Source organism: Hemitrygon akajei, chromosome 2 (assembly GCF_048418815.1).
Source record: "Hemitrygon akajei chromosome 2, sHemAka1.3, whole genome shotgun sequence".
In the NCBI taxonomy this organism is placed as follows: Eukaryota; Metazoa; Chordata; class Chondrichthyes; order Myliobatiformes; family Dasyatidae; genus Hemitrygon; species Hemitrygon akajei.
The window spans coordinates 199,170,983-199,415,982 of record NC_133125.1 but is presented as its reverse complement, the minus strand read 5'-3'; the positions used below and the strand labels follow the sequence as shown (position 1 = coordinate 199,415,982).

Below are 245,000 nucleotides of genomic sequence, written 5' to 3'. Positions count from 1 at the left end.
AATTTAGTAGGATGAGAGGAGATCTGATTGAAACATCTTATTAAGGCAACATGAGTGAATCTGCAGATGCTGGAAATAAATAAAAACACAAAATGCTGGCAGAACTCAGCAGGCCAGACAGCATCTATGGGAGGAGGTAGTGACAACGTTTCGGGCCGAAACCCTTCATCAGGAGTCAACCCTGAAACGTCATCACTACCTCCTCCCATAGATGCTGTCTGGCCTGCTGAGTTCTGCCAGCATTTTGTGTTTTCAAGATTATTAAGGGATTGGACACGCTAGAGGCAGGAAACATGTTCCCGATGTTGGGGGAGTCCAGAACCAGAGGCCACAGTTTAAGAATAAGGGGTAGGCCATTTAGAACGGAGTTGAGGAAAAACTTTTTCACCCAGAGAGTTGTGGATCTATGGAATGCTCTGTCTCAGAAGGCAGTGGAGGCCAATTCTCTGGATGCTTTCAAGAAAGAGTTAGATAGAGCTCTTAAAGATAGTGGAGTCAAGGGATATGGGGAGAAGGCAGGAACGGGGTACTGATTGTGGATGATCAGCCATGATCACAGTGAATGGCGGTGCTGGCTCAAAGGGCCGAATGGCCTACTCCTGCACCTATTGTCTATTGTCTATTGCAATGTAGCTGAAGATGTGCAGAGAGTGCAGAGATTTACAGGAAGCTGCCTCGAGTAGGAAGTATGTTTAATGAGGAAAGGTTGAGCGAGATAGATTTCACAACAGTCAAAACTGCCCAATGAGTCATGACCATCAACGATGTATATTCAGAAAGGGGCGGGAAAAGGGCCAGGAACATCATGAAGGAACACACACACCTTGCTCATGAACTGTTTGTCCCACTCCCATCAGGGAGGAGGCTACGTAGCATCCACGTCAGGACGACCAGACTCAAAAACAATTACTTTCCCCAAGCTGAAAGGCTGATCAACACCTCCACCCCTGCACATCCCCACCAGCACTTCTTTATCATTTCCGGTCAGAGTCACCTCCTGTACCGACACCCCTGTACATCCCCACCAGCACTACTTTATCATTTCCGGTCAGAGTCACCTCCTGTACCGACACCCCTGCACATCCCCACCAGCACTACTTTATCATTTCCGGTCAGAGTCACCTCCTGTACCGACACTCCTGTACATCCCCACCAGCACTACTTTATCATTTCCGGTCAGAGTCACCTCCTGTACCGACACCCCTGTACATCCCCACCAGCACTACTTTATCATTTCCGGTCAGAGTCACCTCCTGTACCGACACTCCTATGCCCAGGGTCATATTATGGACATAGTAGTAGGCAGTCTGGGCAAGGAAGATTTGAAGAACCGGCTGTTGCCCATGCAGTGGGATCTCCCCGTCCACGTCACTGATGTAGTCCAGGGGAAGGGCAAGCACCGATACAGCTTGGCACCAGTGTCGTCACAGGGGTTGCCAGAGTGAAGTTGTAAACAACATCAAACTGCCTCAGGGACCCCGGCTCCGGATTTCTTCCTCGGGGTTTACTCCCAAAGCCTTTCCCATGGGTGGGTATGGCCACAAGGCAGCGGATGGAGGTTTAAAATCAGAGTTTTCCTTCTCCACAGAGCAAAGGAGGATGAGAGGAGACTGATAAGTGTGCACGATGATAAGAGGCACGGATAGATTGGAAAGCCAGCACATTTTTCCCAGAGTGAAAGTGGCCAACACCAGAGGACATCCATTTGAGGCGACTGAAGGAAAGTTCAGGGTAGTTGTCAGAGGAAAGTTTTCAGAATTCTGAGAGTACTTGTGGAATGACACCAGATATATTTACAAGAACAGCTTGTGGTTGAGACCACTGGGGAATCTGCTATTCTTAGACTGGGTGTTCTAGAATGAACTTGATTTGATTCGGGAGTTTAAGGTAAAGGAATCCCTTGGAGACTGTGATCATAATATGAAATAATTCACCCTGCAATTTAAGGGGGAGAAGTGAAAGTCAGATGTATCAGTATTACATGGAGTAAAGACAATTTCAGAGGTCTGAGAGAGGAGCTGGCCAGATTTGACTGGAAAGGAACACGAGCAGGGATAACAGCAGATGGAGTTTCTGGGAGCTGTTTGGAAGGCACAGGATAGATACATTCCAAAGAAGAATAATTATTCTAAAGGCGGGATGACTCAACCATGGCTGTATTTTGCATTACTCTTCACTGTGGAAGGGCCTGTGGTATGCTAGACGTTGAAGAATATCAGGGGGCAGACGTAAGTGTAATTGCTATTTCTAGGGAGAAGGAGCTTGGGAAACTGAAAGGTCTGAAGGTAAATAAGTCACCTGCACCAGATGGGACTAAATCCCAGGATTCGATTCTGAAGGAGATAGCTGAAGAGAATGAGGAGGTATTAGGAATGATCATTCAGAATTCACTATATTTTGGAATGGTTCCTAAAGACTGGAAAATTACAAAATGTCATTCCAACCTTAAATGACCTGGATGAGGCAGTGGAGGGATGGGTTAGTAAGTTTGCTGACAACACAAAGGTTTGTGGTGCTGTGGATAGTGTGGAGGCTGTCAGAGGTCACAGCGGGACATTGATAGGATGCAAAACTGAGCTGAGAAGTGGCAGATGGAGTTCAACCCAGGTAAGTGTGAGGCGGTTCATTTTGGTAGGTCAAATATAATGGCAGAATATAGTATTAATGGTCAGACTCTTGGCAGTGTGGAGGATCAGAGGGATCTTGGGGTCCGAGTCCATAGGACACTCAAAGCAGCTGCGCAGGTTGACTCTGTGGTTAAGAAGGCATACGGTGCATTGGCCTTCATCAATCGTGGGATTGAGTTTAGGAGCCGAGAGGTAATGTTGCAGCTATATAGGACCCTGGTCAGACCCCATTTGGAGTACTGTGCTCAGTTCTGGTCACCTCACTACAGGAAGGACGTGGAAACCATAGAAAGGGTGCAGAGGAGATTTACCAGGATGTTGCCTGGATTGGGGAGCATGCCTTAAGAGATTAGGTTGAATGAACTTGGCCTTTTCTCCTTGGAGTGACCTGATAGAGGTGTACAAGATAACGAGAGGCATTGATCGTGTGGATAGTCAGAGGCTTTTTCCCAGGGCTGAAATGGCTATCATGAGCGGGCACAGTTTTAAGGTACTTGGAAGTAGGTACAGAGGAGATGTCAGGGGTAAGTTTTTTGTGCAGAATGGTGAGTGCATGGATGGGATACAATAGGGTCTTTTAAGAGGCTCTTGTACCTCCTGCCTGATGGCAGCAGCGAGAAGAGAGCACAGCCTGGGTGGTGAGGATCTCTGATGATGGACGCTGCTTTCCTACGGCAGCATTTCATGTAGATGTGCTCAGTGGTTGGGAGGGCTCTCCCTGTGATGTACTGGGCCGAATCCACTACCTTTTGTAGCTTCATCGCACTCTCGATGTGAACCCTGTGTTAATGAAATGGGTTACATTCATTCAGACCAGCACGTTGACCACAGGTCTATCAGGCAGTGGTCAGCACGGAATGCCCCACAGTTACTGCAGGACAACGATTGGATGTACCTGGTGTGGTGGTTCCCTGAGCGACAGTCCGGACCATCAGCAGATCTCACCGTCAGTCACCAAGACCTCGCCTGGCCGGCGGTGAGAGGAGCCCTCCCAGTCTGATCCTTGCTGCACACCGGAGCATCACTCCCTCAGCGCGCTGCCCCGAGATTGATGCAGTGGAGATGAGACCGTCTCTCAGCTCTTTGCGGACGGATGTGGAGAAAGATGCAAGGGTCTGTGCCACGGCAGCCGAGTGACACTGATCTTCAGGCTGTTCCCAGGACGCTCAGGAAAACGGACAGGGTTCCTCTGCCACTGGACAGGGGGAGGCCGGGTTGGGTGAGGAAGCCTCTCTATTATTGTAGTAGTGAACCACCCCAGGGGTCACATGAGTGGCAACGGTGAATAAAGTTTATTTTGATAAAAAAAGAATGCAACTTGTGGTCTGTGTCCAGAGTGAGGGAGACCAGGCCTTCCATCGGAGCCAGGACAGACATGGCTGAAGTCAGGGAGGGCCGTGGAAAGCAGAACGTCACTGAGAAACTGAATGCTTTCCACCCTGTGACATATAATATCCAGTCCAGTGCCTTTTTCCTGCAGCCACGGGTCACAACCCGTCTCCCCACAGCAAAATATTCTCCTCACATCCCGGTTTCATAGCATGAACTAATTTAACAGTTGCTTTAAATGTTTACTTAACCACCATCTTACACCCCGGTCTGACTCTCTTTAGACCTGGAGAAAAATGTAAAAAAAGAGCTGCTGGAGGAACAGCATTTGTCAGGAGGAATGGACAATCGACATTTTGGGTTGAGACAGCCCAGATGAAAGATCTCGACCCGGAAATTTGACTTATCATTTCTCTCCACAGATGCTGCCTGACCCACCCAGTTGCTCCAGCATCTTGTTTCTTACTAGAGCTTCCATCATCTGCATTTCTTGTGCCTCTCTTCTCTTTTGGTCCTGCCTTGGAATGACCCCTTCATGTTCTTCTTAATCCTATCACACCTACTGGGGCTCCAGCCACAACAGCAGCTCCCCAGAGGCCTCTGTCCTGGGCCGAAGGTTGTTCAGCCCTGTGGCTTATCCTTTCCCCACACGACTTCAATCGTCTCCCAGGCGAAGGTCCTTCCTGTCTCGGGGATGTGGCTTTTGGAGATTCAGCTGACGTTCACTGTTTTTACAGGATGGGGTGTTTACCCCATGACCTCGTTTTGCAGCCGGGTATGGGCAGTCCATGGCCAAGCTTCCGACTTGTTTAATGTGATTCTGATCCCACCCTGAGGTGGAAATGGCAGCGTTTCCTTCCCACTGAGCACGTATAACACCCTGGTTCAGATTTTTACCGCTATCTGTAGGTATTTCATTTCGGAAGTTCTGGAAGATCAGTCTGTTCTGCTTTCTGGCCTGTTTGGGTTTGAGCTAAGATAAGGGGCTTTGATGTTCAACTCGGAAATGCTGTGTCAGCCAATCAGGATGGTGGAATTGGGAGAATATTCTAGAGAAGGCCGGGTGGAGAGGTTTTTGTGCGGACACTGGTGTGGGTCGAGGTCTTTCTGGCGGGAGCTGGGAGCAGACAGGAGGGAAGCTGACTGAGGATGCCGTCCCCGTTGTACAATGTTGTTCATGGAGTTGAATGGCTTCAAGGAGAAAGGACCTGAGCTCCCGAGGGAGAGTCCGTTTGTTCGAGATGGATTTCCAGAGATATTCGGAAGGTGGTGCGTGATTTCACACAGACCGCGGGTCCAACGTGTGAGTAAAGACAACTTCAGGATGAGCACCAACTTACGTGCAATTTATGATGGACCCTTGTGTTTCTTTGATAACTGTTTAGTTGATAAACATTCATAAATATCTTTCATTATAATCGTATGCAGTGTATTTTTGCTGCCGGGTGATTGCATGGGAACAGCAAGTCACACAGATCGAGGTTCGGGAGGGTTTAGGGGACCAAGTGAAATCTACCCTAGAGATACAGAGAGTGGGAGAAGTGTTTTTCTCGCCGCTGAGTCCGGTGGCTGTTTGCGAGGAGCTCCAGACACGTCCAGAGAAGTGGTTTCACCTGCAACAACACAACGTTCATTCCCGAGACCGCAGCGCCCCTGGTGGACAGTCCCGGGACCGCAGCGCCCCGGTGGACAGTCCCGGGACCGCAGCGCCCCTGGTGGACAGTCCCGGGACCGCAGGGTTCAGCAGCTCCCCGAAAGTGAAAATATCCAGAACCCGGAAGTACCGAGAGTTAACATGGCTTCGAAAGGACAGGTCGAGAGTTTAACCGAGGAGGCAGTTTGTCCCATCTGCCTGGATTTCTTCACCGATCCGGTTATACTGGACTGTGGGCACAACTTCTGCCGCTCCTGTATCACTCGGTGTTGGGAAAGGGAGGAGAGAAACTCCTGCCCGGAATGTAGAGAGGAGTTTGCAGACCGCACCCTCAGGGTCAATCGGGCCTTGGCAAATCTGTCTGAGAAAGCTCGAAAACTAAACCTGAATCCCAAAGGGAAGGAAAGTAAACTTCACTGCGAAGCACACGAGGAAGAACTGAAGCTGTTTTGTGAAAACGACAAGAAACTGCTCTGTGTGATCTGTAGAGATTCGCGGAAACACAGGGAGCACCGCTTCCTGCCGATTAAAGAAGCTGTTGAAGTCTACAAGGTAAAATCAAATCGATTTTGATCACCTGATGTTTTTTTTCATTTTATATTTATTTGTATATGACAATCAATTGGCTCGACTCAGCACTGCATCTTTATTGTCTAATTCCTTCACTCTCTGCTTCCCAGGAACGGGTTAAATCTGCGTTAGACTCTCTCACAGAAAAGAAATGCGAGCTCGAGGACATGGAGCGGCAACAGAAAGAGAAGGTTTCCGGAGTTCGGGTAAGGCTTCCTGAGAAGAATTTCCAATAATATTGTGTAGTTTTGTTCCCTTTAATGCCGAGTAGCAGAGTATCGCAGCTCCAGTGACCTGGGTTCGATCCTGACCTCTGGTGCTCTCTGCGTGGAGTTTGCATGTTCTCCTTGAGATCACAGTGGGCCGGCATTGCCAAGAAATCGAGATGAATGTATAATTCGGTGCTGTAATTAACCCTGTGAAGGCGGGTGGTCTGTGAGTCAGGTGGGTGTTGATGGATCAGTGAGGAAGAATCGGTTTCAGGGAGACGTGAATGAATGGGATTGAATATCTGAGAAATAGCATAGGGTCAGTGGGCTGAATGGTCTCCTTCCATGTTACAGGGAAATACTTTACAGCCAAATAATAAACTAGCCTCTCCTTTCATTCGACAGGAACAGTCACACAGTGTTCAGTCCCACATCACATCCCAGTTTGATGAACTGCGCCGGATTATCACCGAGAAAGAGCAGCGTTTACTCCGAGATCTCAGGGAAGAGGAGGAGAGGATTCTGAATCCGATGGAGAAAAATCTTCAAAAGATTCAAGAGAATTTAAATTCTATCTGGGAGAAAATGTCAAAGTTACAGGAACGGATGGATCAACAAGACAATGTGACATTTCTCATGGTGAGAGATTTCAGTTCTGTTCTGTACAAGTGCACCATCTCAAAATGATGTATTTTAACTCAGCGTGGTATTTACAGATACTATCATTGTAAACAGATTTAAACCCGACAGATGTTTTGACAGTTCAGGATTGTTGTGTTCCCCAAACCGGCCTCCCACAACATCTGTACATCACAGGACAGTCTGCAACCTTCTCAGGAATGAGTTACTCTGATCAGAGCACTGAGCTGGTGATCGTTTCTGTGATTCCCACGTATAATATCCCCGATACTCAGAGTAACACCCAGTTACAGTCACAGGCTGTGAGTGTGTCTGGTGTGGTGGGTGTGAGGGTCACTCTGTCGATCAGTGGGAACTGAGATTGAATTTCACATTGTGACCCACACATCAGATTAAATATCCACAGCGTCTATAAAAAGTATTCACCACCACCACCCCCTCCCCCGGCTTGGAAGTTTCATTGTTTTTCATGTTTCTTGTCTCAAAGTGAAAACAGATCTCTGCATTAATCTAAATTAATTAGAAATATAAAACACAAAATAACTGATTGCATAAGTATTCATCCCCTTGAAGTCAGTATTTAGTAGATGCATCTTTGGCAGCAATTACAACCTTGAGCCAATGTGGATCGGTCTCTATCAGCTTTGCACATCTGGACACTGCAATCTTCCCCCATTCTTCTTTACAAGACTGCACACGCTCTGTCAGATTGCACGGGGATCGTGAGTGAACAGCCCTCGTCAAATCCAGCCACAGTTCTCAATGGATTGAGACTGGACTCTGACTCGGCCACTCCAGGACATTAACTTTGTTGATTTTAAGTCATTCCTGTGTAGCTTTGGCTTTATGCTTGGGGTCATTGTCTTGCTGGAAAACAAATCTTCTTCCAAGTCACAGTTCTCTTGCAGACTGCATCAGGTTTCCCTCCAGGATTTCCCTGTGTTTTGCTGCATTCATTTTATCCTCTACCATAGAAGCCTTTCAGGGCCTGCTGCAGTGAAGCATCCCCACAGCATGATGCAGCCATCACCATGCTTCACGGTAGGGTGTGTTTTTGATTATGTGCAGTTTTTCCCTTGCGCCTAAAATAGCATTTAGTCTGATGGCCAAAAAGCTCAATTTTGGTTTCATCAGACCATAGAACCTTCTTCCAGCTGACTTCAGAGTCTCCCACATGCCTTCTGGAAACACTTCCTCAGATTTCATGAGGTTTTTTTCAACAGTGGCTTTCTCTTTGCCACTGTCCCATAAAGCTGTGACTGGTGAACAATTGTTGTATATGTAGTCTCTCCCCTCTCAGTCATTGAAGCTTGTATCTCATCCAGAGTTGTCATAGATCACGAGTCCTTCTTGCATGGTCGTTCAGTTGACAGCCTGTTCTAGATATTTACAGCTGTGCCATATTGTTTCCATTTCTTGATGATTGACTTAATTCAGTGACTTTGAAATTCTCTTTGTCCATCTCCTGATTTGTGCTTTTCAATAACCTTTTCGCAGAGTTGCTTGGAGTGTTCTTTTGTCTTCATGGTGTAGTTTTTGCCGGGATACTGACTCACCAACAGTTGGAGCTTCCAGACAGTTGTATTTTTACTACAATCAATTGAAACACCTTCACTGTACACAGTTCTCTAAAAACAGATCCCCATTGAAACAATTATAATTCTAAAACCAAATGGCTGCACGAGTGATAATTTGGTGTGTTATGTCAAAGGAGGATGAGTTCTAATGCAATCAATTATTTTGTATTTTAATTAATTTAGATCACTTTGTAGAGATCTGTTTTCACTGAGCCACAAAAGAGTTTTTCTTCTGATCAGCATCAAACAAGCCAAATTAAATCCACTATGAAATAATAATGTTTTAAAATAGTAAAAGATGAAAACAGGTGAATACTTTTTAATAGACTGTACATCCAGATTAGAACAGGTTCATTGTTTTACAGACAATTGAACTGACTTTCTTTTTCAGATATATTCTTCATTGGATTATATCCCATTTTACACAACATACAGGTCTTTCAACCCTTTTCTCCTATCAACTTCTCTGCTTCACAAGCAACCTCCCACCTATCACCACTGCTGGCAACAGTGCCCGAACTCCATAAGAACATAAGAATTATGTCAGGAACGGGGGCAGGATTGGACCCAAATGCAGGACGCAGACACTGAAGTACTAGGGGTAGGACAGGATGGGGATGCCATGGCATGTGAGGGGCGAGGAAGGCAGGAGGATCCCAGAGTTCAGACAAGGCAGGCAGGAGTATCCCTCATGGCAGGCTGCATGGATCCCAGGCAGGGCCACCTCCCAGGCAGAAACACAGAGGCCTGGGCCAGTCACAGACACCTGGGCAGGTGCAGGGCAGGTAGCAATAGGTGGAAAGGGCAGAAACCCCCACCAGGCAGCAGCAGTCCAGCCAGACCTGCCTGACAGAGGCAAGGGATCAGAAGGAAGCTGGATCCAGGGTGAGCAGCAGGACTACCGTGATACACCGGTAAATTGGGAAAGGCAACCAACAGCGTGGCAGCACAAGGAGAATAAAGCTGAACAGCAGGACCAGCACACAGGAGAGAAGCAGGGGAACAAGACCAACCTGATAGAGCATATACAGAACAGGCCAGCAACCAGGGTAGAGCAGGATTCCGAGCAGGGCAGCAACCAGGGTAGAACAGGATTCCGAGCAGGGCAGCAACCAGGGTAGAACAGGATTCCAAGCAGGGCAGAACAGGATACAGCCAGGATTCAGAGCCAGCAGTCCAGGTACAGAGCAGGTTAAACCAGCTTCAGAGCAGAACAACCCCACAACTAGGCTCAGTCCCGAGCCCCTTATAAACACCTGCCCCCTAATAGGCAACAGGTGTACCTCCTTAAGCCAAGATGATCCAATGGCTCCGTGTGACAGGAGGGCTGGCTGCAAGGCCCGGAGTCCGGAGTCCGCGGACCGGAGCAAGACCTGGAATGCGGGCTCCGGACCAGACCCTAACAAATTAGGAGCAGGAGTAGGCCATCTGGACCATCGAGCCTGCTCAATCATTCAACAGGATCATGTCTGATTCTATTGATCATGGACTCATCTCCACCTACCTGCCTTTTCCCCGTAACCCTTAATTCTCCAACTATGCTAAACTCTATCCAACCTTGTCTTAAATACATTTATTGAGGTGACCGCCACTGTTTCACTGGGCAGAGAATTCCACAGATTCACCACTCTCTGGGAAAAGCGGTTCCTCCTCATCTCTGTCCGAAATTTGCTCCCCTGAATCTTAAAGTCAAGTCGTCAAGTCACTTTTTTATTGTCATTTTGACCATAACTGCTGGTCTAAAGATGAGACAACGTTTTTCAGGACCATGGTGTTACATGACACAGTACAAAAACGAGACTGAGCTACGTAAAAAACAACACAGAAAAAAACTACACTAGACTACAGACCTACCCAGGACTGCATAAAGTGCACAAAACAGTGCAGGCATTATAATAGATAATAAACAAGACAATAGGGCAATAAGGTGTCAGTCCAGGCTTTGGGTATTGAGGAGTCTGATAGCTCTGGTCGTGAGAGCCCGAATGCTTCGGAGCCTTTTCCCAAACAGCAGGAGGAAGAAGAGTTTGTATGAGGGGTGCATGGGGTCCTTCATAATGCTGTTTGCTTTGCGGATGCAGCGTGTAGTGTAAATGTCCGTAATGGCGGGAAGAGAGACCCCAATGATACACCATACACCTTCTTAACCACAGAGTCAACCTGTGCAGCTGCTTTGGGCGTCCAATGGACTCAGGGCCCCAAGATCCCTCTGATCCTCCACACGGACAAGAGTCTTACAATCAATACTATATTCTGCCAACATATTTGAACTACCAAAATGAGCCACCTCACACTTATCTGGGTTGAACTCCATCTGCCACCTCTCAGCCCAGTTTTGCATCCTATTAATGTCTATATCCAGCTTGCATCAAGCTCATCATTTTAGAAACTATTGTCCTGTCTTTCTTTTTCAGATATGTTCTTCATTGGATTATATCCTGTTTTACACAATAGACAGGTTGTGCTGCCTTTAGGGCAGTTATTTAGTTTATAATATTTTCGTTTAGTAATTTGTTAGCATTTTTTAGTTAAAGTTGGGATTGTTTAAGTCAATTTATTTGTCTGTAATATATCGCGGCTGCGATGACGTCACATCCGGGTTCGCCACGTCTTGTGGGAAAATACCGGTTTGGGATAAACGCAAGGGTGGGGGTCGCTCACATGTGGCGCCACAGCGCTGGTTAAGTTTTCTCTACGCACCAAAGACACAGTGAAAGCAACGCTGTAAGTCATTAGATAATCGATATGTTGAGTTAAAATGTTAACACCGATTCTGTTAAAAGTAACGACGGTCGATAAGGTTTATGTTTTCATTAGTTAAAGAGTCGGGATAGTTTGTATTGAAGTGTATTTAAAGCAGTCAATGGAGGAGCTAGATTCTGACTGTATGCTGCACTTTAATGTAATGTAGTTATTGTAGTTTTACCTTTGCAAGTATTCACAATGTAAATGTGATATTTAGAAGGAAACAAACACTGTACCAATCTTGTATTGTTTTATCAACAGTTTTCACCATACGTTAATGTGAAGAGTGAACAGTAAATGGTTAATCTTACTGCGACCTTGTTTTCATTGACTCCGGTTTACCTCGACGTTTAATTCGGGTCCGTTACACCCGAGCGAGAACGTTACAGTGGAAAAGCGGCATTATCAGGTGTTTAAAGTGCAGCAATGTCAACTCGGTCCAGCATCAAGTCGTTGTCAAAGTCGTCGTCATCCTGCGACAGGGGCAGTAGGGCATCAAGTACGGCCACCCAAGCAAGAGCTAAAGCAGAACTCGCCAATGTGCGAGCGTGCTTTGCCAAACAAGAATTAGAAGTAAAAATGAAAGCGGCTGCCAGAGAAGCCGAAAACCAGAAGGAAGAGGCTGCCAGAGAAGCCGAAAACCAGAGGAGAAAAGCCGAAAACGAGTTGGAAAGAAAAAGGGTAGAGGCAGAGTTAGAAGTGCTGAAACTAGAACGAGAAGCAGCCGCTGCCAGGGTGGAAGCAGAGTTAATAGAAGATGCTGAAGAAATGCATGATCCGGTTGACGGAAAATCTACCTCAGAAAAGATCGGATTGGAACGCACAAGTGACTATGTCCAATCTCAAATAGAATGGAAGACTCTTTCTTCCTCTCCTTACTTATTTGATAACGTCCCACTTCATGAGGAGACTCAGAGGGGCCCAACTGCATCACATCCATCCGAGGAAGATAATTTACCCTCGCAACTCCGCGATGAATCCAGGAATGAAAGGGCTCATGACCAGTACTTCTCGACACCAAACTTACCAGATTTGGGGAGAAGAGAGGCAAGGGTCGAATTCAGGACATCAAATTCCACAACAAATGTACGCCCTCAGTCGTGTACCTGCAGACATGTTCCCTCAGCCCGCATGCCACTTGCAGACGAACCCGTAGCACGGTATTTCGCACAACGGGATCTTGTCACTTCAGGACTATACCAGTTCGACGATAAACCTGAAAATTACCGTGCATGGCACTCCACATTCACCAACGCTATCGACGGAGTCCAGCTCAGAGCAACCCAGGAGTTGGATCTTATGGCAAAATGGCTGGGAAAAGAATCATGTGAACAGGTGAGACGCATACGTTCAGTGTACATCAACAAACCCGAGCTAGCATTGAAGAAAGCATGGGAGAGACTTCAGGAGGGCTATGGAGCCCCTGAAATTATTGAAGCGGCGCTATGCCAACGTTTGGGAAACTTTCCTAAGGTGTCAGCCAAGGACCACACCAAGCTAAGAGAATTCGGAGATTTACTCATGGAGATTCAAGGCGCCAAAGAAGATGGCCACTCAGCTGGTCTAGTATACCTAGATACTCCAACTGGGATTAGACAAATCGTGGACAAACTTCCATTTGGGCTGCAGGACAGGTGGTTGTCCGTTGCCTCAGAGTACAAGGATGAACACAGAGGTCGATTTCCTCCCTTCGAGTATTTCACTAGGTTTGTGTGCAAGGAGGCGAAGAAGCGAAATGATCCTAGCCTCATAGGTCCAGGAAGCAGTACAATTTACACCAAGCCAGATAAATCCTCTTCGAATAATTCCAACATTACTAAACCAGTCTCAGCGCTTAAGACTGAAGTCTTTACAACTAACAACGACCCTAGCAAGAATTGTCCATTGCATAACAAACCCCACCCCCTCAAAAGATGCAGAACGTTTAGGGAAAAACCCCTTGAAGAGAGGAAGGCCCTTCTCAAGGAGAAAAGAATATGTTTTAAATGCTGTTCCTCGACCCCTCACTGTGCTAGAGAGTGTACGATCGCCATGAAGTGCCCGGAATGTAATAGCACTAATCACGATGGGGCCATGCATCCCGGCCCGTTACCACGAACCGACAACGCTCCTTCACCCCCACCACAGGACAGCAGGGAGGGAGAAGCTCACTCCAGGACAACTGTTGTCAGCTCGAGCTGTACAGAAGTTTGCGGTCAAGCTCAGTCAAGCCGTTCTTGTTCAAAGATCTGTCTCACTAAGGTGTACCCTAAGGGAAGCAAAGACAAGGCCACCAAAGCCTACGTAATTCTGGATGATCAGAGCAATCGCTCGCTAGTCCGTCCAGAGTTCTTTAACTTGTTCAACATTGAGAGTGAGCAGTTCCCATACTACCTTAGAACTTGCTCAGGCAACATGGAAACTTACGGAAGGAAGGCCGAAGGCTTCCAGATCGAGTCATCTGTCTCCCTCCACACTTAGAGTGCAACGAAATCTTGAATAACCGCACTGAGATCCCGACGCCAAGTGCGGTGCTACACCAGCCACATCTCCACCACATCGCCAAACACATCCCAGAGCTGGATCCAGAAGCAGAAATACTCCTGCTATTAGGGAGAGATGTTCTCCGGGTACACAAGGTTAGGCAACAGGTCAATGGACCACACAACACCCCCTTTGCGCAACGCCTGGATCTGGGTTGGGTGGTGATAGGAGAGGTGTGCCCTGGCAACATACACAAATCAACGGTTAACACACTCAAGACCAATGTGCTAGAGAGTAGCCGCCATTTGATTCTGCAACCCCGCACAAGTTCCATGTGTGTCCAGGAAGCACAACAAGGCTTTAACAAGCGCAAAGTAACTGACGAGATGCTGGGTCAGTCAGTCTTCGCTCAAACGGAGCATGATAATAAACTTGCTCCATCGGCTCAAGACGCCATCTTCTTAAAAACAGAGGACACCAAGGTCTTCAGAGACAAAGCAAATAGTGGGGTCGCCCCACTGCCTTTCAGAGAACCACGCCAGTGCTTGCCAAACAACAAAGAGCAGGCAGTCAAGCGGTTCACGTCCTTGCAAAAAACCCTGAAAAGGAAACCTGAGATGCAGCAACGCACCCGATTGACCCACGAGGTACTGTGCACACTAATGGCAGAGGTCACAGCCATTATAAATGCATGACCACTCCTACCCGTGTCTTCTGACCCGGAAAACCCCTTCATACTCTCGCCATCAATGCTCCTTACGCAGAAGGCAGGAGCTGCCCTCCACCAGGGGACTTCTCTGATAAGGATCTGTACACAAAGCAATGGAGACAGGTCCAGGCCCTGGCAAATCGATTCTGGTCTCGTTGGAGACAGGAATATCTACCTTTGTTGCAACACAGACAAAAGTGGACAGAACCCCGCAGGAACCTGCAAGTTGGAGATTTAGTCCTGCTCAGGGACAAGCAAATCGCCTGCAACAGCTGGCCAATGGCCAGAATCACTGCCACATTCCCTAGTAGGGATGGACATGTCAGGAAAGTTGAGTTGAAAACTACCGACCAAGGCAATGTGAAAATTTACCAAAGGCCAGTTACAGAAGTCATTCTACTTCTACCTAACGACTGATTTAGAGACTGAAGTTTGTATTATGTTCATTGTGACCTTACGAAGGTCAAGCGGGGAGTGTGCTGCCTTTAGGGCAGTTATTTAGTTTATAATATTTTCGCTTAGTAATTTGTTAGCATTTTTTAGTTAAAGTTAGGATTGTTTAAGTCAATTTATTTGTCTGTAATATATCGCGGCTGCGATGACGTCACATCCGGGTTCGCCGCGTCTTGTGAGAAAATACCGGTTTGGGATAAACGCAAGGGTGGGGGTCGCTCACATGTGGCGCCACAGCGCTGGTTAAGTTTTCTCTACGCACCAAAGACACAGTGAAAGCAACGCTGTAAGTCATTAGATAATCGATATGTTGAGTTAAAATGTTAACGCCGATTCTGTTAAAAGTAACGACGGTCGATAAGGTTTATGTTTTCGTTAGTTAAAGAGTCGGGATAGTTTGTATTGAAGTGTATTTAAAGCAGTCAATGGAGCAGCTAGATTCTGACTGTATGCTGCACTTTAATGCAATGTAGTTATTGTAGTTTTACCTTTGCAAGTATTCACAATGTAAATGTGATATTTAGAAGGAAACAAACACTGTACCAATCTTGTATTGTTTTATCAACAGTTTTCACCATACGTTAATGTGAAGAGTGAACAGTAAATGGTTAATCTTACTGCGACCTTGTTTTCATTGACTCTGGTTTACCTCGACGTTTAATTCGGGTCCGTTACACCCGAGCGAGAACGTTACACAGGTCTTTCAACCCTTCTCCTCCTATCAACTTCTCTGCTTCACAAGCAACCTCCCACCTATCACCACTACTGGCAACAGTGCCCGAACTCCATAAGAACATAAGAATTAGGAGCAGGAGTCGGTCATCTGGACCATCGAGCCTGCTCCACCATTCAACAGGATCATGTCTGATCCTATCGATCCTGGACTCATCTCCACCTACCTGCCTTTTCCCCGTAACCCTTAATTCTCCAACTATGCCAAACTCTATCCAACCTTGTCTTTAGGCCCACATGTTTGCTCAGCGCTACCTCTTCAGTGATAGCTATTGTGTCGAGGTCCTCACCTCCCATCACATCCATAACATCTCTCTTTGGCATGTTAGTTGTGTTCTCCACCGTGAAGACTGACACAAAATAATCATTCAAAGCCTCGGCCATGTCCTCATCACCCAATATCAATTTCCCCTTCTCATCCTCCAAGGGACCTACATTCACTTTGGCCACCCTTTTCCACTTTATAAAATTATAAAATCTTTTACTATCCATTTTTATATTTTGTGCCAGTTTATTTTCATAATCTATCTTCCCTTTCTTTACTGCTCACTTTGTGGTTCTTTGTTACTTTCTCAAGTTTTCCCAGACTTCCAGTTTCCCACCACTCTTGGCGACTCTGTACGCACGAGCTTTCAGTTTGATGCCTTCCTTTATTTCCTTAGTTATTGATGACTCTCCCCACCCTTGTTTTTAACTGGAATATAGTTTTGTTAAGCACCATGAAAAATCTGTTTGAAAGTCTTCCACTGTTCCTCAACCATCCCACCTGTGTTCCCAGTCTATCCTGTACAACTTCTCCCTCCTCCCTTCCTTGTTTAGGCAGAATACATTGGTTTAAGATGAAGCTATTGCACCCTCCATTTGTATGAGAAACTCACCCATAGCATGATCGCTCTTCCCAAAACGATCCTTAACTACAAATTGCTAATTTTACCTGTCTCACTGCACAAGACCAGATCCAAGACAACACGTTCCCTTGTAGGTTCAGTAACATGTTGTTCAAGACAGCTATCACATATTATTCTATGAAGTCCTCCTCAGGACTGCCTGGACCAACTTGATTCACCCAGTTAAACTACCCCACGATAACTGCTCGTGCCTCAGATATTTCTCCGTTTATTGCCTGTGCCACTGTGATGTAATTGTTCAGTGGCCGATAGACAACTCCCACCAGGGATTTTTCCCTTTACGATTCCTAATCGCTACCCCCATCTAACATTCAACATTTTGCTCCTTAGATCTTGTATCGTCTCTTAGTATCATCCCTACTTTATTTAATTAGTTGTAGTTTGGTGACTTTTTATTCAGCTGCTACAAAAGCTTTATCCAATACTCAACTGTGCTTCCTCACCAAAGCTTCTTGAGTCAAAATTGGTAATCTATACCACGAAGCAACTGTAAGTCCTGCCTTGTTGGTCCTACAATAGCTTCATCACTATTCTAATTATTGGTTTACTTTCTCCCTTTGCAAAACACACTAAGTGCCTCTGTTACCACAGGCACTAGCAAACTGCTTATGCAAAGGTGAAAAAACTGGCTGCTCAAAACAAGAGATAGTTCCTTTGCTGCCCCTGTAAGGTGACCAAACACAAGTTATAGAAGCAGTCGTGTCTGTGATTTAAAATAGAACAAAAGAATGCTACAGGCCAAACCAGCCAAACCTCTTTCTCTCACTCTCACACTCTCCCCAACAACACGCAGAGTTGGACCGGAGTCTGTATGTGTTTATCCGGCTTCCCCATCACATTCAATCTCTGCTGTTCCACTTCAACCACTCCTGTGACAGTGAGTTCCACATTCCCTTCACTACATTTCAAGCAGAGATGCGTTCTCCACCCACACCCAATCCAATCCATCACTAATCTTAAATTCCGGCATCTGATCCTCCCTGACATCATATCCAGAAAAACATTCACAGCCTGTCCAGTCTTTCCCGTCAGTTCCATCCTCTCAGTTATGGGATAATTATCAACTTTCTCCCGGGTTCTGTGCCCCTTGTTACAGTCTCCCTTTTCTCCGTGTGTGTCAGTGAGAGAGAGCTGGGAAGTGGGAAATTTCAATAACTTGGCTCAAATTCATGATATTGGGATGCACACAGTCAGTCAATTGAGATCTGTGTTTTATTTATTTCAGGAGGAAGCTCGTCGGAAGAGGAGGTAGGACATGGTCTTTACTGAAACATAGTATGGATTTGTAAAATAGTTCCAATATCACTGTTGCTTAGTTTATGACCAGCTGTGTAATATTTACAGGATCAGTGATGAGGAGAATGTGCTGTCAGTGACACATGGCACCCTACCTGTTGAAAAATTCGATCACCCCTTTTTGTTGAACACAACGTTGAGAGAAATGTCTGATACAATTAAGCGAGGTAAACATTTACAGTTTCCTTTCTCCTTGTTTGTGAACAATTTTAAGTGATACTTCCTATCAGATACCATCTTCTTTAGGCCTTTGACTCTTCCACCTATCCCATCTCAGCTTCTCACATCATTCCGCCTCCTCACACCATCTGCCTTCTATCTCACCTGGACTCTCCAATCACCCTACAACTTTTGCTCATCCCCTCACCCATCTGCTTCCTTTCTAGTCCGGGTGAAGGGTCTCAGCCCAAAGTGTTCATTTCCCTCCGTAAACCGTGCGTGACTCGAGTTTGTCTGGCGTTTTGTGTGTGTGGCCGGCAAGATTCCGGTTGTGAGTGAACCCAGTGACTGAGACTCCAGAGCCACCAGGATAGAGAGTTCCAAAGATTCACACCCCTCTGCGAGAAGAAAGTTCTCCTCTTCTCAATCCTGAATGACATTTCCCTTATTCAGAGTCGGTGAGCCCTGGTTCCAGACTCATCGGCCAAGGGAAACATTTTCCCTGCATCCAGCCCGTCGAGCCTTGTTAGAAATTTATAACTTTCCATGGAATTCCTCAACACAGCCAGGCTCCAGGGCGAGATTCCTCAGGAGGATGATCTGGGAAGGGGTTTGGCAGAAGTTTATTCACAGGGACAACAACACACATTTGTGGCCAGTAAACTGTGAACCTTCTGTGGTTGTTCACTGAGGCTCCAGTTACAGCTTTCGTTCACTTTATTTCTCCTCTCCCCACAAATCTGACTGCATGGAGATTTGATCATTTCAGAAGCCGGCACCTCCCTACAGTGAATCCCCAGTGTTTCTGCGGTTGTCAGATCCTCGTTCCCTCCCCTCGGGTGGATCTTTTATCGAGTTGAGAAACAGGACATTCAGTGAAAAGCTGCAACAACACCCCCACATCCTCTGTCGATATCTCATTCCAGTCATTGAGATATAAATATGGAATCAGGCCTTTCGGCCCATCTTGTCCATACTCTGTGAGTCACTATTTCCCAGGCACAAAACAGAGTTGACTATCCTGTCTCAGTCCCTGCCTTTACAAATGCTGGTAAATCTGTCTCTCAGTGTCCATTCCAGTAATTGTCCCATCACTGATGTTAGGCTCAGTGACCTGGAGTTCCCTGGCTTGACCTTCCCATCCTTCTGAACTCAAGACAACACCTGAGCCACCCTCCTGTCTTCCAGCAGCTCACCTGTGGTGAAATGTGAAACAAATTTATCCTCCAGGGCCCTGGAATTCGTTCCCTAGTCTGGAGGTATCAGACAGAGCAGATCACGGTCTGGGGCTCATCCACCTCTAATACCTCCAGCACCTTCGCTTTTGCACTGTGATATGTTCCAAGACATTACTGTTCATTTTCCTTAATTCCTTAGCTTCCATGACCCTCTCCCTGGGAAATATTCATTTTAAACCTCTCCAATCTCCTTTTATCAATTACCACATTGATCCTTAGGGTGACCTGTTTGAATCAGACTGTGTTGCCCAGTGAGCTATAAAACTCTTCAATCCATGTACGATCCACTGTAGATTCTTTTAAACGTTGCTTATTTCCAACAGCTCATTCCAGATATGCACCACCCTGTGTGTGAAGAAAATGTTCCTGATGTTCCTTTTAAATCCATCGCCTCTGATCTTAAACCTTCGCACTCCTGTTCTTCACACATCCTCTCTGGGAAAATTCCCTAATGTGGAAGTGGATGGGGACCGGAGTGGCTGAGGATGGGGCAGTTGATATACAAGTTGATGCATTGTGTAGTGGGACTGTGAGGAAGAACAGACAGATGATGGGGCAGAATTGCAGTCGGTAGGATGAGCTGCAGTCAAACAGGGGGCAAAATCAGAAAGAGTGACTAATACAGGACTGAAGGTGTTATATTTGAATGAACTCAGGACAGAGAATAAGGTAGATAATCTTGTAGCATAGTTAGAGACGTATGACATCGTGGGCATCACTGAATCGTGGCTGAAAGAAGATCATATTTGGGAGATGAACATCCAAGGATACACATTGCATCGAAAGGACCGGCAGGTAGGCAGAGTGGGTGTGGTGGCTCTGTTGGTAAAAATTGAAATCAAATCCTCAGAAAGAGGTGACACAGGATTGGAAGGTTTGGATTCTTGTGGGTCGAGCTAAGAGACTGCAAAGGTAAAAAGACCCTGTTGGGAGTTAGACACATTCCTCTGAACAGTAGCCTGGATATGGGATATACATTACAATAGGAGATAAAAAGGACCTGTAATACGGGCAATGTTCCGATGATTATGGGGAATTTCAATATGTAACTGGGTTGGGAAAATCTGGTTGAGCTGGAGCCCAAGAAATGGAATTTGGAGGATGCCTATAAGATGGATTTTAGAGCAGCTTGTGCTCGAGCATACAAGGAGATCAGGTATTCTGCATTGAGTGTTGTGTACTGAACGGAATTTGATTAGGGAGCTTAAGGTAAAGGAACCTTTAGTAGATTGTGATCATAACATGAAAGAATTCACCCTGCAGATTAACAGGGAGGAGATAAAGTCAGATGTATTAGTGTGACAGTGGAGTAAAGGGAATTACAGAGGCATCAGACAGGAACTGGCCAAAGTTGATTGGAAGGAGACACCTTCAGGGATGGTTCAAAGTTCAAAGTAATTTTATTATGAAAGGACATGTGTCACCATATACAATGATGAGATTCATTTTTTGCGGGCATACTCAGTAAATCCCATAACTACAATAGAAGCAATGAAAGACTGCATTAACAGGGAGGACAACCAGTGACAACAAACACAAAAAGTAGCAACAAAAAAGAAATAATACTGATAAATATCAAGAACCTGGGAAGCGGAGTCCTTGACAGTGAATCCATCGATTGTGCGAACGGTTCAGTGACGGGGCAAGTGAAATGGAGTGAAGTTATTCCCTCTGGTTCAAGAGCCTGATGGTTGAGGGGTAATAACTGTTTCTGAACCCAGTGGTGTGAGTCCTGAGGCTCCTGTACCTTCTTCCTAATGGCAGCAGTGAGAAGAGAGCATGGCCTGGGTGGTGGGTGTCCCTGATGATGGGTGCTGATTTGTGTTGGATGACAGCGGATTAGCAATGGCTGGAGTTTTTGGTGGCAATTCGGAAGATACATCCCAAATATGAAGAAGAATTCTAAAGGGAGAATAAGGCAAACATGGCTGAAATAAAAGCAAGAGAGTGCACACAATACAGCAAAAAATTAGTGATAAGTTAGAGCATTGAAATCATTATTACTCTGGAGGTCCGGCTTTTCAATTTTCTTCCTAGCTCCCAGTAATCTTCCTTCAGGACCTCCTCTCTTTTTCTGTCTATGTCATTGGTACCAACATGTACCAAGACTTCCGGTTGCTTGCCCTCTCTCCTGAGAATACTCTGGACCCGATCCGAGATATCTGGTACCCTCGCACCAGGGAGGCAACACACCATTCGGGTATCCTTGTCCGGCTCGCAGAATCTCTCGTCTGTTCCCCTCATGATGGAATCCCCTATAACGACGACATTTCTCCTTACTCTCTTGATCACGGCACTGGGCAGAGTGCCAGAGTCCCGTTTGTTGTTACGTCCTATCGAAAGGACAGACTGAGGTGGCTCTGCTGGTGAGGAATGAAATTCAGTCCCTTGCGAGGGGTGACATAGAATCAGGAGATGTAGAGTCAGCATAGATTGAACTGAGAAATTGTAAGAGCAAGAAGACCCTAATGGGAGTTATCTACAGGCCCCCAAATAGTAGCCTGGATATAGGGTGGAAGTTGAATCAAGAGTTAAAAATGGCATGTCACAAAGGTAACGCTACGGTTGTAACGGGGGATTTCAACATGCAGGCAGACTGGGAAAATCAGGTTCGTACTGGACCCCAAGAAAGGGAGTTTGTGGAGTGCCTCTGAGATGGATTCTTAGAGCAGCTTGTACTGGAGCCTACCAGGGAGAAGGCAATTCTGGATTTAGTGTTGTGTATTGAACCGGATTTGATAAGGGAACTCGAGGTAAAGGAGCCATTAGGAGGTAGTGACCATAATATGATAAGTTTTAATCTACAATTTGAGAGCGAGAAGGGAAAATCGAAAGTGTCAGTTATACAGTTGAACAAAGGGGAAGATGGAGCCATGAGGGAGGAACTGGCCAAAGTTGACTGGAAGGATACCCTAGCAGGAATGGCAGTGGAAAAACAAAGGCAGGTATTTCTGGGAATAATACAGAAGGTGCAGGATCAGATAATTCCAAAGAGGAAGAAAGATTCCAAGGGGAGTAGGGGGCGACCATGGCTGACAAGGGAGGTCAAGGGCAGTATAAAAATAAAAGAGAAGAAGTATAACATAGCAAAGATGAGCAGGAAGCCAGAGTATTGGGAAACTTTTAAAGAGCAATAGAAGATAACTAAAAAGGCAATACGGGGGAAAAAGATGAGGTACGAAGGTAAGCTAGCCAAGAATATAAAGGAGGATAGTAAATGCTTCATTAGCTATGTCAAGAGGAAAAATTAGTTAAGACCAAACCTGGGCCCTTGAAGGCAGAAACGGGTGAATTTATTATGGAGAACAAGGAAATAGCAGACGAGTTGAACAGGTACTTTGGATCTGTCTTCACTAGGGAAGACACAGACAATCTCCCAGATGTAATAGTGGCCAGAGGACCTAGGGTAATGGAGGAACTGAAGGAAATTCACATTAGGCAGAAAATGGTGTTGGGTAGACTGATGGGACTGAAGGCTGATAAATCTCCAGGGCCTGATGGTCTGCATCCCAGGGTACTTAAGGAGGTGGCTCTAGAAATCGTGGATGCATTGGTAATCATTTTCCAATGTTCTATATATTCAGGATCAGTTCCTGAGGATTGGAGGGTAGCTAATGTTATCCCGCTTTTTAAGAAAGGAGGGAGAGAGAAAACAGGGAACAATAGACCAGTTAGCCTGACATCAGTGGTGGGAAAGATGCTGGAGTCAATTCTAAAAGATGAAATTACGACACATTTGGATAGCAGTAACAGGATCGGTCTGAGTCAGCATGGATTTACGAAGGGGAAATCATGCTTGACTAATCTTCTGGAATTTTTTGAGGATGTAATTATGAAAATGGACAAGGGAGAGCCAGTGGATGTAGTGTACCTGGACTTTCAGAAAGCCTTTGATAAGGTCCCACATAGGAGATTAGTTGGCAGACAGGAAACAAAGAGTAGGGATTAACGGGTCCTTTTCAGAATGGCAGGCAGTGACTAGTGGGGTATCGCGAGGCTCAGTGCTGGGACCGCAGCCATTTACAATATACATTAATAATTTAGATGAAGGGATTAAAAGTAACATTAGCAAATTTGCAGATGACACAAAGCTGGGTGGCAGTGTGAAATATGAGGAGGATGACAGGAGAATGCAGGGTGACTTGGACAGGTTGGGTGAGTGGGCAGATGCATGGCAGATGCAGTTTAATGTGGATACATGTGAGGTTATCCACTTTGGTGGCAAGAACAGGAAGGAAAATTACTATCTGAATGGTGTCAAGTTAGAAAAGAGTCAGTATGGATAGAACTGAGAAATTGTAAGGGCAAAAAGAACCCAATGGGAGTTATCTACAGGCCCCCAAATAGTAGTCTGGATATAGGGTGCAAGTTGAATCAAGAGCTAAAATTAGCATGTCGCAAAAGTAATACTACGGTTGTAATGGGGGATTTCAACATGCAGGTCGACTGGGAAAATCAGGTTGGTACTGGACCCCAAGAAAAGGAGTTTGTGGAGTGCTTCTGAGATGGATTCTTAGAGCAGCTTGTACTGGATTGCCTGTTAGGGCAATTCTGGATCTAGTATCATGTAATGAACCGGATTTGATAAGCAAGCTCGAGGTAAAGGAGCCATTAGGATGTAGTGACCATAATATGATAAGTTTTAATCTACAATCTGAGAGGGAGAAGGGAAAATCGGAAGTGTCAGTATTACAGTTGAACAAAGGGGACTATGGAGCCATGAGGGAGGAACTAGCCAAAGTTGACTGGAAGGATACCCTAGCAGAGATGACAGTGGAACAACAATGACAGGTATTTCTGGGAATAATTCAGAAGGTGCAGGATCAGTTCATTCCAAAGAGGAAGAAAGATCTTAAAGGGAGTAAGGGGTGACCATGGCTGACAAAGGAAGTCAAGGACAGTATAAAAATAAAAGAGAAGTATAACATAGGGCAAAGATGAGTGGGAAGCCAGAGGATTGGGTAACTTTTAAAGAGCAATAGAAGATAACTAAAAAGGCAATACGGGGAGAAAAGATGAGGTACGAAGGTAAGCTAGCCAAGAATATAAAGGAGGATAGTAAAAGCTTCTTTAGGTATGTGAAGAGAAAAAAATTAGTTAAGACCAAAGTTGGGCCCTTGAAGGCAGAAACGGGTGAATTTATTATGGGGAACAAGGAAATGGCAGATGAGTTGAACAGGTACTTTGGATCTGTCTTCACTAGGGAAGACACAGACAATCTCCCAGATGTAATAGTGGCCAGAGGACCTAGGGTTACGGAGGGACTGAAGGAAATTCACATTAGGCAGAAAATGGTGTTGGATAGACTGATGGGACTGAAGGCTGATAAATCCCCAGGGCCTGATGGTCTGCATCCCAGGGTACTTAAGGAGGTGACTCTAGAAATCATGGAAGCATTGTTAATCATTTTCCAATGTTCTATATATTCAGGATCAGTTCCTGAGGATTGGAGGGTAGCTAATGTTATCCCATTTGTTAAGAAAGGAGGGAGAGAGAAAACAGGGAATTATAGACCAGTTAGCCTGACATCAGTGGTGGGGAAGATGCTGGAGTCAATTATAAAAGATGAAATAACGGCACATTTGGATAGCAGTAACAGGATCGGTCCGAGTCAGCATGGATTTTTGAAGGGGAAATCATGCTTGACTAATCTTCTGGAATTTTTTGAGGATGTAACTATGAAAATGGACAAGGGAGAACCAGTGGATGTAGTGTACCTGGACTTTCAGAAAGCCATTGATAAGGTCCTACATAGGAGATTAGTTGGCAGACAGGAAACAAAGAGTAGGGATTAACGGGTCCTTTTCAGAATGGCAGGCAGTGACTAGTGGGGTATCGCAAGGCTCGGTGCTGGGACTGCAGCTATTTACAATATACATTAATGATTTAGATGAAGGGATTAAAAGTAACATTAACAAATTTGCAGATGACACAAAGCTGGGTGGCAGTGTGAAATATGAGGAGGATGACAGGAGAATGCAGGGTGACTTGAACAGGTTGGCTGAGTGGGCAGATGCATGGCAGATGCAGTTTATTGTGGATACATGTGAGGTTATCCACTTTGGTGGCAAGAACAAGAAGGAAAATTACTATCTGAATGGTGTCAAGGTAGGAAAAGGGGAAGTACAACGAGATCTAGTACATCAGTCACTGAAAGTAAGCATGCAGGTACAGCAGGCAGTGAAGAAAGCTAATGGCATGTTGGCCTTCATAACAAGGGGAGTTGAGTATAGGAGCAAAGAGGTCCTTCTGCAGTTGTACAGGGCCTTGGTGAGACCACACATGGAGTATTGTGTTCAGTTTTGGTCTCCAAATTTGAGGAAGGACATTCTTGCTATTGAGGGAGTGCAGCGTAGGTTCACAAGGTTAATTCCTGAGATGGTTGAAAGATTGGAGCGACTAGGCTTGTATACACTGGAATTTAGAAGGATCAGAGGGGATCTGATTGAACCATATAGGATTATTAAGGAGCTGGACACGCTAGAGGCAGGAAACATGTTCCCGCTGATGGGTGAGTCCAGATCCAGAGGCCACAGTTTAAGAATAAGGGGTAGGCCATTTAGAACTTTTTCACCCAGAGAGTTGTGGATCTGTGGAATGCTCTGCCTCAGAAGGCAGTGGAGGCCAATTCTCTGGATGCTTTCAAGAAAGAGTTAGATAGAGCTCTTATAGATAGCGGGGTGAAGGGATATGGGGAGAAGGCAGGAACGGGGTACTGATTGTGGATGATCAGCCATGACCACATTGAATGGCGGTGCTGGCTCGAAGGGCCGAATGGCCTACTCCTGCACCTATTGTCTATTGTCTATTGTGATCTAGATAAACTCCTCCACTGCTCACTATACCACTAATATTGCTGTCATCTGCAAACTCACTAACCATGCCATCTATATTCTCTCCCAAATCATTAGTACCTATGAACAGTGGACCTTGAACCGATCCCCATGGTAACACCACTGATCACAGTGACCCAGTTTTGGCAACACCTCTCCACCACCACCCTCTGTTTCCTACCGCCAGACAAATTTTACATCCAATTGGATAGGTCACCGTGAATCCCATGTGATCAAACCTTCTCTACGAGCCTTCCTCATGGAACCTTGTCAAAGGTCCTGCTGAAGTTCATGTGGACAATGTCCATCACCCTATCCTCAACAATCCTTTCTGTCCCCTCAACAAAGAAAAATTAATTAAATTTGTGAGTCACTATTTCCCAGGCATAAAACAGAGCTGACTATCCTGACTCAGTCCCTGCCTTTCCAAATGCTGGTAAATCTGTCTCTCAGTGTCCATTCCAGTAATTGTCCCACCACTGATGTTAGGCTCGGTGGCCTTGAGTTCCTGTCGTCCATCATCTCATCTGTGGTGAAATGTGAAGCAAATTTATCCTCCAGGGCCCTGGAATTCGTTCCCTAGTCTGGAGGTATCAGACAGAGCAGATCACGGTCTGGGGCTCATCCACCTCTAATACCTCCAGCACCTTTGCTTTTGCACTGTGATATGTTCCAAGACATTACTGCTCATTTTCCTTAATTCCTTAGCTTCCATGACCCTCTCCCTGGGAGATATTCATTTAAAACCTCCCCCATCTCCTTTATCGATGACCACATTGATCCTTAGGGTGACCTGTTCGAGTCAGGGTGTCATACATTTGGCCCAATGTCCATGCCAACTGTTTTGCCCAGTGAGCTGGTGCCATCTGCCCACGTTTGGTCCAAAACCCAATAAAACTCTTCAATCCATGTACGATCCACTGTAGATTCTTTTAAACGTTGCTTATTTCCAGCAGCTCATTCCAAATATGCACCACCCTGTGTTTGAAGAAAAGTTCCTGATGTCCCTTTTAAATCCATCGCCTTTGATCATAAACCTTTGCACTCCTGTCCTTCACACACCCTTTCTGGGGAAAATCCCTAATGTGGAAGGGGATGGGGACTGGAGTGACAGGGCTGAGGAAGGGGCAGTTGATACACAAGTTGATGCATTGTGTAGTGGGACTGTGAGGAAGAACAGACAGATGATGGGGCAGAATTACAGTCGGTGGGGTGAGCCGCAGTCAAACGGGGGCAAAATCAGAAAGAGTGACCGATACAGGACTGAAGGTGAATGCACTAGGGACAGAGAATAAGGTAGATAATCTTGTAGCATAGTTAGAGACGTATGACATCGTGGGCATCACTGAATCGTGGCTGAAAGAAGATCATAGTTGGGAGCTGAACATCCAAGGATACACATTGCATCGGAAGGACCGGCAGGTAGGCAGAGTGGGTGTGGTGGCTCTGTTGGTAAAAATTGAAATCAAATCCTCAGAAAGAGGTGACACAGGAGTGGAAGGTTTGGATTCTTGTGGGTCGAGCTAAGAGACTGCAAAGGTAAAAAGACCCTGTTGGGAGTTCGATACATTCCTCCGAACAGTAGCCTGGATATGGGATATACATTACAATGGGAGATAGAAAAGGCATGTAATACGGGCAATATTACAATAGCTATGGGGAATTTCAATATGCAAGTGGGTTAGTAATATCTGTTTGATGCTAGATTCTAAGAGATGGAAGTTGTAGAATGCCTATGAGAAGGCTATTTAGAGCAGCTTGGAGTTGAGCCCACACGGAGATTGGATGTTGTTTAATGAACTGCATTGTATTAGGGAGCTTAAGGTAAAGGAACCCTCAGTAGGTAGTGATTGTGATATCATAGAACTCACACTGCAGATTAACAGGGAGGAGATAAAGTCAGATGTATTAGTATGACAGTGGAGTAAAGGGAATTACAGAGGCATCAGACAGGAGCTGGCCAAAGTTGATGGGAAGGAGACACCTTCAGGGATGGTTCAAAGTTCAAAGTAATTTTATTATGAAAGTACATATGTCACCATATACAATGATGAGATTCATTTTCTTGTGGGCATACTCAGTAAATCCCATAACCATAATAGAAGCAATGAAAGACTGCATTAACAGGGAGGACAACCAGTGACAACAAACACAAAAAGAAATAATAAAATCATCATCATCAAGAATATGGGAAGAAGAGTCCTTGACAGAGAATCTGTAGATTATAACCACTAAACATTATAGCACAGAAACAGGCCTTTTGGCCCTTCTTGACTGTGCCGAACCATTTTTCTGCCTAGTCCCACTGACCTGCACCAGAACCATATCCCTCCATACACCTCTCATCCGTGTACCTGTCTAAGTTTTTCTTAAATGTCGAAAGTGAGCCTGCATTCACCACTTCATCTGGCAGCTTATTCCACACTCCCACCACTCTCTGTGTGAAGAAGCTCCCCCCAATGTTCCCTTTAAACTTTTCCCCCTTCACCCTTAAACCATGTCCTCTGGTTTTTTTCTCCCCTGGCCTCAGTGGAAAAAGCCTGCCTGCAATTTTATACACCTCTATCAAATCACCCCTCATTCTTCTACGCTCCAGGGAATGAAGTCGTAACCTATTCAACCTTTCTCTGTAACTCAGTTTCTCAAGTCCCGGCAACATCCTTGTAAACCTTCTCTGCACTCTTTCAACCTTATTAATATCCTTCCTGTAATTAGGTGACCAAAACTGCACACAATACTCCAAATTCGGTCCCACCAATGTCTTATACAACCTCACCATAACATTCCAACTCTTATACTAAATACTTTGATTTATAAAGGCCAATATCCCAAAAGCTCTCTTTACTACCCTATATACCTGTGATGCCACTTTTAGGGAATTTTGTATCTGTATTCCCAGATCCCTCTGTTCTACTGCACTCCTCGGTGCCCTACCATTTACCTTGTATGTTCTACCTTGGTTTGTCCTTCCAAAGTGCAATACCCCACACTTGTCTGTATTAAACTTCATCTGTCATTTTCCAGCCCATTTTTCCAGCTGGTCCAAATCCCTCTGCAAGCGTTGAAAACCTTCCTCACTGTCCATTACACCTCCAATCTTTGTATCATCAGCATATTTGCTGATCCAATTTGCCACATTCTCATCCAGATCATTGAGATAGATGACAAATAACAATGGACCCAGCACTGATCCCTGTGGCACACCACTAGTCACAGGCCTCCACTCAGAGAAGCAATCCTCCACTACCACTCTCTGGCTTCTCTCATTGAGCCAATGTCTAATCCAATTTACTACCTTACCATGTATGCCTAGCGACTGAATCTTCCTAACTAACCTCCCATGCGGGACCTTGTCAAAAGTCTTACTGAAGTCCATGTAGACAACATCCATTGCCTTCCCTTCATCCATTTTTCTGGTAACTTCCTCGAAAAACTCTAATAATTAGATTGGTTAAACATGACCTGCCATGCACAAAGTCATGTTGACTCTCCCTAAAGTCCCTGTCTATCCAAATACTTGTAGATCCTATCTCTTAGTACTCCTTCCAATAATTTACCTGCTACCAACGTCAAATTTACCAACCTATAATTTCCCGGATTACTTTTAGAGCCTTTTTTAAGCAACGGAACAACATGAGCTATCCTCCAATCCTCCGGCACTTTACCCGTAGATATTGACATTTTAAATATATCTGCCAGGGCCTAGTCTCCTTCAAGGTCCGAGGGAGTATCCTGTCAGGTCCTGGGAATTTATCTACTCTGATTTGCCTCAAGATAGCAAGCACCTCCTCCTCTTCAATCTGTATAGGTTCCATGACCTCACTACTTCTTTGTCTTATTTCCACTGACTCCTTGCCAGTTTCCTTTGTAAATACAGACGCAAAAAAAAAACCCCATTTAAGATCTCCCCCATTTCTTTTGGTTCCATACAAAGCCGACCACTCTGATCTTCAAGAGGACCAATTTTATTCCTTACTATCGTTTTGCTCTTAATATACCCATAGAAGCCCTTCACCTTAGCCAAAGCTTCCTCATGCCTTCTTTTATCCCTCCTGATTAAAAAGGAGAGGAATTTTTAAATCGGAGCAAGAGGCTGAGAGTGACGGGGTAAAGGAATCTCAGAGAGAAGTCTTTTTTTTAAACTGCCCAGGGAAAAGAGGCTAGACTGCACAGGCGAGGTTCTTGTTTCTTCTTCCTGATGGCAGCAGTGAGAATAGAGTGTGGCCTGGATGGTGGGAGTCCCTGATGATGGGTGCTGCCCTGTGATGACAGCAGATTAGCAATGGCTGGAGTTTTTGGTGGCAATTCGGAAGATACATCCCAAATGAAAAAGGAATTCTAAAGGGAGAATGAGGCAACTGTAGCTGAAATAAACGCAAGAGAGGGCATACAATACAGCAAAAAAAATTTGTGATAAGTTAGAGGATTGACAGCTTTTAAAAACCAACAGAAAGCAACTGAAAAAGTAATAAGGAGAGAAAGGATGAAATATGAAAGTTAGCTAGCAAATAATATAAAAGAATCTTTCAGAAGATTTTCAGATATATAAAGAGTAAAAGAGAGGTGAGAGTCAATATTGAATTGTTGGAAATGATTAGGGCAGTTAGTAATGGAGAACAAAGAAATGGCAGACAAACTTAATAACTATTTTTCATCAGTCTTCTCTGTGGAAAATTCTACCAAATGCCAGAAATTCAACAGTTTCAGGGAGCAAAATTGAATGTAATTGCCATTACTGGGGAGAGGGTGCTTGGGAGCCTGAAAGGTAGATGAGTCACCCAGGCCAGATGGAGTATGCTCCAGGTTTTTGACAGAGGTTACTGAAAGAATTATGGAGCTATTACTAATGACCTTTCAAGAATGATGAGATTCTGCAATGGTTCGAGAAGACTTGAAAATTGTAAATGTCACTCCACTCTTTAAGAAGGGAGGGAGGCAAAAGACAGGAAATTATAGGCAAGTCAGCCAGATGTCAGTGGTTGTGAAGATGTTGGGGTCCATTATTAAGGATGATGTTTCCGGGTACTTTGAGGGCAATGATAAAATAAGCCAATGTCAGCATTGATTCCTTAAGGGGAGTAATGTTCAATCAGCTTCGTGGGTCTGGCAATTGAGACAGGAAATGCACTGAATTTGAATAGGTATATTAACAATTTATTTACAAACAGTAAAAATTCAACCAAACATTCATGTTGCCTAAGTTACAGACAATACAAAGCTGAATATTCAACAAATATACATATATTCAACAAACATACTTAGTTTAAAGTTCAGGCAGAGTTTACCTTCTCAATTGTCTTGTGCATCCTTGCCTTAAACAAAGGAAGAAGAGAGCAAGCCCTTTCTATTTGCTATTTTATATGCCCAGGATGTGATATTCGTTGCAACCATGGCTGCATTTCTCCTGGCTCTCTTCTGCTGTCTTCTGGTTGTTCTTTCCATCTCCAGAATACAAAGTGACAGACACACATTCTGGAGCAAACCTGCCTCGGCAGTTCTTAAGTCCAAGTCCTCCTCAGACTACGAGAGTAGCTGTTCTGTCTCTCTCATTCCAACTGGCTGTTTCTCTCTCTCTTCTTCTGACTTCTGACTGTGACTGTCTGTGTCCTTGTTTTAAAGGTAAACAACTCGCGAGTCAGTCAGTGAATAACATCATAGTCCTGCCTCACTGAGGCACTCTTTTAAAGCGAAACCTGCGGGTTCGTAACACACTACCATTGATAGAAGATCGACTGGCAGAAGACAAAGAATAACAATAAAGTCGACCTATTCTGGTTGGCTGCCTATGACTAGTGGTTTTCTGCAAGGTTTGGTGTTAGGACTGCTTTGTTTCATTTTGTATGTCAGTGAGTTGGATGATGGAATTGATGGCTTTGTGGCAAAGTTTGCAGATGTTTCGAAGAGAGATGGTGGGGCAGGTAGTGTTAGTGAAACAGAGAGTCTGCAGAACCACTTGGATAGATTGGGAGAATGAACAAAAGAAGTGGCAGATGAAATATAATGCAGGGGTGTGTACGGCCTCGCACTTTGGTAGAAGAAATAAAGGTGAAGACCATTTTAAAAGTGGGGAGAAGATTAAAAAATCAGAGGTGCAAAGGGATTCCCTTGTGCAGGATTCCCTCAGTTTAACTTGCTGGTTGAGTTTGAGGTAAGGAAGGGAAATGGATTGCTAGCATCCATTTCCAGAGGACTAGAATATAAGAGCAAGGATGTGGTGCGCGACTTTATAAGGCATTGGTCGGACTACACATGGAATATTGTGAGCAGCTTTGGGCCCCTTGGATGGCAAGGTGGAGATGCATTTCCAGCAAAGGAGGTGTAAGGTGCTCCTTCCCTCCGCTACCTTGCAGGTCACTGTTGGGAAAGGTGTTAGAACCTGCTTAGCTCCCCAATCAGTGTGACATGAAGCCATGCGAGTAGGTGGTTGATCGTCGTATGAGCAGCTGGTGCATACCACAAGTCCTGGATATGCAATCATTGATGCCAGGCAATCTCTGAAGAGTATCGATAATAGCTGGGATCACTCGTCTTGTGAACACACTGCCCAGAAGAAGGCTATGGAAAACTTCTTCTGTAGAAATATATGCCAAGAACAATCATGGTCAAGTATTGAAAAATGAGGAGATCTCATGGAAACCTATCAAATATTGAAAGGCCTAGAGTGGATGTGGAGGGATGTTTCCTATAATAGGAGTGTCTAGGACAAAGTACAGAGACATCCCTTTAGATCAGAGATGAGAAGGAATTTCTTTTACCACAAAGCGGCAAATCTATGGAATTCACTGCCACAGACGGATGTGAAGTAATTGAGTATATTTCACGTGGGTTCTTGATTATTAGTCAGGGCATCAAGGTTTGTGGGGAGAAGGCAAGAGAGTGGCATTGAGAGGGATAATAAATCAGCCAATGTGGAACGTCTGAACGAACTCGATGGGCCGAATGGTCCAGTTCTGCCCCTGTGTATTATGGTCTTATAGTCTTCACCATATGCCCCTCATGATCAATTCACCTCTCATTCTCCTATGTTGTAGGGAGTAAAATCCTAGTCTACTCACCCACTCGTCACTCATTCCCCTGAGTCCAGGCAACATCCTGATAAATCTTTTCTGTCTCTTTTGACCAACAACCAACTCAGACATCGAAAGTTTTAAGAGGAGATAATTTCACTTGGGTCCACTGCCCAAGTAGAAAAGGGAGCAGCAGGTCACTGCAGAGAAATACAGCTTTGACCAGTGACCATCCTGTTTTTGGGATTGATTAGCAAGAGCAAATTAAGAAAGGCAGAGGAAAGCAGAGCAGCCATTGTGTGAGTGGACAGAGTCAGAGTGGTGATCTTGAGGCTTTAGCTCTTTGAGGCTTCAGCCAGAGAAAGCAAAATATAAAAAAGAAGAAGAAAAGCTCAAGGTTATTTTTTTCTCCTTCCCTTCTTTATGTCTCCTCGACTAGCTCAGTAGAGATGCCATGCAGGATGGTGCAGTGCTCTGCTCCTTTTGAGGTTATGTGGGAAGCATAGAGAATTCCAGTGTCCCTGATGACTACAACTGTGAGACGTGTGTCCAGCTGCAGCTTCTAACAATCCGTGTTAAGGAGTTGGAGCTGGAACTAGATGAACTCCGGATCGTTTAGGAGGCTGAGGGGTGATAGAGAGGACACATAGAGAGGTAGTTACACCCAATGTGCGGGACACAGGAAACTGGGTGACAGTCGGGAAGGGGAATGGGGTTAAGGAACCAGTGCAGAGTACCCCTGTGGCCATCCCCTCAGCAAAACACACACTTTGGATACTGTTGGGGGTGTTGACCTAATAGAGGAGAGTCACAGCTGAGTATTGAGTCACAGCTGGCACTGAGTACAGCTCTGTGACTTAGAAGGGAGAGGGAGAAAAAGCACATTAGTTAGACGATTGGACAGGAAGTTCTGTGGGTGAGAATGAGATTCCTGGGTGGTATGTCACCTCCTGGCTGCCATGACGTGGGACATCTCGGATTGAATCCTCAGCATTCTTAAGTGGGAAGAGAACAGCCAGAGATTGTGGTCCATGTAGGCATCAATGATATGGGTAGGACAAGTGACGGGACATAGGGAGTGTTCAGAGTCAGGTGCTAATTTAAAAGTAAGGACCTCCAGGGTTGTGATCTCAGGATTGCTACCCATGCCTTGTGCTAGTGAAGCTAGAACTCGGAAGATTATATAGTCAAGACAAGTTAAGTCACTTTTATTGTCATTTCGACCATAACTGCTGGTACAGTACATGGTATAGTGGCTAAGGCATTGGTGTAGGAGGGAGGGCGTAAGGTTCTTGGATCATTGGGCTCTCTTCCAGGGAAGGTGGGACCTGTACAGAACTGGAGGGGGAGTAACATCCTGGTGGGAAGGATCATTAATGCTGCACAGTAGGGTTTAAAGTAGAGTTGCAGGAGGGTGGGAACCAGAGTGCCAGAATAGTTAGTGGAGAGGTTGTGGAGGCAGATGCTAGTAAGACCTCAAACAAGGTGGAGCATGGTGCAACTGGTGTCCTGAGCTACATATGTTTCAATGCATCATCGGAGAGGCAGATAATAGTGCTGAGGGTGAGGTAGCTGGTTTGCAAATAGAGCCAACGTGTAGTGAGACAGGCTGTTGATGGGGCAAATTGCAATCAGCAGGCTGAGTTCCAGCATAAAAGGTGGGCAAAATTGGAAAGGGGGAATACAGGACTTTCTGTTATTTGAGGAAAGGGGAAGTATGAGTGTGAGGGCAGCTTGTTGTTCTCGGTGTCGGATGTGGGAGGTCCTGGAGTCTCCTAGCCTCCCGGACGTCCACGTCTGCGCCAGGTCCTAAGGGACCGTGTTAGGGAACTGGAGATGCAGCTCGATGACCTTCACCTGGTCAGGGAGAGTGAGGAGTTGATAGAGAGGAGTTACAGGCAGGTGGTCACACCGGGGCCACGGGAGGCAGACAGGTGGGTCATGGTTAGGAGGGGGAAAGGGAAGAGTCAGGTACTAGAGAGTACCCCAGTGGCTGTACCCCTTGACAATAAGAACTCCTGTTTGAGTACTGTTGGGGGGACAGCCTACCTGGGGAAAGCAACAGAGTCCGGCCCTGTAGCTCAGAAGGGTATGGAAAGGAAGAGGAAGGCAGTAGTGATAGGGGACTTGATAGTTAGGGGGTCAGATAGGTGATTCTGTGGATGCAGTCAGGAGACCCAGATGGTAGTTTGCCTCCCTGGTGCCAGGGTAAAGGATGTTACTGATCACGTACAAGATATCCTGAAGTGGGAGGGTGAGGAGCCAGAGGTCGTGGTACATATAGGTACCAATGACATAGGTAGGAAGAGGGAAGAGGACCTGAAAGGAGAATATAGGGAGTTAGGAAGGGAGTTAGAAGAAGGACCACAAAGGTAGTAATCTCAGGCTTACTGTCTGTGCCACGCGACAGTGAGAGTAGGAATGGAATGAGGTGGAGGATAAATGCGTGACTGAGGGATTGGAGAAGGGGGCAGGGATGAGGGGTAGGAATCAATTTGAAGAGACTAGGGGAGAGGAGGTTAGTTCATAAATAGAGAAAGCTAGTAGGCAGTGTGTGAGGGAGGATAGGCAGGTAATAGAGAAGGGGAGCGCTCAGACCGAAGATGTAGGGGAGAAGGAAGAAAAAGATAATAAAGTTGATCGCATTGTTAGGGATAAACAGAGAGGAAGAGGTGGAGAGTTTCTTAAATGCATCTATTTTAATGCTAGGAGCATTGTAAGAAAGGTGGATGAGCTTAGAGCATGGATTGATACCTGGAAATATGATGTTGTAGCTATTAGTGAAACATGGTTGCAGGAGGGGTGTGATTGGCAACTAAATATTCCTGGATTTCGTTGCTTCAGGTGTGATAGAATCGGAGGGGCAGGAGGGGGAAGTGTTGCATTGCTTGTCCGAGAAAATATTACAGCGGTGCTTTGGCAGGATAGATTAGGGGGCACATCTAGGGAGGCTATTTGGGTGGAATTGAGGAGTGGGGAAGGTGTAGTAACACTTATAGGGCTGTATTATAGACCACCTAATGGGGAGCAAGAATTGGAGGAGCAAATTTGTAAGGAGATAGCAGATATTTGTAGTAAGCACGAGGTTGTGATTGTGGGAGATTTTAATTTTCCACACATAGACTGGGAAGCCCATACTGTAAAAGGGATGGATGGTTTGGAGTTTGTAAGATGTGTGCAGGATAGGTTTTTTTTTTTGCAGCAATACATAGAGGTACCAACTAGAGAAGGGGCAGGGTTGGATCTCCTGTTAGGGAATGAGATAGGTCAGGTGATGGAGGTATGTGTTGGGGAGCACTTCGGGTCCAGTGATCACAATACCATTAGTTTCATTATAATTATGGAGAAGGATAGGACTGCACCCAGGGTTGAGATTTTTGATTGGAGAAAGGCTAACTTTGAGGAGATGCGAAAGGACTTAGAAGGAGTGGATTGGGACAATTTGTTTTATGGGAAGGGTGTAATAGAGAAATGGAGGTCATTTAAAGGTAAAATTTTGAGGGTACAGAATCTTTATGTTCCTGTTAGATTGAAAGGAAAGGTTAAAAGTTTGAGACAGCCATGGTTTTGAAGGGATATTGGAAACTTGGTTCAGAAAAAGAGAGATATCTACAATAAATATAGGCAACATGGAGTAAATGAGGTGCTCAAGGAATATAAAGAATATAAAAAGAATCTTAAGAAAGAAATTAGAAAAGCTAAAAGATACGAGGTTGCTTTGGCAAGTAAGGTGAAAATAAATCCAAAAGGTTTCTACAGTTATATTAATAGCAAAAGGATAGTGAGGGATAAAATTGGTCTCTTAGAGAATCAGAGTGGACAGCTATGTGTGAAGCCAAAAGAGATGGGGGAGATTTTGAACAATTTCTTTTCTTCGGTATTCACTAACGAGAAGGATATTGAATTGTGTAAGGTAAGGGAAACAAGTAGGGTAGTTAATGAAACTATGATGATTAAAGAAGAGGAAGTACTAGAGCTTATAAAGAATATAAAAGTGGATAAGTCTCTGGATCCTGACAGGATATTCCCTAGGACCTTGAGGGAAGTAAGTGCAGAAATAGCAGGGGCTCTGACAGAAGTATTTCAAATGTCATTAGAAATGGGGATGGTGCCGGAGGATTGGCGTATTGCTCATGTGGTTCCATTGTTTAAAAAGGGTTCTAAGAGTAAACCTAGCAATTATTGGCCTGTACGTTTGACGTCAGTGGTGGGTAAATTAATGGAAAGTATCCTTACAGATGTTATATATAATTATCTGGATAGACAGGGTCTGATTTGGAGCAGTGAACATGGATTTGTGCGTGGAAGGTCATGTTTGACAAATCTTATTGAATTTTTTGAAGAGGTTACAAGGAAAGTTGATGAGGGTAAAGCAGTGGATGTTGTCTATATGGACTTCAGTAAGGCCTTTGACAAGGTTCCACACGGAAGGTTAGTTAGGAAGGTTAAATCTTTAGGTATTAATATTGAAGTAGTTAAATGGATTTAACAGTGGCTGGATGGGAGATGCCAAAGAGTAGTGGTAGATAACTGTCAGGTTGGAGGCCGGTGACTAGTGGTGTGCCTCAGGGATCTGTACTGGGTACAATTTTGTTTGTCATATACATTAATGATCTGGATGATGGGGTGGTAAATTGGATTAGTAAGTATGCAGATGATACTAAGATAGGTGGCGTTGTGGATAATGAAGTAGGTTTTCAAAGCTTGCAGAGAGATTTAGGCCAGTTAGAAGAGTGGGCTGAAAGATGGCAGATGGAGTTTAATGCTGATAAGTGTGAGGTGCTACATTTTGGTAGGAATAATCAAAATAGAACATACATGGTAAATGGCAGGGCATTGAGGAATACAGTAGAACAGAGTGATTTAGAAATAATGGTGCATAGATAGATAGATAGATAGATAGATACTTTATTCATCCCCATGGGGAAATTCAACATTTTTTTCCAATGTCCCATACACTTGTTGTAGCAAAAACTCATTACATACAATACTTAACTCAGTAATAATATGATATGCATCTAAATCACTAACTCAAAAAGCATTAATAATAGCTTTAAAAAAGTTTTTAAGTCCTGGCAGTTGCATTGTAAAGCCTAATGGCATTGGGGAGTATTGACCTCTTCATCCTGTCTGAGGAGCATTGCATCGACAGTAACCTGTCGCTGAAACTGCTTCTCTGTCTCTGGATGGTGCTATGTAGAGGATGTTCAGGGTTTTCCATAATTGACCGTAGCCTACTCAGCGCCCTTCGCTCAGCTACCGATGTTAAACTCTCCAGTACTTTGCCCACGACAGAGCCCGCCTTCCTTACCAGCTTATTAAGACGTGAGGCATCCTTCTTCTTAATGCTTCCTCCCCAACACGCCACCACAAAGAAGAGGGCGCTCTCAACAACTGACCTATAGAACATCTTCAGCATCTCACTGCAGACATTGAATGACACCAACCTTCTAAGGAAGTACAGTCGACTCTGTGCCTTCCTGCACAAGGCATCTGTGTTGGCAGTCCAGTCTAGCTTCTCGTCTAACTGTACTCCCAGATACTTGTAGGTCTTAACCTGCTCCACACATTCTCCATTAATGATCACTGGCTCCATATGAGGCCTAGATCTCCTAAAGTCCACCACCATCTCCTTGGTCTTGGTGACATTGAGACGTAGGTAGTTTGAGTTGCACCATATCACAAAGTCCTGTATCAGTTTCCTATACTCCTCCTCCTGTCCAGTTCCCTGAAGGTGGAATCTCATGTGGATAGGGTGGTGAAGAAAACTTTTGGTATGCTGGCCTTTATAAATCAGAGCATTGAGTATAGGAGTTGGGATGTAATGTTAAAATTGTACAAGGCATTGGTGAGGCCAAATTTGGAGTATTGTGTACAGTTGAGAGTCGAGGGGCAAAAGGTTAGGGGTAACACGAGGGGGAATTTCTTCACTCAGAGGGTGGTAGCTGTGTGGAACGAGCTTCCAGTAGAAGTGGTAGAGGCAGGTTTGATTTTGTCATTAAAAAAGAAAATTGGATAGGTATATGGACAGGAAAGGAATGGAGGGTTATGGGCTGAGTGCGGGTCAGTGGGACTAGGTGAGAGTAAGCATTCGGCACGGACTGGAGGGGCTGAGATGGCCTGTTTCCGTGCTGTGATTGTTATATGGTTATAGGACTGAAGGTGTTATATTTGAATGGTGCTGCATATGTAATAAGGTACTGCAGATGAACTTGTAGCAGTTACAGATTGGCAGGTATGATGTTATAGGCATCACTGAATTACGGCTGAAATATTATAGGTGGGAGCTTAAAGCCCAAGGATACACATTGTATCGAAAGGACAAGCAGAAAGGCAGAGGGGGTGGCGTTGCTCTGTGTGTATATATAAAAAAAATAATGAAACCAAATCATTAGGAAAAGGTGACATAGGGTCTGAAGGTGTTGGATCATTGTGGATAGAGCTAAGGAACTGAAAGGGCAAAAAGACCCTGAATGGAGTTGTATACAGACCCCAAACCAGTAGTAAGGATGTTGCCTACAGATTACTATGGAAGATAGGAAATACAAAGGGGCAATATTACAGTAGTCATGGTGGACTTCAATATGCAGGTAGATTGGAAAAGCAGTTGGTGCTGCATTCCAAGAGGGGGAGTTTCTAGAATGCTAATGAGGTAGCATTTTAGCCCACCAAGGGATCAACTACAGGTATTCTAGATTGTATGTTGTGCAATAAACCAAAATTGATTAGAGAGCTTAAGGCAAAAGAACCCTTAGGGAATAGTGAACATAATATGATCGAATTCACCCTGAATTTGAGAAGGAAAAGCTAAAATATATCATTATTATAATGGAGAAAAGGAAATTACAGAGGCGTGAGAAAGGAGTCAGCCAGAATTGATTGGAAAACAACACTGGCAGGGTGACAGCAGAGCAGCAATGTCTGGAATTTCTGGAAGCAATTTGGAAGGCGCAGGATATATACTTCCCAAAGAGGAAGAAGCATCTGGAGGAAAGATGACACAACCGTGGCTAACAAGAGAAGTCAAAGCCAACATAAAAGCCAAAAAGAGGCATATAATAGGGCAAAAAATAGTGGGAATTTAGAGGATTGGGAAGCTTTAAAAAACCAACAGAAGACAACTGTAAAAGTCATTAAGAAGGTAAAGATGGAATACGAAATTAAGCAAACCAATAATATTAAAGAGGATACCAAGAGTTTCTTCAGATACATAAAGTGTAAAAGAGAGGCGAGAGTGGATATCAGACCACTGGAAATGATGCAGAACAGGTAGTAAAGGGGAACAAGGAAATGGTGGATGAACTGAATACCTATTTACATCATTTTTCACTGTGGAAGACACTAGCAGTGTGGTTGAAGTTTCAGGTGTCGGGGGGCATAAATTATGTGAAGTTACTATTACTGAAGAGAAACAATATCGGGGAACTGAAAGGTATGAAGGTAGGTAAGTCACCTGGACCAGGTGGTGCATTCCCCAGGATTCTGAAAGAGTGACTGAAGAGATTGTGGAAACATTAGTAATGATCTTTCAAGAATCCAGAAGATGGGAAAATTGCAAATGTCATTCCACTTTTCAAGGGAGAGAGGCAGACGAAAGGAAATTATTGGCCAGCTAATCTGACCTCAGTGGTTGGGAAGATGTTAGAGTCGATTGTTAAGGATGTGGTTTTGGAGTACTCGGAGGTACATGATAAAATAGAATGTAGTCAGCAAGATCTTCTTAAGGGAAAATATTGCCTGTCAAACCTTTTGGGATAGTTGGAAGAAATAACAAGCAGGATAGACAAAGGAGAATTGGTTGATGTTATATATTTGGATTTTCAGAAGGTCCTTGACTAGGTGCCATACAATAAGCTGCTTAACAAGCTATGATCCCTGGGTATTACAGGAAAGATTCTAGCATGGATAAGGCAGTGGCTGATTGGCAGGAGGCAAAGAGTGGGAATAAAGGGAACCTTTTCTGGTTGGCTGCTGGTGACAAGAAGTGTTCCACAGGGATCTGCATTGGAACTGATTTTTTTAATGCTACACGTCAATGATTTTGATGATGGAATTGAAGGCTTTGTTCCAAAGTTTGCAGACAATATGAAGATATGTGGAGGGGAAGGTAATTTTGAGGGAGTAGAGAGGCTATGAAGGATAGACGAAGAGAATGAACAGAAAAATGGCAGATGGAATGTAGTGTCAAGAAGTGTATGGTCATGCACTTTAGTAGAAGAAATGAAAGTGTTGGCTATTTTCTAAATGGAGGGAAAATACAAAAAACTGAGGCACAAAGGGACTTGGGACTCCTTGTGCAGGATACCCTAAAGGCTGAATCTGGTGAGGAAGGCAAATGTGATGTCAGCTTTAATTTCAAGAGGACTGGAATGTACAAGCAAGGATGTAATAGAAACATAGAAAACCTGCAGCACAATACAGGCCATTCGGTCCACAAGGCTGTGACGAACATGTCGTTAACCTTAGAGCCACCTAGGCTTTACCCAAAGCCCTCTATTTTTCTAAGCTCCATGTAGCCATCCAGGAGTCTCTGAAAAGACACTATCGTTCCCGCCTCCACCACCGCCACCGGTAGCCCATTCCACACACTCACCACTCTCTGCGTAAAAAAAACCTTACCCCTGACATTTCCTCTGTACCTACTTCCAAGCTCCTTAAAACTATGCCCTCCCGTGTTAGCCTTTTCAGCCCTTGAAAAAAAGCCTTTGACTATCCACACGACCAATGTCTCCTATTATCTTGTACACTTCTATCAGGTCACCTCTCATCCTCCATTGCACCAAGCAAAAAAGGCCGAGTTCACTTAACCTATTCCCATAAGGCATGCTCCCCAATCCAGGTAACATCCTTGTAAATCTCCTCTGCACCCTTTCTATGGTTTCCACGTCCTTCCTGTAGTGAGGCGACCAAAATTGAGCACAGTACTCCAAGTGGAGTCTGACCAGGATCTTATATAGAACATAGAATAGTACAGCACATTACAGGCCATCAAACCCTGCCTCCCATATAACCCCCCACCTTAAATTCCTCCATATACCTGTCTAGTTGTCTCTTAAATTTCACTAGTGTATCTGCCTCCACCACTGACTCAGGCAGTGCATTCCACGCACCAACCACTCTCTGAGTGAAAAACCTTCCTCTAATATCCCCCTTGAACTTCCCTCCCCTTACCTTAAAGCCATGTCCTCTTGTATTGAGCAGTGGTGCCCTGGTAAGAGGTGCTGGCTGTCCACTCTGTCTATTCCTCTTAATATCTTGTACACCTCTATCATGTCTCCTCTCATCCTCCTTCTCTCCAAAGAGTAAAGCCCTAGCTCCCTTAATCTCTGATCATAATCCATACTGTCTAAACCAGGCAGCATCCTGGTAAATCTCCTTTGTACCCTTTCCAATACTTCCACATCCTTCCTATAGTGAGGCAACCAGAACTGGACACAGTACTCCAAGTGTGGCCTAACTAGAGGTTTATAGAGCTGCAACATTACATCGCAACTCTTAAACTCTATCCCTCGACTTATGAAAGCTAACACCCCATAAGCTTTCTTAACTACCCTATCTACCCTATCTGTGAGGCAACTTTCAGGGATCTGTGTACCCCCAGATCCCTCTACTTCTCCACACTACCAAGTATCCTGCCATTTATTTTGTACTCTGCCTTGGAGTTTGTCCTTCCAAAGTGTACCACCTCACACTTCTCCGGGTTGAACTCCATCTGCCACTTCTCAGCCCACTTCTGCATCCTACCAATGTCTCTCAGCAATCTTCGACAATTCTCTACACTATCTACAACACCACCAACCTTTGTGTTGTCTGCAAACTTGCCAACCCACCCTTCTACCCCCACATCCAGGTCGTTAATAAAAATCACGAAAAGTAGAGGTCCCAGAACAGATCCTTGTGGGACACCACTAGTCACAACCCTCCAATCTGAATGTACTCCCTCCACCACAACCCTCTGCCTTCTGCAGGCAAGCCAATTCTGAATTCACCTGGCCAAACTTCCCTGGATCCCATGCCTTCTGACTTTCTGAATAAGCCTACCGTGTGGAACCTTGTCAAATGCCTTACTAAAATCCATGTAGATCACATCCACTGCACTACCCTCATCTATATGCCTGGTCACCTCCTCAAAGAACTCTATCAGGCTTGTTATGCACGATCTGCCCTTCACAAAGCCATGCTGACTGTCCCTGATCAGACCATGATTCTCTAAATGCCCATAGATCCTATCTCTAAGAATCTTTTCCAGCAGCTTTCCCACCACAGACGTAAGGCTCACTGGTCTATAATTACCTGGACTATCCCTACTACCTTTTTTGAACAAGGGGACAACATTCGCCTCCCTCCAATCCTCCGGTACCATTCCCGTGGACAACGAGGACATAAAGATCCTAGCCAGAGGCTCAGCAATATCTTCCCTCAGCTTGTGGAGCTGCCTGGGGAATATTCCGTCAGGCCTCGGGGACTTATCTGTCCTAATGTATTTTAACAACTCCAAAATATAGCTGTAACATTACCTCTCGGTCCTTAAGCTCAATCCCATGGTAGATGAAGGCCAATGCACCATATGCCTTCTTAACCACAGGGTCAATCTATGTAGCAGCTTTGAGTGTCCTATGGACTCAGACCCCAAGATCCTCTGATCCTCCACACTGCCAAGAGTCTTATCATTAATACTATATTCTGCCATCACATTTGACCTACCAAAATGAACCACCTCACGCTTATCTGGGTTGAACGCCATCTGCCACTTCTCAGCCCAGTTTTGCATCCTATCAATGTCCTGCTGCAACCAGTTCCGGGTCTCAAGCCAGTTCCGGGTCTCTTTTAGATCCCATGCCTCCTTACTTTCTCAATAAACCTTGCATGGGGTACCTTATCAAATGCCTTGCTGAAATCCATATACACTACATCTACTGCTCTTCCTTCATCAATGTGTTTAGCCACATCCACAAAAAATTCAATCTGGCTTGTAAGGCACGACCTGCCTTTGACAAAGCCATGCTGGCTGTTTCTAATCATATTATGCCTCTCCAAATGTTCATAAATCCTGCCTCTCAGGATCTTCTCCATCAACTTACCAACCACTGAAGTAAGACTCACTGGTCTATAATTTCCTGGGCTATCTCTACTCCCTTTCTTGAATAAAGGCACAACATCCGCAACCCTCCAATCCTCCGGAACCTCTCCTGTCCCCATTGATGATGCAAAGATCATCACCAGAGGCTCAACAATCTCCTCCCTCGCCTCCCACAGTAGCCTGGGGTACATCTCCTCTGGTCCCGGTGACTTATCCAACTTGATGCTTTCCAAAAGCTCCAACACATCCTCTTCCTTAATATCTACATGCTCAAGCTTTTCAGTCAACTGCAAATCATCCCTACGATCGCCAAGATCCTTTTCCGTAGTGAATACTGAAGCAAAGTATTCATTAAGTACCTCTGCTATCTCCTCCGGTTCCATACACACTTTTCCACTGTCACACCTGATTGGTCCTACTCTCTCACATCTTATCCTCTTGCTGTTCATATACTTGTCGAATGCCTTGGGATTTTCCTTAATCCTGTCCGCTAAGGCCTTCTCATGGCTCCTTCTGGCTCTCCTAATTGCATTTTTAAGCTCCTTTCTGCGAGTCTTATAATTGTTTCGATCGCAATCATTACCTAGTTTTTTGAACCTCACAAGCTTTTCTTTTTGACTAGATTTTCAACAACCTTTATACACCACGGTTCCTGTACCTGACCATCCTTTCCCTGTCACATTGGAACATACCTATGCTGAACCTCATGCAAATATCCCCTGAACATTTGCCACATTTTTTCCATACATTTCCGAGTACAACTGTTTCCAATTTATGCTTCCAAGTTCCTGCCTGATAGCCTCATATTACGAGTCCCCTTACTCTAATTAAACGTTTCCCTAACTTGTCTGCTCCTATCTCTCTCCAATGCTATGGTAAAGCAGATAGAATTGTGATCAGTATCAAAGCACTGTTGAAACTCCGCTCTTCATCACGGAGGGAAAACCTGGGGAAGATACTGGTTGTCCATCCGCGGCAGTTGTGTAAATCCCCGGGAAAGGTTCCTGTCGCCCACCTGACTGTGCCTGAGGCCCTGCAGCCTCTTCCCCCCGATCCCCGGGGACTCTCTAATTCTCTGCTTCTCCCCCCAGTCTCTGTCACCCTGGATGTGGAAACGGCAAGTCCGTGTCTCGAGGTTTCTGAGGATCGGAAAAGTGTGAGAAACACCGGGACTTGCAGGGATCTCCCTGATACCAGGAAAAGATTCACATACTGGATTTGTCTGCTGGGATCGGAGGGATTCACATCGGGGAGACATTACTGGGAGGTGGAGGTGACAGGGAATCGGTGGTGGGGTCTGGGAGTCGCCGCAGAGTCTGTGGAGAGGAAGAGAGCAGTCAGACTGAGTCCGGAGACTGGATTCTGGATCATCGAGCGGCATAATGGCAAAATGAAGGCTTTCACCTCCCCTGAATCCCGTCTCCCTGTCGATCCCATCCCCGGGAGGGTGGAAGTTTATCTCAGTTACGAGTCCGGGACAGTTTCATTTTACAACGCGGAGACCAAGTCCCATCTCCACACCTTCACTGGGAATAAATTCACGGAGAAACTTTATCCTTTACTCGGGGTTGCGGATACAAACCAGTGGCTGAGAATCTGCTCCGGTTCCGCTCTGGGTCTGTAAGCGGGCCGGATCCGGGACTGGAGTCAGGAGTAAGTCAGTGTAAATATAAATGTGCGGAGAGTGAAATAAACACGATGTGAGAATTATCGATCCATTAATTTTAACCCGTTCACCGCATCCGTCAACAGAACAGAAACACTGCGGATTCAGCAGCAGCCGCGGGCGGCGGGTCCTGAGCTCCCCGGCTCCCCTGGGTGCTAAAGTCCACCCGCACCGAGACAGGTGAAGTGGGACAAGTGGTGGTGATGCTGACCGGGAGAGGGAGGTCAAGGTGAATCTTGGGGAGGTGGGACATGTGATGGTAACAGGCTGGAGAATCTCAGCATGTCAGGCAGCATCTATAGAGGGAAATGGATAATTGATGTTTTTGCTCAATGTCCTCCCACTGGACTGAAAGTGAGAGTGGAGATGACCGGTGTAGGATTTGGAAGGAAAGCTAGGATAAGAGCTGGCCGGTGAGGGGGTGATAGGCACATGGGGGAGTGATATATTTAAGGTGGAAAGTGATAGTTTCTTGATCGGTCAGGGCATCAAAGGAAATGGGGAGCAGACAGGAGTGTGGGGTTGAGTGAGATCCGGGATCAGCCATGATAGAATGGAGTATCAGACTCGATGGGTTAAATGGACTAATTCTGCTCCTCTGTCTTCTGGTCTTATGGATCTCATCTGTCGTCTGGCCTCCGACGCCCGAGAACTATCCAGAGAACAGTTTGGTAGGCGGGTGGGAATCAGAATGTGAGTGCAGGGATTAAGGTAGAAGGACAAGGGCATGATGCTAAGTGTTCTGAGTTGATGAGGAAGGACAGGCAGGGGACAGAACATAATTGTAGCCAGTTAAAGGGGTTGAAATGTGTCTATTTCAATGCTAGGGGTATTAGGAACAAGGAGGATGAACTTATAGCATGGATTAGTACGTGGAACTATGATGTTGTGGCCGTTACTGAAACTTGGTTGGATGAAGGGCAGGATTAGATGATGCATGTCCCGGAGTTCAGGTGTTTTAAAAGAAATAGGATGGGGGTTAGAAAAGGGGGGGAGTGGCATTGCTGGTCAGGGATAGTATCACGGCTATAGAAAGGGAGGACGCTGCAGAAGGAGTGTCCACGGAGTCAGTCTGGGTGGAAGTCAGAAATAGGAAGGGATCACTCACTCACTGTGCTGGGAGTAATCTATAGACCTCAAATAGCCCTCGGGACACCGAGGAACAGATAAGCAGGCAGATTTTAGAATGGTGCAGGAAATACAGGGTAGTAGTTATGGGTGATTTCAACTTCCCTCATATTGACTGGCACCTCCTGAGTGCAAGGGGGATAGATAGGGCTGAATTTGTCAGGTGTGTTCAAGAAGGATTCCTGACACAGTATGTGGACCGGCCGATGAGAGGAGAGGCTATACTGGATCTAGTTCTGGGTAATGAACCTGGTCAGGTGATAGACCTTTTGGTGGGGGAGCATTTTGGTGAGAGTGACCACAACTCCCTTAGCTTCAGCATAGCTATGGAAAGGGATAAAATCAGATGAAATGGTAAAGTGCTTAACGGAGGAAGGGCTAACTTTGAAGGGATGAGGCAGGAACTAGCGAGAGTAAATTGGGGGCATGAGAAGGCCTTGGCATGTAGGATTAAGGAGAACCCCAAGGCATTCTATGCGTATGTGAAGAACAGGAGGATGTCGAGAACGAAGGTGGGACCGCTAACGGATAAAGAGGGCAACATATGCCTGGAGGCGGAAGAGGTTGGGGAGGTCCTAAATGAATACTTTGCTTCAGTATTCATAAGTGAAAAGGATCTTGATCAGGATGAGGTCGAAGTAGAGTGGGCCTGTGTGCTGGACAATGTGGAGATTAAGGAAGAAGAAGTGCTGGATCTTCTTAAAAACATTAAGATTGATAAATCCCCAGGGCCGGATATGATACACCTCAGGTTGTTGTGGGAATTGAGAGAAGAGATCGCAGGAGCATTAGCTATGATCTTTGAATCCTCTTTGGCTGCATGGGAAGTGCCGGAGGACTGTAGAATGGCAAATGTAGTTCCCTTGTTTAAAAAACAGTAATAGGGAGAAACCTGGGAACTATAGACCAGTGAGTCTTACGTCAGTGGTATGCAGACTACTGGAAAGGATTCTTAAGAATCAGATCTATGAGCATTTGCGGAAGTACAGGCTACTCATGGATAGTCAACATGACTTTGTGAAGGGAAGATCGAGCCTGATTGAGTTTTTTGAAGAGGTAACAAAAGAAGTTGATGAGGGTAGGGCAGTGGATGTGGTCTACCTGGACTTTAGCAAAGCATTTGACAAGGTCCCGCATAAGAGACTCATCCAGAAAGTCATGAGGCATGGGATCAGTGGAACTTTGGCTGTTTGGATAAAAAAAATGGCTTAAAGGAAGAAAGCAGAGGGTAGTTGTGGAAGAAAAGTATTCTGCCTGGAGGTCGGTGACTAGTGGAGTGCCACAGGGATCTGTCCTGGGACCCCTGCTATTTGTGATTTTTATAAATGACCTGGATGTAGAGGCGGAAGGATGGGTGAGTAAGCTTGCAGATGACACGAAGATTGGAGGAGTTGTGGATGGAGCTGCAGGTTGTTGAAGGTTACAAGAGGATATAGACAGGCTGCAGAGTTGGGCAGACAAATGGCAGATGGAGTTCAATCCAGATGAGTGTGAGGTGATGCATTTTGGAAGGACAAACCAGAAGACTGAGTACAGGATTAATGGTCAGTTACTTAAGAGTGTGGATGAACAAAGGGACCTTGGGGTTCAAATCCATACATCCCTCAAGGTCACTGCACAGGTTGATAGGGTAGTTAAGAAGGCCTATAGGTTGCTAGGCTTCATTAACAGGGGGATTGAGTTCAAGAGTAGAGAGGTCATGTTGCAACTCTACAAATCTCTGGTGAGACTGCACTTAGAGTATTGTGTTCAATTCTGGTCACTTCATTATAGGAAGGATGTGGAAGCTATGGAGAGGGTGCAGAGGAGATTTACCAGAATGTTGCCTGGTTTGGAGAACAAGTCATATGAAGCAAGGTTAGCAGAGCTGGGACTTTTCTCTTTGGAGCGTAGAAGAATGAGAGGGGACTTGATACAGGTCTACAAGATTATGAGAGGCATAGATAGGGTGGATAGTCAGTACCTGTTTCCCAGGACACCAATAGCAAACACCAGAGGGCATAGGTACAAAATTAAGGGAGGGAAGTTTAGGGGAGACATCAGGGGTAAGTTTTTTTACACAGAGGTTTGTGAGTGCCTGGAATGACTTGCCAGGGATGGTGGTGGAGGCTAAAATATTAGGGGTATTTAAGAGCCTCTTGGACAGGCACATGGATGAAAGAAAAATGGAGGGTTATGGGGTAGTGTAGGTTTAGTACTTTTTTTAAAGGATTATATGGGTCGGTACAACATGGCGGGCTGAAGGGCCTGTGTTGTGCCGTAGTGTTCTATGGTTCTATGGTTCAGATCCTGAATGTTGGTGACGCGATGTTCCTTCAGTGTTGTCCGGTATTCAAGCAGGAGACTGGACCTCACAAAACACCTCGTGGATCGAGCCGCTGTTCTGCAAACTGCCTGATGGACAGTGCGACGCTGGGCAGCAAATGGAGATTCCAGTGCCACGTGCCGGCTCTCCGGAGCTGGAGGGGTTTAGAGGACATGTAGAGGGAAAGAGGTTCCGCTTATGGAACCAGCCCTGAATAACAGAGACTGAATCTTCAATTGGAACCACTCCACACACGGGTGAAGTTGGGAAACTACTTCACACGAAGGGCAGTGGAAATCAGAACTTCGGCGGAAAGCTGAATGTTTTCCCCTATGATGGATAACGTCCAGTCATGTGCTTTCTCTAGCAAATTCATCTTGGTCATCGCCATAGCATCTGTCACCTCGCAACACAATATTCTCTTCACATCCCCAGTTTCATGGCATTAAATAATTTAGTAGTTGATACTGTATTTATATTTACATTTAACCACCATTTCACACCGCAGCCTGCTCTTGAGCAAAACAGAATCTGAGCTGCTGGAGGGACTCAGTTGGACAGGCAGTATCTGTGGAGGGGAATGCACAGTGGACATTTCAGGGCAAGATTAGAAACATAGAAAACATACAGCACAATACAGGCCCTTCGGCCCACAAAGCTGTGCCAAACATGTCCCTGCCTTAGAACTACCTAGGCTTTACCCATGGCCCTCTATTTTTCTAAGCTCCATGTACCCATCCAGGAATCTCTTAAAAGACCCTATCGTTTCTGCTTCCACCACCATCATCGGCAGCCCATTCCACACACTCACCACTCTCTGCGTGAAAAACTCCCCCCTGACATCTCCTCTGTACCTACTTCCAAACACCTTAAAACTATGCCCCCTCGTGCTAGCCAATTTAGCCCTGCAGAAAAGCCTCTGACTATCCACACAACTATCCTCTCATTATCTTGTACACCTCTATCAAGTCACCTCTCATCCTCTGGCGCTCCAAAGAGAAAAGGCCGAGTTCACTCAACCTGTTCTCATAAGGCATGTTCCCCAGTCCAGACAACATCCTGTAAATCTCCACTGCACCCTTTCTATGGTTTCCACATTCTTCCTATAGTGAAGGAACCAGAACTGAGCACAGTACTCCAAGTGGGGTCTGACCAGGGTCCTATATAACTGCAACATTACCTCTTGGCTCTTAAACTCAATCCCACAATTGATGAAGGCCAATGCATTGTATGTCTTCTTAACCACAGAGTCAACCTGCGCAGCTGCTTTGAGCATCCTATGGACTCGGACCCCAAGATCCCTCTGATCCTCCACACTGCCAAGAGTCTTACCATTAATACTATATTCTGCCATCATATTTGACCTACCAAAATGAACCACCTCACACTTATCTGGGTTGAATTCTATCTTCCTTTTCTCAGCCCAGTTTTGCATCCTATCAATGTCCCGTTTTAACCTCTGACAGTCCTCCACACTATCCACAACACCCCAACCATCCCAACCTTTGTGTCATGACACTATCCACAACACCCCCAACCTTTGTGTCAACACAATTCTTGAACATCGATTGTCAGTCTTGCTTTTCAGGACATGTCCCTTTCAGTCCTGCCTCAGACTGAAAAAGGCTCTTCTCCCCGGCTTTAGATAGATAGATAGATAGATAGATACTTTATTCATCCCCATGGGGAAATTCAACTTTTTTTCCAATGTCCCATACACTTGTTGTAGCAAAACTAATTACATACAATACTTAACTCAGTAAAAAATATGATATGCATCTAAATCACTATCTCAAAAAGCATTAATAATAGCTTTTAAAAAGTTCTTAAGTCCTGGCGGTTGAATTGTAAAGCCTAATGGCATTGGGGAGTATTGACCTCTTCATCCTGTCTGAGGAGCATTGCATCAATAGTAACCTGTCGCTGAAACTGCTTCTCTGTCTCTGGATGGTGCTATGTAGAGGATGTTCAGAGTTTTCCATAATTGACCGTAGCCTACTCAGCGCCCTTCGCTCAGCTACCGATGTTAAACTCTCCAGTACTTTGCCCATGACAGAGCCCGCCTTCCTTACCAGCTTATTAAGACGTGAGGCATCCCTCTTCTTAATGCTTCCTCCCCAACACGCCACCACAAAGAAGAGGGCGCTCTCCACAACTGACCTATATCTTCAGCATCTCACTACAGACATTGAATGACGCCAACCTTCTAAGGAAGTACAGTCGACTCTGTGCCTTCCTGCACAAGGCATCTGTGTTGGCAGTCCAGTCTAGCTTCTCGTCTAACTGTACTCCCAGATACTTGTAGGTCTTAACCTGCTCCACACGTTCTCCATTAATGATCACTGGCTCCATATGAGGCCTAGATCTCCTAAAGTCCACCACCATCTCCTTGGTCTTGGTGATATTGAGACGCAGGTAGTTTATGTTCCGACAGTTCAATGTGTCTCTGATCCCACCCTGATGTGGAAATGGCAGCGATTCTTTCCCACTGAACACTTGCAGCAACATAACATTCATTCCGTGCACCTGACCCACTGAACTTGTGAATGGATATTGATTTACCGCCTGGTTCAGTCCCTTCCAACCTACATCCAAGACACATCACACGCGCTCCCCCCAACCTTCTTATTCTGACTTCTCCCCGTCCTGATGAAGGGTCCCGGCCCGAAACGTCAGCTGTTTACTCGTTTCCATAGATGCTGCCTGGTCTGCTGAGTTCCTCCAGCATTTTGTGTGTGAGGCTTTGGATTTGCAGCCTCTGAAGATTTCCTCGTGTTCGTCATTCCGTGAGACTGCAGCGCGAGTAGTGGACAATCGCGGTACTGCAGGGATTCAGCTGCTCCTCTGAATCAGGAAGTGGAGAGGGAGTTAACATGGCTTCGAAAGGACGGATCGAGAGTTTAACCGAGGAGGTAACTTGTCCCATCTGCCTGGATTTCTTCACTGATCCTGTCTCACCGGAATGCGGACACAGCTTCTGCCGCTCCTGCATCACTCGGTGTTGGGAAAAGGAGGAGAGAAACACTTGCCCGCAGTGTAAAGAGGAGTTTGCAGACCGCACCCTCAGGGTCAATCGGGCCTTAGCAAGTCTGTCCGAAAAATTTCAAGGACTAACCCTAACTCCGAAGGAGAAGGAAATTAAATTTTACTGTGAGGAACATGAGGAAGAACTGAAGCTGTTTTGTGAAGCGGACAAGAAACTGATCTGTGTGATGTGTGCCGCTGAGCGGGAACACAGAGAGCACCGATTCCTGTCGATTCAAGAAGCTGTTAAAATCTACAAGGTAGAAGTATCCCACTTTAGATCGCGTCTTTACTCTGTCGCATCTTTATTGTCTAATTCTTTCACTCTGTGATTTCCAGGATCGCATTAAATCTTCCTTGGGCTCTCTCACAAAAAAGAAATCCGACTTCGAGAAAATGGAGCAGCAACAGAAAGAGAAGATCTCTGGAGTTCGGGTGAGGCATTTTCCGATGCTGTTGTGTAATTTTATTTCATTTAAAATACAATAGCAGAGTATCATAGCACCAGTGGACTGGTTTCAATCTAGTCCTCTGGTGTTGTCTGCGTGGAGAATACATACATTCATAGTCAGCTACAGTACAGAAAGAGGTCCTTCAGCCCATCTAGTCTGTGCTGGCATTGTCTCTTGATGGGTCCCACTTAACCATACCCAGAGCCTTTCATGCATTTCTGATTCGTGTCCCTCTTCAAAATTCTCTTAATTGTTACAATCGAAGCCGCATCTACCACTTCTGCTTGAACCTCGATCCACTCTTCACCACCCTTGAGGGAAGAAATTGCCTCTCAGTTTCCCGTTAAATATTTCAACCTTCACCCTAAACCCGGGGGTCCCAATCTTTTTTATGCCATGGACTCCTACCATTAACAGAGGGGTCTGTGGATCTCAGGTTGGGTAGCTCAGCCCTAAAGATTTAACTCACTAGCTCTAGTCTCAGCCAGCTGCTGGGGTAAAATCTACAAGCATTCTATCAATGTAAGCCCCTTATAATGTATATGGCTCTCTGGAAGATCTCCTCCATCTCTTGTGTTCCAGTGAATGAAGTCCTAACCAAGCCGCATCTGTGTAAGTTTCTCTGCACTCCTTCAAGCTTTCCAGTAGGCAGATGACCAGACCTATGCAAAATACTCCAAATTTAGCCTCACCAACATCTTGTACAACCTCAACATAACATCCTAACTCCTGTATTCAGTGCCCTGATTTATAACCAAAGTTCCAAAAACAACTGTTGATGCTGATTTCATGGAATTTTGGATCTGTATTCCCAAATCCTTTTGTTCTGCTGCACACTTCAGTGCCCTACCATTCACTACACCGATCTTCTCCAAGTCTGTCCTGTCACCATGCAACACCTGACACTGTCTACATTCAATTCTATTTGCCAATTCAGCCGACTTTTCCACTGGTCCAGATCCTGCTGCACGCTTTGATAGATGCTGCTCCGGTCCTGGTGTCATCCCCACATTTGTGGATCCCGTTTACCCCGTTATCATCAAAACCATTAATATAGATGGCAAACAACAAACATCGGTCCCAGAACACACCACTAGTCACAGGACTCCAATCAGAGAGGTGACCATCTACCACCACTCTCTGCTTTCTGCTAAGCTGGTGTTGAATCTAATTAACTACTTCACCCTGAACGCCAAGTGTACAAACTTTCCAGATCAGTCTCCCATACAGGCATTGAAGGCCTTGCTAAAGTCCATATGAATGACGTCCACCACCTTTGCTTCATCAACCATCTTTGTAACCTGTTCAAAAACCTCGAGAAGTTTGATTGGGCATGACCCAGCATGCACAAAACCATGCTGTCTGCTCCTAATCGGGTCCTATTTACCCAAATATGTATCCCAGCTCTTACCCACTACTGATTTCAGGCTCACTGGCTTATAATTTTCCCGGCTTATTGTTAGAGCCATTCTTAAACAACAGAACATCATTAGCTTTCATCCAGTCTTCCAGCACCTCACCCATGACTAAGTTATGTTTTCAATATCTCTGTCAGAGCCCTTGCAATGTCTGCACTACCCTGCCACAAGGTCCGTTGGACACCTGCTCAGTCCCTGGGAGCTTCTCCACCCTAATTTGGCTCAAGCCTGCAAGCACCTCCTCTTCTGTAATTTGGTTACAGTCTGTGATCTTCCTGCAGCTCTGCTTCAGGTCTATAGTTTCCGTGTCTGTCTCCAGAGAAGTAAAAAAATACTTTAAGATCTCCACAATTTCTTTAAGCTCAATAGACAGATGACCACACTGATCTTCAATGTTTTACTTCACATTCCTTTTGCTCTTAACATACATATAGAAGCCTTTGGAATTCTCCTGCACATCGTCTGCCAGCGAAACATCAGTTACTCGTTCAGCTCTCTTGGTTTCTCCATTAAGTGTCCTCCTGCATTTCTTATGCTCCTCAAGCACCTCATTTGACCTAACTCCTAGATGATTTTCAATGATATTCCAAAGAAATCCTTGTTAACAGTAAATAAATAACAACTTTAATTAACCTTGCACAGATGGGTTGTATGTGAATCAAGTGGGAGATAATGTGCCAGTGAGGGAGAATATGTTTCATGGAGATGAGAGGAAATGGGTTCGCAGGGATTGCTCTGAGAACTATTATACACTTTAATGTGCAAAATCTTCACGGTACATGGATTCATAGAGTAATGGAATACGATAGCACAAAGACAGACCCACAGCCCATCTAGTCCATGCCAAACTATTCTTTTGTCTAGTCCCATTGACCACACCTGGGCCATAGCCCTGCATACGCCTTCCATCCATGTACTTGTCAAAAGTTCTCTTAAATGTTAAAATCGAACCCATGTACACCACTTCCACTGGCAGCTCGTTCCACACTCTCCCCACCCTCTGAGTGAAGACGTTCTCCCTCACGTTCCCCTGAAACATTTCACCTTCCACCCTTAATTCATGACCTATACTTCTAGTTTCACCCTAAAAGTGGAATAAGATTTACCCGATCTTTACCCATCATAATTTTGTATACCTCTATCAAATCTCCCCTCATTGTCATCTGCTCCAGGAAATAAATTCCTAACCTATTCAATCTTTCCATATAACTCAGGTCTTCAAGTCCTGGCAACATCTTGTAAATTTTTCCCGCACTCTTTCAATCTTACTGACAGCTTTTCTGTAGGTCGTAACCAGAACTGTCACAACACTCCGAATTCAGCTTCACCAACGTCTCATCCAACTTGAACAAAACATCCCATCTCCTGTACTCAGTACTTTGATGTCTGAAGGCCAGTGTGCCTAAAGCTCTCATTATGAACCTATCTACCTGTGATGCCACTTTCAATGAACCATGGGTCTGTATTCTCGAATCCCTCTGTTCTACTGCACTCCCTCCTGCCCCTCTGTTCACTGGATTGACCTCACTCTTGTTTGCATTATATTCCACTTGCCGTTTTTCATCTCACCTTTCACCCTTAATTATTTCACCATTTAAATCGAAGCAAGAGGCGGAGAGGGAAGAGGGAAAAGAAGCTCAGAGAGAAGCTTTTTTTTTAACTGATCGCAGAAAAGAGGCTAGACTGCGCAGGCACGTGACATAGCGCACCAAAGGTTTAAAAGAAAGACCACCATATACAGCGGTCATTGTCGGAGTGGACTGAGGCAGAGTGGGACGGCTTTGGCTCAATCAGGCTTCGGCGAGAACAGGCAGAGGTGAGGTTTGAATGGGGCACGACTGCGCAAGCGTGTGAAAGTCTGCCTGTGAGGCAGCGGGAGAATTTAAATAGCGACGAAAGGCTGAGTACGAGCTTCACTCCAGGTGAGGTAAGACCAGGTAAACTCCTTTAATTAATCTAATTAGCTTAGGAGTAGGTAATGGAGGCAGCAGTTAGGTCAGTTGAGTGCTCCGTTTGCAGTATGTGGGAAGTCAGGGTGAGCACAGCTGTCCCTGATGACTACACCTGCAAAAGGTGCATCCAGCTGCTGCTCCTGACAAACCGTGTTAGGGAACTGGAGCTGGAGCTGGATGAACTTCGGATCATTCGGGAGGCAGAGGCAGAAATAGACAGGAGTTTCAGGGAGATTGTCACCCCTAGGAGTCAGGAGACAGGTAGTTGGGTGACTGTCAGGAGAGGGAAGGGGAATAGACAGGAAGAGCAGAGCACCCCTGTGGCCGTTCCCATCAACAATAAGTATACCGTTTTGGATACTGTTGGTGGGGATGACCTACCAGGGACAAGTTGCAGTGGTTGCGTCTCTGGCACTGAGACTGGACCCTCAGCTCAGAAGGGAAGGAGGGAAAAGAGGAGAGCAGTAGTGATAGGGGATTCGATAGTTAGGGGGACAGATGGGAGGTTCTGTGAAAGAGATCGAGAATCCCGGATGGTCTGTTGCCTCCCTGTTGCCAGGGTCCGTGATATCTCGGATCGATTTCTCAGTATTCTCAAGAGGGAGGGTGAGCAGCCGGATGTCGTGGTCCATGTAGGGACCAATGACGTGGGTAGGAAGAGTGAGGAGGTCCTGAAAGGTGAGTTTAGGGAGCTAGGTGCTAGGTGCCAAATTATCCTCCAGGATAACAATCTCAGGATTGCTACCAGTGCCCCGTGCAGTTGGGTTTAGAAATAATAAGATAGTGGAGATCAACACGTGGCTGAAGACATGGTGCAGGTCAGAGAGATAATTGGGCAGTTTTCCAGGGAAGGTGGGACCTGTTCCGGTGGGACGGTTTACATCTGAACTGTAGGGGGACAAATATTCTTGCAGGTAGGTTTGCTAGAGAGGCTCCAGTGGATTTAAACTAGATACAAGGGAGGAAGGGAACCAGAGTGTAGGAACAGATGTATGGGAGAAGGAAGAAAAAGAAGACAGTAAAGTTCTTTGTAATGTTAGAGATAAACAGAGAGGAAGAGGTGCAGAATATCTTAAATGCATTTATTTTAATGCTAGGAGCATTGTAAGAAAGGTGGATGAGCTTAGAGCATGGATTGATACCTGGAAATATGATGTTGTAGCTATTAGTGAAACATGGTTGCAGGAGGGGTGTGATTGGCAACTAAATATTCCTGGATTTCGTTGCTTCAGGTGTGATAGAATCGGAGGGACAAGAGGGGGAGGTGTTGCATTGCTTGTCAGAGAAAATATTACAGCGGTGCTTTGGCAGGATAGATTAGAGGGCTCGTCTAGGGAGACTATTTGGGTGGAATTGAGGAATGGGAAAGGTGTAGTAACACTTATAGGGCTGTATTATAAACCACCTAATGGGAAGCGAGAATTGGAGGAGCAAATTTGTAAGGAGATAGCAGATATTTGTAGTAAGCACAAGGTTGTGATTGTGGGAGATTTTAATTTTCCACACATAGACTGGGAAGCCCATTCTGTAAAAGTGCTGGATGGTTTGGAGTTTGTAAAATGTGTGCAGGATAGTTTTTTGCAGCAATACATAGAGGTTCCAACTAGAGAAGGGGCAGTGTTGGATCTCCTGTTAAGGAATGAAATAGGTCAGGTGACGGAGGTATGTGTTGGGGAGCACTTTGAGTCCAGTGATCACAATGCCATTAATTTCAATATAATTATGGAGAAGGATAGGACTGGACCCAGGGTTGAGATTATTGATTGGAGAAAGGCTAACTTTGAGGAGATACGAAAGGACTTAGAAGGAGTGGATTGGGACAATTTGTTTTATGGGAAGAATGTAATAGAGAAATGGAGGTCATTTAAAGGTGAAATTTTGAGGGTACAGAATCTTTATGTTCCTGTTAGGTTGAAAGAAAAGGTTAAAAGTTTGAGAGAGCCATGGTTTTCAAGGGATATTGGAAATTTGGTTAGGAAAAAGAGAGATATCTACAATAAATATAGGCAGCATGGAGTAAATGAGGTGCTCGAGGAATTATAAAGAATGTAAGCAGAAACTTATGAAAGAAATTAGAAAAGCTAAAAGAAGATATGAGGTTGCTTTGGCAAGTAAGGTGAAAATAAATCCAAAGGGTTTCTACAGTTATATTAATAGCAAAAGGATAGTGAGGGACAAAATTGATCCCTTAGAGAATCAGAGTGGACAGCTATGTGTGGAGCTGAAAGAGATGGGGGAGATTTTGAACAATTTCTTTTCTTCGGTATTCACTAAGGAGAAGGATATTGAATTGTGTAAGGTAACGGAAACAAATAGGGAAGTTATGGAAACTATGACGATTAAAGAGCAGGAAGTGCTGGCGCTTTTAAGAAATATAACAGTGGATAAGTCTCCGTGTCCTGACAGGATATTCCCTAGGAACTTGAGGGAGTTTAGTGTTGAAATAGCAGGGGCTCTTACAGAAATATTTCAAATGTCATTAGAAACGAAGATGGTGCCGTAGGATTGGCATATTGATCATGTGGTTCCATTGTTTAAAAAGGGTTCTAAGAGTAAACCTAGCAATTATAGGCCTGTCAGTTTGACGTCAGTGGTGGGTATGTTAATGGAAAGTATTCTTAGAGATGGTATATATGATTATCTGGATAAACAGAGTCTGAATAGGAACAGTCAGCATGGATTTGTGTGTGGAAAGTCATGTTTGACAAATCTTACTGAATTTTTTGAAGAGGTTATGAGGAAAGTTGATGAGGGTAAAGCAGTGGATGTTGTCTATATGGACTTCAGTAAGGCCTTTGACAAGGTTCCACACGGAAGGTTAGTTAGGAAGGTTCAATCTTTAGGTATTAATATTGGAAAAGTAAAATGGACTCAACAGTGGCTGGGTGGGAGATGCCAGAGAGTAGTGGTGGATAACTGTTTGTCAGGTTGGAGGCCAGTGACTAGTGGTGTGCCTCAGAGATCTGTACTGGGTCCAATGTTGTTTGTCATTACATTAATGATCTGGATGATGGGGTGGTAAATTGGATTAGTAAGTATGCAGATGATACTAAGGTAGGTGACGTTGTGGATAATGAAGTAGGTTTTCAAAGTTTGCAGAGAGATTTAGGCCAGTTAGAAGGGTGGGCTGAGTGATGGCAGATGGAGTTTAATGCTGATAAATTTGAGGTGCTACATTTTAACCATATAACCATATAACAATTACAGCACAGAAACAGGCCATCTTGCCCTTCTAGTCCTTGCCAAAGCTTACACTCACCTAGTCCCACTGACCCGCACTCAGCCCATAACCCTCCATTCCTTTCCTGTCCATATACCTATCCAATTTTGCTTTAAATGACAATACCGAACCTGCCTCTACCACTTCTACTGGAAGCTCATTCCACACTGCTACCGCTCTCTGAGTAAAGAAATTCCCCCTCGTGCTACCCTTAAACTTTTGCCCCCTAACTCTCAAATCATGTCCTCTTGTTTGAATCTCCCCTACTCTCAATGGAAAAAGCCTATCCACGTCCTCGATCTATCCCCCTCATTATTTTAAATACCTCTATCAAGTCCCCCCTCAACCTTCTACGCTCTAAAGAATTAAGACCTAACTAGTTCAGCCTTTCCCTGTAACTTAGGTGCTGAAACCCAGGTAACATTCTAGTAAATCTTCTCTGTGCTCTATTTTGTTGATATCTTTCCTATAATTTGCTGACTAGAACTGTACACAATACTCCAAATTCAGCCTTACCATTGCCTTGTACAATTTTAACATTACATCCCAACTCCTATACTCAATGCTCTGATTTATAAAGGCCAGCATACCAAAAGCTTTCTTCACCACCCTGTCCACATGAGATTCCACCTTCAGGGAACTATGCACAATTTTTCCTAGATCACTCTGTTCTACTGCATTCTTCAACGCCCTACCATTTACGATGTATGTCCTATTTGGATTATTCCTACCAAAATGTAGCACCTCACATTTATCAGCATTAAACTCCATCTGCCATCGTTCAGCCCACTCTTCTAACTGGCTTGAATTTCTCTGCAAGCTTTGAAAACCTACTTCATTATCCACAACGCTACCTACCTTAGTATCATCTGCATATTTACTAATCCAATTTACCACCCCATCATCCAGATCATGACAAACAACATTATACCCAATACAGGTCCCTGAGGCACACCACTAGTCACCGGCCTCCAACCTGACAAACAGTTATCCACCACTACTCTCTGGCATCTCCCATCTAACCACTGTTGAATCCATTTTACTACTTCAATATTAATACCTAACGATTGAACCTTCCGTGCGGAACCTTGTCAAAGGCCTTAAAGTCCATATAGACAACATCCACTGCTTTACCCTCATCAACTTCCCTCATAACCACTTCAAAAAATTCAATATTTGTCAAACATGACCTTTCACGCACAAATCCATGCTGACTATTCCTAATCAGACCCTGTCTATCCAGATAATTACCTCGATTTTCAGAAGGCATTTGATAAGGTCCCACATAGGAGATTGGTGGGTAAAATCAGAGCTCATGGCATTGGGGGGAAGATATTGACATGGATAGAAAACTGGTTGGCAGATAGAAAGCAAAGGGTAATGGTGAATGGGTGTTTCTCGGAATGGCAGGTGGTGACTAGTGGGGTGCCACAGGGCTTGGTATTGGGACTACAGCTATTTACGATTTACATCAACGATTTAGATGAAGGCATTGAGAATAACATCAGCAAGTTTGCTGATGATACTAAGCTGGGTGGCAGTGTGGCATGTGATGAGGATGTTAGGAGAATTCAGGGTGACTTGGATAGGCTGGGTGAGTGGGCAGATACTTGGCAGATGATGTTTAATGTGAATAAGTGTGAGGTTATCCACTTTGGGAGTAAGAACAGGAAGGCAGATTATTATCTGAACAGTGTAGAGTTAGGTAAGGGAGAATTACAAAGAGATGTAGGAGTCCTTGTTCATCAGTCACTGAAGGTGAATGAGCAAGTGCAGCAGGCAGTGAAGAAGGCTAATGGAATGTTGGCCTTTATTACAAAGGGAATTGAGTACAAGAGCAAGGAAATCCTTTTTCATTTGTACAGGGCCCTGGTGAGACCACACCTGGAGTATTGTGTACAGTTTTGGTCTCCAGGGTTAAGGAAGGACATCCTGGCTATAGAGGAAGTGCAGCGTAGATTCACGAGGTTAATTCCTGGGATGTCCGGACTGTCTTATGCAGAGAGGTTAGAGAGACTGGGCTTGTACATGCTGGAAATAAGGAGATTGAGAGGGGATCTGATTGCAACATATAAGATTATTAAGGGATTGGACAAGATAGAGGCAGGAAATATGTTCCAGATGCTGGGAGAGTCCAGTACTAGAGGGCATGGTTTGAGAATAAGGGGTAGGTCATTTAGGACAGAGTTAAGGAAAAACCTTCTCCCAGAGAGTTGTGGGGGTCTGAAATTCTCTGGATGCTTTCAAGAAGGAGCTAGATAGGTATCTTATGGATAGGGGAATCAAGGGATATGGGGACAAGGCAGGAACCGGGTATTGATAGTAGATGATCAGCCATGATCTCAGAATGGCGGTGCAGGCTCGAAGGGCCGAATGGTCTACTTCTGCACCTATTGTCTATTGTCTATAATTATATATACCATCTCTAAGAATACTTTCCATTAATTTACCCACCACTGACATCAAACTGACAGGCCTATAATTGTTAGGTTTACTCTTAGAACCCCTTTTAAACAATGGAACCACATGAGCAATACGCCAATCCTCCAGCACCATCCCCGTTTCTAATGACATTTGAAATATTTCTGTCAGAGCCCCTACTATTTCTACACTAACTTCCCTCAAGGTCCTAGGGAATATCCTGTCAGGACACGGAGATTTATGCACTTTTATATTCCTTAAAAGTGCCAGTACTTCCTCCTTTTTAATTGTCATAGTTTCCATAACTTCCCTACTTGTTTCCTTTACCTTACACAATTCAATATCCTTCTCTTTAGTGAATACCAAAGAAAAGAAATTGTTCAAAATCGCCCCCATCTCTTTCAGCTCCACACATAGCTGTCCACTAAGGGATCAATTTTATCCCTCACTATCCTTTTGCTATTAATATAACTGTAGAAACCCTTTGGATTTATTTTCACCTTACTTGCCAAAGCAACCTTGTATCTTCTTTTAGCTTTTCTAATTTCTTTCATAAGTTTCTGCTTACATTCTTTATATTCCTCGAGCACCTCATTTACTCCATGCTGCCTTTATTTTTTATAGATCTCCCTCTTTTTCTGAAACAAGTTTCCAATATCTCTTGAAAACCATGACTCTCTCAAACTTTTAACCTTTCCTTTCAACCTAACAAGAACATAAAGATTCTGTACCCTCAAAATTTCACCTTTAATTGACCTCCATTTCTCTATTACATCCTTCCCATAAAACAAATTGTCCCAATCCACTCCTTCTAAGTCCTTTCGTATCTCCTCAAAGTTAGCCTTTCTCCAATCAATAATCTTAACCCTGGGTTCAGTCCTATCCTTCTCCATAATTATATTGAAACTAACAGTATTGTGATCACTGGACCTGAAGTGCTCCCCAACACATATGTCCTTCACCTGACCTATCTCATTCCCTAACAGGAGATCCAACACTGCCCCTTCTCTAGTCGGTACCTCTATGTATTGCTGCAAAAAATTATCCTGCACACATTTTACAAACTCCAAACCATTCACCCCTTTTACAGAATGGGCTTCCCAGTCTATGTGTGGAAAATTAAAATCTCCCACAATCACAACCTTGTGCTTACTACAAATATCTGCTATCTCCTTGCAAATTTGCTCCTTCAATTCTCGCTCCCCATTAGGTGGTCTATAATACAGCCCTATAAGTGTTACTACACCTTTCCCATTCCTCAATTCCACCCAAATAGACTCCCTAGATGAGCCCTCTAATCTATCCTGCCAGAGTACCGCTGTAATATTTTCTCGGACAAGCAATGCAACACCTCCTCCTCTTGTCCATCCGATTCTATCACACCTGAAGCAACGAAATCCAGGAATATTTAGTTGCCAATCACACCTCTCCTGCAACCATTTTTCACTAATAGCTACAACATCATATTTCCAGGTATCAATCCATGCTCTAAGCTCATCCACCTTTCTTACAATGCTCCTAGCATTAAAATAGATGCATTTAAGAAACTCTCCACCTCTTCCTCTCTGTTTATCCCTAACAATGCGATCAACTTTATTATCTTTTTCTTCCTTCTCCCCTACATCTTCGGTCTGAGTGCTCCCCTTCTCTATCACCTGCTTATCCATCCTCACACACTGTCTACTAGCTTTCTCTATTTATGAACTAACCTCCTCTCCCCTAGTCTCTTCAATTTGATTCCCACCCCCCAACCATTCTAGTTTAAAGTCTCCCCAGTAGCCTTAGCAAATCTCCCCACCAGGATATTGGTCCCCCTAGGATTCAAGTGTAACCTGTCCTTTTTGCACAGGTCACAGCTGCCCCAAAAGAGGTCCCAATGATCCAGCAACTTGAATCCCTGCCCCCTTTTCCAATCCCTCAGCCACACATTTATCCTTCACCTAATTCCATTCCTACTCTCACTGTCACGTGGCACAGACAGTAATTCCGAGATTACTACCTTTGCGGTCCTTCTTCTAACTCCCTTCCTAACTCCCTGTATTCTCCTTTCAGGACCTCTTCCCTTTTCTTACCTATGTCATTGGTACCTGTATGTACCACGACCTCTGGCTCCTCACCCTCCCACTTCAGGATATCTTGTACGTGATCAGTAACATCCCAAACCCTGGCACCAGGGAGGCAAACTACCATCTGGGGTCTCCTGATCGCATCCACAGAATCGCCTATCTGACCCCCTAACTATCGAGTCCCCTATTACTACTGCCTTCCTCTTCCTTTCCCTACCCACCTGAGCCACAGGGCCGGACTCTGTGCCAGAGGCACGACCACTGTTGCTTCCCCCAGGTAGGCTGCCCCCCCCCCCAACAGTACTCAAACAGGAGTACTTATTGTCAAGGGGTACAGCCACTGGGGTACTCTCTAGTACCTGACTCTTCCCCTTCCCCCTCCTAACTGTGACCTACCTGTCTGCCTCCCGTGGTCCCAGTGTGACCACCTGCCTGTAACTCCTCTCTATCAACTCCTCACTCTCCCCGACCAGACGAAGGTCATCGATCTGCAGCTCCAGTTCCCTAACACGGTCCCTTAGGAGCTGCAGCTCGACACACCGGGTGCAGACGTGGACGTCCGGGAGGCTAGGAGACTCCAGGACCTCCCACATCTGACACCAAGAACAACAAGCTGCCCTCACACTCATAATTCCCCTTTCCTCAAATAACAGGGAAAACTGAAACCTAAACCAACCTTGCCTTGCCTGTTTCTGCCTGAGCCCGATGAGCCAAAGCCCTTAAGCCCTCACTCTGCTCCCGGCTCACTCCGCTGCCTGCAAAACGACGCTGCCCATTGTATAAGGTTGTGTCCTTTTTAAATCTTCCCCACTTCACTGCCGGACGTCACATGCCTGCGCAGTCCCGCCTCTCTTAACTCCGATGAGAATAAGAAAAATTCAAGATGGCTCCCGCCGCACTCCCGTTCTGATCCTCCGACTTCCTTCTCCAAGGAAAGATGTCAACAAAATAGAGAGAGTACAAAGGAGATTTACTAGAATGTTACCTGGGTTTCAGCACCTAAGTTACAGGAAAAGATTGAACAAGTTAGGTCTTTATTCTTTGGAGTGTAGAAGGTTGAGGAGGGACTTGATAGAGGTATTTAAAATTATGAGGGGGATAGATAGAGTTGACGTGGATAGGCTTTTTCCATTGAGAGTAGGGGAGATTCAAACAAGAGGACATGAGTTGAGACTTAGGGGGCAAAAGTTTAAGGGTAACAGGAGGGGGAATTTCTTTACTCAGAGTGGTAGCTGTGTGGAACGAGCTTCCAGTAGAAGTGGTAGAGGCAGGTTCGGTATTGTCATTTAAAGCAAAATTGGATAGGTATATGGACAGGAAAGGAATGGAGGGTTATGGGCTGAGTGCGGGCCAGTGGGACTAGGTGAGAATAAGCGTTCGGCACAGACTAGAAGGGCTGAGATGGCCTGTTTTTGTGCTATAATTGTTATATGGTTATATAGTTAATTCATGACAAATACTTCTAGTTTCACCGAAACAAAGTGGAATAAGATTTACCCGATCTTTACCCATCATAATTTTGTATACCTCTATCAAATCCCCCCTCATTGTCATGTGCTCCAGGATATAAATTCCTAACCTATTGAATCTTTCCATATAACTCAGGTCTTCAAGTCCTGGCAACATCTTGTAAATTTTTCCTGCACTCTTTCAATCTTACTGACAGCTTTTCTGTAGGTCGTAACCAGAACTGTCACAACACTCCGAATTCAGCTTCACCAACGTCTCATCCAACTTGAACAAAACATCCCATCTCCTGTACTCAGTACTTTGATGTCTGAAGGCCAGTGTGCCAAAAGCTCTCATTATGAACCTATCTACCTGTGATGCCACTTTCAATGAACCATGGGTCTGTATTCTCGAATCCCTCTGTTCTACTGCACTCCCTCCTGCCCCTCCGTTCACTGGTCTGACCTCACTCTTGTTTGCATTATATTCCACTTGCCGTTTTTCATCCCATTTCCCAGCTGGTCCACATCCTGCTGCAAACGTTGATGGCCGTCCTTGCTGTCTACTCCGGCCGAATCTCACTGTCACCTCAACTTTGTTCATCCAGTTTACCATATTATCATCTAGATCGTTGACATAGTTGACAAAGAACAACACACCCAGCACTCAACCCTGAGGCACAGGACTCATCACAGATCTCAGTCAGAGAGGCAACTGTCTCTACCCCTCACTGGATTCACATGCAAAGCGAATGTCTACTCCAATGTTCTACCTCATTCCATGTCATAAAGAGACACAACACGGCAACACAGTAAATTAATCTTCACCTTTCTTTTGACAGGAGCAGTCACACTGTGTTCAGTCCCACATCACATCCCAGTTTGCTGAACTGCGCCAGATTATCACCGAGAAAGAGCAGCGCGCACTCCGAGATCTCAGGGAAGAGGAGGAGAGGATTCTAAATCCAATGGAGAAAAATCTTCAAGAGATTCAAGAGAATTTAAATTCTATCCAGAAGGAAATCTCAAAGTTACAGGAACAGATGGATCAGCAAGAAAATATTACATTCCTCATGGTGAGAGATTTCAGTTTGGTTCTGTAAAAGTGCAATTACATAATTATGTATTTTAATCAATGTGGTATTTACAAATACTGTCATTGTAAACTGATATTCACCAAACAGACATTGTGACTGTTCAGGATTGTCGTTGACCCTAAACTGGCCCCCAACAGCATCTGTACATCACAGGACAGTCTACAACCTTCTCGGGAATGAGTTACTCTGATCAGAGCACTGAGCTGGTGATCGTTTCTGTGATTCCCACGTATAATATCCCCGATACTCAGAGTAACACCCAGTTACAGTCACAGGCTGTGAGTGTGTCTGGTGTGGTGGGTGTGGGGGTCTCTCTGTCGATCAGTGGGAACTGATAGTGAATTGCAGAATGTGACCCACATGTCAGATTTACCACCAATATCTGGTTTGTATCAGGTTCATTGGTTGAGAGAATTTTGCACTGTCTGTTTTCCTTTTCAGATATATTCTTCATTAGACCATTATCCATTTTACACCACAGACAGGTCTTTCAGTCCATTCCCTCCTATCAATTTCCCTGCTTCACAAGTCTCCTCCCACCTACTGACCACACGCAGCTACTGTGTCCCGAACTCCACGGTCCCTCGTGTGTTCATCCAGCTTCCCCATTGCATTCAGTCTCTGCTGTTCCACTTCAACCATTGATCAACGAGATCCTCCCTGACATCGTATCCAGAAACATATTCACAGCCTGTCCAGTCTTTCCCGTCAGTTCCATCCTCTCAGTTATGGGATAATTATCAACTTTCTCCCGGGTTCTGTGCCCCTTGTTACAGTATCCCCTTTCTCCGTGTGTGTCAGTGAGAGAGAGCTGGGAAGTGGGAATTTTCTGCAGCTTGTAATAACTTGGCTCAAATTCCTGCGGTCAGGATGCAGTCAGTCAATTGAGATCTGTGTTTTATTTATTTCAGGAGGAAGCTCGTCGGAAGAGGAGGTAGGACATGGTCTTTACTGAAACTCTGTATGGATTTGTAAAATAGTTCCAATATCGCCGATGCTCAGTTTATAACCAGCTGTGTAATATTTACAGGATCAGTGATGATGAACAGGTGCTGTCAGTGACACATGGCACCCTACCTGTTGAAAAATTCGATCACCCCTTTTTGTTGAACACAACGTTGAGAGAAATATTTGATACAACTAAGCGAGGTAAACACTTACAGTTTTCTTTCTCCATGTTTGTGAACAATTTTAAGTGATACTTACTCACAAAGACTGTCTGTAACTCTGGGTGAAGACATCACTGTCACATGGTCAGCTGGAGATGTCAGACCCCTGAACACACCTACACAGGGGGACGATACAACCAGTACTGTAGATTATCCACTGCATCCTGAACCAATCCACACTACACAAACACGCTAAGACAGCACCAAGTGATAAAATCTGGTATCCGTCGGGTGACCAGGATTGTCAGAAAACTACATTGAACTCTTCACTGCTCGGCCTGTCTGAGCCGTCCGTGACTGCAGACTCTGATTGACTCAGGTCTGCCCCCTGCTGGACTTGCGACCCTCACTGTTGTTATCAAACCCCCACATTGAAGCCTCAGACTGAGACCGGACACACTAACCTGCACTGACTTGGTCAAGATTTCATCTCGGAAGAAGCACACACAGCATTCCCAGCCTGGGAAAGCTCCCTCACGTACACACACAGAACGATTGGCAGATTGTGGCCAAAGCCTCCAAGTGAGAGGAGGAAATACCTCATGACACGCCCATCTCCCCCTCTGTTTCCCCACCTCCTGCCTTCAATTCCAAGATCATTTGTGGCCAGTAACCTGTGAACATTCTGTGGTTGTTCACTGAGGCTCCAGTTACAGCTTTCGTTCACTTTATTTCTCCTCTCCCCACAAATCTGACAGCACGGAGATTTGATCATTTCAGAAGCCGGCACCTCCCTACACTGAATCCCCAGTATTTCTGCGGTTGTCAGATCCTCGTTCCCTCCCCTCGGGTGGATCTTTTATCGAGTTGAGAAACAGGACATTCAGTGAAAAGCTGCAGCAGCACCCCCACATCCTCTGTCGATATCTCATTCCAGTCATTGAGCTTTAAACATGGAATCAGGCCCTTCAGCCCACCTTGTCCATACTATAATTATAAATAATGAGAAGCATAAATAACATTAAAAATAATCGAAATTGTTTCAGTGATCCTGTAGTGATCTAGGTAAACACCTCCACTTTTCACTATACCACCAATTTTACTGTCATCTGCAAACTCACTCACCATGGCATCTATATTCTCCTCCAAATTGTTGTAACTATGGACAGTGGAACTTGAACTGATCCCCATGGTAACACCACTGGTCACAGTGCTCCAGTCTGGACAACACCTCTCCACCACCACCCGCTCTCTCCTACCGCCAGACAAATTTTACATCCAAATGGATAGCTCACCGTAAATCCCACATGATCAAACCTTCTCTATGAGCCTTCCTCATGGAACCTTGTCCATGGCCCTGCTGAAGTTCATGTGGACAATGTCCATCACCCAATTCTCAACGATCCTTTCTGTCCCCTCATCAAAGAAAAATTAATTAAATTTGTGAGACACTATTTCCCAGGCATAAAACAGAGCTGACTATCCTGACTCAGTCCCTGCCTTTCCAAATGCTGGTAAATCTGTCTCTCAGTGTCCATTCCAGTAATTGTCCCACCACTGATGTTAGGCTCAGTGACCTGGAGTTCTCTGGCTTGACCTTCCTGTCCTTCTGAACTCAAGACAATACCTGAGCCACCCTCCTGTCTTCCAGCAGCTCACCTGGGGTGAAATGTGAAGCAAATTTATCTGCCAGGGGCGTGGAATTCATTCCCTAGTCTTGAGGTACTCAGACATATATATACATAGACATATACATATACATTTATCAGTGTAAACAACGGAATTACGGCAATATTGAGTGCATTATCTTGGACAGAAGAAAATAATATCAAAAAGGCTGTAATCTGTTCAGACGGTTTGTCTGCATTAACCTCTATCAAATCAAGAAAATCAGAAAGTAGACAGGATATTTTATTGGAGATTCTATGCAAGTTGTATACACTGACCGAAAATGGGGTAGAAGTAAGCCTCCTTTGGGTTCCTGCTCATTGTGGTGTGGAGGGTAATGAAAAAGTGGACATCATAGCTAAACAATCACTCAAATCGTCTATAATAGAGGTCCAGATCTCTCCAAGCAAAGCGGAAGTCAAAAGCGTTATAAAAACACCTATTGAGGAGACATGGCAGAAGTACTGGGAGACAACTGTACAAAATACAAAGGCAAGTCAGGTACCAAAGAACCTCAGGTGGGCATGGAAAGACAGAAGTGATCATCAGTCGTTTCAGAATTGGTCACACGAGTCTTAACTACACATTATACAAAATAGGGAAACAAGAATTGTGTGAATACTGTAATAAACAAGAAACAGTTGAACATGTATTGATAAACTGTAAGAAGTATGAAAGAGAAAGAGTGAAGATGATAGGAGCGCTTCAGATAAACAAAAGAACTGCTGTGGGTATAGAAGACATTTTAAGTGGGAATCAAGAGAAATACGGACCTATATCATGAAGTATCTGAAAGACTGACGAAGTCTTCAGTGCTGACGAAGAGTCTCGGCCTGAAACGTCGTCAGCGCTTCTCCCTATAGATGCTGCCTGGCCTCCTGCGTTCCACCAGCATTTTGTGTGTGTTGCTTGAATTTCCTGCATCTGCAGATTTCCTCGTGTTTGCCTGAAGGTGTTATATTTGAATGCACTAGGGACAGAGAATAAGGTAGATAATCTTGTAGCATAGTTAGAGACGTATGACATCGTGGGCATCACTGAATCATGGCTGAAAGAAGATCATAGTTGGGAGCTGAACATCCAAGGATACACATTGCATCGGAAGGACCGGCAGGTAGGCAGAGTGGGTGTGGTGGCTCTGTTGGTAAAAATTGAAATCAAATCCTCAGAAAGAGGTGACACAGGATTGGAAGGTTTGGTTCTTGTGGGTCGAGCTAAGAGACTGCAAAGGTAAAAAGACCCTGTTGGGAGTTAGACACAGTCCTCCGAACAGTAGCCTGGATGTGGGATATACATTACAATGGGAGATAAAAAGGACCTGTAATACGGGCAACGTTCTGATAATTATGGGGAATTTCAATATGTAACTGGGTTGGGAAAGTCTGGTTGAGCTGGAGCCTAAGAAATGGAATTTGGAGGATGTGTATAAGATTGCTTTTAGAGCAGCTTGTGTTCGAGCATACAAGGAGATCATGTATTCTGCATTGAGTGTTGTGTACTGAACCGAATTTGATTGGGGAGCTTAAGGAAAAGGAACCCTTAGTAGATAGTGATCATAACATGAGAGAATTCACCCTGCAGATTAACAGGGAGGAGATAAAGTCAGATGTATTCGTATGACAGTGGAGTAAAGGGAATTACAGAGGCATCAGACAGGAACTAGCCAAAGCTGATTGGAAGGAGACACTATCAGGGATGATTCAAAGTAATTTTATTCTGAAAATACAATTGTGATAAAGATGGCAAATGCAACGCTGCATTCATTTCAAAGGGATTAGAATATAAAAACAATGAGATAATGCTGAGCCTTTATAAGACACTAGTCAGGCTGCACTTGGCGTATTGTCAACAGTTTTGGGCCCCATATTTCAGAAATTATATGTTGCCATTGGAGAGAGTCCAGAAAAAGTTCACGAGGATGGTTCCAGGAATGAAAGGGTTAACACATGGGGAGTGTTTGTCAGCTTTGGGCCTGTACTCACTGGGATTTAGAAGGATTGTGGGGGATCTCATGAAACCTACCGAATGTTGAAAGTACTCGATAGGGTGGATGTGGAGAGGATGTTTCCTATGGTGGGAGTGTCCAGAACTCGAGGGCACAGCCTCATAATTGAGGGATGACCCTTTAGAACAGAGTTGAGGAGGAATTGTTTTTTAGTCAGAGTGTAGTGAATCTGTGGAATATTCTGCCACAGAGAGCTGTGGAGGACCAGACGGTGGGTATACTTAAAGTGAAAATTGATCGTTTTCTGATTGGTCGGTTTATGGAGAGGGCAGATGTAGTGGGTTTGAGTGGAATCTGTATAGGCCATGATGGAACAGCGGAGCAGACTCGATGGGCTGAATGGACTAATTCTGCTCCTATATCTTATGCTCCTCTGGTCTACTCATTATTCATTATCTTGCATACCCATGTCTCTGGGAAATACACTGAGGGCCTCTCCCATCTCCTGTGACTCCAGGTGGAGTGGCACGGTAGTGCAGTGGTTAGCACAACGCTTCACAGTACAGGTGACAAGGGTTCAATTCCCACTGCTGCCCGCACGGAGTTTGTACATTCTCCCCGGGACAGTGTGGGTTTCCTCCGTCTGCTCCGGTTTTCTCCCACAGTCCAGAGATGTACCGGTTGGTCGGTCATTGTAAATTGTCCCATGATGCGTCTAGGATTAAATCAGGGGATTGCTGTGTGGTGTGGTTCAAAGGGCTGGTAGGGCCGATTCCCCTCTGTATCTATTAAACTGATCCTTAATGAAAAACCCTGCATCCGGACAGAGAGTGGAGTGTGTGGGTGATGAGGGGCTGTGAGGGGAATGGGTCTCTGGGAAGGGGGACTAAGATCCCCTATAAATCATTCCCCTCTCACCTTAAATCTACACCCTCTGGTTTTGGACACCTTATTCTGGAAAAAGACACGTTATCTATGCCCTCTATGATTTTATATACTTTGACCAGGGGTCACCCCTACACTCCCGGGAAATAGCCCCAGCTTATCCACTCTCTCATTTTAAGCCAAGCCCTCCAGTCCTGGTAACATCTTCCTGAAGCTTCCTGTCCAGTGTGATGACATCCGTCCCATAGTCCGGGAACCAGGAATGCACACAGTACTCCGAGTGTGGTCTACCCTCGATGTCAACGGCCTTGGTGAAGTCCATGTGGACAATGTCTACCACCCTGTCCTGGACAATCCTCCGTCACCTCTTCAAACAACTCAATCAAATTTGTGAGACGTGATTTCCCAAGCACAACGTCATCCTTTTCTTTCCAAATGTTGCTCGATCCTGTCCTCAGAAACTTCCCAACCACTGACGTTAGGCTCAGTGTCCTGGAGTTCCCTGGAGTGATCTTCCAGCCCCATTAACGAAATGCACAACCTCAGCCACCTTCCAATAATCTGGGACATCAGCTGTTGCTAAATGCACAACATATATATCTCCCAGGGTGCCTGTAAATTAATCCCCTGTCCTAATGAGGGTCTGAGGAGGTTGGGGTTATAGAAAGGGGCAAAGGGACCCTCATCACCCATCTTCATCCCCTCCACCTTCGAGTTCCCCCTCCACACACAGTTCACCCACAGGCTTTCCACCTCCCCACCTGGTTCAGGTTTCATCTGCCATTCATCTCTCCCCTAATGGTTCCCATCATCAGCTCAGACTGCCCCACCCTCCCCTGAAACTTCGTCAATCTTCCTCTCACCGTTTTGTCTGTGTGTCTGTCTTCATCTATCATTCACTTCCCAATGTCTCCCAACTCCAGTCCACATCCCCACCGCTCCCATACAGGGAGCAACCTGCTCATCAAACCTCAACCCTCCTCAGTCCACAGTCACCTCATACTCGTCTCATCATCCCTCACCCCTCCTCAGTCCACAGTCACCTCAGACTCGTCTCATCATCACTCCCCTCTCCTCAGTCCAGTCACCTCAGACTCCTCATCATCCCTCACCCTCCTCAGTCCACAGTCACCTCAGACTCATCTCGTCATCCCTCACCCCTCCTCAGTTCACAGTCACCTCAGACTCGTCTCATCATCCCTCACCACTCCTCAGTCCACAGTCACCTCAGACTCGTCTCATCATCACTCCCCCCTCCTCAGTCCAGTCACCTCAGACTCCTCATCATCCCTCACCCTCCTCAGTCCACAGTCACCTCAGACTCATCTCGTCATCCCTCACCCCTCCTCAGTTCACAGTCACCTCAGACTCGTCTCATCATCCCTCACCGCTCGTCAGTCCACAGTCACCTCAGACTCGTATCATCATCCTTCACCCCTCCTCAGTCCACAGTCACCTCAGACTCGTCTCATCATCCCTCAACCCCCTCAGTCCACAGTCACCTCAGTCTCATCTCATCATCCCTCACCCTCCTCAGTCCACAGTCACCTCAGACTCCTCTCTTCATCCCTCACCCTCCTCAGTCCACTATTACCACAGACTCGTCTCATCATCCCTCACCCCTCCTCAGTCCACAGTCACCTCAGACTCGTCTCATTATCCCTCACCCCTCCTCAGTCCACAGTCACCTCAGACTCGTCTCATCATCCCTCACCCCTCCTCAGTCCACAGTCACCTCAGACTCGTCTCATCATCCCTCACCCTCCTCAATCCACAGTCACCTCAGACTCATCTCGTCATCTCTCACCCCTCCTCAGTCCACGTCACCTCAGACTCCTCATAATCCCTCACCACTCCTCAATCCACGTCACCTCAGACTCGTATCATCATCCCTCACCCCTCCTCAGTCCACAGTCACCTCAGACTCCTCATAATCCCTCATCCTCCTCAGTCCAGTGTCACCTCAGACTCCTCTTCATCCCTCACCCCTCCTCAGTCCACATTCACCTCAGACTCGACTCATCATCCCTCACCCCTCCTTAGTCCACAGTTACCTCAGACTCCTCTCATCATCCCTCCCCTTCCTCAGTCCACAGTCACCTCAGACTCGTCTCATCATCCCTCACCCCTCCTCAGTCCACAGTTACCTCTGACTCCTCTCATCATCCCTCACCCCTCCTCAGTACACAGTCACCTCAGACTCATCTCATCATCCCTCACCCCTCCTCAGTCCACAGTCACCTCAGACTCCTCATAATCCCTCACCCCTCCTCAGTCCACAGTCACCTCAGACCTCGTCATCCCTCACCCCTCCTCAGTCTACAGTCACCTCAGACCTCGTCATCCCTCACCCCTCCTCAGTCCACAGTCACCTCAGACTCGACTCATCATCCCTCACCCCTCCTCAGTCCACAGTCATCTTAGACACGTCTCATCATCCCTCACTACTCCTCAGTCCACAGTCACCTCAGATGCGTCTCATCATCCCTCACCCTCCTCAGTCCACAGTCACCTCAGACTCGTCTCATCCCTCACCCTCCTGTCCACTATTACCTCAGACTTGTCTCATCATCCCTCACCCCTCCTCAGTCCACAGTCACCTCAGACTCGTCTCATCATCCCTCACCCTCCTCAGTCCACAGTAACCTCAGACTCATCTCATCATCCCTCCCCCCTCCTCAGTCCAGTCACCTCAGACTCCTCATCATCCCTCACCCTCCTCAGTCCACAGTCACCTCAGACTAGTCTCATCATCCCTCAACCCTCCTCAGTCCACAGTCACCTCAGACTCGTCTCATCATCCCTCACCCTCCTCAGTCAACAGTCACCTCAGACTCGTCTCATCATCCCTCACCCTCCTCAGTCCACAGTCACCTCAGACTCCTCTCTTCATCCCTCACCCCTCCTCAGTCCACAGTCACCTCAGACTCGTCTCATCCCTCACCCCTCCTCAGTCCACTGTCACCTCAGACACTTCATCATCCCTCACCCTCCTCAGTCCACTATTACCTCAGACTCGTCTCATCATCCCTCACCCATCCTCAGTCCACAGTCACCTCAGACTCATCTCATCATCACTCACCCTCCTCAGTCCACTATTACCTCAGACTCGTCTCATCATCCCTCACCCATCCTCGGTCCACTATTACCTCAGACTCGTCTCATCATCCCTCACCCATCCTCAGTCCACAGTCACCTCAGACTCATCTCATCATCACTCACCCTCCTCAGTCCACAGTCACCTCAGACTAGTCTCATCATCTCTCACCCCTCCTCAGTCCACAGTCACCTCAGACTCGTCTCATCATCTCTCACCCCTCCTCAGTCCACAGTCACCTCAGACTCCTCAGCATCCCTCACCCTCCTCAGTCCAGTGTCACCTCAGACTCCTCTCATCATCCCTCCCCCTCCTCAGTCCACAGTCACCTCAGACTCGTCTCATCATCCCTCACCCCTCCTCAGTCCACAGTTACCTCTGACTCCTCTCATCATCCCTCACCCCTCCTCAGTACACAGTCACCTCAGACTCATCTCATCATCCCTCACCCCTCCTCAGTCCACAGTCACCTCAGACTCCTCATAATCCCTCACCCCTCCTCAGTCCACAGTCACCTCAGACCTCGTCATCCCTCACCCCTCCTCAGTCTACAGTCACCTAAGACCTCGTCATCCCTCACCCCTCCTCAGTCCACAGTCACCTCAGACTCGCCTCATCATCCCTCACCCCTCCTCAGTCCACAGTCACCTTAGACACGTCTCATCATCCCTCACTACTCCTCAGTCCACAGTCACCTCAGGCCTCGTCATCCCTCACCCCTCCTCAGTCTATAGTCACCTCAGACCTCGTCATCCCTCGCACCTCCTCAGTCCACAGTCACCTCAGACTCGACTCATCATCCCTCACCCTCCTCAGTCCACAGTCACCTCAGACTCCTCTCTTCATCCCTCACCCTCCTCAGTCCACTATTACCTCAGACTCGTCTCATCATCCCTCACCCATCCTCAGTCCACAGTCACCTCAGACTCATCTCATCATCACTCACCCTCCTCAGTCCACAGTCACCTCAGACTAGTCTCATCATCCCTCACCCTCCTCAGTCCACAGTCACCTCAGACTCGTCTCATCCCTCACCCTCCTGTCCACTATTACCTCAGACTTGTCTCATCATCCCTCACCCCTCCTCAGTCCACAGTCACCTCAGACTCGTCTCATCATCCCTCACCCTCCTCAGTCCACAGTAACCTCAGACTCATCTCGTCATCCCTCCCCCCTCCTCAGTCCAGTCACCTCAGACTCCTCATCATCCCTCACCCTCCTCAGTCCACAGTCACCTCAGACTAGTCTCATCATCCCTCAACCCTCCTCAGTCCACAGTCACCTCAGACTCGTCTCATCATCCCTCACCCTCCTCAGTCAACAGTCACCTCAGACTCGTCTCATCATCCCTCACCCTCCTCAGTCCACAGTCACCTCAGACTCCTCTCTTCATCCCTCACCCCTCCTCAGTCCACAGTCACCTCAGACTCGTCTCATCCCTCACCCCTCCTCAGTCCACTGTCACCTCAGACACTTCATCATCCCTCACCCTCCTCAGTCCACTATTACCTCAGACTCGTCTCATCATCCCTCACCCATCCTCAGTCCACAGTCACCTCAGACTCATCTCATCATCACTCACCCTCCTCAGTCCACTATTACCTCAGACTCGTCTCATCATCCCTCACCCATCCTCGGTCCACTATTACCTCAGACTCGTCTCATCATCCCTCACCCATCCTCAGTCCACAGTCACCTCAGACTCATCTCATCATCACTCACCCTCCTCAGTCCACAGTCACCTCAGACTAGTCTCATCATCTCTCACCCCTCCTCAGTCCACAGTCACCTCAGACTCGTCTCATCATCTCTCACCCCTCCTCAGTCCACAGTCACCTCAGACTCCTCAGCATCCCTCACCCTCCTCAGTCCAGTGTCACCTCAGACTCCTCTCATCATCCCTCCCCCTCCTCAGTCCACAGTCACCTCAGACTCGTCTCATCATCCCTCACCCCTCCTCAGTCCACAGTTACCTCTGACTCCTCTCATCATCCCTCACCCCTCCTCAGTACACAGTCACCTCAGACTCATCTCATCATCCCTCACCCCTCCTCAGTCCACAGTCACCTCAGACTCCTCATAATCCCTCACCCCTCCTCAGTCCACAGTCACCTCAGACCTCGTCATCCCTCACCCCTCCTCAGTCTACAGTCACCTAAGACCTCGTCATCCCTCACCCCTCCTCAGTCCACAGTCACCTCAGACTCGCCTCATCATCCCTCACCCCTCCTCAGTCCACAGTCACCTTAGACACGTCTCATCATCCCTCACTACTCCTCAGTCCACAGTCACCTCAGGCCTCGTCATCCCTCACCCCTCCTCAGTCTATAGTCACCTCAGACCTCGTCATCCCTCGCACCTCCTCAGTCCACAGTCACCTCAGACTCGACTCATCATCCCTCACCCTCCTCAGTCCACAGTCACCTCAGACTCCTCTCTTCATCCCTCACCCTCCTCAGTCCACTATTACCTCAGACTCGTCTCATCATCCCTCACCCATCCTCAGTCCACAGTCACCTCAGACTCATCTCATCATCACTCACCCTCCTCAGTCCACAGTCACCTCAGACTAGTCTCATCATCCCTCACCACTCCTCAGTCCACAGTCACCTCAGACTCGTCTCATCATCCCTCACCCTCCTCAGTCCACAGTAACCTCAGACTCATCTCGTCATCCCTCCCCCCTCCTCAGTCCAGTCACCTCAGACTCCTCATCATCCCTCACCCTCCTCAGTCCACAGTCACCTCAGACTAGTCTCATCATCCCTCAACCCTCCTCAGTCCACAGTCACCTCAGACTCGTCTCATCATCCCTCACCCTCCTCAATCCACAGTCACCTCAGACTCATCTCGTCATCTCTCACCCCTCCTCAGTCCACAGCCACCTCAGACTCGTATCATCATCCCTCACCCCTCCTCAGTCCACAGTCACCTCAGACTCCTCAGCATCCCTCACCCTCCTCAGTCCAGTGTCACCTCAGACTCCTCTTCATCCCTCACCCCTCCTCAGTCCACAGTCACCTCAGACTCCTCATCATCCCTCACCCTCCTCAGTCCAGTGTCACCTCAGACTCCTCTCATCATCCCTCCCCCTCCTCAGTCCACAGTCACCTCACACTCGTCTCATCATCCCTCACCCCTCCTCAGTCCACAGTTACCTCTGACTCCTCTCATCATCCCTCACCCCTCCTCAGTACACAGTCACCTCAGACTCATCTCATCATCCCTCACCCCTCCTCAGTCCACAGTCACCTCAGACTCCTCATAATCCCTCACCCCTCCTCAGTCCACAGTCACCTCAGACCTCGTCATCCCTCACCCCTCCTCAGTCTACAGTCACCTCAGACCTCGTCATCCCTCACCCCTCCTCAGTCCACAGTCACCTCAGACTCGCCTCATCATCCCTCACCCCTCCTCAGTCCACAGTCACCTTAGACACGTCTCATCATCCCTCACTACTCCTCAGTCCAGAGTCACCTCAGACCTCGTCATCCCTCACCCCTCCTCAGTCTATAGTCACCTCAGACTCATTTCATCATCCCTCACCCCTCCTCAGTCCACAGTCACCTCAGACTCCTCTCATCATCCCTCCCCCTCCTCAGTCCACAGTCACCTCCGACTCCTCTCATCATCCCTCCCCCTCCTCAGTCCACAGTCACCTCAGACTCCTCTCATCATCCCTCCCCCTCCTCAGTCCACAGTCACCTCAGACTCCTCTCATCATCCCTCCCCCTCCTCAGTCCACAGTCACCTCAGACTCGTCTCATCATCCCTCACCCCTCCTCAGTCCACAGTTACCTCTGACTCCTCTCATCATCCCTCACCCCTCCTCAGTACACAGTCACCTCAGACTCATCTCGTCATCCCTCCCCCCTCCTCAGTCCAGTCACCTCAGACTCCTCATCATCCCTCACCCTCCTCAGTCCACAGTCACCTCAGACTAGTCTCATCATCCCTCAACCCTCCTCAGTCCACAGTCACCTCAGACTAGTCTCATCATCCCTCACCCCTCCTCAGTCCACAGTCACCTCAGACTCGTCTCATCATCCCTCAACCTCCTCAATCCACAGTCACCTCAGACTCATCTCGTCATCTCTCACCCCTCCTCAGTCCACAGCCACCTCAGACTCGTATCATCATCCCTCACCCCTCCTCAGTCCACAGTCACCTCAGACTCCTCAGCATCCCTCACCCTCCTCAGTCCAGTGTCACCTCAGACTCCTCTTCATCCCTCACCCCTCCTCAGTCCACAGTCACCTCAGACTCGTCTCATCATCCCTCACCCCTCCTCAGTCCACAGTCACCTCAGACTCCTCATCATCCCTCACCCTCCTCAGTCCAGTGTCACCTCAGACTCCTCTCATCATCCCTCCCACTCCTCAGTCCACAGTCACCTCACACTCGTCTCATCATCCCTCACCCCTCCTCAGTCCACAGTTACCTCTGACTCCTCTCATCATCCCTCACCCCTCCTCAGTACACAGTCACCTCAGACTCATCTCATCATCCCTCACCCCTCCTCAGTCCACAGTCACCTCAGACTCCTCATAGTCCCTCACCCCTCCTCAGTCCACAGTCACCTCAGACCTCGTCATCCCTCACCCCTCCTCAGTCTACAGTCACCTCAGACCTCGTCATCCCTCACCCCTCCTCAGTCCACAGTCACCTCAGACTCGCCTCATCATCCCTCACCCCTCCTCAGTCCACAGTCACCTTAGACACGTCTCATCATCCCTCACTACTCCTCAGTCCACAGTCACCTCAGACCTCGTCATCCCTCACCCCTCCTCAGTCTATAGTCACCTCAGACTCATTTCATCATCCCTCACCCCTCCTCAGTCCACAGTCACCTCAGACTCCTCTCATCATCCCTCCCCCTCCTCAGTTCTCAGTCACCTCAGACTCCTCTCATCATCCCTCCCCCTCCTCAGTCCACAGTCACCTCAGACTCCTCTCATCATCCCTCCCCCTCCTCAGTCCACAGTCACCTCAGACTCCTCTCATCATCCCTCCCCCTCCTCAGTCCACAGTCACCTCAGACTCGTCTCATCATCCCTCACCCCTCCTCAGTCCACAGTTACCTCTGACTCCTCTCATCATCCCTCACCCCTCCTCAGTACACAGTCACCTCAGACTCATCTCATCATCCCTCACCCCTCCTCAGTCCACAGTCACCTCAGACTCCTCATAATCCCTCACCCCTCCTCAGTCCACATTCACCTCAGACCTCGTCATCCCTCACCCCTCCTCAGTCTGCAGTCACCTCAGACCTCGTCATCCCTCACCCCTCCTCAGTCCACAGACACCTCAGACTCGACTCATCATCCCTCACCCCTCCTCAGTCCACAGTCATCTTAGACACGTCTCATCATCCCTCACTACTCCTCAGTCCACAGTCACCTCAGATGCGTCTCATCATCCCTCACCCTCCTCAGTCCACAGTCACCTCAGACTCATCTCATCCCTCACCCTCCACAGTAAACTATTACCTCAGACTTGTCTCATCATCCCTCACCCCTCCTCAGTCCACAGTCACCTCAGACTCGTCTCATCATCCCTCACCCCTCCTCAGTCCACAGTTACCTCTGACTCCTCTCATCATCCCTCACCCCTCCTCAGTACACAGTCACCTCAGACTCATCTCATCATCCCTCACCCCTCCTCAGTCCACAGTCACCTCAGACTCCTCATAATCCCTCACCCCTCCTCAGTCCACAGTCACCTCAGACCTCGTCATCCCTCACCCCTCCTCAGTCCACAGTCACCTCAGACTCCTCATAATCCCTCACCCCTCCTCAGTCCACAGTCACCTCAGACTCGACTCATCATCCCTCACCCCTCCTCAGTCCACAGTCACCTTAGACACGTCTCATCATCCCTCACTACTCCTCAGTCCACAATCACCTCAGACCTCGTCATCCCTCAACCCTCCTCAGTCTACAGTCACCTCAGACCTCGTCATCCCTCACACCTCCTCAGTCCACAGTCACCTCAGACTCGACTCATCATCCCTCACCCTCCTCAGTCCACAGTCACCTCAGACTCCTCTCTTCATCCCTCACCCTCCTCAGTCCACTATTACCTCAGACTCGTCTCATCATCACTCACCCTCCTCAGTCCACAGACACCTCAGACTCGTCTCATCATCCCTCACCCTCCTCAATCCACAGCCACCTCAGACTCGTATCATCATCCCTCACCCCTCCTCAGTCCACAGTCACCTCAGACTCCTCAGTATCCCTCACCCTCCTCAGTCCAGTGTCACCTCAGACTCCTCTTCATCCCTCACCCCTCCTCAGTCCACAGTCACCTCAGACTCCTCATAATCCCTCACCCCTCCTCAGTCCACAGTCACCTCAGACCTCGTCATCCCTCACCCCTCCTCAGTCCACTATTACATCAGACTCGTCTCATCATCACTCACCCTCCTCAGTCCACAGTCACCTCAGACTCATCTCATCCCTCACCCTCCTCAGTAAACTTTTACCTCAGACTTGTCTCATCATCCCTCACCCCTCCTCAGTCCACAGTCACCTCAGACTCATCTCATCATCACTCACCCTCCTCAGTCCACTATTACCTCAGACTCGTCTCATCATCCCTCACCCATCCTCGGTCCACTATTACCTCAGACTCGTCTCATCATCCCTCACCCATCCTCAGTCCACAGTCACCTCAGACTCATCTCATCATCACTCACCCTCCTCAGTCCACAGTCACCTCAGACTAGTCTCATCATCTCTCACCCCTCCTCAGTCCACAGTCACCTCAGACTCGTCTCATCATCTCTCACCCCTCCTCAGTCCACAGTCACCTCAGACTCCTCAGCATCCCTCACCCTCCTCAGTCCAGTGTCACCTCAGACTCCTCTCATCATCCCTCCCCCTCCTCAGTCCACAGTCACCTCAGACTCGTCTCATCATCCCTCACCCCTCCTCAGTCCACAGTTACCTCTGACTCCTCTCATCATCCCTCACCCCTCCTCAGTACACAGTCACCTCAGACTCATCTCATCATCCCTCACCCCTCCTCAGTCCACAGTCACCTCAGACTCCTCATAATCCCTCACCCCTCCTCAGTCCACAGTCACCTCAGACCTCGTCATCCCTCACCCCTCCTCAGTCTACAGTCACCTAAGACCTCGTCATCCCTCACCCCTCCTCAGTCCACAGTCACCTCAGACTCGCCTCATCATCCCTCACCCCTCCTCAGTCCACAGTCACCTTAGACACGTCTCATCATCCCTCACTACTCCTCAGTCCACAGTCACCTCAGGCCTCGTCATCCCTCACCCCTCCTCAGTCTATAGTCACCTCAGACCTCGTCATCCCTCGCACCTCCTCAGTCCACAGTCACCTCAGACTCGACTCATCATCCCTCACCCTCCTCAGTCCACAGTCACCTCAGACTCCTCTCTTCATCCCTCACCCTCCTCAGTCCACTATTACCTCAGACTCGTCTCATCATCCCTCACCCATCCTCAGTCCACAGTCACCTCAGACTCATCTCATCATCACTCACCCTCCTCAGTCCACAGTCACCTCAGACTAGTCTCATCATCCCTCACCACTCCTCAGTCCACAGTCACCTCAGACTCGTCTCATCATCCCTCACCCTCCTCAGTCCACAGTAACCTCAGACTCATCTCGTCATCCCTCCCCCCTCCTCAGTCCAGTCACCTCAGACTCCTCATCATCCCTCACCCTCCTCAGTCCACAGTCACCTCAGACTAGTCTCATCATCCCTCAACCCTCCTCAGTCCACAGTCACCTCAGACTCGTCTCATCATCCCTCACCCTCCTCAATCCACAGTCACCTCAGACTCATCTCGTCATCTCTCACCCCTCCTCAGTCCACAGCCACCTCAGACTCGTATCATCATCCCTCACCCCTCCTCAGTCCACAGTCACCTCAGACTCCTCAGCATCCCTCACCCTCCTCAGTCCAGTGTCACCTCAGACTCCTCTTCATCCCTCACCCCTCCTCAGTCCACAGTCACCTCAGACTCGTCTCATCATCCCTCACCCCTCCTCAGTCCACAGTCACCTCAGACTCCTCATCATCCCTCACCCTCCTCAGTCCAGTGTCACCTCAGACTCCTCTCATCATCCCTCCCCCTCCTCAGTCCACAGTCACCTCACACTCGTCTCATCATCCCTCACCCCTCCTCAGTCCACAGTTACCTCTGACTCCTCTCATCATCCCTCACCCCTCCTCAGTACACAGTCACCTCAGACTCATCTCATCATCCCTCACCCCTCCTCAGTCCACAGTCACCTCAGACTCCTCATAATCCCTCACCCCTCCTCAGTCCACAGTCACCTCAGACCTCGTCATCCCTCACCCCTCCTCAGTCTACAGTCACCTCAGACCTCGTCATCCCTCACCCCTCCTCAGTCCACAGTCACCTCAGACTCGCCTCATCATCCCTCACCCCTCCTCAGTCCACAGTCACCTTAGACACGTCTCATCATCCCTCACTACTCCTCAGTCCAGAGTCACCTCAGACCTCGTCATCCCTCACCCCTCCTCAGTCTATAGTCACCTCAGACTCATTTCATCATCCCTCACCCCTCCTCAGTCCACAGTCACCTCAGACTCCTCTCATCATCCCTCCCCCTCCTCAGTCCACAGTCACCTCAGACTCCTCTCATCATCCCTCCCCCTCCTCAGTCCACAGTCACCTCAGACTCCTCTCATCATCCCTCCCCCTCCTCAGTCCACAGTCACCTCAGACTCCTCTCATCATCCCTCCCCCTCCTCAGTCCACAGTCACCTCAGACTCGTCTCATCATCCCTCACCCCTCCTCAGTCCACAGTTACCTCTGACTCCTCTCATCATCCCTCACCCCTCCTCAGTACACAGTCACCTCAGACTCATCTCGTCATCCCTCCCCCCTCCTCAGTCCAGTCACCTCAGACTCCTCATCATCCCTCACCCTCCTCAGTCCACAGTCACCTCAGACTAGTCTCATCATCCCTCAACCCTCCTCAGTCCACAGTCACCTCAGACTAGTCTCATCATCCCTCACCCCTCCTCAGTCCACAGTCACCTCAGACTCGTCTCATCATCCCTCAACCTCCTCAATCCACAGTCACCTCAGACTCATCTCGTCATCTCTCACCCCTCCTCAGTCCACAGCCACCTCAGACTCGTATCATCATCCCTCACCCCTCCTCAGTCCACAGTCACCTCAGACTCCTCAGCATCCCTCACCCTCCTCAGTCCAGTGTCACCTCAGACTCCTCTTCATCCCTCACCCCTCCTCAGTCCACAGTCACCTCAGACTCGTCTCATCATCCCTCACCCCTCCTCAGTCCACAGTCACCTCAGACTCCTCATCATCCCTCACCCTCCTCAGTCCAGTGTCACCTCAGACTCCTCTCATCATCCCTCCCCCTCCTCAGTCCACAGTCACCTCACACTCGTCTCATCATCCCTCACCCCTCCTCAGTCCACAGTTACCTCTGACTCCTCTCATCATCCCTCACCCCTCCTCAGTACACAGTCACCTCAGACTCATCTCATCATCCCTCACCCCTCCTCAGTCCACAGTCACCTCAGACTCCTCATAGTCCCTCACCCCTCCTCAGTCCACAGTCACCTCAGACCTCGTCATCCCTCACCCCTCCTCAGTCTACAGTCACCTCAGACCTCGTCATCCCTCACCCCTCCTCAGTCCACAGTCACCTCAGACTCGCCTCATCATCCCTCACCCCTCCTCAGTCCACAGTCACCTTAGACACGTCTCATCATCCCTCACTACTCCTCAGTCCACAGTCACCTCAGACCTCGTCATCCCTCACCCCTCCTCAGTCTATAGTCACCTCAGACTCATTTCATCATCCCTCACCCCTCCTCAGTCCACAGTCACCTCAGACTCCTCTCATCATCCCTCCCCCTCCTCAGTTCTCAGTCACCTCAGACTCCTCTCATCATCCCTCCCCCTCCTCAGTCCACAGTCACCTCAGACTCCTCTCATCATCCCTCCCCCTCCTCAGTCCACAGTCACCTCAGACTCCTCTCATCATCCCTCCCCCTCCTCAGTCCACAGTCACCTCAGACTCGTCTCATCATCCCTCACCCCTCCTCAGTCCACAGTTACCTCTGACTCCTCTCATCATCCCTCACCCCTCCTCAGTACACAGTCACCTCAGACTCATCTCATCATCCCTCACCCCTCCTCAGTCCACAGTCACCTCAGACTCCTCATAATCCCTCACCCCTCCTCAGTCCACATTCACCTCAGACCTCGTCATCCCTCACCCCTCCTCAGTCTGCAGTCACCTCAGACCTCGTCATCCCTCACCCCTCCTCAGTCCACAGACACCTCAGACTCGACTCATCATCCCTCACCCCTCCTCAGTCCACAGTCATCTTAGACACGTCTCATCATCCCTCACTACTCCTCAGTCCACAGTCACCTCAGATGCGTCTCATCATCCCTCACCCTCCTCAGTCCACAGTCACCTCAGACTCATCTCATCCCTCACCCTCCACAGTAAACTATTACCTCAGACTTGTCTCATCATCCCTCACCCCTCCTCAGTCCACAGTCACCTCAGACTCGTCTCATCATCCCTCACCCCTCCTCAGTCCACAGTTACCTCTGACTCCTCTCATCATCCCTCACCCCTCCTCAGTACACAGTCACCTCAGACTCATCTCATCATCCCTCACCCCTCCTCAGTCCACAGTCACCTCAGACTCCTCATAATCCCTCACCCCTCCTCAGTCCACAGTCACCTCAGACCTCGTCATCCCTCACCCCTCCTCAGTCCACAGTCACCTCAGACTCCTCATAATCCCTCACCCCTCCTCAGTCCACAGTCACCTCAGACTCGACTCATCATCCCTCACCCCTCCTCAGTCCACAGTCACCTTAGACACGTCTCATCATCCCTCACTACTCCTCAGTCCACAATCACCTCAGACCTCGTCATCCCTCAACCCTCCTCAGTCTACAGTCACCTCAGACCTCGTCATCCCTCACACCTCCTCAGTCCACAGTCACCTCAGACTCGACTCATCATCCCTCACCCTCCTCAGTCCACAGTCACCTCAGACTCCTCTCTTCATCCCTCACCCTCCTCAGTCCACTATTACCTCAGACTCGTCTCATCATCACTCACCCTCCTCAGTCCACAGACACCTCAGACTCGTCTCATCATCCCTCACCCTCCTCAATCCACAGCCACCTCAGACTCGTATCATCATCCCTCACCCCTCCTCAGTCCACAGTCACCTCAGACTCCTCAGTATCCCTCACCCTCCTCAGTCCAGTGTCACCTCAGACTCCTCTTCATCCCTCACCCCTCCTCAGTCCACAGTCACCTCAGACTCCTCATAATCCCTCACCCCTCCTCAGTCCACAGTCACCTCAGACCTCGTCATCCCTCACCCCTCCTCAGTCCACTATTACATCAGACTCGTCTCATCATCACTCACCCTCCTCAGTCCACAGTCACCTCAGACTCATCTCATCCCTCACCCTCCTCAGTAAACTTTTACCTCAGACTTGTCTCATCATCCCTCACCCCTCCTCAGTCCACAGTCACCTCAGACTCGTCTCATCATCCCTCACCCCTCCTCAGTCCACAGTTACCTCTGACTCCTCTCATCATCCCTCACCCCTCCTCAGTACACAGTCACCTCAGACTCATCTCATCATCCCTCACCCCTCCTCAGTCCACAGTCACCTCAGACTCCTCATAATCCCTCACCCCTCCTCAGTCTACAGTCACCTCAGACCTCGTCATCCCTCACCCCTCCTCAGTCCACAGTCACCTTAGACACGTCTCATCATCCCTCACTACTCCTCAGTCCACAGTCACCTCAGACCTCGTCATCCCTCACCCCTCCTCAGTCTACAGTCACCTCAGACCTCGTCATCCCTCACACCTCCTCAGTCCACAGTCACCTCAGACTCGACTCATCATCCCTCACCCTCCTCAGTCCACAGTCACCTCAGACTCCTCTCTTCATCCCTCACCCTCCTCAGTCCACTATTACCTCAGACTCGTCTCATCATCACTCACCCTCCTCAGTCCACAGTCACCTCAGACTAGTCTCATCATCCCTCACCCCTCCTCAGTCCACAGTCACCTCAGACTCGTCTCATCATCCCTCACCCTCCTCAATCCACAGTCACCTCAGACTCATCTCGTCATCTCTCACCCCTCCTCAGTCCACAGTCACCTCAGACTCCTCAGCATCCCTCACCCTCCTCAGTCCAGTGTCACCTCAGATTCCTCTTCATCCCTCACCCCTCCTCAGTCCACATTCACCTCAGACTCGACTCATCATCCCTCACCCCTCCTCAGTCCACAGTCACCTCAGACTCCTCTCATCATCCCTCCCCCTCCTCAGTCCACAGTCACCTCAGACTCGTCTCATCATCCCTCACCCCTCCTCAGTCCACAGTTACCTCTGACTCCTCTCATCATCCCTCACCCCTCCTCAGTACACAGTCACCTCAGACTCATCTCATCATCCCTCACCCCTCCTCAGTCCACAGTCACCTCAGACTCCTCATCATCCCTCACCCATCCTCAGTCCACTATTACCTCAGACTCGTCTCATCATCCCTCACCCATCCTCAGTCCACAGTCACCTCAGACTCATCTCATCATCACTCACCCTCCTCAGTCCACAGTCACCTCAGACTCTTCTCATCATCTCTCACCTCTCCTCAGTCCACAGTCACCTCAGACTCGTCTCATCATCTCTCACCCCTCCTCAGTCCACAGTCACCTCAGACTCCTCAGCATCCCTCAACCTCCTCAGTCCAGTGTCACCTCAGACTCCTCTCATCATCCCTCCCCCTCCTCAGTCCACAGTCACCTCAGACTCGTCTCATCATCCCTCACCCCTCCTCAGTCCGCAGTTACCTCTGACTCCTCTCATCATCCCTCACCCCTCCTCAGTACACAGTCACCTCAGACTCATCTCATCATCCCTCACCCCTCCTCAGTCCACAGTCACCTCAGACTCCTCATAATCCCTCACCCCTCCTCAGTCCACAGTCACCTCAGACCTCGTCATCCCTCACCCCTCTTCAGTCTACAGTCACCTCAGACCTCGTCATCCCTCACCCCTCCTCAGTCCACAGTCACCTCAGACTCGACTCATCATCCCTCACCCCTCCTCAGTCCACAGTCACCTTAGACACGTCTCTTCATCCCTCACTACTCCTCAGTCCACAGTCACCTCAGACCTCGTCATCCCTCACCCCTCCTCAGTCTACAGTCACCTCAGACCTCGTCATCCCTCACACCTCCTCAGTCCACAGTCACCTCAGACTCGACTCATCATCCCTCACCCTCCTCAGTCCACAGTCACCTCAGACTCCTCTCTTCATCCCTCACCCTCCTCAGTCCACTATTACCTCAGACTCGTCTCATCATCCCTCACCCATCCTCAGTCCACAGTCACCTCAGACCCATCTCATCATCACTCACCCTCCTCAGTCCACATTCACCTCAGACTCGACTCATCATCCCTCACCCCTCCTCAGTCCACAGTCACCTCAGACTCCTCTCATCATCCCTCCCCCTCCTTAGTCCAAAGTCACCTCAGACTCGTCTCATCATCCCTCACCCCTCCTCAGTCCACAGTTACCTCTGACTCCTCTCATCATCCCTCACCCCTCCTCAGTACACAGTCACCTCAGACTCATCTCATCATCCCTCACCCCTCCTCAGTCCACAGTCACCTCAGACTCCTCATAATCCCTCACCCCTCCTCAGTCCACAGTCACCTCAGACCTCGTCATCCCTCACCCCTCCTCAGTCTACAGTCACCTCAGACCTCGTCATCCCTCACCCCTCCTCAGTCCACAGTCACCTCAGACTCGACTCATCATCCCTCACCCCTCCTCAGTCCACAGTCACCTTAGACACGTCTCATCATCCCTCACTACTCCTCAGTCCACAATCACCTCAGACCTCGTCATCCCTCACCCCTCCTCAGTCTACAGTCACCTCAGACCTCGTCATCCCTCACACCTCCTCAGTCCACAGTCAGCTCAGACTCGACTCATCATCCCTCACCCTCCTCAGTCCACAGTCACCTCAGACTCCTCTCTTCATCCCTCACCCTCCTCAGTCCACTATTACCTCAGACTCGTCTCATCATCACTCACCCTCCTCAGTCCACAGTCACCTCAGACTCGTCTCATCATCCCTCACCCTCCTCAATCCACAGTCACCTCAGACTCATCTCGTCATCTCTCACCCATCCTCAGTCCACAGCCACCTCAGACTCATCTCATCATCCCTCACCCCTCCTCAGTCCACAGTCACCTCAGACTCCTCAGTATCCCTCACCCTCCTCAGTCCAGTGTCACCTCAGACTCCTCTTCATCCCTCACCCCTCCTCAGTCCACATTCACCTCAGACTCGACTCATCATCCCTCACCCCTCCTCAGTCCACAGTCACCTCAGACTCCTCTCATCATCCCTCCCCCTCCTCAGTCCACTATTACCTCAGACTCGTCTCATCATCACTCACCCTCCTCAGTCCACAGTCACCTCAGACTCATCTCATCCCTCACCCTCCTCAGTAAACTTTTACCTCAGACTTGTCTCATCATCCCTCACCCCTCCTCAGTCCACAGTCACCTCAGACTCGTCTCATCATCCATCACCCCTCCTCAGTCCACAGTTACCTCTGACTCCTCTCATCATCCCTCACCCCTCCTCAGTACACAGTCACCTCAGACTCATCTCATCATCCCTCACCCCTCCTCAGTCCACAGTCACCTCAGACTCCTCATAATCCCTCACCCCTCCTCAGTCTACAGTCACCTCAGACCTCGTCATCCCTCACCCCTCCTCAGTCCACAGTCACCTCAGACTCGACTCATCATCCCTCACCCCTCCTCAGTCCACAGTCACCTTAGACACGTCTCATCATCCCTCACTACTCCTCAGTCCACAGTCACCTCAGACCTCGTCATCCCTCACACCTCCTCAGTCCACAGTCACCTCAGACTCGACTCATCATCCCTCACCCTCCTCAGTCCACAGTCACCTCAGACTCCTCTCTTCATCCCTCACCCTCCTCAGTCCACTATTACCTCAGACTCGTCTCATCATCACTCACCCTCCTCAGTCCACAGTCACCTCAGACTAGTCTCATCATCCCTCACCCCTCCTCAGTCCACAGTCACCTCAGACTCGTCTCATCATCCCTCACCCTCCTCAATCCACAGTCACCTCAGACTCATCTCGTCATCTCTCACCCCTCCTCAGTCCACAGTCACCTCAGACTCCTCAGCATCCCTCACCCTCCTCAGTCCAGTGTCACCTCAGATTCCTCTTCATCCCTCACCCCTCCTCAGTCCACATTCACCTCAGACTCGACTCATCATCCCTCACCCCTCCTCAGTCCACAGTCACCTCAGACTCCTCTCATCATCCCTCCCCCTCCTCAGTCCACAGTCACCTCAGACTCGTCTCATCATCCCTCACCCCTCCTCAGTCCACAGTTACCTCTGACTCCTCTCATCATCCCTCACCCCTCCTCAGTACACAGTCACCTCAGACTCATCTCATCATCCCTCACCCCTCCTCAGTCCACAGTCACCTCAGACTCCTCATCATCCCTCACCCATCCTCAGTCCACTATTACCTCAGACTCGTCTCATCATCCCTCACCCATCCTCAGTCCACAGTCACCTCAGACTCATCTCATCATCACTCACCCTCCTCAGTCCACAGTCACCTCAGACTCGTCTCATCATCTCTCACCCCTCCTCAGTCCACAGTCACCTCAGACTCCTCAGCATCCCTCAACCTCCTCAGTCCAGTGTCACCTCAGACTCCTCTCATCATCCCTCCCCCTCCTCAGTCCACAGTCACCTCAGACTCGTCTCATCATCCCTCACCCCTCCTCAGTCCGCAGTTACCTCTGACTCCTCTCATCATCCCTCACCCCTCCTCAGTACACAGTCACCTCAGACTCATCTCATCATCCCTCACCCCTCCTCAGTCCACAGTCACCTCAGACTCCTCATAATCCCTCACCCCTCCTCAGTCCACAGTCACCTCAGACCTCGTCATCCCTCACCCCTCCTCAGTCTACAGTCACCTCAGACCTCGTCATCCCTCACCCCTCCTCAGTCCACAGTCACCTCAGACTCGACTCATCATCCCTCACCCCTCCTCAGTCCACAGTCACCTTAGACACGTCTCATCATCCCTCACTACTCCTCAGTCCACAGTCACCTCAGACCTCGTCATCCCTCACCCCTCCTCAGTCTACAGTCACCTCAGACCTCGTCATCCCTCACACCTCCTCAGTCCACAGTCACCTCAGACTCGACTCATCATCCCTCACCCTCCTCAGTCCACAGTCACCTCAGACTCCTCTCTTCATCCCTCACCCTCCTCAGTCCACTATTACCTCAGACTCGTCTCATCATCCCTCACCCATCCTCAGTCCACAGTCACCTCAGACCCATCTCATCATCACTCACCCTCCTCAGTCCACAGTCACCTCAGACTAGTCTCATCATCCCTCACCCCTCCTCAGTCCACAGTCACCTCAGACTCGTCTCATCATCCCTCACCCTCCTCAATCCACAGTCACCTCAGACTCATCTCGTCATCTCTCACCCCTCCTCAGTCCACAGCCACCTCAGACTCTTATCATCATCCCTCACCCCTCCTCAGTCCACAGTCACCTCAGCCTCCTCAGCATCCCTCACCCTCCTCAGTCCAGTGTCACCTCAGACTCCTCTTCATCCCTCACCCCTCCTCAGTCCACAGTCACCTCAGACTCCTCTCATCATCCCTCCCCCTCCTCAGTCCACAGTCACCTCAGACTCGTCTCATCATCCCTCACCCCTCCTCAGTCCACAGTTACCTCTGACTCCTCTCATCATCCCTCACCCCTCCTCAGTACACAGTCACCTCAGACTCATCTCATCATCCCTCACCCTCCTCAGTCCACAGTCACCTCAGACTCCTCATAATCCCTCACCCCTCCTCAGTCCACAGTCACCTCAGACCTCGTCATCCCTCACCCCTCCTCAGTCCACAGTCACCTCAGACTCGACTCATCATCCCTCACCCCTCCTCAGTCCACAGTCACCTCAGACCTCGTCATCCCTCACCCCTCCTCAGTCCACAGTCACCTCAGACTCGACTCATCATCCCTCACCCCTCCTCAGTCCACAGTCATCTTAGACACGTCTCATCATCCCTCACTACTCCTCAGTCCACAGTCACCTCAGATGCGTCTCATCATCCCTCACCCTCCTCAGTCCACAGTCACCGCAGACTCATCTCATCCCTCACCCCTCCTCAGTCCACAGTTACCTCTGACTCCTCTCATCATCCCTCACACCTCCTCAGTACACAGTCACCTCAGACTCATCTCATCATCCCTCACCCCTCCTCAGTCCACAGTCACCTCAGACTCCTCATAATCCCTCACCCCTCCTCAGTCCACAGTCACCTCAGACCTCGTCATCCCTCACCCCTCCTCAGTCTACAGTCACCTCAGACCTCGTCATCCCTCACCCCTCCTCAGTCCACAGTCACCTCAGACTCGACTCATCATCCCTCACCCCTCCTCAGTCCACAGTCACCTTAGACACGTCTCATCATCCCTCACTACTCCTCAGTCCACAGTCACCTCAGACCTCGTCATCCCTCACCCCTCCTCAGTCTACAGTCACCTCAGACCTCGTCATCCCTCACACCTCCTCAGTCCACAGTCACCTCAGACTCGACTCATCATCCCTCACCCTCCTCAGTCCACAGTCACCTCAGACTCCTCTCTTCATCCCTCACCCTCCTCAGTCCACTATTACCTCAGACTCGTCTCATCATCACTCACCCTCCTCAGTCCACAGTCACCTCAGACTAGTCTCATCATCCCTCACCCCTCCTCAGTCCACAGTCACCTCAGACTCGTCTCATCATCCCTCACCCTCCTCAATCCACAGTCACCTCAGACTCATCTCGTCATCCCTCACCCCTCCTCAGTCCACAGTTACCTCTGACTCCTCTCATCATCCCTCACCCCTCCTCAGTACACAGTCACCTCAGACTCATCTCATCATCCCTCACCCCTCCTCAGTCCACAGTCACCTCAGACTCCTCATAATCCCTCACCCCTCCTCAGTCCACAGTCACCTCAGACCTCGTCATCCCTCACCCCTCCTCAGTCTACAGACACCTCAGACCTCGTCATCCCTCACCCCTCCTCAGTTCACAGTCACCTCAGACTCGACTCATCATCCCTCACCCCTCCTCAGTCCACAGTCATCTTAGACACGTCTCATCATCCCTCACTACTCCTCAGTCCACAGTCACCTCAGATGCGTCTCATCCCTCACCCTCCTCAGTCCACTATTACCTCAGACTTGTCTCATCATCCCTCACCCCTCCTCAGTCCACAGTCATCTTAGACACGTCTCATCATCCCTCACCCTCCTCAGTCCACAGTCACCTCAGACTCGTCTCATCCCTCACCCTCCTCAGTCCACTATTACCTCAGACTTGTCTCATCATCCCTCACCCCTCCTCAGTCCACAGTCACCTCAGACTCGTCTCATCATCCCTCACCCTCCTCAGTCCACAGTAACCTCAGACTCATCTCGTCATCCCTCCCCCCTCCTCAGTCCAGTCACCTCAGACTCCTCATCATCCCTCACCCTCCTCAGTCCACAGTCACCTCAGACTCGTCTCATCATCCCTCACCCCTCCTCAGTCCACAGTTACCTCTGACTCCTCTCATCATCCCTCACCCCTCCTCAGTACACAGTCACCTCAGACTCATCTCATCATCCCTCACCCCTCCTCAGTCCACAGTCACCTCAGACTCCTCATAATCCCTCACCCCTCCTCAGTCCACAGTCACCTCAGACCTCGTCATCCCTCACCCCTCCTCAGTCTACAGTCACCTCAGACCTCGTCATCCCTCACCCCTCCTCAGTTCACAGTCACCTCAGACTCGACTCATCATCCCTCACCCCTCCTCAGTCCACAGTCATCTTAGACACGTCTCATCATCCCTCACCCTCCTCAGTCCACAGTCACCTCAGACTCGTCTCATCCCTCACCCTCCTCAGTCCACTATTACCTCAGACTTGTCTCATCATCCCTCACCCCTCCTCAGTCCACAGTCACCTCAGACTCGTCTCATCATCCCTCACCCTCCTCAGTCCACAGTAACCTCAGACTCATCTCGTCATCCCTCCCCCCTCCTCAGTCCAGTCACCTCAGACTCCTCATCATCCCTCACCCTCCTCAGTCCACAGTCACCTCAGACTCGTCTCATCATCCCTCACCCCTCCTCAGTCCACAGTTACCTCTGACTCCTCACATCATCCCTCACCCCTCCTCAGTACACAGTCACCTCAGACTCATCTCATCATCCCTCACCCCTCCTCAGTCCACAGTCACCTCAGACTCCTCATAATCCCTCACCCCTCCTCAGTCTACAGTCACCTCAGACCTCGTCATCCCTCACCCCTCCTCAGTCCACAATCACCTCAGACTCGACTCATCATCCCTCACCCCTCCTCAGTCCACAGTCACCTTAACACGTCTCATCATCCCTCACTACTCCTCTGTCCACAGTCACCTCAGACCTCGTCATCCCTCACCCCTCCTCAGTCTACAGTCACCTCAGACCTCGTCATCCCTCACACCTCCTCAGTCCACAGTCACCTCAGACTCGACACATCATCCCTCACCCTCCTCAGTCCACAGTCACCTCAGACTCCTCTCTTCATCCCTCACCCTCCTCAGTCCACTATTACCTCAGACTCGTCTCATCATCCCTCACCCATCCTCAGTCCACAGCCACCTCAGACTCGTATCATCATCCCTCACACCTCCTCAGTCCACAGTCACCTCAGACTCCTCAGCATCCCTCACCCCTCCTCAGTCCACAGTCACCTCAGACTCCTCATCATCCCTCACCCTCCTCAGTCCAGTGTCACCTCAGACTCCTCTTCATCCCTCACCCCTCCTCAGTCCACATTCACCTCAGACTCGACTCATCATCCCTCACCTCTCCTCAGTCCACAGTCACCTCAGACTCCTCTCATCATCCCTCCCCCTCCTCAGTCCACAGTCACCTCAGACTCGTCTCATCATCCCTCACCCCTCCTCAGTCCACAGTTATCTCTGACTCCTCTCATCATCCCTCACCCCTCCTCAGTACACAGTCACCTCAGACTCATCTCATCATCCCTCACCCCTCCTCAGTCCACAGTCACCTCAGACTCCTCATAATCCCTCACCCCTCCTCAGTCCACAGTCACCTCAGACCTCGTCATCCCTCACCACTCCTCAGTCTACAGTCACCTCAGACCTCGTCATCCCTCACCCCTCCTCAGTCCACAGTCACCTCAGACTCGACTCAACATCCCTCACCCCTCCTCAGTCCACAGTCATCTTAGACACGTCTCATCATCCCTCACTACTCCTCAGTCCACAGTCACCTCAGAATCGTCTCATCATCCCTCACCCTCCTCAGTCCACAGTCACCTCAGACTCGTCTCATCCCTCACCCTCCTCAGTCCACTATTACCTCAGACTTGTCTCATCATCCCTCACCCCTCCTCAGTCCACAGTCACCTCAGACTCGTCTCATCATCCCTCACCCTCCTCAGTCCACAGTAACCTCAGACTCATCTCGTCATCCCTCACCCTCCTCAATCCACAGTAACCTCAGACTCCTCATCATCCCTCACCCTCCTCAGTCCACAGTCACCTCAGACTAGTCTCATCATCCCTCAACCCTCCTCAGTCCACAGTCACCTCAGACTCTTCATCATCCCTCAACCCCCTCAGTCCACAGTCACCTCAGTCTCGTCTCATCATCCCTCACCCTCCTCAGTCCACAGTCACCTCAGACTCCTCTCTTCATCCCTCACCCCTCCTCAGTCCACAGTCACCTCAGACTCGTCTCATCCCTCACCCCTCCTCAGTCCACAGTCACCTCAGACACTTCATCATCCCTCACCCTCCTCAGTCCACTATTACCTCAGACTCGTCTCATCATCCCTCACCCATCCTCAGTCCACAGTCACCTCAGACTCATCTCATCATCACTCACCCTCCTCAGTCCACTATTACCTCAGACTCGTCTCATCATCCCTCACCCATCCTCAGTCCACTATTACCTCAGACTCGTCTCATCATCCCTCACCCATCCTCAGTCCACAGTCACCTCAGACTCATCTCATCATCACTCACCCTCCTCAGTCCACAGTCACCTCAGACTAGTCTCATCATCCCTCACCCCTCCTCAGTCCACAGTCACCTCAGACTCGTCTCATCATCTCTCACCCCTCCTCAGTCCACAGTCACCTCAGACTCCTCAGCATCCCTCACCCTCCTCAGTCCAGTGTCACCTCAGACTCCTCTGCATCCCTCACCCCTCCTCAGTCCACATTCACTTCTGACTCATCTCATCATCCCTCACCCTCCTCAATCCACAGTAACCTCAGACTCATCTCGTCATCCCTCCCCCCTCCTCAGTCCACAGTCACCTCAGACTCCTCATAATCCCTCACCCCTCCTCAGTCCACAGTCACCTCAGACCTCGTCATCCCTCACCCCTCCTCAGTCTACAGTCACCTCAGACCTCGTCATCCCTCACCCCTCCTCAGTTCACAGTCACCTCAGACTCGACTCATCATCCCTCACTACTCCTCAGTCCACAGTCACCTCAGATGCGTCTCATCATCCCTCACCCTCCTCAGTCCACAGTCACCTCAGACTCGTCTCATCCCTCACCCTCCTCAGTCCACTATTACCTCAGACTTGTCTCATCATCCCTCACCCCTCCTCAGTCCACAGTCACCTTAGACACGTCTCATCATCCCTCACTACTCCTCAGTCCACAGTCACCTCAGACCTCGTCATCCCTCACCCCTCCTCAGTCTACAGTCACCTCAGACCTCGTCATCCCTCACACCTCCTCAGTCCACAGTCACCTCAGACTCGACTCATCATCCCTCACCCTCCTCAGTCCACAGTCACCTCAGACTCCTCTCTTCATCCCTCACCCTCCTCAGTCCACTATTACCTCAGACTCGTCTCATCATCACTCACCCTCCTCAGTCCACAGTCACCTCAGACTAGTCTCATCATCCCTCACCCCTCCTCAGTCCACAGTCACCTCAGACTCGTCTCATCATCCCTCACCCTCCTCAATCCACAGTCACCTCAGACTCATCTCGTCATCTCTCACCCCTCCTCAGATCACAGCCACCTCAGACTCGTATCATCATCCCTCACCCCTCCTCAGTCCACAGTCACCTCAGACTCCTCAGCATCCCTCACCCTCCTCAGTCCAGTGTCACCTCAGACTCCTCTTCATCCCTCACCCCTCCTCAGTCCACATTCACCTCAGACTCGACTCATCATCCCTCACCCCTCCTCAGTCCACAGTCACCTCAGACTCCTCTCATCATCCCTCCCCCTCCTTAGTCCAAAGTCACCTCAGACTCGTCTCATCATCCCTCACCCCTCCTCAGTCCACAGTTACCTCTGACTCCTCTCATCATCCCTCACCCCTCCTCAGTACACAGTCACCTCAGACTCATCTCATCATCCCTCACCCCTCCTCAGTCCACAGTCACCTCAGACTCCTCATAATCCCTCACCCCTCCTCAGTCCACAGTCACCTCAGACCTCGTCATCCCGCACCCCTCCTCAGTCTACAGTCACCTCAGACCTCGTCATCCCTCACCCCTCCTCAGTTCACAGTCACCTCAGACTCGACTCATCATCCCTCACCCCTCCTCAGTCCACAGTCATCTTAGACACGTCTCATCATCCCTCACTACTCCTCAGTCCACAGTCACCTCAGATGCGTCTCATCATCCTTCACCCTCCTCAGTCCACAGTCACCTCAGACTCGTCTCATCCCTCACCCTCCTCAGTCCACTATTACCTCAGACTTGTCTCCTCATCCCTCACCCCTCCTCAGTCCACAGTCACCTCAGACTCGTCTCATCATCCCTCACCCTCCTCAGTCCACAGTAACCTCAGACTCATCTCGTCATCCCTCCCCCCTCCTCAGTCCATTCACCTCAGACTCCTCATCATCCCTCACCCTCCTCAGTCCACAGTCACCTCAGACCTCGTCATCCCTCACACCTCCTCAGTCCACAGTCACCTCAGACTCGACTCATCATCCCTCACCCTCCTCAGTCCACAGTCACCTCAGACTCCTCTCTTCATCCCTCACCCTCCTCAGTCCACTATTACCTCAGACTCGTCTCATCATCACTCACCCTCCTCAGTCCACAGTCACCTCAGACTCGACTCATCATCCCTCACCCTCCTCAGTCCACAGTCACCTCAGACTCCTCTCTTCATCCCTCACCCTCCTCAGTCCACTATTACCTCAGACTCGTCTCATCATCACTCACCCTCCTCAGTCCACAGTCACCTCAGACTAGTCTCATCATCCCTCACCCCTCCTCAATCCACAGTCACCTCAGACTCATCTCGTCATCTCTCACCCCTCCTCAGTCCACAGTCACCTCAGACTCCTCAGCATCCCTCACCCTCCTCAGTCCAGTGTCACCTCAGATTCCTCTTCATCCCTCACCCCTCCTCAGTCCACATTCACCTCAGACTCGACTCATCATCCCTCACCCCTCCTCAGTCCACAGTCACCTCAGACTCCTCTCATCATCCCTCCCCCTCCTCAGTCCACAGTCACCTCAGACTCGTCTCATCATCCCTCACCCCTCCTCAGTCCACAGTTACCTCTTGACTCCTCTCATCATCCCTCACCCCTCCTCAGTACACAGTCACCTCAGACTCATCTCATCATCCCTCACCCCTCCTCAGTCCACAGTCACCTCAGACTCCTCATCATCCCTCACCCATCCTCAGTCCACTATTACTTCAGACTCGTCTCATCATCCCTCACCCATCCTCAGTCCACAGTCACCTCAGACTCATCTCATCATCACTCACCCTCCTCAGTCCACAGTCACCTCAGACTCTTCTCATCATCTCTCACCTCTCCTCAGTCCACAGTCACCTCAGACTCGTCTCATCATCTCTCACCCCTCCTCAGTCCACAGTCACCTCAGACTCCTCAGCATCCCTCAACCTCCTCAGTCCAGTGTCACCTCAGACTCCTCTCATCATCCCTCCCCCTCCTCAGTCCACAGTCACCTCAGACTCGTCTCATCATCCCTCACCCCTCCTCAGTCCGCAGTTACCTCTGACTCCTCTCATCATCCCTCACCCCTCCTCAGTACACAGTCACCTCAGACTCATCTCATCATCCCTCACCCCTCCTCAGTCCACAGTCACCTCAGACTCCTCATAATCCCTCACCCCTCCTCAGTCCACAGTCACCTCAGACCTCGTCATCCCTCACCCCTCCTCAGTCTACAGTCACCTCAGACCTCGTCATCCCTCACCCCTCCTCAGTCCACAGTCACCTCAGACTCGACATCATCCCTCACCCCTCCTCAGTCCACAGTCACCTTAGACACGTCTCTTCATCCCTCACTACTCCTCAGTCCACAGTCACCTCAGACCTCGTCATCCCTCACCCCTCCTCAGTCTACAGTCACCTCAGACCTCGTCATCCCTCACACCTCCTCAGTCCACAGTCACCTCAGACTCGACTCATCATCCCTCACCCTCCTCAGTCCACAGTCACCTCAGACTCCTCTCTTCATCCCTCACCCTCCTCAGTCCACTATTACCTCAGACTCGTCTCATCATCCCTCACCCATCCTCAGTCCACAGTCACCTCAGACCCATCTCATCATCACTCACCCTCCTCAGTCCACATTCACCTCAGACTCGACTCATCATCCCTCACCCCTCCTCAGTCCACAGTCACCTCAGACTCCTCTCATCATCCCTCCCCCTCCTTAGTCCAAAGTCACCTCAGACTCGTCTCATCATCCCTCACCCCTCCTCAGTCCACAGTTACCTCTGACTCCTCTCATCATCCCTCACCCCTCCTCAGTACACAGTCACCTCAGACTCATCTCATCATCCCTCACCCCTCCTCAGTCCACAGTCACCTCAGACTCCTCATAATCCCTCACCCCTCCTCAGTCCACAGTCACCTCAGACCTCGTCATCCCTCACCCCTCCTCAGTCTACAGTCACCTCAGACCTCGTCATCCCTCACCCCTCCTCAGTCCACAGTCACCTCAGACTCGACTCATCATCCCTCACCCCTCCTCAGTCCACAGTCACCTTAGACACGTCTCATCATCCCTCACTACTCCTCAGTCCACAATCACCTCAGACCTCGTCATCCCTCACCCCTCCTCAGTCTACAGTCACCTCAGACCTCGTCATCCCTCACACCTCCTCAGTCCACAGTCAGCTCAGACTCGACTCATCATCCCTCACCCTCCTCAGTCCACAGTCACCTCAGACTCCTCTCTTCATCCCTCACCCTCCTCAGTCCACTATTACCTCAGACTCGTCTCATCATCACTCACCCTCCTCAGTCCACAGTCACCTCAGACTCGTCTCATCATCCCTCACCCTCCTCAATCCACAGTCACCTCAGACTCATCTCGTCATCTCTCACCCATCCTCAGTCCACAGCCACCTCAGACTCATCTCATCATCCCTCACCCCTCCTCAGTCCACAGTCACCTCAGACTCCTCAGTATCCCTCACCCTCCTCAGTCCAGTGTCACCTCAGACTCCTCTTCATCCCTCACCCCTCCTCAGTCCACATTCACCTCAGACTCCTCTCATCATCCCTCCCCCTCCTCAGTCCACTATTACCTCAGACTCGTCTCATCATCACTCACCCTCCTCAGTCCACAGTCACCTCAGACTCATCTCATCCCTCACCCTCCTCAGTAAACTTTTACCTCAGACTTGTCTCATCATCCCTCACCCCTCCTCAGTCCACAGTCACCTCAGACTCGTCTCATCATCCCTCACCCCTCCTCAGTCCACAGTTACCTCTGACTCCTCTCATCATCCCTCACCCCTCCTCAGTACACAGTCACCTCAGACTCATCTCATCATCCCTCACCCCTCCTCAGTCCACAGTCACCTCAGACTCCTCATAATCCCTCACCCCTCCTCAGTCTACAGTCACCTCAGACCTCGTCATCCCTCACCCCTCCTCAGTCCACAGTCACCTCAGACTCGACTCATCATCCCTCACCCCTCCTCAGTCCACAGTCACCTTAGACACGTCTCATCATCCCTCACTACTCCTCAGTCCACAGTCACCTCAGACCTCGTCATCCCTCACACCTCCTCAGTCCACAGTCACCTCAGACTCGACTCATCATCCCTCACCCTCCTCAGTCCACAGTCACCTCAGACTCCTCTCTTCATCCCTCACCCTCCTCAGTCCACTATTACCTCAGACTCGTCTCATCATCACTCACCCTCCTCAGTCCACAGTCACCTCAGACTAGTCTCATCATCCCTCACCCCTCCTCAGTCCACAGTCACCTCAGACTCGTCTCATCATCCCTCACCCTCCTCAATCCACAGTCACCTCAGACTCATCTCGTCATCTCTCACCCCTCCTCAGTCCACAGTCACCTCAGACTCCTCAGCATCCCTCACCCTCCTCAGTCCAGTGTCACCTCAGACTCGACTCATCATCCCTCACCCCCCCTCAGTCCACAGTCACCTCAGACTCCTCTCATCATCCCTCCCCCTCCTCAGTCCACAGTCACCTCAGACTCGTCTCATCATCCCTCACCCCTCCTCAGTCCACAGTTACCTCTGACTCCTCTCATCATCCCTCACCCCTCCTCAGTACACAGTCACCTCAGACTCATCTCATCATCCCTCACCCCTCCTCAGTCCACAGTCACCTCAGACTCCTCATCATCCCTCACCCATCCTCAGTCCACTATTACCTCAGACTCGTCTCATCATCCCTCACCCATCCTCAGTCCACAGTCACCTCAGACTCATCTCATCATCACTCACCCTCCTCAGTCCACAGTCACCTCAGACTCTTCTCATCATCTCTCACCCCTCCTCAGTCCACAGTCACCTCAGACTCGTCTCATCATCTCTCACCCCTCCTCAGTCCACAGTCACCTCAGACTCCTCAGCATCCCTCAACCTCCTCAGTCCAGTGTCACCTCAGACTCCTCTCATCATCCCTCCCCCTCCTCAGTCCACAGTCACCTCAGACTCGTCTCATCATCCCTCACCCCTCCTCAGTCCGCAGTTACCTCTGACTCCTTTCATCATCCCTCACCCCTCCTCAGTACACAGTCACCTCAGACTCATCTCATCATCCCTCACCCCTCCTCATTCCACAGTCACCTCAGACTCCTCATAATCCCTCACCCCTCCTCAGTCCACAGTCACCTCAGACCTCGTCATCCCTCACCCCTCCTCAGTCTACAGTCACCTCAGACCTCGTCATCCCTCACCCCTCCTCAGTCCACAGTCACCTCAGACTCGACTCATCATCCCTCACCCCTCCTCAGTCCACAGTCACCTTAGACACGTCTCATCATCCCTCACTACTCCTCAGTCCACAGTCACCTCAGACCTCGTCATCCCTCACCCCTCCTCAGTCTACAGTCACCTCAGACCTCGTCATCCCTCACACCTCCTCAGTCCACAGTCACCTCAGACTCGACTCATCATCCCTCACCCTCCTCAGTCCACAGTCACCTCAGACTCCTCTCTTCATCCCTCACCCTCCTCAGTCCACTATTACCTCAGACTCGTCTCATCATCCCTCACCCATCCTCAGTCCACAGTCACCTCAGACCCATCTCATCATCACTCACCCTCCTCAGTCCACAGTCACCTCAGACCCATCTCATCATCACTCACCCTCCTCAGTCCACAGTCACCTCAGACTAGTCTCATCATCCCTCACCCCTCCTCAGTCCACAGTCACCTCAGACTCGTCTCATCATCCCTCACCCTCCTCAATCCACAGTCACCTCAGACTCATCTCGTCATCTCTCACCCCTCCTCAGTCCACAGCCACCTCAGACTCGTATCATCATCCCTCACCCCTCCTCAGTCCACAGTCACCTCAGACTCCTCTTCATCCCTCACCCCTCCTCAGTCCACAGTCACCTCAGACTCCTCTCATCATCCCTCCCCCTCCTCAGTCCACAGTCACCTCAGACTCGTCTCTTCATCCCTCACCCCTCCTCAGTCCACAGTTACCTCTGACTCCTCTCATCATCCCTCACCCCTCCTCAGTACACAGTCACCTCAGACTCCTCATAATCCCTCACCCCTCCTCAGTCCACAGTCACCTCAGACCTCGTCATCCCTCACCCCTCCTCAGTCTACAGTCACCTCAGACCTCGTCATCCCTCACCCCTCCTCAGTCCACAGTCACCTCAGACTCGACTCATCATCCCTCACCCCTCCTCAGTCCACAGTCATCTTAGACACGTCTCATCATCCCTCACTACTCCTCAGTCCACAGTCACCTCAGATGCGTCTCATCATCCCTCACCCTCCTCAGTCCACAGTCACCTCAGACTCATCTCATCCCTCACCCCTCCTCAGTCCACAGTTACCTCTGACTCCTCTCATCATCCCTCACACCTCCTCAGTACACAGTCACCTCAGACTCATCTCATCATCCCTCACCCCTCCTCAGTCCACAGTCACCTCAGACTCCTCATAATCCCTCACCCCTCCTCAGTCCACAGTCACCTCAGACCTCGTCATCCCTCACCCCTCCTCAGTCTACAGTCACCTCAGACCTCGTCATCCCTCACCCCTCCTCAGTCCACAGTCACCTCAGACTCGACTCATCATCCCTCACCCCTCCTCAGTCCACAGTCACCTTAGACACGTCTCATCATCCCTCACTACTCCTCAGTCCACAGTCACCTCAGATGCGTCTCATCCCTCACCCCTCCTCAGTCTACAGTCACCTCAGACCTCGTCATCCCTCACACCTCCTCAGTCCACAGTCACCTCAGACTCGACTCATCATCCCTCACCCTCCTCAGTCCACAGTCACCTCAGACTCCTCTCTTCATCCCTCACCCTCCTCAGTCCACTATTACCTCAGACTCGTCTCATCATCCCTCACCCATCCTCAGTCCACAGTCACCTCAGACCCATCTCATCATCACTCACCCTCCTCAGTCCACAGTCACCTCAGACTAGTCTCATCATCCCTCACCCCTCCTCAGTCCACAGTCACCTCAGACTCGTCTCATCATCCCTCACCCTCCTCAATCCACAGTCACCTCAGACTCATCTCGTCATCTCTCACCCCTCCTCAGTCCACAGCCACCTCAGACTCGTATCATCATCCCTCACCCCTCCTCAGTCCACAGTCACCTCAGACTCCTCAGCATCCCTCACCCTCCTCAGTCCAGTGTCACCTCAGACTCCTCTTCATCCCTCACCCCTCCTCAGTCCACAGTCACCTCAGACTCCTCTCATCATCCCTCCCCCTCCTCAGTCCACAGTCACCTCAGACTCGTCTCATCATCCCTCACCCCTCCTCAGTCCACAGTTACCTCTGACTCCTCTCATCATCCCTCACCCCTCCTCAGTACACAGTCACCTCAGACTCATCTCATCATCCCTCACCCTCCTCAGTCCACAGTCACCTCAGACTCCTCATAATCCCTCACCCCTCCTCAGTCCACAGTCACCTCAGACCTCGTCATCCCTCACCCCTCCTCAGTCTACAGTCACCTCAGACCTCGTCATCCCTCACCCCTCCTCAGTCCACAGTCACCTCAGACTCGACTCATCATCCCTCACCCCTCCTCAGTCCACAGTCATCTTAGACACGTCTCATCATCCCTCACTACTCCTCAGTCCACAGTCACCTCAGATGCGTCTCATCATCCCTCACCCTCCTCAGTCCACAGTCACCTCAGACTCATCTCATCCCTCACCCCTCCTCAGTCCACAGTTACCTCTGACTCCTCTCATCATCCCTCACACCTCCTCAGTACACAGTCACCTCAGACTCATCTCATCATCCCTCACCCCTCCTCAGTCCACAGTCACCTCAGACTCCTCATAATCCCTCACCCCTCCTCAGTCCACAGTCACCTCAGACCTCGTCATCCCTCACCCCTCCTCAGTCTACAGTCACCTCAGACCTCGTCATCCCTCACCCCTCCTCAGTCCACAGTCACCTCAGACTCGACTCATCATCCCTCACCCCTCCTCAGTCCACAGTCACCTTAGACACGTCTCATCATCCCTCACTACTCCTCAGTCCACAGTCACCTCAGACCTCGTCATCCCTCACCCCTCCTCAGTCTACAGTCACCTCAGACCTCGTCATCCCTCACACCTCCTCAGTCCACAGTCACCTCAGACTCGACTCATCATCCCTCACCCTCCTCAGTCCACAGTCACCTCAGACTCCTCTCTTCATCCCTCACCCTCCTCAGTCCACTATTACCTCAGACTCGTCTCATCATCACTCACCCTCCTCAGTCCACAGTCACCTCAGACTAGTCTCATCATCCCTCACCCCTCCTCAGTCCACAGTCACCTCAGACTCGTCTCATCATCCCTCACCCTCCTCAATCCACAGTCACCTCAGACTCATCTCGTCATCTCACCCCTCCTCAGTCCACAGCCACCTCAGACTCGTATCATCATCCCTCACCCCTCCTCAGTCCACAGTCACCTCAGACTCCTCAGCATCCCTCACCCTCCTCAGTCCAGTGTCACCTCAGACTCCTCTTCATCCCTCACCCCTCCTCAGTCCACATTCACCTCAGACTCGACTCATCATCCCTCACCCCTCCTCAGTCCACAGTCACCTCAGACTCCTCTCATCATCCCTCCCCCTCCTTAGTCCAAAGTCACCTCAGACTCGTCTCATCATCCCTCACCCCTCCTCAGTCCACAGTTACCTCTGACTCCTCTCATCATCCCTCACCCCTCCTCAGTACACAGTCACCTCAGACTCATCTCATCATCCCTCACCCCTCCTCAGTCCAGTCACCTCAGACTCCTCATAATCCCTCACCCCTCCTCAGTCCACAGTCACCTCAGACCTCGTCATCCCTCACCCCTCCTCAGTCTACAGTCACCTCAGACCTCGTCATCCCTCACCCCTCCTCAGTTCACAGTCACCTCAGACTCGACTCATCATCCCTCACCCCTCCTCAGTCCACAGTCATCTTAGACACGTCTCATCATCCCTCACTACTCCTCAGTCCACAGTCACCTCAGATGCGTCTCATCCCTCACCCTCCTCAGTCCACTATTACCTCAGACTTGTCTCATCATCCCTCACCCCTCCTCAGTCCACAGTCATCTTAGACACGTCTCATCATCCCTCACCCTCCTCAGTCCACAGTCACCTCAGACTCGTCTCATCCCTCACCCTCCTCAGTCCACTATTACCTCAGACTTGTCTCATCATCCCTCACCCCTCCTCAGTCCACAGTCACCTCAGACTCGTCTCATCATCCCTCACCCTCCTCAGTCCACAGTAACCTCAGACTCATCTCGTCATCCCTCCCCCCTCCTCAGTCCAGTCACCTCAGACTCCTCATCATCCCTCACCCTCCTCAGTCCACAGTCACCTCAGACTCGTCTCATCATCCCTCACCCCTCCTCAGTCCACAGTTACCTCTGACTCCTCTCATCATCCCTCACCCCTCCTCAGTACACAGTCACCTCAGACTCATCTCATCATCCCTCACCCCTCCTCAGTCCACAGTCACCTCAGACTCCTCATAATCCCTCACCCCTCCTCAGTCTACAGTCACCTCAGACCTCGTCATCCCTCACCCCTCCTCAGTCCACAATCACCTCAGACTCGACTCATCATCCCTCACCCCTCCTCAGTCCACAGTCACCTTAACACGTCTCATCATCCCTCACTACTCCTCAGTCCACAGTCACCTCAGACCTCGTCATCCCTCACCCCTCCTCAGTCTACAGTCACCTCAGACCTCGTCATCCCTCACACCTCCTCAGTCCACAGTCACCTCAGACTCGACTCATCATCCCTCACCCTCCTCAGTCCACAGTCACCTCAGACTCCTCTCTTCATCCCTCACCCTCCTCAGTCCACTATTACCTCAGACTCGTCTCATCATCCCTCACCCATCCTCAGTCCACAGCCACCTCAGACTCGTATCATCATCCCTCACCCCTCCTCAGTCCACAGTCACCTCAGACTCCTCAGCATCCCTCACCCTTCCTCAGTCCACAGTCACCTCAGACTCCTCATCATCCCTCACCCTCCTCAGTCCAGTGTCACCTCAGACTCCTCTTCATCCCTCACCCCTCCTCAGTCCACATTCACCTCAGACTCGACTCATCATCCCTCACCTCTCCTCAGTCCACAGTCACCTCAGACTCCTCTCATCATCCCTCCCCCTCCTCAGTCCACAGTCACCTCAGACTCGTCTCATCATCCCTCACCCCTCCTCAGTCCACAGTTATCTCTGACTCCTCTCATCATCCCTCACCCCTCCTCAGTACACAGTCACCTCAGACTCATCTCATCATCCCTCACCCCTCCTCAGTCTACAGTCACCTCAGACCTCGTCATCCCTCACCCCTCCTCAGTCCACAGTCACCTCAGACTCGACTCAACATCCCTCACCCCTCCTCAGTCCACAGTCATCTTAGACACGTCTCATCATCCCTCACTACTCCTCAGTCCACAGTCACCTCAGAATCGTCTCATCATCCCTCACCCTCCTCAGTCCACAGTCACCTCAGACTCGTCTCATCCCTCACCCTCCTCAGTACACAGTCACCTCAGACTCATCTCATCATCCCTCACCCCTCCTCAGTCCACAGTCACCTCAGACTCCTCATAATCCCTCACCCCTCCTCAGTCCACAGTCACCTGAGACCTCGTCATCCCTCACCCCTCCTCAGTCTACAGTCACCTCAGACCTCGTCATCCCTCACCCCTCCTCAGTCCACAGTCACCTCAGACTCGACTCAACATCCCTCACCCCTCCTCAGTCCACAGTCATCTTAGACACGTCTCATCATCCCTCACTACTCCTCAGTCCACAGTCACCTCAGAATCGTCTCATCATCCCTCACCCTCCTCAGTCCACAGTCACCTCAGACTCGTCTCATCCCTCACCCTCCTCAGTCCACTATTACCTCAGACTTGTCTCATCATCCCTCACCCCTCCTCAGTCCACAGTCACCTCAGACTCGTCTCATCATCCCTCACCCTCCTCAGTCCACAGTAACCTCAGACTCATCTCGTCATCCCTCACCCTCCTCAATCCACAGTAACCTCAGACTCCTCATCATCCCTCACCCTCCTCAGTCCACAGTCACCTCAGACTAGTCTCATCATCCCTCAACCCTCCTCAGTCCACAGTCACCTCAGACTCTTCATCATCCCTCAACCCCCTCAGTCCACAGTCACCTCAGTCTCGTCTCATCATCCCTCACCCTCCTCAGTCCACAGTCACCTCAGACTCCTCTCTTCATCCCTCACCCCTCCTCAGTCCACAGTCACCTCAGACTCGTCTCATCCCTCACCCCTCCTCAGTCCACAGTCACCTCAGATACTTCGTCATCCCTCACCCTCCTCAGTCCACTATTACCTCAGACTCGTCTCATCATCCCTCACCCATCCTCAGTCCACAGTCACCTCAGACTCATCTCATCATCACTCACCCTCCTCAGTCCACTATTACCTCAGACTCGTCTCATCATCCCTCACCCATCCTCAGTCCACTATTACCTCAGACTCGTCTCATCATCCCTCACCCATCCTCAGTCCACAGTCACCTCAGACTCATCTCATCATCACTCACCCTCCTCAGTCCACAGTCACCTCAGACTAGTCTCATCATCCCTCACCCCTCCTCAGTCCACAGTCACCTCAGACTCGTCTCATCATCTCTCACCCCTCCTCAGTCCACAGTCACCTCAGACTCCTCAGCATCCCTCACCCTCCTCAGTCCAGTGTCACCTCAGACTCCTCTGCATCCCTCACCCCTCCTCAGTCCACATTCACTTCTGACTCATCTCATCATCCCTCACCCTCCTCAATCCACAGTAACCTCAGACTCATCTCGTCATCCCTCCCCCCTCCTCAGTCCACAGTCACCTCAGACTCCTCATAATCCCTCACCCCTCCTCAGTCCACAGTCACCTCAGACCTCGTCATCCCTCACCCCTCCTCAGTCTACAGTCACCTCAGACCTCGTCATCCCTCACCCCTCCTCAGTTCACAGTCACCTCAGACTCGACTCATCATCCCTCACTACTCCTCAGTCCACAGTCACCTCAGATGCGTCTCATCATCCCTCACCCTCCTCAGTCCACAGTCACCTCAGACTCGTCTCATCCCTCACCCTCCTCAGTCCACTATTACCTCAGACTTGTCTCATCATCCCTCACCCCTCCTCAGTCCACAGTCACCTTAGACACGTCTCATCATCCCTCACTACTCCTCAGTCCACAGTCACCTCAGACCTCGTCATCCCTCACCCCTCCTCAGTCTACAGTCACCTCAGACCTCGTCATCCCTCACACCTCCTCAGTCCACAGTCACCTCAGACTCGACTCATCATCCCTCACCCTCCTCAGTCCACAGTCACCTCAGACTCCTCTCTTCATCCCTCACCCTCCTCAGTCCACTATTACCTCAGACTCGTCTCATCATCACTCACCCTCCTCAGTCCACAGTCACCTCAGACTAGTCTCATCATCCCTCACCCCTCCTCAGTCCACAGTCACCTCAGACTCGTCTCATCATCCCTCACCCTCCTCAATCCACAGTCACCTCAGACTCATCTCGTCATCTCTCACCCCTCCTCAGATCACAGCCACCTCAGACTCGTATCATCATCCCTCACCCCTCCTCAGTCCACAGTCACCTCAGACTCCTCAGCATCCCTCACCCTCCTCAGTCCAGTGTCACCTCAGACTCCTCTTCATCCCTCACCCCTCCTCAGTCCACATTCACCTCAGACTCGACTCATCATCCCTCACCCCTCCTCAGTCCACAGTCACCTCAGACTCCTCTCATCATCCCTCCCCCTCCTTAGTCCAAAGTCACCTCAGACTCGTCTCATCATCCCTCACCCCTCCTCAGTCCACAGTTACCTCTGACTCCTCTCATCATCCCTCACCCCTCCTCAGTACACAGTCACCTCAGACTCATCTCATCATCCCTCACCCCTCCTCAGTCCACAGTCACCTCAGACTCCTCATAATCCCTCACCCCTCCTCAGTCCACAGTCACCTCAGACCTCGTCATCCCGCACCCCTCCTCAGTCTACAGTCACCTCAGACCTCGTCATCCCTCACCCCTCCTCAGTTCACAGTCACCTCAGACTCGACTCATCATCCCTCACCCCTCCTCAGTCCACAGTCATCTTAGACACGTCTCATCATCCCTCACTACTCCTCAGTCCACAGTCACCTCAGATGCGTCTCATCATCCTTCACCCTCCTCAGTCCACAGTCACCTCAGACTCGTCTCATCCCTCACCCTCCTCAGTCCACTATTACCTCAGACTTGTCTCATCATCCCTCACCCCTCCTCAGTCCACAGTCACCTCAGACTCGTCTCATCATCCCTCACCCTCCTCAGTCCACAGTAACCTCAGACTCATCTCGTCATCCCTCCCCCCTCCTCAGTCCAGTCACCTCAGACTCCTCATCATCCCTCACCCTCCTCAGTCCACAGTCACCTCAGACTCGTCTCATCATCCCTCACCCATCCTCAGTCCACAGTCACCTCAGACTCATCTCATCATCACTCACCCTCCTCAGTCCACTATTACCTCAGACTCGTCTCATCATCCCTCACCCATCCTCAGTCCACTATTACCTCAGACTCGTCTCATCATCCCTCACCCATCCTCAGTCCACAGTCACCTCAGACTCATCTCATCATCACTCACCCTCCTCAGTCCACAGTCACCTCAGACTAGTCTCATCATCCCTCACCCCTCCTCAGTCCACAGTCACCTCAGACTCGTCTCATCATCTCTCACCCCTCCTCAGTCCACAGTCACCTCAGACTCCTCAGCATCCCTCACCCTCCTCAGTCCAGTGTCACCTCAGACTCCTCTGCATCCCTCACCCCTCCTCAGTCCACATTCACTTCTGACTCATCTCATCATCCCTCACCCTCCTCAATCCACAGTAACCTCAGACTCATCTCGTCATCCCTCCCCCCTCCTCAGTCCACAGTCACCTCAGACTCCTCATAATCCCTCACCCCTCCTCAGTCCACAGTCACCTCAGACCTCGTCATCCCTCACCCCTCCTCAGTCTACAGTCACCTCAGACCTCGTCATCCCTCACCCCTCCTCAGTTCACAGTCACCTCAGACTCGACTCATCATCCCTCACTACTCCTCAGTCCACAGTCACCTCAGATGCGTCTCATCATCCCTCACCCTCCTCAGTCCACAGTCACCTCAGACTCGTCTCATCCCTCACCCTCCTCAGTCCACTATTACCTCAGACTTGTCTCATCATCCCTCACCCCTCCTCAGTCCACAGTCACCTTAGACACGTCTCATCATCCCTCACTACTCCTCAGTCCACAGTCACCTCAGACCTCGTCATCCCTCACCCCTCCTCAGTCTACAGTCACCTCAGACCTCGTCATCCCTCACACCTCCTCAGTCCACAGTCACCTCAGACTCGACTCATCATCCCTCACCCTCCTCAGTCCACAGTCACCTCAGACTCCTCTCTTCATCCCTCACCCTCCTCAGTCCACTATTACCTCAGACTCGTCTCATCATCACTCACCCTCCTCAGTCCACAGTCACCTCAGACTAGTCTCATCATCCCTCACCCCTCCTCAGTCCACAGTCACCTCAGACTCGTCTCATCATCCCTCACCCTCCTCAATCCACAGTCACCTCAGACTCATCTCGTCATCTCTCACCCCTCCTCAGATCACAGCCACCTCAGACTCGTATCATCATCCCTCACCCCTCCTCAGTCCACAGTCACCTCAGACTCCTCAGCATCCCTCACCCTCCTCAGTCCAGTGTCACCTCAGACTCCTCTTCATCCCTCACCCCTCCTCAGTCCACATTCACCTCAGACTCGACTCATCATCCCTCACCCCTCCTCAGTCCACAGTCACCTCAGACTCCTCTCATCATCCCTCCCCCTCCTTAGTCCAAAGTCACCTCAGACTCGTCTCATCATCCCTCACCCCTCCTCAGTCCACAGTTACCTCTGACTCCTCTCATCATCCCTCACCCCTCCTCAGTACACAGTCACCTCAGACTCATCTCATCATCCCTCACCCCTCCTCAGTCCACAGTCACCTCAGACTCCTCATAATCCCTCACCCCTCCTCAGTCCACAGTCACCTCAGACCTCGTCATCCCGCACCCCTCCTCAGTCTACAGTCACCTCAGACCTCGTCATCCCTCACCCCTCCTCAGTTCACAGTCACCTCAGACTCGACTCATCATCCCTCACCCCTCCTCAGTCCACAGTCATCTTAGACACGTCTCATCATCCCTCACTACTCCTCAGTCCACAGTCACCTCAGATGCGTCTCATCATCCTTCACCCTCCTCAGTCCACAGTCACCTCAGACTCGTCTCATCCCTCACCCTCCTCAGTCCACTATTACCTCAGACTTGTCTCATCATCCCTCACCCCTCCTCAGTCCACAGTCACCTCAGACTCGTCTCATCATCCCTCACCCTCCTCAGTCCACAGTAACCTCAGACTCATCTCGTCATCCCTCCCCCCTCCTCAGTCCAGTCACCTCAGACTCCTCATCATCCCTCACCCTCCTCAGTCCACAGTCACCTCAGACTCGTCTCATCATCCCTCACCCCTCCTCAGTCCACAGTTACCTCTGACTCCTCTCATCATCCCTCACCCCTCCTCAGTACACAGTCACCTCAGACTCATCTCATCATCCCTCACCCCTCCTCAGTCCACAGTCACCTCAGACTCCTCATAATCCCTCACCCCTCCTCAGTCTACAGTCACCTCAGACCTCGTCATCCCTCACCCCTCCTCAGTCCACAATCACCTCAGACTCGACTCATCATCCCTCACCCCTCCTCAGTCCACAGTCACCTTAACACGTCTCATCATCCCTCACTACTCCTCAGTCCACAGTCAACTCAGACCTCGTCATCCCTCACCCCTCCTCAGTCTACAGTCACCTCAGACCTCGTCATCCCTCACACCTCCTCAGTCCACAGTCACCTCAGACTCGACTCATCATCCCTCACCCTCCTCAGTCCACAGTCACCTCAGACTCCTCTCTTCATCCCTCACCCTCCTCAGTCCACTATTACCTCAGACTCGTCTCATCATCCCTCACCCATCCTCAGTCCACAGCCACCTCAGACTCGTATCATCATCCCTCACCCCTCCTCAGTCCACAGTCACCTCAGACTCCTCAGCATCCCTCACCCCTCCTCAGTCCACAGTCACCTCAGACTCCTCATCATCCCTCACCCTCCTCAGTCCAGTGTCACCTCAGACTCCTCTTCATCCCTCACCCCTCCTCAGTCCACATTCACCTCAGACTCGACTCATCATCCCTCACCTCTCCTCAGTCCACAGTCACCTCAGACTCCTCTCATCATCCCTCCCCCTCCTCAGTCCACAGTCACCTCAGACTCGTCTCATCATCCCTCACCCCTCCTCAGTCCACAGTTACCTCTGACTCCTCTCATCATCCCTCACCCCTCCTCAGTACACAGTCACCTCAGACTCATCTCATCATCCCTCACCCCTCCTCAGTCCACAGTCACCTCAGACTCCTCATAATCCCTCACCCCTCCTCAGTCCACAGTCACCTCAGACCTCGTCATCCCTCACCCCTCCTCAGTCTACAGTCACCTCAGACCTCGTCATCCCTCACCCCTCCTCAGTCCACAGTCACCTCAGACTCGACTCATCATCCCTCACCCCTCCTCAGTCCACAGTCATCTTAGACACGTCTCATCATCCCTCACTACTCCTCAGTCCACAGTCACCTCAGAATCGTCTCATCATCCCTCACCCTCCTCAGTCCACAGTCACCTCAGACTCGTCTCATCCCTCACCCTCCTCAGTCCACTATTACCTCAGACTTGTCTCATCATCCCTCACCCCTCCTCAGTCCACAGTCACCTCAGACTCGTCTCATCATCCCTCTCCCTCCTCAGTCCACAGTAACCTCAGACTCATCTCGTCATCCCTCACCCTCCTCAATCCACAGTAACCTCAGACTCCTCATCATCCCTCACCCTCCTCAGTCCACAGTCACCTCAGACTAGTCTCATCATCCCTCAACCCTCCTCAGTCCACAGTCACCTCAGACTCTTCATCATCCCTCAACCCCCTCAGTCCACAGTCACCTCAGTCTCGTCTCATCATCCCTCACCCTCCTCAGTCCACAGTCACCTCAGACTCCTCTCTTCATCCCTCACCCCTCCTCAGTCCACAGTCACCTCAGACTCGTCTCATCCCTCACCCCTCCTCAGTCCACAGTCACCTCAGACACTTCATCATCCCTCACCCTCCTCAGTCCACTATTACCTCAGACTCGTCTCATCATCCCTCACCCATCCTCAGTCCACAGTCACCTCAGACTCATCTCATCATCACTCACCCTCCTCAGTCCACTATTACCTCAGACTCGTCTCATCATCCCTCACCCATCCTCAGTCCACTATTACCTCAGACTCGTCTCATCATCCCTCACCCATCCTCAGTCCACAGTCACCTCAGACTCATCTCATCATCACTCACCCTCCTCAGTCCACAGTCACCTCAGACTAGTCTCATCATCCCTCACCCCTCCTCAGTCCACAGTCACCTCAGACTCGTCTCATCATCTCTCACCCCTCCTCAGTCCACAGTCACCTCAGACTCCTCAGCATCCCTCACCCTCCTCAGTCCAGTGTCACCTCAGACTCCTCTGCATCCCTCACCCCTCCTCAGTCCACATTCACTTCTGACTCATCTCATCATCCCTCACCCTCCTCAATCCACAGTAACCTCAGACTCATCTCGTCATCCCTCCCCCCTCCTCAGTCCACAGCCACCTCAGACTCGTATCATCATCCCTCACCCCTCCTCAGTCCACAGTTACCTCAGACTCCTCAGCATCCCTCACCCCTCCTCAGTCCAGTGTCACCTCAGATTCATCTCATCATCACTCACCCTCCTCAGTCCACTATTACCTCAGACTCGTCTCATCATCCCTCACCCATCCTCAGTCCACTATTACCTCAGACTCGTCTCATCATCCCTCACCCATCCTCAGTCCACAGTCACCTCAGACTCATCTCATCATCACTCACCCTCCTCAGTCCACAGTCACCTCAGACTAGTCTCATCATCCCTCACCCCTCCTCAGTCCACAGTCACCTCAGACTCGTCTCATCATCTCTCACCCCTCCTCAGTCCACAGTCACCTCAGACTCGTCTCATCATCCCTCACCCCTCCTCAGTCCACAGTTACCTCTGACTCCTCTCATCATCCCTCACCCCTCCTCAGTACACAGTCACCTCAGACTCATCTCATCATCCCTCACCCCTCCTCAGTCCACAGTCACCTCAGACCTCGTCATCCCTCACCCCTCCTCAGTCCACAGTCACCTCAGACTCGACTCATCATCCCTCACCCCTCCTCAGTCCACAGTCACCTTAGACGCGTCTCATCATCCCTCACTACTCCTCAGTCCACAGTCACCTCAGACCTCGTCATCCCTCACCCCTCCTCAATCCACAGTAACCTCAGACTCATCTCGTCATCCCTCCCCCCTCCTCAGTCCACAGCCACCTCAGACTCGTATCATCATCCCTCACCCCTCCTCAGTCCACAGTTACCTCAGACTCCTCAGCATCCCTCACCCTCCTCAGTCCAGTGTCACCTCAGACTCCTCTCATCATCCCTCCCCCTCCTCAGTCCACAGTCACCTCAGACTCGTCTCATCATCCCTCACCCCTCCTCAGTCCACAGTTACCTCTGACTCCTCTCATCATCCCTCACCCCTCCTCAGTACACAGTCACCTCAGACTCATCTCATCATCCCTCACCCCTCCTCAGTCCACAGTCACCTCAGACTCCTCATAATCCCTCACCCCTCCTCAGTCCACAGTCACCTCAGACCTCGTCATCCCTCACCCCTCCTCAGTCCACAGTCACCTCAGACTCGACTCATCATCCCTCACCCCTCCTCAGTCCACAGTCACCTTAGACGCGTCTCATCATCCCTCACTACTCCTCAGTCCACAGTCACCTCAGACCTCGTCATCCCTCACCCCTCCTCAGTCTACAGTCACCTCAGACCTCGTCATCCCTCACACCTCCTCAGTCCACAGTCACCTCAGACTCAACTCATCATCCCTCACCCCTCCACAGTCCACAGTCACCTCAGACTCATCTCACCATCCCTCACCTCTCCTCAGTCCAGTCTCCTCAGACTCCTCTCATCATCCCTCAACCCTCCTCAGTCCACAGTCTCCTGACTCGACTCATCTTCCTCACCCCTCCTCAGTCCACAGTCACCTCAGACTCATCTCACCATCCCTCACCTCTCCTCGGTCCACAGTCACCTCAGACCTCGTCATCCCTCACCCCTCCTCAGTCTACAGTCACCTCAGACCTCGTCATCCCTCACACTTCCTCAGTCCACAGTCACCTCAGACTTGACTCATCATCCCTCACCCCTCCTCAGTCCACAGTCACCTCAGACTGCTCTCATCATCCCTCACCCCTCCTGTCCACAGTCACCTCAGACTCGTCTCATCATCCCTCACCCTCCTCAGTCCACTGTCACCTCAGACTCCTCATCATCCCTCACCCCTCCTCAGTCCACAATCACCTCAGACTCATCTCATCATTCCTCACCCCTCCTCAGTCTACAGTCACCTCAGACTCGACTCATCATCCCTCACCCCTCCTCAGTCCACAGTCACCTCAGACTTCGTCATCCCTCACCCCTCCTCAGTCTACAGTCACCTCAGACCTCGTCATCCTTCACCCCTCCTCAGTCCACAGTCACCTCAGACTCGTCTCATCATCCCTCACCCCTCCTCAGTCCACAGTCACCTCAGACTCGTCTCATCATCCCTCACCCCTCCTCAGTCCACAGTTACCTCAGACTCCTCATCATCCCTCATCCCTCCTGTCCACAATCACCTCAGACTCATCTCATCATCCCTCATCCCTCCTGTCCACAGTCACCTCAGACTCGTCTCATCATCCCTCATCCCTCCTCAATCCACAGTCACCTCAGACTCCTCATCATCCCTCACTCCTCCTCAGTCTACAGTCACCTCAGACTTCGTCATCCGTCAGGCCAGGCAGCATCTGCGGAAAACAGGACAGTCAGTGTTTCAGGCCGAGACGCTTTGGCAGGATCTATCACTCTCTGTCTTAAACATACATCAAATCTTGGCCTCCACAGCTGCCTGTGGAAAAGAATTCCACAGATTCACCACGCTCTGGGTAAAGAAATTCCTCCTCATCTCCGTTCTAAAAGGATACCCCTCTATTCTGAGGTTGTGTCCTCTGGTGTTAGACTCTCCCTCAATAGGAAACATCCTCTCCACATCCACTTTAACCGTTCGATGGGTTTCAATGAGGTCTCTCATCATTCATCTGAATTCTAGTGAATACAGACCCAGAGCCACCAAACGCTCTTCATGTGACAAGCCATTCGATCCTGGAATCATTTTTGTGAAACCCCTTTGAACACTCTCCAGTTTCAGTACCAATCCTTTCTCAGATAATACTTCACAATACTTCAAGTGAGGCCCCACCAGTGCTTTATAAATTTTAACATTACATCCGTACTTTACAGGGACTTCTAAGTCCCTTTGCTCCTCAGTTTTTTGTATTTTCTCTCCATGAGAAACAGAGAGAGACGGGGTGAGTGCTTGTCTTTATCGGTCAGAATACTGAGTACAGGAGCTGGGATTCCTGTTCCGTGTGTACAAGACGTTGTTCTGGCCACATTTGGAGCAGTGTGTACAGTTTGGTTACCTTCATACAGGAGGGATGACATTCCACTGGGGAGGGAGCAAAACAGATTTACAAGGAAGTGACTGGGACAGGAGAGTTTGTGTTTAGAGCAGAGGCAGGATAGGCTGGGACTTTCTCCCTGAAGCTGAGGAGGCTGTAGAGGTGGGCACAGTTTTAAAATGCATCTTGCCAGGTACCTGGATAAGAACGGTGTGAAGGAATAATGGGAAAATGAAACGAGCAAGTTGGGCCGAAGAGCTTCTCTGACCCTCTCTTTACATCCCTGCGGTATCCCTGTGTTGTTCGGAAAAACCTCGGGAAGATGCAGGTTGTCCATCCGCTGTGTTTGGGAAAAACCCCAGCGGCCTCTCCCCTGGTCCCGGGGCCGCGCTGCCCGAGTCTCCCCCCGATCCCCGGGGACTCTCTAATTCTCTGCTTCTCCCCCCAGTCTCTGTCACCCTGGATGTGGAAACGGCGCATCCGGTGCTCGAGGTGTCTGAGGATCGGAAGAGTGTGAGATGGACCAGGACCCAGAGGGATCTCCCTAACATCGGGAAGAGGTTCACAGACCAGGCTTGTGTGCTGGGATCGGAGGGATTCACATCGGGGAGACATTACTGGGAGGTGGAGGTGACGAGGAATCGGTGGTGGAGGCTGGGAGTCGCTGCAGAGTCTCTGGAGAGGAAGGGAGTGGTCAGACAGAGTCCGGAGACCGGATTCTGGACCATCGGGCGGGAAGATAACAAGATGAGGGTTCTCACCTTTCCTGAGTCCCGTCTCCCTGCCTCAGAGTCTATGGAGAGACATTTTAACATGACATGGAGTTTCATCTCTCCTAAGTGGCATGATGACTTAATGAAAGTTCACACCTCCCCTGAGTCCCGTCTCCCTGCCCGTCCCATCCCCGGGAGGGTGGGAGTTTATCTGCGTTACGAGTCCGGGACAGTTTCATTTTACAACGCAGAGACTAAGTCCCATCTCCACACCTTCACTGGGAATAAATTCACGAAGAAACTTTATCCTTTCTTCTCCACTGGATATTCAAACAAGTGGCTGAGAATCTGCTCCGGTTCCGCTCCGGGTCTGTAAACGGGTCGGGTCCGGGACCGGCGTCGGGAGTAAGTCAGTGTAAATATAAATGTGCGGAGAGTGAAATAAACACGATGTGAGAATTATCGATCCATTAATTTTAACTCGTTCACCGCATCCGTCAACGGAACAGAAACACTGCGGATTCAGCAGCAGCCGCGGGCGGCGGATCCTGAGCTCCCCGGCTCCCCTGGGTGCTAAAGTCCACCTGCACCGAGAAGGTGAAGTGGGACAAGTGGTGGTGGGGACTGGGAGAGGGAGGCGGGACACGTGACGGTAACAGGCTGGAGAATCTCAGCATGTCAGGCAGCATCTATAGAGGGAAATGGATAATTGATGTTTTGGCTCAATGTCCTCCCACTGGACTGAAAGTGAGAGCGGAGATGACCGGTGTAGGATTTGGATGGAAAGCCAGGGTAAGAGCTGGCAGGTGATGGGTGGATCCAGGTGAGGGCTGGTGATAGATAGATGAGGGAGCGGTGGAGTGTGGAAATGAGCATTTTGAGTTGGTGGAGTGAAAGTGCTCTCCGAAGCAGTCCCTCCATCTACGTTGGGCTTTACCGATGTCTCGGAGGCCGCCTGGATACAGTGGATGAGACCGACAGACTCACAGGTGACGTGTCCCTCACTTTTGGGCCCTGAATGGTGGTGAGGGAGGGGGTGTAGACTTGTCCCACTCGCAGGAGTAAGTGCCAGAGGGAGATCAGTGGAGAGTGATGTGTGGAAAAGGGAATTGAATGGAGAGCGATCCCTACGGAAAGTGGTGGAAAATATCCCAATGGGAATCCGATGTTCTGTCGTGTAAACATTTATGGTGGTTGGTCGGCACGGCAGCCAAGTGGTTTGTTCAAACACTTTACAGCAGCAGTGATCACTGATGAGAGTTCGATTCCCGACACTGTCTGTAAGGAGTTTGTACGTTCTTCCCGCGACCGTGTAGCTTTGCTCCGGTTGTTCCGGTTTGCTCCCACTGGATAATGGGCAGATTCCGATGTTTGGTGTCTTCAACAGCTTCGGATCACCGGCAGGACAGAAGCAGAATGCAGGGGGGGAGGGGAGGGGGGGAGAGAGAGAGAGAGAAAGAGGGGGGAGGGGGAGAGGAAGAGAGAGAGAGAGAGAGGGGGGAGAGAGGGAGAGAGAGAGAGGGGGGAGAGAGGGAGAGAGAGAGAGGGGGGGGAGGGGGAGAGGAAGAGAGGGAGAGAGAGAGAGATCTCCAGCGGCCACCCCCCTGACCAACAGGTGTGTCACTGTGGATACTGTGAGGGGGCGGGGGGTGACCAAACAGTAGAAAGTGACAGCGGTCAAGTCTCGGGCACTGAGTCTGGCTCTCTGACTATGAAGGAAAGCGGAGAGTAATGGTGAGCTGTGGTGATCGGGATTCGTTAGCTCGGGGAACAGAAAGGAGGTTCTGTGGACAGGAACAAGATTCCCGGATGGTTTGTGGCCTCCCAGATCCCAGGGCACGGAAATCACAGATCGAGTCTTAAGTGGGAGGGTGAGCAGCCAGACATCATGGTCCATGACCATTGACACAGGTCGGAAGAGTGACGAGTTTCTGCAAAGTGACTTCAGGGAGTTGGGTGCTAAGTTCCAGGACAGCACCCAGGGTTCTGATCCCAGGATTGCTGCCCGTACCACGTGCTAGAGAGGCCAGAAACAGGAAGATCATACAGTTTAATGCCTGGCTAAGGAGCTGGTGTAGGAAGGAGGCCTTCAGATTTCACCGTTTAAAGTACATTTATTATCAAAGTACGTATACCTTATGGAACCATGAGGTTTGTCTCCTTACAGGCAGCCACAGAACAAAAACCCAACAGAACACATTTTAGGAAAAGACATTGAACACCCAATGTGCAGAGAGAGAAAAACAAATCATGTGGACAACAATGGTATTTACGAGTGATGAGGCTCTGCATTGGATTGGAGGGTTGTGACTAGTGGTGTCCCACAAGGATCTGTTCTGGAACCTCTACTTTTCCTGATTTTTATTAACGACCTGGATGTGGGGATAGGCACATCCTGGATGTGGTGGGTTGGCAAGTTTGCAGACGACACAAAGGTTGGTGGTGTTGTAGATAGTGTAGATGTTTGTTGAAGATTGCAGAGAGATATTGATAGGATGCAGAAGTGGGCTGAGAAGTGGCAGATGGAGTTCAACCCGGAGAAGTGTGAGGTGGTACACTTTGGAAGGACAAACTCCAAGGTAGAGTACAAAGTAAATGGCTGAATACTTGGTAGTGTGGAGGAGCAGAGGGATCTGGGGGTACATGTCCACAGATCCCTGAAAGTTGCCTCACAGGTAGATAGGGTAGTTAAGAAAGCTTATGGGGTGTTAGCTTTTATAAGTCGAGGATAGAGTTTAAGAGACGCGATGTAATGATGCAGCTCTATAAAACTCTAGTTAGGCCACACTTGGAGCACTGTGTCCAGTTCTGGTCGCCTCAGTATAGGAAGGATGTGGAAGCATTGGAAAGGGTACAGAGGAGATTTACCAGGATGCTGCCTGGTTTAGAGAGTATGGATTATGATCAGAGATTAAGGGAGCTAGGGCTTTACTGTTTGGAGAGAAGGAGGATGAGAGGAGACATGATAGAGGTGTACAAGATATTAAGAGGAATAGACAGAGTGAACAGCCAGCGCCTCTTCCCCAGGGCACCACTGCTCAGTACAAGAGGACATGGCTTTAAGGTAAGGGGAGGGAAGTTCAAGGAGGATAGTAGAGGAAGGTTTTTCACTCAGAGAGTGGTTGGTGCATGGAATGCACTGCCTGACTCAGTGGTGGAGGCAGACACACTAGTGAAATTTAAGAGACTACTAGACAGGTATATGGAGGAATTTAAGGTGCGGGGTTATATGGGAGGCAGGGTTTGTGTCGGCACAACTTTGTGAACCGAAGGGCCTGTGCTGTGCTGTACTGTACTATTCTATGTTCTAACACACCTGGAGTCTGGTTTTGCTGTTAATAAAACACTATTTTATTAATAACTATCATATAGTAACTTAAACCAAGTAAGTCAAGAGTTAACGGTGTTATGCATATGTAGGTGTAAATATATAAATCCCCAAACTTGAAGTTGAGGTGGTAAGTGATACAGTGTTACCATGGTGGGTGAGGAAAGTCAGTTCAGTCCACGGGATTGAAGGGGGGGGGGGGGGAGAAAGAGAGGGAGAGAGAGAGGGAGAGGGAGGGGGAGAGGGAGGGGGAGAGAGAGGGAGAGGGAGAGAGGGGGAGAGAGAGGGGGAGAGAGAGAGGGGGAGAGAGAGAGAGAGAGAGAGAGAGAGAGAGAGAGAGAGAGAGAGATCTTGTCCATCAAACCCTCCAAGTTAGCCAAACCTGACCAACTTCACAGCACCATCTTCAGGTGATAATCTACCAACCCAGGCAAGCATTCGACACACCGGTAGAATCCACATGGTCGCATTTTCTTGCACTGTAGTCACGGGTCGATTCATCTCAAGCGATCCTCAGCCCCACCCTTGTGGGTACTTGAAAGTTCAGTGGCAATTCCGCCACCAGCCTTCGTGTGTCTGCATGTCCCGCGAAAGAGACAGTTACGCTTGATTAAATACCGGTGTGCTGAATACCAGCTGTCCATCATGTGGCTTCCCCCCCCCCCGCCCAAAATCTCTCTCCCCCCCTCTCTCTCTCTCTCTCTCTCTCTCTCTCTCTCTCTCTCCCTCCCTCCTCTCTCTCTCTCTCTCTCTCTCTCTCTCTCTCTCTCTCTCTCTCTCTCTCTCTCTCCTCTCTCTCTCTCCTCTCTCTCTCTCTCCTCTCTCTCTCTCTCTCCATTCTCTCTCTCTCCAGCAAGCTGTTTGCACTGTATGTCTCTCTCTCTCTCTTACAGACATGATTCTTAAAGGCACAGTCCATAATGAATAAAACTTAAGAATCCTCAAAGCCACAGATTTGTCCAGCAGGAGTGGGGCATCGGGGCGAGGATGAGGCTCAAAGCCATGATGTCGCCTCGCGGGCGTCGGAGTCCAGGCGACAGATGAGATCCATAAGACCAGAAGACAGAGGAACAGAATTGGGCTATTTAACCCATCGAGTCTGATTCTCCATTCCATCATGACTGATCCCGGATCTCACTCAACCCCACACACCTGTCTTCTCGCTATATCCTCTGATGTCCTGACTGATCAAGAAACTATCACTTTCCGCCTTAAATATTCCCACGGACTTGGCCTCAACCACAGTCTCTGGCAGAGTACTCCACAGATTTACAGTCTGACTAAAAAAAATCCTCTTTGCCCCTATTTTAAAGAGTTCCCCAATTTTGAGGCTGTCCCCTCTAGTTCTGGATACCCCCACCATAGGAAACATCCTCTCCACATCCACCCTATCTAGTCCTTTCAACATTCCTTGGGTTTCAATGAGATCCCGCCCCCGCCCCGACCCCTGCATTCTTCTAAATTCCGTGAGTACAGGCCGAAAGCTGCCAAACGCTCCTCATATGTTAACCCCTTCATTCCCAGAATCATCCCGGTGAATCTCCTCTGGACTCTCTCCAATGACAACACATCCTTTCTGAGATAAGGGACACAAAGCTGTTGACAATACTCCAAGTGCAGCCTGACTAGAGTCTTATAAAGGCTCAGCATTACTCCTTGTTTTTATATTCTATTCTCCCTGAAATTAATGTCTACATTGCATTTGCCTTCTTTACCAGAGACTGGGCCTGTAAAATTAACCTTCTGGGAGTCTTGCACGAGTACTCCTCAGTCTGTTTGCAGCTCTGATGTTTAAATTTTCTCCCCATTTAGATAATAGTCTGCACCTTTTTCCCTTTTACCAAATTGCATTATCGTACATTTTCCAACACGGTATTCCATCTGCCATTTCCTGCCCATTTGTCTAAGTCCGGGTGTAATCACATTGCTTCCTCAGCACTACCTACCCCTCCACCGATCTTTGTATCATCTCCAAATTCTGCCACAAAGCCATCAATTCTATTCTCTAAATCACTCACACTCTCACTGTGAAAAGTAGCGGTCCCAATACTGACCCCTGAGGAACACCACTATTCACTGACAGCCAATCAGAAAAGCCCCTTTTATTCCCACTCTCTGCCTCCTGCCTGTCAGCCGTTCTGCTATCCATGCCAGTGTATTTCCAGTAACACATCGGATTTAATCTCGTTAAGCAGCCTCATGCGTGGCATACCTGAATCAAGTGATTCTTGAAAGATCAGAACCAACGCATCTGGTATCACTTCAGCGACCTCCCTCAGAACTCTGGGATGTAGTCCATCCGGCCAAGGGGACTTATCCACCTTAAGACCTTTCAGTTTGTCTGGCACTTTTTCCATTGTAATATCAGTGGCACTCACTCCTGCTCCCTGACACTCACGGACGTCTGTCACACTGCTAGTGATTCCACAGTGAGGACTGACGTAAAGTACCCATTAATTTCATCCATTACCCATTTCTTCGTCCCCCATTACTACCTCACCAGCATCATTTTCCAGTGGTCCAATATCTCATTTGGCTGTGTTCATCGTGAATATTCAGAGTATTTATATGTGGTTAAATGATCCAGTGGTCCAATATCAATTCTCAGCTCTCTTTTACTCTTCATATAACTGGGGAAAAAAACCACTTTTGTTATCCTGCTTAATATTATTTCGTAGACTGCCCGCATATTTCATCTTTTCCCTTCGTACAGCTTTTTTTAGTTGCCATATCGGTGGACTGGGGCGTCTAGACGACATAAACATGCATATTATGTACTGTCGTAGTTTACTGATATTCTGTGTGGATTTGTTGACGTGTAGGCATCGAGCCGCGGTGTCGAGATGGGACGGGAGGGCGAGGGGGAGGAGGGCCTCGCGACTCTTTTTACGTGATTGTGGTCTTGTGTGTGTTTACTGTGTCTGACTGTTGGTATGTGTCCTTACACCTTGTCCCCGTAGTAACATCGTCTTGTTTGGCTGTATTCATCAGTATTCATATGTGGTTAAACTAGAACTGAGTTGAAGAGGAAGAATGGACAAATTCCGATATTCGGGGCCTTCACCGATCAGAGGGCATCGGCGAGGAGAGAAACACAAAACAGGATTCCGAGGGGAGAGAGAGAGAGGAAAATGTTTGGTCGGTGAGAATTTTCTTGGGTGTCGAGGTTAGGAGAAACAATTGCATTAATAGTCACGTTAATTATCCAATAACTTCATCTGTTGATAGAATACTAACCTTAATAAACAGTATTTAACGTTATTGATCAGAAATTGATTTAAATGGATGACACGACACGGACTGTAGCAGCTTGAGTCGCTCATTTCAAGGACAGTCGGTGACAGTAAATGTTGGTCCTGCTGTCGACACCCACATTCCGTAAACAATAAACTCTTGCCCCTGTTTTTATACTTTGACAATAAATTTACCCTGCAATTATGCCCCCTGAACCGGTTTGGGTAACTTCACTCACCTCAGCTCTGAACTGTTTCCACGGGCTGCAGACCAGCTTTCCAGCACTCCAGCGTTTATTGAAATATTTGTATCTCTGACTGGACGCCTGTGACTAGTGATGTGCCCCAGGGATCGGTTCTGGGTCCATTGTTGTTTGTCTTCAATATCAACGATCTGGACGATAGTGTGGCGACCAGAGTCATCACAGTGGACAGCGAGGCAGACTATCAAAGCTTACAGCGAGATCTGGTCCAGCTGGAGAAAATAGACTGAAAATGGCCGTTGGAGTTTAATACAAACAAGTGAGGTGTTGCTCAGGCACCACACACAAAATGCTGGAGGAACTCAGCAGGCCCGACTGTACTCTTCTCCATAGATGCTGCCTGGCCTGCTGAGTTCCTCCAGCATTTTGTGTGTGTGACTGGGACTTACCGGGTGAATGTTCGTGCACTGAGGAGTGTCGTATAACAGAGGGATCTGGGAATACAGATCCAGAATTCCCTGAAAGTGGCGTCTCAGGTACAAAGGTTGTGAAGAAAGTGTTTGGCACAGAGTCCGTTCATAAATCAAAGTAGCCTTTGAGTACTGGAGTTGGGATGTTATGTTGAAGTTGCATAAGATATTGGTGAGGCCTAATTTAGAGTATTGTGTGTCCTCCTGGTCACCTGCCTACAGGAAAGATATTAACAAGATCGAAAGAGAACAGAGAAAATTGACAAGGATGTTGCCAGGACGTGAGGACCTTAGTCATAGGGAAAGGTTGAATAGACGAGGAGATAATTCCCTGGAGCCCAGGTGAATGAGGAACGATTTGATAGAGGATTATGAGAGGAACAGTATATATCGGGTAAATAGATACAGGCATCTCCACTGTTTATGGGTGCGACTACAACTAGAGTTTATAGGTTAAGGGTGAAGGGTGAAACATTTCAGGGGAAGCTGGAGGGGATCGTGTTTACTGAGAGAGTGGTGCGAGTGCGGATCGAGCTGCCTGTGGAAGTGGATCGATTTCAATATCTAAATTTGGATAAGTTCATGCATGGGAAGGGTATGATGGACTATTATCCGGGTGCAGGTCAGTGAGACTCGGCAGAATAACGGCTCGGCACGGACTAGATGGGCCGAAGGATCTGTTTCTCTGCTGTAATGCTCTATGATTCGATGACTATTTGCAGAAATTGTCTTCTGCACATTGAATGCTTGCTTTGTATTAGATAGATAGATAGATAGATAGATACTTTATTCATCCCCATGGGGAAATTCAGCATTTTTTCCAATGTCCCGTACACTTGTTGTAGCAAAAACTCATTACATACAATACAATACTTAACTCAGTAATAATATGATATGCATCTAAATCACTAGCTCAAAAAGCATTAATAATAGCTTTAAAAAGTTCTTAAGTCCTGGCAGTTGAATTGTAAAGCCTAATGGCATTGGGGAGTATTGACCTCTTCATCCTGTCTGAGGAGCATTGCATCGACAGTAACCTGTCGCTGAAACTGCTTCTCTGTCTCTGGATGGTGCTATGTAGAGGATGTTCAGGGTTTTCCATAATTGACCGTAGCCTACTCAGCGCCCTTCGCTCAGCTACCGATGTTAAACTCTCCAGTACTTTGCCCACGACAGAGCCCGCCTTCCTTATCAGCTTATTAAGACGTGAGGCGTCCTTCTTCTTAATGCTTCCTCCCCAACACGCCACCACAGAGAAGAGGGCGCTCTCAACAACTGACCTATAGAACATCTTCAGCATCTCACTGCAGACATTGAATGACGCCAACCTTCTAAGGAAGTACAGTCGACTCTGTGCCTTCCTGCACAAGGCATCTGTGTTGGCAGTCCAGTCTAGCTTCTCGTCCAACTGTACTCCCAGATACTTGTAGGTCTTAACCTGCTCCACACACTCTCCATTAATGATCACTGGCTCCATGTGAGTCCTAGGTCTTCTAAAGTCCACCACCATCTCCTTGGTCTTGGTGACATTGAGACGCAGGTAGTTTGAGTTGCACCATATCACAAAGTCCTGTATCAGTTTCCTATACTCCTCCTCCTGTCCATTCCTGACACACCCCACTATGGCCGTGTCATCAGCGAACTTCTGCACATGGCAGGACTCCGAGTTATATTGGAAGTCAGATGTGTACAGGGTGAACAGGACCGGAGAGAGTACGGTTCCCTGTGGCGCTCCTGTGCTGCTGACCACTGTGTCAGACCTACAGTCTCCCAACCGCACATACTGAGGTCTATCTGTCAAGTAGTCCACTATCCAATCCACCATGTAAGAGTCTACTCCCATCTCCGTTAGTTTGTGCTTTAATATCTTGGGCTGGATGGTGTTAAAGGCACTAGAGAAGTCAAGGAATGTAATCCTCACAGCACAACTGACCCCATCTAGGTGAGAGAGTGATTTGTGCAGCAAATACGTGATAGCATCCTCCACTCCCACCTTCTCCTTATACGCAAACTGAAGCGGATCCCGGGCGTGCCTGGTTTGTGGCCTCAGATTCTGTATTATCAGCCGCTCCATGGTCTTCATCACGTGCGACGTCAAGGCAACAGGTCTGAAGTCATTCAACTCCTTTGGCTGTGGTTTCTTCGGTACTTGTATTTTTTCCCAAATTCCATTGTATTTACTTATTTCGCTGTAAAGGCTGACAGGAAAATGAATTTCAAGGTAGTACATCGTGACGTGTTCGCACTTTGATAATAAATTGACTTTGCTCCAGCAGAGTTGCCGCATTTTGAGCCGCCGTTCCTGCAGTACCGGGTCCCAGCAGCAGGTGGCGATCCTGCGCCGTGAATCTGCACCGATCTTCCGGCTCTTCACCATCCTCATCCTCACATTGAAAGCGGCACTGGCATGATCTGAAATTTCTGACATTAATCAGCTGGATTGGCGGAGTCCTGAATTCAGGACATTAACAAAGATAAACCACGGGTTTACAAAGCGGAGAACATCAGATAGGACAAAAAAGCTGATGTTGGAAAAATCAATAAACTCCCCACCTTCCACACCCATCTTCACTTTAAGCACAGGCACGTAATCAGAACTCGCCAATCACCCTTGGCTCCACACAGACACTGATCCTTAAGCGGACCTTTCTATCCCTAGTTATAGTTTTATTCTTAATATGATTCTAAAATCCTGCATGACCCACCTTTCCAAATCTGAGAGACGGCTGGGGAAGGTGCAGTACCCCGTGCGGCCATCGGGTGGGGGAATTGCTCCAGTTATTCGCTCTCAAACTCTGCTCCCACCCTGTCGGGACGGAGTGTGTCAGCAGATGCCAAGTGCACACCCGCTGCTCCCCACTGTCCAGCAGGAGTTGTGGGGAATCACTCTCCTTGCTCCCAGTGTGGGAATGTCAAATACTACAGAGAGTAAATACAAGGTGAGAGGAGAAGGTTTAAAGGAGATTGATGAGGGAAGAATACAACAAACTCTGCATACTGTTACAAACACTGGGGACAGTGGAGTGAATACAGTCAACACGGGGTACAAAGGATGCTCTACACAGAGTGCATTGGTTACCGCTCCCCTGTGTAATCCAACAGACTGAAGACCAAAACATTAAAAGACACAAAGATCGATTTGTGTTTCAAGAGAACTGGGGCAAGAAGTGGCCATTCGTCCCCTTTCACTTGTTCTACTCCAGAACTTGGCTGATCATTGACTTCAGTGACAATTTCCTGCACCATCCCATCTTCTCTTCCCCTTAAATCCAGAAATCTTTTGTAGAGAATTCCACCACACACTGGGAGAGGAAGTTTTCCTCATCTCAGTCCTGCTGAGGCGACCTCTGATTGTGAGTCTGTGACCCCTGGTTCCACACCCCATCATTCCTGCCTCTACCCTGTCAATACCCAGTGAGACTGTGTCTGTGCCAGTGAGAACACCTCTTATTCTTCTAATTATCAGACAGTCTCAGTCAGTGTAATCTCCCCGAGGACACTACGTGAAGGGTAAAGCTTTAAAGTCAGAGGGTCAAAGTTGAACCGGGATGTTCAAGGGATGTTTTTGGACACAATGAGTGGTATCTTCCTGGAATGCACGGCCGGGATGGGGAGTGCTGGAATCAGATACGATCGTGATGTTTAACAGACATTTAAACAGGGAAATGAACAGACAGGGAATGGAGGGTTTGGGTCATTTGCAGGCAAACGTGATTAGCTCATGGTCAGCATAGACAGCGTGGGCCGAACGGCCTGTTCCTGTGCTGCGCTGTTCTGTGTTCAGTGTTTGAAATATCACAGCCAGGGACCCAGCAATTTCTTCCCTGGATTCCCACCCTGTCAGACGATACACTGGGCCAGACCCCCAGGTTTATTCATTCCATCACCTTCTCCACAGTAAATACTGATGAGAGTATTTATTTCAGACTCACCCATCTGCTGTGTCTCCACACATAGATGACCACACTGATCCTTCAAGGGACATATTCCCTCACCAGTTACCCTTTTGTTTCCCACAGACTCACAGAATCTGTTTGGAATCACCTTTATCTGACCCCCTAAAGCTAACTCATGTCCCCTTCATGTCCATCTGAGTTTCCCTTTTTAGTGTTCCCCACACCCCTTCTACCCCTCGAGGAGCTCGGCCTCTTTCCCCTCACACACGACTCCATCCTGACCAGAGCCTCAATGACCCTCATCAGCCAGGGTTCCCTCATCCCTCCAATCTCGCTATTCACTCTAACAAGGACCGGCTGATCCTGGACCCTTCCAAACTCAGTTTTAAAGCCGCTCACTTGCCAGATGTCTGTTCACTTGGGAACACCCTCCTGTTCTACACCTCCATTTAATCTCCAACCCCTTCCATCCTCCCTCAGTTCAGTCTGTTCACTGCTCTGAACATCAGAAATAGCAGCGAGGAGGCCGTTCAGCCCCTCACACCTGCTCTCCCATTGAATAAGATCAAAACCACCTCACTGTGCTACAGATACAAAGGACATGACAGAAGTGGGGGTAAGAGAGGAGGGGGAGTTGTGATGTTGATCAGGGAGAACATCACCACAGCACTCAGAGAGATCCTTGTGGGGATAAAACATTTGTTTGTGATAGGAAGCAGAGAGTGGTGCCATGGTCGGTAATTTCATGGATGTGAGGTGAGAGTGGAAAATATTTAAGAGCTGAAGAGAAACATTTTCCACAGGGAAGATGGGAAAAGGTGAATTTGAACAGAAGTCTTGCTGAAATCATATTCATCTAATTATCAAACAATCAGTCACATCATCCTATTTCTTTTATGATCTGATATACAGACTAATACATGAATGATTTGGATGAGAATGTGGGTGAGCTGATCAGTGAACGTGCAGATGGTGGACAGTGAAGGTGTTTAATTATCATTTGAACAGACCATATGACCATAACATATAGAAGCTCAATGGCCCATCGAGTCTGCTCGGCTATTTCAACCTGACTGATCCAATTTTCCTCTTTGCCCCAATCTCCTGCCTTCCCCCCGTATCCCTTCATGTCCAGACCAGTCAAAAATCTATCAACCTCTGCCTTAAATAGAAAGCCTTGACCTCCACAGCTGCCTGTGGCAAAAAATTCCACAGATTCACCACCCTCTGGCTAAAGAAATTCCTCCTCATCTCCATTCTGAAAGGACGCCCCTCCATCCTGAGGGATTTGCCTTCCTCACCGGAGAATCAACCTGCAAATTAACCTTTAAGGAATCCTACACCAGGACTCCCGAGACCCTTTCCACCTCAGATTTTTGTGTGTTGCTTCAGACTCCATCATCCAAAGTCCTGTTGAAGGGGCAGGTGCAGTGATGGGAAGTTTATGGTCATGTAGTTTGGTGGCAGGAATAAAGGCACGGAATGTTTTCAAAAGGGGAGCAAATTCAGAATTCAGAGGAGCAAAGGGACATCTGGGTCCTCATGCAGAATTCCCGAAACAGCAAATTACAGGTGAAGTCAGTGGAATGGAAGGCAAATGCAATGTATCATCCATTTCGAGAGGTCTGGGATATAAAATCAAGTCTGTAACACAGTGGCATTATAAGGCATTGGTTAGACTGCATCTGGAGTATTCTGAACAGTTCTGGGACCCTCCGCTAACATAGAATATGCTGGTGTTTGAGATGGTTAAGATGTGGTTCTCAGGAATGATCCCAGGAATGAAAGGGTTAATGTGTGAGGAACATTTGATGATTCTGCCCTGTACTCACCGGAGTTTAGAAGAATAGGGAGTGTGGGTGGATCTCATTTAAACTAACTGAATATTGACAAGCCTAGACGGAGTGGATGTGGAAGATGCTTCCTGTCACGGGACATCTGGGACCAGTGGTCACCTTCTCAAATTGGAAGGACTCCCCTTCAGAACAGAGAGAAGGAGGAATTTCTTTCCCCATATGTTTGTGGGTGTATGGAATTCATTGCCACGGATTTCTGTGGAGACCATATCATTGGGTACGTTTAACATGGAGGTTGATAGGTTATTGATCAGTAAGGGTATCAAAGCTTATGGGAGGAAGGCCGGGGAATGGGTTGGAGATGGATCATAAATCCACCATGTTGGAATGACAGAGAGGAGGGGACGGGATGAAAGGCCTAATTCTGCTCCAATGTGTTTGGGTCGTATGGACCAGACTGCCTCACAGAGAGTGTCATGTACCGAGACTCCTGTGCCCAGCGTTATATTATGGACATAGTAGTAGGCAGCCATCGGTCCCAGGGCATCGCGGGTTTGGACCCCTGGTGAACTGTGTCCTCTCCAGGGCACAAGTCTGGGTGGGAACATTTGAAGAACCGGCTGTTGCCCCGTCCACGTCACTGATGGAGTCCAAGGGAAGGGCAAGCACCGATACAGCTTGGCACCAGTGTCGTCACAGGGGTTGTCAGAGTGAAGTTGTAAACAACATCAAACTGCCTCAGGGACCCCGGCTCCGGATTTCTTCCTCGGGGTTTACTCCCAAAGCCTTTCCCATGGGTGGGTATGGCCGCAAGGCAGCGGATGGAGGTTTAAAATCAGAGTTTTCCTTCTCCACAGAGCAAAGGAGGATGAGAGGAGACTGATAACAGTGTGCACGATGATAAGAGGCACGGATAGATTGGAAAGCCAGCACATTTTTCCCAGAGTGAAAGTGGCCAATACCAGAGGACATCCATTTGAGGCGACTGAAGGAAAGTTCAGGGTAGATGTCAGAGGAAAGTGTTCAGAATTCTGAGAGTACTTGTGGAATGACACCAGATATATTTACAAGAACAGCTTGTGGTTGAGACCACTGGGGAATCTGCTATTCTTAGACTGGGTGTTCTAGAATGAACTTGATTTGATTCGGGAGTTTAAGGTAAAGGAATCCTTTGGAGACTGTGATCATAATATGAAATAATTCACCCTGCAATTTAAGGGAGAGAAGTGAAAGTCAGATATATCAGTATTACATGGAGTAAAGACAATTTCAGAGGCCTGAGAGAGGAGCTGGACAAATTTGATTAGAAAGGAACACGAGCAGGGATAACAGCAGATGGAGTTTCTGGGAGCAGTTTGGAAGGCACAGGATAGATACATTCCAAAGAAGAATTATTCTAAAGGCGGGATGACTCAACCATGGCTGACAAGGGAAGTTAAAGCCAACAAAATGTAAAAGAGAGGGTGTAAAGCAGAGCAAACATTGGTGGGAGGTTCGAGAATTGGGAAAATTTAAAAAACAACTGAAAAAGTAACTGTAAAGCAATAAGGAGGGAAAAGATGAAATATGAAGGTATGCTAGCCAACAATATGAAAGTGGATACTAAAACTTTTTTCTGAAATATAAGGAGTAAAAAGAGGAAAGAGTACATATTTCATCATTGGAAAACGACACTGGAGAGGTGGCAATGGGGGACACGGAAAATGGTGGATGAACTCAATCTATATTTTGCATTACTCTTCACTGTGGAAGAGCCTGTGGTATGCTGGAAGTTGAAGAATATCAGGAGGCAGACGTAAGTGTAATTGCTATTTCTAGGGAGAAGGAGCTTGGGAAACTGAAAGGTCTGAAGGTAGATAAATCACCTGCACCAGATGGGACTAAATCCCAGGATTTGATTCTGAAGGAGATAGCTGAAGAGAATGAGGAGGCATTAGGAATGATCATTCAGAATTCACTATATTTTGGAATGATTCCTGAGGACCGGAAAACTACAAAATGTCATTCCAACCTTAAATAACCTGGATGAAGAAGTGGAGGGATGGGTTAGTAAATGTGCTGATGACACAAAGATTGGGGGTGCAGTGGATAGTGTGGAGAGTTGTCAGAGGTTACAGCGGGACATTGATAGGATGCAAAACTGAACCTGATACAAGTTGGATAGACATTGACAGGATGCAAAACTGGGCTGAGAAGTGGCAGATGGAGTTCAACCCAGATAAATGTGAGATGGTTCATTTTGGTAGGTCAAATATAATGGCAGAATATAGTATTAATGGTAAGACTCTTTGTAGTGTGGAGGATCAGAGGATCTCAAAGCAGCTGCGCAGGTTGACTCTGTGGTTAAGAAGGTGTATGGTGTATTGGCCTTCATCAATTGTGGAATTGAATTTAGGAGCAGAGAGGTAATGTTGCAGCTATATAGGACCCTGGTCAGACCCCACTTGAAGTACTGTGCTCAGTTCTGGTCGCCTCACTACAGGAAGGACGTGGAAACCATAGAAAGGGTGCAGAGGAGATTTACAAGGATGTTGTCTGGATTGGGGAGCATGCCTAATGAAAACAGGTTGATTGAATTCGGCCTTTTCTCCTTGGAGTGACCGAGGATGAGAGGTGACCTGATAGAGGTGTATAAGATGACAGGCATTGATCATGTGGATAGTCAGAGGCTTTTTCCCAGGGCTGAAATGGCTAGCACGATAAGGCATAGTTTTAAGGTGCTTGGAAATAGGTACAGAGGAGATGTCAGGCAGAGAGTGGTGAGTGTGTAGAATGGGCTGCCAGTGGTGGTGGTGAAGGCGGAAACGAGAGTCTTTTAAGAGACTCCTTGATGGAGCTTAGAAAAATAGAGAGCTATGGGTAAGCCTAGGAAGTTCTAAGGTAAGGACACGTTTGGCACAGCTTTGTGGGCCAAAGGGCCTGTATTATGTTGCAGGTTTTCTATGTTTCTGTGTTTCTAAGGCAATCATGAGACTACATTTAGATTATTGTGTGCAGTTTTGAGCTCCCTAATTTAGATAGATAGATAGATACTTTATTCATCCCCGTGGGGAAATTCAACCTTTTTTCCAATGTCCCATACACTTGTTGTAGCAAAACTAATTACATACAATACTTAACTCAGTAAAAATATGATATGCATCTAAATCACTATCTCAAAAAGCATTAATAATAGCTTTAAAAAAAGTTCTTAAGTCCTGGCGGTTGAATTGTAAAGCCTAATGGCATTGGGGAGTATTGACCTCTTCATCCTGTCTGAGGAGCATTGCATCGATAGTAACCTGTCGCTGAAACTGCTTCTCTGTCCCTGGATGGTGCTATGTAGAGGATGTTCAGGGTTTTCCATAATTGACCGTAGCCTACTCAGCGCCCTTCGCTCAGCTACCGATGTTAAACTCTCCAGTACTTTGCCCATGACAGAGCCCGCCTTCCTTACCAGCTTATTAAGACGTGAGGCGTCCCTCTTCTTAATGCTTCCTCCCCAACACGCCACGACAAAGAAGAGGATATACTAACATTGGAGAGGGTTCAGAGAAGATTCATGAGAATGATTCCAGGAATGAAAGGGTTACCATATGAGGAATGTCTGGCAGCTCTTGGGCTGTATTCCCTGGAGTTCAGGAGAATGAGGGGGGATCTCACAGAAACACTCCAAATGTTAAAAGGCCTGAACAGATTAGTTATGGCAAAGTTATTTCCCATGGTAGGGGAGTCTAGGACAAGAGGGCATGACTTCAGGATTGAAGGACGTCAATTTGGAACTGAGATGCGGAGAAATTACTTTAGCAGATGGTGGTTAATCTGTGGAGTTTGTTGCCAGGAGCGGCTGTGGAGGCCAAGTCATTGGGTGTGTTTAAGGCAGAGATAGATACTTTCTTGATTAGCTAGGTCATCAAAGGGTGTGGGTTGAAGGCAGGGGAGTGGGGATGACTGGAGAATTGGATCAGCCAATGATTGAAGGAGCACACTCGATGGGCTGAATGGCCTACTGCTCCTATGTCTTATGGTTTTAAGACACTCTCAGCATTTCAGGAACAGCTTCTTCCACTCGCCATCGGATTTCTGAACGGACAATGAACCCACGAACACCTCCTCAGTATTTTCCCTCTCTCTTTTGTCATTACTTTTTAAATGTATTTTAATATATTCTCATTGTAATTTATAGTTTTTATTACTGTGTATTGCAATGTCCTGCTGGCACAAAACAACACATTTCACCACAGATGCTGGAAATATTGAACCTGATTCTGATACACAAACCACACAGCTGGGCTCCGGCTCCCACATACCCCCCTTGTGTCTCTCTGCCTACTCCGAGGCTCTCGGCCTGAAGCTCTAACTGTGGGAACACTTGCCCTTTCAATTCCCGTCTGAGGAGAGTGCATCTGTTCACTGTTGAGTTCTATATTCGATGGACAGCACTGAATGGGAAGGAAGGTTTGAATACAAGAATACAGATCTCCTCTGAAGGTATTTGGGGTCCTGGTGAGAGCGGACATGGAACACTGTGTACAGGTCCGGTCTCCCTCCCAGAGTCAGCCTGTGGGATGAAGGGAATGAAAAGGTTTCCCAGATTGATTTGGGGGGTGAGGTCGTGTCCTGAGAGAGATTATACTGACCGGGACTGTCTCACAATTAGAGAAATCAGTGGTCTCACTGACACAGACACAGTCTCACAGAATATTGACAGGTTGAGGCAGGAATGATGTTTCCCCTGTGGGTGTGGAACTGGGGGTCAGAGACTGGAAATAAGAGGCCACCTCAGCAAGTCTGATGAGGAGAGATTTCCTCACCCTGAGTGTGGTGAACCTTTGGAAGTGTCTCCACGAGGTTTTTAAATTCAAACGGCAAACTTAGGGGCTCAGCGATGACGGGAACTTGGGAGGAAAATGGCACTGAGGTCAAAGATCAGCCATGCTCCGAGTGAAGGGCAGAGCTGGCGCAAGGAGCCGAATGGCCACGCCGGCTCCTGTTCTAAAACACTTTGTGTCTCGTTCACCCTCGCCCTCAGTCTACCGGATTGCACAGGAGAGAGGTGAGGGAACCAGAGATCGGTCAGCAGCCGCTGCGGGGCAGCTCCGGTCTCCCGGCGGCAGGAGGCGGGTTTCGGAGGCAGCTGCGGGCAACAGGCCCCGATCCACCGGGGAGAAAGGCCGGGCACCCTCCGTGCACCTGAATCATCTCATGCGATCCCCACCATTTTCTCCATCTCCGCAGTCGGAACCCCGGCCCGTGTTGCACCTTTGCCCGAGGAGCTGACCCCGATCTCCGGCCTCATCCCGGGTCCAATCGTTCCCGGTTCCAAACACCGGATCGCATTCCGCTCCGGACGCTCTGCGTCCCGCCCACTGGCACCGACCGCAGCCAATGAGAGGCGGCCTCTCCCAGCACTGCTCGCTGATTGGCTGTGAGTGTGGCTGAGAACGAAGTTCCCGAAACTCAAGAGCTCAAAGTCCATTTTATCATCAGTTCCGAAATGTCAGCACATACAACCCTGGGATTTAATTTCCTGTGGCCACACTGAGAAAATCTATAAAATAGTAACTATAACAGGATCAATGAAAGATGAACCAGTGTGCAGAAAACAACAAACTGTACAAATACAAACAAATAAATAAAGAAGATGAAATGACAGTGTCTTTCACTGCGTGACTCTGGTTGTGGGACCATCTCAATGGACGGGCAGGTGTGTGTATTTATCCCCTATTGTTGAAGATCCCGATCTTTGGGGGCTCGTACCTGTTCTTGAATCCGATGCTGCGAGTCCTGAGGCTCTTGTACCTTCTGCCTGATGGCAGCAGCGAGAAGAGAGCACGGCCTGGGTGGTGAGGATCTCTGATGATGGACGCTGCTTTCCTCCGGCAGCATTTCATGTCGATGTGCTCAGTGGTTGGGAGGGCTCTCCCTGTGATGTACTGGGCCGAATCCACTACCTTTTGTAGCTTCATCGCACTCTCGATGTGAACCGTGTGTTAATGAAATGGGTTACATTCATTCAGACCAGCACGTTGACCACAGGTCTATCAGGCAGTGGTCAGCACGGAATGCCCCGCAGTTACTGCAGGACAACGATTGGATGTACCTGGTGTGGTGGTTCCCTGAGCGACAGTCCGGACCATCAGCAGATCTCACCGTCAGTCACCAAGACCTCGCCTGGCCGGCGGTGAGAGGAGCCCTCCCAGTCTGATCCTTGCTGCACACCGGAGCATCACTCCCTCAGCGCGCTGCCCCGAGATTGATGCAGTGGAGATGAGACCGTCTCTCAGCTCTTTGCGGACGGATGTGGAGAAAGATGCAAGGGTCTGAGCCACGGCAGCCGAGTGACACTGATCTTCAGGCTGTTCCCAGGACGCTCAGGAAAACGGAGATCACACCGAAGTGTCCATAGACAGGGGTTCCCAACCTGGGGTCCACTGTCCCTCGTTAATCGTCTCGGTCCGGGGTATAAAAAAGCCTGGGAGCCCGAGCTGCAGAGGAGAGTAGCCGACTGACACCTTCCACGCTGCAGGGACGCACTGAAGGTATGAGGCTCCTTTCCCACTGGGCAGGGAGAGGCCGGGTTGGGTGTGGAAGCCTCTCTATTATTCCATCATCTGAGCTTGTCCCTGGTATAAAAAAGCACTGAAGGGATGGGGCTCCTTTCCCACTGGACGGGAGGAAGCCTCTCTGTTGTTGTCGGAGTGAACCAGCCTGGGCACCACATGAGCGGCAATAGTCTTGTGGGTTTATGGGTTTGTGTCTTTCTGGCGGGAGCTGGGAGAAGACAGGAGGGAAGCTGACTGAGGATGCCGTCCCCGTTGCACAATGTTGTTCATGGAGTTGAATGGCTTCAAGGAGAAAGGACCTGTGCTCCCGAGGGAGAGTCCGTTTGTTCGAGATGGATTTCGAGAGATATTCGGAAGGTGGTGCGTGATTTCACACAGACAGCGGGTCCAACGTGTGAGTAAAGACAACTTCAGAATGAGCACCAACTTACGTGCAATTTATGATAGGCCCTTGTGTTTCTTTGATAACTGTTTAGTTGCTAAACATTCATAAATATTTTTCATTATAATCGTATGCAGTGTATTTTTGCTGCCGAGTGATTGCATGGGAACAGCAAGTCAGACAGATCGAGGTTCGGGAGGGTTTAGGGGAGCAAGTCATATCTACCCTAGAGATACAGAGAGTGGGAGAAGTGTTTTTCTCGTCGCTGAGTCCGGTGACTGTTTGCGAGGAGCTCCAGACACGCCCAGTGAAGTGGTTTCACCGGCAACAACACATTCCCGTGACCGCAGCGCCCCTGGTGGTCAATCCCCGTACCGCAGGGTTCAGCAGCTCCCCGAAAGGGAAAATATCCTGAACCCGGAAGTACCGGGAGTTAACATGGCTTCGAAACGACAGGTCGAGAGTTTAACTGAGGAGGTAATTTGTCCCATCTGCCTGGATTTCTTCACCGATCCGGTTATACTGGACTGTGGACACAACTACTGTCGCTCCTGTATCACTCGGTGTTGGGAAAGGGAGCAGAGAAACTCCTGCCCGGAATGTAGAGAGGAGTTTGCAGACCGCACCCTCAGGGTCAATCGGGCCTTAGCAAATCTGTCTGAGAAAGCTCGAAAACTAAACCTGAATCCCAAAGGGAAGGAAAGTAAACTTCACTGCGAGGCACACGAAAAAGAACTGAAGCTGTTTTGTAAGACGGACAAGAAACTGCTCTGTGTGATCTGTAGAGATGCGCGGGAACACAGGGAGCACCGCTTCCTGCCGATCAAAGAAGCTGTTGAAGTCTATAAGGTAAAATCAAATCGATTTTGATCACCTGATGTTTTTTTAAATTTTATATTTATTTGTATATGACAATCAATTGGCTCGACTCAGCACTGCATCTTTATTGTCTAATTCCTTCACTCTCTGCTTCCCAGGAACGGGTTAAATCTGCGTTAGACTCTCTCACAGAAAAGAAATGCGAGCTCGAGGACATGGAGCGGCAACAGAAAGAGACGGTTTCTGCAATTCGGGTGAGGGTTTCTGAGCAGAATTTCCAATAATACTGTGCAGTTTTGTTTCCTTTAATGCCGAGTAGCAGAGTATCGCAGCTCCAGTGACCTGGGTTCGATCCTGACCTCTGGTGCTCTCTGCCTGGAGTTTGCATGTTCTCCTTGAGATCACAGTGGGCCGGCATTGCCAAGAAATCTAGGTTGAATGTTTAATTCGGGGCTGTAATTAACCCTGTGATGGCGGGTGGTCTGTGAGTCAGGTGGGAGTTGATGGATCAGTGAGGAAGAATCGGTTTCAGGAAGACGTGAATGTATGGGATTGAATATCTGAGAAATAGCATAGGGTCAGTGGGCTGAATGGTCTCCTTCCATGTCATAGGGAAATACTTTACAGCCAAATAATAAACTAGCCTCTCCTTTCATTTGACAGGAACAGTCACACAGTGTTCAGTCTCACATCACATCCCAGTTTGCTGAACTGCGCCGGATTATCACCGAGAAAGAGCATCGTTTACTCTGAGATCTCAGGGAAGAGGAGGAGAGGATTCTGAATCCGATGGAGAAAAATCTTCAAAAGATTCAAGAGCATTTAAATTATATCCAGAAGAAAATGTCAAAGTTACAGGAACGGATGGATCAGCAAGACAATGTGACATTCCTCATGGTGAGAGATTTCAGTTTGGGTCTGTAAAAATGCACTATCACAAAATGATATATTTTAACTCAGCAGGCCAGGCAGCATCTATAGGGAGAAGCATTGTCGACGTTTCGGGCCAAGACCCTTCGTCAGGACTAACTGAAAGGAAATATAGTAAGAGATTTGAAAGTAGTGGGGGGAGGGGGAAATGCGAAATGATAGGAGAAGACCGGAGGGGGTGGGATGAAGCTAAGAGCTGGAAAGGTGATTGGCGAAAGTGATACAGAGCTGGAGAAGGGAAAGGATCATGGGACGGGAGGCCTCAGGAGAAAGAAAGGAGGGGGGGGGGGGGAGCACCAGAGAGAGATGGAGAACAGGCAAACAACTAAATATGTCAGGGATGGGGTAAGAAGGGGAGGAGGGGCATTAACGGAAGTTAGAGAAGTCAATGTTCATGCCATCAGGTTGGAGGCTACCCAGCCGGTATATAAGGTGTTGTTCCTCCAACCTGAGTTTGGATTCATTTTGACAGTAGAGGAGGCCATGGATAGACATATCAGAATGAGAATGGGACGTGGAATTAAAATGTGTGGCCACTGGGAGATCCTGCTTTTTCTGGTGGACAGAACATAGGTGTTCAGCGAAACGGTCTCCCAGTCTGCGTCGGGTCTCACCAATATATAAAAGGCCACACCAGGAGCACCGGACGCAGTATACCACACCAGTCAACTCACAGGTGAAGTGTCGCCTCACCTGGAAGGACTGTCTGGGGCCCTGATTGGTGGTGAGGGAGGAAGTGTAAGGGCAGGTGTAGCACTTGTTCCGTTTACAAGGATAAGTGCCAGGAGGGAGATCGGTGGGAAGGGATGGGGGGGACGAGTGGACAAGGGAGTCACGTAGGGAGCGATCCCTGCGAAAAGCAGAAAGAGTGGGGGAGGGAAAATGTGTCTGGTAGTGGGATCCCATTGGAGGTGGCAGAAGTTACGGAGAATTATATGTTGGACCTGGAGGCTGGTGGGGTGGTAGGTAAGGACAAGGGGAACCCTATCCCGAGTGGGGTGGTGGGTGGATGGGGTGAGGGCAGATGTGCGGGAAATGGGAGAGATGCGTTTGAGAGCAGAGTTGATGGTGGACGAAGGGAAGCCCCTTTGTTTAAAAAAGGAAGACATCTCCTTCGTCCTGGAATGAAAAGCCTCATCCTGAGAGCAGATGCGGCGGAGATGGAGGAATTGTGAGAAGGGAATAGCCTTTTTGCAAGAGACAGGGTGGGAAGAGGAATAGTCCAGGTAGCTGTGAGACTCTGTAGGCTTATAGTAGATATCAGTAGATAGGCCGTCTCCAGAGATGGAGAAAGAAAGATCAAGAAAGGGGAGAGAGGTGTCGGAAATGGACCAGGTAAATTTGAGGGCAGGGTGAAAGTTGGAGGCAAAGTTAATGAAGTTGACGAGCTCAGCATGCGTGCAGGAGGCAGCACCAATGCAGTCATCGATGTAGCGAAGGAAAAGAGGGGGATGGATACTGGTATAGACTTGGAACATGGACTGTTCCACAAAGCCAACAAGCAGGCAGGCATAACTGGGACCCATACGGGTGCCCATGGCTACACCCTTGGTTTGGAGGAAGTGGGAGGAGCCAAAGGAGAAATTATTGAGAGTAAGAACTAATTCCGCTAGACGGAGGACAGTGGTGGTAGAGGGGATTTGGTTAGGTCTGGAATCCCAAAAAAAGCGAAGAGCTTCGAGACCATCTTGGTGGAAGATGGAGGTATATAGGGACTGGACGTCCATGGTGAAAATAAGATGGTGGGGGCCAGGGAACTTAAAATCATTGAAAAAATTCAAAGCATGAGAAGTGTCATGAACATAGGTGGGAAGAGATTGAACAAGGGGGGGATTAGACAGTGTCAAGGTATGCAGAAATGAGTTCAGTGGGGCAGGAGCAAGCTGAGACAATAGGTCTACCTGGACAGGCAGGTTTGTGGATCTTGGGTAGGAGGTAGAAACGGGAAGTGCGGGGTGTGGGAACTATGAGGTTGGTGGCAGTGGATGGGAGAACCCCAGAGCTGATAAGGTTGGTGATGGTATAGGAGACAGTGGCCTGGTGCTCCTTAGTGGGGTCATGATCAAGGGGTAAATAAGAGGAGGTATCAGAGAGTTGTCACTGTGCCTCGGCCAGGTAGAGGTCAGTACACCAGACAACAACAGCTCCCCCTTGTTCAATCTCTTCCCACCTATGTTTGTGACACTTCTCATGCTTCATTGGCCTCCACTGTTTCATTGGGCAGAGAATTCCACACATTCACCACTCTCTGGGAAAAGCAGTTCCTCCTCAGCTCTGTCCTAAATTTGCTCCTCTGAATCTTGAGGCTACGTCCGCTAGTTCTAGTCTCACCTACCAGTGGAAACAACTTTCCTGCCTCTATTCCTTTCATAATTCTATATGTTTCCCCAAGAACTCCTCTCGTTCTTCTGAATTCCAGCGAGGACAGTCCGAGGTGACTCAATCTCTCCTCATGTATAACCCCCTCATCTGGAATCAACCTGGTGAACCTCCTCTGCACCACCTCCAAAGCCAGTATTTCCTTCCTCAAGTAAGGAGACCAGAACTGCACACAGAACTCCAGTACCCTGTATAGTTACTTCACCAGTACCCTCTACAGTTGCCTCACCAGTACCCTCTACAGTCACCTCACCAGTACCCTCTACAGTCGCCTCACCAGTATCCTGTACAGTTCCCTCACCAGTACCCTGTACAGTCACCTCACCAGTCCCCTGTACAGTCGCCTCACCAGTGCCCTGTACAGTCGCCTCACCAGTGCCCTGTACAGTCACCTCACCAGTACCCTGTACAGTTGCCTCACCAGTACCCTGTACCGTTTCCTTACCAGTACCCTGTACAGTAACCTCACCAGTACCCTGTACAGTCGCCTCACCAGTCCCCTGTACAGTCGCCTCACCAGTGCCCTCTACAGTCGCCTCACCAGTGCCCCTACAGTCGCCTCACCAGTGCCCTCTACAGTCGCCTCACCAGTGCCCTGTACAGTCGCCTCACCAGTACCCTGTACAGTCGCCTCACCAGTCCCCTGTACAGTCGCCTCACCAATACCTTGTACAGTCACCTCACCAGTCCCCTGTACAGTGGCCTCACCAGTACCCTGTACAGTCTCCTCACCAGTACCCTGTACAGTTGCCTCACCAGTACCCTGTACAGTCTCCTCACCAGTGCCCTGTACAGTCGCCTCACCAGTACCCTGTACAGTCGCCTCACCAGTCCCCTGTACAGTCGCCTCACCAATACCTTGTACAGTCACCTCACCAGTCCCCTGTACAGTGGCCTCACCAGTACCCTGTACAGTCTCCTCACCAGTACCCTGTACAGTTGCAGCATAACCTCCCTGCTCTAAAATACAATCCCTCTAGTGATGAAGGTCAACATTCCTTTTGCTTTCTTTATTTTTAATACTTGATTTTCAAAATTTTCAAAAAGCAATAAAATCAACAGGAACACATAAGCTCAGACGTTTGTGAAGATAAAATGAGCCAAAAGAAAGGACATAACATTAGAGGGATGCCTGTTGTACAGAGTGCTCAAAAGTGCTAAACATTAAGTCTCAATTGAGGGCCATGAAAGATTAGCTGGGAGGAAATTGTTCATCAGCCCCCGGCCTCGTCCAGGTAGGCAAGAAATGGATCCCAGACAGCTGAAAATTTTATTGGTTCTCAAGAACCTGAGTCTCTCCATCTGTACGACTGAGATCATGTCAGCCGTCCATCTCCGGAGAGAAGGGGGAGAGGGCGATTTCCATTCCCTCAGGAGGAGTCTTTAGCGACAGTCATCCCAGGCATCAGAGACTGTTGTATGGCTGCAGGGAAGCGTAGAGTGGATTGCGAACATCCAAAGATGGCGAGACCAGCTTCCAAGGGGAAGGATCTTTTATAGGCCTTTGAGTACCAGTCACATATTTTGGATCAAAATCCAGTCGGTGAAGGGCAAAACCTTTCATTGACCAACATTGTCCTCCATCTGGGGCTGGGGTTAGTGTCCTGGCGAATCATATAACTAGGGCTGCAGAGATGTCTTTAAACTAACTAGTGGGGGGGAGGATTCTAGAGAGCAAATAATTAAAAAGACAATGGAGAAGGTAATGGATGTAGGTAAAAGTGGAGGAATAAAAAGACAGAGTGTGTCAGGAGGGGAGAGAATGTACGGAGATAAGCGTAAAGTTGTACAAAAGGAAAAGGTAGGAAATAAGTGTCAAACATATTTGAAAGTCCTTTATTTGAATGCACGTAGTATTAGGAATAAAATTGATGAGTTGACGGTACAAATAACTACGTATGGTTATGATATTGTGGCAATTACGGAAACATGGCTGCAGGGTGACCAGGACTGGGAATTAAACATACAAGGGTATTCGACAATTAGGAGAGACAGGCAAGAAGGAAAAGGAGGTGGGGTGGCTATGTTAATAAAGCAAGAAATCACTGCAATAAAGCGAAATGATATTGGCTCAAAGGATCAGGATAACGAAACAATTTGGGTAGAAATAAGAAATAGTAAAGGGAAAAAAGCAGTGGTGGGAGTAGTCTTTAGGCCTCCAAACTCAGTTGGTCGGAGCATAAATCAGGAAATAGTTGGGGCTTGTAATAAGGGAACAGCTATAATTATGGGGGATTTTAACTTTCATATTGACTGGACTAATCAAGTCGGACACGGCAGCCTTGAAGAAGAGTTTATTGAGTGTATTCGGGATGGGTTCCTTGAACAATACGTTACTGAGCCGACAAGGGGGCAAGCAGTCTTAGATCTGGTCCTGTGTAATGAGACAGGACTAATAAAAAATGTCCTAGTAAAGGATCCCCTTGGAATGAGTCATAACATGGTCAAATTCCATATTCAATTAGAGGATGAGAGGGTTGGATCTCAAACAAGCGTACTGAGCTTAAATAAAGGAGACTATGATGGTATGAGAGCGGAATTGCTTAAGATGGATTGGGAAAATAGATTAAAGGGTAGATCGGTACTTGATCAGTGGTGTATATTTAAGGAGTTATTTTACAACTATCAAGAAAAATATATTCCACTGAAGAAAAAAGGGTGTAAAAGAAAAAAATAGTTATCCGTGGCTAAGTAAAGAAATAAAGCAAAGTATACGACTAAAAAGAAAGTTATATAAGGTAGCTAAATCTAGTGGGAAGATTGAAGATCGAGGAGCTTTTAAAGATCAGCAGCAAATAACAAAAAGATTGATTAAGAAGGGGAAGATAGATTATGAAAGTAAATTGGCGAAAAACATAAAAGCAGATAGTAAGAGTTTTTATAGTTACGTAAAAAGAAAAAGGGTGGCTAAAGTAAATATTGGTCCCCTAGAAGATGAGACCGGGAAATTAATGGTAGGGGACATGGAGATGGCGGAAATGCTGAACAAATATTTTGTATCAGTTTTTACAGTAGAGGACACTCAAAATATCCCAACACTGGATAAACAGGGGGCTGTAGGGGGAGAGAAGCTAACTACGATTCAAATCACCAAGGAAATGGTACTTGATAAATTAATGGGACTGAAGGTGGATAAATCCCCTGGACCGGATGGCTTGCATCCTAGGGTCTTAAGGGAAGTGGCGGTCGGGATTGTGGATGCATTAGTGATAATTTTTCAAAACTCGCTGGACTCGGCAATGGTCCCGGCAGATTGGAAAAATGCTAATGTAACTCCTTTATTTAAAAAGGGCAATAGACAGAAGGCTGGGAATTATAGGCCAGTTAGCCTAACATCTGTGGTTGGCAAAATGTTGGAATCGATAATTAAGGAAACAGTAACAGGGCATTTGGATAAACATAACTTAATAGGACAAAGTCAGCATGGCTTTACAAAAGGGAAGTCATGTTTGACAAATATGTTGGAGTTCTTTGAGGACATAACACATAGGGTAGATAAAGGGGAACCAGTGGATGTGGTGTATTTGGACTTCCAAAAGGCATTTGACAAGGTGCCACACCAAAGATTATTACTTAAAGTAAAAAATCATGGGATTGGGGATAATATTCTGGCATGGGTGGAGGATTGGCTTTCTAACAGAAAACAGAGAGTTGTGATAAATGGTTTATTCTCAGACTGGCAGTTGGTGACTCGTGGTGTTCCGCAGGGGTCGGTGTTGGGACCCCAACTCTTTACAATCTATATTAATGATTTGGAGAAAGGGACTAAGTGCAACGTATCGAAGTTTGCTGATGACACAAAGATGGGAGGGAGTGTAATGAGTGCGGAGGACATTGAAACCCTGCAGGGGGACATAGATAGGCTGAGTGACTGGGCAGACATTTGGCAGATGAAATATAATACTGACAAGTGTGAGGTCTTGCACTTTGGCAGGAAAAATAATAGAGCAAGTTATTATCTAAATGGAGAGAAACTGGAAAGTGCTTCTGTGCAAAGGGATCTGGGGGTCCTGGTGCAGGAAACACAAAAAGTTAGTATGCAAGTGCAGCAGGTGGTCAAGAAGGCCAATGGAATGCTGGCTTTTATTGCTAGGGGGATGGAGTATAAGAACAGGGAGGTCTTACTGCAGTTGTACCGGGTATTGGTGAGACCACACCTGGAGTACTGCGTGCAGTTCTGGTGTCCATATTTAAGAAAGGACATACTGGCTCTCGAGGCAGTGCAGAGAAGGTTCACTAGGTTAATTCCAGGGATGGGTGGGTTGATGTATGATGAGAGGTTGAGTAGATTGGGACTGAAGTCTGATGGTACTATTTTTAACAGTATTTATTGATAAAAATACACAAAATAATATCAATGCAAACATACAGATAATATATGTCGTCAATACTAAATCTAAAAGCGCGGGTATAATAATAATCAATAAGAAATAGCTCTATCGTTGTCTAGGGGATAATGTATTGTCCGATGGAAATATAAAAGTCACTCAGTTCATTCAAGCTGCAGCTTTTGGGTTGGACAGAAAGACGGGTTAAAACTTGCCCATTCCTTTTATGATGTCAATCCTTCGAGAGTCGTTGGGAGTTGATTTCCCCGTTGTTAGCTAAAAACCGTTCTTCCGTGGTAAAGGGCCCACCGATTCCGGGGCAAATGGAAGCGGACGCACGTGGCCTTCCCACTGGCTTTCGCTAATACGGGATCGCTGGCGTTTCTTCTGGTGCGTCTGAAGGGACTGTTCCCACAGACCCTCTTTTTATCCTGACTCACAGGGTCTCAGATGTCAATCAGGGTGGGATGATGCAATCCCTCCACCAACCCCCCCTCGGTTCATTGCCTGGGGCTTCGATGCATCGTACAGTATTCAATATACAATTCTGTCTCCAAGAGACAATAGCCGTTATCAATGGTTCCGCCTTTCGGAGGCCAGGACACATTCCAAACTCTTTGTGGATTCTGCATGTCTTTCTCTCATTTCCTGGGTCTCCTGACTCGAATCAATAGCGATCCTGCCATTCTCAAAAAGGAGGGGGCCACGGGCGTAACAATTTCAAGCAGAGATGCGTTCTCCACCCACACCCAATCCAATCCACCACTAATCTTAAATTCTGGCATCTGATCCTCCCTGACATCATATCCAGAAAAACATTCACAGCCTGTCCAGTCTTTCCCGTCAGTTCCATCCTCTCAGTTATGGGATAATTATCAACTTTCTCCCGGGTTCTGTGCCCCTTGTTACAGTCTCCCCTTTCTCCGTGTGTGTCAGTGAGAGAGAGCTGGGAAGTGGGAAATTTCAGCAGCTTGTAATAACTTGGCTCAAATTCCTGCGGTCAGGATACAGTCAGTCAATTGTGATCTGTGTTTTATTTATTTCAGGAGGAAGCTCATCGGAAGAGGAGGTAGGACATGGTCTTTATTGAAACACAGTGTGGATTTGTAAAATAGTTCCAATGTCACTGATGTTCAGTTTATAACCAGTTGTGTAATATTTACAGGATCAGTGATGATGAACATGTGCTGTCGGTGACACATGGCACCCTAGCTGTTGAAAAATTCGATCACCCCTTTCTGTTGAACACAACGTTGAGAGAAATGTCTGATACAATTAAGCGAGGTAAACATTTACAGTTTCCTTTCTCCATGTTTGTGAACAATTTTAAGTGATACTTGCTCGCAAAGACTGTCTGTAACTCTGGGTGAAGACATCACTGTCACATGGTCAGCTGGAGATGTCAGACCCCTGAACACACCTACACAAGGGGACGATACAACCGATACACAGGACTGTTAGATTACCCACTGAATCCTGAACCAATTCACACTGTATAAACACACCAAGACATCACCAGGTAATAAAAGCTGGCGTCTGTCATGTGACTGGGATTTTCAGAAAAATACATACGAGTCCTTCAGAGAAGGAAATCTGCGTCACTCAGCCTGTCTGAGCCGTCCGTGAATGCAGACTCTGATTGACTCAGGTCTGCCCCCTGCTGGACTCACGAGTCTCACTATTATCAAACCCCCACATTGAAGCATTGTCAGACTGAGCCCGGACACAGCAACCAGCATTGACATTGGTCCAGATTTCATCTCGGGAGAAGCTCATACATCATAGACGGACTGGCAAAGCTCCCTCACGTACATACACAGACCGACTGGCAGATTGTGGCCAAATCCTCAACAAAGCTTCCAAGTACCTCATGACCTGCTCATCTCCTCCCTCTGTTTCCCCACCTCCTTCCATTTATTCCAAGGTCTATTGCCCTCCCTAATCAGATTCCTTCTTCTTTAGACCTTTGTGTCTTCCACCTATCACATCGCAGTTTCTCACATTGTTCCCTATCATCATTCCCCTCCACCTACCTTCTCCCTCGCCTGGATTCTCCTGGTGAGTCTTTCAGCTTTTGCTCGTCCCCCTCCCTCAGCTTCTTATTCTGCATCCTGTTGCCTTCCTCTCCAGTCCGGGTGAAGGGTCTCAGCCCAAAGTGTTCATTTCCCTCCGTAAACCGTGCGTGACTCGAGTTTGCCTGGCGTTTTGTGTGTGTGGCCGGCAAGATTCCGGTTGTGAGTGAACCCAGTGACTGAGACTCCAGAGGCATCAGGATAGAGAGTTCCAAAGATTCACACCCCTCTGTGAGAAGAAAGTTCTCCTCTTCTCAATCCTGAATGACATTTCCCTTATTCAGAGTCGGTGAGCCCTGGTTCCAGACTCATCGGCCAAGGGAAACATTCTCCCTGCATCCAGCCCGTCGAGCCTTGTTAGAAGTTTATACCTTTCCATGGAATTCCTCAACACAGCCAGGCTCCAGGGTGAGATTCCTCAGGAGGATGATCTGGGAAGGGGTTTGGCAGAAGTTTATTCACAGGGACAACAACACACATTTGTGGCCAGTAAACTGTGAACCTTCTGTGGTTGTTCACTGAGGCTCCAGTTACAGCTTTCGTTCACTTTATTTCTCCTCTCCCCACAAATCTGACTGCACGGAGATTTGATCATTTCGGAAGCCGGCACCTCCCTACACTGAATCCCCAGTGTTTCTGCGGTTGTCAGATCCTCGTTCCCTCCCCTCGGGTGGATCTTTTATCGAGTTGAGAAACAGGACATTCAGTGAAAAGCTGCAGCAACACCCCCACATCCTCTGTCGATATCTCATTCCAGTCATTGAGATATAAACATGGAATCAGGCCCTTCGGCCCACCTTGTCCATACTGTAATTATAAATAATGAGAAGGATAAATAACATTATAAATAATCAAAAATATTTCAGTGATCCTGTAGTGATCTAGTTAAACACCTCCACTTTTCACTATACCACCAATTTTACTGTCATCTGCAAACTCACTCACCATGGCATCTATATTCTCCTCCAAATTGTTGTAACTATGGACAGTGGAACTTGAACCGATCGCCATGGTAACACCACTGGTCACAGATTCCATTCTGGACAACACCTCTCCACCAACACCCACTCTCTCCTACCGCCAGACAAATTTTACATCCAATTGGATAGCTCACCGTGAATCCCATGTGATCAAACCTTCTCTATGAGCCTTCCTCATGGAACCTTGTCAAAGGCCCTGCTGAAGTTCATGTGAACAATGTCCATCACCCTATTCTCAACGATCCTTTCTGTCCCCTCATCAAAGAAAAATTAATTAAATTTGTGAGTCACTATTTCCCAGGTATAAAACAGAGCTGACTATCCTGACTCAGTCCCTGCCTTTCCAAATGCTGGTAAATCTGTCTCTCAGTGTCCATTCCAGTAATTGTCCCACCACTGATGTTTGGCTCAGTGGCCTGGAGTTCCCTGGCTTGACCTTCCTGTCCTTCTGAACTCAAGACAACACCTGAGCCACCCTCCTGACTTCCAGCAGCTCACCTGTGGTGAAATGTGAAGCAAATTTATCCTCCAGGGCCCTGGAATTTGTTCCCTAGTCTGGAGGTATCAGACAGAGCAGATCACGGTCTGGGGCTCATCCACCTCTAATACCTCCAGCACCTTCGCTTTTGCACTGTGATATGTTCCGAGACATTACTGTTCATTTTCCTTAATTCCTTAGCTTCTGTGACCCTCTCCCTGGGAAATATTCATTTAAAACCTCCCCCCTCTCCTTTCATCGATGACCACATTGACCCTCAGGGTGACCTGTTTGAGTCAGGGTGTCATACATTTGGCCCAATGACCATGCTGACTGTTTTTCCCAGTGAGCTGGTGACATCTGCCCACGTTTGGTCCAAAACCCAATAAAACTCTTCAATCCATGTACGATCCACTGTAGATTCTTTTAAACGTTGCTTATTTCCAGCAGCTCATTCCAAATATGCACCACCCTGTGTGTGAAGCAAAGTTCCAGATGTCCCTTTAAAATCCATCGCCTCTGATCATAAACCTTTGCACTCCTGTTCTTCATACACCCTCTCTGAGGAAAATCCGTAACGTGGAAGGGGATGGGGACCGGAGTGACAGGGCTGAGGAAGGGGAAAATCCCTAATGTGGAAGGGGATGGGGACCGGAGTGACAGGGCTGAGGAAGGGGCAGTTGATATACAAGTTGATGCATTGTGTAGTGGGACTGTGAGGAAGAACAGACAGATGATGGGGCAGAATTGCAGTCAGTGGGGTGAGCTGCAGTCAAACGGGGGCAAAATCAGAAAGAGTGACCGATACAGGACTGAAGGTGAATGCACTCGGGACAGAGAATAAGGTAGATAATCTTGTAGCATAGTTAGAGACGTATGACATCGTGGGCATCACTGAATCGTGGCTGAAAGAAGATCATAGTTGGGAGCTGAACATTGCATCGGAAGGACCGGCAGGTAGGCAGAGTGGGTGTGGTGGCTCTGTTGGTAAAAATTGAAATCAAATCCTCAGAAAGAGGTGACACAGGATTGGAAGGTTTGGATTCTTGTGGGTTGAGCTAAGAGACTGCAAAGGTAAAAAGACCCTGTTGGGAGTTAGACACATTCCTCCAAACAGTAGCCAGGATATGGGATATACCTTACAATGGGAGATAAAAAGGACCTGTAATACGGGCAACGTTCTGATAATTATGGGGGATTTCAATATGAAACTGGGTTGGGAAAATCTGGTTGAGATGGAGCCTAGGAAATGGAATTTGGAGGACGTCTATAAGATGGCTTTTAGAGCAGCTTGTGTTCGAGCATACAAGGAGATCAGGTATTCTGCATTGAGTGTTGTGTAATGAACCGAATTTGATTGGAGAGCTTAAGGTAAAGGAACCTTTAGTAGATAATGATCATAACATGAGAGAATTCATCCTGCAGATTAACAGGGAGGAGATAAAGTCAGATGTATTAGTATGACAGTGGAGTAAAGGGAATTACAGAGGCATCAGACAGGAACTGGCCAAAGCTGATGGGAAAGAGACACCTTCAGGGATGGTTCAAAGTTCAAAGTAATTTTATTATGAAAGTACATATGTCACCATATACAATGATGAGATTCATTTTCTTGCGGGCATACTCAGTAAATCCCATAACCATAATAGAAGCAATGAAAGACTGCATTAACAGGGAGGACAACCAGTGACAACAAACACAAAAAGAAGCAACAAAAAAGAAATAATACTGATAAATATCAGGAACCTGGGAACAGGAGTCCTTGACAGTGAATCCATCGATTGTGGGAACGGTTCAGTGACGGGGCAAGTGAAATGGAGTGAAGTTATTCCCTCTGGTTCAAGAGCCTGATGGTTGAGGGGTAATAACTGTTCCTGAACCTAGTGGTGTGAGTCCTGAGGCTCCTGTACCTTCTTCCTAATGGCAGCAGTGAGAAGAGAGCATGGCCTGGGTGGTGGGTGTCCCTGATGATGGGTGCTGATTTGTGTTGGATGACAGCGGATTAGCAATGGCTGGAGTTTTTGGCGGCAATTCTGAAGATACATACCAAATATGACGATGAATTCTAAAGGGAGAATGAGGGAAATATGGCTGAAATAAAAGAGGGCATAAAATACAGCAAAAAATTAGTGATAAGTTAGAGCATTGAAATCTTTTAAAAGCCAACAGAAAGCAACTGAAAAAAGGAATAAGGAGAGAAAAGATGAAATATGAAAGTTAGCTAGCAAATAATATAAAAGAGGATATTAAAAGATTTTCAGATACATAAAGAGTAAAAGAGAGGTGACAGTCTATGATAATGCCGGGTGTATGATAATGCATTGTGGTGAAAGGAACAATAGTGCAGACTGTTAACTAAATTGGAAGAAAATTCAAACATCAGAGGCGCAGAGGGATTTAGTGGTCCTCATGCAAGACTACCCGAAGGTTAATTTACAGGTGGAGTCTGTGGTAAGGATGGCAAATGCAATGTTGGTGTAACTCTCGCTTCAGCTAGCAGCTTAATATTGGGGGTGATAGTCCTCAGCCCGGCCAAACTTAAGAATTCTCGTTTGGGTGGATACTGCGTGATGCGTTCCCCTGTTACAAATCAGTACCCTGCAATAACAAACAGTACAGAATATGCAATTAAACAATTGAGCTTTATAATTCTTAATTTGACTATATGGTTACTAAAGGAAACAAGGAAAAGAAAAAGGGCCGCTTCTCATGAAACAGTCTAATGCACAACTCTGGAGCTCACTGATAAGCCAGTTGTCCACCATCGACCTCCTCCGATTGTCGCTGACCCTCGGACCCTCACTCCAAGTCCACTCTGTCCGGCGGTCTACCAACACTCTCCGTTCACATCTTCTCTCCTAATCTCTCCCTGGCAAAAGACCGGAATTCTCTTCTCCAGAATCACAAGAAAGAACAAAATTTCTCTCATTGGATAGTCTCCGCATTTCAAACCCTGTTATCTTGGACAGGATATGTACAGTCCAGAGAAGGTTCACGAAGATGATTTCAGGAATGAAAGGGTTAACACACGGGGAGTGTTTGTCAGCTTTGGGCCTGTACTCACTGGAATTTAGGAGGATGCAGGGGGATCTCATGAAACCTACCGAATGTTGAAAGTACTCGATAGGGTGGATGTGGAGAGGATGTTTCCTATGGTGGGAGTGTACAGAACTCGAGGACACAGCCTCATAATTGAGGGGTGACCCTTTAGAACAGAGTTGAGGAGGAATTTTTTTTTTAGTCAGAGTGTAGTGAATCTGTTGAATATTCTGTCACAGAGAGCTGTGGAGGACCAGACGGTGGGTATATTTAAAGTGAAAATTGATCGTTTTTTGATTGGTCAGTTTATGGAGAGAAGGAAGATGTAATAGGTTTGAGTGGAATCTGGGATAGGCCATGATGGAACAGCGGAGCAGACTCGATGGGCTGAATGGCCTAATTCTGCTCCTATATCTTATGGTCCTCTGATCTATTCATTATTCATGAACTTGCATACCCATGTCTCTGGGAAATACACTGAGGGCCTCTCCCATCTCCTGTGACTCCAGGTGGAGTGGCACAGTAGTGTAGTGGTTAGCACAATGCTTCACAGTACAGGTGACAAGGGTTCAATTCCCACTGCTGCCCGCATGGAGTTTGTACGTTCTCCCCGGGACCATGTGGGTTTCCTCCGTGTGCTCCGGTTTCCTCCCACAGTCCAGAGATGTACCGGTTGGTCGGTCATTGTAAATTGTCCCATGATGCGTCTGGGATTAAATCAGGGGATTGCTGTGTGGTGTGGTTCGAAGGGCTGGAAGGGCTGATTCCCCTCTGTGTCTATTAAACTGATCCTTAATGAAAAACCCTGCATCAGGACAGAGAGTGGAGTGTGTGGGTGATGAGGGGCTGTGAGGGGAGTGGGTCTGTGGGAAGGGGATAAAGATCCCTTATAAATCATTCCCCTCTCACCTTAAATCTACACCCTCTGGTTTTGGACACCTTATTCTGGAAAAAGACACGTTATCTATGCCCCCTATGATTTTATATACTTTGACTAGGGGTCACCCCTACACTCCAGGGAAATAGCCCCAGCTTATCCACTCTCTCATTTTAAGCCAAGCCCTCCAGTCCTGGTAACATCTTCCTGAAGCTTCCTGTCCAGTGTGATGACATCCGTCCCATAGTCCGGGAACCAGGAATGTACACAGTACTCCGAGTGTGGTCTACCATCGATGTCAACGGCCTTGGTGAAGTCCATGTGGACAATGTCTACCACCCTGTCCTGGACAATCCTCTTCAAACAACTCAATCAGATTTGTGAGACCTGATTTCCCGAGCACAACGTCATCCTTGTCTTTCCAAATGTTGCTCGATCCTGTCCTCAGAAACTTCCCAACCACTGACGTTAGACTCAGTGTCCTGGAGTTCCCTGGAGTGATCTTCCAGCCCCATTAACGAAATGCACAACCTCAGCCACCTTCCAATCATCTGGGACATCAGCTGTGGCTGAATGCGAAGCAAATGTATCTCCCAGGGTCCCTGTAAATGAATCCCCTATCCCAATGAGGGTCTGAGGGTCTGCAGGGGTTGGGGTTATAGAAAGGGGCAAATCAACCCAAATCACCCATCTTCACTCCCCTCCACCTTCAAGGTCCCCCTCCACACACAGTTCACCCACAGGCTTTCCACCTCCCCCACCTGGTTCTGGTTTCATCTGCCAGTCATCTCTCCCCTAATGGTTCCCATCATCAGCTCAGACTCCCCCACCCTCCCCCGAAACTTCGTCCATCTTCCTCACACCGTTTTGACTCTGTGTCTGTCTTCATCTATCATTCACTTCCCAATGTCTCCCAACTCCAGCCCACATCCCCACCACTCCCCTACCCGGAGCAACCTGCTCATCAAACCTCACCCCTCTTCAGTCCACAGTCACCTCAGACTCATCATCCCTCACCCCTCCTCAGTCCACAGTCACCTCAGACTCACCTCATCATCCCTCAACCCTCCTCAGTCCACAGTCACCTCAGACTCCTCATCATCCCTCACCCCTCCTCAGTCCACAGTCACCTCAGACTCATCATCCCTCACCCCTCCTCAGTCCACAGTCACCTCAGACTCACCTCATCATCCCTCACCCCTCCTCAGTCCACAGTCACCTCAGACTCCTCATCATCCCTCACCCCTCCTCAGTCCACAGTCACCTCAGATGTCTCATCATCCCTCACCCCTCCTCAGTCCACAGTCACCTCAAACTCGTCTCATCATCCCTCACCCCTCCTCAGTCCAGAGTCACCTCAGACTCATCTCATCATCCCTCATCCCTCCTCAGTCCACAGTCACCTCAGACTCATCATCCCTCACCCCTCCTTAGTCCACAGTCACCTCAGACTCATCATCCCTCACCCCTCCTCAGTCCACAGTCACCTCAGACTCCTCATCATCCCTCACCCCTCCTCAGTCCACAGTCACCTCAGACTCATCATCCCTCACCCCTCCTCAGTCCACAGTCACCTCAGACTCACCTCATCATCCCTCACCCCTCCTCAGTCCACAGTCACATCAGACTCCTCATCATCCCTCACCCCTCCTCAGTCCAGAGTCACCTCAGACTCATCTCATCATCCCTCATCCCTCCTCAGTCCACAGTCACCTCAGACTCATCATCCCTCACCCCTCCTTAGTCCACAGTCACCTCAGACTCATCTCATCATCCCTCATCCCTCCTCAGTCCACAGTCACCTCAGACTCATCATCCCTCACCCCTCCTTAGTCCACAGTCACCTCAGACTCACCTCATCATCCCTCACCGCTCCTCAGTCCACAGTCACCTCAGACTCCTCATCATCCCTCACCCCTCCTCAGTCCAGAGTCACCTCAGACTCATCATCCCTCACCCCTCACCCCTCCTCAGTCCACAGTCACCTCAGACTCCTCATCATCCCTCACCCCTCCTCAGTCCAGAGTCACCTCAGATGTCTCATCATCCCTCACCCCTCCTCAGTCCACAGTCACCTCAAACTCGTCTCATCATCCCTCACCCCTCCTCAGTCCAGAGTCACCTCAGACTCATCTCATCATCCCTCATCCCTCCTCAGTCCACAGTCACATCATCCTTCACCCTCCTCACTCCACAGTCACCTCAGACTTGTCTCATCATCCCTCACCCTTCCTCAGTCCACAGTCACCTCAGACACCTCATTATCCTTCACACTCCTCACTCCACAGACACCTCAGACTCGTCTCATCATCCCTCTCCCTCCTCAGTCCACAGTCACCTCAGATGTCTCATCATCCCTCACCCCTCCTCAGTCCACAGTCACCTCAAACTCGTCTCATCATCCCTCACCCCTCCTCAGTCCAGAGTCACCTCAGACTCATCTCATCATCCCTCATCCCTCCTCAGTCCACAGTCACCTCAGACTCATCATCCCTCACCCCTCCTTAGTCCACAGTCACCTCAGACTCATCATCCCTCACCCCTCCTCAGTCCACAGTCACCTCAGACTCCTCATCATCCCTCACCCCTCCTCAGTCCACAGTCACCTCAGACTCATCATCCCTCACCCCTCCTCAGTCCACAGTCACCTCAGACTCACCTCATCATCCCTCACCCCTCCTCAGTCCACAGTCACCTCAGACTCATCTCATCCTCCCTCATCCCTCCTCAGTCCACAGTCACCTCAGACTCATCATCCCTCACCCCTCCTCAGTCCACAGTCACCTCAGACTCATCATCCCTCACCCCTCCTCAGTCCACAGTCACCTCAGACTCCTCATCATCCCTCACCCCTCCTCAGTCCAGAGTCACCTCAGATGTCTCATCATCCCTCACCCCTCCTCAGTCCACAGTCACCTCAAACTCGTCTCATCATCCCTCACCCCTCCTCAGTCCAGAGTCACCTCAGACTTGTCTCATCATCCCTCACCCTTCCGCAGTCCACAGTCACCTCAGACTCCTCATCATCCCTCATCCCTCCTCAGTCCACAGTCACATCATCCTTCACACTCCTCACTCCACAGACACCTCAGACTCGTCTCATCATCCCTCTCCCTCCTCAGTCCACAGTCACCTCAGAATCATCTCATCTTCCCTCACCCCTCCTCAGTCCACAGACACCTCAGACTCGTCTCATGATCCTTCACCCCTCCCCAGTCCACAGTCACCTCAGACTTGTCTCATCATCCCTCACCCCTCCTCAGTCCACAGTCACCTCAGAATCATCTCATCATCCCTCACCCTTCCTCAGTCCAGTCACCTCAGACTCCTCATCATCCCTCTCCACTCCTCAGTCCACAGTCACCTCAGACTTCTCATCATCCTTCACCCCTCCTCAGTCCACAGTCACCTCAGACTTCTCATCATTCCTCACCCCTCCTCAGTCCACAGTCACCTCAGACTCGTCTCATCATCACTCACCCCTCCTCAGTCCACAGTCACCTCAGACTCATCTCATCATCCCTCACCCCTCCGCAGTCCACAGTCACCTCAGACTCGTCTCATCATCCCTCACCCCTCCTCAGTCCACAGTCACCTCAGACTCATCTCATCGCTCCCCTTCTCCTCTCTCTACCGGCCGTCACCCTCTTCACTCTCAGTCCTGACTTTGACACGAAACGTCGACAGTCCCTTTCCTCCCACAGTTGCTTCTCGACCCCCTGAGTTCCTCCAGCAGATTGTGTGAGGCCTGATTATTGGATATGTTTAAGGTGGAGTTAGAGAAAGATTTTGAAAGGTGGAGGAATTGAAGTTTTGGCGAACTGGGATGAGGAATTGATGCTGACTTCGATCAGTCTCTGTTACATTGAATGAAGGGCCTGTTCCTGTGCTGTACTGTTCTATGTTCTCTGTTCCCTGTTTCGAAGAATGAGAGGACATCTCAGGGAAACACAAAACTCTTCCCGAGCTCAGCAGATGGGATGCAGGGAGGATGTTTCCCCTGTCTGAGGAGTCGAGGGTCAGGGGTCACTGTCTCAGGATGGGGTGGACCCTCAGACGATGGGGTATCTTTCGAATTCTCCGCACCGGGGGCTGTGGGCTCTCAGTTATTTAGTCCATTTAAAGTCACAGAGTCATTGTTGTACAGCACAGAAATGGGCCCTTCGGCCCATCACCTCTGTGCTGACCTATTTACCAACTACACTCATCCCATTGGTTGGCATTGGGTCAGTCTCCTTCTGTTGAAGTGTCTGTTAAACACAGTGATTGTATCTGATACCATCACCTCCTCTGGCAGTAAGTCCCAACATCACCCACTCACTGTTCAATACACTCACCCCTCAGATAAGACCATATGAGCATAAGATATAGGAGCAGAATTAGGCCATTTGGCCCATCATCTGCTCTGCTATCTCATCATGCTGATCCAATTTTCCTCTCAGACCCACTCTCCCGTCTTCTTCCCGTATCCTTTGGTGCCCTGACCAATCAAGAATCTGTCAAGACAACACACACAAAACGCTGGAGGAACTCAGCAGGCCAGGCAGCATCTGTGGAAAACAGTACAGTCAGTGTTTCAGGCTGAGACCCTTCGGCAGGATCTATCACTCTCTGTCTTAAACATACATCAAATCTTGGCCTCCACAGCTGCCTGTGGCAAACAATTCCACAGATTCACCACTCTCTGGGTAAAGAAATTCTCCATTCTAAAAGGACGCCCCTCTGTTCTGAGGCTGTGTCCTCTGGTGTTAGACTCTCCCTCGATAGGAAACATCCTCTCCACATCCACTTTAACCGTTCGATAGGTTTCAATGAGGTCTCTCATCATTCATCTGAATTCTAGTGAATACAGACCCAGAGCCACCAAACGTTCTTCATATGACAAGCCATTCGATCCTGGAATCATTTTTGTGAAACCCCTTTGAATACTCTCCAGTTTCAGTACCGATCCTTTCTCAGATAATACTTCACAATACTTCAAGTGAGGACCCACCAGTGCTTTATAAATTTTAACTTTACATCTGTACTTCACAAGGACATATAACACCCAACTTAAATTCTTCCATATACCTGTCTAGTAGTCTATTAAACTTCACGAGTGTATCTGCCTCCACCACTGACTCAGGCAGTGCATTCCACGCACCAACCACTCTGAGTGAAAAACCTTCCTCTACTATCCCCCTTGAACTTCCCTCCCCTTATCTAAAAGCCATGTCCTCTTGTACTGAGCAGTGGTGCCCTGGGGAAGAGACGCTGGCTGTTCACTCTGTCTATTCCTCTTAATATCTTGTACACCTCTATCATGTCTCCTCTCATCCTCCCTCTCTCCAGAGTAAAGCCCTAGCTCCCTTAATCTCTGATCATAATCCATATCTCTGAACAAGGCAGCATCCTGGTAAATCTCCTCTGTACCCTTTCCAATGCTTCCACATCCTTCCTATAGTGAGGCAACCAGAACATGACACAGTACTCCATGTGTGGCCTAACCAGAATTTTATACAGATGCATCCTTACCCCGCGACTCTTAATCTCTATCCCTCGACTTATGAAAGCTAACACCTCATAATCTTTCTTAACTACCCTACCTATGAGACAACTTTCAGGAATCTGTGGACATGTACCCCCAGACCCCTCTGCTCCTCCACTCTACCAAGTATCCTGCCATTTAGTTTGTACTCTGCCTTGGAGTTTGTCCTTCCAATGTGTACCACCTCACACTTCTCCGGGTTGAATTCCATCTGCCACTTCTCAGCCCACTTCTGCATTATATCAATGTCTCTCTGCAATCTTCGACAATCCTCTACACTATCTACAACACCACCAACCTTTGTGTCGTCTGCAAACTTGCCAACCCACCCTTCTACCCCCACATCCAGGTCGTTAATAAAAATCACGAAAAGTGGAGGTCCCAGAACAGATCCTTGTGGGACACCACTAGTCACAACCCTCCAATCTGAATGTACTCCCTCCACCACGACCCTCTGCCTTCTGCAGGCAAGCCAATTCTGAACCCACCTGGCCAAACCTCCCTGGATCTCATGCCTTCTGACTTTCTGAATAAGCCTACCGTGTGGAACCTTGGCAAATGCCTTACTAAAATCCATGTAGATCACATCCACTGCACTACCCTCATCTATATGCCTGGTCACCTTCTCAAAGAACTCTATCAGGTTTGTTAGGCATGATCTGCCCTTCACAAAGCCATGCTGACTGTCTCTGATCAGACCATGATTCTCTAAATGCCCATAGATCCAATCTCTAAGAATCTTTTCCAACAACTTTCCCACCACAGACGTAAGGCTCACTGATCTATAATTACCTGGACTATCCCTGCTACCTTTTTAGAACAAGGGGACAACATTCGCCTCCCTCCAATCCTCCGGTACCATTCCCGTGGACAACGAGGACATAAAGATCCTAGCCAGAGGCTCAGCAATTTCTTCCCTCACCTCGTGGATCAGCCTGGGGAATATTCTGTACGGCCCCAGGGACTTATCCATCCTAATATATTTTAACAACTCCAACACCTCCTCTCCCTTAATATCAACAAGCTTCAGAACATCAACCTCACTCATATTGTCCTCACCGGCATCAAGTTCTCTCTCATTGGTGAATACCGAAGAGAAGTATTCATTGAGGACCTCACTCACTTCCACAGCCTCCAGGCACATCTTCCCACTTTTATCTCTAATCAGTCCTACTTTTACTCCTGTCATCCTTTTGTTCTTCACATAATTGAAGAATGCCTTGGGGTTTTCCTTTACCCTACTCGCCAAGGCCTTCTCATGCCCCCTTCTTGCTCTTCTCAGCCCCTTCTTAAGCTCCTTTCTTGCTACCCTATATTCCTCAATAGACCCATCTGATCCTTACTTCCTAAACCTCATGTATGCTGCCTTCTTCCACCTGACTAGATTTTCCACTTCACTTGTCACCCATGGTTCCTTCACCCTACCGTTCTTTATCTTCCTCACCGGGACAAATTTATCCCTAACATCCTGCAAGAGATCCTTAAACATCGACCACATGTCCACAGTACATTTCCCTGCAAAAACATCATCCCAATTCACACCCACAAATTCTAGCCTTGTAGTCTCATAATTTGCCCTTCCCCAATTAAAAATGTTCCTGTCCTCTCTGATTCTATCCTTTTCCATGATAATGCTAAAGGTCAGGGAGTGGTGATCACTGTCCCCCAGATGCTCACACACTGACAGATCGGTGACCTGACCCGGTTCATTGCCTAATACTAGATCTAGTATGGTATTCCCCCTAGTCGGCCTGTCAACATACTGTGACAGGAAATCATCCCTGTGTTGTTCAGAAAATCCTGCTCCAATCCGGAGGTAAAACCTCGGGAAGGTGCTGGTTGTCCATCCGCTGTGTTTGGGTAAATCCCCGGGCCTAAGGCCCAGCGGCCTCTCTCCCGATCCCGGGGCCGCGCTGCCCGAGTTTCCCCCCCGGTCCCCGGGGACGCGCTGCCCGAGTCTCCCCCGATCCCCGGGGACTCTCTAATTCTCTGCTTTTCCCCCCAGTCTCTGTCACCCTGGATGTGGAAACGGCGGGTCCGCGGCTCGAGGTGTCTGAGGATCGGAAGAGTGTGAGATTGACCGGGACCCGGAGGAATCTCCCTGACACCGGGAAGAGGTTCACAAACTGGTTTTCTGTGCTGGGATCGGAGGAATTCACATCGGGGAGACATTACTGGGAGGTGGAGGTGACGGGGAATCGGCGCTGGTGTCTGGGAGTCGCTGCAGAGTCTGTGGATAGGAAGGGAGGGGTCGGACTGAGTCCGCGGACCGGATTCTGGACCATCGGGCGGCGTGATGACGTGATGCGGGTTCTCACCTCCCCTGTGTCCCGTCTCCCTGCCGGTCCCATCCCCGGGAGGGTGGGAGTTTATCTCAGTTACGAGTCCGGGACAGTTTCATTTTACAATGCGGAGACCAAGTCTCATCTCCTCACCTTCACTGGGAATAAATTCACGGAGAAACTTTATCCTTACTTCTACACTGGATATAAAAACGAGTGGCTGAGCATCTGCTCCGGTTCCGCTCCGGGTCTGTAAACGGGTCGGGTCCGGGACCGACATCAGGAGTTAGTCAGTGTAAATATAAATGTGCGGAGAGTGAAATAAACACGATGTGAGAATTATCGATCCATTAATTTTAACTCGTTCACCACATCCGTCAACGGAACAGTAACACTGCGGATTCAGCAGCAGCCGCGGGCGGCAGGTCCTGAGCTCCCCGGCTCCCCCGGGTGCTAAAGTCCACCCGCCCCGAGACAGGTGAAGTGGGACAAGTGGTGGTGATGCTGGTTGGGAGAGGGAGGTCAAGGTGAACCTTGGGGAGGCGGGACACGTGACGGTAACGGGCTGGAGAATCTCAGCGTGTCAGGCAGCATCTATAGAGGGAAATGGATAATTGACATTTTGGCTCAATGTCCTCCCACTGGACTGAAAGTGAGAGCGGAGATGACCGGTGTAGGATTTGGATGGAAAGCCAGGGTAAGAGCTGGCAGGTGAGGGGGTGATAAAGACACGAGGGAGGGGTGGAGTGTGGAAATGTGTCAGAAGCTGTGAGGTGAGAGGTGGCAGTGACAAAGTTGATGGGCAGATGGAGAGGGTGGGTGAGGAGGGTAAAATGTCGGAAGCATTCACCCGGTCAGTCACAATCCATGGAGTTCATATTTCACACCGATTATCTCTGCCGAGATCTCCACCTATCACCCGTCACTTTGTACTTCTTCCTCCCCTCCCCCACCTTTCCCCTTCCTTTCCTGTCCTGATGAAGGGTCACAGCCTGAATCGTCTACTGTTTACACTTCTCCATAGTCGCTGCCTGGCCTGCTGAGTTTCTCCAGCATTTTGTGTAAGTTGCTCTTGATTTCCAGCATCTTTTATTCAAACACCACACGTCCTGTGGATTCTGATATTTTCTGTTTTTGATTTAGTTTCTCGAGCATTTAACACGAGATTCTGCAATGAGAGATTGAGTTCATGTAGGAGGTCACCAAGAAATGGTGCATTTTGAGGCGGATGGAGTGAAAGTGCTCGACAAAGCAGTTCCAGGACAGGACCCAGGGTTCTGATCCCAGGATTGCTACCCAGAAGTAGGAAGATCATACAGTTTAATGCCTGGCTAAGGAGCTGGTGTAGGAAGGAGGCCTTCAGATTTCACAGTTTAAAGTACATTTATTATCAAAGTACGTATACCTTATGGAACCATGAGGTTTGTCTCCTTACAGGCAGCCACAGAACAAAAACCCAACAGAACACATTTTAGGAAAAGACATTGAACACCCAATGTGCAGAGAGAGAAAACAAATAACGCGGACAACAATAGTATTATTTACGAGTGATGAGGCTCTGCACAGGGAGTTCGCTGATAAGTTAAAGGGCAGGACATCCAGTGTTGTGATCTCAGTATTGCTACACATGTCACGTGCTGGTGAGCCCAGAACTAGGAAGATTATGCAGTTTAACACCTGGCTAAGAAGTTGCTGTGTTAAGGAGGGCAGAGGTTTTTGGATCATTGGGCTCTCTTCCAGGGAAGGTGGGATCTGTACAGAAGGGACGGTTTGCACCTGAACTGGAGGGGAAATAATATCCGGGCAGGAAGGTTTGTTAATGCTGTACAGTGGGGTTTAAACTAGAGTTGCGGGGGAATGGGAACCAGAGTGTCAGAACAGTTCGTGGAGAGGTTGTGGAGGCAGATGCTGGTAAGACCTCAAAGTCAGGAATGAAAGGTTGGACATTGTGCATCCAGTGTCCTGAGCTGCCTGTATTTCAATGCAAGATAGATAGATAGATAGATAGATACTTTATTCATCCCCATGGGGAAATTCAACTTTTTTTCCAATGTCCCATACACTTGTTGTAGCAAAACTAATTACATACAATACTTAACTCAGTAAAGAATATGATATGCATCTAAATCACTATCTCAAAAAGCATTAATAATAGCTTTTAAAAAGTTCTTAAGTCCTGGCGGTAGAATTGTAAAGCCTAATGGCATTGGGGAGTATTGACCTCTTCATCCTGTCTGAGGAGCATTGCATCGATAGTAACCTGTCGCTGAAACTGCTTCTCTGTCTCTGGATGGTGCTATGTAGAGGATGTTCAGAGTTATCCATAATTGACCGTAGCCTACTCAGCGCCCTTCGCTCAGCTACCGATGTTAAACTCTCCAGTACTTTGCCCACGACAGAGCCCGCCTTCCTTACCAGCTTATTAAGACGTGAGGCGTCCCTCTTCTTAATGCTTCCTCCCCAACACGCCACCACAAAGAAGAGGGCGCTCTCCACAACTGACCTATAGAACATCTTCAGCATCTCACTACAGACATTGAATGACGCCAACCTTCTAAGGCAGGGTGGAACACAGCAGGCTAGGCAGCATCTATAGGGAGAAGTGATGTCCACGTTTCGGGCAACAAAATGTTGCAGGTTGGGGATAGTACAGACTGACGACTGGGAAAGGGATTCGCGTAGAGACCGATCCCTACAGGAAACTGATGTTCTGCTGTTGTGTGAACATTTATGGTAGTTGGGCACGGCAACCTGGCGGTAGTGCAATCGCTTTACAGCGCCGGCGATTAGGACAAACTCCAAGGCAGAGTACAAAGTAAATGACAGGATACTTGGTAGTGTGGAGGAGCAGAGAGATCTGGGGGTACATGTCCACAGATCCCTGAAAGTTGCCTCACAGGTAGATAGGGTAGTGAAGAAAGCTTATGGGGTGTTAGCTTTCATATGTCGGCGGAGAGAGTTGAAGAGACGCGGAGTAACGATGCAGCTCTATAAAACTCTAGTTAGGCCACACTTGGAGTACTGTGTCCAGTTCTGGTCGCCTCAGTATAGGAAGGATGTGGAAGCATTGGAAAAGGTACAGAGGAGATTTACCAGGATGCTGCCTGGTTCAGGGAGTATGGATTATGATCAGAGATTAAGGGAGCTAGGGCTTTACTCTTTGGAAAGAAGGAGGATGAGAGGAGACATGATAGAGGTGTACAAGATATTAAGAGGAATAGACAGAGTGGACAGCCAGCGTCACTTTCCCAGGGCCCCACTGCTCAATACAGAGGACATGGCTTTAAGGTAAGGGGAGGGAAGTTCAAGGGGGATATTAGAGGAAGGTTTTTCATCAGAGAGTGGTTGGTGCGTGGAATGCACTGCCTGAGTCAGTGGTGGAGGCAGATACACTAGTGAAAGTTAAGAGACTGGTAGGTATATGGAGGAATTTAAAGTGGGGGGTTATATGGGAGGCAGGGTTTGTGTCGGCACAACCTTGTGGGCCGAAGGGCCTGTACTGTGCTGTACTATTCTATGTTCTATGTATACTTATTTATTTAGTTTAATTGAAAATTGTAATGAGAGAGAGAGAGAGAGAGAGAGAGAGAGAGAGAGAGAGAGAGAGAGAGAGAGAGAGAGGAGAGAGAGAGAGAGAGAGGAGAGAGAGAGAGAGAGAGAGAGAGAGAGAGAGAGGGAGAGGGAGAGGGAGAGGGAGAGGGAGAGAGAGAGAGAGAGAGAGACACCTGTGCGGCCAGCATGCTCTACACAGAGTGCATTGGTTACCGCTCCCCTGGTGTAATCCAACAGACTGAAGACCAAAACATTAAAAGACACGAAGATCGGTTAGTGTTTCATGAAAAGTAAGAAACGGGACAAGAAGTGGTCATTTGTCCCCTTTCACCCTGTTCTACTCTTCACTCAGAACTTGGCTGATCATTGACTTCAGTGCCAATTTCCTGCACCATCCCATCTTCTCGTCCCCTTAAATCCAGAAATCTTTTGTAGAGAATTCCACCACACACTGGGAGAGGAAGTTTTCCTCATCTCAGTCCTGCTGAGGCGACCTCTGATTGTGAGTCTGTGACCCCTGGTTCCACACCCCATCATTCCTGCCTCTACCCTGTCAATACCCAGTGAGACTGTGTCCTTGCTAGTGAGACCAACCCTTATTCTTCTAATTATGAGACAGTCTCAGTCAGTGCAATCTCCCCGAGGACACTACGTGAAGGGTAAAGCTTTAAAGTCAGAGGGTCAAAGTTGAACCGGGATGTTCGAGGAATGTTTTTGGACACAACGAGTGGTATCTTCCTGGAATGCTCGGCCGGGATGGGGAGTGGTGGAATCAGATACGATCGTGATGTTTAACAGACATTTAAACAGGGAAATGAACAGACAGGGAATGGAGGGTTTGGGTCATTTGCAGGCAAATGTTATTACATCATGGTCAGGATAGACAGCGTGGCCGAATGGCCTGTTCCTGTGCTGTACTGTTCTGTGTTCAGTGTATGAAAAATCACAGCCACCAGGGTCCCAGCAATTTCTTCCCTGGATTCCCACCATGACAGAGGATACACTGGATCAGACCTCGGATTTATTCAGCTTTCTGTGTTTAAGCTGGCCAGCCTCCTTTGTAATGTCGGCAAGTTTCAGGACATTCGTATTCTCCTCCTGGAATTTCCCAGCTTCCATCACCTTCTCCACAGTAAATACAGATGAGAAGTATTTATTTCAGACTCACCCATCTGCTGTGTCTCCACACAGAGATGACCACACTGATCCTTAAGGGACATATTCCCTCACCAGTTACCCTTTCGTTTTCCACAGACTCACAGAATCTGTTTGGAATCACCTTTACCTGACCTGCTAAAGCTAACTCATGTCCCCTTCATGTCCATCTGAGTTTCCCTTTTTAGTGTTCCCCACACCCCTTCTACTCCTCGAGGAGCTCAGCCTCTTTCCCCTCACACACGACTCCATCCTGACCAGAGCCTCAATGACCCTCATCAGCCAGGGGTCCCTCATCCCTCCAGTCTCGCTATTCACTCTAACAAGGACAGGATGATCCTGGACCCTTCCAAACTCAGTTTTAAAGCCGCTCACTTGCCAGATGTCTGTTCACTTGGGAACACCCTCCTGTTCTACTCCTCCATTTATTCCCCGACCCCTTCTATTCTCCCTCAGTTCAGTCTGTTCACTGCTCTGATCATCAGAAATAGCAGCAAGAGGAGGCCATTCAGCCCCTCACACCCTGCTCTCCCATTGAATAAGATCAAAACCACCTCACTGTGCTACAGATACAAAGGACGTGACAGAAGTGGGGGGTGGGAGAGGAGGGGGAGTTGTGATGTTGATCAGGGAGAACATCACCACAGGCACTCAGAGAGATCCTTGTGGGGATAAAACATTTGTTTGTGATAGGAAGCAGAGAGTGGTGCCATGGCCGGTAATTTCATGGATGTGAGGTGAGAGTGGAAAATATTTAAGAGCTGAAGAGAAACATTTTCCACAGGGAAGATGGAAAAAGGTGAATTTGAACAGAAGTCTTGCTGAAATCATATTCATCTAATTATCAAACAATCAGTCGCATCATCCTATTTCTTTTATGATCTGATATACAGACTAATACATGAATGATTTGGATGAGAATGTGGGTGAGCTGATCAGTGAACTTGCAGATGGTGGACACGGAAGGTGTTTAATTATCATTTGAACAGACCATATGACCATAACATATAGAAGCTCAATGGCCCATCGAGTCTGCTCGGCTATTTCAACCTGACTGATCCAATTTTCCTCTTTGCCCCAATCTCCTGCCTTCCCCCCGTATCCCTTCATGTCCAGACCAGTCAAAAATCTATCAACCTCTGCCTTAAATAGAAAGACTTGACCTCCACAGCTGCCTCCACACATTCCTCCTCATCTCCATTCTGAAAGGACGCCCCTCCATCCTGAGGCTGTGTCTTCTGGTTTTAGACTCTCCCACCACAGGAAACACCCTCCACACATGCACTCTGTCAAGGCCTTTCACCATTTGAAGGTTGCAATGAGGTCACCCCTCATTCTTCCGAATTTAGTGAACACTGACACAGAGCTCCTATGACAAGCCGTTCATTCTTGTGAACCTCCTTTGAACTCTCTCAGTTTCAGCACATTCTTTCTGAGATAAGAGGCCCAAACCTGCTCACAATACTCCAAATCAGCCTCACCAACGCTTCATAAAGTTTCAACATTACATCCTTGCTTTCATACACTCGTCCTCTTGAAATGAATGCTGACGTTGCATTTGCCTTCCTCACCGGAGAATCAACCTGCAAATTAACCTTTAAGGGATCCTACACCAGGACTCCCGAGACCCTTTCCACCTCAGATTTTTGTGTGTTGCTTCAGACTCCATCATCCAAAGTCCTGTTGAAGGGGCAGGTGCAGTGATGGGAAGTTTCTGGTCATGTAGTTTGGTGGAAGGAATAAAGGCACGGAATGTTTTCAAAAGGGGAGCAAATTCAGAATTCAGAGGAGCAAAGGGACATCTGGGTCCTCATGCAGAACTCCCAAAACAGCAAATTACAGGTGAAGTCAGTGGAATGGAAGGCAAATGCAATGTATCATCCATTTCGAGAGGTCTGGGATATAAAATCAAGTCTGTAACACAGTGGCATTATAAGGCATTGGTTAGACTGCATCGGGAGTATTCTGAACAGCTCTGGGACCCTCCACTAACATAGAATATGCTGGTGTTTGAGATGGTTGAGATGTGGTTCTCCGGAATGATCCCAGGAATGAAAGGGTTAATGTGTGAGGAACATTTGATGACTCTGCCCTGTACTCACCGGAGTTTAGAAGAATAGGGAGTGTGGGTGGATCTTATTTAAACCAACTGAATATTGAAAAGCCGAGACAGAGTGGATGTGGAGGGTGTTTCCTGTCACGGGATGTCTGGGAGCAGTGGTCACCTTCTCAGATTGGAAGGACTCCCCTTCAGAACAGAGAGAAGGAGGAATTTCTTTCCCAATATGTTTGTGGGTGTGTGGAATTCATTGCCACAGATTTCTGTGGAGACCATGTCATTGGGTACGTTTAACATGGATGTTGACAGGTTATTGATCAGTAAGGGTATCAAAGGTTATGGGAGGAAGGCCGGGGAATGGGTTGGGGATGGATCATAAATCCACCATGTTGGAATGACAGAGAGGAGGGGATGGGATGAAAGGCCTAATTCTGCTCCAATGTGTTTGGGTCGTATGGACCAGACTGCCTCACAGAGTGTCAGGAGAGTACAGACAGAAGCCACACAACTCAACTGATCTCAGTCCATGGGGTTGGGGAGTGGGACCACACCCACTCCAACCTCCATGTACACAGGGTGTGGGGCTCCAACTGCTCCCCAGAGGGTGAGAACCAAACCCTGGCCAGATCAAAGGTGTGGTACACTCTCAGTGGGGCTCATTCTCCCAGAGCAACACCGATGTGGAGTCATGGCCCAAAATGTCGACTGTTTATTCCTCTCCATAGATGCTGCCTTTCGGGCAGAAGGAGCGAGACACCCGTGGCTGGCAGCTCATAGAGGAGAAGGAAAACTCTGATCTCTAACCTCCCCTGCTCTGCAGCTATACCCACTCATGGGGAAGGCATCGGTGGTAAACCCCGAGGAAAAATCCTGAGCTGAAGTCCCGGAGGCAGTTCGACGTTGAGTTCAATGCTGACTGGCAAAGCCTGCAACGATGCTGGTGTCAGACTGTATCGGTCTCTGCTCTTCCTCGGGATTCGTCAGCTACACGGAGAGTGGGAGCCTCCTGCCTGGACAACAGCTTGTTCTCCATATCGTACTGCCCTGACCTGCACACTGGCAATGTAGACAGCTAGGATGCAACGTCCATAGCTGAGCCTGACCAATGGAGGTTCTCAGATACTGCCTGGCCTGCTGAGTTCCTCCAGCACTGTGTGTGTGTGTGTGTGTGTGTGTGTGTGTGTGTGTGTGTGTGTGTGTGTGTGTGTGTGTGTGTGTGTGTGTGTGTGTGTGTGTGTGTGTGTGTGTGTGTGTGTGTGTGAGAGTGAGTGAGTGTGTCTGTGTTTGTGAGAGTGAGTGTGTGTGTGTGTGTGAGTGTGTGAGTGTGTGTGTGTGTGAGAGTGAGAGTGAGTGTGTGTGAGAGTGAGTGTGTGTGTGTCTGTGTGTGAGAGTGAGTGAGTGTGTGTGTGTGTCTCTCTCTCTGTTTTTTGTGTGTGTGTGTGTGAGTGTGTGTGTGTCTCTGTGTGTGTGTGTGTGTGTGAGAGAGAGTGAGAGTGAGAGTGAGTGAGTGTGTGTGTGTGTGAGAGTGAGTATGTGTGTGTGTGTCTGTGTGTGTGAGTGTGTGTGTGTGTGAGTGTGTGAGTGTGAGTGAGTGAGTGAGTGTGTGTGTGAGTGAGTGAGTGAGTGTGTGCGTGCGTGAGTGAGTGTGTGTGTTGCTCTGGATATCAGGGATCTACAGAATCACTTACATTTATCATTCTTCTCGAGCCTCCCTCAACTCCGTCGACATTACCCTGTGCTTCACGCCGGGGAGTCACGTGTCGTCCCCACAGTGAATGACTCCTGATGAGCCCAGCACGACAAAAAGACATTTACAAGGACACTGTCGGTGGTCAAGGGACTGAGTCACAGGGAAAGGTGGACCAGGCTGAACTTTATTCTTCACAGCGCAGAAGACTGAAGGGTGACCTTATCGAAGTGTGTAAAATTGTGAGGGACACAGATGCCAAAGACTATCACAAATGGAAACACGTTAACGGGTTGCCTCACCATCGAGGATGGAGGGGTCACTACACAGGATCGGGAAAAGCTGCAGAAAGTTGTAAACTCACCGAGCTCCATCATGGACATTGGATTCCCCAGCATCGAGGATATCTTCCGCAGGTGATGCCTCAAAAAGGTGTCACCCTTCATTAAGGACCCCCAGTCACCCAGGACATGCCCCCTTCTGATTGCTACCATCACGAGGGAGGTACAGGAGCCTGAAGACACACACTCAATGTTTTTGGAACAATATCTTCCCCTCCAGCATCAGATTTCTGTATGGACAGTGAATCCCAGAACACTTCCTCAACTTTTTCTCTTTTTGAACTATGTACTAATTTTTATTTTATACACATTTCTTCTTGTTATTTAATAGTTTTTTATTATTATTATTATTATTATTATCTACAGGCCCCTGGTGAGACCACACCTGGAGTATTGTGTTCAGTTTTGGTCTCGAAATTTGAGGAAGGACATTCTTGCTATTGAGTGAGTGCAGCGCAGTTGTTTCCCAGGATGGCGGGACTGTCATATGTTGAAAGATTGGAGCAACTGGGCTTGTATACACTGGAATTTAGTAGGATGAGAGGAGATCTGATTGAAACATCTTATTAAGGCAACATGAGTGAATCTGCAGATGCTGGAAATAAATAAAAACACAAAATGCTGGCAGAACTCAGCAGGCCAGACAGCATCTATGGGAGGAGGTAGTGATGACATTTCGGGCCAAAACCCTTCATCAGGAGTCAACCCCGAAATGTTGTCACTACCTCCTCCCATAGATGCTGTCTGGCCTGCTGAGTTCTGCCAGCATTTTGTGTTTTCAAGATTATTAAGGAATTGGACATGCTAGAGGCAGGAAACATGTTCCCGATGTTGGGGGGGTCCAGAACCAGAGGCCACAGTTTAAGAATAAGGGGTAGGCCATTTAGAACGGAGTTGAGGAAAAACTTTTTCACCCAGAGAGTTGTGGATCTATGGAATGTTCTGTCTCAGAAGGCAGTGGAGGCCAATTCTCTGGATGCTTTCAAGAATGAGTTAGATAGAGCTCTTAAAGATAGTGGAGTCAAGGGATATGGGGAGAAGGCAGGAACGGGGTACTGATTGTGGATGATCAGCCATGATCACAGTGAATGGCGGTGCTGGCTCGAAGGTCCGAATGGCCTACTCCTGCACCTATTGTCTATTGTCTATTGCAATGTAGCTGAAGATGTGCAGAGAGTGCAGAGATTTACAGGAAGCTGCCTCGAGTAGGAAGTATGTTTAATGAGGAAAGGTTGAGCGAGATAGATTTCACAACAGTCAAAACTGCCCAATGAGTCACGACCATCAACGATGTATATTCAGAAAGGGGCAGGAAAAGGGCCAGGAACATCATGAAGGAACACACACACCTTGCTCATGAACTGTTTGTCCCTCTCCCATCAGGGAGGAGGCTACGTAGCATCCACGTCAGGACAACCAGACTCAAAAACAGTTACTTTCCCCAAGGCTGATCAACACCTCCACCCCTGCACATCCTCCACCAGCACTACTTTATCATTTCCTGTCAGAGTCACCTCCTGTACCGACACCCCTGTACATCCCCACCAGCACTACTTTATCATTTCCTGTCAGAGTCACCTCCTGTACCGACACCCCTGTACATCCCCACCAGCACCACTTTATCATTTCCTGTCAGAGTCACCTCCTGTACCGACACCCCTGCACATCCACCACCAGCACTACTTTATCATTTCCGGTCAGAGTCACCTCCTGTACCGACACTCCTGTGCCCAGCGTCATATATTGGACATAGTAGTAGGCAGCCATCGGTCCCAGGGCATCGCGGGTTTGCACCCCTGGTGAACTGTGTCCTCTCCAGGGCACAAGTCTGGGTGGGAACATTTGAAGACCCGGCTGTTGCCCCGTCCACGTCACTGATGGAGTCCAAGGGAAGGGCAAGCACCGATACAGCTCGGCACCAGTGTCGTCACAGGGGTTGTCAGAGTGAAGTTGTAAACAACATCAAACTGCCTCAGGGACCCCGGCTCCGGATTTCTTCCTCGGGGTTTACTCCCAAAGCCTTTTCTATGGGTGGGTATGGCCACAAGGCAGCGGATGGAGGTTTAAAATCAGAGTTTTCCTTCTCCACAGAGCAAAGGAGGATGAGAGGAGACTGATAACAGTGTGCACGATGATAAGAGGCACAGATAGATTGGAAAGCCAGCACATTTTTCCCAGAGTGAAAGTGGCCAACACCAGTGGACATCCATTTGAGGCGACTGAAGGAAAGTTCAGGGTAGATGTCAGAGGGAAGTTTTCAGAATTCTGAGAATATTTGTGGAATGACACCAGATATATTTACAAGAACAGCTTGTGGTTGAGACCACTGGGGAATCTGCTATTCTTAGACTGGGTGTTCTAGAATGAACTTGATTTGATTCGGGAGTTTAAGGTAAAGGAATCCTTTGGAGACTGTGATCATAATATGAAATAATTCACCCTGCAATTTAAGGGGGAGAAGTGAAAGTCAGATGTATCAGTATTACATGGAGTAAAGACAATTTCAGAGGTCTGAGAGAGGAGCTGGCCAGATTTGATTAGAAAGGAACACGAGCAGGGATAACAGCAGATGGAGTTTCTGGGAGCTCTTTGGAAGGACAGGATAGATACATTCCAAAGAAGAAGAATTATTCTAAAGGCGGGATGACTCAACCATGGCTGACAAGGGAAGTTAAAGCCAACAAAAAGTAAAAGAGAGGGTGTAAAACAGAGCGAACATTGGTGGGAGGTTCGAGAATTGGGAAAATTTAAAAACAACTGAAAAAGCAACTGTAAAGCGATAAGGAGGGAAAAGATGAAATATGAAAGTATGCTAGTGTTACGTATTCAGGCAACAATAAATATATATGAGTTAGGCAAGGGTTTTTATAACAAATAACACGTTTATTAAACACTGAAAACAAACCCCCTCAAAAGTAAACAAACTCAAACGTAACCGGAACTCAGCTGCTGTACGGCAGATTCACAGTTCTTAATAGCGTTGCATGTTCAAACAGTTCTTAAAGCGGTATTGAAAAAAAACAGTTCCTTAGAGCGGTATGCCGAAAAAAAAAACAGTTCACAGTCCTTTTTAAAGGAGAGACTTTTTAAAGCGATTTAAATTCTCTTCCACGTCGTTGTCCTTCGATTCCCCGGCGTCGAACTTTCCCACGAAGAATTTTATAAAATATAACGGCTTAAATGCACTGACCTTCCTTCCACACTATTCTCAAATCCTTTCTGGTCAACCCAGGGATTAACAGCAAGAATAGTCAACGAAATCCTTCCGAATGAGGATCAAATAAAGTCGAACTTTTCCACCGTTGAAAATCGATTCTCCTCGATCTTTATCTTCCAAATTCTTATCTTCACTCTCCATCAGCAAAGAAACTGTTGGCAATGACCTTTTAAACTTCAGGCATTATATAAAACTTCATTTTTCAACTAAACTGCGTCATCACATTAAATCACGCAGTGACATGAAGTCATCTTGGCAAATCTAGCCACGAACTGCCCCACCTGACAGGGTGGGTCTTCCTTTTATACCCTGTAAAAAAAACCTGTCACATGACCTCTACTGGCGGGAAAATGACATCACTCCACCATCACAAGACCATTACCTCATGTCCAGTATAACTTCAACCCCAGTCACGTGACAAGGGTACCACTGTCACGTGTCACGGGTACGTAACACCTCCCTCCAAAAAAAAACATTTTTGGTCTGACAAGAACAAAAATTTTAACAATTTCTTACAAAAAAAAAACAAATGTATAAATTATATAACATACACAATATACAATACAGGAGTGTTACAATAAAAAAAACCACTCCAAAAAAAAAAATTACATTCACATTCAACATCGAGATAGACAATCAGCAACCACATTATCTTTACCTTTAATATGAGTTATCACAATATTGTACTCTTGTAACATCAAACTCCAATTTAACAATCTTCTGTTTTTGTTTTTCATCTTACTCAGAAAAACTAACGGATTATGATCAGTGTAAACAATAAGTGGTTTTTGAGTTGTACCAACATATACTTCAAAATATTCCAAAGCCAAAACAAGAGATAACAATTCTTTCTCTATTGTTGAATAGTTTCTTTGATGCCTATTAAATTTCTTAGAAAAGTAAGCTACTGGATGATCAACCTCATTACCCTCATTCCTTTGCATCAATACTGCTCCCGCAGCTTCATCACTAGCATCTACAGCTAATGAAAAAGGTTTTTCAAAGTCAGGTGCCTTAAGCACAGGTTGTTGACATATCATTGTTTTCAATTTTTCAAATGCTTCCTGACAAGGCACTGTCCACACAAACTTTACATTCTTCTGCAGAAGATTAGTTAATGGAAGGGCAACATTAGCAAAATTCTTACAAAATTTTCGATAATATCCTACCATTCCCAAAAATCTTCTGAGAGTTTTTTTCCCCGTCGGAGTGGGAATCTCTAAAATTGCCTGAACTTTTGCCTGAACAGGAGCTACCTTACCTTGACCTACAACATAACCAAAGTAAGTCACAGTGGCATGTCCAAATTCACTCTTGGCTAAATTAATAGTCAAGTTAGCTTTTGAAAGCTTTTCAAACAATTTCTCCACCGCAATTATGTGTGCTTCCCAAGTATCATTTCCTGTCACTAAATCATCAATATAAGCATCAGAATCTTTCAATCCCTGAATCACAGAGTTAATCATTCTCTGGAAAGTACCTGGGGCATTCTTCATCCCAAATGGAAGAACATTATACTCATATAACCCAGATGGAGTTACAAATGCAGAAATCTCTCTACCTCTGTCTGTTAATGGAACACACCAATACCCTTTCAATAAATCAATCTTTGTAAGGAACTTTGCTTTTCCAACCTTATCTACACAATCATCTACTCTAGGAATTGGATAAGCATCTGTTTTCGTTACAGCATTCACCTTCCTATAGTCTGTACAAAACCTAATACTACCATCAGGTTTTGGCACCATAACACATGGCGAACTCCAATTCGAGTTAGAATGTCTAATAATATCATTCTCTAACATGTATTCAATTTCTTTCTCAGCAAGTTCACATTTTTCCATGTTCATCCTATATGGATGTTGTTTAATAGGTTTGGCATCTCCAACATCTACATCATGTGAAGCTATAATAGTCCTTCTCGGAACATCTGGAAACAAATCCTTATATTTAAAAATCAATTCCTTCATCTGTTGTTTCTGCTCTAACTGTAAATGTGCTAATTTCTCATCCATATTTTCCAAAATGGTCAAATTAGGTAACCTAACAGAAACAATGTTAGATTTAGAATGAAAGTCAGATGAATCATCTATCATGTTCCCAGTTAAATCAAACTCATTCTCACTAACCACAACAGTCACAGTATCAGATTGTTTCTCAAAATATGGTTTAATCATATTTATATGGCAAAGTTGTGTTGACCTTCTACGATCTGGAGTTTTTATCACGTAATCCACATCATTGATTCTAGACACAATTTCATAAGGACCATGAAATCTAGCTTGTAAAGGATTTGTCTGCACTGGGAAAAGAACCAACACCTTATCTCCAGGCTTAAACATCCTCATCCTAGCTTCTTTATCATACCAAGTTTTCATTTTCTCCTGAGCCAACTTTAAATTTTCCTTGGCTAAACTACAAGCTTTATGTAACCTGTCCTTAAATTTCAAAACATAGTCCAACAAATTAGTGTGCACTTCCTTACTAATCCACTGTTCCTTCAATAAAGCTAAAGGTCCTCTAACTCTATGCCCAAACACAAGTTCAAATGGACTAAAACCTAAAGATTCCTGTACCGATTCCCTTACTGCAAATAAAAGTAAGTTTATACTCTCATCCCAGTCACTTTCATTTTCCACACAATATGTCCTAATCATATTCTTGAGAGTAGAATGAAACCTCTCCAAGGCACCTTGCGATTCTGGATGGTATGCAGACGAAGTGATTTGCTTAGCTCCCAATTTATAAACTATCTGTTGAAACAATCCAGACATAAAATTACTACCTTGATCAGTTTGTATTTCCTTAGGCAATCCAAAATAAGTAAAGAATTTTATAAGAGCCTTCGTCACAGTTTTAGCTTTTATATTCCTAAGTGGTACTGCCTCTGGAAACCTAGACGAAGTACACATGATAGTCAACAAATACTGATAACCAGTTTTTGTCTTTGGTAATGGACCAACACAATCTACAATAACTTTAGAAAACGGTTCACCAAATGCTGGAATAGGTTGTAATGGAGCTACTGGTGTAACCTGATTTGGTTTACCCACAATTTGACAAGTATGGCACGTTTTACAAAACATCGCCACATCTTTTCTTAGACCAGGCCAGTAAAAATGTTTTAAAATCTTGTCCACAGTTTTCCTTACCCCTTGATGTCCACCTAAAGGCACACTATGAGCTAAAGTCAAAATCTCATTCCGATAAACTTTAGGAACAACCACCTGATAAACAACATTCCATTCCTCACTTGCAGGAATTGTAGGCGACCTCCACTTCCTCATCAACACTCCTTTTTCCAAATAATATCCTACTGACACCTTCTCAATTTCACTACCTAGTAAAGCTTGTTCCCTTAATTTTATAATCTCAGGATCTCTATTCTGCTCTGCTATCATCTCCTTCCGAGACAGAGATAAATCTTCATAGTCAGACTTACTCCCAGAATCTTGTTCAAACAACGAAGGTAAGAAAGTCTCTGACACATCCTCAAAACTCAAATCCTGAGTTGAACAGTCATGAGTAACAACCTCATTCTGCACATTAATCTTTTTAGCCAAAGCTCTAGTCACAACACAGGAAGAATCTGTGTTAGAATTCATCTCTGGTTCCTCTGATTCCATTGTCAAATGCACTTCAGGAAAAACTTGTCCACCTGCCAAGTCATTACCTAACAATAAAGAAATACCCTTCACAGGTAAGCTATGCTGTAATCCTACTTTACTTTACAAATCCTGTAACTAACCCTGACTTTAAATTTACTTTATGTAAATGTACAGGCATAAAATCACTTCCAACACCTCTTATGTAATTTACCTCACCAGTATCACTCTCTTCATTAAACTTCAACACACTATCTAACATCAGTGATTGAGAAGCTCCAGTATCCCTAAGGATTTTTATTGGCACCGGAGTAGAACCATCTTTCAAGGATACAAACCCTTCAGTTATAAAATGATCATATCCCTTTCTAACTTGGTCAGACTCTAACAAATCCTCATTTGTGTTTACCAAACCCTGTAACTTTACAGGTGCTTCAGTATGTTGCACACAAGCATCTGGAACTGCTTCCTTCTCTTTCTTTTTCAATTTGAAACAGTTAGCTATTACATGGCCAGGCTTCTTACAATAGTTACAAATAAGACCAAACTGTCTTTCCTTCACAGGTTTTCCTTCCTCCTTACCTCTCTCATTAACCTCTGATTTAATTTCTGATTTACCTTGAGTCTCCATATTATTTTTCCTCTTAAAAATTCTACCCTGAGGAAATTTATTCTTATGGATTAAAACATACTCATCAGCCAATCTAGCACAGTCCTGCAATTTATCAGTATCCCTCTCATTTAAGTAGGTCCTTACTTCAACAGGAATGATTCTTTTAAATTCCTCCATTAAAATCAGCTCTCTCAATGTATCATAGTCCTCATTTACATTTTTAGAAGAAACCCATCTCTCAAAACACATAGCTTTATCATAGGCAAATTCCACATAAGTCTTTTCCACAGACTTTTTCAAACTTCTGAATCTTTCCCTATACGCTTCTGGGACCAATTCGTATGCTTTGAGAATATTTGTTTTCACAATATCATAATCTAATGCTTGCGCAGCAATTAAAGCTGTGTAAACTTGCTGTGCCTTGCCTTTGATCACACTCTGTAACAACACTGACCATTTATCTTTCGGCCACTCTGACATCCGAGCAATAGTTTCAAAATGTTGAAAATATCTTTCCACTTCTGTTTCACTAAATGGAGGGACCAATTTAATTTCTTGGCTAGCAACAAACGGTTTTCCAAAATCAGAAGACTGATTCTCAGACCTTAAATTCTCAATTGCATATTCAAACTCTCTCTTTTTCTGGTCAGATTCCAATTTATAACGCTCCAATTCTGCTTTACTTTGTTCCAACTTCATTTGTTCAATTTGCAACTGTATCTCCAGATTACTTATTGGAAACGATTCTAAAATCGATTCATCAAAATCACCTGAAGCCACAAAGTGTGATGCGATTTTTCTCTGTATTACAGCTTTTGATGTAGTCGCCAAAATACCTTTAAGTTGCAATCTCTTAGCAATCTCAGATACTTCAGTTTTTTTCGCCTTCGCTAACAAATCCGCGTCTGGCGAATCCAGAAACTCATCAATATTCATCGTTGCCGAATACCACTCAAAAGCCAATCAAACAAAAGAATCGAGCAATCCCCGTTACCAAAACACCGATTCAAAATTCAAAAAGCATTGAAACTCAAACGATCCAAATCCGGACGTAGCCCCCATAATTATGTTATGTATTCAGGCAACAATAAATATATATGAGTTAGGCAAGGGTTTTTATAACAAATAACACGTTTATTAAACACTGAAAACAAACCCCCTCAAAAGTAAACAAACTCAAACGTAACCGGAACTCAGCTGCTGTACGGCAGATTCACAGTTCTTAATAGCGTTGCATGTTCAAACAGTTCTTAAAGCGGTATTGAAAAAAAACAGTTCTTTAGAGCGGTATGCCGAAAAAAAAACAGTTCACAGTCCTTTTAAAAGGAGAGACTTTTTAAAGCGATTTAAATTCTCTTCCACGTCGTTGTCCTTCGATTCCCCCGGCGTCGAACTTTCCCACGAAGAATTTTATAAAATATAACGGCTTAAATGCACTGACCTTCCTTCCACACTATTCTCAAATCCTTTCTGGTCAACCCAGGGATTAACAGCAAGAATAGTCAACGAAATCCTTCCGAATGAGGATCAAATAAAGTCGAACTTTTCCACCGTTGAAAATCGATTCTCCTCGATCTTTATCTTCCAAATTCTTATCTTCACTCTCCATCAGCAAAGAAACTGTTGGCGATGACCTTTTAAACTTCAGGCATTATATAAAACTTCATTTTTCAACTAAACTGCGTCATCACATTAAATCACGCAGTGACATGAAGTCATCTTGGCAAATCTAGCCACGAACTGCCCCACCTGACAGGGTGGGTCTTCCTTTTATACCCTGTAAAAAAAACCTGTCACATGACCTCTACTGGCGGGAAAATGACATCACTCCACCATCACAAGACCATTACCTCATGTCCAGTATAACTTCAACCCCAGTCACGTGACAAGGGTACCACTGTCACGTGTCACGGGTACGTAACACTAGCCAACAATATGAACTAAAACTAGTTCTAAAACTAATACTAAAACTTTTTTCTGAAATATAAGGAGTAAAAAGAGGCAAGAGTACATATTGCATCATTGGAAAACGACACTGGAGAGGTGGTAATGGGGGACATGGAAAATAGTGGATGAACTCAATCTATATTTTGCATTATTCTTCACTGTGGAAGGGCCTGTGGTATGCTGGAAGTTGAAGAATATCAGGAGGCAGACATAAGTGTAATTGCTATTTCTAGGGAGAAGGAGCTTGGGAAACTGAACGATCTGAAGGTAGATAAGTCACCTGCACCAGATGGGACTAAATCCCAGGATTCGATTCTGAAGGAGATAGCTGAAGAGAATGAGGAGGCATTAGTAATGATCATTCAGAATTCACTATATTCTGGAATGGTTCCTAAAGACTGGAAAATTACAAAATGTCATTCCAACCTTAAATAACCTGGATGAAGAAGTGGAGGGATGGGTTGGTAAGTTTGCTGATGACACAAAGGTTGGGGGTGTTGTGGATAGTGTGGAGGGCTATCAGAGGTTACAGTGGGACATTGATAGGATGCAAAATGGGGCTGAGAAGTGGCAGATGGATTTCAACCCAGGTAAGTGTGAGGTGGTTCATTCTGGTAGGTCAAATATAATGGCAGAATATAGTATTAATGGTAAGACGGCAGTGTGGAGGATCAGAGGGATCTTGGGGTCCGAGTCCAGAGGACACTCAAAGCAGCTGCGCAGGTTGACTCTGTGGTTAAGAAGGCATACGGTGCATTGGCCTTCATCAATTGTGGAATTGAATTTAGGAGCCAAGAGGTAATGTTGCAGCTATATAGGACCCTGGTCAGACCCCACTTGGAGTACTGTGCTCCATTCTGGTCACCTCACTACAGGAAGGACGTGGAAGCCATAGAAAGGGTGCAGAGGAGATTTACAAGGATGTTGTCTGGATTGGGGAGCATGCCTTATGAGAATAGGTTGATTGAACTCGGCCTTTTCTCCTTGGAGTGACCTGATAGAGGTGTACAAGATAATGAGAGGCATTGATCGTGTGGATAGTCAGAGGCTTTTTCCCAGGGCTGAAATGGCTATCATGAGAGGACACAGTTTTAAGGTGCTTGGAAGTAGGTACAGAGGAGATGTCAGGGGTAAGTTTTTTGTGCAGAATGGTGAGTGCGTGGATGGGATACCATAGGGTCTTTTAAGAGGCTCTTGTACCTCCTGCCTGATGGCAGCAGCGAGAAGAGAGCACGGCCTGGGTGGTGAGGATCTCTGATGATGGACGCTGCTTTCCTCCGGCAGCATTTCATGTCGATGTGCTCAGTGGTTGGGAGGGCTCTCCCTGTGATGTACTGGGCCGAATCCACTACCTTTTGTAGCTTCATCGCACTCTCGATGTGAACCGTGTGTTAATGAAATGGGTTACATTCATTCAGACCAGCACGTTGACCACAGGTCTATCAGGCAGTGGTCAGCACGGAATGCCCCGCAGTTACTGCAGGACAACGATTGGATGTACCTGGTGTGGTGGTTCCCTGAGCGACAGTCCGGACCATCAGCAGATCTCACCGTCAGTCACCAAGACCTCGCCTGGCCGGCGGTGAGAGGAGCCCTCCCAGTCTGATCCTTGCTGCACACTGGAGCATCACTCCCTCAGCGCGCTGCCCCGAGATTGATGCAGTGGAGATGAGACCGTCTCTCAGCTCTTTGCGGACGGATGTGGAGAAAGATGCAAGGGTCTGAGCCACGGCAGCCGAGTGACACTGATCTTCAGGCTGTTCCCAGGACGCTCAGGAAAACGGACAGGGTTCCTCTGCCACTGGACAGGGAGAGGCCGGGTTGGGTGAGGAAGCCTCTCTATTATTGTAGTAGTGAACCACCCCAGGGGTCACATGAGTGGCAACGGTGAATAAAGTTTATTTTGATAAAAAAGAATGCAACTTGTGGTCTGTGTCCAGAGTGAGGGAGACCAGGCCTTCCATCGGAGCCAGGACAGACATGGCTGAAGTCAGGGAGGGCCGTGGAAAGCAGAACGTCACTGAGAAACTGAATGCTTTCCACCCTGTGACATATAATATCCAGTCCAGTGCCTTTTTCCTGCAGCCACGGGTCACCACCCGTCTCCCCACAGCAAAATATTCTCCTCACATCCCGGTTTCATAGCATGAACTAATTTAACAGTTGCTTTAAATGTTTACTTAACCACCATCTTACACCCCAGTCTGACTCTCTTTAGACCTGGAGAAAAATGTAAAAAAAGAGCTGCTGGAGGAACAGCATTTGTCAGGAGGAATGGACAATCGACATTTTGGGTTGAGACAGCCCAGATGAAAGATCTCGACCCGGAAATTTGACTGATCATTTCTCTCCACAGATGCTTCCTGACCCACCCAGTTGCTCCAGCATTTTGTTTCTTACTAGAGCTTCCATCATCTGCATTTCTTGTGCCTCTCTTCTCTTTTGGTCCTGCCTTGGAATGACCCCTTCATGTTCTTCTTAATCCCAGCACACCTACTGGGCCGAAGCTTGTTCAGCCCTGTGGCTTATCCTTTCCCCACACGACTTCAATCGTCTCCCAGGCGAAGGTCCTTCCTGTCCCGGGGATGTGGCCTTTGGAGATTCAGCTGACGTTCACTGTTTTTACAGGATGGGGTGTTTACCCCATGACCTCGTTTTGCAGCCGGGCTTGGGCAGTCCATGGCCAAGCTTCCGAGAGTGATTCAGATCCCACCCTGAGGTGGGAATGGCAGCGTTTCCTTCCCACTGAGGACGTGGATAACGCCCTGGTTCAGATTTTTACCGCTATCTGTAGGTGATTCATTTCGGAAGTTCTGGAAGATCAGTCTGTTCTGCTTTCTGGCCTGTTTGGGTTTGAGCTAAGATAAGGGGCTTTGATGTTCAACTTGGAAATGTTGTGTCAGCCAATCAGGATGGTGGAATTGGGAGAAGGTTCTAGAGAAGGCCGGGCGGAGAGGTTTTTGTGCCGACACTGGTGTGGGTCGAGGTCTTTCTGGCGGGGGCTGGGAGAAGACAGGAGGGAAGCTGACTGAGGATGCCGTCCCCGTTGCACAATGTTGTTCATGGAGTTGAATGGCTTCAAGGAGAAAGGACCTGTGCTCCCGAGGGAGAGTCCGTTTGTTCGAGATGGATTTCGAGAGATATTCGGAAGGTGGTGCGTGATTTCACACAGACCGCGGGTCCAACGTGTGAGTAAAGACAACTTCAGGATGAGCACCAACTTACGTGCAATTTATGATGGGCCCTTGTGTTTCTTTGATAACTGTTTAGTTGATAAACATTCATAAATATCTTTCATTATAATCGTATGTAGTGTATTTTTGCTGCCGAGTGATTGCATGGGAACAGCAAGTCACACAGATCGAGGTTCGGGTGGGTTTAGGGGACCAAGTGAAATCTACCCTAGAGATACAGAGAGTGGGAGAAGTGTTTTTCTCGCCGCTGAGTCCGGTGGCTGTTTGCGAGGAGCTCCAGACACGCCCAGTGAAGTGGTTTCACCGGCAACAACACAACGTTCATCCCCGAGACCGCAGCGCCCCAGGTGGACAATCCCCGTACCGCAGGGTTCAGCGGCTCCCCGAAAGGGAAAATATCCAGAACCCGGAAGTACCGGGAGTTAACATGGCTTCGAAAGGACAGGTCGAGAGTTTAACCGAGGAGGCAGTTTGTCCCATCTGCCTGGATTTCTTCACCGATCCGGTTATACTGGACTGTGGGCACAACTTCTGCCGCTCCTGTATCACTCGGTGTTGGGAAAGGGAGGAGAGAAACTCCTGCCCGGAATGTAGAGAGGAGTTTTCAGACCGCACCCTCAGGGTCAATCGGGCCTTGGCAAATCTGTCTGAGAAAGCTCGAAAACTAAACCTGAATCCCAAAGGGAAGCACACGAGGAAGAACTGAAGCTGTTTTGTGAAAACGACAAGAAACTGCTCTGTCTGATCTGTAAAGATTCGCGGGAACACAAGGAGCACCGCTTCCTGCCGATTAAAGAAGCTGTTGAAGTCTACAAGGTAAAATCAAATCGATTTTGATCACCTGATGTTTTTTTTCATTTTATATTTATTTGTATATGACAATCAATTGGCTTGACTCAGCACTGCATCTTTATTGTCTAATTCCTTCACTCTCTGCCTCCCAGGAACGGGTTAAATCTGCGTTAGACTCTCTCACAGAAAAGAAATGTGAGCTCGAGGACATGGAGCGGCAACAGAAAGAGAAGGTTTCCGGAGTTCGGGTGAGGCTTCCTGAGCAGCATTTCCAATAATACTGTGTAGTTTTGTTCCCTTTAATGCCGAGTAGCAGAGTATCGCAGCTCCAGTGACCTGGATTCGATCCTGACCTCTGGTGCTCTCTGCGTGGAGTTTGCATGTTCTCCTTGAGATCACAGTGGGCCGGCATTGTCAAGAAATCTAGACGAATGTATAATTCGGGGCTGTAATTAACCTTGTGATGGCGGGTGGTCTGTGAATCAGGTGGGAGTTGATGGATCAGTGAGGAAGAATCGGTTTAAGGGAGACGTGAATGAATGGGATTGAATATCTGAGAAATAGCATAGGGTCAGTGGGCTGAATGGTCTCCTTCCATGTCACAGGGAAATACTTTACAGCCAAATAATAAACGAGCCTCTCCTTTCATTCGACAGGAACAGTCACACAGTGTTCAGTCCCACATCACATCCCAGTTTGATGAACTGCGCCGGATTATCACCGAGAAAGAGCAGCGTTTACTCCGAGATCTCAGGGAAGAGGAGGAGAGGATTCCGAATCCGATGGAGAAAAATCTTCGAGAGATTCAAGAGAATTTAAATTCTATCTGGGAGAAAATGTCAAAGTTACAGGAACGGATGGATCAACAAGACAATGTGACATTTCTCATGGTGAGATTTCAGTTTGGTTCTGTAAAAGTGCACTGTCTCAAAATGATGTATTTTAACTCAGTGTGGTATTTACAGACACTATCATTGTAAACAGATTTAAACCCGACAGATGTTTTGATGGTTCAGGATTGTTGTGTTCCTCAAACCGGCCTCCCATAGCATCTGTACATCACAGGACAGTCTGCAGCCTTCTCAGGAATGAGTTACTCTGATCAGAGCACTGAGCTGGTGATCGTTTCTGTGATTCCCATGTATAATATCCCCAATACTCAGAGTAACACCCAGTTACAGTCACAGGCTGTGAGTGTGTCTGGTGTGGTGGGTGTGAGGGTCACTCTGTCGATCAGTGGGAACTGAGATTGAATTTCACATTGTGACCCACACATCAGATTAAACATCCACAATGTCTATAAAAAGTATTCACCACCACCCCCTCCCCCGGCTTGGAAGTTTCATTGTTTTTCATGTTTCTTGTCTCAAACTGAAAACAGATCTCTGCATTAATCTAAACTAATTAGAAATATAAAACACAAAATAACTGATTGCATAAGTATTCAACCCCTTGAAGTCAGTATTTAGTAGATGTATCTTTGGCAGCAATTACAACCTTGAGCCTGTGTGGATCGGTCTCTATCAGCTTTGCACATCTGGACACTGCAATCTTTCCCCATTCTTCTTTACAAAGCTGCACACGCTCTGTCAGATTGCACGGGGATCGTGAGTGAACAGCCCTCGTCAAATCCAGGCACAGTTCTCAATGGATTGAGACTGGACTCTGACTCGGCCACTCCAGGACATTAACTTTGTTGATTTTAAGTCATTCCTGTGTAGCTTTGGCTTTATGCTTGGGGTCATTGTCTTGCTGGAAAACAAATCTTCTTCCAAGTCACAGTTCTCTTGCAGACTGCATCAGGTTTTCCTCCAGGATTTCCCTGTGTTTTGCTGCATTCATTTTGTCCTCTACCATAGAAGCCTTTCAGGGCCTGCTGCAGTGAAGCATCCCCACAGCATGATGCAGCCACCAATATGCTTCACGGTAGGGTGTGTTTTTGATTATGTGCAGTTTTTCCCTTGCGCCTAAAATAGCATTTAGTCTGATGGCCAAAAAGCTCAATTTTGGTTTCATCAGACCATAGAACCTTCTTCCAGCTGACCTCAGAGTCTTCCACATGCCTTCTGGAAACTCTTCCTCAGATTTCATGAGGTTTTTTTCAACAGTGGCTTTCTCTTTGCCACTGTCCCATAAAGCTGTGACTGGTGAACAATTGTTGTATATGTAGTCTCTCCCCTCTCAGTCATTGAAGCTTGTATCTCATCCAGAGTTGAGATAGATCACGAGTCCTTCTTGCATGGTCGTTCAGTTGACAGCCTGTTCTAGACATATTTACAGCTGTGCCATATTGTTTCCATTTCTTGATGATTGACTTAATTCAGTGACTTTGAAATTCTCTTTGTCCATCTCCTGATTTGTGCTTTTCAATAACCTTTTTGCAGAGTTGCTTGGAGTGTTCTTTTGTCTTCATGGTGTAGTTTTTGCCGGGATACTGACTCACCAACAGTTGGAGCTTCCAGACAGTTGTATTTTTACTACAATCAATTGAAACACCTTCACTGTACACAGTTCTCTAAAAACAGATCCCCATTGAAACAATTATAATTCTAAAACCAAATGGCTGCACGAGTGATAATTTGGTGTGTTATATTAAAGGAGGAGGAGTTCTAATGCAATCAATTATTTTGTATTTTAATTAATTTAGATCACTTTGTAGAGATCTGTTTTCACTGAGCCACAAAAGAGTTTTTCTTCTGATCAGCATCAAACAAGCCAAATTAAATCCACTGTGAAATAATGTTTTAAAACAGTAAAAGATGAAAACAGGTGAATACTTTTTAATAGACTGTACATCCAGATTAGAACAGGTTCATTGTTTTACAGACAATTGAACTGACTTTCTTTTTCAGATATATTCTTCATTGGATTATATCCCATTTTACACAACAGACAGGTCTTTCAACCCTTCTTCTGCTATCAACTTCTCTGCTTCACAAGCAACCTCCCACCTATCACCACTGCTGGCAACAGTGCCCGAACTCCATAAGAACATAAGAATTATGTCAGGAACGGGGGCAGGATTGGACCCAAATGCAGGACGCAGACACTGAAGTACTAGGGGTAGGACAGGATGGGGATGCCATGGCATGTGAGGGGCGAGGAAGGCAGGAGGATCCCAGAGTTCAGACAAGGCAGGCAGGAGTATCCCTCATGGCAGGCTGCATGGATCCCAGGCAGGGCCACCTCCCAGGCAGAAACACGGAGGCCTGGGCCAGTCACAGACACCTGGGCAGGTGCAGGGCAGGTAGCAATAGGTGGAAAGGGCAGAAACCCCCACCAGGCAGCAGCAGTCCAGCCAGACCTGCCCGATGGAGGCAAGGGATCAGAAGGAAGCTGGGTCCAGGGTGAGCAGCAGGACTACCGTGATACACCGGTAAATTGGGAAAGGCAACCAACAGCGTGGCAGCACAAGCAAGGAGAATAAAGCTGAACAGCAGGACCAGCACACAGGAGAGAAGCAGGGAAACAAGACCAACCTGATAGAGCATATACAGAACAGGCCAGCAACCAGGGTAGAGCAGGATTCCGAGCAGGGCAGCAACCAGGGTAGAACAGGATACAGCCAGGATTCAGAGCCAGCAGTCCAGGTACAGAGCAGGTTAAACCAGCTTCAGAGCAGAACAACCCCACAACTAGGCTTAGTCCCCGAGCCCCTTATAAACACCTGCCCCCTAATAGGCAACAGGTGTACCTCCTTAAGCCAAGATGATCCAATGGCTCCGTGTGACAGGAGGGCTGGCTGCAAGGCCCGGAGTCCGGAGTCCGCGGACCGGAGCAAGACCTGGAATGCGGGCTCCAGACCAGACCCTAACAAATTAGGAGCAGGAGTAGGCCATCTGGACCATCGAGCCTGCTCCATCATTCAACAGGATCATGTCTGATCCTATCGATCCTGGACTCATCTCCACCTACCTGCCTTTTCCCCGTAACCCTTAATTCTCCAACTATGCCAAACTCTATCCAACCTTGTCTTTAGTATATTTATTGAGGTGACCGCCACTGTTTCACTGGGCAGAGAATTCCACAGATTCACCACTCTCTGGGAAAAGCGGTTCCTCCTCATCTCTGTCCGAAATTTGCTCCCCTGAATCTTAAAGTCAAGTCGTCAAGTCACTTTTTTATTGTCATTTTGACTATAACTGCTGGTCTAAAAATGAGACAACTTTTTTTCAGGACCATGGTGTTACATGACACAGTACAAAAACGAGACTGAGCTACGTAAAAAACAACACAGAAAAAAACTACACTAGACTACAGACCTACCCAGGACTGCATGAAGTGCACAAAACAGTGCAGGCATTACAATAAATAATAAACAGGACAGTAGGGTAAGGTGTCAGTCCAGGCTCTGGGTGTTGAGGAGTCTGATAGTTTGGGGGAAGAAACTGTTACACAGTCTGGTCGTGAGAGCCCGAATGCTTCGGAGCCTTTTCCCAAACAGCAGGAGGGAGAAGAGTTTGTATGAGGGGTGCGTGGGGTCCTTCATAATGCTGTTTGCTTTGCGGATGCAGCGTGTAGTGTAAATGTCCATGATGGCGGGAAGAGAGACCCGGATGATACACCATACACCTTCTTAACCACAGAGTCAACCTGCTCAGCTGCTTTGGGCGTCCAATGGACTTGGACTCCAAGATCCCTCTGATCCTCCACACTGTCAAGAGTCTTACTATTAATACTATATTCTGCCATCATATTTGACCTACCAAAATGAACCACCTCACCCTTATCTGGGTTGAACTCCATCTGCCACCTCTCAGCCCAGTTTTGCATCCTATTAATGTCTATATCCAGCTTACATCAAGCTCATCGTTTCAGAGACTATTACCCTGTCTTTCTTTTTCAGATATATTCTTCATTGGATTATATCCCATTTTACACAATAGACAGGTCTTTCAACCCTTCTCCTCCTATCAACTTCTCTGCTTCACAAGCAACCTCCCACCTATCACCACTGCTGGCAACAGTGCCCGAACTCCATAAGAATTAGGAGCAGGAGTAGGTCATCTGGACCACCGAGCCTGCTCCACCATTCAACAGGATCATGTCTGATCCTATCGATCCTGGACTCATCTCCACCTACCTGCCTTTTCTCCGTAACCCTTAATTCTCCAACTATGCCAAACTCTATCCAACCTTGTCTTTAGGTCCAAATGTTTGCTCAGCGCTACCTCTTCAGTGATAGCTATTGTGTCGAGGTCCTCACCTCCTATCGCATCCATAACATCTCTCTTTGGCATGTTAGTTGTGTTCTCCACCGTGAAGACTGACACAAAATAATCATTCAAAGCCTCGGCCATGTCCTCATCACCCAATATCAATTCCCCTTCTCATCCTCCAAGGGACCTACATTCACTTTGGCCACCCTTTTCCACTTTATAAAATTATAAAATCTTTTACTATCCATTTTTATATTTTGTGCCAGTTTATTTTCATAATCTATCTTCCCTTTCTTTACTGCTCACTTTGTGGTTCTTTGTTACTTTCTCAAGTTTTCCCAGACTTCCAGTTTCCCACCACTCTTGGCGACCCTGTACGCACGAGCTTTCAGTTTGATGCCTTCCTTTATTTCCTTAGTTATTGATGACTCTCCCCACCATTACTGCCATTGTTTTTAACTGGAATATAGTTTTGTTAAGCACCATAAAAAATCTGTTTGAAAGTCTTCCACTGTTCCTCAACCATCCCACCTGTGTTCCCAGTCTATCCTGTACAACTTCTCCCTCCTCCCACCCTCGTTTAGGCAGAATACACTGGTTTTAGATGAAACTATTGCACCCTCCATTTGTATGAGAAACTCACCCATAGCATGATCACTCTTCCCAAAATGATCCTTAACTACAAATTGCTAATTTTACCTTTCTCACTGCAGAAGACCAGATCCAAGACAGCACGTTCCTTTGTAGGTTCAGTAACATGTTGTTCAAGACAGCTATCACATATTATTCTGTGAAGTCCTCCTCAGGACTGCCTGGACCAACTTGATTCACCCAGTTAAAGTACCCCACGATAACTGCTCGTGCCTCAGATATTTCTTTGTTTATTGCCTGTGCCACTGTGATGTAATTGTTCAGTGGCCGATAGACAACTTCCACCAGTGATTTTTCCCTTTACGATTCCAAATCGCTACCCCCATCTAACATTCAATATTCTGCTCCTTAGATCTTGTATCGTCTCTCACTGTCGCCCTGATCTCATCCTTAAATAAGAGCATTACCCCACCTCCCTTACCTTCCTGCCTATCCTTCCGTGTTACCTGATATCCTTGGATATTAAATTCCCAATCCTCTCCACCCTGCAACCATGTTTCTGTAATGGCCATTAAACCATACCCCTTTATACTGACTGGTGCCACGACTCACTGACCTTGTTACGAATATTCTGGGCATTCAGGTAAAATGTCCTTACAATCCAGTAACCTTTGCATCTTTTGCACTTGTCTTTTCTGCCCTTTTTAACTTTTTCTTTTTCTTTATCTTTATCTTTGCTTTTCTCTTTTACTTTCTCCATACTTCTCCGATCTGTTGAACCTATTCAACTGTGCTTCCTCACCAAAGCTTCTTGAGTCAAAATTGGTAATCTATACCACGAAGCAACTGTAAGTCCTGCCTTGTTGGTCCTACAATAGCTTCATCACTATTCTAATTATTGGTTTACTTTCTCCCTTTGCAAAACACACTAAGTGCCTCTGTTACCACAGGCACTAGCAAACTGCTTATGCAAAGGTGAAAAAACTGGCTGCTCAAAACAAGAGATAGTTCCTTTGCTGCCCCTGTAAGGTGACCAAACACAAGTTATAGAAGCAGTCGTGTCTGTGATTTAAAATAGAACAAAAGAATGCTACAGGCCAAACCAGCCAAACCTCTTTCTCTCACTCTCACACTCTCCCCAACAACACGCAGAGTTGGACCGGAGTCTGTATGTGTTTATCCGGCTTCCCCATCACATTCAATCTCTGCTGTTCCACTTCAACCTCTCCTATGACAGTGAGTTCCACATTCCCTTCACTACATTTCAAGCAGAGATGCGTTCTCCACCCACACCCAATCCAATCCATCACTAATCTTAAATTCCGGCATCTGATCCTCCCTGACATCATATCCAGAAAAACATTCACAGCCTGTCCAGTCTTTCCCGTCAGTTCCATCCTCTCAGTTATGGGATAATTAGCAACTTTCTCCCGGGTTCTGTGCCCCTTGTTACAGTCTCCCTTTTCTCCATGTGTGTCAGTGAGAGAGAGCTGGGAAGTGGGAAATTTCAATAACTTGGCTCAAATTCATGATATTGGGATGCACACAGTCAGTCAATTGAGATCTGTGTTTTATTTATTTCAGGAGGAAGCTCGTTGGAAGAGGAGGTAGGACATGGTCTTTACTGAAAAACAGTGTGGATTTGTAAAATAGTTCCAATATCACTGATGCTCAGTTTATGACCAGCTGTGTAATGTTTACAGGATCAGTGATGATGAACATGTGCTGTCGGTGACACATGGCACCCTACCTGTTGAAAAATTCGATCACCCCTTTCTGTTGAACACAACGTTGAGAGAAATGTCTGATACAATTAAGCGAGGTAAACATTTACAGTTTCCTTTCTCCTTGTTTGTGAACAATTTTAAGTGATACTTCCTATCAGATACCTTCTTCTTTAGGCCTTTGACTCTTCCACCTATCCCATCTCAGCTTCTCACATCATTCCGCCTCCTCACACCATCTGCCTTCTATCTCACCTGGACTCTCCAATCACCCTACAACTTTTGCTCATCCCCTCACCCATCTGCTTCCTTTCCAGTCCGGGTGAAGGGTCTCAGGCTGAAGTGTGAACTTGTTCATTTCCCTCTGTAAACTGTGCGTGACTCGAGTTTGTCTGGCGTTTTGTGTGTGTGGCCGGCAAGATTCCAGTTGTGAGTGAACCCAGTGACTGAGACTCCAGAGCCACCAGGATAGAGAGGTCCAAAGATTCACACCCCCCTGCGAGAAGAAAGTTCTCCTCTTCTCAATCCTGAATGACATTTCCCTTATTCAGAGTCGGTGAGCCCTGGTTCCAGACTCATCGGCCAAGGGAAACATTCTCCCTGCATCCAGCCCGTCGAGCCTTGTTAGAAATTTATACCTTTCCATGGAATTCCTCAACACAGCCAGGCTCCAGGGTGAGATGCCTCAGGAGGATGATCTGGGAAGGGGTTTGGCAGAAGTTTATTCACAGGGACAACAACACATTTGTGGCCAGTAAACTGTGAACCTTCTGTGGTTGTTCACTGAGGCTCCAGTTACAGCTTTCGTTCACTTTATTTCTCCTCTCCCCACAAATCTGACTGCACGGAGATCTGATCATTTCAGAAGCCGGCACCTCCCTACACTGAATCCCCAGTGTTTCTGCGGCTGTCAGATCCTCGTTCCCTCCCCTCGGGTGGATCTTTTATCGAGTTGAGAAACAGGACATTCAGTGAAAAGCTGCAGCAACACCCCCACATCCTCTGTCGATATCTCATTCCAGTCATTGAGATATAAACATGGAATCAGGCCCTTCGGCCCACCTTGTCCATACTGTAATTATAAATCAAGAGAAGGATAAAAAACATTATAAATAATCAAAAATGTTTCAGTGATCCTGTAGTGGAAAGTGGCCAGTAAAGGAGAGGAGCTTTGTGGCTTTGACTCGGGGAACGGCCTTGTCGAGGGAAGGGCCTTGTGAGAAAAGTGCGAGTCTTTGGCTGAGGAGTCTACGGCAAGGAGGCTGAGGGAGGAGACTACGCCACAGCTGGAGAGGGTGAGAGGTGGTGAAGAGATGACAGGTAAACTGATTCAGTGTGATGCTTGCCTGATGTGGGAGGTCAGGGACACTGATGGTGCCTCCGGCTGCTACAACTGTGAAAAGTGTGTCCAGGTTCAGCTCCCGAAGGAACGTGTTGGGGCACTGGAGAGGCAAGTGGATGACCTCAGGTTCATCCGGGAAACCGAGAGTTTTCTGAACAGGACCTACAGTGAGATCGTTACACCAAGGATACCGGAAGAGGGGGGGGGGGGGGCGACGACAATGAGGAAGGGATGGAAGCTTGAAGTACAGGAGACCCCGGGGGATGTGCCTCTTGAAAACAGGTTCACCCTCTTTGAAGGCTTTGAAGCTGTTGGGACAGAAGACACTGCCAGTCTGAGAGGCGGACAGGTCTGCGAGTCAAAAATCGGCACTGAAGGAAAGCCGAGGAGACAGACGTCAGGCAGAGCCGTGGTAGTAGGGGACTCCTTAGTGAGGGGTACAGAAAGGGGTTTCTGTGGCAACCAGTAGGATTTAAGGATGGTGTGTTGCCTCCCTGGAGCCAGGATCCAGGATGTCACGGACCGATTGCAGGGAATCCTCAAGGGTGAAGGTGAACAGCTGGAGGTGGTAGTGCACAAATGACATCGGGAAGAAGGGCAAGGACATTCTGCAGTATGACTTCAGAGAACTGGGATGAAGGCTGAAAAGCAGGACCTCCAGGGTGGTTACCTCCAGTTTGCTTCCAGTTCCTCGTGCTGGTGAGGGCAGGAACAGGGAGATAGGGGATCTCAATGTGTGGCTGAGGAGCTGGTGCGGGAAGCAGGGTTTTAGATTCTTAGACCACTGGGATCTGTTTTGGGGTAGGGATGAATTGTACAAAAGGGACGGGTTGCACCTTAACAGGCGGGAGACCAGCATTCTGGCAGACAGGTTTGCCACTGCTACATGGGTGTGTTTAAACTATAAGTGGGGTGGGGGGGAGGAGTCAAACTGGAAATACAAGGATGGAGTTAAAGGAAAAGAGAGAATAAGAAAAGTTAAGAAAGACAACAGAATTGACGGGGCAGAAAGCTCAGGAAGGGATCGGAGAGTATGGCCAAGTGCAATGGGTATCGATGTGAGAAACAAGGGGAGTAATGGATTAAAAGTATTATATATGAATGCACGAAGTATAAGAAATAAAGTGGATGAGCTTGAGGCTCAGTTGGAAATTGGCAAGTATGATGTTGTGGGAATAACAGAGACATGGCTGCTAGAGGACCAGGGCTGGGAAATGAATATTCAAGGGTATACATAGAAAATAGGTGCAGGAGTAGGCCATTTGGCCCTTCGAGCCTGCACCGCCATTCAGTATGATCATGGCTGATCATCCAACTCAGAACCCTGTACCTGATTTCTCTCCATACCCCCGATCCCTTTAGCCACAAGGGCCATATCTAACTTCCTCTTAAATATAGCCAATGAACTGGCCTCAACTGTTTCCTGTGGCAGAGAATTCCACAGATTCACCACTCTCTGTGTGAAGAAGTTTCTCCTCATCTCAGTCCTAAAAGGCTTCCCCTTTATCCTTAAACTGTGACCCCTTGTTCTGGACTTCCCCAACATCGGGAACAATCTTCCTGCATCTTGCCTGTCCAATCCCTTTAGAATTTTATACGTTTCAATAAGATACCCCTCAATCTTCTAAATTCCAGTGAGTATAAGCCTAGTCGATCCAGTCTTTCTTCATATGAAAGTCCTGCCATCCCAGGAATCAATCTGGTGAACCTTCTTTGTACTCCCCCTATGGTAAGAATGTCTTTCCTCAGATTAGGGAACCAAAACTGCACACAATACTCCAGGTGTGGTCTTACCAAGGCCTTGTACAACTGCAATAGAACCTCCCTGCTCCTGTACTCGAATCCTCTTGCTATGAATGCCAACATGCCATTCGCCTTTTTCACTGCCTGTTGTACCTGCATGCCCACCTTCAATGACTGGTGTACAATGACACCCAGGTCTCATTGCACCTCCCCTTTTCCTAATTGGCCAGCATTCAGATAATAATCTGTTTTCCTGATCTTGCCACCAATGTGGATAACCTCATTTTTATCCACATTAAATTGCATCTGCCATGAACTTGCCCACTCACCTAACCTATTCAAGTCACCCTGCATCCTCTTAGCATCCTCCTCACAGCTAACACTGCCGCCCAGCTTTGTGTCATCCACAAACTTGGAGATGCTGCATTTAATTCCCTCCTCTAAATCATTAATATATATTGTAAACAACTGGGGTCTCAGCACTGAGCCTTGCGGTACCCCACTAGTCACTGCCTGCCATTCTGAAAAGGTCCCGTTTATTCCCACTCTTTGCTTCCTGTCTGCCAACCAATTCTCTTTCCACATCAATACCATACCCCCAATACCATGTACTTTAAGTTTGTACACTAATCTCCCAGGTGGGACCTTGTCAAAAGCCTTTTGAAAATCCAAATATACCACATCCACTGGCTCTCCCCTATCCACTCTACTAGTTACATCCTCAAAAAATTCTATAAGATTTGTCAGACATGATTTTCCTTTCACAAATCCATGCTGACTTTGTCCGATGATTTCACCACTTTCCAAATGTGCTGTTATCACATCTTTGATAACCGACTCTAGCATTCCTGAGTTTCTCTCTCCCTCCTTTTTTAAAATGTGGGGTTACATTAGCCACCCTCCCATCCTCAGGAACTAATCCAGAATCTAAAGAGTTTTGCAAAATTATCACTAATGCATCCACTATTTCTTGGACTACTTCTTTAAGCACTCTGGGATGCAGACCATCTGGCCCTGGGGATTTAACTGCTTTTAATCCCTTCAATTTACCTAACACCACTTCCCTACTAACATGTATTTCCCTCAGTTCCTCCATCTCACTAGACCCTCGGTCCCCTACTATTTCCTGAAGATTATTTATGTCCTCCTTAGTGAAGACAGAACCAAAGTAGTTATTCAATTGGTCTGCCATGTCTATGTTCCCCATGATCAATTCACCTGTTTCTGACTGTAAGGGACCTACATTTGTCTTAACCAATCTTTTTCTTTTCACGTATCTATAAAAGCTTTTACAGTCAGTTTTTATGTTCCCTGCCAGCTTTCTCTCATAATCTTTTTTCCCTTTCCTAATTAAGCCCTTTGTCCTCCTCTGCTGGTCTCTGAATTTCTCCCAGTCCTCAGGTGTGCCACTTTTTCTGGCTAATTTGTATGTTTCTTCTTTTGACTTGATACTATCCCTAATTTCCCTTGTCAGCCACGGGTTCACTACCTTCCCTGATTTATTCTTTTGCCAAACTGGGATGAACAATTGTTGTAGTTCATCCATGCGATCTTTAAATGCTTGCCATTGCATATCCACCGTCAACCCTTTAAGTATCATTTGCCAGTCTATCTTAGCTAATTCACGTCTCATACCTTCAAAGTTACCCTTCTTTAAGTTCAGAACCTTTGTTTCTGAATTAACTATGTCACTCTCCATCTTAATGAAGAATTCCACCATATTATGGTCACTCTTACCCAAGTGGCCTCGCACGACAAGATTGCTAACTAATCCTTCCTCATTGCTCAATACCCAATCTAGAAGGGCCTGCTCTCTAGTTGGTTCCTCGACATGTTGGTTCAGAAAACCATTCCACATACATTCCAAGAAATCCTCTTCCTCAGTACCCTTACAAATTTGGTTCACCCAATCTATATGTAGATTGAAGTCACCCATTATAACTGCTGTTCCTTTATCGCACGCATTTCTAATTTCCTGTTTAATGCCATCCCCAACCTTACTACTACTGTTAGGTGGCCTGTACACAACTCCCACCAGCGTTTTCTGCCCCTTAGTGTTATGCAGCTCTACCCATATCGATTCCACATCCTCCAGGCTAATGTCCTTCCTTTCTATTGCGTTAATCTCCTCTCTAACCAGCAATGCTACCCCACCTCCTTTTCTTTCCTGTCTATCCCTCCTGAATATTGAATATCCCTGGATGTTGAGCTCCCATCCTTGGTCACCCTGGAGCCATGTCTCTGTGATCCCAACTATATCATATTCATTTATAACTATCTGCACATTCAATTCATCCACCTTGTTACGAATGCTCCTCGCATTGACACACAAAGCCTTCAGGCTAGTTTTAACAACAGTCTTAGCCCTTATACAATTCTGTTGAAAAGTGGCCCTTTTTGATTTTTGCCCTGGATTTGCCTGCCTGTCACTTTTACTTTTCACCTTACTACTTTTTGCTTCTACCCTCATTTTACACCCCTCTGTCTCTCTGCACTTGTTCCCATCCCCCTGCCACATTAGTTTAAATCCTCCTGAACAGCAGGATTTCCTTGACTTATTTCTATTTTCCTCTTCCTTGACCCTAACACCCTGGTTTCCTTCCCCTTGCCAACTCAGTTTAAACCCTCCCTAACAGCTATATTAAACAATCCCGCTGGGATATTAGTACCCTTGGAGTTCAGCTGTAACCCATCGTTTCTGTATAAGTCATGCCTCCCCCAAAATAGATCCCAGTGATCTAAGAATTTGAAGCCCTGCCCTCTGCACCAGTTACTTAGCCACACATTCATCTGCTTAATTCTGCTATTCTTACCATCATGGGCACACGGCTCAGGCAGTAATCCTGAGATTATTACTCTGGAGGTCCGGCTTTTCAATTTTCTTCCTAGCTCCCAGTAATCTTCCTTCAGGAACTCCTCTCTTTTTCTGTCTATGTCATTGGTACCAACATGTACCAAGACTTCCGGTTGCTCACCCTCTCTCCTGAGAATACTCCGGACCCGATCCGAGATATCTGGTACCCTCGCACCAGGGAGGCAACACACCATCCGGGTATCCTTGTCTGGCTCGCAGAATCTCTTGTCTGTTCCCCTCACAATGGAATCCCCTATAACGACGGCATTTCTCCTTACTCTCTTGATCACGGCACTGGGCAGAGTGCCAGAGTCCCGTTTGTTGTTACGTCCTATCGAAAGGACAGACTGATGGGCAGAGGGGATGAGGTGGCTCTGCTGGTGAGGAATGAAATTCAGTCCCTTGCGAGGGGTGACATAGAATCAGGAGATGTAGAGTCAGCATAGATTGAACTGAGAAATTGTAAGAGCAAGAAGACCCTAATGGGAGTTATCTACAGGCCCCCAAATAGTAGCCTGGATATAGGGTGCAAGTTGAATCAAGAGTTAAAAATTAGCATGTCACAAAGGTAATGCTACGGTTGTAACGGGGGATTTCAACATGCAGGCAGACTGGGAAAATAAGGTTCATACTGGACCCCAAGAAGGGGAGTTTGTGGAGTGCCTCTGAGATGAATTCTTAGAGCAGCTTGTACTGGAGCCTACCAGGGAGAAGGCAATTCTGGATTTAGTGTTGTGTATTGAACCGGATTTGATCAGGGAACTCGAGGTAAAGGAGCCATTAGGAGGTAGTGACCATAATATGATAAGTTTTAATCTACAATTTGAGAGCGAGAAGGGAAAATCGAAAGTGTCAGTATTACAGTTGAACAAAGGGGAAGATGGAGCCATGAGGGAGGAACTGGCCAAAGTTGACTGGAAGGATACCCTAGCAGGAATGGCAGTGGAAAAACAAAGGCAGGTATTTCTGGGAATAATACAGAAGGTGCAGGATCAGATAATTCCAAAGAGGAAGAAAGATTCCAAGGGGAGTAGGGGGCGACCATGGCTGACAAGGGAGTTCAAGGGCAGTATAAAAATAAAAGAGAAGAAGTATAACATAGCAAAGATGAGCAGGAAGCCAGAGTATTGGGAAACTTTTAAAGAGCAACAGAAGAAAACTAAAAAGGCAATATGGGGAGAAAAGATGAGGTACGAAGGTAAGCTAGCCAAGAATATAAAGGAGGATAGTAAATGCTTCATTAGCTATGTCAAGAGGAAAAATTAGTTAAGACCAAACCTGGGCCCTTGAAGGCAGAAACGGGTGAATTTATTATGGAGAACAAGGAAATAGCAGACGAGTTGAACAGGTACTTTGGATCTGTCTTCACTAGGGAAGACACAGACAATCTCCCAGATGTAATAGTGGCCAGAGGACCTAGGGTTACGGAGGGACTGAAGGAAATTCACATTAGGCAGAAAATGGTGTTGGGTAAACTGATGGGACTGAAGGCTGAGAAATCCCCAAGGTCTGATGGTCTGCATCCCAGGGTACTTAAGGAGGTGGCTCTAGAAATCGTGGATGCATTGGTAATCATTTTCCAATGTTCTATAGATTCAGGATCAGTTCCTGAGGATTGGAGGGTAGCTAATGTTATCCCGCTTTTTAAGAAAGGAGGGAGAGAGAAAACAGGGAATTATAGACCAGTTAGCCTGACATCAGTGGTGGGAAAGATGCTGGAGTCAATTATAAAAGATGAAATAGCGGCACATTTGGATAGCAGTAACAGGATCGGTCCGAGTCAGCGTGGATTTACGAAGGGGAAATCATGCTTGACTAATCTTCTGGAATTTTTTGAGGATGTAATTATGAAAATGTACAAGGGAGAGTCGGTGGATGTAGTGTACCTGGACTTTCAGAAAGCCTTTGATAAGGTCCCACATAGGAGATTAGTGGGCAAAATTAGAGCACATGGTATTGGGGCTGGTGTACTGACATGGATAAAAATTTGGTTGGCAGACAGGAAATAAAGAGTAGGGATTAATGGGTCCTTTTCAGAACGGCAGACAGTGACTAGTGGGGTACCGCGAGGCTCAGTGCTGGGACCGCAGCCATTTACAATATACATTAATAATTTAGATGAAGGGATTAAAAGTAACATTAGCAAATTTGCAGATGACACAAAGCTGGGTGGCAGTGTGAAATATGAGGAGGATGTTAGGAGAATGCAGGGTGACTTGGACAGGTTGGGTGAGTGGGCAGATGCATGGCAGATGCAGTTTAATGTGGATACATGTGAGGTTATCCACTTTGGTGGCAAGAACAGGAAGGAAAATTACTATCTGAATGGTGTCAAGTTAGAAAAGAGTCAGTATGGATAGAACTGAGAAATTGTAAGGGCAAAAAGAACCCAATGGGAGTTATCTACAGGCCCCCAAATAGTAGTCTGGATATAGGGTGCAAGTTGAATCAAGAGCTAAAATTAGCATGTCGCAAAAGTAATACTACGGTTGTAATGGGGGATTTCAACATGCAGGTCGACTGGGAAAATCAGGTTGGTACTGGACCCCAAGAAAGGGAGTTTGTGGAGTGCTTCTGAGATGGATTCTTAGAGCAGCTTGTACTGGATTGCCTGTTAGGGCAATTCTGGATCTAGTATCATGTAATGAACCGGATTTGATAAGCAAGCTCGAGGTAAAGGAGCCATTAGGATGTAGTGACCATAATATGATAAGTTTTAATCTACAATCTGAGAGGGAGAAGGGAAAATCGGAAGTGTCAGTATTACAGTTGAACAAAGGGGACTATGGAGCCATGAGGGAGGAACTAGCCAAAGTTGACTGGAAGGATACCCTAGCAGAGATGACAGTGGAACAACAATGACAGGTATTTCTGGGAATAATTCAGAAGGTGCAGGATCAGTTCATTCCAAAGAGGAAGAAAGATCTTAAAGGGAGTAAGGGGCGACCATGGCTGACAAAGGAAGTCAAGGACAGTATAAAAATAAAAGAGAAGTATAACATAGCAAAGATGAGTGGGAAGCCAGAGGATTGGGTAACTTTTAAAGAGCAATAGAAGATAACTAAAAAGGCAATACGGGGAGAAAAGATGAGGTACGAAGGTAAGCTAGCCAAGAATATAAAGGAGGATAGTAAAAGCTTCTTTAGGTATGTGAAGTGAAAAAAATTAGTTAAGACCAAAGTTGGGCCCTTGAAGGCAGAAACGGGTGAATTTATTATGGGGAACAAGGAAATGGCAGACGAGTTGAACAGGTACTTTGGATCTGTCTTCACTAGGGAAGACACAGACAATCTCCCAGATGTAATAGTGGCCAGAGGACCTAGGGTTACGGAGGGACTGAAGGAAATTCACATTAGGCAGAAAATGGTGTTGGATAGACTGATGGGACTGAAGGCTGATAAATCCCCAGGGCCTGATGGTCTGCATCCCAGGGTACTTAAGGAGGTGACTCTAGAAATCATGGAAGCATTGTTAATCATTTTCCAATGTTCTATATATTCAGGATCAGTTCCTGAGGATTGGAGGGTAGCTAATGTTATCCCATTTGTTAAGAAAGGAGGGAGAGAGAAAACAGGGAATTATAGACCAGTTAGCCTGACATCAGTGGTGGGGAAGATGCTGGAGTCAATTATAAAAGATGAAATAACGGCACATTTGAATAGCAGTAACAGGATCGGTCCGAGTCAGCATGGATTTTTGAAGGGGAAATCATGCTTGACTAATCTTCTGGAATTTTTTGAGGATGTAACTATGAAAATGGACAAGGGAGAACCAGTGGATGTAGTGTACCTGGACTTTCAGAAAGCCTTTGATAAGGTCCTACATAGGAGATTAGTTGGCAGACAGGAAACAAAGAGTAGGGATTAACGGGTCCTTTTCAGAATGGCAGGCAGTGACTAGTGGGGTATCGCAAGGCTCGGTGCTGGGACTGCAGCTATTTACAATATACATTAATGATTTAGATGAAGGGATTAAAAGTAACATTAGCAAATTTGCAGATGACACAAAGCTGGGTAGTAGTGTGAAATGTCAGGAGGATGTTAGGAGAATGCAGGGTGACTTGAACAGGTTGGCTGAGTGGGCAGATGCATGGCAGATGCAGTTTAATGTGGATACATGTGAGGTTATCCACTTTGGTGGCAAGAACAAGAAGGCAGAATACTATCTGAATGGTGTCAAGGTAGGAAAAGGGGAAGTACAACGAGATCTAGTACATCAGTCACTGAAAGTAAGCATGCAGGTACAGCAGGCAGTGAAGAAAGCTAATGGCATGTTGGCCTTCATAACAAGGGGAGTTGAGTATAGGAGCAAAGAGGTCCTTCTGCAGTTGTACAGGGCCTTGGTGAGACCACACATGGAGTATTGTGTTCAGTTTTGGTCTCCAAATTTGAGGAAGGACATTCTTGCTATTGAGGGAGTGCTGCGTAGGTTCACAAGGTTAATTCCTGGGATGGTGGGACTGTCATATGTTGAAAGATTGGAGCAACTGGGCTTGTATACACTGGAATTTAGAAGGATCAGAGGGGATCTGATTGAACCATATAGGATTATTAAGGAACTGGACACGCTAGAGGCAGGAAACATGTTCCCGCTGATGGGTGAGTCCAGAGCCAGAGGCCACAGTTTAAGAATAAGGGGTAGGCCATTTAGAACAGAGTTGAGGAAAAACTTTTTCACCCAGAGAGTTGTGGATCTGTGGAATGCTCTGCCTCAGAAGGCAGTGGAGGCCAATTCTCTGGATGCTTTCAAGAAAGAGTTAGATAGAGCTCTTATAGATAGCGGGGTGAAGGGAAATGGGGAGAAGGCAGGAACGGGGTACTGATTGTGGATGATCAGCCATGACCACATTGAATGGCGGTGCTGGCTCGAAGGGCCGAATGGCCTACTCCTGCACCTATTGTCTATTGTGATCTAGATAAACTCCTCCACTGCTCACTATACCACTAATATTGCTGTCATCTGCAAACTCACTAACCATGCCATCTATATTCTCTCCCAAATCGTTAGTACCTATGAACAGTGGACCTTGAACTGATCCCCATGGTAACACCACTGATCACAGTGACCCAGTCTGGACAACACCTCTCCACCACCACCCTCTGTTTCCTACCGCCAGACAAATTTTACATCCAATTGGATAGGTCACCGTGAATCCCATGTGATCAAACCTTCTCTATGAGCCTTCCTCATGGAACCTAGTCAAAGGCCCTGCTGAAGTTCATGTGGACAATGTCCATCACCCTATCCTCAACAATCCTTTCTGTCCCCTCATCAAAGAAAAATTAATTAAATTTGTGAGTCACTATTTCCCAGGCATAAAACAGTGTTGACTATCCTGACTCAGTCCCTGCCTTTCCAAATGCTGGTAAATCTGTCTCTCGGTGTCCATTCCAGTAATTGTCCCACCACTAATGTTAGGCTCGGTGGCCTTGAGTTCCTGTCGTCCATCATCTCATCTGTGGTGAAATGTGAAACAAATTTATCCTCCAGGGCCCTGGAATTCGTTCCCTAGTCTGGAGGTATCAGACAGAGCAGATCACGGTCTGGGGCTCATCCACCTCTAATACCTCCAGCACCTTTGCTTTTGCACTGTGATATGTTCCAAGACATTACTGCTCATTTTCCTTAATTCCTTAGCTTCCATGACCCTCTCCCTGGGAGATATTCATTTAAAACCTCCCCCATCTCCTTTATCGATGACCACATTGATCCTTAGGGTGACCTGTTCAAGTCAGGGTGTCATACATTTGGCCCAATGTCCATGCTGACTGTTTTGCCCAGTGAGCTGGTGACATCTGCCCACGTTTGGTCCAAAACCCAATAAAACTCTTCAATCCATGTACGATCCACTGTAGATTCTTTTAAACGTTGCTTATTTCCAGCAGCTCATTCCAAATATGCACCACCCTGTGTTTGAAGAAAAGTTCCTGATGTCCCTTTTAAATCCATCGCCTTTGATCATAAACCTTTGCACTCCTGTTCTTCACACACCCTCCCTGGGGAAAATCCCTAATGTGGAAGGGGATGGGGACCGGAGTGACAGGGCTGAGGAAGGGGCAGTTGATACACAAGTTGAGGCATTGTGTAGTGGGACTGTGAGGAAGAACAGGCAGATGATGGGGCAGAATTGCAGTCGGTGGGATGAGCCGCAGTCAAACGGGGGCAAAATCAGAAAGAGTGACCGATACAGGACTGAAGGTGAATGCACTAGGGACAGAGAATAAGGTAGATAATCTTGTAGCATAGTTAGAGACGTATGACATCGTGGGCATCACTGAATCGTGGCTGAAAGAAGATCATAGTTGGGAGCTGAACATCCAAGGATACACATTGCATCAAAAGGACCGGCAGGTAGGCAGAGTGGGTGTGGTGGCTCTGTTGGTAAAAATTGAAATCAAATCCTCAGAAAGAGGTGACACAGGAGTGGAAGGTTTGGATTCTTGTGGGTCGAGCTAAGAGACTGCAAAGGTAAAAAGACCCTGTTGGGAGTTAGACACATTCCTCCGAACAGTAGCCTGGATATGGGATATACATTACAATGGGAGATAGAAAAGGCATGTAATACGGGCAATATTACAATAGCTATGGGGAATTTCAATATGCAAGTGGGTTAGTAATATCTGTTTGATGCTAGATTCTAAGAGATGGAAGTTGTAGAATGCCTATGAGAAGGCTATTTAGAGCAGCTTGGAGTTGAGCCCACACGGAGATTGGATGTTGTTTAATGAACTGCATTGTATTAGGGAGCTTAAGGTAAAGGAACCCTCAGTAGGTAGTGATTTTGTAATATCATAGAGCTCACACTGCAGATTAACAGGGAGGAGATAAAGTCAGATGTATTAGCATGACAGTGGAGTAAAGGGAATTATAGAGGCATCAGACAGGAGCTGGCCAAAGTTGATGGGAAGGAGACACCTTCAGGGATGGTTCAAAGTTCAAAGTAATTTTATTATGAAAGGACATGTGTCACCATATACAATGATGAGATTCATTTTCTTGTGGGCATACTCAGTAAATCCCATAACCATAATAGAAGCAATGAAAGACTGCATTAACAGGGAGGACAACCAGTGACAACAAACACAAAAAGAAATAATTAAAATCATCATCATCAAGAATATGGGAAGAAGAGTCCTTGACAGAGAATCCGTAGATTATAACCACTGAACATTATAGCACAGAAACAGGCCTTTTGGCCCTTCTTGACTGTGCCGAACCATTTTTCTGCCTAGTCCCACTGACCTGCACCAGAACCATATCCCTCCATACACCTCTCATCCGTGTACCTGTCTAAGTTTTTCTTAAATGTCAAAAGTGAGCCTGCATTCACCACTTCATCTGGCAGCTTATTCCACACTCCCACCACTCTCTGCGTGAAGAAGCTCCCCCCAATGTTCCCTTTAAACTTTTCCCCCTTCACCCTTAACCCATGTCCTCTGGTTTTTTTCTCCCCTGGCCTCAGTGGAAAAAGCCTGCTTGCATTCACTCTATCTTTACCCATCATAATTTTTTACACCTCTATCAAATCACCCCTCATTCTTCTACGCTCCAGGGAATGAAGTCGTAACCTATTCAACCTTTCTCTGTAACTCAGTTTCTCAAGTCCCGGCAAAATCCTTCTAAACCTTCTCTGCTCTCTTTCAACCTTATTAATATCCTTCCTGTAATTAGGTGACCAAAACTGCACACAATACTCCAAATTTGGTCCCACCAATGTCTTATACAACCTCACCATAACATTCCAACTCTTATACTAAATACTTTGATTTATAAAGGCCAATATCCCAAAAGCTCTCTTTACTACCCTATATACCTGTGATGCCACTTTTAGGGAATTTTGTATCTGTATTCCCAGATCCCTCTGTTCTACTGCACTCCTCAGTGCCCTACCATTTACCTTGTATGTTCTACCTTGGTTTGTCCTTCCAAAGTGGAATACCTCACACTTGTCTGCATTAAAATGCATCTGCCATTTTTCAGCCCATCTTTCCAGCTGGTCCGAATCCCTCTGCAAGCTTTGAAAACCTTCCTCACTGTCCACTACACCTCCAATCTTTGTATCATCAGCAAATTTGCTGATCCAATTTGCCACATTCTCATCCAGATCATTGAGATAGATGACAAATAACAATGGACCCAGCACTGATCCCTGTGGCACACCACTAGTCACAGGCCTCCACTCAGAGTAGCAATCCTCCACTACCACTCTCTGACTTCTCTCATTGAGCCAATGTCTAATCCAATTTACTACCTTACCATGTATGCCTAGCGACTGAATCTTCCTAACTAACCTCCCATGCGGGACCTTGTCAAAAGTCTTACTGAAGTCCATGTAGACAACATCCACTGCCTTCCCTTCATCCACTTTCCTGGTAACTTCCTTGAAAAACTCTAATAATTAGATTGGTTAAACATGACCTGCCATGCACAAAGTCATGTTGACTCTCCCTAAAGTCCCTGTCTATCCAAATACTTGTAGATCCTATCTCTTAGTACTCCTTCCAATAATTTACCTGCTACCAACGTCAAATTTACCAGCCTATAATTTCCCGGATGACTTTTAGAGCCTTTTTTAAGCAACGGAACAACATGAGCTATCCTCCAATCCTCCGGCACTTTACCCGTAGATATTGACATTTTAAATATATCTGCCAGGGCCTAGTCTCCTTCAAGGTCCGAGGGAGTATCCTGTCAGGTCCTGGGAATTTATCTACTCTGATTTGCCTCAAGATAGCAAGCACCTCCTCCTCTTCAATCTGTATAGGTTCCATGACCTCACTACTTCTTTGTCTTATTTCCACTGACTCCTTGCCAGTTTCCTTTGTAAATACAGATGCAAAAAAAAACCCCATTTAAGATCTCCCCCATTTCTTTTGGTTCCATACAAAGCCGACCACTCTGATCTTCAAGAGGACCAATTTTATTCCTTACTATCGTTTTGCTCTTAATATACCCATAGAAGCCCTTCACCTTGACTGCCAAAGCTTCCTCATGCCTTCTTTTATCCCTCCTGATTAAAAAGGAGAGGAATTTTTAAATCGGAGCAAGAGGCTGAGAGTGACGGGGTAAAGGAATCTCAGAGAGAAGTCTTTTTTTTAAACTGCCCAGGGAAAAGAGGCTAGACTGCACAGGCGAGGTTCTTGTTTCTTCTTCCTGATGGCAGCAGTGAGAATAGAGTGTGGCCTGGATGGTGGGAGTCCCTGATGATGGGTGCTGCCCTGTGATGACAGCAGATTAGCAATGGCTGGAGTTTTTGGTGGCAATTCGGAAGATACATCCCAAATGAAAAAGGAATTCTAAAGGGAGAATGAGGCAACTGTGGCTGAAATAAACGCAAGAGAGGGCATACAATACAGCAAAAAAAAATTAGTGATAAGTTAGAGGATTGACAGCTTTTAAAAACCAACAGAAAGCAACTGAAAAAGTAATAAGGAGAGAAAGGATGAAATATGAAAGTTAGCTAGCAAATAATATAAAAGAATCTTTCAGAAGATTTTCAGATATATAAAGAGTAAAAGAGAGGTGAGAGTCAATATTGAATTGTTGGAAATGATTAGGGCAGTTAGTAATGGAGAACAAAGAAATGGCAGACAAACTTAATAACTATTTTTCATCAGTCTTCTCTGTGGAAAATTCTACCAAATGCCAGAAATTCAACAGTTTCAGGGAGCAAAATTGAATGTAATTGCCATTACTGAGAAGAGGGTGCTTGGGAGCCTGAAAGGTAGATGAGTCACCCAGGCCAGATGGAGTATGCTCCAGGTTTTTGACAGAGGTTACTGAAAGAATTATGGAGCTATTACTAATGACCTTTCAAGAATGATGAGATTCTGCAATGGTTCGAGAAGACTTGAAAATTGTAAATGTCACTCCACTCTTTAAGAAGGGAGGGAGGCAAAAGAAAGGAAATTATAGGCAAGTCAGCCAGATGTCAGTGGTTGTGAAGATGTTGGGGTCCATTATTAAGGATGATGTTTCCGGGTACTTTGAGGGCAATGATAAAATAAGCCAATGTCAGCATTGATTCCTTAAGGGGAGTAATGTTCAATCAGCTTCGTGGGTCTGGCAATTGAGACAGGAAATGCACTGACTTTGAATAGGTATATTAACAATTTATTTACAAACAGTAAAAATTCAACCAAACATTCATGTTGCCCAAGTTACAGACAATACAAAGCTGAATATTCAACAAATATACATATATTCAACAAACATACTTAGTTTAAAGTTCAGACAGAGTTTACCTTCTCAATTGTCTTGTGCATCCTTGCCTTAAACAAAGGAAGAAGATAGCAAGCCCTTTCTATTTGCTATTTTATATGCCCAGGATGTGATATTTGTTGCAACCATGGCTGCATTTCTCCTGGCTCTCTTCTGCTGTCTTCTGGTTGTTCTTTCCATCTCCAGAATACAAAGTGACAGACACACATTCTGGAGCAAACCTGCCTCGGCAGTTCTTAAGTCCAAGTCCTCCTCAGACTACGAGAGTAGCTGTTCTGTCTCTCTCATTCCAACTGGCTGTTTCTCTCTCTCTTCTTCTGACTTCTGACTGTGATTGTCTGTGTCCTTGTTTTAAAGGTAAACAACTCGCGAGTCAGTCAGTGAATAACATCATAGTCCTGCCTCACTGAGGCGCTCTTTTAAAGTGAAACCTGCGGGTTCGTAACACACTACCATTGATAGAAGATCGACTGGCAGAAGACAAAGAATAACAATAAAGTCGACCTATTCTGGTTGGCTGCCTATGACTAGTGGTTTTCTGCAAGGTTTGGTGTTAGGACTGCTTTGTTTCATTTTGTATGTCAGTGAGTTGGATGATGGAATTGATGGCTTTGTGGCAAAGTTTGCAGATGTTTCGAAGAGAGATGGTGGGGCAGGTAGTGTTAGTGAAACAGAGAGTCTGCAGAACCACTTGGATAGATTGGGAGAATGAACAAAAGAAGTGGCAGATGAAATATAATGCAGGGGTGTGTACGGCCACGCACTTTGGTAGAAGAAATAAAGGTGAAGACCATTTTAAAAGTGGGGAGAAGATTAAAAAAATCAGAGGTGCAAAGGGATTCCCTTGTGCAGGATTCCCTCAGTTTAACTTGCTGGTTGAGTTTGAGGTAAGGAAGGGAAATGGATTGCTAGCATCCATTTCCAGAGGACTAGAATATAAGAGCAAGGATGTGGTGCGCGACTTTATAAGGCATTGGTCGGACTACACATGGAATATTGTGAGCAGTTTTGGGCCCCTTGGATGGCAAGGTGGAGATGCATTTCCAGCAAAGGAGGTGTAAGGTGCTCCTTCCCTCCGCTACCTTGCAGGTCACCGTTGGGAAAGGTGTTAGAACCTGCTTAGCTCCCCAATCAGTGTGACATGAAGCCATGCGAGTAGGTGGTTGATCGTCGTATGAGCAGCTGGTGCATACCACAAGTCCTGGATATGCAATCATTGATGCCAGGCAATCTCTGAAGAGTATCGATAATAGCTGGGATCACTCGTCTTGTGAACACACTGCCCAGAAGAAGGCAATGGAAAACTTCTTCTGTAGAAATATATGCCAAGAACAATCATGGTCAAGTATTGAAAAATGAGGAGATCTCATGGAAACCTATCAAATATTGAAAGGCCTAGAGTGGATGTGGAGGGATGTTTCCTATAATAGGAGTGTCTAGGACCAGAGGGCACTGCCTCAAAGTACAGAGACATCCCTTTAGATCAGAGATGAGAAGGAATTTCTTTTACCACAAAGCGGCAAATCTATGGAATTCACTGCCACAGACGGATGTGAAGTAATTGAGTATATTTCACGTGGGTTCTTGATTATTAGTCAGGGCATCAAGGTTTATGGGGAGAAGGCAAGAGAGTGGCATTGAGAGGGATAATAAATCAGCCAATGTGGAACGTCTGAACGAACTCGATGGGCCGAATGGTCTAGTTCTGCCCCTGTGTATTATGGTCTTATAGTCTTCACCATATGCCCCTCATGATCAATTCACCTCTCATTCTCCTATGTTGTAGGGAGTAAAATCCTAGTCTACTCACCCACTCGTCACTCATTCCCCTGAGTCCAGGCAACATCCTGATAAATCTTTTCTGTCTCTTTTGACCAACAACCAACTCAGACATCGAAAGTTTTAAGAGGAGATAATTTCACTTGGGTCCACTGCCCAAGTAGAAAAGGGAGCAGCAGGTCACTGCAGAGAAATACAGCTTTGACCAGTGACCATTCTGTTTTTGGGATTGATTAGCAAGAGCAAATTAAGAAAGGCAGAGGAAAGCAGAGCAGCCATTGTGTGAGTGGACAGAGTCAGAGTGGTGATCTTGAGGCTTTAGCTCTTTGAGGCTTCAGCCAGAGAAAGCAAAATATAAAAAAGAAGAAGAAAAGCTCAAGGTTATTTTTTTCTCCTTCCCTTCTTTATGTCTCCTCGACTAGCTCAGTAGAGATGCCATGCAGGATGGTGCAGTGCTCTGCTCCTTTTGAGGTTATGTGGGAAGCATAGAGAATTCCAGTGTCCCTGATGACTACAACTGTGAGACGTGTGTCCAGCTGCAGCTTCTAACAATCCGTGTTAAGGAGTTGGAGCTGGAACTAGATGAACTCCGGATCGTTTGGGAGGCTGAGGGGTGATAGAGAGGACACATAGAGAGGTAGTTACACCCAATGTGCGGGACACAGGAAACTGGGTGACAGTCGGGAAGGGGAATGGGGTTAAGGAACCAGTGCAGAGTACCCCTGTGGCCATCCCCTCAGCAAAACACACACTTTGGATACTGTTGGGGGTGTTGACCTAATAGAGGAGAGTCACAGCTGAGTATTGAGTCACAGCTGGCACTGAGTACAGCTCTGTGACTTAGAAGGGAGAGGGAGAAAAAGCACATTAGTTAGACGATTGGACAGGAAGTTCTGTGGGTGAGAATGAGATTCCTGGGTGGTATGTCACCTCCTGGCTGCCATGACGTGGGACATCTCGGATTGAATCCTCAGCATTCTTAAGTGGGAAGTGAACAGCCAGAGATTGTGGTCCATGTAGGCATCAATGATATGGGTAGGACAAGTGACGGGACATAGGGAGTGTTCAGAGTCAGGTGCTAATTTAAAAGTAAGGACCTCCAGGGTTGTGATCTCAGGATTGCTACCCATGCCTTGTGCTAGTGAAGCTAGAACTAGGAAGATTATATAGTCAAGTCAAGTCACTTTTATTGTCATTTCGACCATAACTGCTGGTACAGTACATGGTATAGTGGCTAAGGCATTGGTGTAGGAGGGAGGGCGTTAGGTTCTTGGATCATTGGGCTCTCTTCCAGGGAAGGTGGGACCTGTACAGAACTGGAGGGGGAGTAACATCCTGGTGGGAAGGATCATTAATGCTGCACAGTAGGGTTTAAAGTAGAGTTGCAGGAGGGTGGGAACCAGAGTGCCAGAATAGTTAGTGGAGAGGTTGTGGAGGCAGATGCTAGTAAGACCTCAAACAAGGTGGAGCATGGTGCAACTGGTGTCCTGAGCTACATATGTTTCAATGCATCATCGGAGAGGCAGATAATAGTGCTGAGGGTGAGGTAGCTGGTTTGCAAATAGAGCCAACGTGTAGTGAGACAGGCTGTTGATGGGGCAAATTGCAATCAGCAGGCTGAGTTCCAGCATAAAAGGTGGGCAAAATTGGAAAGGGGGAATACAGGACTTTCTGTTATTTGAGGAAAGGGGAAGAATGAGTGTGAGGGCAGCTTGTTGTTCTCGGTGTCGGATGTGGGAGGTCCTGGAGTCTCCTAGCCTCCCGGACGTCCACGTCTGCGCCAGGTGCGCCGAGCTGCAGCTCCTAAGGGACCGTGTTAGGGGACTGGAGATGCAGCTCGATGACCTTCATCTGGTCAGGGAGAGTGAGGAGTTGATAGAGAGGAGTTACAGGCAGGTGGTCACACCGGGGCCACAGGAGGCAGACAGGTGGGTCACGGTTAGGAGGGGGAAGGGGAAGAGTCAGGTACTAGAGAGTACCCCTGTGACTGTACCCCTTGACAATAAGAACTTCTGTTTGAGTACTGTTGGAGGGGGACAGCCTACCTGGGGGAAGCAACAGAGTCTGGCCCTGTAGCTCAGAAGGGTAGGGAAAGGAAGAGGAAGGCAGTAGTGATAGGGGACTCGATAGTTAGGGGGTCAGATAGGTGATTCTGTGGATGCAGTCAGGAGACCCAGATGGTAGTTTGCCTCCCTGGTGCCAGGGTAAAGGATGTTTCTAATCGCGTCCAAGATATCCTGAAGTGGGAGGGTGAGGAGCCAGAGGTCGTGGTACATACAGGTACCAATGACATAGGTAGGAAAAGAGAAGAGGTCCTGAAAGGAGAATACAGGGAGTTAGGAAGGGAGTTAGAAGAAGGACCGCAAAGGTAGTAATCTAAATATTCCTGGATTTCGTTGCTTCAGGTGTGATAGAATCGGAGGGGCAGGAGGGGGAGGTGTTGCATTGCTTGTCCGAGAAAATATTACAGCGGTGCTTTGGCAGGATAGATTAGGGGGCACATCTAGGGAGGCTATTTGGGTGGAATTGAGGAGTGGGGAAGGTGTAGTAACACTTATAGGGCTGTATTATAGACCACCTAATGGGGAGCGAGAATTGGAGGAGCAAATTTGTAAGGAGATAGCAGATATTTGTAGTAAGCACGAGGTTGTGATTGTGGGAGATTTTAATTTTCCACACATAGACTGGGAAGCCCATACTGTAAAAGGGATGGATGGTTTGGAGTTTGTAAGATGTGTGCAGGATAGTTTTTTTTTGCAGCAATACATAGAGGTTCCAACTAGAGAAGGGGCAGGGTTGGATCTCCTGTTAGGGAATGAGATAGGTCAGGTGATGGAGGTATGTGTTGGGGAGCACTTCGGGTCCAGTGATCACAATACCATTAGTTTCATTATAATTATGGAGAAGGATAGGACTGCACCCAGGGTTGAGATTTTTGATTGGAGAAAGGCTAACTTTGAGGAGATGCGAAAGGACTTAGAAGGAGTGGATTGGGACAATTTGTTTTATGGGAAGGATGTAATAGAGAAATGGAGGTCATTTAAAGGTAAAATTTTGAGGGTACAGAATCTTTATGTTCCTGTTAGATTGAAAGGAAAGGTTAAAAGTTTGAGACAGCCATGGTTTTGAAGGGATATTGGAAACTTGGTTCAGAAAAAGAGAGATATATACAATAAATATAGGCAGCATGGAGTAAATGAGGTGCTCAAGGAATATAAAGAATATAAAAAGAATCTTAAGAAAGAAATTAGAAAAGCTAAAAGAAGATATGAAGTTGCTTTGGCAAATAAGGTGAAAATAAATCCAAAAGGTTTCTACAGTTATATTAATAGCAAAAGGATAGTGAGGGATAAAATTGGTCTCTTAGAGAATCAGAGTGGACAGCTATGTGTGAAGCCAAAAGAGATGGGGGAGATTTTGAACAATTTCTTTTCTTCGGTATTCACTAACGAGAAGGATATTGAATTGTGTAAGGTAAGGGAAACAAGTAGGGTAGTTAATGAAACTATGATGATTAAAGAAGAGGAAGTACTAGAGCTTATAAAGAATATAAAAGTGGATAAGTCTCTGGGTCCTGACAGGATATTCCCTAGGACCTTGAGGGAAGTAAATGCAGAAATAGCAGGGGCTCTGACAGAAGTATTTCAAATGTCATTAGAAATGGGGATGGTGCCGGAGGATTGGCGTAATGCTCATGTGGTTCCATTGTTTAAAAAGGGTTCTAAGAGTAAACCTAGCAATTATTGGCCTGTACGTTTGACGTCAGTGGTGGGTAAATTAATGGAAAGTATCCTTACAGATGTTATATATAATTATCTGGATAGACAGGGTCTGATTTGAAGCAGTGAACATGGATTTGTGCGTGGAAGGTCATGTTTGACAAATCTTATTGAATTTTTTGAAGAGGTTACAAGGAAAGTTGATGAGGGTAAAGCAGTGGATGTTGTCTATATGGACTTCAGTAAGGCCTTTGACAAGGTTCCACACGGAAGGTTAGTTAGGAAGGTTAAATCTTTAGGTATTAATATTGAAGTAGTTAAATGGATTTAACAGTGGCTGGATGGGAGATGCCAGAGAGTAGTGGTAGATAACTGTCAGGTTGGAGGCCGGTGACTAGTGGTGTGCCTCAGGGATCTGTACTGGGTACAATTTTGTTTGTCATATACATTAATGATCTGGATGATGGGGTGGTAAATTGGATTAGTAAGTATGCAGATGATACTAAGATAGGTGGCGTTGTGGATAATGAAGTAGGTTTTCAAAGCTTGCAGAGAGATTTAGGCCAGTTAGAAGAGTGGGCTGAACGATGGCAGATGGAGTTTAATGCTGATAAGTGTGAGGTGCTACATTTTGGTAGGAATAATCAAAATAGAACATACATGGTAAATGGCAGGGCATTGAGGAATGCAGTAGAACAGAGTGATTTAGAAATAATGGTGCATAGTTCCCTGAAGGTGGAATCTCATGTGGATAGGGTGGTGAAGAAAACTTTTGGTATGCTGGCCTTTATAAATCAGAGCATTGAGTATAGGAGTTGGGATTTAGTGTTAAAATTGTACAAGGCATTGGTGAGGCCAAATTTGGAGTATTGTGTACAGTTGAGAGCCGAGGGGCAAAAGGTTAGGGGTAACACGAGGGGGAATTTCTTCACTCAGAGGGTGGTAGCTGTGTGGAACGAGCTTCCAGTAGAAGTGGTAGAGGCAGGTTCGATTTTGTCATTAAAAAAGAAAATTGGATAGGTATATGGACAGGAAAGGAATGGAGGGTTATGGGCTGAGTGCGGGTCAGTGGGACTAGGTGAGAGTAAGCATTCGGCACGGACTGGAGGGGCTGAGATGGCCTGTTTCCGTGCTGTGATTGTTATATGGTTATAGGACTGAAGGTGTTATATTTGAATGGTGCTGCATATGTAATAAGGTACTGCAGATGAACTTGTAGTAGTTACAGATTGGCAGGTATGATGTTATAGGCATCACTGAATTACGGCTGAAATATTATAGGTGGGAGCTTAAAGCCCAAGGATACACATTGTATCGAAAGGACAAGCAGAAAGGCAGAGGGGGTGGCGTTGCTTTGTGTGTATATATAAAAAAAAATAATGAAACCAAATCATTAGGAAAAGGTGACATAGGGTTTGAAGGTGTTGGATCATTGTGGATAGAGCTAAGGAACTGAAAGGGCAAAAAGACCCTGAATGGAGTTGTATACAGACCCCAAACCAGTAGTAAGGATGTTGCCTACAGATTACTATGGAAGATAGGAAATACAAAGGGGCAATATTACAGTAGTCATGGTGGACTTCAATATGCAGGTAGATTGGAAAAGCAGTTGGTGCTGCATTCCAAGAGGGGGAGTTTCTAGAATGCTAATGAGGTAGCATTTTAGCCCACCAAGGGATCAACTACAGGTATTCTAGATTGTATGTTGTGCAATAAACCAAAATTGATTAGAGAGCTTAAGGCAAAAGAACCCTTAGGGAATAGTGGACATAATATGATCGAATTCACCTTGAATTTGAGAAGGAAAAGCTAAAATATATCATTATTATAATGGAGAAAAGGAAATTACAGAGGCGTGAGAAAGGAGTCGGCCAGAATTGATTGGAAAACAACACTGGCAGGGTGACAGCAGAGCAGCAATGTCTGGAATTTCTGGAAGCAATTTGGAAGGCGCAGGATATATACATCCCAAAGAGGAAGAAGCATCTGGAGGAAAGATGACACAACCGTGGCTAACAAGAGAAGTCAAAGCCAACATAAAAGCCAAAAAGAGGCATATAATAGGGCAAAAAATAGTGGGAATTTAGAGGATTGGGAAGCTTTAAAAAACCAACAGAAGACAACTGTAAAAGTCATTAAGAAGGTAAAGATGGAATACGAAATTAAGCAAACCAATAATATTAAAGAGGATACCAAGAGTTTCTTCAGATACATAAAGTGTAAAAGAGAGGCGAGAGTGGATATCAGACCACTGGAAATGATGCAGAACAGGTAGTAAAGGGGAACAAGGAAATGGTGGATGAACTGAATACCTATTTACATCATTTTTCACTGTGGAAGACACTAGCAGTGTGGTTGAAGTTTCAGGTGTCGGGGGGCATAAATTATGTGAAGTTACTATTACTGAAGAGAAACAATATCGGGGAACTGAAAGGTATGAAGGTAGGTAAGTCACCTGGACCAGGTGGTGCATTCCCCAGGATTCTGAAAGAGTGACTGAAGAGATTGTGGAAGCATTAGTAATGATCTTTCAAGAATCCAGAAGATGGGAAAATTGCAAATGTCATTCCACTCTTCAAGGGAGAGAGGCAGACGAAAGGAAATTATTGGCCAGCTAATCTGACCTCAGTGGTTGGGAAGATGTTAGAGTCGATTGTTAAGGATGTGGTTTTGGAGTACTCGGAGGTACATGATAAAATAGAATGTAGTCAGCAAGATCTCCTTAAGGGAAAATATTGCCTGTCAAACCTTTTGGGATAGTTGGAAGAAATAACAAGCAGGATAGACAAAGGAGAATTGGTTGATGTTATATATTTGGATTTTCAGAAGGTCCTTGACTAGGTGCCATACAATAAGCTGCTTAACAAGCTATGATCCCTGGGTATTACAGGAAAGATTCTAGCATGGATAAGGCAGTGGCTGATTGGCAGGAGGCAAAGAGTGGGAATAAAGGGAGCCTTTTCTGGTTGGCTGCTGGTGACAAGAAGTGTTCCACAGGGATCTGCATTGGAACTGATTTTTTTAATGCTACACGTCAATGATTTTGATGATGGAATTGAAGGCTTTGTTCCAAAGTTTGCAGACAATATGAAGATATGTGGAGGGGAAGGTAATTTTGAGGGAGTAGAGAGGCTATGAAGGATAGACGAAGAGAATGAACAGAAAAATGGCAGATGGAATGTAGTGTCAAGAAGTGTATGGTCATGCACTTTAGTAGAAGAAATGAAAGTGTTGACTATTTTCTAAATGGAGGGAAAATACAAAAAACTGAGGCACAAAGGGACTTGGGACTCCTTGTGCAGGATACCCTAAAGGCTGAATCTGGTGAGGAAGGCAAATGTGATGTCAGCTTTAATTTCAAGAGGACTGGAATGTACAAGCAAGGATGTAATAGAAACATAGAAAACCTGCAGCACAATACAGGCCATTCGGTCCACAAGGCTGTGACGAACATGTCGTTAACCTTAGAGCCACCTAGGCTTTACCCAAAGCCCTCTATTTTTCTAAGCTCCATGTAGCCATCCAGGAGTCTCTGAAAAGACACTATCGTTCCCGCCTCCACCACCGCCACCGGTAGCCCATTCCACACACTCACCACTCTCTGCGTAAAAAACCTTACCCCTGACATTTCCTCTGTACCTACTTCCAAGCTCCTTAAAACTATGCCCTCCCGTGTTAGCCTTTTCAGCCCTTGAAAAAAAGCCTTTGACTATCCACACGACCAATGTCTCCTATTATCTTGTACACTTCTATCAGGTCACCTCTCATCCTCCATTGCACCAAGCAAAAAAGGCCGAGTTCACTTAACCTATTCCCATAAGGCATGCTCCCCAATCCAGGTAACATCCTTGTAAATCTCCTCTGCACCATTTCTATGGTTTCCACGTCCTTCCTGTAGTGAGGCGACCAAAATTGAGCACAGTACTCCAAGTGGAGTCTGACCAGGATCTTATATAGAACATAGAATAGTACAGCACATTACAGGCCTTCAAACCCTGCCTCCCATATAACCCCCCACCTTAAATTCCTCCATATACCTGTTAGTAGTCTCTTAAATTTCACTAGTGTATCTGCCTCCACCACTGACTCAGGCAGTGCATTCCACGCACCAACCACTCTCTGAGTGAAAAACCTTCCTCTAATATCCCCTTGAACTTCCCTCCCCTTAACTTAAAGCCATGTCCTCTTGTACTGAGCAGTGGTGCCCTGGGAAAGAGGCGCTGGCTGTCCACTCTGTCTATTCCTCTTAATATCTTGTATACCTCTATCATGTCTCCTCTCATCCTCCTTCTCTCCAAAGAGTAAAGCCCTAGCTCCCTTAATCTCTGAAAATAATCCATACTGTCTAAACCAGGCAGCATCCTGGTAAATCTCCTTTGTACCCTTTCCAATACTTCCACATCCTTCCTATAGTGAGGCAACCAGAACTGGACACAGTACTCCAAGTGTGGCCTAACTAGAGGTTTATAGAGCTGCATCATTACATCGCAACTCTTAAACTCTATCCCTCGACTTATGAAAGCTAACACCCCGTAAGCTTTCTTAACTACCCTATCTACCCTATCTGTGAGGCAACTTTCAGGGATCTGTGTACCCCCAGATCCCTCTGCTCCTCCACACTACCAAGTATCCTGCCATTTACTTTGTACTCTGCCTTGGAGTTTGTCCTTCCAAAGTGTACCACCTCACACTTCTTCGGGTTGAACTCCATCTGCCACTTCTCAGCCCACTTCTGCATCCTACCAATGTCTCTCAGCAATCTTCGACAATTCTCTACACTATCTACAACACCACCAACCTTTGTGTTGTCTGCAAACTTGCCAACCCACCCTTCTACCCCCACATCCAGGTCGTTAATAAAAATCACGAAAAGTAGAGGTCCCAGAACAGATCCTTGTGGGACACCACTAGTCACAACCCTCCAATCTGAATGTACTCCCTCCACCACAACCCTCTGCCTTCTGCAGGCAAGCCAATTCTGAATTCACCTGGCCAAACTTCCCTGGATCCCATGCCTTCTGACTTTCTGAATAAGCCTACCGTGTGGAACCTTGTCAAATGCCTTACTAAAATCCATGTAGATCACATCCACTGCACTACCCTCATCTATATGCCTGGTCACCTCCTCAAAGAACTCTATCAGGCTTGTTAGGCACGATCTGCCCTTCACAAAGCCATGCTGACTGTCCCTGATCAGACCATGAATCTCTAAATGTCCATAGATCCTATCTCTAAGAATCTTTTCCAGCAGCTTTCCCACCACAGACGTAAGGCTCACTGGTCTATAATTACCTGGACTATCCCTACTACCTTTTTTGAACAAGGGGACAACATTCGCCTCCCTCCAATCCTCCGGTACCATTCCCGTGGACAACGAGGACATAAAGATCCTAGCCAGAGGCTCAGCAATATCTTCCCTCAGCTTGTGGAGCTGCCTGGGGAATATTCCGTCAGGCCTCGGGGACTTATCTGTCCTAATGTATTTTAACAACTCCAAAATATAGCTGTAACATTACCTCTCGGTCCTTAAGCTCAATCCCATGGTAGATGAAGGCCAATGCACTATATGCCTTCTTAACCACAGGGTCAATCTATGTAGCAGCTTTGAGTGTCCTATGGACTCAGACCCCAAGATCCTCTGATCCTCCACACTGCCAAGAGTCTTATCATTAATACTATATTCTGCCATCACATTTGACCTACCAAAATGAACCACCTCACGCTTATCTGGGTTGAACGCCATCTGCCACTTCTCAGCCCAGTTTTGCATCCTATCAATGTCCTGCTGCAACCTCTGACAGACCTCCACACTATCCACAACAGGGCAAGCCAGTTCCGGGTCTCTTTTAGATCCCATGCCTCCTTACTTTCTCAATAAACCTTGCATGGGGTACCTTATCAAATGCCTTGCTGAAATCCATATACACTACATCTACTGCTCTTCCTTCATCAATGTGTTTAGCCACATCCTCAGAAAATTCAATCTGGCTTTTAAGGCACGACCTGCCTTTGACAAAGCCATGCTGGCTGTTTCTAATCATATTATGCCTCTCCAAATGTTCATAAATCCTGCCTCTCAGGATCTTCTCCATCAACTTACCAACCACTGAGGTAAGACTCACTGGTCTATAATTTCCTGGGCTATCTCTACTCCCTTTCTTGAATAAAGGAACAACATCCGCAATCCTCCAATCCTCTGGAACATCTCCTGTCCCCATTGATGATGCAAAGATAATCCCCAGAGGCTCAACAATCTCCCCCCTCGCTTCCCACAGTAGCCTGGGGTATATCTCATCCGGTCCCGGTGACTTATCCAACTTGATGCTTTCCAAAAGCTCCTGTACATCCTCTTCCTTAATATCTACATGCTCAAGCTTTTCAGTCAACTGCAAATCATCCCTACGATCACCAAGATCCTTTTCCGTAGTGAATACTGAAGCAAAGTATTCATTAAGTACCTCTGCTATCTCCTCCGGTTCCATACACACTTTTCCACTGTCACACCTGATTGGTCCTACTCTCTCACATCTTATCCTCTTGCTGTTCATATACTTGTCGAATGCCTTGGGATTTTCCTTAATCCTGTCCGCTAAGGCCTTCTCATGGCTCCTTCTGGCTCTCCTAATTGCATTTTTAAGCTCCTTTCTGCGAGTCTTATAATCGTTTCGATCGCAATCATTACCTAGTTTTTTGAACCTCACAAGCTTTTATTTTTGACTAGATTTTCAACAGCCTTTATACACCACAGTTCCTGTACCTGACCATCCTTTCCCTGTCACATTGGAACATACCTATGCTGAACCTCATGCAAATATCCCCTGAACATTTGCCACATTTTTTCCATACATTTCCCTGAGTACAACTGTTTCCAATTTATGCTTCCAAGTTCCTGCCTGATAGCCTCATATTACGAGTCCCCTTACTCTAATTAAACGTTTCCCTAACTTATCTGCTCCTATCTCTCTCCAATGCTATGGTAAAGCAGATAGAATTGTGATCAGTATCAAAGCACTGTTGAAACTCCGCTCTTCATCACGGAGGGAAAACCTGGGGAAGATACTGGTTGTCCATCCGCGGCAGTTGTGTAAATCCCCGGGAAAGGTTCCTGTCGCCCACCTGACTGTGCCTGAGGCCCTGCAGCCTCTCCCCCTGATCCCCGGGGACTCTCTAATTCTCTGCTTCTCCCCCCAGTCTCTGTCACCCTGGATGTGGAAACGGCGAATCCGTGGCTCGAGGTTTCTGAGGATCAGAAAAGTGTGAGAAACACCGGGACTTGCAGGGATCTCCCTGATACCAGGAAGAGATTCACATACTGGATTTGTCTGCTGGGATCGGAGGGATTCACATCGGGGAGACATTACTGGGAGGTGGAGGTGACAGGGAATCGGTGGTGGGGTCTGGGAGTCGCCGCAGAGTCTGTGGAGAGGAAGAGAGCAGTCAGACTGAGTCCGGAGACTGGATTCTGGATCATCGAGCGGCATAATGGCAAAATGAAGGCTTTCATCTCCCCTGAATCCCGTCTCCCTGCCGATCCCATCCCCGGGAGGGTGGGAGTTTATCTCAGTTACGAGTCCGGGACAGTTTCATTTTACAACGCGGAGACCAATTCCCATCTCCACACCTTCACTGGGAATAAATTCACGGAGAAACTTTATCCTTTACTCGGGGTTGCGGATACAAACCGGTGGCTGAGAATCTGCTCCGGTTCCGCTCCGCGTCTGTAAGCGGGTCGGATCCGGGACTGGAGTCAGGAGTAAGTCAGTGTAAATATAAATGTGCGGAGAGTGAAATAAACACGTTGTGAGAATTATCGATCCATTAATTTTAACCCGTTCACCGCATCCGTCAACAGAACAGAAACACTGCGGATTCAGCAGCAGCCGCGGGCGGCGGGTCCTGAGCTCCCCGGCTCCCCTGGGTGCTAAAGTCCACCCGCACTGAGACAGGTGAAGTGGGACAAGTGGTGGTGATGCTGACCAGGAGAGGGAGGTCAAGGTGAATCTTGGGGAGGTGGGACATGTGATGGTAACAGGCTGGAGAATCTCAGCATGTCAGGCAGCATCTATAGAGGGAAATGGATAATTGATGTTTTTGCTCAATGTCCTCCCACTGGACTGAAAGTGAGAGCGGAGATGACCGGTGTAGGATTTGGAAGGAAAGCTAGGATAAGAGCTGGCCAGTGAGGGGGTGATAGGCACATGGGGTAGTGATATATTTAAGGTGGAAAGTGATAGTTTCTTGATCGGTCAGGGCATCAAAGGAAATGGGGAGCAGACAGGAGTGTGGGGTTGAGTGAGATCTGGGATCAGCCATGATAGAATGGAGTATCAGACTCGATGGGTTAAATGGACTAATTCTGCTCCTCTGTCTTCTGGTCTTATGGATCTCATCTGTCGTCTGGCCTCCGACGCCCGAGAACTATCCAGAGAACAGTTTGGTAGGGGGGTGGGAATCAGAATGTGAGTGCAGGGATTAAGGTAGAAGGACAAGGGCATGGTGCTAAGAGTTCTGAGTTGATGAGGAAGGACAGGCAGGGGACAGAACATAATTGTAGCCAGTTAAAGGGGTTGAAATGTGTCTATTTCAATGCTAGGAGTATTAGGAACAAGGAGGATGAACTTATAGCATGGATTAGTACGTGGAACTACGATGTTGTGGCCGTTACTGAAACTTGGTTGGATGAAGGGCAGGATTAGATGATGCATGTCCCGGGGTTCAGGTGTTTTAAAAGAAATAGGAAGGGGGGTAGAAAAGTGGGGGGAGTGGCATTGCTGGTCAGGGATAGTATCCCGGCTATAGAAAGGGAGGACGCTGCAGAAGGAGTGTCCACGGAGTCAGTCTGGGTGGAAGTCAGAAATAGGAAGGGATCACTCACTGTGCTGGGAGTAGTCTATAGACCTCAAATAGCCCTTGGGACACAGAAGAACAGATAAGCAGGCAGATTTTAGAATGGTGCAGGAAATACAGGGTAGTAGTTATGGGTGATTTCAACTTCCCTCATATTGACTGGCACCTCCTGAGTGCAAGGGGGATAGATAGGGCTGAATTTGTCAGGTGTGTTCAAGAAGGATTCCTGACACAGTATGTGGACCGGCTGACGAGAGGAGAGGTTATACTGGATCTAGTTCTGGGTAATGAACCTGGTCAGGTGATAGACCTCTTGGTGGGGGAGCATTTTGGTGAGAGTGACCACAACTCCCTTAGCTTCAGCATAGCTATGGAAAGGGATAAAATCAGATGAAATGGTAAAGTGCTTAACGGAGGAAGGGCTAACTTTGAAGGGATGAGGCAGGAACTAGCGAGAGTAAATTGGGGGGCATGAGAAGGCCTTGGCATGTAGGATTAAGGAGAACCCCAAGGCATTCTATGCATATGTGAAGAACAGGAGGATGACGAGAACAAAGGTGGGACCGCTAAAGGATAAAGAGAGCAACATATGCCTGGAGGTGGAAGAGGTTGGGGAGGTCCTAAATGAATACTTTGCTTCAGTATTCATAAGTGAAAAGGATCTTGATCAGGATGAGGTCGAAGTAGAGTGGGCCTGTGTGCTGGACAATGTGGAGATTAAGGAAGAAGAAGTGCTGGATCTTCTTAAAAACATTAAGATTGATAAATCCCCAGGGCCGGATATGATACACCCCAGGTTGTTGTGGGAATTGAGAGAAGAGATCGCAGGAGCATTAGCTATGATCTTTGAATCCTCTTTGGCTGCAGGGGAAGTGCCGGAGGACTGGAGAATGGCAAATGTAGTTCCCTTGTTTAAAAAACAGTAATAGGGAGAAACCTGGGAACTATAGACCAGTGAGTCTTACGTCAGTGGTATGCAGACTACTGGAAAGGATTCTTAAGGATCAGATCTACGAGCATTTGCAGAAGTACAGGCTACTCATGGATAGTCAACATGACTTTGTGAAGGGAAGATCGAGCCTGATTGAGTTTTTTGAAGAGGTAACAAAAGAAGTTGATGAGGGTAGGGCAGTGGATGTGGTCTACATGGACTTTAGCAAAGCATTTGACAAGGTCCCGCATAAGAGACTCATCCAGAAAGTCATGAGGCATGGGATAAGTGGAACTTTGGCTGTTTGGATAAAAAAAAATGGCTTAAAGGAAGAAAGCAGAGGGTAGTTGTGGAAGGAAAGTATTCTGCCTGGAGGTCGGTGACTAGTGGAGTGCCGCAGGGATCTGTCCTGGGACCCCTGCTATTTGTGATTTTTATAAATGACCTGGATGTAGAGGTGGAAGGATGGGTGAGTAAGTTTGCAGATGACATGAAGATTGGAGGAGTTGTGGATGGAGCTGCAGGTTGTCGAAGGTTACAAGAGGATACAGACAGGCTGCAGAGTTGGGCAGAAAAATGGTAGATGGAGTTCAATCTGGACAAATGTGAGGTGATGCATTTTGGAAGGACAAACCAGAAGACTGAGTACAGGATTAATGGTCAGGTACTTAAGAGTGTGGATGAACAAAGGGACCTTGGGGTTCAAATCCATACATCCCTCAAGGTCACTGCACAGGTTGATAGGGTAGTTAAGAAGGCCTATAGGTTGCTAGGCTTCATTAACAGAGGGATTGAGTTCAAGAGTAGAGAGGTCATGTTGCAACTCTACAAATCTCTGGTGAGACTGCACTTAGAGTATTGTGTTCAATTCTGGTCACTTCATTATAGGAAGGATGTGGAAGCTATGGAGAGGGTGCAGAGGGGATTTACCAGGATGTTGCCTGGATTGGAGAACAAGTCATATGAAGCAAGGTTAGCAGAGCTGGGACTTTTCTCTTTGGAGCGTAGAAGAATAAGAGGGGACTTGATAGAGGTCTACAAGATTATGAGAAGTATAGATAGGGTGGATAGTCAGTACCTGTTTCCCAGGGCACCAATAGCAAACACCAGAGGGCATAGGTACAAAATTAAGGGAGGGAAGTTTAGGGGAGACATCAGGGGTAAGTTTTTTTACACAGAGGTTTGTGAGTGCCTGGAATGACTTGCCAGGGATGGTGGTGGAGGCTAAAATATTAGGGGTATTTAAGAGCCTCTTGGACAGGCACATGGATGAAAGAAAAATGGAGGGTTATGGGGTAGTGTAGGTTTAGTACTTTTTTAAAGGATTATATGGGTCAGTACAACATGGCGGGCTGAAGGGTCTGTGTTGTGCCGTAGTGTTCTATGGTTCTATGGTTCAGATCCTGAATGTTGGTGACGCGATGTTCCTTCAGTGCTGGCCCGTATTTAAGCAGGAGACTGGACCTCACAAAACACCTCCTGGATTGAGCCGCTGTTCTGCAAACTGCCTGATGGACAGTGTGATGCTGGGCAGCAAATGGAGATTCCAGTGCCACGTGCCGGCTCTCCGGAGCTGGAGGGGTTCAGAGGACATGTAGAGGGAAAGAGGTTCCGCTTATGGAACCAGCCCTGAATAACAGAGACTGAATCTTCAGTTGGAACCACTCCACACACGGGTGGAGTTGGGAAACTACTTCACACGAAGGGCAGTGGAAATCAGAACTTTGCCAGAAAGCTGATAGTTTTCCCCTATGATGGATAACGTCCAGTCATGTGCTTTCTCTAGCAAATTCATCTTGGTCATCGCCATAGCATCTGTCACCTCGCAACACAATATTCTCTTCACATCCCCAGTTTCATGGCATTAAATAATTTAGTAGTTGATACTGTATTTATATTTACATTTAACCACCATTTCACACCGTAGCCTGCTCTCGAGCAAAACAGAATCTGAGCTGCTGGAGGGACTCAGTTGGACAGGCAGCATCTGTGGAGGGGAATGCACAGTGGACATTTCAGGGCAAGATTAGAAACATAGAAAACCTACAGCACAATACAGGCCCTTCAGCCCACAAAGCTATGCCAAACATGTCCCTGCCTTAGAACTACCTAGGCTTTACCTATAGCCCTCTATTTTTCTAAGCTCCATGTACCCATCCAGGAATCTTTTAAAAGACCCTATCGTTTCTGCTTCCACCACCATTATCGGCAGCCCATTCCACACACTCACTACTCTCTGTGTGAAAAACTCCCCCCTGACATCTCCTCTGTACCTACTTCCAAATACCTTAAAACTATGCCCCCTCGTGCTAGCCAATTTAGCCCTGCAGAAAAGCCTCTGACTATCCACACAATCAATGCCTCTCATTATCTTGTACACCTCTATCAAGTCACCTCTCATCCTCTGGCGCTCCAAAGAGAAAAGGCCGAGTTCACTCAACCTGTTCTCATAAGGCATGCTCCCCAGTCCAGACAACATCCTGTAAATCTCCTCTGCACCCTTTCTATGGTTTCCACATTCTTCCTATAGTGAAGGAACCAGAACTGAGCACAGTACTCCAAGTGGGGTCTGACCAGGGTCCTATATAACTGCAACATTACCTCTTGGCTCTTAAACTCAATCCCACGATTGATGAAGGCCAATGCATTGTATGTCTTCTTAACCACAGAGTCAACCTGCGCAGCTGCTTTGAGCATCCTATGGACTCGGACCCCAAGATCCCTCTGATCCTCCACACTGCCAAGAGTCTTACCATTAATACTATATTCTGCCATCATATTTGACCTATCAAAATGAACCACCTCACACTTATCTGGGTTGAATTCTATCTTCCTTTTCTCAGCCCAGTTTTGCATCCTATCAATGTCCCGTTTTAACCTCTGACAGTCCTCCACACTATCCACAACACCCCAACCATCCCAACCTTTGTGCCATGACACTATCCACAACGCCCCCAACCTTTGTGTCAACACAATTCTTGAACATCGATTGTCAGTCTTGCTTTTCAGGACATGTCCCTTTCAGTCCTGCCTCAGACTGAAAAAGGCTCTTCTCCCCGGCTTTTTTATGTTCCGACCAGTTCAATGTGTCTCTGATCCCACCCTGATGTGGAAATGGTGGCGATTCTTTCCCACTGAACACTTGCAGCAACATAACATTCATTCCCTGCTCCTGACCCACTGAACTTGTGAACGGATATTGATTTACCGCCTGGTTCAGTCCCTTCCAACCGACATCCAAGACACATCACACACTCTCCCCCCAACCTTCTTATTCTGACTTCTCCCCGTCCTGATGAAGAGTCTCGGCCCGAAACGTCAGCTGTTTACTCGTTTCCATAGATGCTGCCTGGTCTGCTGAGTTCCTCCAGCATTTTGTGTGTGAGGCTTTGGATTTGCAGCCTCTGAAGATTTCCTCGTGTTCGTCATTCCGTGAGACTGCAGCGCGAGTAGTGGACAGTCGCGGTACTGCAGGGATTCACCTGCTCCTCTGAATCAGGAAGTGGAGAGGGAGTTAACATGGCTTCGAAAGGACGGATCGAGAGTTTAACCGAAGAGACAATTTGTCCCATCTGCCTGGATTTCTTCACCGATCCTGTCTCACCGGAATGCGGACACAACTTCTGCCGCTCCTGCATCACTCGATGTTGGGAAAAGGAGGAGAGAAACACCTGCCCGCAGTGTAAAGAGGAGTTTGCAGACCGCACCCTCAGGGTAAATCGGGCCTTAGCAAGTCTGTCCGAAAAATTTCAAGGACTAACCCTAATTCCGAAGGAGAAGGAAATTAAATTTTACTGTGAGGAACATGAGGAAGAACTGAAGCTGTTTTGTGAAGCGGACAAGAAACTGATCTGTGTGATGTGCGCCGCTGCGCAGGAACACAGGGAGCACCGATTCCTGTCGATTCAAGAAGCTGTTAAAATCTACAAGGTAGAGGTACCCCGCTTTAGATCGCGTCTTTACTCTGTCGCATCTTTATTGTCTAATTCTTTCACTCTGTGATTTCCAGGATCGTATTAAATCTTCCTTGGGCTCTCTCACAAAAAAGAAATCCGACTTCGAGAAAATGGAGCAGCAACAGAAAGAGAAGATCTCTGGAGTTCGGGTGAGGCATTTTCCGATGCTGTTGTGTAATTTTATTTCATTTAAAATACAATAGCAGAGTATCATAGCACCAGTGAACTGGTTTCAATCTAGTCCACTGGTGTTGTCTGCGTGGAGAATACATACATTCATAGTCAGCTACAGTACAGAAAGAGGTCCTTCAGCCCATCTAGTCTGTGCTGGCATTGTCTCTTGATGAGTCCCACTTAACCATACCCAGAGCCTTTCATGCATTTCTGATCCGTGTCCCTCATCAAAATTCTCTTAATTGTTACAATCGAAGCCGCATCTACCACTTCTGCTTGAACCTCGATCCACTCTTCACCACCCTCGAGGGAAGAAATTGCCTCTGTTTCCCGTTAAATATTTCAACCTTCACCCTAAACCCGGGGGTCCCAATCTTTTTTATGCCATGGACTCCTACCATTAACAGAGGGGTCTGTGGATCTCAGGTTGGGTAGCTCAGCCCTAAAGATTTAACTCACTAGCTCTAGTCTCAGCCAGCTGCTGGGGTAAAATCTACAAGCATTCTATCAATGTAAGCCCCTTATAATGTATATGGCTCTCTGGAAGATCTCCTCCATCTCTTGTGTTCCAGTGAATGAAGTCCTAACCAAGCCGCATCTGTGTAAGTTTCTCTGCACGCCTTCAAGCTTTCCAGTAGGCAGATGACCAGACCTACACAAAATACTCCAGATTTAGTCTCACCAACATCTTGTACAACCTCAACATAACATTCTAACTCCTGTATTCAGTGCCCTGATTTATAACCAAAGTTCCAAAAACAACTGTTGATGCTGATTTCATGGAATTTTGGATCTGTATTCCCAAATCCTTTTGTTCTGTTGCACACTTCAGTGCCCTACCATTCACTACACCGATCTTCTCCAAGTCTGTCCTGTCACCATGCAACACCTGACACTGTCTACATTCAATTCTATTTGCCAATTCAGCCGACTTTTCCACTGGTCCAGATCCTGCTGCACGCTTTGATAGACTGCCCTGCTGCTCCGGTCCTGGTGTCATCCCCACATTTGTGGATCCCGTTTACCCCGTTATCATCAAAACCATTAATATAGATGGCAAACAACAAACATCGGTCCCAGAGCACACCACTAGTCACAGGACTCCAATCAGAGAGGTGACCATCTACCACCACTCTTTGCTTTCTGCTAAGCTGGTGTTGAATCTAATTAACTACTTCACCCTGAACGCCAAGTTCATTGACTTTCCAGATCAGTCTCCCATACAGGCATTGAAGGCCTTGCTAAAGTCCATATGAACGACGTCCACCACCTTTGCTTCATCAACCATCTTTGTAACCTGTTCAAAAACCTCGAGAAGTTTGATTGGGCATGACCCAGCATGCACAAAACCATGCTGTCTGTTCCTAATCGGGTCCTATTTACCCAAATATGTATCCCAGCTCTTACCCACTACTGATTTCAGGCTCACTGGCTTATAATTTTCCCAGCTTATTGTTAGAGCCATTCTTAAACAACAGAACATCATTAGCTTTCATCCAGTCTTCCAGCACCTCACCCATGACTATGTTATGTTTTCAATATCTCTGCCAGAGCCCTTGCAATGTCTGCACTACCCTGCCACAAGGTCCGTTGGACACCTGCTCAGTCCCTGGGGACTTCTCCACCCTAATTTGGCTCAAGCCTGCAAGCACCTCCTCTTCTGTAATTTGGATACAGTCTATGATCTTCCTGCAGTTCTGCTTCAGGTCTATAGTTTCCGTGTCTGTCTCCAGAGAAGTAAAAAAATACTTTAAGATCTCCACAATTTCTTTAAGCTCAATAGACAGATGACCACACTGATCTTCAATGTTTTCCTTCACATTCCTTTTGCTCTTAACATACATACAGAAGCCTTTGGAATTCTCCTGCACATCGTCTGCCAGCGAAACATCAGCTACTCGTTCAGCTCTCTTGGTTTCTCCATTAAGTGTTCTCCTGCATTTCTTATGCTCCTCAAGCACCTCATTTGACCTAACTCCTAGATGATTTTCAATGATATTCCAAAGAAATCCTTGTTAACAGTAAATAAATAACAACTTTAATTAACCTTGCACAGATGGGTTGATTGTGAATCAAGTGGGAGATAATGTGCCAGTGAGGGAGAATATGTTTCATGGAGATGAGAGGAAATGGGATCGCAGGGATTGCTCTGAGAACTATTATACACTTTAATGTGCAAAATCTTCACGGTACATGGATTCATAGAGTAATGGAATACGATAGCACAAAGACAGACCCACAGCCCATCTAGTCCATGCCAAACTATTCTTTTGTCTAGTCCCATTGACCACACCTGGGCCATAGCCCTGCATACGCCTTCCATCCATGTACTTGTCAAAAGTTCTATAAAATGATAAAATCGAACCCATGTACACCACTTCCACTGGCAGCTTGTTCCACACTCTCCCCACCCTCTGAGTGAAGACGTTCTCCCTCACGTTCCCCTGAAACATTTCACCTTCCACCCTTAATTCATGACCTATACTTCTAGTTTCACCCTAAAAGTGGAATAAGATTTACCCGATCTTTACCCATCATAATTTTGTATACCTCTATCAAATCTCCCCTCATTGTCATCTGCTCCAGGAAATAAATTCCTAACCTATTCAATCTTTCCATATAACTCAGGTCTTCAAGTCCTGGCAACATCTTGTAAATTTTTCCTGCACTCTTTCAATCTTACTGACAGCTTTTCTGTAGGTCGTAACCAGAACTGTCACAATACTCAGAATTCAGCTTCACCAACGTCTCATCCAACTTGAACAAAACATCCCATCTCCTGTACTCAGTACTTTGATGTATGAAGGCCAGTGTGCCTAAAGCTCTCATTATGAACCTGTCTACCTGTGATGCCACTTTCAATGAACCATGGATCTGTATTCTCGAATCCCTCTGTTCTACTGTACTCCCTCATGCCCCTCCGTTCACTGGATTGACCTCACTCTTGTTTGCATTATATTCCACTTGCCGTTTTTCATCTCACCTTTCACCCTTAATTATTTCACCATTTAAATCGAAGCAAGAGGCGGAGAGGGAAAAGAGGGAAAAGAAGCTCGGAGAGAAGCTTTTTTTTTAACTGATCGCAGAAAAGAGGCTAGACTGCGCAGGCACGTGACATAGCGCGCCAAAGGTTTAAAAGAAAGACCACCATATACAGCGGCCATTGTCGGAGTGGACTGAGGCAGAGTGGGACGGCTTTGGCTCAATCAGGCTTCGGCGAGAACAGGCAGAGGTGAGGTTTGAATGGGGCACGACTGCGCAAGCGTGTGAAAGTCTGCCCGTGAGGCAGCGGGAGAATTTAAATAGCGACGAAAGGCTGAGTACGAGCTTCACTCCAGGTGAGGTAAGACCAGGTAAACTCCTTTAATTAATCTAATTAGCTTAGGAGTAGGTAATGGAGGCAGCAGTTAGGGCAGTTGAGTGCTCCGTTTGCCGTATGTGGGAAGTCAGGGCGAGCACAGCTGTCCCTGATGACTACACCTGCAAAAGGTGCATCCAGCTGCAGCTCCTGACAAACCGAGTTAGGGAACTGGAGCAGGAGCTGGATGAACTTCGGATCATTCGGGAGGCAGAGGCAGAAATAGACAGGAGTTTCAGGGAGATTGTCACCCCTAGGAGTCAGGAGACAGGTAGTTGGGTGACTGTCAGGAGAGGGAAGGGGAATAGACAGGAAGAGCAGAACACCCCTGTGGCCATTCCCATCAACAATAAGTATATCGTTTTGGATACTGTTGGTGGGGATGACCTACCAGGGACAAGTTGCAGTGGTTGCGTCTCTGGCACTGAGACTGGACCCTCAGCTCAGAAGGGAAGGAGGGAAAAGAGGAGAGCAGTAGTGATAGGGGATTCGATAGTTAGGGGAATAGATAGGAGGTTCTGTGGAAGAGATCGAGAATCCCGGATGGTCTGTTGCCTCCCTGTTGCCAGGGTCCGTGATGTCTCGGATCGATTTCTCAGTATTCTCAAGAGGGAGGGTGAGCAGCCGGATGTCGTGGTCCATGTAGAGACCAATGACGTGGGTAGGAAGAGTGAGGAGGTCCTGAAAGGTGAGTTTAGGGAGCTAGGTGCCAAATTAAAGGACAGGACCTCCAGGATAGCAATCTCAGGATTGCTACCAGTGCCACGTGCAGGTGGGTTTAGAAATAGTAAGATAGTGCAGATAAACATGTGGCTGAAGACATGGTGCAGGACAGAGAGATAATTGGGCAGTTTTCCAGGGAAGGTGGGACCTGTTCCGGTGGGACGGTTTACATCTGAACTGGAGGGGGACAAATATTCTTGCAGGTAGGTTTGTTAGAGAGGCTCCAGTGGATTTAAACTAGATACAAGGGGGGAAGTGAACCAGAGTATAGGAACAGATGTATGGGAGAAGGAAGAAAAAGAAGACAGTAAAGTTCTTTGTACTGTTAGAGATAAACAGAGAGGAAGAGGTGCAGAATATCTTAAATGCATTTATTTTAATGCTAGGAGCATTGTAAGAAAGGTGGATGAGCTTAGAGCATGGATTAATACCTGGAAATATGATGTTGTAGCTATTAGTGAAACATGGTTGCAGGAGGGGTGTGATTGGCAACTAAATATTCCTGGATTTCGTTGCTTCAGGTGTGATAGAATCAGAGGGGCAAGAGGGGGAGGTGTTGCGTTGCTTGTCAGAGAAAATATTACAGCGGTGCTCTGGCAGGATAGATTAGACGGCTCGTCTAGGGAGACTATTTGGGTGGAATTGAGGAATGGGAAAGGTGTAGTAACACTTATAGGGCTGTATTATAAACCACCTAATGGGAAGCGAGAATTGGAGGAGCAAATTTGCAAGGAGATAGCAGATATTTGTAGTAAGCACAAGGTTGTGATTGTGGGAGATTTTAATTTTCCACACATAGACTGGGAAGCCCATTCTGTAAAAGTGCTGGATGGTTTGGAGTTTGTAAAATGTGTGCAGGATAGTTTTTTGCAGCAATACATAGAGGTTCCAACTAGAGAAGGGGCAGTGTTGGATCTCCTGTTAAGGAATGAAATAGGTCAGGTGACGGAGGTATGTGTTGGGGAACACTTTGGGTCCAGTGATCATAATGCCATTAGTTTCAATATAATTATGGAGAAGGATAGGACTGGACCCAGGGTTGAGATTATTGATTGGAGAAAGGCTAACTTTGAGGAGATACGAAAGGACTTAGAAGGAGTGGATTGGGACAATTTGTTTTATGGGAAGGATGTAATAGAGAAATGGAGGTCATTTAAAGGTGAAATTTTGAGGGTACAGAATCTTTATGTTCCTGTTAGGTTGAAAGAAAAGGTTAAAAGTTTGAGAGAGCCATGGTTTTCAAGGGATATTGGAAATTTGGTTAGGAAAAAGAGAGATATCTACAATAAATATAGGCAGCATGGAGTAAATGAGGTGCTCGAGGAATTATAAAGAATGTAAGCAGAAACTTATGAAAGAAATTAGAAAAGCTAAAAGAAGATATGAGGTTGCTTTGGCAAGTAAGGTGAAAATAGATCCAAAGGGTTTCTACAGTTATATTAATAGCAAAAGGATAGTGAGGGACAAAATTGATCCCTTAGAGAATCAGAATGGTCAGCTATGTGTGGAGCTGAAAGAGATGGGGGAGATTTTGAACAATTTCTTTTCTTCGGTATTCACTAAGGAGAAGGATATTGAATTGTGTAAGGTAACGGAAACAAGTAGGGAAGTTATGGAAACTATGACGATTAAAGAGCAGGAAGTGCTGGCGCTTTTAAGAAATATAACAGTGGATAAGTCTCCGTGTCCTGACAGGATATTCCCTAGGACCTTGAGGGAGTTTAGTGTTGAAATAGCAAGGGCTCTTACAGAAATATTTCAAATGTCATTAGAAACAAAGATGGTGCCGTAGGATTGGCATATTGCTCATGTGGTTCCATTGTTTAAAAAGGGTTCTAAGAGTAAACCTAGCAATTATAGGCCTGTCAGTTTGACGTCAGTGGTGGGTAAATTAATGGAAAGTATTCTTAGAGATGGTATATATGATTATCTGGATAAACAGAGTCTGAATAGGAACAGTCAGCATGGATTTGTGTGTGGAAAGTCATGTTTGACAAATCTTATTGAATTTTTTTGAAGAAGTTATGAGGAAAGTTGATGAGGGTAAAGCAGTGGATGTTGTCTATATGGACTTCAGTAAGGCCTTTGACAAGGTTCCACATGGAAGGTTAGTTAGGAAGGTTAAATCTTTAGGTATTAATATTGGAATAGTAAAATGGATTCAACAGTGGCTGGGTGGGAGATGCCAGAGAGTAGTGGTGGATAACTGTTTGTCAGGTTGAAGGCCAGTGACTAGTGGTGTGCCTCAGAGATCTGTACTGGGTCCAATGTTGTTTGTCATTTACATTAATGATCTGGGTGATGGGGTGGTAAATTGGATTAGTAAGTATGCAGATGATACTAAGGTAGGTGACGTTGTGGATAATGAAGTAGGTTTTCAAAGTTTGCAGAGAGATTTAGGCCAGTTAGAAGGGTGGGCTGAGTGATGGCAGATGGAGTTTAATGCTGATAAGTGTGAGGTGCTACATTTTAACCATATAACCATATAGCAATTACAGCACGGAAACAGGCCATCTCGGCCCTTCTAGTCCTTGCCAAAGCTTACACTCACCTAGTCCCACTGACCCGCACTCAGCCCATAACCCTCCATTCCTTTCCTGTCCATATACCTATCCAATTTTGCTTTAAATGACAATACCGAACCTGCCTCTACCACTTCTACTGGAAGCTCATTTCACACTGCTACCACTCTCTGAGTAAAGAAATTCCCCCTCGTGCTACCCTTAAACTTTTGCCCCCTAACTCTCAAATCATGTCCTCTTGTTTGAATCTCCCCTACTCTCAATGGAAAAAGCCTATCCACGTCCTCGATCTATCCCCCTCATTATTTTAAATACCTCTATCAAGTCCCCCCTCAACCTTCTATGCTCCAAAGAATTAAGACTTAACTAGTTCAGCCTTTCCCTGTAACTTAGGTGCTGAAACCCAGGTAACATTCTAGTAAATCTTCTCTGTGCTCTATTTTGTTGATATCTTTCCTATAATTTGCTGACTAGAACTGTACACAATACTCCAAATTCAGCCTTACCATTGCCTTGTACAATTTTAACATTACATCCCAACTCCTATACTCAATGCTCTGATTTATAAAGGCCAGCATACCAAAAGCTTTCTTCACCACCCTGTTCACATGAGATTCCACCTTCAGGGAACTATGCACAATTTTTCCTAGATCACTCTGTTCTACTGCATTCTTCAACGCCCTACCATTTACGATGTATGTCCTATTTGGATTATTCCTACCAAAATGTAGCACCTCACATTTATCAGCATTAAACTCCATCTGCCATCGTTCAGCCCACTCTTCTAACTGGCTTGAATTTCTCTGCAAGCTTTGAAAACCTACTTCATTATCCACAACGCTACCTACCTTAGTATCATCTGCATATTTACTAATCCAATTTACCACCCCATCATCCAGATCATGACAAACAACATTATACCCAATACAGGTCCCTGAGGCACACCACTAGTCACCGGCCTCCAACCTGGCAAACAGTTATCCACCACTACTCTCTGGCATCTCCCATCTAACCACTGTTGAATCCATTTTACTACTTCAATATTAATACCTAACGATTGAACCTTCCGTGCGGAACCTTGTCAAAGGCCTTAAAGTCCATATAGACAACATCCACTGCTTTACCCTCATCAGCTTCCCTCATAACCACTTCAAAAAATTCAATAAGATTTGTCAAACATGACCTTTCACGCACAAATCCATGCTGACTATTCCTAATCAGACCCTGTCTATCCAGATAATTACCTCGATTTTCAGAAGGCATTTGATAAGGTCCCACATAGGAGATTGGTGGGTAAAATCAGAGCTCATGGCATTGGGGGGAAGATATTGACATGGATAGAAAACTGGTTGGCAGATAGAAAGCAAAGGGTAATGGTGAATGGGTGTTTCTCGGAATGGCAGGTGGTGACTAGTGGGGTGCCACAGGGCTTGGTATTGGGACCACAGCTATTTACGATTTACATCAACGATTTAGATGAAGGCATTGAGAATAACATCAGCAAGTTTGCTGATGATACTAAGCTGGGTGGCAGTGTGGCATGTGATGAGGATGTTAGGAGAATTCAGGGTGACTTGGATATGCTGAGTGAGTGGGCAGATACTTGGCAGATGACGTTTATTGTGAATAAGTGTGAGGTTATCCACTTTGGGAGTAAGAACAGGAAGGCAGATTATTATCTGAACGGTGTAGAGTTAGGTAAGGGAGAATTACAAAGAGATGTAGGAGTCCTTGTTCATCAGTCACTGAAGGTGAATGAGCAAGTGCAGCAGGCAGTGAAGAAGGCTAATGGAATGTCGGCCTTTATTACAAAGGGAATTGAGTACAAGAGCAAGGAAATCCTTTTTCATTTGTACAGGGCCCTGGTGAGACCACACCTGGAGTATTGTGTACAGTTTTGGTCTCCAGGGTTAAGGAAGGACATCCTGGCTATAGAGGAAGTGCAGCGTAGATTCACGAGGTTAATTCCTGGGATGTCCGGACTGTCTTATGCAGAGAGGTTAGAGAGACTGGGCTTGTACATGCTGGAAATAAGGAGATTGAGAGGGGATCTGATTGCAACATATAAGATTATTAAGGGATTGGACAAGATAGAGGCAGGAAATATGTTCCAGATGCTGGGAGAGTCCAGTACTAGAGGGCATCGTTTGAGAATAAGGGGTAGGTCATTTAGGACAGAGTTAAGGAAAAACCTTCTCCCAGAGAGTTGTGGGGGTCTGAAATTCTCTGGATGCTTTCAAGAAGGAGCTAGATAGGTATCTTATGGATAGGGGAATCAAGGGATATGGGGACAAGGCAGGAACCGGGTATTGATAGTAGATGATCAGCCATGATCTCAGAATGGCGGTGCAGGCTCGAAGGGCCGAATGGTCTACTTCTGCACCTATTGTCTATTGTCTATAATTATATATACCATCTCTAAGAATACTTTCCATTAATTTACCCACCACTGACATCAAACTGACAGGCCTATAATTGTTAGGTTTACTCTTAGAACCCCTTTTAAACAATGGAACCACATGAGCAATACGCCAATCCTCCGGCACCATCCCCGTTTCTAATGACATTTGAAATATTTCTGTCAGAGCCCCTGCTATTTCTACACTAACCTCGCTCAAGGTCCTAGGGAATATCCTGTCAGGACACGGAGATTTATGCACTTTTATATTCCTTAAAAGTGCCAGTACTTCCTCCTTTTTAATTGTCATAGTTTCCATAACTTCCCTACTTGTTTCCTTTACCTTACACAATTCAATATCCTTCTCTTTAATGAACACCAAAGCAAAGAAATCGTTCAAAATCTCCCCCATCTCTTTCAGCTCCACACATAGCTGTCCACTAAGGGATCAATTTTATCCCTCACTATCCTTTTGCTATTAATATAACTGTAGAAACCCTTTGGATTTATTTTCACCTTACTTGCCAAAGCAACCTTGTATCTTCTTTTAGCTTTTCTAATTTCTTTCATAAGTTTCTGCTTACATTCTTTATATTCCTCGAGCACCTCATTTACTCCATGCTGCCTATATTTTTTATAGATCTCCCTCTTTTTCCGAAACAAGTTTCCAATATCTCTTGAAAACCATGACTCTCTCAAACTTTTAACCTTTCCTTTCAACCTAACAAGAACATAAAGATTCTGTACCCTCAAAATTTCACCTTTAATTGACCTCCATTTCTCTATTACATCCTTCCCATAAAACAAATTGTCCCAATCCACTCCTTCTAAGTCCTTTCGTATCTCCTCAAAGTTAGCCTTTCTCCAATCAATAATCTTAACCCTGGGTTCAGTCCTATCCTTCTCCATAATTATATTGAAACTAACGGTATTGTGATCACTGGACCTGAAGTGCTCCCCAACACATACGTCCTTCACCTGACCTATCTCATTCCCTAACAGGAGATCCACCACTGCCCCTTCTCTAGTTGGTACCTCTATGTATTGCTGCAAAAAATTATCCTGCACACATTTTACAAACTCCAAACCATTCACCCCTTTTACAGAATGGGCTTCCCAGTCTATGTGTGGAAAATTAAAATCTCCCACAATCACAACCTTGTGCTTACTACAAATATCTGCTATCTCCTTGCAAATTTGCTCCTCCAATTCTCGCTCCCCATTAGGTGGTCTATAATACACCCCTATAAGTGTTACTACACCTTTCCCATTCCTCAATTACACTCAAATAGTCTCCCTAGATGAGCCCTCTAATCTATTCTGCCAGAGCACCGCTGTAATATTTTCTCTGACAAGCAATGCAACACCTCCCCCTCCTGCCCCTCCGATTCTATCACACCTGAAGCAACGAAATCCAGGAATATTTAGTTGCCAATCACACCCCTCCTGCAACCATGTTTCACTAATAGCTACAACATCATATTTCCAGTTATCAATCCATGCTCTAAGCTCATCCACCTTTCTTACAATGCTTCTAGCATTAAAATAGATGCATTTAAGAAACTCTCCACCTCTTCCTCTCTGTTTATCCCTAACAATGCGATCAACTTTATTATCTTTTTCTTCCTTCTCCCCTACATCTTCGGTCTGAGTGCTCCCCTTCTCTATCACCTGCCTATCCATCCTCACACACTGTCTACTAGCTTTCTCTATTTATGAACTAACCTCCTCTCCCCTAGTCTCTTCAATTTGATTCCCACCCCCCAACCATTCTAGTTTAAAGTCTCCCCAGTAGCCTTAGCAAATCTCCCCACCAGGATATTGGTCCCCCTAGGATTCAAGTGTAACCTGTCCTTTTTGCACAGGTCACACCTGCCCCAAAAGAGGTCCCAATGATCCAGCAACTTGAATCCCTGCCCCCTTCTCCAATCCCTCAGCCACACATTTATCCTCCACCTCATTCCATTCCTACTCTCACTGTCGCGTGGCACAGACAGTAATCCCGAGATTACTACCTTTGCGGTCCTTCTTCTAACTCCCTTCCTAACTCCCTGTATTCTCCTTTCAGGACCTCTTCCCTTTTCCTACCTATGTCATTGGTACCAATATGTACCACGACCTCTGGCTCCTCACCCTCCCACTTCAGGATATCTTGTACGTGATCAGTAACATCCCAAACCCTGGCACCAGGGAGGCAAACTACCATCCGGGTCTCCTGATTGCGCCCACAGAATCGCCTATCTGACCCCCTAACTATCGAGTCCCCTATCACTACTGCCTTCCTCTTCCTTCACTAACCCTCCTGAGCCACAGGGCCGGACTCTGTGCCAGAGGCACGACCACTGTTGCTTCCCCCAGGTAGGCTGTCCCCCCACAACAGTACTAAAACAGGAGTACTTATTGTTAAGGGGTACAGCCACTGGGGTACTCTCTAGTACCTGACTCTTCCCCTTCCCCCTCCTAACTGTGACCTACCTGTCTGCCTCCCATGGCCCTTGTGTGTCCACCTGCCTGTAACTCCTCTCTATCAACTCCTCACTCTCCCTGACCAGACGAAGGTCATCGAGCTGCAGCTCCAGTTCCCTAACACGTTCCCTTAGGAGCTGCAGCTCGGTGCACCTGGCGCAGACGTGGACGTCCGGGAGGCTAGGAGACTCCAGGACCTCCCACATCCGACACCGAGAACAACAAGCTGCCCTCACACTCATACTTCCCCTTTCCTCAAATAACAGGGAAAACTGAAACCTAAACCTACCTTGCCTTGCCTGTTTCTGCCTGAGCCCGATGAGCCAAAGCCCTTAAGCCCTCACTCTGCTCCCGGCTCACTCCGCTGCCTGCAAAACGTCGCTGCCCATTGTATAAGGTTGTGTCCTTTTTAAATCTTCCCCACTTCACTGCCGGACGTCACATGCCTGCGCAGTCCCGCCTCTCTTAACTCCGATGAGAATAAGAAAAATTCAAGATGGCTCCCGCCGCACTCCCGTTCTGATCCTCCGACTTCCTTCTCCAAGGAAAGATGTCAACAAAATAGAGAGAGTACAGAGGAGATTTACTAGAATGTTACCTGGGTTTCAGCACCTAAGTTACAGGAAAAGATTGAACAAGTTAGGTCTTTATTCTTTGGAGTGTAGAAGGTTGAGGGGGGACTTGATAGAGGTATTTAAAATTATGAGGGGGATAGATAGAGTTGATGTGCATAGGGTTTTTCCATTGAGAGTAGGGGAGATTCAAACAAAAGGACATGAGTTGAGAGTTAGGGGGCAAAAGTTTAAGGGTAACACAAGGAGGGATTTCTTTACTCAGAGAGTGGTAGCTGTGTGGAACGAGCTTCCAGTAGAAGTGGTAGAGGCAGGTTCGGTATTGTCATTTAAAGCAAAATTGGATAGGTATATGGACAGGAAAGGAATGGAGGGTTATGGGCTGAGTGCGGGCCAGTGGGACTAGGTGAGAATAAGCGTTCGGCACAGACTAGAAGGGCTGAGATGGCCTGTTTTTGTGCTATAATTGTTATATGGTTATATAGTTAATTCATGACAAATACTTCTAGTTTCACCGAAACAAAGTGGAATAAGATTTACCCGATCTTTACCCATCATAATTTTGTATACCTCTATCAAATCTCCCCTCATTGTCATGTGCTCCAGGAAATAAATTCCTAACCTATTGAATCTTGCCATATAACTCAGGTCTTCAAGTCCTGGCAACATCTTGTAAATTTTTCCTGCACTCTTTCAATCTTACTGACAGCTTTTCTGTAGGTCGTAACCAGAACTGTCACAACACTCCGAATTCAGCTTCACCAACGTCTCATCCAACTTGAACAAAACATCCCATCTCCTGTACTCAGTACTTTGATGTCTGAAGGCCAGTATGCCAAAAGCTCTCATTATGAACATATCTACCTGTGATGCCACTTTCAATGAACCATGGGTCTGTATTCTCGAATCCCTCTGTTCTACTGCACTCCCTCCTGCCCCTCCGTTCACTGGTCTGACCTCACTCTTGTTTGCATTATATTCCACTTGCCGTTTTTCATCCCATTTCCCAGCTGGTCCACATCCTGCTGCAAATGTTGATGGCCGTCCTTGCTGTCTACTCCGGCCAAATCTCACTGTCACCTCAACTTTGTTCATCCAGTTTACCATATTATCATCTAGATCGTTGACATAGTTGACAAAGAACAACACACCCAGCACTCAACCCTGAGGCACAGAACTCATCACAGATCTCAGTCAGAGAGGCAACTGTCTCTACCCCTCACTGGATTCACATGCAAAGCGAATGTCTACTTCAATGTTCTACCTCATTCCATGTCATAAAGAGACACAACACGGCAACACAGTAAATTAATCTTCACCTTTCTTTTGACAGGAGCAGTCACACTGTGTTCAGTCCCAGATCACATCCCAGTTTGCTGAACTGCGCCAGATTATCACCGAGAAAGAGCAGCGCGCACTCCGAGATCTCAGGGAAGAGGAGGAGAGGATTCTAAATCCAATGGAGAAAAATCTTCAAGAGATTCAAGAGAATTTAAATTCTATCCAGAAGGAAATCTCAAAGTTACAGGAACAGATGGATCAGCAAGAAAATATTACATTCCTCATGGTGAGAGATTTCAGTTTGGTTCTGTAAAAGTGCAATTACATAATTATGTATTTTAATCAATGTGGTATTTACAAATACTGTCATTGTAAACTGATATTCACCAAACAGACATTGTGACTGTTCAGGATTGTCGTTGACCCTAAACCGGCCCCCTACAGCATCTGTACATCACAGGACAGTCTACAACCTTCTCGGGAATGAGTTACTCTGATCAGAGCACTGAGCTGGTGATCGTTTCTGTGATTCCCATGTATAATATCCCCGATACTCAGAGTAACACCCAGTTACAGTCACAGGCTGTGAGTGTGTCTGGTGTGGTGGGTGTGGGGGTCTCTCTGTCGATCAGTGGGAACTGATAGTGAATTGCAGAATGTGACCCACACGTCAGATTTACCACCAATATCTGGTTTGTATCAGGTTCATTGGTTGAGAGAATTTTGCACTGTCTGTTTTCCTTTTCAGATATATTCTTCATTAGACCATTATCCATTTTACACCACAGACAGGTCTTTCAGTCCATTCCCTCCTATCAATTTCCCTGCTTCACAAGTCTCCTCCCACCTACTGACCACACGCAGCTACAGTGTCCCGAACTCCACGGTCCCTCGTGTTCATCCAGCTTCCCCATTACATTCAGTCTCTGCTGTTCCACTTCAACCATTGATCAACGAGATCCTCCCTGACATCATATCCAAAAAACCATTCACAGCCTGTCCAGTCTTTCCCGTCAGTTCCATCCTCTCAGTTATGGGATAATTATCAACTTTCTACCGGGTTCTGTGCCCCTTGTTACAGTCTCCCCTTTCTCCGTGTGTGTCAGCGAGAGAGAGCTGGGAAGTGGGAATTTTCTGCAGCTTGTAATAACTTGGCTCAAATTCCTGCGGTCAGGATGCAGTCAGTCAATTGAGATCTGTGTTTTATTTATTTCAGGAGGAAGCTCATCGGAAGAGGAGGTAGGACATGGTCTTTACTGAAACTCTGTATGGATTTGTAAAATAGTTCAAATATCGCCGATGCTCAGTTTATAACTGGCTGTGTAATATTTACAGGATCAGTGAAGATGAACAACTGCTGTCAGTGACAAATGGCACCCTACCTGTTGAAAAATTCGATCACCCCTTTTTGTTGAACACAACGTTGAGAGAAATATTTGATACAGCTAAGCGAGGTAAACACTTACAGTTTTCTTTCTCCATGTTTGTGAACAATTTTAAGTGATATTTACTCACAAAGACTGTCTGTAACTCTGGGTGAAGACATCACTGTCACATGGTCAGCTGGAGATGTCAGACCCCTGAACACACCTACACAGGGGGACGATACAACCAGTACTGTAGATTATCCACTGCATCCTGAACCAATCCACACTACACAAACACACTTAGACAGCACCAAGTGATAAAAGCTGGTATCCGTCGGGTGACCAGGATTGTCAGAAAACTACATTGAACTCTTCACTGCTCGGCCTGTCTGAACCGTCCGTGACTGCAGACTCTGATTGACTCAGGTCTGCCCCCTGCTGGACTTGCGACCCTCACTGTTGTTACCAAACCCCCACATTGAAGCCTCAGACTGAGACCCGACACACCAACCTGCACTGACTTGGTCAAGATTTCATCTCGGAAGAAGCACACACAGCATTCCCAGCCTGGGAAAGCTCCCTCACGTACACACACAGAATGATTGGCAGATTGTGGCCAAAGCCTCCAAGTGAGAGGAGGAAATACCTCATGACACGCCCATCTCCCCCTCTGTTTCCCCACCTCCTGCCTTCAATTCCAAGATCATTTGTGGCCAGTAACCTGTGAACATTCTGTGGTTGTTCACTGAGGCTCCAGTTACAGCTTTCGTTCACTTTATTTCTCCTCTCCCCACAAATCTGACTGCACGGAGATTTGATCATTTCGGAAGCCGGCACCTCCCTACACTGAATCCCCAGTGTTTCTGCGGTTGTCAGATCCTCATTCCCTCCCCTCGGGTGGATCTTTTATCAAATTGAGAAACAGGACATTCAGTGAAAAGCTGCAGCAGCACCCCCATATCCTCTGTCGATATCTCATTCCAGTCATTGAGCTTTAAACATGGAATCAGGCCCTTCGGCCCACCTTGTCCATACTATAATTATAAATAATGAGAAGCATAAATAACATTATAAATAATCAAAATTGTTTCAGTGATCCTGTAGTGATCTAGGTAAACACCTCCACTTTTCACTATACCACCAATTTTACTGTCATCTGCAAACTCACTCACCATGGCATCTATCTTCTCCTCCAAATTGTTGTAACTATGGACAGTGGAACTTGAACCGATCGCCATGGTAACACCACTGGTCACAGATTCCATTCTGGACAACACCTCTCCACCAACACCCACTCTCTCCTACCGCCAGACAAATTTTACATCCAAATGGATAGCTCACCGTAAATCCCACGTGATCAAACCTTCTCTATGAGCCTTCCTCATGGAACCTTGTCCATGGCCCTGCTGAAGTTCATGTGGACAATGTCCATCACCCAATTCTCAACGATCCTTTCTGTCCCCTCATCAAAGAAAAATTAATTAAATTTGTGAGACACTATTTCCCAGGCATAAAACAGAGCTGACTATCCTGACTCGGTCCCTGCCTTTCCAAATGCTGGTAAATCTGTCTCTCAGTGTCCATTCCAGTAATTGTCCCACCACTGATGTTCGGCTCAGTGACCTGGAGTTCTCTGGCTTGACCTTCCTGTCCTTCTGAACTCAAGACAATACCTGAGCCACCCTCCTGTCTTCCAGCAGCTCACCTGGGGTGAAATGTGAAGCAAATTTATCTGCCAGGGGCCTGGAATTCATTCCCTAGTCTTGAGGTACTCAGACATATATATACATAGACATATACATATACATTTATCAGTGTAAACAACGGAATTACGGCAATATTGAGTGCATTATCTTGGACAGAAGAAAATAATATCAAAAAGGCTGTAATCTGTTCAGACGGTTTGTCTGCATTAACCTCTATCAAATCAAGAAAATCAGAAAGTAGACAGGATATTTTATTGGAGATTCTATGCAAGTTGTATACACGGACCGAAAATGGGGTAGAAGTAAGCCTCCTTTGGGTTCCTGCTCATTGTGGTGTGGAGGGTAATGAAAAAGTGGACATCATAGCTAAACAATCACTCAAATCGTCTATAATAGAGGTCCAGATCTCTCCAAGCAAAGCGGAAGTCAAAAGCGTTATAAAAACACCTATTGAGTAGACATGGCAGAAGTACTGGGAGACAACTGTACAAAATACAAAGGCAAGTCAGGTACCAAAGAACCTCAGGTGGGCATGGAAAGACAGAAGTGATCATCAGTCGTTTAAGAATTGGTCACACGAGTCTTAACTACACATTATACAAAATAGGGAAACAAGAATTGTGTGAATACTGTAATAAACAAGAAACAGTTGAACATGTATTGATAAACTGTAAGAAGTATGAAAGAGAAAGAGTGAAGATGATAGGAGCGCTTCAGATAAACAAAAGAACTGCTGTGGGTATAGAAGACATTTTAAGTGGGAATCAAGAGAAATACGGACCTATATCATGAAGTATCTGAAAGACTGACGAAGTCTTTAGTGCTGACGAAGAGTCTCGGCCTGAAACATCGTCAGCGCTTCTCCCTATAGATGCTGCCTGGCCTCCTGCGTTCCACCAGCATTTTGTGTGTGTTGCTTGAATTTCCAGCATCTGCAGATTTCCTCGTGTTTGCCTGAAGGTGTTATATTTGAATGCACTAGGGACAGAGAATAAGGTAGATAATCTTGTAGCATAGTTAGAGATGTATGACATCGTGGGCATCACTGAATCGTGGCTGAAAGAAGATCATAGTTGGGAGCTGAACATCCAAGGATACACATTGCATCGGAAGG

At 47.3% G+C, this 245,000-nt stretch overlaps 4 protein-coding genes and 1 pseudogene across 7 annotated transcripts in view; all 5 read left to right on the top strand.

The window, feature by feature from the left end:
* Nucleotides 1–5,751: 5,751 nt before the first annotated feature.
* LOC140719987 (zinc-binding protein A33-like) lies at nucleotides 5,752–45,936 on the top strand. Of its 3 annotated transcripts, XM_073034908.1 has the most exons (6): nucleotides 5,752–6,162; nucleotides 6,291–6,386; nucleotides 6,795–7,028; nucleotides 17,841–17,863; nucleotides 17,960–18,078; nucleotides 45,320–45,936. In XM_073034908.1, the coding sequence occupies exons 1-6, from the start codon at nucleotides 5,752–5,754 to the stop codon at nucleotides 45,850–45,852; spliced, it is 1,416 nt and encodes a 471-aa protein (XP_072891009.1). In that variant the 3' UTR covers nucleotides 45,853–45,936. The 3 variants fall into 3 exon arrangements, 2 of the variants coding, with proteins under 2 accessions (XP_072891009.1, XP_072891002.1); XR_012097074.1 differs by lacking the exons at nucleotides 5,752–6,162; nucleotides 6,291–6,386; nucleotides 6,795–7,028 and adding an exon at nucleotides 11,645–13,056 and having other exon boundaries at nucleotides 45,320–45,451; XM_073034901.1 differs by lacking the exons at nucleotides 5,752–6,162; nucleotides 6,291–6,386; nucleotides 6,795–7,028 and adding an exon at nucleotides 11,645–12,685.
* A 6,254-nt stretch (nucleotides 45,937–52,190) lies between these two features.
* On the top strand, nucleotides 52,191–119,228 carry LOC140720007 (nuclear factor 7, ovary-like). Of its 2 annotated transcripts, none has more exons than XM_073034922.1 (6): nucleotides 52,191–52,611; nucleotides 52,691–52,786; nucleotides 66,177–66,404; nucleotides 67,337–67,359; nucleotides 67,456–67,574; nucleotides 118,463–119,228. In XM_073034922.1, exons 1-6 carry the CDS (start codon nucleotides 52,201–52,203, stop codon nucleotides 119,101–119,103), a joined length of 1,518 nt encoding a protein of 505 aa, XP_072891023.1. In that variant the 5' UTR covers nucleotides 52,191–52,200; the 3' UTR covers nucleotides 119,104–119,228. The 2 variants fall into 2 exon arrangements, with proteins under 2 accessions (XP_072891023.1, XP_072891016.1); XM_073034915.1 differs by having other exon boundaries at nucleotides 66,171–66,404.
* A 19,788-nt stretch (nucleotides 119,229–139,016) lies between these two features.
* On the top strand, nucleotides 139,017–162,657 carry LOC140720024 (zinc-binding protein A33-like; annotated as a pseudogene).
* A 21,431-nt stretch (nucleotides 162,658–184,088) lies between these two features.
* LOC140720035 (nuclear factor 7, brain-like) lies at nucleotides 184,089–221,433 on the top strand. The gene is given in 7 exon segments (XM_073034937.1): nucleotides 184,089–184,332; nucleotides 184,335–184,477; nucleotides 184,606–184,701; nucleotides 185,110–185,343; nucleotides 191,788–191,810; nucleotides 191,907–192,025; nucleotides 220,777–221,433. Coding segments are annotated over 7 exon segments (1,392 nt in total). The 3' UTR covers nucleotides 221,310–221,433.
* A 5,438-nt stretch (nucleotides 221,434–226,871) lies between these two features.
* LOC140722024 (nuclear factor 7, brain-like) overlaps nucleotides 226,872–245,000 on the top strand; it is a 22,019-nt gene continuing 3,890 nt past the window's right edge. The window contains exons 1-5 of the mRNA XM_073036838.1: nucleotides 226,872–227,293; nucleotides 227,373–227,468; nucleotides 240,866–241,099; nucleotides 242,030–242,052; nucleotides 242,149–242,267. Of these exons, the coding sequence (XP_072892939.1) occupies nucleotides 226,883–227,293; nucleotides 227,373–227,468; nucleotides 240,866–241,099; nucleotides 242,030–242,052; nucleotides 242,149–242,267 (883 nt within the window). The 5' untranslated portion in view covers nucleotides 226,872–226,882. The remainder of the gene's footprint in view (nucleotides 227,294–227,372; nucleotides 227,469–240,865; nucleotides 241,100–242,029; nucleotides 242,053–242,148; nucleotides 242,268–245,000) is intronic.

Coding starts and splice junctions, on each gene's coding strand:
- LOC140719987 (XM_073034901.1), top strand. CDS start 11,777: ATGTCAACTCGGTCCAGCATCAAGTCGTTGTCAAAGTCGTCGTCATCC. Junction 12,686..17,840: donor GAAAAGAATCATGTGAACAG/GTGAGACGCATA, acceptor TATTTATTTCAG/GAGGAAGCTCGTCGGAAGAG. Junction 18,079..45,319: donor GTCTGATACAATTAAGCGAG/GTAAACATTTAC, acceptor TTCTCCCCCCAG/TCTCTGTCACCCTGGATGTG.
- LOC140720007 (XM_073034915.1), top strand. CDS start 52,201: ATGGCTTCGAAAGGACGGATCGAGAGTTTAACCGAGGAGGTAACTTGT. Junction 52,612..52,690: donor AAGCTGTTAAAATCTACAAG/GTAGAAGTATCC, acceptor TGTGATTTCCAG/GATCGCATTAAATCTTCCTT. Junction 52,787..66,170: donor AGAAGATCTCTGGAGTTCGG/GTGAGGCATTTT, acceptor TTCTTTTGACAG/GAGCAGTCACACTGTGTTCA.